The sequence below is a fragment of the Solanum stenotomum genome, chromosome 9 (assembly GCF_019186545.1).
Source record: "Solanum stenotomum isolate F172 chromosome 9, ASM1918654v1, whole genome shotgun sequence".
In the NCBI taxonomy this organism is placed as follows: Eukaryota; Viridiplantae; Streptophyta; class Magnoliopsida; order Solanales; family Solanaceae; genus Solanum; species Solanum stenotomum.
Window position 1 is genome coordinate 52167505 of NC_064290.1, and position 235619 is coordinate 52403123.

The 235619-nt window shown below is 32.7% G+C and overlaps 21 protein-coding genes and 1 pseudogene across 28 annotated transcripts; 10 read left to right on the plus strand and 12 right to left on the minus strand.

The window, feature by feature from the left end:
• Positions 1–4896: 4896 nt before the first annotated feature.
• On the minus strand, positions 4897–5475 carry LOC125876383 (zinc finger protein 2). Its single transcript, XM_049557566.1, has one exon. The coding sequence runs from the start codon at positions 5415–5417 to the stop codon at positions 4950–4952; it is 468 nt and encodes a 155-aa protein (XP_049413523.1). The 5' UTR covers positions 5418–5475; the 3' UTR covers positions 4897–4949.
• A 10787-nt stretch (positions 5476–16262) lies between these two features.
• On the minus strand, positions 16263–18177 carry LOC125876379 (CASP-like protein 2C1). Its single transcript, XM_049557562.1, has 3 exons — positions 17995–18177; positions 17366–17504; positions 16263–16659 (listed from the first exon to the last, which is right to left on the minus strand). The coding sequence occupies exons 1-3, from the start codon at positions 18144–18146 to the stop codon at positions 16348–16350; spliced, it is 603 nt and encodes a 200-aa protein (XP_049413519.1). The 5' UTR covers positions 18147–18177; the 3' UTR covers positions 16263–16347.
• A 3076-nt stretch (positions 18178–21253) lies between these two features.
• Positions 21254–22964, minus strand: LOC125876373 (probable xyloglucan endotransglucosylase/hydrolase protein 25). Its single transcript, XM_049557556.1, has 3 exons — positions 22661–22964; positions 22360–22553; positions 21254–21797 (listed from the first exon to the last, which is right to left on the minus strand). The coding sequence occupies exons 1-3, from the start codon at positions 22943–22945 to the stop codon at positions 21431–21433; spliced, it is 846 nt and encodes a 281-aa protein (XP_049413513.1). The 5' UTR covers positions 22946–22964; the 3' UTR covers positions 21254–21430.
• Positions 22965–29182: 6218 nt separating this feature from the next.
• LOC125876372 (xyloglucan endotransglucosylase/hydrolase protein 24-like) lies at positions 29183–31172 on the minus strand. Its single transcript, XM_049557555.1, has 3 exons — positions 30843–31172; positions 30497–30690; positions 29183–29792 (listed from the first exon to the last, which is right to left on the minus strand). Exons 1-3 carry the CDS (start codon positions 31107–31109, stop codon positions 29396–29398), a joined length of 858 nt encoding a protein of 285 aa, XP_049413512.1. The 5' UTR covers positions 31110–31172; the 3' UTR covers positions 29183–29395.
• A 1457-nt stretch (positions 31173–32629) lies between these two features.
• LOC125876393 (xyloglucan endotransglucosylase protein 7-like) lies at positions 32630–36596 on the minus strand. The gene is made up of 5 exons (XM_049557576.1): positions 36340–36596; positions 35616–35716; positions 34678–34900; positions 34013–34206; positions 32630–33202 (listed from the first exon to the last, which is right to left on the minus strand). The coding sequence occupies exons 1-5, from the start codon at positions 36430–36432 to the stop codon at positions 32797–32799; spliced, it is 1017 nt and encodes a 338-aa protein (XP_049413533.1). The 5' UTR covers positions 36433–36596; the 3' UTR covers positions 32630–32796.
• Positions 36597–38418: 1822 nt separating this feature from the next.
• Positions 38419–41131, minus strand: LOC125877640 (NAC domain-containing protein 1-like). The gene is made up of 4 exons (XM_049558871.1): positions 40828–41131; positions 39479–39768; positions 39132–39315; positions 38419–39041 (listed from the first exon to the last, which is right to left on the minus strand). The coding sequence occupies exons 1-4, from the start codon at positions 41129–41131 to the stop codon at positions 38419–38421; spliced, it is 1401 nt and encodes a 466-aa protein (XP_049414828.1).
• A 5858-nt stretch (positions 41132–46989) lies between these two features.
• LOC125876342 (calmodulin-binding protein 60 D-like) lies at positions 46990–55706 on the minus strand. Its single transcript, XM_049557514.1, has 9 exons — positions 55509–55706; positions 55181–55290; positions 54486–54561; positions 53690–53748; positions 50755–51248; positions 50509–50669; positions 50206–50409; positions 49726–49963; positions 46990–47883 (listed from the first exon to the last, which is right to left on the minus strand). Exons 2-9 carry the CDS (start codon positions 55276–55278, stop codon positions 47306–47308), a joined length of 1908 nt encoding a protein of 635 aa, XP_049413471.1. The 5' UTR covers positions 55279–55290; positions 55509–55706; the 3' UTR covers positions 46990–47305.
• A 1262-nt stretch (positions 55707–56968) lies between these two features.
• On the minus strand, positions 56969–81745 carry LOC125876331 (transcription initiation factor TFIID subunit 1). 3 transcript variants are annotated; one of them, XM_049557490.1, is made up of 23 exons: positions 81499–81744; positions 81168–81229; positions 78397–78503; positions 76992–77054; positions 76745–76790; positions 75844–76101; positions 74400–74500; positions 73568–73736; positions 72380–73469; positions 71082–71284; positions 70734–70971; positions 66261–66597; positions 64937–65146; positions 64693–64785; positions 62714–62920; positions 62064–62267; positions 61058–61544; positions 59975–60165; positions 59733–59858; positions 59550–59606; positions 58474–59466; positions 57458–57797; positions 56969–57353 (listed from the first exon to the last, which is right to left on the minus strand). In XM_049557490.1, exons 2-23 carry the CDS (start codon positions 81211–81213, stop codon positions 57346–57348), a joined length of 5574 nt encoding a protein of 1857 aa, XP_049413447.1. In that variant the 5' UTR covers positions 81214–81229; positions 81499–81744; the 3' UTR covers positions 56969–57345. The 3 variants fall into 3 exon arrangements, with proteins under 3 accessions (XP_049413447.1, XP_049413446.1, XP_049413448.1); XM_049557489.1 differs by having other exon boundaries at positions 56969–57797; positions 81499–81745; XM_049557491.1 differs by having other exon boundaries at positions 56969–57797; positions 59733–59852.
• A 2786-nt stretch (positions 81746–84531) lies between these two features.
• Positions 84532–95205, minus strand: LOC125876335 (bifunctional dethiobiotin synthetase/7,8-diamino-pelargonic acid aminotransferase, mitochondrial). Its single transcript, XM_049557501.1, has 14 exons — positions 94439–95205; positions 93090–93260; positions 92619–92880; positions 92197–92280; positions 91428–91548; positions 90531–90679; positions 89981–90075; positions 88782–88897; positions 88561–88707; positions 87676–87809; positions 87433–87564; positions 87111–87245; positions 85767–85879; positions 84532–84881 (listed from the first exon to the last, which is right to left on the minus strand). The coding sequence occupies exons 1-14, from the start codon at positions 95152–95154 to the stop codon at positions 84716–84718; spliced, it is 2541 nt and encodes an 846-aa protein (XP_049413458.1). The 5' UTR covers positions 95155–95205; the 3' UTR covers positions 84532–84715.
• Positions 95206–96250: 1045 nt separating this feature from the next.
• Positions 96251–97839, plus strand: LOC125876358 (zeatin O-glucosyltransferase-like). The gene has a single exon (XM_049557536.1). It carries the CDS (start codon positions 96263–96265, stop codon positions 97646–97648), a length of 1386 nt encoding a protein of 461 aa, XP_049413493.1. The 5' UTR covers positions 96251–96262; the 3' UTR covers positions 97649–97839.
• A 249-nt stretch (positions 97840–98088) lies between these two features.
• LOC125876350 (dihydrolipoyllysine-residue acetyltransferase component 2 of pyruvate dehydrogenase complex, mitochondrial-like) lies at positions 98089–105892 on the minus strand. The gene is made up of 19 exons (XM_049557525.1): positions 105728–105892; positions 104479–104572; positions 104218–104339; positions 104034–104116; positions 103890–103930; positions 101941–101996; positions 101770–101844; positions 101569–101661; positions 100856–101086; positions 100686–100758; positions 100426–100514; positions 100155–100240; positions 100001–100076; positions 99275–99342; positions 99129–99195; positions 98938–99033; positions 98764–98866; positions 98593–98688; positions 98089–98505 (listed from the first exon to the last, which is right to left on the minus strand). The coding sequence occupies exons 1-19, from the start codon at positions 105764–105766 to the stop codon at positions 98435–98437; spliced, it is 1659 nt and encodes a 552-aa protein (XP_049413482.1). The 5' UTR covers positions 105767–105892; the 3' UTR covers positions 98089–98434.
• Positions 105893–107117: 1225 nt separating this feature from the next.
• On the plus strand, positions 107118–116204 carry LOC125876345 (uncharacterized). Of its 4 annotated transcripts, none has more exons than XM_049557517.1 (15): positions 107118–107565; positions 108603–108682; positions 108942–109059; positions 109167–109345; positions 110911–110993; positions 111073–111257; positions 111835–111896; positions 112064–112172; positions 112281–112397; positions 112655–112774; positions 112918–113038; positions 113123–113279; positions 114142–114214; positions 115144–115271; positions 115848–116204. In XM_049557517.1, the coding sequence occupies exons 1-15, from the start codon at positions 107337–107339 to the stop codon at positions 115968–115970; spliced, it is 1884 nt and encodes a 627-aa protein (XP_049413474.1). In that variant the 5' UTR covers positions 107118–107336; the 3' UTR covers positions 115971–116204. The 4 variants fall into 4 exon arrangements, with proteins under 4 accessions (XP_049413474.1, XP_049413476.1, XP_049413475.1 ...); XM_049557519.1 differs by having other exon boundaries at positions 107413–107565; positions 108598–108682; positions 108898–109059; XM_049557518.1 differs by having other exon boundaries at positions 107413–107565; positions 108598–108682.
• A 1578-nt stretch (positions 116205–117782) lies between these two features.
• Positions 117783–121776, plus strand: LOC125877340 (probable LRR receptor-like serine/threonine-protein kinase At3g47570). The gene is made up of 2 exons (XM_049558665.1): positions 117783–120709; positions 121256–121776. The coding sequence occupies exons 1-2, from the start codon at positions 117808–117810 to the stop codon at positions 121603–121605; spliced, it is 3252 nt and encodes a 1083-aa protein (XP_049414622.1). The 5' UTR covers positions 117783–117807; the 3' UTR covers positions 121606–121776.
• A 16979-nt stretch (positions 121777–138755) lies between these two features.
• LOC125875776 (serine/threonine-protein kinase ppk1) lies at positions 138756–145906 on the plus strand. 3 transcript variants are annotated; one of them, XM_049556811.1, is made up of 9 exons: positions 138756–139086; positions 139327–142024; positions 142110–142214; positions 142493–142645; positions 143657–143820; positions 143962–144109; positions 144672–144791; positions 144875–144962; positions 145289–145906. In XM_049556811.1, exons 2-9 carry the CDS (start codon positions 139649–139651, stop codon positions 145453–145455), a joined length of 3321 nt encoding a protein of 1106 aa, XP_049412768.1. In that variant the 5' UTR covers positions 138756–139086; positions 139327–139648; the 3' UTR covers positions 145456–145906. The 3 variants fall into 3 exon arrangements, with proteins under 3 accessions (XP_049412768.1, XP_049412767.1, XP_049412769.1); XM_049556810.1 differs by having other exon boundaries at positions 139479–142024; XM_049556812.1 differs by having other exon boundaries at positions 138758–139086; positions 139479–142018.
• A 7175-nt stretch (positions 145907–153081) lies between these two features.
• On the plus strand, positions 153082–155651 carry LOC125876478 (transcription factor MYB36). The gene is made up of 3 exons (XM_049557664.1): positions 153082–153355; positions 153852–153981; positions 154577–155651. Exons 1-3 carry the CDS (start codon positions 153220–153222, stop codon positions 155415–155417), a joined length of 1107 nt encoding a protein of 368 aa, XP_049413621.1. The 5' UTR covers positions 153082–153219; the 3' UTR covers positions 155418–155651.
• A 23748-nt stretch (positions 155652–179399) lies between these two features.
• Positions 179400–182300, plus strand: LOC125877641 (protein DETOXIFICATION 16-like). The gene is made up of 7 exons (XM_049558872.1): positions 179400–179645; positions 180033–180577; positions 180774–180860; positions 180966–181261; positions 181378–181496; positions 181816–181902; positions 182259–182300. Exons 1-7 carry the CDS (start codon positions 179400–179402, stop codon positions 182298–182300), a joined length of 1422 nt encoding a protein of 473 aa, XP_049414829.1.
• A 3982-nt stretch (positions 182301–186282) lies between these two features.
• LOC125877643 (protein DETOXIFICATION 16-like) lies at positions 186283–187819 on the plus strand (annotated as a pseudogene).
• A 1236-nt stretch (positions 187820–189055) lies between these two features.
• On the minus strand, positions 189056–191891 carry LOC125877817 (protein DETOXIFICATION 16-like). Its single transcript, XM_049559083.1, has 8 exons — positions 191516–191891; positions 190581–191125; positions 190406–190492; positions 190262–190318; positions 189930–190168; positions 189462–189580; positions 189287–189373; positions 189056–189140 (listed from the first exon to the last, which is right to left on the minus strand). Exons 1-8 carry the CDS (start codon positions 191768–191770, stop codon positions 189078–189080), a joined length of 1452 nt encoding a protein of 483 aa, XP_049415040.1. The 5' UTR covers positions 191771–191891; the 3' UTR covers positions 189056–189077.
• Positions 191892–193429: 1538 nt separating this feature from the next.
• Positions 193430–195512, minus strand: LOC125877820 (kaempferol 3-O-beta-D-galactosyltransferase-like). Its single transcript, XM_049559086.1, has 2 exons — positions 195032–195512; positions 193430–194319 (listed from the first exon to the last, which is right to left on the minus strand). Exons 1-2 carry the CDS (start codon positions 195510–195512, stop codon positions 193445–193447), a joined length of 1356 nt encoding a protein of 451 aa, XP_049415043.1. The 3' UTR covers positions 193430–193444.
• Positions 195513–202491: 6979 nt separating this feature from the next.
• On the plus strand, positions 202492–203298 carry LOC125877823 (pathogenesis-related protein PR-1-like). The gene has a single exon (XM_049559089.1). It carries the CDS (start codon positions 202526–202528, stop codon positions 203072–203074), a length of 549 nt encoding a protein of 182 aa, XP_049415046.1. The 5' UTR covers positions 202492–202525; the 3' UTR covers positions 203075–203298.
• A 5256-nt stretch (positions 203299–208554) lies between these two features.
• On the plus strand, positions 208555–209347 carry LOC125877822 (pathogenesis-related protein PR-1-like). The gene has a single exon (XM_049559088.1). The coding sequence runs from the start codon at positions 208707–208709 to the stop codon at positions 209304–209306; it is 600 nt and encodes a 199-aa protein (XP_049415045.1). The 5' UTR covers positions 208555–208706; the 3' UTR covers positions 209307–209347.
• Positions 209348–213666: 4319 nt separating this feature from the next.
• Positions 213667–226973, plus strand: LOC125877821 (uncharacterized). The gene is made up of 10 exons (XM_049559087.1): positions 213667–214068; positions 216235–216302; positions 217558–217628; positions 217749–218024; positions 219459–219622; positions 219710–219765; positions 224427–224479; positions 224571–224691; positions 225502–225599; positions 226593–226973. The coding sequence occupies exons 1-10, from the start codon at positions 213725–213727 to the stop codon at positions 226662–226664; spliced, it is 1323 nt and encodes a 440-aa protein (XP_049415044.1). The 5' UTR covers positions 213667–213724; the 3' UTR covers positions 226665–226973.
• Positions 226974–235619: the final 8646 nt, after the last annotated feature.

Here is a 235619-nt window from a genome sequence, read left to right on the forward strand (position 1 = left end):
AGTAGATTAGAAACTTAAGAGTTTCTTTCTCGTGAAAGCGGATCATCTGTAAAAACAACAATTCAAATTATTGATTGTCGGAAATTCTTTTTATTGGATGAGTTTTCATGTTTTCTACAAAATATATTTTTTTCAATATTCAGAATGATGTATTATACACTAAGGGTATTGTTTAGTACGAGGATAAGAGATGACTAATTTCAGGATTAATTTGAAGATGAGCTTTTCCATATTTGGTTGGAAGAAAATCATGAAATAATCGGAATAATTAATTTCGGTATAACTTGTTCTAGCGACAGATTAATTTTGTAGTTAAATAGCAAAAATCGTCTCTAATCCTACTTAGCGATGAATTAGTGATAGATTTTCATTAGTTACAAGTAAAATAGCGATAGACGACCAGCGACGAAGTTCATAGTTAATTCCAGTGTTTTTTAGCGGTATATATTAAGAGAAGGACAAGCTAATGAACTAACTAGCACCTCTTATGGATGAACAAAAAATTCGAATTTAAGTTCTAAATATATATTTTTTCTTAATAGACAACGCTTCTCCTTTAATTCATTTACACGATATAAATTTAAATTAATTTGGTCAATACACTTATACAAATATTAAACATCCTAGGAAGAAAAGACAATAACCTATACCTATTGTAGGCCATATCCAACTACTCCTTCACTTTATTATATGATGAAAAGAAAAAGATTACTCATTATGTCTAAAGATAATGTTTCAAACGCTAAGTGACATTAGCAAACACGTCAAGAAATATTATTTCATTTTTTTTCTTTGTCTGACCTTTTCCAAATTCAGAATTTACTTGCTCCATACAAATGGAGCTTAATAAGGCAAACAATATAATTTTTTTTATATTAATTGATTTGTAATAACTAATTGGTTGTCCACGTGTTTTATGTTTGTTTCAAAATAATGTCTTCTTCTCTTTATAAAATCAATAAATTTCATTAATAAGCTGTCACCTTATTCTAATTCCAACAACACATTTTTCCTTTGCATATTCTTTAGTAATTTCAAACTAGAATAGTAATCCAAATTGGATCCTAAAGTCTATAGTAACATTGAATTTAATGATAATTAATTAATGTCGTTAAATATTTTAGCACTTTTTGTTAATGCATATATTTATTGCCGCTAAAAATTGTTTTTGTTGTAATGTTCATATCCTTTTCTTTCTTTTTTTCTTTTTTTGATTTCTCATTCGTTGTTCAGTACACATTGGGGTCGGACTAAATTCGAATTCACGCAGAAAAGTCTCATACTAAGGAATAAAGTGTTCCATACCAAAAACGACTCAGTACTCAAGGAGACTCAAACTAATCATCTGGGTGATCTAGTGCATTAATTGTTGATTTGTTTGAATTTAATAGTTTTGATTGTAATTTTGTATATTTGCTGTAAATTCACTAAATTAATGATACAATCTGAAATTTATACTTATAAAGTTCAAATTTTGAATCAACTTCGATAAACTAGATAGCAAGTGAGTGGTTGTTTCCTTCTCCTTTCTAAACTTTTGTTCACACGACAAAGATTGGAACTTGTTGACCAATCCACTTGGAAAAATTAGATTAGAGGACAATTATATTTACTTTATTTATCATTTTCTTAATATGATTAATATATTTATAATAATATGATGAAGTTGCATGTGGTGACAAAGGAAGTTTCCCAACCTATTGTCGATTAATTAATTATGTCCCTAAAATTCTCATTTAAAAGTCAAAGATAACTTTATCATAATTCAAAGAACTAACAAACGTCACCAATTACTTCATATTTCTCATCTAGATTGTCCCACAACATTTGTTTTTTTTTTTTCTCAAAATTGAGCACATGATTATATTTATGCTAAAAAATGAAACAAACAACTAGAAAAAAATGTCTCCTTCTTTGGGATGAATTTAACATCTTGGAGTGAGACCATATCCTTGGCTTCTTTATATATACATTTTACATTTTGAATACTTTTTAAGTGAATACAAACTTTAAGGAAAATTACGTGATTACACGACTTAAGATAACATAATCTCTAAAAATCTCTATCATTTGAATTAATTACAAAAATCCACTTGTCCCTTCTCTCTCTTAACATCCGGATACATCACTCCATCTCTATCAAATACAGTACAACTTTGTTTGTGTATAATTATCTGGTACAAATGCTATCATATATACATAACCTCAATTATTTCAAATCTAAATCAGTATGAATTTGGTTTATAGTTATGTATCTAATACATAACTCATATATGATACATAACTTATGTATTGTTTATTATGTAACGGGCAAAGGAGTAATGTATCCGCGAGTTCTGAAAATTTGGAAATTTTTGTAATTTAGAAAACATTCGGAATAAAACGTAATTAGCACCCAAATTATTGAAGTTTTTGTATTTCATATAAAATTTTAACTCCGCCACCGCCTCGACTCAACTAAGGTTTGGACTTCGCAAACATTTAAAAGAGAATACTCAATTGCCACTAAAAACAGATGGGCTTAATTATATCTAGTGAACAAGGCCCAAGTTCTACACAACTCGTCCTTTGATGAACTATAGCCCGAGTAAAAAGGGACAGCCCATTAATTTCCTTTTCTTCTTTTTTGACAAAAAGTTCCAATATAGTGAGGGATCAAACATCGGTTATTTTTATATGTTATTGATTTGGTTTATCGGTTATCAATTGATTTTTATCTATAAACATGTTCAATTGGCAATCAAACCAATAAAATATGCATTCTTGGTTAATCGAATTGTGGTCCTTAACAGATGTGAATTCAAGATTTCTAGAATATGAGTGCACTAAAAAAGAGAAGAAATAAATTTATTAAGTCGAATTGGTACCTAGTCCTCGCGTACAAAAAACTCTACCTTTAACCAAATGTACTATTTAACTTTCTTATAGAATGGATATCATAAGATAATATTATGTCAATTTTAGAAAATATATAAATAAAACACCAAATTTTACTAAGTGATCACAAGTTCACATACCTCATAATTTAGGCTATAAATTCATCACTGATCCTTAACATTTCGATTATTGATTTAACCAATAAAAAAATACTCCTCTAAATTTTTCTCCTTTCCCTTTCTTGTTTCCATTTGTTAATATGCATTGTCTTCAACTTTCATATTAATTAGCATGTGTTACCCAAAAAAAAAAAGAAAAAAAAAGAACTAATGCAAAACCAACAAACCATATACTATAATTAATGGAATAACATGCTATATATTTCTTTTTGGGAATCCAAGGATACTTATGCAAGTAAATTAAGAAGATATAACAAAGCAAGAATAATTATAACTATAATTATCATTGTAATTCCTACATAATAACAATCATGAAAACAAAAATAACATCTTTGTTACTAAGTAGACAAAACAGAACCAGAGATATTAAATAAGATCATGTTACTAACTCCTCACTTTGATATAATCCGAGATTAAAAAAAAAAAGTACTCCCTCCCAATTTACGTGACACTTTTCAAATTTCGAAATTCAAACAAGTCTATCTTTAATCGTAAATATCTTTAATTAATTTGAATTGCCAATTATTGTGATTTATAGTACTTTTACGTACTTTACAAATATATAAATTTCATTTCAAAAAATTTGAAGATTCTACGCACAAATTTTCGGTCAAACTTAAACTGTTTGACTCTCAGAAAATGAAAAGTGTCATATAAATTGGCAAATTAAGGTATTCATGGAATTGCTCATTTTCTCTTGGTATACATCTTAGTAAAATGTGTTTTAGATGCGTAGTCCATGATGACTTGATATTTGTGATATTTTGGCATAAAACACACTTTTATTTGACAATTTTTGTGATTTTTTTGCCTATGTTACTATTGATTGGGTGATTAAAAGGACTACTTAACCTTTTATTTATACCAGGTTTCAGGTTCGAGCCGCATTTGTTATACGAAGCGATTTATTCTTTAATATGAGATTTTACAGCGTAAATTTAAATTTATTCGAATTTTAATATAAGTATTTGACATCCGAGTAGAAAAAAAAGTAGGTAATTGCACAAATACCCTTATTTTATGGTGATCATAATTTTGCTCCTTGAAATCACAAATCTTCAATTTTATCCTTTAAAGTAACTTTATGATAATTACTCGGAGAATTCCACAAGTGAAATGATAAAATGTCTATTACTAACAAACGTTTATAGAAATAGGATTGCAAGAAGAGAATACTACATATTAATTGAATCTTACACTCAATTAATGCACAACAACAAATTCTATCATACAACGATTACATATATAGTATTGAATATCGACCATATTATAGAAAAATGATTAGAAAAAAAAAACAAAATCAAGGACTTTGAGACATAAAAATGAATTTTTTTTATCGAGATATTGCATGTGTATACATTTTTAGAGAAAAAAACGCAATTTTCTTCAAGATACGAACAAAGTCAATAGATAGAATGAAGAACAAAATCAAGGACTTTGAGACATAAAACTAGATTTTCTTATAGAGATATTGCATGTATATACATTTTTAGAGGAAAAAAAAGAAGCATTTTCTTCAAAATACCAACAAAGTCAATAGATAAAATAAAGAACAAAATCAAGAACTTCGAGACATAAAATTGGATTATCTTATCGAGATATTGTCTGTACATACATTTTTAGAGGGAAAAAAAGGAATTTTCTTCAGGATACCAACAAAGTCGATACATACTAGAATTATTTTTTTTCTGATCACAATTTCATGAGAATTCTCTTATATTTATAAAAAAAAAACTAAAGATGATGCATATTTAATTTAAATAAGAACTCAACCGCCCTTGAGTAGAATTTTTAATTAATTAACACCTCAAAATAGGTTGAAATTACAACAATTTCTTGAAGTAAAAATCAAATAACTAAAAATAAAATTAAAAAAAAAAGAAGTGATGATGATCAAAGCCTTAAGGACAAGTCAAGGTGTCCAAAATCCTCTTGAACACTTTCATGACCATTTTTCATAAATTCATAACTCATCATCATCTCTCTTCTTCCATAGCTTATTATATCATTATTTGTAACAAACCTAGCACCATGACCATGACCAGTATGGCTTGGACCACTAGGACTCAACGAGCGATGATTATTCTTATTATTATGATTTGACCAACTAGAATGAGTCCCGCGGAGGGTTGAACTCAACTCCCTACTCTTCTTGGCTAGGGTTCTTTCGAGTTTATGAGCATTCTGGTGTCCTCCTAGAGCTTGTGAACTATAAAACTTTCTTCTACAATAGTTGCAAGAGAAAACACGTGGCTCAACCGGACTTAAAGGGGATGATGATGATGACGACGATGATTGATCAAGTAAAAGATCATTTCTTGATAGACTTAGGTTTAAGGCCGTGTTTGGTTCGTAACTCATGGCTAAAAATTTCAACACCAAGAAGGATAAGACGACGATTATCAAGAAGAGAACAAGAACAAGATAGGTTTTTTGTTGTTGTTGTTGTGAAATTGGTGAGTTGAAATTAGGTTTGTGGGAAGTAAAGGGGGGCCAAATGTATATATAGGGAAAGTAATAAGTGTATTTGTGTGTATAATAGAGAGAGAGAAAAAATAAGAAGAAGGGCGTGTCGTGAATTATAAGAAGAGATAAAAGTTTACTACTTTTATATACTCATAGTATAAAGTTATTATTATGAATCTTTAAATAAAGAATATTACGTATTCGATCCAGAGGAAGAAACTTAAAATATTATAAACTCTCATGATTAATTTAGAAAATTAATCTTACAATATACTTGTTTCGATAAGTTTCATTCGTTACACTTCTTTTTATCTGCTTAATTGACCTATATAAAGGTAAGTATGAACACTATCGCTTTTAGCTTAAATGATTTTAATTCAATCAATTTGTAATTGATAGGAAAATACTTCATAATAACTTAGACCAAACCTAAAATTTTAGGTAGATTAGATAACCTCTAACAATATATTGAGATGTATTAATTAATGATAGTGGATAATTAAATTATTTAACTATGAGCATATATAAATGTAAATCTTTCTTTTTTAATTAAAAAATTAAAAGTTAAAAAATATTGAATAGGTGAAGAAAATTGATGGATTTTTTTTCATAGTATTTTAAATACTAGAGAGACAAAATAGCTGCAAAAATCAGTAAGGGAATCAAAGGGTTGTCACCTCCACTAAAGGCAGCATTCCACTCTCTTGTCGGTCTGATTAAGTGTTGGTAAAAAAATCAAATTTTGACTCGATTAAATTTGAATTCGTTCTCAAAAATTTTATATTTGGTGGTAAATCACTTGCTAACAATAGTAAAAATATATTTGTATTCAAGAGAATTCGAATCTGAAATCTCTCCGTAAGAATGAAGGAATATTTTTCACCCTAGCATGTGGTTTTTTTTTGCATTCTTCACCAAATTAAAACTCCTTTGTTTTTTTTCCTTTTTAAAAAGAAATTCCATCCAATATTTGATACCACATTAGAGGTCGATTAAATTTAGCCTATTTATTCTGGTTTTTCATTCAATGTTTGGTATATGTATTGAAATTCGATTAGACTCGAATTCACACTGAAAAGTCTCACATTAGAGATAAAGCGCTCTCCAATAAATACGACTCTGTACCTAGAGGGAATCAAATCTAAAACCACTAATTAAGGATGAACGATTACTTATCATTCTATTTTAACATTTTGTTTTTTTCCTTTTAGTTGTGAAACTAACTGAATAGGCCATCAAATCATTAGTCCAATCAAAACTTTGGTTGTAGCTAATTAGGTCCCTGTAATTATCACATATAGGACAAATAAGCTTCTAATATCTTGCAATTGATTTTCCCATTAAAGAAACTAATTAGTGATTAAGATAAACTACCTTGACTAGACAAATTCTGCAATAAAATAATTAATTACATAATTTTATGTATGGTGTACAGGTGTAATGAACTCATGTTGTACCATGTAGTCCTAAACATGTTTCATTTTCTATGTGCACCTTGCCCCTAATTTGTAGTACCATAATATATGTCATGTGTAATAATATCATTTTAATGATTTGCTTTTTTTTTTCTTAAATTTTTTATGGGGTCTAGGTAGTTATAATTTGACTAGGAACATGTGCTTTTAACTTTAACTAAACAAGTCATGTTCATTTTCCTACTTTTTGAAGTTAAAAAATTTAGTTCATACTAGTTCAATGGATTAGAGTCTTACTATATTAATGGATGTTGGATATAATTCCCAACAAAAACCTTAACTTTAACAACTTTTATAAATCAAGATTTTGTCTGCTAATTGTAAACAATTGGACCAAGTCTTTAGAATTGTAGATCACAAATTACAATTCACAACAAAGAGAGATATATATATATATACACACACTAGAGTAAATAGAAATAACAAAATCTAAAATTGATATCAAATAAGTGATGCTCACACATTTTCTTTTATAATCGTGGTGTTGGAGGTAGTTTTTGTGCGCCTAGACTAATTAATTTCATTGTAGACTTGTAACCTCCTACCAACAACATGTAACTCTGTCCACCAAGGCTAGGACATATAAAAATAATCATCCAATATTTTTTGTCTCTAATGAATTTTGAACCTGAGACATTAGGATTCTCAACTACTTCATTAATCACTAAGCCACACCATTAGGTGCATGTTGCTCACACTTTCTTAAGGATGTTTCATACCGAACACTATTGTAGTATTATCTCCATTTACTTTTACGTTTCATATATAGGTTTGATATACTCATCAAGCAAAATTTAATTGACATGATTAATTTTATTATACTATTCCTATTTATTAATGTGTAGTATTAGGTTTTTGAAAAATGATTTGAAGAATAAGTAATTATTGTTAAGAGTAAAACATGATTATTTAAAAATATTTTCTTGATATAAAATAATGAACAAATAAAAATAAATGATTCTGAGTAAATTAATAATAACTCTAACAATGACACAAACGCTTGGGGATCATCAATTTTCTTGGCAGTGTAAAAAATACAATTTTATCATTCATTCATTCATTTTAATGCCATTTATGAAGTAACTAGAATTCAGAGCCAAAAAAGGGTAAGTTCCAAACTTTAGTTCATTTCTGGGAAATGTAGATGTGACTTATATATAGTACTAAATTCCATTACTCTATAGTTTATATTGTGGGTCCCTTCTATTATATTTTGTCCGTTTTTTTTTACTTATTAAATTTTGACTTGACATACTCACTCTGTTTCTATTTGATTGTCAACTTTTGAATTGACACACCTATTAAGAAAACAATTAATGACATAATGAGATTACCATTTTACCCCTATTAATTATGAAGTGGATGAAAAGTTTTACATTTTCCAAAGTAATTAGTCATTAATTGAGGGTATAATAGGTAAAAAAAAATTTGTCCTTTCTTGATTTGTCAAAATGGACAAGTAATTAGGGATATCTATAAAAGGAAAAGTGGACAAGTAATTAAGGACATAGGGAGTATTTATTAAGAAAACAACGATTGATATAGTTTAATTTATCATTTTGTTCCTATTAATTGATTAACTCTTAAACATATTTACTTACTGCATTTTCAAATATATAAACTCAAAATTAATAAGTTGAGGGTGTAATAAAATAAAAATATAATTCTTCGTTGATTTGTCAAAAATGAAAAATAAAAAGAAAATCTAATTAAAAAATATTTGACAAGTAAATAGAAACGGAGAGAATATATATCTTGCATGTACGCCACCCAAATCTAATTAAATTCAAATTATGTAAGACTTATTTAAGAAGACAATATTTTTTAATAATTATATATTTATTTAAAACTTGAATTTACAATTTTGATTAAAAAATATTTTTTTAAACAAAATCATATTCATCTTATGACGATTCTAAATATCATACACTCGACTTGATTAATCTAACTTACAACACTGAAAAATATTTATTACTTTACGATTTACAAGAATCAACTAGATCCATTAAATTTTCAAAAAATGTCAGATCAGAAAACTAATATTCAAGTATTATATTTTGAGAATTAAAATTCATACAAGAAAGTATATATACCGAAAACTCTCTGCCTTTGCCTCAGAACGTCGGTGCAGACCAAACCTCGAAAACATCTCTAAATTTGACGCGAAATATTAGTTTCATTCATGAATTATTGATAGTTTTAAAAATATATTATTACTTGATTAACTGAACTTCGATATACTCATAATCTTGCAATATGACGTCAAGTTTAGGAGTGGTTTTAATACTTTTCTGGGCTTTTTATTAAGAGTCCAACCATGCTCTTACAAAAGTTTGAGACCAATTGCTATGTCATGTGACAAATCGGGAGTGTATTTAAGTTTAAAATTGTCGATAGTTTCAGAAACGAAACTAATAATTTACACCAAGTTCTGAGTGTTTTCAATACTTCTGTCTTTATTTTATCATCTATAATTTTGTGCTAGTTAATTCACAACCTTTCGCAATATTTTTACTTTTACTTATAAAAGGAAAGGAGTCCATGCATCTAGCTAGGTAAATAGTGGAAAGTCAATTTGAATCACATAAGTAGCGAGGGTTGTGATAAAGTAGTAAACATCCTTAACTAGACGTTTTCGTTTCGATTTCGAGTCCTTCTGGATACGAGTCACCTTTATTACTCCCTCAATATGAGATTTTCTTGTACAAATTCAAATTTTATCAGATTCGAATTGAAACCACATCAATTATGAAATTAATAGTGATGAGTCAAAATTGGCATTTGATCGAACCCACTAGCTAGGCATGAATGAAGATAAACTGAGCACAAAGCACATGGGGATGTGCCTTAAACTGTAGAAAAACAGGGAAATAATAAATCCCACTATTTTAATTTTAATTTGGTCTATGTAACATTTAAAAAAAGAAAAAAGAGATAAGGATGGGCTCTCCTGAAGTATTATTTCTTAGTAATTGTTTGTGACTTATAATTAATTAATCATAATAATATTAATTTTGTCTTTTCTGCAACAAACACAACATAATCTCATAATTAATTAATACTTGTACAGAACATGTTTGGAATATATACCCCTTGAGATTCCAAGCCAAATTAAACACATCAAATTTTTTTCCCATAACACTATACTCTATAAACAATATAATAAAAGATGTAAATAATAATGTAGCTCGATCGATTGACATTAACGAATAATAATATTCCTAGTTGATCAGTCGCTAAATAATCTGTAACTAACATGATTTTTGTGTGTCAATATGTGTGATGGAATTTATGTTTCGTACCACCAAGCTAAGGGATTTGTACATGTTAGCACATACTTTTATTAGTTAATTATATTATCAACACGCTCGCTCATGTGCGGGTCTGCTTCTTTTCAATGGGACAAACACATGAAATTCTTTTTGATATAAATGGCTGTAAAGTTCGATCTCATGACCTTCTGATACCATATTAAAGTATCTGACTATCTCATTTAAAAAATGAACTTGTTAAATCTCTCTTTTATAGAACAGAAAATACAATTTATTGGCCCAAAGTGCACCATATAATAAAACAAAATATAGCAACATATATGAATTTTGAAGAAAAAAGAGAGAATCACATGATAAAATGGAGAGGTTTAGGTAGAACAGTGAATTAGAGGTGGTGTTTCTTACATACAACACATGACAATTTGCTCACATTGTATCAAGAGTCATGAAAAGAGTATACATAGGTCTCCTCAACTATATCTCAGTTAATTTGTGCTCGTCATGAAGGATCAGACTTCTCGATCTTGCAAGTTTTTCAAAAGGGAATGTACATGATATTTTAAGCGAATTATGTATTGAAATTTGTGTGAGATTTATAAGATCAAAATACGTGTCATTTGTTATTCTCTTATAATTCATTTGATTATCTAAGAAAATATATTTATTTTCCTTTATTATGATTTTATATACTCTCTCCGTCCCATTTTATGTGGCAACATTTCCTTTTTGGTAAGTCCCAAAAAGAATGTCACATTTCCTTATATGACAAGTTTATAAAAGTACAATTTCTCTTTTATCCTTGTTGGTCCCACTTAATCTTAAAATAATACTCCAATACATTTATGAGGAGAGAGAAAAAAAGTCTACTTTTTAAAGGGCAATTTGGTAAACATTTCAAAGTCTTCATTTATTTCTTAAACTCTGTGCCCGGTCAAATGTTGCCACATAAAATGGGACGGAGGGAGTAATATATCAAATAAAAAATATTCATTTCAAAAGTAGGTAGAATATTATTTTGAAGAGAAACATATATACATAAAATAATTTAACATATGTATATTATATTGACCTATGTTACACTTGAAAAGCCATTCCTTTAATTGAAAAAGAACTACACCAAAGTGAGAAGGACCCCAACTTTTGAAGGGTCGAAATGTCCTAATCAGATTTATATCAACTCGCTAATATGAGTCGTGTTGGAATGATTAGAATATCCTTCAGTATTACTTAAAAATTTTGAAATCGAACTTCTAAAAATGAAATTATATTTTTATTAAAAATACTCGTTAATTTGAATTTAATCTAATATCAGCATGATGATTATCGAGAAAAAAAACATTTATATATACTCTATCCAATAATAAGGCATTAATAGTGACCAAAATAGATTGTGGTGTAGTAATAGAACTACTTCACTCTTAACCAGCGATTTCAGACTTGATCCCTAAATATGAAGAAAAATTTCTTGGAAGTGTTACCTCCAATTGAATTTTGCAGTGAGTGATTCAAATTTAATCGAAACTCCAATACATGACTCATTAACGAGGGGCCAAACCCTAAACACTATCCAAATTCTAACAGCTGGTCATTATCCATGCATGCATATAAAAGAAATGTCATCACAAGTACAATCTTTTAATTGCACCATCTATTAAGGGACAAGAAATTGGAAAAGCAAAAAGAAATTTTATGAGAAATAGAAAAAGGGGAAAATAAAAAAAATTACACAAGTTTACAAGTTTAAAAATTTATTTTATAATCACAAAATATTATGATATATTTAATAATAATATATATATATATATATCTCATAATCTTTTTTTTTCTTAAATTTCATGTCGATATAAACTTCAAATAAATTCAAACAACCTTTAAAAAAAGGTGTACATAGATAGCAGATAAATAATTGAAGTCTTTTTTTTTTGTTTGTCAAATAATTGAAGTACTAATGGAAATAAACGCAAAAAATAATTGATCATCTGATTAAGTTGGTGTTTCTCTATTTATAATATTGAGCGATAGCTAATAGTCATTTCATGTAGAGGCAAATCCAAAGTTTAAAATTTACGAATTTAATCTTTGAATTATTATAACTTTATATTTATGAATTCATATCTATTATTTGTTGCATTTTTAGTAAATCCATTCTAATAAATTTTATATTTCATAGCGTAAAAAGTATTAGGTTAAACATAGATTTATTTAAATTTTAAATTTAAAAGATATCACGTAAATTGAGACAGAGGAAATATATATTTACACACTGGCATCCACATAATTATTTTCATTTGTACAAAAAAGTCAGAGTCATTTAGTCATATAATTGTACCTAAGTGCTAATTAAACTCACATGAGATGACTCTCCAATATTAGCTCAATTTTGTGTAACTTGTCAAAATATAAAATCAGCACCTAGTTATGTTCATCCGTAAATTAAATAAATTACCTTATATATTCTTAATGCACCCGTTCACGTGCAGATCTGACGTTGAGGACTTGATTTTTTTTCATGAACTTATTTAATTATATTCTTAACACGCCCCCTCACTTGCGAGGCTAAATCTTTTTCAGTGATCCAGTACATGAAAATTCTTTTTAATATGAGTGACACTGAGATTTTATCTCAAGACCTATGTCCGCTCTGATACCATATTGAAGCACGTAATCATCTCATGTAAAAACTAAAGCTATTAAAGAAAAAACACTTTTATTAGTTAATTGTATTTTCAATCGTGCTAAATTCATTGCCTAGAAAATTGAAGTATATATCACTAAGGGGATAAAAAAAAGTTGTGAAATTTGAGGTCAGTATGTCACCTTCATAAAGTTGGGAGGGTTATGTGTTAAATTCTAAAGAATAATGGGGTAAATTATTAGTATTATATTATTTTTGGAAAATGGAATGTTTGTATCACAATCAATATGCCATTTTAGATGAAACATTTTGTAATTATTAGCGTTACGCAACTGGTTTAAGTTAAAAGACAGATTAAACAATTTGAACTAAAAAACACCTATAATTAGCATTTCAATTCCAATTAAACTTCAATTACGCATCAACCGTCGGTCATATTCATCACGCTTCTATGAACTATTAGGATCGTTTGGTCAGCAGGATACGATTATAATCTCGAGATCAACTATGAGATAATTTCATTACATATTTGATATAGTTTTTAATTTCGAAATTAACCATTATATGGAATTGATATACCATCAGATGACTTATTTTTCCACTATCTAGAAAGGTAACATAAACACTAGTAGCTAGTGCGCACCTAAATGGACCTACATTGTCATTTTGATTATTTTTTTATATATAAAAAAGAGAATTTAATTAAAATGTTTTATAAGATCACCTATAGTTAAGAATGTCAAATGAGCGAGTTAAGCAAAAATTGGACAAATCAAAATAAATTGAGGTAATAATCAGGGGCGGCTCAACAGATCTCGTGGCCTAAGGCAAAATCATATTAAGAGGCCCTTAAATTTATTTTATAAAGTTTATACACTAACAGAAAAAATTATTTTCTACACAATAGATTAGTCATTTAAGACAAAAAATAACAATTTTCACACACAAAAAGAAAAGGAACAAGAGTACAAAAAATAAAGTGATGGATTATAGATGTTAAGCTTCAAAATTCAAATTTAAACTTTAATTTGGCTATCATCACAAATAAGAAAAAGAAAAAAACATACATAACTTAATAGTTGAAGTTTTGAACATGGATAGTAACAAAAATATATACACCTTCTTATCAAATATGTGATCAATTTAAATGATATAATTCTTTTTAAATGTTATAATTCATTCCATTGAGTAGCACTCATTGGTGAATATCTAAAACAAATTATAAAATTTTCATATAATATATTAAATTAAAATGAAAAGGAAACTTGTGCATGAATGTTTTTGTGTTCACGCAGTTTAAGAAAAGGTTGAAAAAAATTCATTATGTTCAATATATATAACTTAGTTCCTATATATAAATGATAAAATTTAAAATTGGAAGTTAAAACAAATATATCAAATAATGAGTGAAAAGATTATGAGAATTTATGAACTTATTGATAAAAAATACTCTCAAACAAATTATAATAAAAAATATACAATAACAATTTTATTTATATAAATTATATTAATATATAATAAAATCAATAACAATAATTTAAATAAATTTGGGGCCTTCAAATTTTTGAGGCATAAGGCAATGGCCTCACTGGCCAAGCCTTCAGGGCCGCCCCTGGTAATAATTTATAGTGTGGTAATGATAAGGTTACTTGAATTGAGATGAGCTGAGATAAAAAGAAGAGAAAATTTCATAAATAGCAAAGAGATTAAACTTAATTACGCTCCATAGCTACACTTTGCTTAATTACGCTTTATAGTTATAATTACATTTGTTATGAGTATTTTTGTTTGTATATTTCTCTTGTCAATATACGTACAAACATGGTACGTAAGTATATACAAATTTTGTATTTATACATTTAGGAATCTTTCAGAATTTCGTTTGTATATTTCGCTTGCTATAGAAATTTTTCAGAACTCCATTTGTATATTTCGCTTGCCAAATACAAACAAGGTAATTTATTATGATTTTTTCATAATGTATACAAATCAAATGTATCAACAAATCATATATAAATAGCTAGGGTAAGCATATACAAAATCTGAATTTATACAATCAGAAATCGAATCATACAAATTCTTGATTTATACAGTTAGGGACTTAATAGCAAAATTTAAGAAACTGTAGCCACAAATCATAAACATCTAATCGAAACTATAACTATGGAGCGTAATATACTATAAATATTTGTCATTTTGCATAATTTTTTCTAAAATAAAAGGGAACTACATAATAAGGGTTATAACTCTCTATATCCAGAGGCGAACCCACACTATGGAGAGGGGGTGCACTTGCACCCGCCAACTTCCGAAAAAGTCATATGTATATATGTATATCTATTTTGAAAAATTGGTAGAAATTAGGATATAGTTAATCGTGCACCCATGTAAAACATAGAACCGCCCTTGTGCAATTGGTACAAGCTAGAGATACCACCCTTTAGACTAGGGTTCAAATCCAACTAAAGCCCTTTTTATTGTTTTTATTATAAGTTTAGCTTAGAGCTATTATTTGACCTATGTTTTTATTGGTGCACCCAAAGTCTTCAAATTCTGGGTTCGCCTTTGTATATATCTATCCAACTTAAGCCCTTTTTTATTGTTTTTATTATAAGTTTAGCTTAGCGCTCATATTTGAGCTATGTTTTTATTGGTGTACCCAAAGTCTTCAAATTCTAGGTTCGCCTCTGTATATATCTATCCTTTTGGGAAAGTCGTCCCACTTTTGTGCCAGAAAGTCATCCCACTAATTTGAATTTGAGTTGGAAAGTCAGCCCACTTTAGAGGTAAATCGTTTCATACCCAAAGATGATTACATTCACAGAGCTCGAACCTGAAATCATTTGCTAACGATGAAAAATACTTATCATTTCATTATAATTTTTTGTGGTCCTTTTTCAAATTTATTAGAAAATATACAAGATAAGTTACAAGAGAGAAATATATACATCAAAGCCCACTAGTTATTGGGCTTTCATGACCAAGTATGGAAGCATCATCATAATTGTTACGTACATCATAAGATATTGAGAAAATGATAGGACACAATTTATATTAACACCAAAATTAAATGAGAGGGATCAGAATTCAAAACTTAATTAAGTTATTAAATGGTTTTGTTATATCACCAAAAATTTCGATGAAGTGATAAGTATTCTTTCATTTTTAATCAAATATTTCAAGTTCGAGACCTGGATATGAAGTCGCCTTTAATAAAGAGCCTTTACCCTCAAAGTGGGATATCTAGACACAAATTTAGAATAGCGGACCCCAAATTTTGTTATAAGATTATTTAACCTTGATTAACTATCAATTATACAGAATAATAAAGTTATAATACAAGAAAATAAAACATTTCTGAATAAAAGCATAGTCCAATTAATCCATGATAAATTTATTTTTACATAACAACTTATGAAGTAAGGAAGCAAACTATATTGATATCAATTATTTTGTAGATCGTTTTGCAACACGTTTTGATGAACAATATAAGGATCATCAATTAATTTTGTTTTAAGTTTAAGAAAATGTTTAGGTGAGTATAGCCTAAATAATTGAAAAGCAGAAATTGATGAAATTAGAAATAATATAACAACAGCAAGATAGCCCAATATTAAAGCAGCTCCCACTTGGATACAAAATCTAGTGAATCTATTGCATATTTTCATCCATTGTAAACTTTTAATTCCAATTAATGCAATTACTGATGCTTCAATTGCTGCTGAATTTACTGCAAATACAATGTACACAACTGCCTGCAAAAAATAATAATAATATAATTGTCATATGAGTCACGACTACAATGATTTATCAGGCTGTCTGTAGTACTCATTCTGTCTCAATTTATGTGATACATGCATTTCGTTTTTCGAGAGTCAAACGATTTAAATTTTTATAGTACTTTTCGTATAGTTTTTGAATATCTAAATTTTTTATTTAAAATATTAAATACATATAATCTAATTTAACTTTGAAAATTAGTCAAATTGACTTTCAAAAAACGCAATATGACAATTAAAAGTGGATGGGAAGAGAGTAATACGTTAGGTTAATTACCACATTCAATAAAATTAATTAATATCTCAACTACAATTCATCTTTTCAGTTAGTATATTAAAGCAACAATGTGTAGTATGCATAGTGAAGGTAAGAGTGACAAGTAATCCTCCGTCTTTAATCAGAGGTCTCTTACGTATGAAATTGTTTTTGGTTGGGGGCCTTTAATTTACCTCAAAAGTATGACTTCTCAACACGAATCTAGACGTTAGTGTACTTCACCCAAAGTTGGACCCCAAAAGTGGATACCAAACAGCAGGGTGAGAAACACAAAAAAACAATAAAGGTATGAATATAAACTTCTCACCTTATGTTGTGATCAACAATATATAATATAGTAAGATAAGGAAAAATCATAGAAAAAATAGACAGTTAAAAATTAAAGGGAGAGAGTTAATTAATTACCTGGTCTAATAAGAAAAAGAACCAATAATTCTTGTGAGAAAATTGTTTAATATCCCCCTTTGAAGTAGTAATGAATAAACATCTCAGCAGTTGGAGTACATTATAACTGGCAGCAGCAGCATCAATCCATACCAAAACACTTATGCCAATAAATAAAACAAACAATTAGATTTAAGAAGAAAAAAAAATGATGCAATAATATGCCTCTAAATATAAATTACAACAATAACATATCTCGTGTACATAATCCTGCGATGAGATCTGAAGAGGGTGACGTGTATGTAGCGCTCTTACACACTTCTTTTGAAGGTAGAGAAACTTTTTTTTTTCATGGTTTGACTAAACAACTGACTTTCATATTACATATTGATATACATTTTGATGCATAGCATGTTGGGATTATAATATAACAATGAGATATGTTACAAAGAGAGCTTTTGAACAAAGAAACAAGAAAAAATAAATTGAGAACGTACTTAATATTATCATAAAATAAGACGGTTCCTACCCTCAGGTCAAACAATATAGCTAACAACATCAAATAAAACAACAATTTGTTCCAATTAATTTCATACATCAAATAATTGTGTATACAAAAGAATATAATAATTAGTAATATAATAACTCACCTCAAGGCATCCAAATATTTGTAGTTGGCTTTTATATGGATAGTTAAGAAAACAACTTTAGTTTGAGAATCAAATCCAACAAGACAAGCAGTCAAAACCAACAACAAAGTTGCAAAAAGCCTCAACAAAAACTCTATTCTCACAATATCCATATGATCTTTATGTTTTTTTATTTAATCAAAATGATGTAGATCTAGTTAGGCATCATACATTTATATATAATAATCTTTAGAAATCATTAATGTTTCAATTAATTATGTTAGTTGTAGCTAGGTGAGGATGATAAAGTTCTGGTTTGTAAATGGTACACGTGATCAAGATGGTATCTAATGTGACAAGTAGGCCATTTAAAATTAAATGGTCCATGCACATTCCTAAATGACCACTTACAATATTTTTCATCGTGTTCGGATCAATTTATATGCATCTCGATTATTTTATTTAAACATTTATTATCTTCCATTGTTATATATGTATCAACTAGTACGTAAATTTATCTGTCAAAATTGTTGGTAAAGTTATTGCCATGTGATCAGAAGGTAACGAGTTCAGGCCTTGTAAACAACCTCTGATAGAAATATAAGGTAAGACGCCATACAATAGACCCTTGTAGTCGGGCCCTTCTCCTAACCGTGCACATAACAAGAGCTTTTAGTGCACCGGGCTGTCCGTTTAAGCTTAATCATGTACAAAATCACCGAACTGTCTTTTTAGTGCAAAATATATCAAATAGTATGTAAATTTATCTACAAAAGTTGCTGGTAAAATTATTGTCATGTGATTAAGAGATTACTGATTCAAGCCTTGGAAAAAATCTTTGACAGAAATGCAAGGTAATATGTTGCATATAGTAGACCCTTATAGTCGGGTCCTTTCCTGAACCCTATACATAGCGGGAGCTTTAGTGCCTTATAGTAACTCATTTCATTAATCATTTGAGCTACACACTTTAATGCTACTCTCTCTATATATGACATTTATGGACCCATAAATTAAAGTATTTTGAAGTGATTGGAAAATGAAATAAAATTATTGCCTTTTTTCTCATACTTGGTCCAAAATTATTCCCTTTTGTTGACTCAACAAGAAGCAAAAGAATGGAAAATTGGAATTTGGACTTGCCCAATTGTTTGGACCTGCCTATTTCTCAATGCAAATAATGTGATTTGATGAAACTACCAAGATATTGCACATGGTAGGGTGGCTGAAATTTAACATACCAATTAACACCTCTAGTACTTAATTACACCCTTTTGTAGCTTAATATAGAGTGTTAAATTTCCCATCTAATCTATGTAAATGCTATGCCTACATTGCTTGAATTTTTAAGAAATGATATCGTATCGTGTCAGATCTTTTTAAAATGTAATATTGATAGTAAATCTAATATGCATCCATCGACATTTAAAAAGTATTAGCAACCTAACGTAAATGATGTAAGTTATCCAAGATTCCTTGTTCATTATTATTTGAAATAAGTAACTTGTACAAATTCAAAGCAATAAATTAAAGGAAAACTATCTTATTAGACATATATCTATATCATATATACTAATTCTACCTATATTTTCAAATAATTATATATTCTACCATTAATTAAGAGTTTCCTTCCATATAACGAGAAATATACACTTAGATACATGTATATTTGCCACCAGATATACTGAAATAGGGAGAGAGGCGAGCGAGAGGGGGAGATAATCATATATGTCATATACATACGAATCACACTACAGACACATAGGATACACACTATATATATGTATTTGTAAATATTTGGTGTAATTAGCTTGTATGTGGAATACCAAATACATAGAGAGTGACGAACAAGATATGAGGGAGACGAATGAGATTTGTCTATGTATCTAAATACATATACGAATCTACTTGGATACAATATATCTCGAACAAAATACTCCTTTTTTGACTCCATGTATCCAGAAGCGGACCCACTAAGGCATTGCGAACATTCCTTGATCAGGTCGTGTGTTCTCTAATCCTACTAGCTCCATAATTATATTTTTTACTACAATCATTGACACCCCTTAATGACAATATTGAATCACTAATCGAGATGCATCGAAACATGGTAAGATATGTGACTTATAAATCAATTTTTTTAAATACATTATTAATGAAAATAATCAGGCTTGCACATGAGGAAACATATATAATTATCAAAAGGAAAGAAAAATGTAGATTTTAAAAGACAAGGCAAATCGATTATTGCGTGCATAGAATGTTGTGCAATATATTCATTCATACTCATCTTAGTAGTTGTTTTTATTGCAAATCCATGACTCAAAACACTAAAAAGATATATATAGAACAAGTTGCCTAGCTATAACAACATGAGGTATTGAAAGGATAAGAGAAGAGATAAGATAATAATTTCTTACTGATTTGATAATTTTCCCTATAAGTAATGTGTACTTGAATTGATTTTGCTCTTTTACAAAAGTATATAAGCCAAGGCTCAATATGTCAACAAACATTAAATTTATCAGTGCTACAGTAATTTCATTTAGATAGTCGAAGTAATGACAATATCAATCAAACATCTCAACATAATGTTCTTATTAGACATTTTCAATTCAAATTTTCAAAATTTAAATTAAAAGTAAACATATCATAGTTAAAGTATTTTAAATAAAATTTACTGACAGATTTAATAAATTACTTTATTACCTCATTAGAATCAATAAGATAAGATCTCACCTCTCTTGTACTTATTCTTGTTAATTTTTTTTACTAACATATTTAATATATTACTTTATTACCTCATTAGAATCAATAAGATAAGATTTGACCTCCTTTATTTGTACTTATTCTTGTTAATTTTTTTTTACTTTTTTTTTTAATATATTACTTTATTTCCTCATTAGAATCAATTTTTTTTTACTGACATATTTAATATATTACTTTATTACCTCATTAGAATCAATAAGATAAGATTTGACCTCCTTTATTTGTACTTATTCTTGTTAATTTTTTTTAACTTTTTTTTAATATATTACTTTATTACCTCATTAGAATCAATAAGATAAGATCGGAGCTCCCTTGTACTTGTTAATTTTTTTTTTTAAGTAAACCACTTTCTGTATCTGGATGGTATAAAAATATATATCAAAGACAGAAACAACATAAAAAAACATCTACACAAAGCGAACACTTCAATTTACGCTAGCTAATATTACTAACGAAACAATAACAACATCATATTCAGTATAATTCGATTACTATCAACACATGACAATAATTATAATTACATAATACTTTCAACTTCCAATATTAAAAACCTAACATAGAAATTACAACACTCCTCCCTTTACCACTTAGGCCACAGTATATATACTTAAAAGAGACAAAATTAGAGGCGGCTATTAACATAATTATACCAACTTTTCTACCTACATAACTACATTAATTAATTAATTTAAGTGGTACTACACTCTGGAGGAAAACCTTGAGGAAATCTCTTATTATCAGTACAATAATTATATATCATGTATTTTTGTTGCACCCTTCTCAATTTTTCTTCATTCACAGGATCCAAATTTTCTGCCATATATTTGCAAGAATTATTATTATTATTATTATTGCAAATATTGGCATTGAAATTTCTATAAGAGGCTGTAAATGGGGCTTGGGCCCAATCAGTCTTGATAAGCCCACCCATTGTGGCCCATTCATCAGCATTCCATAAACTTGAATAAAGTTTCATTGATTGAGATTTTGGAAATGCAACTCCTATGTTTTCCATATTCTTGAACTCCCTTATTGGTACATTGTCCACTGAGAATCTGAAAAAAATTACAATTATTTTTCACACCATCAGATCATCTAAAAGATAATTAGAGTTATTTATACTATATATTATCTGCTATAGCATATTAAAATATAACTTCAATTGTTAAATAGACATTTTCATTATAAGGTGTCCAATAGTTTCGAAATTAAAAATTCACAAAACATAATTACAAACTTGAGAGATAAAAAAAATGACACTTCTCTGTCCAATCATAGTTATCCAATCATAATCATAGTTATCACTATTGACTTGATACATGCCTTAAAAAATGATAAAAAATTAAAATAATATTATTATATTACCCTTTTTTTAAATAGATTAAATTTAATATTTTAGAAATGTATTAGATATTGAATACGTAGTATCTAATAAAAAGGACTAAATAAACACAAAATGATAAATTATTTCTTGATTTTTCAAACGTTTCACACTGAACAAGTATTGCTGGACAACTGTTTATAGTATAATGGACAAGTAAAAAAAGACGGAAGGAGTAAATAGTAATACATAACTTGTTGTAAAATAAAATATAATATTGTTTTTTGAGTACTTACACAATAGTTTGTGGATTCCAAAGGATAGAATAAGTATGAAAATCATTAGTAGGATCAAACCACAAGTGAAATTGTTGCTCTCTTTCACCTTTGCCTTGTGTATACACATTTGTATGAAGTGTATATGGCTCACCACTCAAATTACCAAGAAACTCAAAATCTATCTCATCATGATTTGATCCTTCTGAAGACAACTAAATAAAAAAAATAAAATACCCACATCACAAAACATAACAATTAACATAAATAACCAATTTTCTTGATTTTTTTTTTGTAAAAATAAAATAAAATAAAATATTACATAGTAAGCAGTGACAGTGCCAGCAGAATTTCCTTGAACTAATTTGATTTGCATATCAATTTTTCCAAATAAATATTCCTTCTTTGATTCAAATCCAGAACCTGAAATATTATCAAGTGTAAGAGTAAGTATTTCACCATTATTTAATATTTTCCCCCTTTCATTTCCCCATGTAATATCAAAATCTTGATTAAGATCATTACTAGCACAATATTCAACAACCATACAACTTATAAATACTAGTACTAAAATAAGTCTAATATTAAAGGAAAATAGAGAAGGCATTGTTATTTTTCGTGGATTTTTTTTTAATTTGAGAATATATTGAAAGTTGAATGAATATAATTTGCCTTTTTATAGTGAATTTTAGATGAAAAGAGACAAAATTGTGTCCAGAAAGGGTGGTTCAATGAATGCCATCTGAAAAATAAAGAGTTGGCAACAGCTTGCTATTTAGTATTTTTTGGTATATATAATGTAGCTGAGGAGATAAGGTAAGTTTGTGAAATAAAAAATGGTTTAAATTTTTTAAATATATATATATAGCTTGGTTTGTTCAAGATTACTCCAATGTGTACTATATTTTTTTTTTATCAACAGTATTAATATTTTTTTAGTAATTTCTTATTTTTTTTTATTTTAATTAATGATCACTTATATTATTTGTGTTTGGATATTGTATGATTTCATTACCATTATACTATTTTTTTTCTTCCATATACATTGCTCTCTATCTAGCTCACTTTATTTTCGTTGTCATTGTTATTGTCATTTCTATATTTTCAGAAATATTTTCTTTTATTTTATAAATAAAATAGAAATAAAATATGTATACACGCTAATATTGGCCTGGTTGATAAAGTAAGAAGGAAGAATATAATGCTCCCTCGATCTCAGTTTATATAATTTATTAGTCCCAAAAAGAATGATACATATTAACTTTAAAATATTCATTTTATTCTTTAATGAAACGATTTATAGCCACACAAATTTTTATTATTCATTTTAGATCACAAATTTTAAAAATCTTCTGTTCTTTCTTAAACTCCCCCCAATCAGGTGCCTTTTCTTAAAAAAAGATGTGTCTTACACTCTGTCCGAATAAAGAACTTCCTCGATTTTTAATTCCGTTTGAAACTGAATATCGATAGAATCAAACTATCTCACACAAAATAAAACGGAAGGAGTAATATATATATATATATATATATATATATATATATATATATATAGTAGTGGAAATTGGGAAGAAGTGATAGGTTTGGTGCCTAGTGCCGAGTGATCACTTGATTACTCTGACTTATATTTCAGCAGTATATGACTCATCAACAACATTTAGCTACGTGTCATCCTCTTGTGACCTTCTTGCTTCTCTAGATTATCATGTGAATGAATTATATAAAATTTAAAAATGATGACAAACATCTTTTTGTTTGCCTATTTCATTGGACCTAACTTTAATAGATTTTTTAATATATAGTCTCCAGATTTTCTTGATTGGACCTTACATTTAATGGAAATTCATGTGGTGAGAAATAATATATATACTTGATTCTTAACTTGGTTTCAATGGGTAATGATGTCTAAAATATTAACGGTAATGATATGCATAGCCCTAAAGTATGACGAAGGATATTGGCATACCATTTATAATAGTTCAGAGGTATATTTATCATTTTTCTCAATGAAATATAATTATTAAATAATATATAAAGACAAAAAGGCCCTGATAATTGCATTGTTGTGCCACTACAAAAATAACTGTGTTTAGCGACGGATTTTCGCTACAAACATATTTCCGCTGCTATGTAGCAACAGATTAGCTACCAATTTACAATTTTGTCACCAAAAAAGCAAAAAAATAATTGGCATATAATATTATGACAGATTAGCGACGGAATGTTTAGGCCGTCGCTAAATTTTTGGCTCTAAATTTTGGCTCCCCTTTTTTAGCTACAAAATTAGAGATAAAGTGATAGTGGAAAAATATTAACCATTAGTGACGGATTTAGCGACAAATATTTTGTCGCTAGTCATATTTCACTCATTAAAATATTTAAGATCAATTGCTACGAAAAAAATTGTCGTTAAATTTATATCTTTTGTCGGATGTGTTTTGTCGCTAAATCAATAGCTACATAAATTTTATTTAGGGCATAGTAAAGATAACCAATAAAACGTATAAGCCCCTCTGCTCTTTTTAACCTAGGGTTTTCTTCCACCTTTGCGACAACTCGTCTTCCCCAGCAGCTCATCTTCTCTGTTAGCCCGCCCTCTACGGCAACTCGTTTTCTTCGAGAGCTATCCCCCTGCGGCAGCTCGTCTTATCTGACAACTCTCCCTCTATGGCAGCTTGTTTTCTCTAGAAGCTCGCTCTTTGCAGCAACTTGTCTTCACCAGCACCTCACCCATCTCTAGTGGCTTGTTCTCTCCGTCACCTCGCTCATCTCCAGTAGTTTGTCCCTTGCTTTATAGAGTTGAAAAGTATCTCTATTTCAATCTCAGGTAATGTATATTTTCTTGTATTTAATTAGTTATCGATTTTTCTATTTAATTTTGTTAGGGAAGGCTTGAGTATGAACAATGGCTGATAAATTTTTTTTTTTTATTTTCATGTTTATTTCTTTGAGTCAATATGTAATCGATTGCATTTTTAGGAGTCGTTGATTTTTATATGATTTTCATTTTTTCTAGGGAATCCTTAGTTTCAAGTCAAGATTATGGCATTTTGAAAGTAGAGAAACTTTTGGTTAATTGAGAGTGTGTTGTGTAGTGGAAAGTTGATGTAATATTAAGAGGGTTAATACAATTGTTTTTTCTTTCTTCAAGAAAATGTAAAACCTCTGCCACTAATTTAACCCCTTCTGTTTTGGTTTCACCATAGAAGGAAAATATCTTCTTGGCAGCTACATAGAACTGCATGAATAAAAAAAATATGATTTTTGAAAAGAAATTGTACAAAACAAAAATTTGATCAACAAAGAGTACATAATGACCACTAGTTTGGAATTTGTTTGTATTAAAACGAGATTCTTTTACTTGTATTTTTTTTGTTCTTAAGTAATGATCACATATTGTATATCACATAAAAGTGAATAATTATTGAATAATTCGGAGAAAGTACTTGTGAGAACACACACACACACATATATATAATTACATGTATGTCTAGACATACATTTTCAGAATCTGGTGGGATGATTTGGTAAATAAAATATTATTCCATAACCTCATTTATTAATAAAAATAATTGGTAGAGGATCCTTCCTCCAAGGAAAATCTCAATTGCTCAGTTGGTTAGCTATTTGAAGATACACATTGGGACAAACATGAAATTATAGTTCTAACACACGATTACTATCAACAGTTTCTATTCTAAGTTCAAGTGATTATTATGATTCTTAACAACTTTAGAGTTCAACTAATATCATAATGAATCATGAAGGATATACAAGAAGGAATGTGGCAAGCCATCTCCAGGTTATAGTTTGCATTTCGATTTGTTTTCGAATTAGAAATTTATAGGTAAACTTATTCTGAAATGTGGAAATAAACTAGCTAAACAGTGTCCGTTTTTTCCTTTGTGGAAGGTATATATGCATGCAATTCATGTAAAGTATTTATGAACTAAGTTGGCTCTTGAACTATCTATTCTTTGCTCTCAATATTCAACTTGTAGACTTCACCACAAAATCTACCCTTTTGTCGATATTTTCTTTGTGAGGAACACTTCTGAAAGGTTGTCAAGTTTAGTTGTCATCTATTCTACTTATAAATGAAAATGTTATACACTCCCTTGAAGCTTTTGATGTAGTGTCTGCTAAATGTTTAATATTGTGATTCGTCAATGTAATTACCATTGGTAACTCATGATATATGGTGTATTCATTTTCTAATTTTCTTGCACTCTTGATGCACTTCTTGTTATAAAAATCTGGCGCATTTGAGGGAAAAGTCTTTTGCATTTGTTGCATAAACTGAGGGTGATAGTTTGGTGCATTTGAGTAAAAAATTTGACGTGTTTGGCACATAAATTGGGGGTGAAAATCTGGTACAAATTGACATGTTTGTCTTGAAAAGATTTAATAGTCTCTCTATAGAGGTGCATCAGTCTTACAACATTTGTGTATCTAATTCTTTGTGCAGTGAAGCTTTTCCGAGTGGCTATTGTTGGGTTTTAAAGAGATAACAATTATGTGGCCGTTATTATCACTTTTATTTAACTACTTCCTCCATATTTATGTAGACGTTATTATCACTTTTATTTTCATGCTCTGTTGAAAAATCAATTCATATCTAATACCTAATCTTTTTTTCCTTACAGAGAGGTGATAAAACACCAACTTCCAAGTAATAGCATTTATCAAGTTAGTTGAGTCACTAAGTTTTGCTTAATAAACGACACTAAGTTGAGTTATCTGATAGGACACAAACTTTCCTTTCAAGCATACTATTCGAATTTTTATTTATGCAAGTGAAATCTACAAAAATAAGATCACTCCTTAGGTTCCCCTTCCATATTGTTAGCTTGTTTGCTCCCTCCCTTTTTTCGTACCACACTGGATGAATCTCACCTTGTTATTTTTTAAGATATTTATGTGCCTTTCTTGCTAAAATTACAAGATAGAAGAGCGTCTCTAACATGTCTTTGCTTTACAAAATTACTAGTTTTCTCCTGTTGATACTCGTGGCATCAACATTCATATTAGTTTGTTTTGCATGAAAATTTTTTACTGCATAAACTTTATAGTAATCATAATTAGTGTCAGATTTGTCTTGGTAAGAATTTGAATTAGATGTATCTATATCTTCTTCTAGCCTAGTTTTATTCCATTCACCACTGTGGATTAAGGAACTCCAATTTCCTTTTTCGCCTCCTATCATAATTATGCATGTCAATGTTTCTTAGCACAATAGAGATAGAGTTGTTTCATATATTTGCAAATATTAAATGAATTGTGTTTGGTCGGGCAAACTGCATTATATTTTCATGTTTATACATATGGAAATGGTTGAAAATCTCTTTCCACCTGGTGACCAATCTCAATTGTGCACATAGGTAAAAATCTTTATGTGATCTTATTAACCTAATAGATGACATAATCAAATTTATTTATTGGATAAATTGAATGTGTAAAGCCTTTTATTTCTTTTCGTTTCCAGGATAGATTGAGTTCAAGAATTGTTGGAGAAATAATGATCACAACAATTGCATTAGAATGTAGAATAAGATGGATGTTGCAGCTCAAGTGCATTATGAGACTGTGATAAGAAAGATAAGGAGAATATTATGGGCTTGGTTCTCAAGGAAACCACTATTATGACCTTGGTCCTACTTCTGGTTCTGATAATGATCTCTCGAGCATGGCATTTGTTAGTTTTGTCTTTAAAACACTATTCTATTGGTTGAAGAACAATTATGAACGTTGATTCTTTAGCATTTATGTATTCTTGGATTGACTATTTAGTCTTTAAATTGCTATTTATATAAAATTAGATTGTTGTAATGCTTATTGAATATCACTTATTCTAATTTAGTACAATCTATATGGATTTTGAATAAATATATAATAATATAAAAGAAAAAAACGTGACACTTCTATAATAATTGTGTATAAATTGCGACAGAATATAGCTACAAAAATTCTGAAGCTAACAATTCTTTGTGACGAAATCAACAACCAAATTAGCAACAAATTTTGTATGAAATAGTTATGACAAAGGTTGTCGCTAAAGGTAGCGATGGAATTATATGTCGCTAATCCGTCGCTAGAGTTAGCGACGGGCAACAAATTTCGTCGCTAAAGGCTTAGCTACGAGCATTTTAACGACGGATGAGATTTTGTCGCTAATTCATCGCTAAAGCCCTTTAGCGACGGATTTGGGTGGTTTGGTAACGGATTTCGTTTGTCGCTAAAACCTGATTTTTTTGTAGTGTGCCTGGACTGTGAGGGCTCTCAACCACATGAATAGTTCAATGTGCTCATCGGGACCTGACCCTGAGACGTGGATCATTCAAGACACATTAGCATGGCGTACTCCTCCTGTTCGAATCGGAATTTGAAACCAAACTCCTCCTCAAGAGAATAGATGGGGCCATTTGGGTGAGATCTAATGTAGATCCAACTTTCGATTCACTTGTGGGATTTGGACAATCCGAGGGATCAGCAATAAAAAAATATATATATTAAGCTAATCACGCGATCACACAAAATCAATCATTAAAATGATACAATACAATAATATTAAACTGACAATACAATACATGAGTAAAGTTTGACAACAATTTAGATGGATAAAATAGTAATTAAACGCGAAGTGTTTTTTGGTAATTATTTGGATTTCTAGCCGTCAATGCAAAATAGAAAAATATACTCAAATTATTAATTTACCTATTAAAACAAACACATGTCAAAGAAGCTTTAACAAATTCTGAATCAAACTTCATTTATTACAAAACTCAAAGATAATTAAAAAAAAAAAGAGACAAAAGAATTTCTATATGCCTTGCAATTGTCATATTCTTGTAAAATTACATTTTATTACATGATCCTATTTCAAAATTATAATATATATGTGGAAATGAATTTAGTAAATTACAAGTGGAATATAATAATTAATTACAAACACCAATAGAATCGATATTACTCATACTCTTAAAAAATGTCGATTGCATATGCGTGTCAGATCTGACACGCATATGACAACATTTTAAAAGAGTCTAAAAAACTAGATTTAACTAGTCGTAGAGTTGAAAGTGCACTCTAGAGGAAGCCCCTGAGGGAACCTATTGATATCATTACAATAATTATAAACCATATAGTTCTTTTGCACCCATTGTAACCTAGCTTGGCTTGTAGAATCAAGTTCTTGAGAGAACCATGACTTTGTTGAATTTGTGCATGAGGATTTTCCGAATTCCCAAATACAAGCATTATTGTCTTTGAAATTTCTAAAAGAAGCAATGAATGGAGCATTGGACCAATTTGTTTTAATAAGGCCACCCCTTGTGGCCCAATCATCTGCATTCCATAGACTTGCATAGACTCTCATAGGTTGGTTATTTGGGTAAGGTACTCCACTTGACTTCATGTTTTTGAACACTCTTATTGGTGTGCTATCCACATAAAATCTACAAAAATAAATAAATAAATAAGCCAATATTAAGATAAAGTTTTAATTTGTAGAACTTTAGGGTGGAAAAAACAAGAGAGATCTTCATATTGACTTTGTATATTTTGAACTTTTGATTCTATTAAGTACTAAGGAGATACCCATTTTTTCTGTTTATTTTTACTTGTTCCCGATTTTAACAATAGAATTTTTAATTTTACTTGTCACTTTTAACATATCATGAAAATATAATTATTTTTCATGTTTTACCCTTAACACTATTAATTAATTACTGACAAAAGGGTGTTGATCAGATGGTAAGCATCCTGATCACTTCCAACCTTAAGGTTGTAAGTTTGAGTCATCAAGGGAGCAAAGATGAAAGCTTTGGGGTAAGGTTATAAGTTTGAGTCACCAAGGGAGAAAAGATGAGAGCTCTTGGGAAGGTTATAAGTCTGAGCCACCAAGGGAGAAAAGATGAGAGCTCTGGGGACGGTTATAAGTTCGAGTTATCAAGGGAGCAAATATGAGAGCTCTGGGGGAAGGTTACAAATTCGAGTCACCAAGGGAGCAAAGATGAGCTATGGGGGAGAGATCACTTCTCAAGATCTAAGACTATAAATGTGAGCATTATAATAAAATATTTATATTATATTTTTTTAAGAGACATGTAAAATTCAAAGTGGATAAGTAAAAGTATACGGAGATCTTTTATGTACTTACATAATTGTTTGTGGATTCCATAGAATGGAGTATGTATGAAAATCAGCAGTGGGATCAAACCATAAGTAGAATTGTTGTTCCTTGTCACCTTTGCCTTGAGTATACACATTTGTATGAACAATATAAGGATCTCCACTAAGGTTTCCCAAGAATTCAAAATCTATCTCATCATGTGTTGACCCTTGTGATGATAACTACATATAAATTTGATATAAAACAAATTCTTAGTAATTCATATGATATTCAAAATAATAAATTGTCATATGACTTTAATTCTTGGTGTAGTTTAAATGATGTATCACTAATAATATAAGTCACGTTAACTTTAAACGTATGTAATACTTACATAATATGTAGTAACTGTACCAGCTGAATTTCCACGCACGAGCTTAAGTTGCATATCCATCCTTCCAAACAAATATTCTTTCTTGGATTTAACACCAGAGCCAGAGACTTTGTCAAGGGAAAGAGTAAGAAGTTTGCCATTGTTTAAAACTTTTGCCCTACCATCTCCCCATGTAACATCAAAATCTTGATTGAAATTATTAGAAGCCAAACTATAATGCAAAAAGCAAAATGCAAAACTGACCAAACAAAGAACTAAGGAAGCCATTAAATATTTGGTTCAATTTTAGTGATCTTTCTTGATTTGTTTTTCACAAGTCAAAGTTTGTATACATGTAACTTTGTATCCATACACTATATATAGGGATGAAAATTGTTAGAAATTGGAGGGGCCATTTTGGTAATGGAGTAGGACAGGTGGCATCCACTATAATAGTGGGTGGGCCCCATGTATCTGATGTAGCTTAATTTGATGGTTTAGCAAAGTTCATAAAATAGTTTAGTCATCATTACACATCATCATGTAAACAAGCTACAAATTCTTATTCATAAAGTTGACATGGTTTTTGGACTTTTTAGTTTTCTTGGAGAAGATAAACACCTTTACCATTTTTATACTGTCTTGAGGTAGTTCATAAATTTTGAGAATGAGTCGATAACATTATTTTATTCTGTTCAGATCTCACTTGATAGGATTTCATTGGATATACTATTATTATTGTAAGCCTTTATAACTTAAAAGTATACTTCCACGAGAATCGTTATGAAATTGATATAATTCATTTTTAATTCTAAATCTTGAATTTAAATCGTAAGAATAAAATAGTAGGGACTCTTTCTCCTTTAATTAATGTATAGTCAAGATTTACAAGTTGTAAAAACATTAACTTTTGAGGCTGTCAATAGATAGGTTGGCAAAATTAATCAAGTACTTATCTAACAAGATAAAAGGACTTAATCTAATGGCTAATATAACTCTTCACCTACTTTTCTTTTCGATGTGGCAAAATTTTAATATTATGCACTATATATATATATAACTTTATATTTATATTCAGACATAACTTTAATTTTTAAATATTATATTTTGACTTTAATTTCAATTTGTTATTATATAAACATCTACGAAATGCTTTGAACTTGAATCTACTCCAAGCAGAACATTCTATATCTTTCATTCTTCTATTTAGGAACCATATCGAGATAAAAAAAAAAGTTCTATGCACCAATAATATAGACAAATATTTACGTAATCAGATCATCTAAGAAACAAAAAAGAAATTCATAATGACGATATAATTTTTTACGAGGAAGAAGAATTTGAAATTTGAAATAGTTGAGCTTCAATACAGATATAGAAGACTGAAAAAAATAATCGATGGGAATACATAGGCAAGTGAGAAGGGGAAAACTCTAGGATATTCTATTGGCTCATGTAGAAAATTCTAAGAACCAATGAATAATATTTCCTTATTTTCTAGTACATTCCCTATTTTCTTTTCACATGTTACTTTCTAGTTGAAAAACCATATGTTATATATTTTAACTAGAAAGATCTTTTAATGGGTCAATGCAGACAGCTAGAAAATCAATAACTAATAAATCGATATTTAAATGTTTATGCAATGTTCATGTTACGAAATATTAATGGTCAATGAAAACAACAAATTGTTTCTCAAAATAAATGATATAACTTTCATATGCGACATATAAATTGCGTTAGCGCATTTTTAAAATCGCGCATCTGAATGAATACAACTTATAATAAATCATATTTCACAAATACAACGCGAAGTTCTAGCTAGGCCCAATGGCCCAAACTAATAGTAACTTTTAATTTCTAAAAGGGAACCAAAATGTTCCTTTTTTTTTTTTCTCCTAGGAAATTTAAACCTAAAATTCAAAAATACAAAATATGTAAAAACCTTATACATAATAAACAAAAAATTATAATGTTATTGAAGAAGCTTGCATTCAGGAGCAGGACCTTTAGGAAATCTCCATTTATCGTTGCAATAATCATAAATCATATGTTTTTTCTGCAATGCTTTCATTCTAACACGACTTCTTTGATCTAACTCATATGTTAACCAAGCGTGGTTGGTAGAAGGAGGAGAGTCGATATCACATGAAGACGAGCTAGTTAATCTTGAATAAATACAAGCTTCATATGTGAAATTTTTGTAGGACGCTACAAAAGGAGCTAATTTCCAATTGGTTTTGACACGACCACCTTGTGTAGCCCAATCATCTGCGTTCCATAGACTTGAGTATAGTCTCATTGGTTGGAATTTTAAATATGACACACCAAGTCTCTCTAGATTCTTGTACTCTCTAATTGGTATACCATCAACGTAGAATCTACATTCAAAAAAAGAGGAAATATCTCATAAGAAAATGTATAATATTTTGGAAATTGCAATAAATAGAGAATATATATTCCAATAGCTAGCTCAAGTGGTAAGGATTCAAGACTATGAAGGAGATGAATTAGCATCCCAACTACCAATGTAGGACTACTTACACCCTTCCCCTCTCTTAGCACGCCGAGGTCTGACAACTAAAATGTGGACAAGAGAATATGAAGGTCCAACATCAGGTGAAACAAGAATTGTGTTGATCTGATTATGAAATCATGAAAAATAATGGATATTAAGCGTAACTCAACCCCAAAGCTAGTTCATGAGATAAGTATTGATAAAGAGATAAATTGTCATCCCACCCATCGATATGAAAATGGATTGTGTAATTAACTAGCTTAGGTAAACATTAAGGAAAAAAAGCTTGAAGTGGAATTTTCTAAAGCAAAGTAAACATACTCCTTTCCTTCTGTCCAACAATATTTTTCACTATTGACTTGACATACACTTCAAGAAACAATAAGTAACAAAGGTAATATTATTCTATTATCTTTTAAATATATTAAATTTAATACTTTGAGAAATGTATTAGATATTGACTAGCATTTAACAGCAAAGGTAAAATAGACACAAAATGATAAATTATCTTTTGGTTTTCCAAACTGAACAAGTATTGTTGGACAACTATTTTTAGTATAGTGAACAAGTAGAGATGAACGGAGGGAGTATATACTAGGAGAAATATAAAGCAAGAAAGTTGGTATAATGGATGAGTAAAAATAAACGGACGAAGCATAATAGAAGTACTTACATAATACATTTAGAATTCCATAGGATTGAATATGTGTGATAATCTGCAGTTGGATCAAACCACAAGAAGAATTGTTGTTCCCTATTGCCTTTGCCTAGACTAAAAACATTAGTATGAAGAGTGTAAGGGTTCCCTGTTGAATTTCCCAAGAATTCAAAATCTATTTCATCATGCTTGTTCCCTTGTGATGATAGCTGCAACAAAGACGAAAAAAAACATGGTAAGTTTGTACTGTTACTCCATAGTTGATGATCATATAACTCGAAAAATTATCCAAATATATCATACTTCTCACATAAATTGATCGATAAGACACATTTTTGTTGATTGAAGGTCAAATATGCTTAGTCAGATAACAAAAGAACTAAAATCATAATATACCAATAACTGAAGGATCAAAAGTATAACATAATTGTTAATTGCTCCACTATGTAATTAATGATATGTTATGTTAAGTTTGTACTATTTCTAAAAAAATTCTCATTAGGTCATACTTCTCACATAAATATGGACCGATAAGACACATTTCTCTTGATTAAAAGGTCAAATATGCTTAATCAAATAATGTAAGGATCAAAATCATAATATATCAATAATTGAAGGACCAGAAGTGTAACATAAGAAAAATCGAGTTTTTTCAGGCAAAGGTAACAGATAAGGCTTACGTAAAATGTAGTAACAGTGCCAGCAGAGTTTCCGGGGACGAGCTTAATTTGCATATCAACTTTAGCAAAGAGGTACTCTTTTTTAGACTGAAAGCCTGATCCAGACAACTTGTCTAAGGAGAGTGTTAAAAACTCCCCATTTTCAAGTATTTTTCCTCTGTCATCTCCCCATGATATCATAATATGCTGGTCAAATGTACCATTAACTAAAACTACAGGGAGGCTGCAGCAAATTTTCACAAAAAAAAAAAGAAAAAATTAGTTTGCGATACTAAAAAACCAAGAAAATTCAATTTTTTTACCTTATCAATGTATATTAATTAAAATCTCTTATTTATTTTATTTTAAAGCGAGAGAAGTATTGATAACACCTCTGAATTTGGCGTAAATGATTAGTTTCGTCCGGAACTATTGATAGTCTTAAAAATACTCTTTTACTTGACTAACTAAACTTAGATATACTCCTGATATTCAACATGACATATCAAGTGGTCTCAAACTCTTGTAGGAGCATACGACTCTTAATGAAAAGTCGAGAGAAGTATTGAAAACAACCCTAAACTAGACGAGAATTTAGGGGTGTATTTCACTCATATTTTTGCAAGACCGGGGTATATTTAAGTTCAGTTAATCAAATAAAGAGGTATTTTAAAAGCAATCAATAGTCCGAGAATGATATTAATAATTCACAACAAATTTAGATGTGTTTTCAATACTTTCCTCTTTTAAATCTCATTATATATGCCACATAAGTGGGTAGTTCTCACATGTTATATTTGTTAATCACTATTATTAATAAGTACTCAAAAATGACATTATTTCTATACGTAGAAATAATCTAACTTGAAATTTCTTATTTTACTTTGAATAAGATAATTTATAATCATATAAATATTACTAGCTTGTTTTATAAGAATAGCGGAAAAAGATTTGTGTACCTGTCTTCTAGTGATTTTTTGGGGTTCACTACAATACGATTAGGAGTTTTTTCCAGGTTGCGACGGGCTGAACTAAAAGACTGGGATATGAGTATATCTACCTGTTCATGTAATTAAATAATTTCATGTCAATGGATGTTCAAATCACTATTAAAAAAAACACGAATTTGGAACAAAAAAAATCATTAAAGTTATTTCTGACAAGTCAATTTCTATGAATTCCATAAAAAAAATAATTATGTCATTGCAAGTTTATTTAAGGAAACCACTATTTAAGGGGTCCGAATTAAGGTTCGTATCGAAATACCATCAAATATAGTTAGCAGAAATATTTCCAACAAGTCAATTTTCAATTAGTTCTATCATTAAAAGTTGATGGTTTTTCAATGTTGAACAACAAGATTCAAATCTATGTTAATGCATGCTTGACCACTATTTAAGGGGTCCGAATTGGAACTTGATGTTTTTTCAATATTAAACATTGAACAACAAGATTCAAATTTATGCCAATGCATGTTTAACCACTATCTAAGGGGTATTCCAGAAGTTTTTATCGAAATACCATCAAATATATATAGCTAGGAGAAATATTTCTGACAAGTCAATTTTCAATTGGTACTTTCAAAAATTATTCATTAGAACTTGATGTTTTTTCAATTTTGAACATTAATCAACAAAGATTCAATTTTTGAGATGATAATTAATTAAAGAAATAGAAGAGTACCTTGAAGACAAAAAAGGCAGCAATTAAGAGGAACACCAAATATGGAAGAGAGGACCTAGACCTTGATGAATTTCTTGATGAAAATAATGCCATTTTACTAATTTGATCTTTGAAAACTCTTGCATTCTTGTTTTTCTATTACTCATAATATAATCTATAAAAATTTGGATTTTTTTTGTTCATTGATTAATTACTAATTTATTTTTTTCATCTTTGGTAGTGGGAACATATTGGTAAACAACTATCTCCATTCCTTCTTTCTTGCTGGCTTCAATCATCATCACCTAATTTTTTTGTGGTCAAATGTTCATATTTAAATATAATATTATACCTTTTTTGTACTTTTAATAATTAATTAGTATCATTGTTTTAATATTCTTTTCTTTACAACATGGAATATGCTATTTATGATATTTAATATTGCACCGCCTCTCTTCCACATCATGACACGATTTTTTTTTAATGTATTTATTGAGTTAATAATAACAAATTTTGCTTTTTTCATTATTGATAAATTTTAATTTTCATCTTTGTACTATCTGACTAAGCTTATTTAATCATTAATTATTTTTGTATTTGTAGTACTTGCTATCTCATGAAAAATTCTATTCAGAATTAGTGAAAACCTTACGTGCTTTCGGAAAAATAGAATAGACAAGACATGGAGGAGGACTTCGATTTATTTTTCTTTGATTATTGAGTTAATAACAAATTTTGCTTTTCAGTTATTGATAAATTTTAGTTTCTACTCTTTTATAGTATATGACTAAGCTTATTTAATCATCAATTATTTATGTGTGTAGTACTTGCCACCTCATGAAAAATTCTATTCAGAATTAGTAAAAATCTACATGTTTTCGGAAAAATAGAATAGACAAGACATGAAGGAGTACTGCGAATGTCCTATCTCATGTTTTCAAAATTCTTAATCATTTTATCGTTTAATTAATGCCATGTGTCAATTCATATTTGAGGATAATATAATTGTAAAAGTGTAGTACTTGCCACCTCATGAAAAATTCTATTCAGAATTAGTAAAAATCTACATGTTTTCGGAAAAATAGAATAGACAAGACATGAAGGAGTACTGCGAATGTCCTATCTCATGTTTTCAAAATTCTTAATCATTTTATCGTTTAATTAATGCCATGTGTCAATTCATATTTGAGGATAATATAATTGTAAAATTGATTCAAATATGACTAATTATTTCTTACATAACGAGACCTAATGCACTATTTTGATTAACTAAAATTAAATATTTTGAGTCATATATCACAAAGAATAAAACGAAAATTACTAATTATCGAGAAATCAAAACTCAAAAGTACTACTTTCCCTTGATTTTTAATTTATTTATTTTTTGTTGTAGGTTAGTGGGGACTCATCCTCTTACTTTTTAATAAGATATAATATTTTTTTAATCGTGTTTGACTTTGATACATATTAGTTCCCACATGAAAAAAGAATAATTCCAAAAATGTCAAATGTTTTTTTAAAAAATTATTTTATATTGGTGAAAGGAACATAAGGTTATATTTCTACCTAATATACCTGTTAATTGACAAAGTTATTGCTTAATTTCAGTCATCAAAGTCAATTTAAATTAAATAAAACTATAACTAGTTAGATTACAACTTGAAAATAATAATTAATTTATCATTCTACCCTTTGTTAGCGCACAATATTTGATATGCACTCATATTTAATAATATATGTTATATCGATAACAAATGCATCACTAATTTTGAATATAAAAATATAATATAAACGTAAACACAATATCATATATATATATATATATATAACAAATGAATCACTAATTTTGAATATAAAAACATCATATAAACATAAATATATCAATAATGTAACACATTATCCCAATATATGTTACATAGATAACAAATGTATCACTAATTCTAAATAGGATAGATTTTCCTGAGGTAGACTATTTGCTACCTCAGGAAAATCATCATTTTAAGAGTTCACACTACATCAAAAACTCAAACCATAATTGCGAAAATTAAGATCTAACTAATACTTTAAAGCTAATCAATTGTAATAAAAATACCACATATGTTAGCAATCTTCCTTTGATGTACTAGTCTCACCATTGACAAACTTGTTCGAGGTATTAGTCTCACAATTGTCAGAGGTAATAGTCTCACCATTGACGAAGTTGTTCGAGGTAGTAGTCTCACAATTGACAAAGTTGTTCGAGGTAGTAGTCTCACCATTGACAAAGTTGTTTGAGGTAGTAGTCTCACAATTGACAAAGTTGTTCGTGTTATATTGTAACTCATAATTACTCACAATGTATTGATCAAATGCATAATATTGGTCTTGTTCAGGATACTCACCATAATCGCTTCCAAAACCTTCGTTGTTCATGGTGTAATCATGTTCTATTGAGTTGTTGGTAGCTGTAGGTTCGATCATCAAAGGTAAAGGGGTGCCATCAGTATAATTGTTGTAGTGATCAGATACATTATTTTGATAGTTAGACAAGATTGACATGTAAGAGTACTGAGGTAAGGTAGAAAGCCCCGTGTGAACTTGAGGGTGCAATGACATTGCATGATTGTAGTTGTTCTTAAAGTTTGTGAGATCGTTTCTCATAGAGTCCTGATCTGTACTTTGGAAAAACATTGATGCTTGATTGTTGTTGTTATTGAAGTAGTTTGTGGGGTTGTTTCCAGTAGGGTCTTGATATGTACCCTCGAAAAACATTATTGGATGATTGTTGTTGTTTTTGAGGTAGTTTGTGGGGTCGTTTCTAATAGGGTTTTGATCTGTACCCTCTAGTAACATAATTGCATGATTGTCGTTGTTATTGAAGAGGTTGTTTCCAGTAGAGTCCTCATGAACTTCATCAATAAATGGATCATCATTTTCCCTCTTTCTCTTTCTTCTGGTGGACCTTGTGGTAATTACATCATTTTTATTGTAGAACCTACACAAAACCCATTCATCCAACTGCAAGAAAGAAAAAAAAGAACAATTAAATATAGGAATAAAGTAAATAAGAAAACCACATATACATTCAAGAACTAATTAATAGTAAACTATAATGTGAGATAGTTTAAACAGTGTAATACGATATTTAAGTGATTTGATTGAGTAAATCTATCGAACGTACCTTGGGATTTCTGGGTGTAGAACTATTTGGAATTGGAATTTTAGGAATCATATATTCATGCATAATCCAATCAGTTTTTTTTCCTTTTGGAGGCTTTCCAATGTGGTAAACTAAAGCTCTTCTTGATCCAATTTTACTATTTTTATCATCATTTATACTTATATCTGCTCCAGTAGCTTTCCAATACCCATTCCCAGTACATCTATCTGGTCTTTCTCCATTTGGATACTTCCGATCTCTTGGAGTAAATACATACCATACGTTCTCTGCTGTCGTTGGCTTAAGATATGCTGCGAAAAATAAAAAATTGCAAATAACTATCAATGTATTTTAACATGTTATATTATTATAAATGTTACACGCATGAAGGACATATAGTATTTGTTGAAACAGACTTATTAAAGGAAAACAAATGTTGGTTTAAATTATTATCTTAAAAACATGATTAGATGATAAACTACATCAATTGGAAACGCTAACACAAACCCTAAACAAGATTGAGTCGAAAAATTACATGAAGAGAAAAATAAAAATAAAACACATAAATCCTAGTTAGTTATCTTCAACAAAAATCATGAATAATCAAGAGGCCGATGCAACATTATACGTACCGTCGTTGTCGACTTAGGATAAATATATGCTGCGAAAAAATAAAAATTGCAATAACTATCAATGTATTTTAACATGTTATATTATTATAAACGGTATACCTAGCTCAATGACATCATTAATATATGTTATACAATCAGATTGAACGTATTTATGAAAAATAATACACGAAAACATATAGTATTTGTTGAACAAAGACTTATTAAAGGAAAACAAATATTGGTTTAAATTATTATCTTATACATGATTAGATTAACCTGAAATCTTTTGAATAAAAAATTGCAATAATTGTCCATGTATTTTAACATGTTACATTATTATAAATGTTACACCTAGCTCAATCACATCATCAATATAAACTTTAATGTAAATTTATATACCGATCATCCAAAAAAATTGAACGTATTCACAAAAAAAACAAGATCATCCAAAAAAACATTGAACGTATTCACAGAAAAACACAAAGACATATAGTATTTGTTGAACAAGACTTATTAAAGGAAAACAAATATTGGTTTAAATTATTATCTTAAACAATGATTAGATTAACCTGAAATCTTTTGAATAAATAAACTAAAACCCTAAACAAGATTGTATCGAAAAAATACATGAAGAAAAAAACCCTAAACAAGATTGTATCGAAAAATTACATGAAGAAAAAAAAACACATAAACCCTAGTTAACTTATTAAACAAAAATCACGAATATAATCAAGAGACGGATTCAAAATTTAAACGTACCAGCAATCGTGTCAGGATCATACTTATAAATATTCATCTCATAAATCTTATTAGGTTGCAAAGGCAAATTAGCAAGCTTCCTCTCCAAATAATACTTAATTAGCTCATAATCCGTAGGATAAAATCGAAAACCTGGAGGAAATCTTTTCATCAAAGCTTCAACATCTTCAGTAGACATAATTTGATCACCATTACTGTTCTTATTACTAAACACAGCACTAATTGGGAGCTCATTTATATGATTAGCACTAATTAAATTATCTTTGGACACATTGTTTGTAGGAGATGTGTTATGGTTTTCCATGGACTCTGTAACTTAAAACCCTAATTGGCTAATTAGATGGAAGATGCTAATAGTAATTAAAAATCTAATTAACAGGAAGAAGAGTTTTTATATTATCAAAATATTGTTTACGAATTACTATGGGAAAAGGATTTGACTAATATGAGTTGTATTAAGTTTAGATAAGTATTAATCCTACTAAGATATTTTTAACTACTTTGATTGGATGAAATATAATTTGAAAATTAATCCAAAATATTATTTTAATTGAAAATTTTAAAAACCATGTATTTGCGGATTAATAATTTAAATAAAACTCGTTATATTATGCACATTCTACTCAAATAAAGCAACTAATCTAATATTACAAAATTAATTCTACGGATAAATATTGTGTATAATTTTTAAGATTTATATTTCTAACTTAATGATTGGAGACTTTACCAAAAATAATATTTGGGGAAAAAACATTGTTATCAAGTATCTGATGTATCATGCAAGTTAAACTAAAAAAAAGCACAATTTGTGGTTTGGTTTGATTTTGACGTTGAAATAAAAACTCGATCATTTTTTATTTAGTTTGACATTAATAAGAAGAACAGTCAAGCCGAGTTCAAATCAAATTGACGTAATATATATATATATATATATATATATATATATATATATAATTAATTTTTTTTATTACACAAAAATATATTGATCATAATCTACTTAATAGTTAGTAATATGACTAAAAATATTGACAGGTGCTATGTCTTTGCCTTATTTTTCTATATATGTTTTCCTCACACAATATTTTGGAGATGTCATTTATATTTTATTTTTTTCTAATTTTATTTATTTAAATGTATTCGAAACTTAAAGTGCTGCATTAAATCATATGATCAAGGGAACAAACCTTTCAATATGAGTATGATTCATTAGGTCATTACGCACACAAAAGTTTGAACCAAAAAAGTCGGTCGATAGTATTTCAAAAGTTTATGGACTAACACATACAGAAAAATTGAGAAAGTCCTAAATTTTTGTTTTGTGATCCCTAAATGCTATAAAAAGTAGTATAGATCATGTAGATGCTATAAGTATGATTCACTAAGTCATTACGGATGATTCAAAAAATATTTGGGCCAAACAAAGTTGACCAATAATCTATATTTATATTTATATGTTACCTTAAAAGCATGAACTCCTAATTTGAATGTTAAATTACTATAATATTCTTAACTTTAGTTGTGCCTTTTTCGATGAGTTGTGACTTTTTTTTATAAGTTGTGACTTTTTTCAAAGGGCTTTGATTTTTCAATGAGTTGTGACTTTTCTGATAAGTTGTGACTTTTTTCTAAGGGTTGTGATTTTTCAATTTGTTGTGACTTTTTTAAAGAGTTGTGACTTTTTCAATAAGTTGTGACTTTTCCTAAGGGTTGTGACTTCTTGGAAAGGTCATTACTTTTCAGATAAGACACAAAAAACACTTGTTCATACTACCCTTTATTGACTATAAATAGAGGGGTTTCCTCTCATTTTCAACCACAATATTTTTAATCTTCTACTCTTCTTCTTCTTGCATTTTAAAAAAATTGGGGTGACTTGTTATCATTGAGTGAGTTCGTAGTTTAGCGGAATAAGAGGTACCACTATTCTGAAGAAGTAAATTGTTCTATCCTAAGAGAGTATATTCTTTAACCTCGAGTACTTGAGGAAAATAATTCTGATGATATAATAATTATTTTTTTCTTAGTATATACATGAGTATGTAATGTTCCAATATATGAAGTTAACATGTAGTTTAAATTCATTTGTTTTTATTAATAATTTCTCTTGTGATGTAGATATATACTTCTGACTATCTTTTTCAAAAATTATTAAACTTCTCAAGAGTTAGTCAATTGTCACGATTTGTTTTCTGACGCTCAATACAAAAGAATAACTTTATTTATCAATGCTACTTATGTGATTTAGATTGTCAGAAAATTTGCTTCAAAATATTTATTACTATATAAACATTGTTCTTTTGTTCTATTGATTTACTATTTCTTAATATTTAAGTATTTTCGACGAAGAAAAGTTTATATGACTTGTAATAACGCCAGTTGAAATTTGTATTAGTTTAATTTTTATTGTAGTCTAAATTCATTTGTTTGTGTTAACAATTTCTCTTGTAATTTAGATATATGCTTCTAAATATCTTTTTCCAAAATTATTAAACTTTTCAAGAGTTAGAGAATTGTCACGATTTGGTTTTTTGATGCCCAAGACAAAAGAATGACTTTGTTAATCCATGTTACTTATGTGATTTAGATTATCAGGAAGTTTGCTTCAAAATAGTTATTACTAAAGAAACATTGCCCTTTTGTTTTACTTATTTACTATTTCTTAATATTTTAGTATTTTCAACGAAGAAAAGTTCATGTGACTTGTAATAACGATAGTTGAAGTTTGTATAAGTTTAATTTTTATTGTAGTATAAATTCATTTGTTTTTGTCAACAATTTCTCTTGTGATGTAGAAATATGTTTGTGAATATCTTTTCCCAAAATTATTAAACTTCTCAAGAGTTAGAGAATTGTCACGTTTGTCTTTTTGATGCTCAAAACAAAAGAATGACTTTATTTATCAATGTTACTTATCTGATTTAGATTGTTAGGAAGTTTTCTTCAAAATAGTTATTAATAAGTAAACATTGCCCATTTGTTTTACTAATTTACCATTTCTTAATATTTCAATATTTTCTATGAACAAAAGTTCATATGATATCTAACAACGCCAGTTGAAGTCTGTATTAGTTTAATTTTTATTATTTATTTAATAGCTAATTTTTATGAGGTATATTTTCATTAAATATGCGAGCAAGAGCAGATACAACTTTCAGCGACTTCTTGCTTCGTAATGAAAATGGACAAGAAATCACAATAAAGGTATAATTTAATAGCATTTCCAGAACAAATGACTGTCCAACTAAGTCAGGATAGTAATCCAGAAGAATCATTGGTCAGGAAAATATTTCCATTGCTTCATCAAAATTACAGATCTGCTGACTATATAATATAACGGGCAATCTTAGCAAGTAGAAATGAATTTGTAGATAACCTAAATGAAATGATGATTGGGAAATTCCCTGGAGAAACCAAAACACATATTAGTTTTGACTCAGCGGAAGATGATACCAACAACAACTACCAAGAAGAATACCTCAACACCTTAACACCAAATGGACTCCCACCACATAGGTACATTATAAAATCCTTCAAAACTTTTAAAGATGTCTTATTATGTTACTTCATAGCGCAAAAGAGAAGCCAACAATTGTGTGCTTATAAATACATAACAATTAATGAATCTTTACATTGTACAAATAAGGTTAGTGCTGAAAGAAAATGCGTCTATCATGATGCTGAGAAATTTAGACCCATTAAATGGTTTGTGCAATGGGACACGATTAATTTGTTGAGGATTTGACAAAAATGTCATACATGCCGAAATAACAACAGGACAATATGCCACAAAACAAGTGTTTATTCCAAAGATACAACTATCACCACCCGAGAATGAAGGATATCCTTTCAAATTTATTCGGAAACAATTTCCAATACGTCTGTGTTTTGCGATGGCAATAAATAAAGCACAAGGCCAAACAATACTGAATGTTGGATTGTACCTACCACAACATGTTTTCTCACATGGCTTGCTGTACGTAGCACTATCTAGAGGAATATCTATGGCAAAAACAAAAGTATTGATCATGACTGAACAATCAGATCGGCACAAAGGGACGTACACAAGAAATATTGTGTACAAGGAAGTTTTAGGTGAGATTTGACTACTACTAAGAATTGGAAGAAATCAAACATGGAAAAACATACACATAAATTGAAGCAAATGAAAGATTAATCGGATGTATTCAAAAGTTTGGTGGAAGAAGAGACTATATGAACAACACCAAAGAACTACGAAATATGACATTACTATTGTGTAGATTCAATTATGTAAATATACAGTTAAATTATTATACACTATTTCAAGGGGACGCGTTTTTCATGACATAACATAACTAACAACTCAAATTGTTAAGTCCTGCAAAATTATTTGCAAACAAATGTTGTAACAACCAATTTATAATACGGCCCTCGCCCATACATGTGTTACAACGCAACACAAAGTTGTGTGACCCATCACTAAGTACAGCGTACTGAACAATAAAATACAAAGTCATATTCTGCACAACTGAAATACACATTATCGATAAACTTTTCTATATATAGGGATGTCAAGACTTGGCATACATGCACATCGAATGCACGGCCACCTCACGTTACCATACACCTTTGCCCATTAACAAAATATTTCACAAACAAACATGACTTCCAAAGATCACATCATGGACAATCACCAACGACCATCCATTAACAAATTACTTACTCGCTAACCTTTCTTTAAAACGAACCAGCGCAGATTCATCAACATACAAACTGTCAGTATCACAACAAACATCCAAATTCACCAATAAACGAATAGCTATGCCCTGTTACTGCCTTAGAATATTAGACCTTCCAACTCGCGTTTGCGAAATTCAATAACATATCATCAAATGGTCCTGAAACACTCCCAGAAGCGCCATATGGGTTGTCAAACACAACAGGACAATATGTGACTATTACTTTATACTATCCCACATCTCCAAAAATAGAGCCGCCCTTGCAAAAGTAAAAAAATAATATATCCTTGCACCTGCAAAGAAACGGTTCCCACAAAGAAGTTCGCTCTTACGACTAAAACACTGCCACAGCTGCAGACAGGCTACAATGAAGACCAAAGTTGATTGTGGCAAATAGAGTAGGAATACATTTTAGTGGATGAATCAACCTCAGGATGAGTCAACCACGTGCAACGCATGTGCGGTAAACCTAGTATGTTTAAAAATTCATGAACTAATATACACGAAAAACTGAGAAAATCTTAAATTTCTCTTTCGTGATCACGAAATGCTAAAAAGAAGAATAAGAAGAAGAAGAAGAAGAAGAAGAGAAGTGTGGATTATCTAGAGGTTGTGGGTATGGTTCAGTAGATTATTACTGATAGTTCTAAAAATTTGTGGATCCAAAGGAACCGGTCAGTAATATTTCCAAAAGTTCATGGACTATTCGTAATAATCTTTGGAAAGATGATTTTAGTATTATCTCAATTTTTTATGTGTATTAGTCCATTGATTTTTCCAAATATGCGTGAAAAACTCAATTTGAACTCAAATTTTGTGAGTCCAATGGTGACAACCTATTAAATGATACTTATTATTTTCGAAATGTGTATGTCGCTTTGTTAGAGTTAATATGTCAAGAAAAAAGAATTCAAGATTCTCTCAATTTTATATTTATATTAGTCCATGAATTTTACAAAATGTTATAAACGGCAGTTTAAGCTCAAATTTTATGAATCCATCAATAACGACCTAATAAATGATACTCTTTGTTACCCAAGGGCAAACATCGTTTTTTATTTGAGTGTATAGCGCCAAAAAGCAACACTAACCATAGCAAAACTATAAATATTGGTCTTCAAGTCATTTCGAATGGACCTATCAAGGTTTAATCAGAAAGAAGCCGGTCAAAGGAATCAATGGACTAACACATACCGAAGATTCTAAAGGATGGAAGTTATGCATAATGTTAGTGGAGTGATGCAGTGGAGAGAGGATTTATCTCCATTACTATCCTGTTATGCATGATCAACAAAGAGGCTTTTGAGCCAAAAATCATGTTCTTGTTACCTACAAATTACAATCATTTTTGGCACTAATAATTGCAATGGAGAGAGCAAAAACCATAATGTAAGTTAACTAAACACTCAAATGCAAAGCCAATCAGCATCTTTTTTTTTATCATAAAATTCATATAGAATTCAACACACAGGTGTTCTTGAAAGCATATTTCCCTTGGGTCTGCAAACTAATACATTACATTACATCTTGAAACAGATAGAGTGAGCATGATGGAGTTAACGATGAGAGCGTTAAAAGAGAATGTACTGTACAGGCTTCTGTACATGAAAAAAAAACAATCAAATTGACTAATCCCTCGGAAAATATACTGTCTAGAGTCGAAAGCTAATTACTCGGGCCTGCATGACCACGGCCTTGTGAATAGTTATTCAAATGGTCGATGGTTAAGTCTAAATGCCCTAATGTTTCCAAACCAGATTTCATTCATCATCCAGTTCCACGAGCTGTGCACGCCTCTCAGCTGCCTTCTTCCGCACAAAGAACCCCCACCTCATTGCAGCCTTAATTTTCAGCCAACCTACAACAGCTTTTCCTGGGCGTGTGCGGTCCTCATCATAACTGAAACTAGGAGATGGTGAAGGCATGAAAGATGGGAAACCATATCCATCTTCAGGCACATTTACAGAACCATGACCTCCCATGCTGAAAAGTCTCAGCAAATGTTGCATATCATCATTCTCAAGAATTTCATTGCTTCTCATTCGAATTTCCTCCTCAGACAAGAATTCGTCAACTCCCTTGTCCCTGTTGTGTGACCAATCATCAAAAGGATTAAGATTGGTTTGTGGGAGAGATGTGGTAATTGTCTGGAATGAAGATGATTGTGGAGGACCAAGAGCCAGGCCAACATTGTTATCATATCTCGTATTCTGGAGCTGATGACTGCTGGTTATTTGGTGCTGAGGCGCATATGGAGTGCTCTCAAACTGTGAGCGGGAATTAGAATTCATCATAGGACTTTGGGTAGGCATCCTCATGTTGTCATTATAACCTGAACCTGTTACACCAAATTAAAAGATGATGGTATTATGAAATTTGTACTACAGAGGATAAGTTTGGGAAGAAAGAAAGAGAGCTTAACCACAAAAGATCTCCAAGAGTCAAAGAAACCAAACTACAGACACGATTAGATAGGACCACAATCCACAAATCATATCTCCCCCACCCCTCTCCTATCCATTTTGTCCTCCAAAATATTGCCTTATCTTTCAGTTCATTTTTTAACAGTCTTCTCATTACACTGGTATTACAACATATGGAACGCCATTTTTTACTTCTGTACATTTCTTCTTAACTCTGTTGACAACCCTACATATGCCAAAAGGAAGTAAGCAATAATATAACTTCCTCCTTTTTTGGGGGATTAAAAAAAAGGACAGCCTGGTGCACTAAGCTCCCGCTATGCATGAGGTCCGGGGAAGCCCCATTTTTTTGGTAGGTGTTGCAGTGTAATATTATTCACAGATAACATTACACTGATTGACAAGACAGGTGTTGGAGTTAATGATATGATGGAAGGGTGGAGAGAAACCATAGAGTCTAAAGGTTTCAAGTTAAGCACTAAAACAAAGTACCTGGAACGCAAGTTCACAAGTTCATTAATATAATGCCTAAGGTGGAGGGGAAGTGAAGCTCGAGGAAGCTTCAAGTATCTTGGGTCCATAATCCAAGGAGACAGATTGACGATGATGTCGCACATCATATTGGAGCAAGGTTAGTGAACTGGAGGCTCACAATCAGTGTACCGTGTTATAAGAATGTGTCGTCAAAGCTTAAAGGTAAGTTTTACAAAATGGTGATTAGACCAACACTACTATATGGGGTAGAGGGTTGGCCAGTCAACGTTCAGAAAATGAAGGTAGCGGAGATGAGGATGATCAAATGAATATGTAGGTATACTCGGAAAGATATGATTACGAACGAAGTTACATAGGCAAGGTAGGAGTGGCATTCCACTAGGCTAAGATGGTTCAGGCATGTGAAGAAGAGGTGTAAGGATACACCAGTATGGAGGTGCAAGAGGTTGGTTGTAGGCTGTATCAGGAGGTAGGAAATGTAGAGGCTGAAGAAGAATTGGGGAGAGGTGATTAGACAGGACATGACACAACTTCATCGTAGAGGCTGAAGAAGAATTGGGGCGAGGTGATTAGACAGGACATGACACAACTTCATTTGACGCGGGACATGACCTTAGATGGTAAAGTATGAAGGCCAAGGATTAGGTAGAAGGTTATTAAGTAGCTGAGTGTTGTCGTTTTCTATGTGGAAGAGGGAATGAGCTAGTCTCCCTTGTCCTCTTAGTAGTATTATTCATTGAGATATTGCATAGTTCCAAATTCTTTGATGCCTATTACTATCGGTTGTTGAATTTGTCTGTATCTTGGTACTTTGCTGTCTTTTAGTCTTGTGTTATTGAGAATCATCTCTACCTCACAAAGGTATGGGTAAGGTCTGCATACATCTATGTAGTTTTCAAAAATAAATGTCTAATCTATGATGAGACCTCACAACAATATTTCCTCATTACATGTTAACAATCCATTATCACAACTCTGCAACCTTCAAAATCACTGCACATTTTCGATGAAGAAAAAATCATTTCCTCAAATGCTATAGGCAAATGTAGCTTTTCAAGTAAAAACAAATGAAAATGAGGGGAGTGGTAAAAGTACAAGAGTCATTGATGGTATGCGTAGCAGCCAAAGTACAGCTAAGCATACCATCACTGACTCATAGACCAGCCAAATCAATTAAACAAACAGAACTATTCGAAAGAAAAAGATAACCACTCCTTGAGTACAACCAACAGAAGAACAAAATTCTGAAATTAACAGTTTACCTCCAACTAGCAAGTTGGGATCCATAGAAGATTGCTCAGATTGAACTGGAACAGGATGGCGTGACTGCGGAAGCTGATTAACCAAGGTGTTGGGGTAATCCATTGGCCCAACAGGAAGCTCGTTCCTAGAAGAGCTTGCATTTTGATTTTGCTTGATGCTCAGAAATGACTTGCCATCATATTCAACGACTTGATTCCAATTATCGTACGCCTTCTTGACCAAAGAATCTACGTATACCTACAAGAACATTTGAAGTCCATTAGAGCGGCACATTCTTTATCAAAAGGTAAGCACCACAATTTTAAAAAAATACACTTCAAATTCGACTGCAATTCTAGATTTTGAAAAAGTCAGTTGAATGATCAGGCTGATATAGCTTAGAGAATTAACACAGTATGTTAGAAATCCAATAATATCAACCCCAAGAAAACTCAAAAATCAAAGAAACATTCTCATATATATAAAAGAAAATAAACCACCTTCTGGCTGTCTGAAAGTGAATCTGCCGAATAGTATTGTTCACCAGCTATAAGGCCATTCAGCTCATAAATATTGTTGAAAACAACACCAACGTTTCTCGAATCATCAGAATAATAGACATAAAGCTTCCCACTCAAGACACAGGTCTTTGCATGTTCTATTAGCGCCTCCCACATCTTATTTGACATACCGCTTCCAAGGATCTGCCGAAATACAAGTCAGATTGAAGACAAAGTGCAATGAAATGTTAAGTTAAAATCTTTTTTTTTTCATTTTCCTTTTTATATCCACTATACACTCACACTTCTTAGTTTCTGTGGGTCTCTAACCACAAGCCTAAGGAAGTCTTCAACAGTAAATATCCCAGACTTATTAAGCCTCTTGTGGAAAGAACCATCCTTGCCAATCTTCTCCAATCTCCAGACATCATCATTTAGAGCTGGTGGATAATGTTTCTTGTACACTGCAGGGAGTAAGAAATTCAGACAAAGTCATTAACTGTTAGAATAGAGAAAAGTAACAACAAAAAGTTTAGACTAGCAGCCTACATTCTCCACGGTGATCTTTAACAGTGAAAGCCTCAGTCTTTGCTTCTCGTATGCGTACTCCTTCACAATATCCAGAAGCAACTTTCATGCCAAGTCTGAACTTCCTGCTCCTTATCCAACTTGAATTATCTGTAAATGTGAGATCCCCCAAAGTTCCAACGCCTTCCTTGAGTGTAATTTGCAAGTCACCAGTTAAAAGAGGTCTCTTTCCTTCACGCTCTTTAACAACATGGCTGTCAAATTCTTCTTGTGTCCATCCTTCATCATCTTCATTGTTGAAATCACCTTCTAGCACAACAACGTCCAGTTTTATACATGATTCAGGACCAGTAGTCACAAGATGGCCAGTATTTGTGTCAATTAAGACAACATGGATAGCAGCACCATGCTCTCCTTCTACTTTGCCTCCAGTGAACAGAGGCAAAGATAGCCTAGACCTAAACTGAAGCTGCAAGTTACTTCCATCGGGCCCTTCAATTCTCTTAGGAGATGACCTGAAACCTGAAGACTTTAGGATGGCATCTTCTAAAAACTACATTGCATATTCAGTGAAACACAGATAAAATTTAGTTGTATACGTACTTTTTTGACAAGGTTAAAGTTATCATACTATACATCCTATTTTGATTGTATACGACCAGAAATGCTTACAATTTCTAAAACCAACCTTGATATGCTTAAGATTTACCAAGAAACCTTAATCACAATTCACACATAGTACATACGGGTTCAGGAATAGGTTCGGATAGTAGTAGCACAAAAATATGTCCAGAGCCCAGAGGCTCATAAACTAATTTTGTTTCTGATATCATGGAAATGCTTGGAAAGCGAATATGCACACAGAGAAAGAAGTTCAGCATACTCCCTCATCTGTTTTTTTGTACGCATAAAAGAAGAATGAACAAAAACAAGACAATGCACTGCAAACTTAAGTGTATGCAGAAATCACATATTTGAAATTGTTTCATTAGACATGCTCTTTTTATATAACATAGTGTACAAACCAGCTTGCATCCACCTCAACTATTCCACCAGGTACCCACTACCTTCCACCAGCATAAGTATCGAGTAACTCTGTCCAATGCTTAGGTAGATGAAAGAAATCACCAGATATTTTCAGTCTCAGTTAGGACTTGAACCCTGATCTCCTCAACTAGCTGACATGCAATACTCAAATAATGTAGAAAATTCTGTATATATATTATCCAACAACACACCCAGTGTAATCCCATAGTGCATACATCTTGTCCAATATTGTTTATTTTTCAGCTTTATGTTTTGAACACCCCTACCAACTTATATTTCAACTAGAGTGGAATCCATTTACTTATAAAATGTTTACAGATATAACTTAATCAAGGTTTAATAGACCTTCAAAGAGATTACATAAAACAACTAATTACAGACTATGTTTTATTTTCCATTTCGTTTTCCCTTTGTAGATGCGTTCATGCTTGAAAGTAGGGATTTGTGTCCTCTTTTGCCTTGGGGGGCTCCAACAGTTCCTTACCCAACATCAGAAAAGCACTCAAAATAAACATTACTCTGGGTAAAACTAAAAAAGGGTATGAGATACTAAAGAACCAAATACAAGTTTTAACATTTTCTTTAGTCTGTGTTTACAAACAGGTCCAACTCTTGCGACATGGTTGAGTCACATCTACCCATTATGGTGGGATGGTATCAGAATAAGGTATTTCAACACATGTAAGCACCAAGCATATGACTTATGGCCAGGTGGTCAATGAAACTGGAACCGCAATGTTTCTGTATACCAGCAGAGGCATAAATACGTAATTTCTTCCAATTGACTTAAACACATTGGACGGAGCTGCCAAGAGGATACAAGTACCAAGTGGAATAGTCAAGGTAGGCATAAGTTTTGTACACCCCGTAATTTAAAAAGAAAAAAAAAAGCACGAAAGGAGTACGTGTCCTCCAAAATCTTTTTTACAATGAAATTAGATGCTTAATATCCTCCAAAATCCTTTCAACATGCACAACTAGGAAAGAACACACAACTTTGTATAGATTATTGTAGCACGTAGTTGGAATACTCTTCTTTAAATTAGATAATAAGCATCACTCCATGTTCAGAAAAAGAACCACAACATAATGCACACTGCAGCTGAACTATGTATTTTAAGAAAAAAGGTACTAAGCTATGGCCAAAGATTGAACTAACTTACTTAGGATCCTTAAAATTCTACAAGCATACTTCTTTATTTCTGTCTTTAAACTTTTTGATGAATCAATAACTACATGAATCCACAGATACTGTACAATATAACCACAAGGTCCAAATGATCCACATGACTTCATCTCTCTCACCTAGATAAGGATTTTAAGCCAAAATTTCCCCATTCCTTGTTGATTTCTTATCCATCAACTTATCTTTTTCGTTTTTTTTTTTAAACTGGTTATCCATCAACTTATCTTTTTTATGACCCACAATGCATTGGAATCAACAGTGAATCAGATTCAAGGACCTAAAAATATTTTAATTTCAAGAAGTTGCAAGAGGTAATGGTGGATGGGAGAGAGAAATGGGAATAGCTTAGAGAGAGGGGGAAGATGAGGAATGAGAATGGAGATGGATTTGAATTTTTTATGGAGAATAGCTTTTGTAAATATAAATGATGGTCTGGCATATTATCTCATGTGGATAGTGATCAAGGACCACACAGGATGGTCAAAAGGGTTAAAAACACTAATTTTGAACACATTCGCCTATAAATGAAACCCCGTGAAGCTGGGAGCTGGGAACACAATCTAGTGCAACTAGAGGGTGTCTATTTGGCTATTCTGTCTCTTTAAAATAAAAAAAAGGTAGAATTCTCTCCACCTAGAAGCATAAAAATGCAAAAACTTTTCCAAATAGTGTCCATAAGAAAAACAAGTCTTAGATACAAAACAGCATAGTTCATAGCCTAACCTTCCAGCAATTCTGGCAGGGCCTAATTTAGCCAGTGCTCGTTCCACCTCTTCACTAACCTGTTCAGTTCAAATGGTGAAAATCCAATAAGAAGCCTAAACATCAAGTAACTGAAATCACAAAAGATAATTCTCGCATGTTAGAATATTGGATTTTGTACAAATACATGTACATGTCTATATGTAGTTAAATGTGAAGGGTCATTCATCTTCTCACCCTACTAGCATGATCAACTATACAACAACAACAACATATCCGGTGTATTACCACAAGTGGGGTCTACGAGGGTAGAGTGTACACAGACCTTACCTCTATCTCATGAAGATAGAGAGGTTGTTTTTGAAAGACCCTCCTCAAGTAACGCATAACAAAGCAATTTGAAAAGGAGAATACAACATTAAATAAGACATAGCAACCAAGTCACAGCAAATAATAGGGAAAGTGTAATATAACATATAACAAAATAATACAAGAAGTACAATATCAAATCTAAAGGAAAGAACAAAGTTAGATTTCCCAGTTGAAGAAAGATAACTCTTATCAGCGAAAATATCTACAACTAGTCAAGATAAATTCCCAAGTTCAAATTCCACATAAAAACAAAAAATGCATAGAGACCTGACCTCCAAAACAGACTTGCTTTCACATAGATGATAAACTTAATGTGAAGACATCTTTCCTAGCAGGATCAACCAATTGAAGATTACGAAAGGAATTACTACTCCAACATTAAACATATTTCAGAAGAGAGAGAGGAATGACAGGAAAAAAAAAATCCTAATGTTATATATCTTACAACTCTCCGAAGAATCGGTTCCAACGACGAGCAGAGCTTTTGAAGACTATCCACCTTGAGAGCTTCCACAATAACACTGCATAAAATATATCATTGATAATCTCGGATTTTTTTAGGAAGAGAAAAAACATACAGGTACACTTCTGTAAATGACAATTTTAGCAATATGAGGGTACACCACAAGTAAGTAACGCCACCAAAGTATGTACTTATTTACAGAGCCCATTGCTCCAACTAAGAGATCATCTCCCATAAAAAGCCTTCCCCAATAAAAGAAGAAGAAACCCAAAATAACAAGAAAACACAGCAGAAAGACAATTGTTAAAATACATGTTGCTTGTTAGTATATTGTTTCCTAGATACTAACCGATACACATTGAGCAAACTGTTAACAAACTTATTACATTACATGACTCAACTGACACAAATATCAAACATTCTAACTTTTACTTCAACAGGATTAACCTTTCAGCAATTACAATGATAAATTTCATTTTCTGCATAAAAAATACAAAGTGATAAACTTAGCACAGATTCAAGTTAAATAAATAAACTTTTCAGCTGCCCCAAAACTCACCCTTCATGTACCAACAACAACATACCCAGTGAAATCCCACACGTGACCAACTTCATGTACCAAAATTTACAAAAAAAAAATCACTCAAATTCAAGAAAAAATAATTACAAAGCTTTACCTAGCTAAAGCAGGTCTTTTACGCTCAGGCGGCTGGTCATCATCATCCTCCAAGCTCCTCTTCATAGATTTTGTCCTCTCCATATACCTAGTCTGCATTTAGACAAATACCTTTTTTCCCCCAAATTCACCACAAATAACAAAACAAACAACAATCAACAAAACAATCCACAACAGATCTTTAAGTTCATTCAAGAAAATCTCCCACAACACCCAAATACACAAAATTCAAGATCCCCACATCAAAACCCTAATTTATTTACACAAAAATATCCACATATATCCATAAAGATCACAACTTTACAAGTGGGGTTTTCAGTAAAAGTCACCTGATTGGTAATTCTTGAAACTTTAGCTGAACCTCTGAAATTTCTCTCTCTCTCTCAAGAACTGAACACTGTATTTATTAGTTTGACAGTTTGTTTTTTTGCCTCTTTTGAGGTGCTGCTGATGGTGGGATAGGTTACTATGGGTGGGTGGGTGAAATATCTGGGGTTGTAGTAAAAGGGTCCCACTTAGAAGACTATTTTAGAGAGAAAAAGAAAGAGAGTTTGATATCTTTTTGGTATTTGCTTTATGTCTTTGATGATGTTGGGTGGCTGCCTTAGTTTTGGATAGAATGGTAAGCAAACCAATTAGCTTGAATGAGTGTACACAAGATCTAGACCATTCATTTTGGGTGATCTCACGTCACCATAATTTTAGGTGGTGTCATCTTTTGTCCTTTTTTGAAAGTTTTATAGTCAAAGAGTTTTTACCGGACTGAATTATCAGTTTAATCATAAATTATTCATTATGATGTATTTAAGTTTAGTTAGTCAAGTAGAGAAGTATTATTATGAATGTCAATAGTTGAGGCGTGAATTATTAGTTTAATTTCTAACTATTGATGAGGGTGTATTTTAGTTTAGTTAGTCAAGTAGAAAAATGTTTTTAAGACTGTCAATGTTCGAGGACAAAATTAATAACCACGCCAAGTTTAGGAGTGTTGTAATACTTTCTATCCTTACATTATTTATATTAAAAGATTATAGTGGGATAATAAGTTCTACTTTTCCTAATAAGGTTTCTCGTATTTGAACTATGAGAATAATATCACTTTAATAGAGAGCGTGATTTACATTTAAGTAGAATTATTCATTGCTTTTGGAATAAATATGGTATCAAATCTAATTAAATTTGAGACAATTAACCTAACAATATATCATACTATATAGTTTCGTCATTAAATTGGAACGTCCTCCTCCAACTAAACGACTTCCATAAATTAGTCGATGAATGAAATTGTTTGCTTCATTTATAAAGATTAATTAAAATTCTAACAAAAGTGCATCCTTGTGAAAGGTACTTTATTGCAGCCTAATGTGCAAAACTTATGTTAGGTAAGGATTAAAGATTTGACACTAAAAATAATACTACAATAGTGATATATAATAAGTATCCAGTAATTACAAATAACTATTTCCATAGTTACCTAACAACCATCACTTCAAAAATTAAAAACTTCAAATAAAATGACTTTTGGGACCATATGCATTAAAAAAATAAGGCTTTCATTTTCACCTATTGCTTTTCTTCGACTCCATGTTTGAGAAATAAGTAAAAAAAATTCAAAATCTTATCTAGATAAATATCATTGGTACATGATTAGTAGTACATAATACAAGAGCCGAGGATCTTTTAAAACAGTCTGTCTACCTCCACAAATGTAGAGACAAGGTTTGCGTAAAGAATGAAAATGCCACCATGATGAAAAGTCCTCAACAAGAAAGAGCAAGATGTACTATGAGAAAAAAAAACCTATTAATTAGCTGAAATTTCATTCTATTCACATAGCTGAAAGGGGCAACCTAGAACCCAGAGGACTATGAGGAATAACCGAATAATTGCTATAATTTACACAACTAGAATGTTTCGCACAAACTGCACATATATTTCACATAATTGAGCTCCCACTCAACAATTAAGATACACTAAATCATTCTCTCCTCCACACCTCATCATCGTGTTGCCTTGACCATGGAGTAAAACAAAATGGTCGATACACAGAATCATCAGCTACTAAATCTCATTATACAGTTAAGATACAATCCCTTCAGTCGCGTCTTGTTTATCTGATACATTTGTTGGGGTGGCTGCAACTGACACATCTAGAAGATCTATCCTTTAGATCGCTGAACAATAGACACTAGATTGTGAGTAACCAATGAAAGCTGCTTAATGGAACTTAAAATCAAACAGAAACAAGGTTCAAATATGAAGTATCATCACTCAATACCAGATTCAGCTTCAGCTAAGATGGACTCATTCTCTTCCAGCAAGTAGTCACAAATCTCTAGAAGCTGATCCGCAAGGGGAGGAATACCTGGGTTGCGCCCATCATTGTACAAATGTGCATTGATAGTGATCTGTGCCACATCATGCCTGAATTGCCCGCGGTTTTTATATTCCAGTTTCCTGGCTTTCTCTTTGATGGTAGATAGGTCCATAGGGCGCTTTACATACTTGTGATAATCTGGAGCTTCCTTTCGGGTCACTGGCTTCAAGAAGAGGTATGATACGTTCACATTGTTCTTCAGTGTATCAACAATTTCTTCTAAAATATTTGACAAACCAACCTTCAAACAAATTCAACCACATCTCAGTTAAATGAAAAGACTACGGCACTACTGCCCCTTGGTACTATAAAAGAAGTAAGCAACTCTTAGAAAGAACAGACCAAATAAGATCAGAGGTTTTCTTGCTAAAATCTTGCAGTTCTACTTCTAACTGCAGCTAATTGACCAATAATGACAGAATTATGCATACAGAGAATGTATCTTGCTTAAGATGTGACAATCAGACGTATCAGAAAAATCAGACCAGTATGTTATTGTTTGACTAAATGATTGTGTCAAACAACACTTACTAGAGTAGATTCGATCTATATTCCTATGAGAGTAAGTAGGCCTTTATCTTATTCCCTTTCTATTTCACATACAAGGAGGCATGAGTCTCCATTTTTTTTTAAAAAAAAAAAAACAGAAACATCCACCCACCATGATTGTAGCTAGACGAGTATTCTCTTACCCAGTACTATTAATTTCTTATTGGAAAATTCTATGAACACCACCATGCAACCAAATTAGCAAATAAGAACATGAGAGAAAGGTCAGTTAGACCACTTGGACGCAACACAAAATGCAATAAGGATTAGATGATCTAGATCTGTGGCATCTGTGGCCATAGTAATGGACTATCACTATTATTACCTGCAGAAGATGAGACAAAAACAAGCATAATAGATTTAGTTACCTCTCCCCCTCTTCGGCGCTTTGTTGGCGGTGCATGCTCTTTAGCATGCCTTCCGGACTCGAAAGTTTGTCTCCGCTTCACCGATCTGTCTCGATCTGGTATCCTTCTGTCGTTCCTTCTGGGAAGAAAATCATCCAAGTAATCATCTCTCATTTCAGTCTTCTTCTTTTTCTTCTTTTTTTCCTTTAGACGTTCTTCTTCCTCCCTCTCTCTTCTTATGGCGTCTTGATAGCTTTCAATCGCCGCTAATTTCTCCTGTTCTTCTAATGCCTTCTGTCGTTCATATATCTGGGCTCTTTCTTCTCTCTGCCTCACAGCAATTCTCCTCCTCTCCTCCTCTTCCCATAATCGTTTATCATCCATTTTTTTCCTTCCTAAAGTCTCTTCATAGAAGTATTCCCTCTCTTGCTGCCCCAAGTATGACAATTCGTTGATTTTCTTTGTCTTCCTGAACTCCATGCCATTGCTTCCATCCAAGAATCCTTCATCCACACTTGTGGAGTCCTTAAGTTGCTTAATTACAATTTTCTTGCTGCGATGTGAGTCTGCAGTCTCCGTTGGTGGCCTTACCAGAATGGAAGGCTTGTGAGCTTCATTGGAATCATCCTCAGCTCTCATCTTATTTGAAAACTTAATTTTATTAAATTTTATGGGGGGTGGTACAGTTCCAATTTCAGCATCTGAAGTCACTGGTATGTCAGAATTAAGTGAGGTCGCAGGAGTAGGTTTATCAGGAAGTCTGTCTGTTGAACCACATTTGACCTTCAGAACTTTGGCCTTTGAACTGGAATTATCATCCTCATGAACTTCGACCATCACATTCTTCGTTCCACTTTTTTGGATGGCTTTCTTTGAGAAGATCTGGGGCTGATCCAAGAGATCAGTAGAACCCATAGATTTTCCTGTAGTCTTTTCCAGATCAATGCTTTCTGCTCGTGCCTCCACATCTTCCCCATACTTGGGACAATTCTTATTAGTTCTCATGTGACCAAGCTGTATGATAAGACCAGTCAATTGATTAGCCTTCATAACTTTTTTGGAAAGAATAAGATGATTATTCAAATATAACCACAAACCTGACCACAGGCTCCACAGACAAAACTGTCTCTTGCTGACTTCTTCTCTTTCATGGGCTGTGTCCAAGGAGGAGTATCACATCAGTAACGCATATTACAAGAACCAAGAAACACTGGGAAAGGATATATTCTAATTCAAAATATGCAGCTAAATGCTGTAGATAACTATGTAGGGACATTTACCTTTATTCCCTCCCCTAGTATTTTAACTTTCTTATTAAACAATCCAGAGTCCAGAACATCAAACTTTTTCTTGGGTTTCACCTTGCTAGATGGGGTTCTTTTAGCAGTAAACCCTTCAGCCTGCAGCTAAAAAGAAAATCAGAGAATTGTGTCACCTGGTTGGCATATAAATTACATGCCTACAATGTCCTATTTTTATTAGTGGGGCACAATAGAATTACTGAGGAAGAAAGGGAAACAACCTCCTTCTGATCTCCAATGAAATCCAACCCATTTAGCCCATCAAACTTTATGCTTGGCTTGGCAAATATCTGAGGTTTTTTACCCCGATCAGTGCTTTCAGTACTAAACCTGTATCTTATATCTGGCACGAAACCAACTTGTTCGCCCATGGCTTTGTCCTTTTTTTTCTTCTTCCGATCAGCTTCATCATCTGCAAGATAGTAGTTAAATACAAACAATACCAAATAAGAAACATATTTTAAAATAGGCTGCACTTGCTGGCAGGCAACACATAAAATGGTTTCTACCATGAAGAAAGATGTTATGTGTAAGATTATTCTATTGAAGAAGAGGGTTACAATCCACCTTAAAGGAAACTTCTTGTCTTATACCTATAAAAGGGAGTAGGCAGCTTTCTTATGTGCACGTTGGATCAATTTATATATCAACCTCTATTTGGTCATATTTCCTACAATCTTCTTAACCAAAGCTAATTCCGAGTTGGTGAGAGTTTCAAGGATAAGATGCAACTTAACAACTTGTCAAGACTTCTATAAAATTTTAAACAGTACTCAACTCTAGGCCAGGAGTAACATTGATGCTTCATTTGTGAACTTCACGTGAAAAAGGATTTTAGTATTGACTGTTAAGAAGTCCCACATCGGTAGAGGGATGAGAATTTGATCTCCTTATATGGACTTGGACAAACCTCCCCTCATGAGCTAGCTTTTGGGGTTGAGTTAGGCCCAGGTGTCATATCTTTACATTGACCATGCTGATACATATCAACAAAGAACCCAATTCTTGACAATACAAATTCCCATCTCACAGGCATGAAGATACAGCATACTCCACCATCTTTACCCCTACCCAACCAGTAGCAGCATAAGGACCCACCTAATATGATTTTTCTCTCCAAAATTCTCCAACTAAATCTCCATTTTCCAGGAGAAATAGAAAGTAACATTTAAGTGGCACCAACAGAGAAGGTACACCAAATTCTTAAATTTTCTCAATCTTGCAAATTATAGCATCAAGATAACAAGGATGGACTAGAAACAACATATAATAAATATATACACATATATATACATGTTCTATACCATCCATGAGCATGCGGCATAATTCTGCAGCTTCAGCTGCCTCATCCTCGATCTCCTCTTCCACCTGAGCCTGAAAGGGGCGTCTTCTCATCTTGAGTCCTTTGACTCCATCAACATTATCATGTTTGGGCTCATGACTACCCTCCTCACCATCCTCGAAGTCCTCTGCGTCAAGAAGATTTTCCAAGTCACCAGCAAATGAGTCCAGGTCACTGTTCACTTCAGAGTCGCTCTCATTTTCTTCACCATCAACTGCACTAAGATTTTGGACTTGTCGGTCCCAGATTTCCTGACATTTTTCTCTTGTTTGCTGCTGCAGCTGCAGAAAGGACATGCGCTGGCCACGAGCATATTTGCTTATAGTTGTTGGATCAACTTTCACACCGGATGCAGCTTGCTCGCTAGAAAGCTTGCGAATCATAGCAATTCGGTGCCACCTTGTTAGTTTAGCAATCTGCTCCTCTGGAACATTAAACTTGAGAAGAACCTAAAATGTAGGGAAATACACTTGTGAATGAGCAACACATACTTGTGAATTGATAGGATAAAACCCATTGGGCTACTCATCCATAAACCACATTCAACTTGCCACAAGATAAAAGAATGAGAAGGGGAAATGGGGTTCAATCTGGACATGAGCACATCAGAGCCATAGGACAAGCAATCAACTACTCACACACCCATCAACTAGGCTGTAAACTAAATAAAAACATTTCCAACAGAATTAATTTTGTTCTGAATCAGCTTTCATAAGGGGTATATTCATTCAGGTTACAAAATCAAATCAGGGGAATTTATTTTCCTCGCAACTTACCACATAGAATAGTAGAACAAAAGAAGAACCAGTCGGTCCAGATTGATAACAACTAGTTCACATATATGGCAATGGAAACATATGTATGATATAAAAGCCAATTTAGCTTTAACTAACCGCATTTGATGCCAAGTAAGTCAAGAAGCTGGAAGTTTTTAAAATCTAATCCTAATACTATCCCGATCTACTCACCTCGCGTGCAGCTTCCATGCTCAGTCTTCGTAGGTCTGCATCAGTGCCTGTTACTGTTGACCCTTTGGCAACAACTGCTTTTTTCTTGGAGATTGCATTTGGTATTGGTGCCTTAGGAGTGGTGCGTACATAACTGAACCCTAATCCCCGACCAGATGGATCACCAACACCAGTAATTTCCAGACGCTCAATATTTTCTCTGTCCTACAGAGAAGTATCAAGAAAGATCAAGTTTCAGGACTAGCTAGAATGCTATGAATTACAGAAAACAATGTGTATGCATATATAACAGCACTAGCTCGATGAAACAGTATATGTTACAATAGGAATACTTATTATACTTTTTTAATGATAAAAGGAATGTTCCTTATACTCTATCAAGGCAACAGAAAGTTCTGAACTATTTAAAGACATCAAGGCTGCCATGTCAATGCATCTCTGATGACCAGATAAAAGGTTAAGAAGATTAAAGAAGTGACCATACAAGAACAAGAATGGCCAAACATAGTTTCTGAGAAATATTACAGAATTCGGAATTTTATTGGGTTGTGTTTTCTCATACCACCCTTTCCTGGAATACACAATATAAAAAGAGACGAACATTTTGTTGAAGACTAGACTACAAGATAAATGATGCAAGTATGATCTACCTGGTTTGTACAGGCAACAAAGTTGCTACTCAAGTTCCAAGGTGTGATTAGAAGTTCCCTTTCAATATGTGATGCAGCAGCTAAAGCAATCGCTTCATCTGGGAGCTGGTTCATTGCAGCTGATAGACCTGTAGGATGAGTAAGCCGCGTAATACCTAGGCGCTTAAGCCTATACAGGCCAGCTTGCATGCTTTCATATGCACATACCTGAATCAAATGACAAGCACGAAACAAAGAATTTCTGATAAATGGTTGCAAACTCAATAACATAGTAAACGTGAAACGGTAGAGAAGAAGAGACCATATTGGGGCAATATCAGTATAGCGAAAAACATTACTACATTCTCGGAAAATAACATTTGAATCCTAGTTTGCACCAAGGTCAAAAACTTTCAGAAGTCACAATCTCTACCCACTTTGTCAGATATGAAAATGAAAGGGAATGAATTTTAAATTTCTTATTGCAACAGAGTCCCGCAATTTGAACTACTCAACAAGAAAAACAACTTATACCATTCTTGATGAATTATGTTCTAGGTCTTTACTGAATGCTTGGTTTATGTTATGGAAGAAATGTATATGTGATATCAGATATTGCCTCGTCCTAGTTATATATGAAATGAACTAAAGATATAGGATTCTAATAGACTAGAAGTCCTTCCGGCCCCTTGTGACTGTGAATTGAGTGGGGAGCAGCATGATTTAGGCCTTATGTATGTTATATTAAATCTAGCTTAGTGACTATTGTTAAAGTTACATTCAAAAATAATAATTTTAAATATAGTTCAAATAAAGGAAAATTTAAGAACGAAAGTTTAGTCAAATTTAAAGTACCAAATATTAGGAGTTCTTACCTATTACAAATATGTAAAGATTTAATAGCTATAAATTTAATTAATTTCAAAGTCCGAAATATTTTAATTGAACGACAATTATTTGAGGAAAATAGTAAATGACAATTTTATCTATTGTAGAGTCTTTCAATGAGGGGCAAAAAGTTCAATCAACATTTCTAAGTTCCTTCATGCTTTTAGTATAATTCTGTTAAAGAATGCTATAGACAGCTTGGAAACCAAGATAAGGTTATTGACTCATGGCCCTGGAAATTGATTTGGAGGACACTACCTACTAAGATCATGTGCTTCAGTTGGTTAGCCCTCATTAATGCCAGCCGTACTATAGATAACCTAAACAGGAAAGGATATCACAACTGGTTAACAGATGTCATCTTTGCAATTGTCAAAAGGAAACAGTCAACCAACTTTCCTGCATTGTCCAGAAGCTTTTGGCCTTTGGAGCTTGTTTTTCAGCATTTTTGGATTAAATCAGGTAATGCCTCAGAATCTGAGAGAGGCATATGAGAGTTGGAGTCATTGGAAAGTTGATAAGACCATCAAGAAGACCTGGTTGATGATGCCTGCTGCTATTTTTTGGAGCCTTTGGAAAGAGAAAAACAGAAGGTGTTTTGATGGCATTGCAACTCCAAGCTATTCTCTTAAGCTAAATGTTTAGATCTCTTTTGTTGGACACTCTTGTTCCCAATAACTAATTCAGTACAGCTTTTGGATTTTATTAGCACTTTAGTTCTTGATTGAGACATTGTATTTGGGGTAAACAATGTTCTCCTACTCTTTTGTTCTTTGGTAACTAGCCACCAGTGACTTTGCATCTCCTTGAAACATTACTTCATCAAAAGAAGCTATATAATACAGATGAAGACGTCTGAATTTGAATGCGCATTTGAAGATTAAGCCTCCTCTCAATACCAAATGTGCTAAAGTGAAAAACTCCATCATAATCGAAAGATGAAGCTTTAAGAAAGTGTTATTTGTACCCAAGTTATTTTGACAAGTGCACGACATCTCTTAATGCATCAATTAAAGAATATTTTTTAAACTGGAGAGAGGGAGATCTTTTCAGGGGGGTGGAGGAGGAGATGAGAGGGAAATTTAAAACAAGGATCTTTTGAAAGAACTCACACTTTCCGGTGAAACCAGCCTCCTCAATTCCTCCTCGGATGGTATCCGAAAATTGAACCTCATAACCCATTGGAACTGTCCATTTGATCTTCTCTGCATCATGTCAGCACCCAAGTTACTTACCAGACACATAAGGGGAAGGAGCACACGAAGTGCCACAAAGACGAGTTTTAATAAATTATTTCCCTCTAATGCCTGTACTAAAGAATTTACCCAGGAATTGAATGATGTTTCACAAAAGTACCTGCAAATCAGCACAATGCTTGAGTCTTTTCCTAAGAAAGGCCTCTGACAAACTAGGGAACTGTGCGGACAGCTCATCTGCGCGGATGAAAGGACGGGAACCGCGCTTTTCAATAGCTCGAAATTCACGATACATATACACCAATAGTCTGTTCATTATGTAGGTCTGAACACCTTTTGATCCAGGAGAGATTACCTCCATGTGAGGCTCCTTCAAAGATAACAGGGAAAGGCAGATTAAACAAGGAAACAGATCCACCACATATTCATACAGAAGCAATAACGAACAGATTAGTCATAAAATATTCATATTAATCATCCTCTTCAAGCATAAGATTTCGACATAGCTATAGAATGCTTGCACATTAAAGAAACATGGTTATCCTCTTCAGGTATAAACATCGACATAGCTATAGCATGCTTGCACGTTACAGAAGCATGTATTAGCATACTGCACAAAGAAAAATCCAATATCGAATAGGATCGCAAAATCTAGAGGACCAAGTGAATTGTCCTTAAACACTATTGCAAATTTGGCAACTTGAGTTAAAAGTTAATTGAGTTTATAGAGAGAATGTCATGCCAATACCTCCATGACCAAAAAGTAGAAAAATCCAAAGATAAAGCTAGTTACCACAACTAATGAAAAGCAAACTCTACTTTCCCCCAGGAATAAAAAAAAGAAAAAAAGCACACGAGTTCAATAAATATGTAGCTTCAGATTCCTTTTCCTTCACGAATTCCAGATCATCCAATTTTAGCTTATTTCTTTCAGATCTGTCAAACTACAATCTTATACTCCACCATCAAGGGCCTGGAACAGCATCAACTCATTGGCATGACCTGACACTCAGGTCCCGCATCTCGCATGATCATTAAAAGATATAGTAATGGTGTGTATTTTGAATATGCAACTGGTCATCAAAGGTAGTTTTCAATCGCACTAATGAAAAAATTCAGGCAACGTAACATCATGAGAACTTCTAACCAGATCTAGCAAAACAAGCTGAACGCTTCAAGAAGAATGCATGTGGGCAATGCAAAAATATGAGAAAATCAAAGGCATCCCCATCACAGGAGGACCAATGCATATGCCTTCCAAATTTCAAAACTCAACCTTATTATGCAACAGCACATTGCTTTAGGTTCCATACTGGCAAAAACATAATAACATGAACCCAGAAATTTTCATGATACCATGGTTCAATAAAGTCTACTACAACAATCAATATTTTAGCAAAAAGTTCATCAGAAAATGATAACATAAAATTTGCATAGTGATCAAGTAAGTACTCCGATGAGCCAAGTTAAGGATAGTAGATAACCTGTTGCCCTACAACATCAATCCTGTCTATCCGCCTTATGGACAGCTTACCCTTTGTTGAGCGAACCAACAAATAGTCAGTTGATGAGACCTTCTGCTGAAAAATCGGTGCCCTATACATATTTGTTTCAAGAGATGACTGGCTGCAACCAGGTTTTATATCCCCAAGGAAGGGGGATTTATCAGAATGATCAAGTGTGAGTACACTCCCCAATCCAGTATTTCCATTGCGCATCAAGGTGCCTTGCTGATCATTTGGAGATAATTTTTGGTAGTAAGTACACAATCTTGCACCCATTCCAACATTTCCAAGGAGCAAAGGCCTCTCCTCACAGTATCTTCAAGTAGAAGAGCAGACAAAAGTGTTGAGCAGCAGACTAAGGAAAAACATCATAAAGTTGTATATACTTGAAAAGAAGTGATGAAATTCTTTTTCAATATTTTAAATCAAAAGGTTTCATTAGAAACACAACAAGGTGGTGACGAAAATATGTACCATGTGATTGCATAGAGTGCTACGTTATAAAATCTATCCAATTGTTATACGAAAAGGGATCTACTCACACCTAAAATTTAGATTGAAACAAAAAAGAATTTTATTCATCAATAACACCAAGGTGGTCACAAAAATATGTATGGATGTTTTTATGGAGTGCTCATCTGTCAAATCTATCCAACTGCTATACAAAAGGGGGTCGTACACCTTGGCACCAAAAATATAGATGATGAACAAGAGCAACAATATCCAGAAGATGAAGATGAAGTGCTTAGTTTTGTTTCATTTTTGGTGTAAACAGGAGTATAGGGAAGATCTAGAATCAAGTATGGATGGATGTCTTAGGATCATTGTAATTTTTTGTTAAAAGGGTTGAAGATCTTCTAGATACTCCTCCTCAATTGTAATTAGGAAACCTGTAACTTGTCGTGGCAAGTTTCTGTTTTTGTGGAAATAGAATACAAGTTGTTACCTTCTCAAAAAAAAAATAATAAAAAAAATAAATAAAAAAAATATATATATATAGATGAAAGAAAAAGGATCTTTTAATGCTTCATATATCCACCTCTATACTGTTAAATTAGGTATTGGGCCTAACTCACACCCCAAAAGCTAGCTCAAAGGGAGGAGGATTGCCCAAGCCTTATAAGGAATCCAATCATCTCACTAACCACCAATGTAGAACTTTTGTCATTCTTTAACACCCCACCTCACGCCCAGTGCTTAGCATATGGTGCGTGGGCAATTTTGATCACAAATAGCATTTAAGATGCTATTTGCACAATTCACAGGGAAAACAATTGGCTTCAGTTACATCTCAGAAAGTAAAATTCTTTAGTATCCTACTCGGATATTTTGAATTTCCATTGCAACAAGAAAAAAGAAAAAGCACTTCAAAAAATTCATACCAATAAACTACTTATGTGCGACACGAATCTCCACTTAATCAATGCAACAGACCTACTCAACTTTGACATAGATCACTTTTCTTTTTATAAGCAAAGGCATATTATTCATCTATCACAGCACCTAGAGAGTGCTGGATGTTTATCAGTACAAAAATGAGTGTCTCATCAGATCATCCTTATCATGGTAAAAATTAAAATTCCTACATTTAGATGATGATGATAATCAGACAACCAGTTACTTCTATTTAATAAACGAGAAATCCCCATGGACCAGGTAGTGCTCAGTTCTAAACTTGGCGGATGATGGGTCAGTCCCTCTACACTTTACTTAAATACCAAGCCTTTTCTACGACAAGGTTCGAACTAGTGATATGCGCCTATTCAACACATCGTGTGTTGCACTTTTACCACAAGAATGAAACTACGGCCCCAGAAAAATCAATCAATCTTGCATTCAATATCCACAATATGACCATCCTCTCTAATCAAATACCAGCATAATTGTTATTACATTGGTCCACGGTGTCACTACAATGATAGTGCCTCTATTAGAACTCCTGCCATAGCAATGGCACCTGTATAATATTAATTTCTCACAACAAACTCATTACCCACTGTTATTCTCTTCTTCTTTTTATGAAGGTAACATATTTTATATTATCAAAAGAGTATCCCTCAGACTGTGTTAAGAGAAACATAGTTACAGGAACCTCCAAAAAACAAAAGGCCAATTCCTGAACTAGTTACAACGACCCAATAATGTCAACTACAGAATCTACATTTTCTACTAGGGCCTTTTTACACCAAAATGAAATTAAAACATAAAATTCATTTTAATCTTCTGTTCTGTGTTAGCTACATGCCTACATCTTCAAAACAACTTGCATTCTATTCTCTCCATATTGTCCACCAGATGCCTGCAGAAATAATTCTCCGTCATCTCTTCTGCCTCTCAAAATTGCCTGGGTCATTCGAGCATGCTAACAACTCAGCAGTTTTCCTAGGCATTATCCATCTAAGTCCTTTCATACCAGGAAAACCTGTCACAAAGTACTGGTAACTTTGCAATGGATAAATAGATGGCTATTTGTTTCATTTCTTTCTCACATAGAAAACATCTAGAACACAATTGCATCCCTCCCTTAATCAGCATATCATGTGTTAGCACAGCCTCCTTACAAGCCAACAGAAATATGCCACTTTGAGTGGTATGTTCACCTTCAAAATGTGCTTCCAGTTCCATGTCCCAAAATGTTGTTGTTCAGACTTCTTCAGTATACCATATGCTGATTTCACAGTTAAGATACCTTTGCTGCCCCCTTTCCAAATCAATTTGCCCACTTTCTTCACATTTCCTTTAAAACCATCCAAGAGTCTGTAGAAGTCAATCATTTTAACAACCTCCCAATCATTAAGATATCTTCTGAAGTTCAAATTTCAACCTTCTAGACTGCAAACCTCAGCAACAGATGCTTGAGGTTGTTGCACCAAATTATAAATATCTGGAAACATTTCTTTAAGGGATCCATTGCCAATCCAATCATAACTCCAGAAAGATTTCTTTGCTCCATCACCAACCTTGATGCTAGTATTGTTGATAAAAATTGACCACTAAGATATTATTGATTTCCACACTACAATATCTACATACCCAGTGAGGTTCTACAAGTGTGGTATGGGGAGGGTGAAAATTACTCCATTTACTCCACTTCTGTTTCGAAATTTGATCAGAAGGTCCCTTCACTTTGATCCGAGCCCATTTTAGATGATTTCTCAAGGTTGTCTCCTCATCTGTCTCAAACCAGCCACCACATTTATCTTCAATAGATTTGGAAATTTTTTGAGACCATATAACTGAAGCTATTCCCAATATTCTTACCCAAACTCCACCCAGTTTCACAGTTGCAGGAAGACACCCAGCTTCCAGCGATTACCATTGAAGACTCAACAAGTTATTTGCCTACCTCCATTCTCCCATCTTGATGTGTTCTGCCATTTTCCTGGAAGGAAATTCAAAGAGGAATTTTGATTCGTGCATCTCATACATTTGCATCCCTAGTATCGTGTTCCAGTTATTGATGGTCCAGATACAAATTCTGAGAGAATAGTAAACTCTTTGGCACATCGAAATTTCCTACTAGGCCCCTGCTCAAAACATCTTCTTCGAGATACCCGGACCATCTATAACGATACGAGATGTGTGAGTGTTTGTACAGGCCATCGAGGCTCGTTTTTCTCCTCATTTATCTACTTTGAAAGCTTCAAAATAGGACTGCTACTCTGTGGTTTTAACGTTTCTTTGTATAAACAGGTCATCCCTGTAATAGCTATTGAAATTTCATGGCATGTTTTCACATGACTGACAGCTATCCAATTTTAGGGAAACAGAGTAATGATGGACAATGAGGTACCACAACCCTAAAAGTCCGTACACTGAAAATAAAGCAAAAACTATAGTTTATCGAAAGAAAATGGGAGAGGATATCTGTAGCATTCACAAGCCATGCAACTGGTCGTGTCTCACAGCCTCAACTTTCTGTCTATAAACCACTCTTTTCTTGAAACTCTACTTCTTATGTCTTCAATGATAAACTTAAACAATCATGCTCACATTAAGATTCAGGTTTCACCAAAGCAAACCTAAGTCTGGGAATAACCTGGAGAAGCATATATACATCTATAAAATTAGCGGGTAAAGAGTTATAAGTGTGAATCATTTAGACTAGTCCCTTAACAACCAACAATCAGCACAACAGATTACCCTAGGGGTAGCAATTTCAACATTTTTGACATACAGATGGTTGTGTAAACAACCTGTCATTGTGTCACTATCCTTGTCACAAATATGTTTCAAGATGAGTGTGCCCCAGGTATCTACAAGCCAATGGTCAAGTGAATGCCACAAGGCGACACAAAACCACAAAAAGATGGAGCATCCACCAGAAGAGAAAAACTACTTGCAATTTAACAGGTATAGGGTATCTATCCATATTGAGAGAGAACTAATCAAAGAAGAAAGGCCATCAAAATATCTATAGAAAAAACCCAATAAATCTTTGGGTTTACTTACTCCATTAGGAAAACATGGCCATCTTTCGCAGAAAGATCAGATTTTTTTTTAAATGCACCAGGAGGACGCAGGGACTTGTTCTCACCAGGAAGTTTTTGTGCCCTAGGCAACAAATGTATCCTGGTACGAACAAGATGCAGCACAGAGTTTGGTGGCACATTTTGGGCAGAAAGAGATTTATCATCTTCAAGCTCCTTCCCACAGTAAATTATCTTCACTGGCTCAGACAGTTTGAAATCTATAGACAAATAACATGGTAAAAGTTAGTAGTAGCTGGGATATGAAGGTACTAAATAGATTTAATATAAGTGAAGTTTAGGAACTAAAAGGATAGGAAAAATTACAAACCAAGCTTCTTGGATGCCTTTGACTTAAGGGAAGAAATGGTCTCCTCTGCTGCCACATGAAGTTTACTTCCTTTGCCACCCAAGCTTTTCAATATGATTTTCATTGGCCCTTGTGTAGGCAACTTTCTCTGTTCCTTAAGTACCACCTCATTGTCATGGGGATGCCATAAAGCTCTTGGCCGATGAAAATTTGCAATGTCTTTACTGCAAAGAGGAATAAACCACATCAGCAAACATTAAAAACGAAGCAATCAACCAATACATATGATAAATCCAAGAAAACACACCTCCGAATCTTGTTAATAGAGGTCATTAGGTAGTCTAACAAAACACTGATGGCAGTATGGCACTTATGATGCTAATCCCTAAGTCCATAAAGACTGATGCAAAAAAAAACTGTTTTTTCCCTGGGTTGCTTATGTCCTGATAAGTAAATACAGTCCAAAGATGTTCATTGAACTGCAAAAGCAGTCACTTATGGCTATAAAACACGCAAATAAGCCTGAAAAGTGATGGGTTGAGTTTGGGTTGTTTAATGGGTTAACTTTGGGCTAGCTTTTGTCATGGGTTAAGATGGGTCCTGCCCAAACATAGCCCATGCCCAACTGATTATGGACGGGTTGGGCGGGTCAAATGAGTTTGGGCAGTACTTATCACGCCTACTCCATAAGTATGACATCACAGAAATCTTCTTGGAAATGAAAAAGAAAGGTAAGTGGAATCTTCTTGGTCAGTTATGTTTGTTTCACTTGTCTGCAGCAAAGGAGGCAAATCTCACAGCAGAAAACTTGTAGAGAAAGAAGATCACACAAGTCCGTTGCTTAAATATGTAAATATTTGGAAGGGACGTGGAATATCTATAGTTGCATTGCCAAGTCGTAAGGTAGTTATGGTGGACACTGCTGAATTTGTGCAAATTACAGTGGTCAATATCACTGATAGCTAAGATGTGATTTTTGGTTGCGCCATCAGACAAAGGAAATGGAGTGGTGTGTTGCTCTTTTGACACCTATAGATAATTCGAAAAGAAAAGAGCAAGACAGCTTTCGAAGGGTGTGAACTCCCGCCATTCAGATGTGGTCATGTTTTTCATGTTTTTGTTCCGAATAAACGTTTAGTGCACCATGGGGTATCGATGATAGGGTGTTACTTGTAGAGAACTATATTTTTCTATCATTTGAACACCGGGAATTTTTCCCGCCACATCAATGAAGTTATTACTATATCAAAAAAGAAAAAAAGTAGAGAAGAATTAACCATTTGTATAAGAGAGTGTCAAATGAAGTACACAAGACTTACTTGCTTAGCTTAGCCTTCATTGTCTGCAGCTTAAGAGCTGGTATTGAGTGCAGAACTTTGAGACCATGTGCAGTGCGTTTCTTTGAATGTGATTTTAGTTGCTGAGTTGACTTTCTGTTCAAATAATATTTGTCATTGGCAATATTGAAACGCCCGGATAAAGCACTGAGGCCATATAACTCGGCAGAATCACCACTACTGGGCTTCACTAAACCAGTTGTGATCATTGCTCCAGCATGAAGCATAAGCTGTTGGCCGTCCCTGTTATCCAGAACTTCAAAAAGCATTTGTTCGTCTTGAAGATCATATATGAGCTTTGGCTTCGGAAAGGGTTGATCTGGTTCCCAAATAATGTTGTCCACCCAAGATTCCTCCAGTATATCTCTATTTTGTAATGTAAGCTTGCTAAATCGCCTTAAGGCATCACTGCTAAGGATTTCATCAGTGTCTTCATCCTTCGGAGTATCTGTGCTCCTTTGCCTATCTGCATTCAAGCGAGACTCTAGTCTCAAAAGCTGAGGGTGATATCTTCCTTCTGATAATGAAATATCCAGGTGTCCTGAAGGTTGTTTTGAACCAAAAGGCTCCACAGAAACACTGCAAGAAAAAAAGGAGCTATGACCTTTTTCATGGGGTTCAATTTCTTTTTCTGACTGTAAACTTTGAGACTCGGCCTCCACATCCAGTTGTTTATCAGTCAATGCTTCATAATCAGGTTCAGAAATCTCACAACTCTCAGCAGTATTATCACTCAATGGAGGAGAATTATCCCAAATAATTCTATCCTCCCAGTCTTGCTGGTCAAGAGGATAGAACTCAGGACAAATGGGTGAGCTCCAATCAGCAGAAAGATCCATTGATAGATTTTCTTTCATTGGTTCAGCAGTACAACAAGAATCCTTTTTCTCGATTTTTGGCTTTAAGTCATCAGTCCCTTGAACTGTTCCTGGTTCATTATCCAGCAATGTTAAAGCACTATCATGATGTACATGGGTCATCCTCAACCAAGGAAACTCTTCATAGGACCCTCTCAGTAATTTAACTTCATCTTCTTCAACAATATCCAGTGTGTCCATGGCCTTGTATTTGTCTGTTGATACAAGAATGTGCTACAGAAAGGCTCATCAACTGTACTAATACTACCAAACAGAACTGATGAAAGAGATTTTTCTTATTAGCAAAAGGTACCTTTGGGAACAGAGCAACGTCGCTCCCTCTTCTCTGCTTTCTTCCGAGGTTTATGAAGGGCAAAAATTTCAGAGAACTTCAGAATTGCCACCCCATCTTCGACACAAAGAACAGGTAGAGGCAGAGAGCTTTGACTTTCAACTGGCTCTTCCAAAGCAAGAGGTTGTTCCTGACAATCAGCATAAAAAGCAGCACTGTTTAGAAAACAAGAGTTATTCTAAAGTAGACAACAGAATAAGACAATTATAGTCTCCATAAAGACAACTTATCTGCAGTTGTTAGCTTATGCCAAGCATAGAGTAGAAGTATATAATAGAGGAGAACAATATTTCGAACACTTAACAGAACTCCTTTCAAATAAACGCAAATCTACAGCGGAATAGACAGGAAGAAAAGAAAAAAGAGAGTGCTTTAATATTTGTCAACTTCCCAATAGTGATAAACTGTGAAGAAAAGAAAAACAGAAGTAAAACTAAAAGTTTTGTATATTACTAAGAGAGGTCCCCCAGAAATTATAGGATTTTAACTAACATTAAAAATACATATATCAAAGGTATTTATAAAATGCATTAACTAGCATCATCAATCTTCAAGCATTAAAAGAAATTATTGTCATGGAAGATTATGAACTACTCAAATAGCTATTTCAGGAAAATCTCAAGAAGCCATTGATTGCTCGTAAATAGAAAGTGACGCAAGATATCAATTGTTTGATGACCTATTTCACAAGAAGTGAGAAAGAAAGAGATGACATGCACTTCATGCTACAAGTCAGAATAAAAAGAACACAAAAAGATGAGTAGTTTTTCTTTTTAATTTGTAGAGGGCAAACCTCTTGAAGATCTTCACTAGATTCGAGAGCATCTGTGGATATAACTTCTTCTGGAACCTTATTCCCATGAAAAATGACTTCAGCTTCATTGTTGTACTCTCCTACAAACAGAACATGACAAATAGGTCTAACGTGAAGATGCAAAGAGATATATTTAACTGAAATAATGTAACTCCATGATTTATTCCTTTTCCTCCTACAGTAATCTCCCTATCCTTAATTAATTCCTCATATCTCAGCAGATCTTGGAAAGCAATCAAATTTTCATATCTTAACATCTTTTTTTTTCTTCAATGGAAGGATACAGTCAGGAGCAGAATTCTTTGATAGTGTTGTCCAGAAATTTTTGAGATGGAATACAAAGCTAACAGATACTAATCCACTACAAAACACAAAGTGCTCTACTTTTGATGTATATTTCGGAAGAAAAAAAGTTACATCTCCTTTTTTCTTTTATTTTTTTTTCGGTTTGTTTTCCACCGGTAGTTTTAGAAAACAGAAGTTAAATACACATTCGGTCCGAAAATAAAAAAAGATGATTGAAAAAGAAAAAGTGAATTTCGTTAGTTCTGAGAGGCAAATCTGAGCAAGTATTCCTTCTCAAAAACCTGAGCAAGTACTTCAACAATAAGGGCAGATTCAGGACCAAATTCAAACAGAGAGCGATTGTTAAAAAAAAACATGGTGTCCAGACCAGCTTGTGCTCGCCTCGACTAGTTCCATGTGATACCAGTTTGAAGAGCAGTTTGTCCCTTTTCCCTAAATAAACAAGCTGAAGCAAAACAAAGTAAAAAGTACATAACATGTCTTTTGTTATTCTCATTCGGTCCATCCTACCCGCAGCTCCCTGCCTCTTCCCGCTGCAAAATCCATCTGCTCATTCAGAGCCCTGCCATAGCGTCAAGGCATCTAACGCCCCCATGATCTTTCCCTCATAAGACCCCCCACCACCAAAAAAAAAAGTATTTTGTCTCATGGACTTGTTCACAGCTGCTGCAAACAATTTTAGTTCACCAAAAATTGCTAGCAGAAAACTGAAATTTGACACAGAAAGCTGCAACAGAAAAAGAGTTTGACAAATACCTACCACAAAGACTTATCTCAAGGATCAACTTTTTTTTATCTTGTGTTCTAGGATAATATCTTGCTTTCACAATTCTCGTTTTAAATTCTGCTGCCCCCTTACAGATGGGACTCTGAGTTATGTCGGCTTTCAAGTTCATTCTAGGTGAGCAGCACTTTCTGTAATAGAACTGAGGTTTGTAACAAACTAACACGAGGAACAGCCCTTTAAATCTAGTAGTGGCAATCAGTGAAGAGATTAAAATATCAAAAGGTAAAGTTACACTCTAAAGATTGTAGACAGTCATCAAAACTTCTGAGTAACAATATAAAAGCATTTACGAAACACCAGTACCCAAGAAAACAATGCTTTTAAACTAACCTTTTACAGGAGTAGATTGAACTTCAACAGTGTTCTCTACCACCTCCTGTTCCTTCTCTTCATTATCATCCTCATCATAGTTTTCATCATCGAAAACAGAATCACGATTCTCCAAAGTAGTTAGAGAGATTTCTGTTGAAAAATAATCCCTCTTCGGCAATAATAGGTCCTCTTCAGTAACAGTTTGTACCTCGGGTCCTTCATATTGCTCATCAATGTCCTCATAATCTACAGCGTCTTCAGCCTTCTCATCATAATCTGTGTGTTCAATGAAGCAGAGGGAAGAGCAGTAATGAGAAATGACTTCTGAAAGAAAAGATGGGTCGAACTGAATCTAATGGCTTCAGAATGATGATGAAAACCTAGCGTAAGCTCTATGAAACACTGAACCATGTGTTGTGTTTAATGTAAGAATAATAATTTAGAAAACAGAATAAAGAACTATAAGCCCACTGGAGCTTTAACACACCAAGGTCCAGATATAATAACACAAAGAAGAAATGCAGAAACGTAAGAGTTTCTGGCACGCAAAAGACATAAAAAGAGTCTGTTAAACAAAAGAATGTCAGCTGCAGGTTAGTATTGCTAAGGAGCTCCATTTGGTGGAACTATTTCAAATATCAGCATCTAGCCTAACCATGAATATCAACTTAGTAATAATTTCTAGTATTTCCCAATTCACTGCAGTTATATGACTTATCAGAATGTCAAACACGTAAATTGTTGCTGGCTTTTTCTATAATGTACTACAGGTTCAAACCTATGCTTACAATGTCTAATTAAGAATGCTTTCACTTGTGATAAAAGAGAACTTTTATAGGACGAAAGAAAAGGACAAAAGAATTGTCAACGAAAGTATCAAAGAAACTGCATGAGAGGGCATTCATGGAAAAACATGTACCTTGTTCAGCAGCATCTGCAGATTCTTGTGGGGACTTCACTGACAACTGAACATCCAAGGGAAACAGACATGGAGAAATTATTAGCACCAAACCTAATCAGGTAGAAATTGGGTAACTATCATTCATATTTGTAGTACCTCATCCAAAATACAATACCAAATAAAATCATAGTGATAAAAGATTGGGACTACACTTCTCAGAAGATATAATTCCAAATTATAGAGACAAAAGAGTTCTGTTACATACATCTATCTCTGTCAGAGACGGACCAAGCTTGTCAGCTAAAGCAGCAAGATGCTCCTTGGCGTCCTGAAAAACATAATTTCCAAAAGATTTTGACCTCTTGATAAGCAAAGATGACACCACAAGAAGCTCAAACAACACAACATGCGAGATCTGAAAGAGAAAATTGTGGAGCTTGAAAATGAAATGAACGATACTTCCACAAATAGGTGATAAACCCTGCTAGCATCCTCCCTTGGATGAGATTGTTAAGATATTAGCTACAGGAAACATCTGGCTCTTGTTGCAACTGTTCTTATTGAAAGAATTACTACACTTAGGGGTCGTTTGGTAGTTGGTTAGGAGGTAAGTTATCCATGTATAACTTCCTGCATAAGTAATACCATGTTTGATTGCATTCTTTTACAACATACCCAGAGTAAACCCACTAGTGGGGTCTGAAAAGGGTGGTGTGTACACAGACCTTACCCCTACCTTGTAAAGGTAGACAAGTTGTTTACGATAGACCCTCGGCTCAAGTAAATCACATCATAGCATATCAAAGCGGGTTCTAAAAGGAAATAATGGAGAGAAGAACAGTACCAACATTAGTATTACAATAACTGAAGCAAATGAAATAACATGTAATAATAAAAAAGAATAATCCAGTAGGAGAGTAATAATAATCATAATAGTTATAATTATAACACTGATAAAGAAGCTAAACAACGCCCAACTACATACTAATCTTCTACCCTAATCCTCGACCTCCATAACCTCCTAACTAGGCTCAGTATCCTCGGTAAGCTGCAGGTGTGTCATGTCCAATCGAATCACTATCCCTAATACTTCCTCTGCCTACCTCTACCTCTCATCAGCCTCACCACAGTCAGCCTCTCACACTGCACCATTGGGGCATTTGACCCTATACAATTTCCAACTTAATTCACACTATGTTTTTCTTCACAAAAACATTTGACCCTATACAATTTGCAACTTAATTTTGGGGTAGGCAGCATAGGCACAAAATATTTTGGAAGCAGGAGTGTGTGCTTTTAATTAGAAAAAGGTTTTCCCTTGGGAAAAACTGTTAACCTTCATGGTCCTCCCAAAATTTTGTACTGGATTTCAAGCGTGTATTCCTTAGGTTTTGCTCCTAGCGACAACTAAAATAAGTGAAAGGGAGCTTGAACACTTCATCACCCTCAATCAATGCCCAACCTCAGGCTGACCACTTTCCACATTAAAATAGAAAACATGGCCCATGTAAAGGTATAATGGAGTTGCTTATGCTGAAATCCCAGCAAATAATTATCCGGTTAAGTTCCACTGCTACTTGGAGACACTTTAGTACCAATACTAACATATTAATTTGGGGTCTCACAGTTATATAAGAGTCAAATTACATAGGGAGAAAGGAGCAAATCACCTCGTCAAGGTAGTCAACATCGAGATCACCAGAGTAGTCAACATTACCAAACATAAATCCCAAAAGTCGGTTACCACCGCCAGCTTCCTCATATTCTTCCTCATCATCTGCAAAAACCAGACATAGTTGTCAGTTAAATTACACTGAGATTGCCAGCTTCCTCACTTTGCAGAAACAAGTAGAAATAATGAGACGCTATGATGGACAGAAGAACTCAGCCCTGTAGGCCAAATCAGATCGTTCTTTGCTGATAGACTTTCGGTGTAAAAAGGAATGGATAGAGGATAATGAACCCAATTACAGTTAATGGAGTTTTTTGTATAGTATAGCCAGGGTTTTTTCCTTTGCTCCTTTTTCTCTTTACCTGTGCTCTGTTCTGGATTCTTGTTTGAGGCACATTACTGCTGGTTTTTGACATCAATAATACTTACCCATTTCAAAAAAATATTAAGAATAATGAGGCCGATTTGGTGGATCTACAAGGCTTCAAAAAGACCATATGTCGGTGTAAAGGAACTAAGCTGGAAGACTAAGGATAGAAGCACAAAGACCAAAACTTCTTAAAAGTAGATAAGCTACCAAAAATATGTTCCCATACACAAAACACCCAATCATCTATACATATTGGTACATCATGGATGCACCAAAACACAAGACTGAAATTCCCATCTACCTTGTTAATTATGAGATCCATTGTGACCATATGTGGGCCAAGAAACTCACGATATAAAAACTTAACATATAAGCACAACTGCACAAGACTCTGACAATTTCCTTTACTTCTTTCCACACTTCATATTTATTTTTTGACAAGATAAATGATTTTACACACTACATTTATTCTGGAAGGATAAGCAGTAACTTCTAAGCCGCCAGATCACAGCTCTCTTTCTCCAACTTTTAGGCACTAAAACCACCCTTATTCTGTCAATAAAACGGTCAAAGCTTTACACTACCTCCCCCCCCCCCCCGGGCACCCCAACACACACACAGAGACAATTTCCTATTTGATATCGAAACCAATCGAATGAGCCACTTAAGTTTCCTTACCTAGTGAAGAACATTAGATGAGCAAGATTCCGCTGGCCCACCTTTCTTCATTCTCTTTTGAATATATCATCAATTTTGAGACTTCCCAAAATCAACCCTGGACCATATTGCACTAACCGAGCAACCAAACTTCTTTTATATTCTTATGATAAGATTATTTATTTACAGCAAATATTGCAAAGCAAGTCTTCAAACGAAACGGAATACATCAATTAGACAGACCAACCAACTAACCCTTTGTTTTTTGAACATTACCAACCAACCCTTATTTCAATAGCATTGCAAGCTTGGATTCTTCAAATCCCACCCCACCCACCCACACTACATGAAATAAAATTTAAAGAAATAATTAAAGAAAAGGTGACATCCTAGCAGGATTGCAAGCTTCCCTTATCACTCAATAAAAGGGGGAAGAGCAGAGTCATACGCAGAGAAGAAGTATATGGAACTCTCAACAGCAAAAAGATGATGCTGATGAGGATGGTGATAATAATAATAATAATCACAATGATAAATAAATAATAATATCAAAAGCTCTTTGCAAATACTAGAATGTCTTTCCTGCCAGTTACAGGATAAAGGAGAACTAAAAGTCCTCATAATTCATATCTAAACCAACTATAATTACTGGTAGGCCATCCAGGAGCAAACATTTGTAACAAAGTACGAGACCACATATATTCAGCATTCAGGTTGAAATGAGACATCAATCATACAGAAGCTCCTCCAACAACCTTAGTAATAGTTTCAAAGATACAATACTTTGACATAGTTCTTCTTGAGAAGAGGTCACTGAGATTATACAACCAGGTGATCCAAGTAATAGAAAAATTCCAAAGAGAATGTTACAAAAATCGAAGCAACATGGAAACCTACCACTAAACCTCCATGCTACATAGTTTAACTTGAAAACTCATCAACAAGTATTAATCTAGAAAACCGACGTGTTCCAAATAAAAGGTTTCTGCCCAATTAACTAGACATAGGAACATAAGATTTATAAAATATACCTTAGTAAGAAAAATAAGCATAAGCACTTTAGATACACACAAGTCACAATAAACACACCTCCCAAAGCACCCAAGGGTGTGATCTAAATGATGTAGGTACAATTAAGACTATGCGAGACCAGGGTTTGAATTTGGAAAAAAAAACTAGGTGATTTCTTTCAATCAGCCAAAGCCTTGATGGGAGAATGCAAATACTTGGCAGAAAAATTGAGGTGCAAGTTGGATATCAGAAAGAAACTTGAAGCGATGAAGCAGCGGGTCAAGCTACGTATTTTAGGAAAATGTGCTTCAAACAATTGCATCCTCACAAAAAGCTTTTGAAACAGCTAGATTAGTATAGGCATTATCGAATCTAAAAAAGAAAAACTTTTGATCTCAACTTAGAAAGAGATGGATTAGTATCGCATTATCGTCCACAGGATACTGAAATTACTAATTTTAATTGCAATTTGTAAATTTTAATTTTCTAAATATAGAGTTTTACTTCAAATAAGCTCAAGCTTTGCTCTAGGCTTCACCTCACCAAATTGTTTAACAACAGTTCACAATTCTTCACAAAATTACTGATTTTTCTTCATCCAGCAGATAGTTCAACAATAACCTAACCCAATGTAATCCCACAAGTGGGCTTCGGGAATGGTAGTGAGTATACAGCCTTACCACTAACTAACTATCAAAAGTAAAGCCCAAAAAAAAAAGAAAAACTATTACCTTCATCACGCTCATCCCGGGATGAGCCACCAGGTTCATAACCCATCTTTAGGTCAGCAACTCTGCAACAAAAACACTTTATTATTCTTACACTAGTAAAGAACCAACCAAAAACACCCAATACAATCCCAAAGATTCTAATTCAGAAAAGAACCTCCTTTACTCCCTCCCCTCATCCAAAAACACAAACCAAACTATAGTTTCAAATCGTTATACTTCAATTCATTGCAAGAAACGAAAAGGGTACAATTAATTTCACCAAAAACGAAAAGGGGTTGTTTAATTAGACACAAATAGATGATTAAACATACAAGAAGAAGAGAAAGCATACACTTTAATTCGTAGAAAGCTGAAAAGTTCCTCTTTTTCTTTCTTTCTTTTTCGAATATTAGCAAAAAGAAAGTTGTCGAGATAACAGCAACATCGAGAGAGTATTGTTAGCAAGAATTTGAGAAGAGATTTTGGGTGTAATTCAATTTATTTATACAGATTCACTGCGTTCCCTTCTCTTCCCATCTCTGCTCGCTCTAAAGAAAATTTTTGGTTTGGGCGAAGAACAGAGTTTTGCCAAAACGGGTTGTTGGTTAACCCGTTTCATGGACGGGTCAATATAAGAAAATTAACTTCTTCTTTTTTAAAATTTTTTGTTTTTTACTTTTTCTTTATGTAAAAGTCACATTATTAGATATTAATAAAGTATCAATTGATTAGGTATTTGTGGTAAAGAAAAATACTTCTTAATTTAATAATTAAATTGTACATGAGAATTTTAAAATTCGAAGAAATAATCTTTTAAATCTTTCTTATTTGAAATTAGAGCCGTTAATTTGGGTAAAGATTTTTTTTTGGTAACTAAACACATTAATTACCAAAGTAGTAATGTACAACTCAAAAAAGAAATATAACATCAGGCCTTACTCTAACTCTGCAGACTAACCTAGTAAATCACTATGCATAATCTCCCTATCTCCTAACCACAATTTGCTAAACTGGATAATAATTCAGTTGATTCAAACACCTAGCTATCTTTCCATGCATACTTGCTCGAACATAAATCTCTTGAATAATCTTTCTCACAATGATATCCTCGCAACGACGTATATTTTGAAAAACTCTATGATTTCTTTCCATCCACAATTCATAGATAGAGGCATCAAGTGTCATTCTGAAAATAGTAGTAGCATTGCCCTTACCTTTGCACATTGTTTCATATCACTGTATTTCTCCACCCTAGTTTATCGCCTATCGATGGATTCCTTGTCAATGCAATACTTTTCTCCACACATAGGAAGCTACAAAACACTCAAAAAATAAGTGCTCTATATTTTTCCTATTCGATATCACGGAGAGGACATAGAGGGCAGACCTGCATTTCCCATTTTAGCCTCCCATCTTTAGTATATAGTCTACCATGAATAGTCACGTATAAGATGAGTAACCACTTTGGTAAGCCTAGATTGTTGCACATTAGTCTCCTCCGAGGCACACTAGGATGGACACCTATCAATTTCTGGTACATCACTTTGATTGAGAACGTGTGTATCTGTAGCAACTCAATTTTAGTCATACCTACCTCTGTAATGTATTTTTGCGCCTTCAATATCTTTTGAACTATCCAACATGCTTGCTTTGGCATTGTACCCCACGGTGATCCACTTTTGCCATAGTATATATGAACCCGAGCGAAGATTTTTGGAGCCTATTTTTAGAAAGAAAAAAAACCTTTTAGCCTGGTCCGGATAAGCCCGTTGGTCTGTGGGACTTGAGCAATATGCGTTGGACCGGTCTGTGGGATAAATAAAATAAAATAAAATATTAAAAATAACAAAAGTTCAAACTCAAAGTCTATTTAAGTTTGAATTATTAAACTTTAGAATCACCAAACGTGATGTACTTAATATTCCTATTACTACCATATCAAATCATCATTCAACATGATGTACGTGTTCTCGCCAAGTATGGAAGTTGCATCCATTATGAAAATATTCAAACACTTGTAGCTAGTCAAAATTGGTGGCATGATTTTTCTCAAATTAATATATTTTTTTTATATATTTAAATACTATACGTAGTTTTTAAATTTAGTTATTTTAATGATATTGTATAAATCGTAGATGAATATGATAATGTCTTGTCAATATTTATGTTAATATTTTTAAATTATAATTGAATTTAAAAAAATATAAAAAAATATACTTTTAAAAAAAGTGGGTTGACTCGGCATGGCCCGCAACCCACGAACTGGTAGGTTGGTTTGCCTGTTTTCTGACCCACAAAAAATAGGTCTGCCCCACCCAGTCCGTTAAATCCAAAGCATGTATGGGCTAAGTTCGAATTGGATAGCCAACCCACATTAACAACTCTATTTGAAATCTAATTTTATAGTAATCTGATTTAGACTTTTTTGTTTTTTCCTCAAATATGGTATGTGTAAACTCTTTTATATAAGTAACTAAAAGTATATTAATCACATGTGTTAACAAGTAAAATTATAATCAAGTTTAGACATTTGTTATTTTCTTAAGTAAACAAACATGAAACTACAAAAATACTATGAGACTGTGACTAAATAAAAGCACAAATTGTAAGCACTTTTTAATTTACATGAAGTTGTTTGGTCGAAATACAAGTTATACAACGACTAATAATATATAAATTGTAATTGATGAATTGTAAGCACAAAAATTATAATGCATATATTATTTCTTTTTATATTTTTGATTTGTAATAGAAATTAGCATATTCAATAAAATAAGGCAAATGACATATGTTTGTAATTTGTCATTGACAAGTGCCTGTAAATCGCATTTTGTAAATGCGATTTATAAGTCTTTTTTTTAATGGATGTGATTTATAGATCACATTTAGAAATCGTGATGTATCGTCATAATTATTAAGTCACATTTAATAAGTTATTAGTCATATTTGGCATAGGCAATATATAATTCTTTCAGAAACTCCGATTTCAATATATTTTGTAACTTGTAAGTAGCATTTGATAAAGAGTGATTTTTATAAATAATTTTCATAATTGTGATTTGCAAGTGACGTTTAACTATTATGAATTGAATTGACACGTTTGTTAGTCGTATTTGATAATATGTTTTATAAGTCACTTTTTATAAATATGTTTTGTAAGTCATGGGTCCATGATTTGTTAATCGCAATACTTAAGTTTTGCAACTTCAAATACTCAAAAACTACACTATTTTTGAAAGATACGACACAGCCCAATCAGCATTTCTGAAGAGAGTGCCATCAGCACAAGTTTTAGGAGGGTCTTGGCTTGTATTATGTATTTATTTGTCTATTCTCGTTATGTCTATATTGTGTTAACTCCATGGGTAGGACTGAATATAAGGTATTCGAATATCCAAAAATTGGTAGTTATTAAATCCGATATCCAATCCAAAATCCATAAATTTTAAAAATAAAATTCCAAGTCTAATCTATAATCCAAAAATCTAAACCAAACATCCAAAAAGTTTGGATTTTGTGTTGACCGTTATGCCCACCTCTAGTGAACTCCTGAGCATAGATTCACTGGTTTAGAGCTCCTCAAGTCTTGAATACACCTTGTTTAACAAGTTGCTGCAACTCTGAGGTGATGTGCAAGGCCCACACATGAGATAAATGACATTGCCAAGAGGCCTCATATAGATTCCGTCTTCGCGGAGCTTCTGAAGGAGAGATCTAGCATACAGAGAAGCATACCTGCATGTTTTGAGACAAAATTCAGCTTCATAAGTATTGCAAAAAGATGCAGTACAAGCAAGATAAAACCAGAACTGTCCACTTCATAGTTTTGGTGACAAATCTATATAGAAACTGATGCCGGCACTACAACAAACTGTTTCAGAAACACTTATTAGTATCAGATAATGAGTAAGATAACAACAGTTGTGCATATGGTAACTGACTAATTTTGCGATATATCTAAGAAAGGAACTGACTTTTATGGCGTTCTTGCTAATCAAATACCTGCACTACAAATCAGATGTATAAACATTGATTCTTTTATGATTAACTTCAAATACTAGTTCTTTTCTTTTTTGAGGAGGTAAAGTAATTTTATTGATACAGTAGCACAAAGGATGTGTTATAGGAACTGTACAATGTTGTCGAAGCAAAACAACAAAAGTAGCAAAAGTATTCCCTATCTAGTCCAGTATGGATTCTAACATCTGCAACACTAATTCAACCTCATTTAGATTTTCCAGCTAAGCAAAACAAAAGTATACAATTAGACTTTAACTTGTTGACAGAGTCATACACTAGTTTTTTCATCTTCGACCAGAAATTGGCCAAACAGTGTTCGCCTTTGGGAAGGCAAATAAGTCCCTCATGTAAGTTATGCATGCTATTACCAATGAATTATGCATGTCAAAAAAGCAGTCTCTAGATAGTCAGATATGTCTTAAATAAGCTTCTAAATGATTCTTAATTGGAGCTCTATGTCACAGCTTATATATGGTGCACCACTTTAATATGGTATTTAAGGTAAGCATAAGAATTTCCATGTTTAAACAATCACTGCATTGACAATCAAAACGAATAAGAAAACTTCTAATTTACAAGAAAGTAGAATAGACTGCATACCCAGCATTAGAGCCTTCTGCTTGAAGTTCCAATGCACATAGAGTCCCCAACACAACCACTCTATGCACTGCTGGAAGTAAGGAAATTTGTCTCACCATGTCTAAATCCCACAGCTGCAAACATCCAAGAAATGAAGTGGGAAACACAAAATAACATGTTAAAAACAACATGTTGGGAATTCATCTTTTATAACAGGCCCCTTTTCAATTTCTTTTACAAGGTGACCTAGCGTGCTGCAGTGTTTTCCTAATTTTTTGTTCAAATTAATCGGTGGATAAAGGTAGAAATTTGGGTCAATGTAATGACTCTGGATACTTTCTTCAGTATAATTTGAATTAATGGCACAAAGAACCTATGTTACGACAAATAGATTCATTTATGGGTATGTGTGTAGCACGGGTGTGTGGAAGTATGCATAGTTACAACAGGTCTTTTGCTACATTTCAGTGGCTTTTACAAAGAATCAGCACGGAATACCCACACCTAATCAAGGCAAATGAGGGATCCATCTAATGTGGCAAAACTCAAACGGCAATTTTAAAGTCGATCAAAATCACACTTGGTGCTCTAGAGTGTGCCCCAATTTTTTTTATTGATGACAAGGGAAACCCGCAGCCGCTACCCTTTGGGTGCGCACAGGGTAAAACCCCCGCTCCTATGCAATAGCTCGCAAACCACATAGGAGAGGTAACCCACACTAGGCAAGCCCAGTGCGACGAGCTCGACCCAGAAGTCAAACCCCTTGCTTTCGCTGGCAAGGGGTTTCGAACTTGAGACCTCCAACATGGAAGTCCTAAGCCCAAACCACTAGGCCACCCCGAAGGGTACGCCCCAATTTTATTTTATTTTGAATATTTTGGTATACTACACTAATATGCTAACCCAGCTTCGATAGGTTGCAAATTTATGGGCTCCAATTGTTTGTGCAAAGAAATTTTAATTAGGGAAATTGCATAAATAGCCGCGCACCCCAAAAAATAGCAGGAAGATGTATTATATATACATTTACGTATATAGGTTAGCAGATGTAAATACTTTTGTCCGAGCGGTCAAATGTGTAATTTCCCCTTTTAATTATCCTAGAATATTGTGCTGACTAGTCTGAAACAAGGACATTTACATGTTTCCACCAAAACAGTCTAGGAGACAAAAATCAGAGAACTGTACTTTATCAAGGGAGAAAACAGAAAACTGTTATTAGGGAACTTTCATAAAAATGAGGAGCGACACTGTTTTCGGGAACAGAAAGGGAATGCAACTTTTAGTAATCGTTGTTTTTATAAATGCAAATTCCTAGTGATTAAACTACAATAACATTTATCAGCCAACTGCTTTTTCACATACCTCCCTGAGCAGCATGGCTTCAGATATCAGATTATGATTTGTTTTGGAGTCCTTAAACCATTTGATTGACTTTACAGCAGCTGTACAACCCACTGCATGAGCAGTGTAAGAGTGACCGTGCAAGAGTGCCTGGAGCTGAAGCAAAGGAATGAGGTTACACCACCAATCATATGATGTTATATTTGAGTACTTGAATTGGCCAACCATGAATGAGAAGCAAAAAGGGCATTTTAGCAGATCCAACAAAGTTTTGGCTGAAACAAGTTTTTCGCTCACAGAAGCAAATACTTGACAAGCAGATGGTAAACACTGATGAATATACCTTTGAATCTCCAACAAATGCTTCAAAAACAGCTTCTGATGCTAAAGTGACAGCCAAGGGCACAATGCCACCAGTCATCAACTTGGCAAAACAGGCTATATCTGGCTTACAGCGGATAAACTCCGTAGCAGACTGAAAAAGCAAAAGCCACAAACTGAAATTCCTAAAACCAGAGAATTGATACATCGAGTGATTGGCTAAGAACCCAGAAAACTCATACGTCAAATAATCTAGTAAACAAACCTCTGCTCCCAGACGCCAGAATCCTGTAAAAACCTCGTCAAAAATAACAGGAATTTTTTGATTTCGGCATTCTTTAACAAGTACTCTCTGAAATAGTGGATCAACCATTTCCATTCCTCCAGCACCTTGTATCACTGCAAATAATTGCAAGTAAACCGCATTGCTACAGAAACTTCAAGAATCATTACGAATGGCATAAAATATTCTTAATTAATTGTCACCATAGACATTAAAGAAAATCATTAAGGGGTCATTTGGTAGAGTGTATTAGAAGAAATAATGCATGCATTAGCTTTGTGTATTAGTACTACCTTGTTTGGCAAGCATTAGTTATACACTCGTATATTGAGGTGTGCATTACTAATGCATGCCAATTTCCCCTCAAACCCTTTTTTACATCTTTTCCGTCATATTTGTGGAGGGTATCTTTGTAAATAAATAATTATAAAATAAATTATGCAATACATGCTATTTTTAATACACCAAACCAAATAATGCATAAGAAATGATCTTTGCATAACTAATACAAACATTACTAATACACTCTATTTAGCATTATTCTTATACACCCTACAAACGACCACTAAGAATATTTTACACAATATTACTTGTTTGTTTAGTAAGTTATAATAATAATTCCATAAATTAGAATTTTTTTTTAATCTCATATAACCAAAAACTCCTATATGGAAAGCCATTGCGCATGTTTTTCACCAAAAATTTCAAAAAGAAAAGTAAACCATATATGATAAAGGTTATGAAAGAGAAAGATAAAAAAAAGTAAATGCATCTAGAATTATGTAAAGCATGAGTCGTGAGCAAGAAGGAAAAGATGGAGGGGAAGAAAAGACCAAAAAGAAACTTGTGCATATGTCAAAGTCTTGCCTGGTTCTATAATCAATGCTCCAGTCCGAGTAGATCCGCTTGAGTCAATAATTAGCTGTAGTGTTTTCCATATATACAAGTGATATATATCAGCAAGATTTGAAGTGTCACGGCTTTCCTTGAAAATGTTCTCGCGCAAACTGAAAGCTGAAAAGAAAACCAATGCTTAGATTATTGAAAAACTGAAATAAGAATATCACCAGAATTTACGCTTCACTTACTCAAATCTTCAAGACTGGGTTTAAGAGTTTCAATCTCCTGAGGAAGGCTAAGTTTCCAAACACCATCACGCATGGCAACTGTCGGTGGATCTAAAAAATGACCTCTTCCTTTATACCTGCAAATTTACAATATGTTCAATACTTCAGATTTTACCTAAGGACAAAACTGTAAAGATATCATGGTCACCCTAACTGCAAAGACATACACAATCTGACATGGAATGTATGAGTTAAAAGAATAAAAGAATGAAGTTCCTAGATCAAAACAGAACCCAAGAAGATTCACAGTCTGACAACATTAGGCATAGCATATTTCTTTAACCATTATGAACACCGGAAGACATGTACAAGTTTTCTTTTTAATTTCATATACTACTAATTAAACAGCAGTATCAAATTGCTCACACAAATCAGGATGATCATCATGAGCTTCACATAACTACTTAAATAGCTGTAAGTTTTGGCACTTCTTTTTGGGCACTTGATCATGTGGAATATCTTCTTTAAATAGCAGCCCAAGTAATCAGGCATGGCTCTCCTACCAAAGGATCCATTCTGCCATGCATTTTAAGTAAAGCTGGATCAGGCTGATGAATTATTTTCCTATCAAGCAGATCAAGGAAAAGGTCAACTACTCCGATAAAGTTTTTGTTTGTCACCTCTCTATTTTGGAATTCCAAAAGAACAGAGTGGAAGTGTTTGCACCGATTACATCTCACCCCATACTTCACCATATGGATTATGGACAGTCAAATGTATTTCAATCTTCTCAAATAAATAATTTGAGTTTTAATCAAATTGCCAAAGCTGTTCCAAGTAACTTCTAAAACTTGAGCAGAAATACAGCACTCATTACTCAAGTCTATCTACTGACTTTGTTTATGTGCATGCTGCAAGGCAATTTGACCCATGTTCATCATAATTTATTACCAGTAAAATTTGTTGATTTGGAAATGCATGATTTGTATAAATGAAAAAAGAACCCATAATAAAAATGTTTTCATCTTCTAGAGCCTTTGTAATCATGCAGAAATATTTAGTTACGCACAAAATAATTGAATTATCCTGTTTAGTTATGAGTAACTGATATCTAATGGCAATGATAATTCAACCTCCCAAAAGAAATAACAAAATTCTTTTGCAGCAATGAAAAGCTGCCGCCGAAAAAACGAAAATCTTTCACGAAGATAAGGCAATACCATGGTTGCTGGTAAAAACCAGTATAAGGTGATGGCGCCTGTGCTTCCATAGCACCCAAAGTGTCACCGTGGTAAGATCCTCTGAGTGCTAAAACCTGGTTCATGACACAGAAAGCTCCATACATAAACTAGCATTTTGCAATGCATATGATAGAGATACTACATGCTTTGATGTCAAGTTTGTGAAAGGGAAGAAACTTGAGTACTAGGTCTTCTAGCATCTTCCAGCAGCATCTGACCTTACAAGTTACAACTAAATGCCAAGTGCCAGCCGAAAGCAAGACGGCTTAATATGGTGAAGAAAATAAAACGAGTGATTTGAAAAGCTACTTAGCTTTTGCTCAAACTTGACAATAACTGAAATGTCAGATCTTTACAAGCACCCAATTGGACTGGTGCATTGATCATTCCTTGTTCTCCAAGTACATTAAGTAAATGAAGTGGCCCTTTTCAACAGTGAAAACTGATACTTTGGGACACATTTGGCCAATCAACATTATCAACTCAACAGATAAAACAAAGTGCAACTACTTGGTTAAGTATTACCCACCTTTAAATCAACACGACTTTCAGCATTCTTAGCCACCAAATCATCAGAGACAATCTTGTGATCAAACAAGAACTTCCGTAGTGCCATTTTAAGAGCAATTTCAATTGCAGTAGAGCCATTATCTGAAAAGTATACTCTCGATGCCCACCCTACAAAAACAAGGTTGTTAGAGAACTAATCTTCGTGCAGTCTGGAAATGTTTAACATTATTTGGGTATACAAGACATGAAAAACACTATGGCACACAAGAATTGTTACAATAGCATTTCATAAGATCAGATACAGTCTTAACTAAAAAATTTGGAGACAAAAATCTAAGAAATACGAATTAGGACATTTGAAAAGAAACAAATGAAAAGGAATTCCAATATTTTCCTATCGGCACATCATGTAAAAATAGTTTTCATGGTTATGGAACAAGCATAAAGGAATGTACGATTCCAAAACATCTCAACCAATTTTCAGAATTTTCAAGCCACGGAAAAAATATAAGCATAAAAGCTAAAATCGAGGCATTACTTGCCTATATAGGTAGTATTTAACTGCTTATGTTTAGATGGTTAGGATTCTTGCCAAACAATTTTTTTTTGAAGGTAAACTTCTTGCCGAACATGTAGGAATAAAACAGATTACCGGTTGATAAAGATGTGAACACAGAACCACATGAAAAAATTGCTGCATGAACAATTAGCAACATGGTCCCTCAAAGAGCTGTAATCAAGAAAAACTACAAGAAACTCAAATAAATATAAAGATTGAATTCATGTAATACATGCTCTCTCATGGAGAAATACAAAGAGTTTCAATGATAAGAACACTGATTAGCCTCATAACTCCAGCTCGCTAATTTCACTAAGAAATAACAAGGCAAGCGAGGACAGGGTTTAACAGACAAACCTTTTCCCACACCTTCAAGCAAAAGTTCAGCACATTCCAAAGCCGGCTCGTAAACATTTTCAGGAAACATAACATGCCCATATCTAGCAGTAGCATAACCCATATCTCGTGCAAGCTCAATCTGAAACCATCTAAAGACAAACAGAGGAAATCGAGTTATAGTCTTATATAATGCTAACAATTTAATTAACAGGGTAAAGTCTTAAAGAGAACAAAGCAAAGCATATGCGAACAAATCTAGTATTTTTGCTCCAGGAGATGTCCCTCTAACTGTAAGATAATTTACCAAATAAAGCTTCATTTTTTTAATTTTTATTTTATTTTTGTGGTTTGGTTGTCGTTTTGTCAAGGAAGAACCACCTTCATTCAGCAGCATATAAGGAAAAAGTGTTACCTTTCTCAGGAATTTCGGTTTCTCTGTTTCAGAGCATAGGAAAAAAGTATTAGCAAGGTTACATAATCTAAATTATGTCCAGGCTCGTGATTTCTGCACTCTTAAGCTATCAGGAAAATCATCCTCATTAATTAGCTCATTTAAGGCTCATTGGAGATGATTGCATCTATGATTGATAAGTTTGTGATAAAGGGGATAACTGTTTCAACAAATTGCCAATCATGTTCAATCATATGCATCTCCATTCCCCTTGTTCACTATTCAAACACAAGCATGCACATGCCAAAGAAAAGTTCTCGGTTATAGTGACTTGCTATAAAACAATCATTGAGGTTGGCTAAATTGCTATTAGCAAGGACATATCTACAGACTGACCTGTAAAGTAGCATCAGGTCCCTGTGTCCACCAACTTGCACATGCATCAAATTGTTGAGTGATTAAATCAACATTATTATTAACCTACAGAAAAAGCAGAAAACAAACCAGCGTGTGAGTAGAAGGTTAATACACAGCATAAGAAAGGAATAAACAGTTTCTCTCCTGATAGAAACAGCAGATAGATGGAAGCAGTTGTAACATCAAAAAAGAAGGTGAAAAAGGCTACAGAGGAAAACAAGAAGAATACCAGCAACAATAATATCACTAATATGTAGATAATTTGCAGCAGTCGAAGAGTTTTAGGACAATTATTTCTAGTACCGACTGCTGAGCATATATTTCCAAAAGTACTGTCAGAAATAAACTAGATCAATGACAAAAACAATAGCATATTCATAACTTGAGGTAACATTCACAACCTTGTGCACCGCGAAGTTTTCTCCACACCGTGAATCTATAACTGTCACATTTTCTTCTGGTACAAGTTTGTGTTGAGTAAAGGGCCACCAGAAAATATCATGTGCCTTCCTTGGCATGTTGCGTAATCTAGATGTTCTCTCCAGAAAATCTGACTGCATTATTTCTTCAAGAGAATGAAAAGTAGACAGCGCTTCTTGGAACCACTCCATCAGGTTATTTGACATCTCCTTTGGTATAGGTGGAAGAACAAGCACAGGAACCCTGTCAGCCAAGAAATGAACTGTCAGCTCTTTTTGTTTCATAATGAAAATACATGGAAACAAGATTGGGTGGCACACCCATCGATATTATTAGGGACTAAACTGAAGCAGTAAAGATACTCACGGATAATGCCTAATTACTGGTGTTATGCAATATTTTCCACTTCAAAATAAAAATTCAAGTCAATAGAAAAACAGCTAAAGGTTCACCTTCTCCGTAAGTAAGATGATAATGGGCCCTCATTAACTAGGCCATGGTCTTCAAATATTACAGCAACAACATCATAACCTCGAAGTGTTAAACTTTCATAGGCTGAAATAGTTCCTGAAATACCCCCTAGCCTTCCATCACCAACAAGAATAGCTGGGAAGCGAAAAGGTCTGTAAAAGAAGAAAGCAAATCAAAAATTGGCTGTTGAGCCATAACAACTAAAACTGTGAATCTGCCAAAACACGAAACGAAAAAAAGCTGTTACATTTGAAATGTAAATGCAGCAGTCTCTAAAGTACTTACGTACAAGAGTAACAGCTATTAATATTGTTTTCTTTGAAAGGCATCTAATTTTGGGCAATTCAATTAAACATGATTTGATAACCAATAAAGAAAGATCTTGCTTGCAGTATTATAAGGTTGAGTGTCCACCTCTGCCATTCTTATTCATCTTAGTTTTGAACAATGAACAATGTAAGTAGCATGTATCCTAAAGCTGAGCGTACATTTCTACTGTTTGTATTCAGCTTACCATTGATCTCCTTCTTGATAGGTGAAGTAGTTTAGAAAACTTTGACTTCAAGAAAAATTCTCAACAAGTTCAGGTTGAAAAATCTTTCTTACTTTGCATCTTTAGTGGGCTTGTAATGATGGATTGCTACTTTAGGGGTTCAAAATAAGAGAAGATAGCTAGAAATCATGATGGTATGCTAGAAGTACTGACAGTCACATCGCCTCGTCTACAATTTTTCCTGTCAAGCAATTCCATTTGCCAACTCAATTCATCAAGTAGTAGTCACTAACATAGCGCACTTGAGGCAAAAGTTGCCTACTTATAAGAGGCATCTCACTAAATTAGTCACCAAGAAAATTTCTTCTAGGAATAGTACTAAATACTAATGGTCACATCACTGTTAGGAATGTAAGCTGAGATTTTGACATAGATAACTAACTAGATTCTTTTTGATAACCAATTGACTAGATTCTTCGTTTGTGTTTTTGCTTACTTATGTACAAGCAACTATAATATCGTCAAGTAGGCTTGACATTACAGCACTCTTAACATTAAGCTCATTATACTTTATTCAAAAAAAACATTAAGCTCATTATACTTCCATGGTTCTACCAAGTCAGCGCTAGACAAAATGTATGTTTTCTTTTTCAAGATGAGAACAAAAGCTGTAATCTTTACATTGGAGTACCAGTAAGACTAAAATTCCGGATATATCGTACCTAGTATATTTTCATCTACAAGCCAATTGTGTATCTAAGTACCTAAAATCTGCAGTTAATACTCTCGACATATAGAAAGCTAAAAAATTCCAAGTAACTCGAAAAACCCATGCACCTATACAAGTCGCATTGAAGTGAACCAGATGGTCCTGGACTGGCAACACCACCAGCAGTCTCAATAACACACAAAATTTCACCTTTTTCACTTTCTGATTCACTCCCTAAGCAACCCTTCAACATCCCCAACAACTCAGCATCCTCCACTCTAGCATTTTCCCTCTCCGCCACTAAATGTGGCGATAACGCCTCTTTCCACCCGTACATTGTCTTACAAACCAACTTCGAAAAACCCTTCATCTCAGACCCTTGCAACTTACTTTCCTCATACAACCCCAAATTCACAACCCCATTCCCACAGCTCATATCTTTATCCCTTTCTATTTCAAACCCGCCCACCGAAACAGCTTCTGAAGCTGAAACTGATGCTTTGAGCACATGATTCGAGGCAAAAACAGAGAATTCAGGTCGATTTTGGGAGAAAAATTCAGAATACTTATTATAAACGAAGCGGGAATCTGAGTCCTCGGGGAACCCAGTTTGGACAGGCTTCAAGTAGAGGAATTTACGGTATGGGGAAGAAAGGAAAGAAGTGGAAAGGCCAGCAGAGACTAAGGTTTTCCCTAAGGAAGTGTTGGCAGCCCATATGGTATAGATTGGGTGGCTGAGTGGGTATTCAATGGAGGGCAATGTTGGTCGTGAATGCGTTGAAATAAAGCGGCGTACAGAGTTCCGGGGGAGGATTCCGGCGAAAAGAGTGGTGGGTAGTGACATGGCGGAGGAGGAACCCTAGAGATTCTGTAGACTGTAGAGTGTGAGTGGAAGTGAAGGCAAGGGCTAGCAGTTAAATAATTATTGTGATTTTATTACTGCGCAAACTATATTGCTCAGTGCTCGAACTCATCAAAAATGTTGACCTTGCGTACATGTGAGACAACATTTTTGAGAAATCAATCAATACATAGAAATAAAGTTTAGGTGGTAAAATTATCGTCTTTACTCGATAGCTCGAATTTTAACTAATATTTTGGTAAACATATCATGTTTCTATCATGAAGATCTCCAAGCATGCATAGCTCACTCGCGATATCCATCAAGTTATTAAGTAATTTCATTTCATGAATACTATGCTATAAAGTGAATATTACGTGTTATTTTGATTGTTGGATTGTTTAAGTTGTTTGTTTTGAAAATATAATCAACCACGACAACAATTTTAATATTGCAATAGCCCAAAAAGACGGAGAGATCCACCTTCTGAGCACCCTATAGACAGTCTGGTTGGAGAGAAGTGGCAAGTACTTCAAAAATAATAATAAAGCACCATCAACCCTTGATTGACATTTAGATGCTTATATTTTTGGTGTAAGGCCAAAGTGACTGTCCATTTTCCTTGCACACAAATTTGTTGCACTGGTGTTGGACCCAAATCCTTAGTTTTTGGAATATTCAACACATATTTGTCCATATTTTTGAAGAGTCGAGCAACATAGTTTCTGAAAAAAGAAAGGAAAAGATGAGAATAATGCTTTGAGTCTAACAAAGTTGATTTTCTATTCAATTTTACATAGTGCTAGCATCACCTTTGGCTTAAAATATATTTTGTGCTGTCACCTCTGGTACTTTGTTTCTAGGCTGCTGCCATATGATGTAGATGATGAGGTAAGGTTCAGTTTTTAAAAAATCATATCTTATAATCTGACAAAGTTCAGTTTTTTTTTTTAAAATCCTATTCCTTAGACTGCCTTAATATATGTATTGTTGACTTTCTTTTGCTTATTAACCAAGAAACATTATCTAGAGATAAGTTTAACAAATTCTATATAACAAGATCTACACAAATAACACCAGTGAACTTGCCCAAAAAAAGTCTTAAAGAACCATGGCAGATGATCAACACAAAGATTGTTACAACAAAAGCAGTTTAGAATCTGTTGTTGTATTTGTAGTGCCATTTCCAGCACAAGGTCATCTTAACCAGCTGTTACAATTTTCATGTCTGATATCTTCATTTGGAGTTCCAGTTCATTTTGTTGGTTACAAAACTCATATTCAGCAAGCTAAATCAAGAAACCTTCAAGATATGCAGCAAATTCATTTTCATGAATTCCCAACTCCACATTTTGATTCACCTCCTCCAATAGTTCCAAATTCCACCATGAAATTTCCAACACATCTCCAACCATCTTTTGAAGCATCTAAACAGTTACACGAACCGTTTACGAATCTCCTTCATGAATTCTCCAATAAAGTGAAGAGAATTGTGGTTATACATGATCCTCTTATGTCTTCTGTGGTTCAAGATTTTTCTAGTATTCCTAATGCTGAGTCCTATGCCTTTCATTGTATCTCAGCTTTCACTCAATTCTTTAGCTTTTGGGATGCTATTGGAAGACCTTTTCCAGTAGAGGGAATGCCAAAAAATATACCATCAATGGAAGGGTGTTTTTCCTTTGAAATCATGAACTTTATGGCCTATCAGTATGAGTTTATGCACTACAGAACAGGTGATATATTCAACTCATGCAGATTGATCGAAGGAACTTATGTCGATTTGCTAAGCAAGTTGGAGATGAATGCAAACAAGAAGCAATGGTCCATTGGACCTATACTACAAAAGGGTTCAAGCACCAGGCACAAAAGTTTGGAGTGGCTAGACAAACAAGGTCCAAAATCTGTTCTTTATATCTCTTTTGGATCATCGACTACAATGACCGATAAACAGATTCAAGAACTGGCTATGGGGCTAGAAAACAGCAAGCAGAAGTTCTTGTGGGTACTGAGAGATGCAGATAAAGGTAATGTTTTTGATGACGAAACGAGAAAAGCAAGATTACCAGAAGGGTATCAAGAAAGAACTGAAGGAACAGGTATTGTAGTAACAGATTGGGCACCACAGTTAGAAATTTTGGGACACACTTCTATCGGTGGATTTATGAGTCATTGTGGATGGAATTCATGTATGGAAAGTATGACAATGGGAGTTCCTATATTAGCTTGGCCAATGCACTCTGAACAACCATGGAATGCTACACTAATAACTGAAATTTTAGAAGTTGGCATTCAAGTGACAGAACAAGCACACCAAATGGAACTTGTTAACTCATCAACTATTGAGAAAGTTGTGAACAGACTGATGGTGTCTAAAGAAGGGGAGGAGTTAAGAAGCAGGGCTGAAAAGTTGGGTAGACAAGTTTGGCAATCAAGAGATGAAGGAGGTGTTTCTCAACTAGAGCTTAGTTCTTTCATGGCTCATCTTAGCAGATAGATGATCTATGTTGCTCGTACTCTTTGAAAATGCTTGTAGGTTCATGTCGGATTTTCTAAAAGTAGTGCATTTTTAAAGAATCTGATACGTAGCTGCAACATTTTTTGGAGAGTCTGAATAAAACAGGTTTTGATGCACTAAATTGCTTATTGTTGTATGTCTTTTTATTAGTATGGCAAAGATCGAGTGAATAAAACAAATTATATTATGTGTATTAGGATCAAACGCTTATCAATAGCTATAACTTGATAGTAAGGTACAACTTTATTTTCTTATTCAAGTCCATCAAACGACCATAATTTGATTGCACAAGGTTCAATGCGATCATTGTGCAACTTTATCAAGGATTCAACAGACAGAAGAACGATATCGAAGCCAACAGATAAATCTGGCTCATGTCAACCAAGAAGATAATCAAGTATTCAAGCAACAGACTCATGTTGATGCATCTCAAAACTTAAGAGATTAGTGAATCTTATTTTTTTAAAATGAATTTACAGCTAGTATTCCATCTACTTCAGACAGATAATCAACTCAATGATCTCGAGCAAAAAACTGGAGGTTTACACTCTGCATCGAAAAGCCTAAATCAATGATACATTAGCCTTGCAGCCTCATTTATTCCCAAGTTGTTCAGCCACTTTCCCTAATAAAGATGCTTATATCAAGCAATAAGATCGGGCCATGGCACGTAAAATCCCATTTATCATACATCCAAGTACATCCCATTTTGATGAGGAAAACGTGAAGAATTCAAAGGATCGACCAAAAAAAGGAAGTATCAATCTACAGTAACATAGACTCGGGACTCTCTATGTAGCCTTTGAATGCTTTGAGCCATTCCGCACCAATTGCGCCTAGACAAAAGGAAATTATTAAAGGTTAATCGTGTATTGCTTTTTTAAAAAGAGGATATGAAGAACCCACTATCTAAAGTCACTCACCATCAATCACCCGGTGATCACAGCTCAATGTTACAGACATCATACTGGCAAACTTATACTGGCCTTCACTGGATCCTGGAAGCACCCTTTTCTCAGCTGTTCAAGAAGAAGCAATGATGAGCACAAGATATCCTCACTGAAACAAAACAATTCAATGAGATGCAAACTTACCAGATCCAACTGCTAGGATGGCTGATTGTGGAGGGTTAATGATGGCACAGAACTGTTTAATGCCAAAAGGCCCTCCCAAATTGCTGACGGTGAATGTCCCACCCTGTGAAATAAGAAAAAAATGAATTGAATTTCTGTCCAACGAAAAAGAAGATATTTAACTGCAATGCCCACCTCATAATCCTGTGGTTTTAAGCTGTTCTCTTTTGCTTTCTGGGCTAAGTTCTTCACTTCCTCGGAAATAGTGGATAAACCTTTCTTATCAGCATCCTGCCAACAGCACAGATTTTCCAACATGAAATATAACTGGTAGTCTGAATCAAGAAACATCCAATTATAAGCACTAGACTGGGATGAGAACAAACCCGGACGACAGGAACATAAAGACCATTGTCAGTCTGCACTGCTACATTGATATTTACAGTGTGATACCTGTGTTTGCAAGAAAGAATGCACTATTAATTTACATTGCAAACTAGAGAAGTCTTCTCACTTCATGTATTTCACTTACTGACGAATGTAGTCATTGGTCCATGAACTGTTGCACTGAGGAACTTTTCGAAGAGCCAAAGCAGCAGCCTGCAATGAAGTTAATTACCCAGGTCATCTCTCTCTGAGACAGGTCACTATAAATAACAGATGACAATATCTCTTATACATCCTGTATAATGTACTACTTCCATTCAAAAAAAGAAAAATATAAAATGACGTCGAAACAGTGGTCAAAAGACCCAAGTATCAGTTCACATTCAGACATTTGATTTCTTCAACACAAGTGTGAAATTTACATATTTAGAAACTAATATTAAAAGTACAACTGAAAGTTGAAACTCTTTGTCAATCAATTGAAACACTTTTTACAGTTAAATATATTTATTATCCAGAAAAATGTGTTCGACTTCGAAATAGTTCTAAATGTCATATATATTGTGGGACAGAAGAGCAACTGTTTTTTGACAAAGTGCAGCAATTAAGAAAGCAAGTTAGGAATTACTCAGACTTCTTATGCGAGAAATAGACGAGATTCCAGCTCCAATTTTGGCACAAAGGTCCATGCATAGTCACTCTTTCTCTGTCTTTGTTTTTTGACAAGACCTTTTCTCTCTTTTCTGGACCCTCCATGAAAATACAAAAAGAACGCTGAATTGTCTCATTGAGACGAGATAACAAGACCATGGATTTCTTTTCCTTTTTCCTTGTCAGGTGGTACAGTGGATCTTAATGGAGTATTTCTTACCTTTATTACAAGATCATTAACAGATAACTTCTTTCCTCCTGAAGCCTCTTGCAATGAATTGAGCTTGCTCCTCAGTCTGCGGACCAAGCAAGTAGCAAGATAAATAACAGAAAAAAATAAAATTTGGTTGTTGGACAATAAAAGTAATACTCACTCTATAAGTTTGTCGACGCATGTATCAACAGTCAAATAGTAATGGGGAATGGTTTGCTTTGATAACAGCAACCTAGAAGCTGTCACCTGCACAGATTACACCAAAACTGGTATAAATAGGACAAAACCTTGTGATTGTAAAAGAAGTGGGTAAACAAAAAGTATACCAAACACTTCATACAAGGGATGAATTGGAGATAACACGGACAAGCATCTAAAATTGACTAATTCTAGGAACATGAGGATTCACCCCCTAGAGGTGTAAATAGTACCTTTCTGATCTGTGCAACAGGAATATCCGTGTAATCTAGAGATGTGTCAGCCTTGGGAGCTGCTGCAGGGGCTTCCTTTCCGCGTGAAGCTACATGGTCAAGGGGAAAAAAAGATTATTGATTCTTCTACAACCATATCACAACTTTTTAGGGAAATCTTTCCTTCCATAATAGAAAGAAGGAAATATGTTCAGTGACATAAAACCAACAGTAACATCAACTAGCATATAAGTATAGATGCAGACTAGGAAGAGGGTTACCAAGATAATCATCAATATCAGCTTTCACGATACGTCCCTCAGGACCTGTTCCTTTGATGTTTGTGAGAGGTATCTGTTCATGTTCATACAAATGCAGATTTACCCTCAAGGCTAAAACATGTAACCTGAATCATATTATCAAAACAAATTTAACCGAAGAAAATAAGTACATTGTGATCTTCCGCAATTTTCCTAGCTAGCGGACTAGCAAAAATGCGATCTGCCGCACTAGGTTTAGAAACTTTTGGCTGTGATGGAGTAACAGGTTTCTCGGCAACCTCTTCTTTGGGAGGAGGTGGAGAAGCAGGAGCTTTTGGTGAAGGCGTGGCATCTGATGTTGAAGGCTGGTAATCTTTAAATTTTGCAATGTCATCTTCCTCTTCAACAGTAACAGCGATCACCTACAGAATTTTCAACATTCATCAATTTTTTTATAATTAATTCTCACAATGATGTAGCTTTTGTTGGCATGTAGCTCAAGGCACAATGAAATTCACAAAGGAAAGAAATTTCTGCTAGGTCAATTATATGAGGTTAGGAGCATATTGTGATTGAACTGATGCAAATAGAGGAATTGTCAGTTTCATTATTCAGCTATCAGCTAAAGTATCAAAGGTTCAGTAAGGCGCCAGCCTAGAAACGAAGTACCAACTAGAATATAAGTCAAATGTGGGAACTAGAAGAACCAAGCATTAGAAAGTGATGTGTGATGCATCAACTATAAAGAAGCCGATCTATACAAGTACGTATAGATGTTACATCGACACAGTGGAGGTCCTGAATAAACAAGTGATACCACATGGCGTGAAGTCCAAATTATCTAACACCAAGATACAACACTCCACAATTGGTACTCTCAATTGAAATATTTAATCATCAATACCTCTCCAACTTTGATACTGCTTGCTCCGTCTCCATGAAGAATCTTAGCTAGATATCCTTCTTCCATGCACTCCATCTCCACTGTTGCTTTATCCTACGGGTATGAATGAGTAGTGTGAATACCAGAATCCAGAAGCTAAGACACATAAGGGAGAACTCTCCCTTAGCACATCATGATAACAGCAGCTAAAAATAATCCTACTGTTTCCACTTCACAGAGCACTTCACCAGGAGAAACTTTATCGCCCTCTTTCTTTAACCATCTGGCAATATTTCCCTGCATCATAAGTATCGAACAGCTAAGGCGCTAAAACAAACATAAGTGTAAAGAAATGATGATTCTAGAAGAGATTTAGTGAGAGAAGTTATATACCTCTGTCATTGTAGGTGAAAGAGAAGGCATCCCAATCACTTGGTGTGGAGGAAGATCTGAAACAGAGAAGATGCCAGGTTAATTTGACTCCAAAATCGAGGGTTCTCCCTCTTTGGTTCCATGTTTCCAAATTAAACCAACTAAGGATAAGAAGGATCCCTTTAGCAATTTCTTGTATAAGGTGAGGTACTATTATTCAAGATAGTATCAAGGAGGTACTGAAAAATTACAGCAAGAAAAAGAGTAACAATGACTCCAATACAATTTTTCACCAAGGAGTTCAAACGTCTGGAAGATGTGCTAACTTTTCTAACATGCTCTCCTTACACCATATACATACAAATAATGAAAACATCTATATTTTACAAAAGATAAGTTCTGTGTTTTCTCTTCGAAACATCTCTTACTCCTTTCTAGCCATATAGTCCATATGATGCACAATGGGCTGTTCTCCAGATCTGTTTCTGCATGCAATCAACAATATGTCCATGCCAGCGTTGTATTAGACTCTTCACATCCTTGGATAACATTCAATACACTCCAAATACTCCCAGGAAAAGTGCCCAAATCTGTCATGTCTGGTCACAATGTAGAAGTAAAAGATTACTGGTCTCCGCTGATCTTTCAGCGAAGAAACATCTGCGGCATATTGTCATTCCTCTTCTCTGAAGAGTATCCATGCATAAATTCTTAGCTGCAAGTGCTGCTATCCATCCAAAACAGCAATCCTGGGACGTGCTTTTGCTCTCCGGATCAATTTCCAAGGTCAATGAGCCTCCAAGTTTCTTTTGCAACTACATATATGCACTCGTAACAGTAAAAGTTCGTTTTTACTTGCCAGACAAATCTGTGAATCCCTTTTGCAACATCCAGTAACTGGTCCCAGCAGACCCAATAATCTACTGATATCATCTACTTCCTAAATTGTATCAGTCACCCATGTTATTCAAACAATCAGCCACCATGAGAGTCATAATACAAAGCTAAACTATACAGGACTGGAAATTCATCCTTCAAACTCCCCATATCCAACCAGTTATCCATCCAAATTAACTTCTCATTTCCAATCAGCTTAACAGATTTCTGGAATTCATCCCACAATATATATGTTTCCAGATTGTCTGGGCTTTCAGTGATCCAACTTCCCATAATTAGTCATAACAACTTCCTTCCATATGTCTTCCCTGTTATCATTTAACCTCCAAAGCCATTTGCAAGGAAGATTCTTGTTCTGTGGCTTGAGGTTCTTAATGACCATTCCTCCCCCTTCTATCTTTCATAACCTCTTTCCACTTTACTAAATGATTTTTTTCTTTCTGAGCTACCTTTGGAACCCGTTTTTTTTTTTCTACAATTTTTGGGATGGGGATAGTGACATTAAATATGTGGGAATACCATCCAAGACACTATTCACCAAAGCCAGTCTTCCTTCCAAAGAACAGGTACTATTTCTTCCAAGGTGATAGTTTCTTCGCACAATTGCCAATGACCCCCTTGCAAATCTCTAAATTACTCCCTTTGTTTCAATTTGTTTGCCAGGTTTAGATTTGGCACAGAGTTCAAGAAAGTAAAGAAAACTTTACATCCGAAAGTTTCAGTTGGAAAACTATTCAACTTTACAGTTGGCAAGCGACAGACCTAAATATACAGTTGGAGAACTATTCAACTTCACATTCGAAAATTTCAGCCAGATCTTCAATGTATCTATCAGCATTTATAGAGTACAACTAAGTAGTAAATAGGGAAAATGACAATGAAAAATGACTTACTCAGTGTGCATTGACATGACGTTGTCCAATGAACCTTAACCGATAATAGGAACTAAAGTTGCAGCAACTAGATAAATGCTCACTAAAATAAAGAATGGTTTATAAGCAGTTTGGAGGAGCCCTGAGGGCAGAGTTTCTAAGTAAATAGCCAAATGCTAAAATGACACTAAAAACAAGTACCTGAAGCACTGGAGAAACCCCTCCTTGAAGGCGCTTGTGATCTGACACAAAGAAGACAAATCAGAATCTGCTTTAAGAGAATGATCAAACATTATCTTCATTTTTTAAAAAAATAAAAAGGCAGTAGTAAGCCACAGAACAAACCCCGAAGACCTTCTAATGAAAGACATGCTACCGGTGGAGGTGCATGGAGCAATTGTAGTTCTCAGAGCATTTCCACATGACATCTATGGTTAGAAGCACATTAAGATAACTTTATGTAAATATTGCTGCTCGAAATTCAACAGGTAAAAGAAGGGTGACAAAGAAATAGAGGTTTAGTCACAACCCTGGGAGATACTGTTCTACAACTGTTGTTGGAGACAGCTGAACCTGAGTAGCATCTATTGAAGGACTTAGGAATGTTGTGTCTCTCTCCGGATATGAGACCAGACTGGCACCTTAAAATGTCTGTAAAAGCCACACATATTTGGATAATGAAATACAAAAAAATTAAAAATATCACCAATAACAGACAATGCAAGAGCCAATAACAAGAAAAATAAGTAACCAATGACAAACATAACAATAATTAAATCTACTAACTTACCATCTCCCTTCTCCATAGAAGGCCTCGTGCCATTACTAAACCAACGGACAAGAACAGCAGAGTCATGTCGTATCAAGTTCGAAGAACTCCCGATCTGCAAATAATTTGAAAGCAAGGAAACAGAAGAAAATGAGATGAACAGATTCTGGAACAATTCACACACATTTGGATGTTCTAAGGGAAATACCAGGTAAATGACTTAGATTTTTGATGACAGTAAATGACTTAGATTAGGCTATGGCATTTGAAAGAAATGACCTGAATTAGCTGCACCCTAAGTATATAATTGTTCTTGGTCTGTGAAGATGTGTTGTTAGGTGCTCCAATTTATTTTCTCATTGAGGTTAAAGTATATCCCTTTGTTTTCTCCTTTTTTAACACCACGGAAGAAGATGGAATACTTATTACCTAGAAAGGAAAGACGAGGGACTGGAAAAAACAACTAAATACATATAGCAAGTATGTTCTATTTCCTAGAACGAAATGGTTTGGCCAAGTTGCTTAAGATTCAGAGTGATTTCACCATATGACTAATATCAAGTAGCAAGCCATATACCAAGAGTTTAAAAGACAAAAACTGCTATCAACAAAATAAAAAGATATCTTTTTTTTGCATCCAACAGTGTGGCCTAGTAAACTGCTACAACAAAATAAAAAGCTTCTCCTTTTTGCACCCAACGGTGTGGCCTAGTAAAACTGCTACAACAAAATAAAAACATTTTCCTTTTCGCACCCAAGTGTATAGCCTAGCGTCCAATAAAGTAGGACGAGAACCATGAGATCTCACGTTCAAATAAATACTAGTCAATTTCTTCCAATCTCCTTAAGCCTTAGGTGCTCAGACTTGCTGGTGGAAGACAACAGGTACCTGGTGGAATAATCCAGAGGTGCAAAATGCACCTTTCATCTAAGTATGAGCACTAAACCATCTTCTGACTATCAAATTACCAGTCAGAGAAAATGCATCCATCTCATTCAACCTAACATCAATACAAATCACACCAACTCCAAATTCCTAAAATTCATATCTCAACTACAACCACAAATTTTAAGCTCCGATTCCAAATCTCATACAAAATCAAACATAACCAATAACAAGTCTATCTCAATGAAGAAAACAAAAACACTCCTATTGACTATAAAATGCCGCACCTCCACAAGTAATTACAGATCACGTCAATCAAACAATCGTAGATTTTAAGGATTCAAAATAACATAAACAAAAAAACAAAAAAATCTGAATCTGTACCTTTTTGGAGTGACGAAGAACGTGAGTAGCATAAGTCATGATTTTGATCTTCTTCTCCGGTGAAAGAAAGCAACCGGAAAGGGGCGGCGGAAGGTGGCTTTTCGAGTACGAAATTGGGCAGACAAAAGATGCTATAAAAATGAAGGATTTTTTTTCCTTTTTTCTGTTTTTCTGTTTTATTAGTATTTAAATTTATTTTTAACAAAAATGTGTGTAGGTGGGCTACTAAGGTCAGCGATACAGCGGCTCTTAAATTTGGAAAATGTGTTATAAATCGTAGGTTCGAATTATGAAAATAATTAATAATGTTTACACTAAAATAAGTTGTTTAGAGTACGATCATTCCTTTCTCATACTTTGTATGGGTGCATAATTGTTTGTACACTATGTCATATATTCTTTTTCATTTTAGAATAAAAATTGATTTTTATAAAGTAAATAGTAATTGTAAAAATAATTATATTTGTATGAAATATATATCTATCAATACAAATATTTTAACGAAGTAGATCTTCAATGAATTATATTTTTATAATTAATATTAAAGAAAAAATTCATATATTGGGCAGGAAAGGGTTAATAGACGATTTTCTTAGTTTAATATGATTCAAATGCATATATTTAATGTTTTGTTTTCGTTAAATAGTGAAAAAAAAAATTGTTGGATAAATTTTTCTTTATGTTGTTTGTGGTTTTTGGGCATAGGAAAAGGAGAAATGATAGATGTCTTAGTGAGAAGGTGTGAGAGTTGGCAATTTATAGCGGATGTCATGTGAGGTAGAGATCAATTAAAAATGTATTGAGAAAATTTATTATATAGAAAGAAGTATCGACACATTTTAAATTTTATGTACATGATCTTAGATAGAAGTATGAAAATCGCAAATTAGGATAGAAGGTTAGTTGATTATTGTGCATTAATCAACTAACCTACAAACAAACAAGAATAACCCAAAACTACAGTGCAATAACTGAAACACGTGAAACAACAAACGATGATAGATAATATAAGCAAGCATAATACGAATAGTACAACACCAACACCAATAAGCCTACACACTTGAAAAGCAACAACACCACTCTACTACCTACTAACCTTATACTCTAGGCGGCGGCATCCATACCCTCTTATTTAAGGTCATGGTTTCGGGCAAATTCAATCATTACCCCATCTTGAATCTCGTTCAATTCATAAACACTCGCAATCCCATCCCTAATTGAGACCATTCCACCAATTTCATCCACGTGAAAATTCGTATAGAAGTGATTAATTCGACATTTTAATAGACTAATTAGTTCCGCAGCTCAGAGAAAGTTCCATAAAAATTGAAAATCCGAATATTCACTATTATATTTTTATCATGATATATATCAAGACAAGCACAAAAACACAAATAAATAATGATACTGTATTAACCATAAACAAAAAAAAAAAGAAAAAAATTTAATAATATTTGAGATAATCAGATTTAGATTCTCATCATCATCTTCTTCTTCACAATTTTTTTTTCCAGATCTTTATAAATCAAATCCAGAATACATATAATCATACTGACAGTACAAAATTAACAAAAAAGAGAAGAAGAAAAAAAAAGAAGAAAAGGACAAAATGGATTTTAAAGAAAAAAAGGATAAAAAATTGGATTCAAGAAAATCCATGACAGATACAACACCACTTCTTGACTCTACACATCAAAACCAGCGCCATAGCTATTACCGTTTTAATTCTTTTCCAATTTCTAACTCTTTTGCTGTGGAAATGACAACTAATATCCTTCCTAGGCAGCTTCGTTCAGTGTTTCTTGGTGTGGATGTTGGTACTGGCAGTGCTCGAGCAGGTGGGGTTTTTCTCTTTTGATTGAGTATTGTGAGTTTGGTGTTTGTTGGTATGAATTAATTGTAAAGTTGGTTTTTTTAATGGGGTTTTGAGATTGGTTATGGTTAAAAAAATATGGCTTTTTTGTGTTGATGTTGACTTAATGGTGTGGATGTTGGTACTGGCAGTGCTCGTGCAAGTGGTGCTTGGGGGGGGGGGGGGTTGAATGAATTCTTGCACTATTGTGAATATGGTGCTTGTTGGTGTGCATTAATTGTGAAATTGATTCTTTTATGGGTGTTTGAGGTTGGTCTTTGTGAAAAAGTCGTCTTTTGAATGCTTGCTGTATTGTGATTATGGTGCTTGTTTGAATTAACTGTAAAATTGTTTTTTTGATGGGGTTTTGAGGTTGCTTATGGTGAAAAAATCATGGCTTTTGAATGGTTGCAGTATTTTGAATATGGTGCTTGTTAGAATTTAGTGTAAAGTTGTTCTTTTCCTGGAGTTTTGAGGTTGGTTATGGTGAAAAAATCACGTCTTTTGAATGCTTGCAGTATTGTGATTATGGTGCTTGTTTGAATTAACTGTAAAGTTGGTTTTTTAGTGGGGTTTTGAGGTTGTTTGTGTCGAAAAAACTCGGCTTTTGAATGGTTGCAGTATTGTGAATATGGTGCTTGTTCGAATTAGTGTAAAGTTGATTTTTACCTGAAGTTTTGAGGTTGGTTATAGTGAAAAAATCATGGCTTTTTTGCGTTGATGTTGACTTAATGGTGTGGATGTTGCTGGAAGTGCTTGTTTTTGAATGAATTCTTGCTGTCTCATGAATGTGGTGCTTGGTGAGTTTTGTTTTTGAGTGAAATCTTGCAGTATTATGAATATGGAACTTGTTGGTATGAATTAATTGTGAAGTTGGTTTTTTCCCTGGGGGTTGATGTTGGTTATGTTTCTCTTTTTTTATGTTGACTCGATGATATCACTTCTCAAATGTTAAGCTTCTGTTACTATTTTCAGCACTGAGTGGTCATATGTAACTAATGTTAAGATCACAATCAAGTGCAGGTCTCTTTAATGAGGACGGGAAGCTTCTAGGTTCTGCTAGTAGTCCAATACAGATATGGAAAGACGGTGACTGTGTTGAGGTCAGATGTTGTAACTATTTTTAAATGGACATTCCTTGTTCTTGCCTTTTGTTGTTTGTCTATATGATTGATTTCTCTCAATCTCTTTTGGTCAACTTTTGTTGGTTGTGTCACGTTACAATATGTTTACTTGATAGTAATATGCTTTTAAAAGGTAGCAATGAGAAAACCATACTCTGTTTTGCTGAAGTAGTGCTTGATTTCTTCCTTTTCAGTTCTTTGTGCTTTTGATTTCATTTGTGTGGTTTGTCGAATTCAGCAATCTTCAACTGATATTTGGTTAGCGATCTGCACTGCTGTAAAAACGGCATGTGACCTCGGCAGTGTTTCCAAGGAAGAAGTTAAGGGACTGGGGTTCGCTGCTACTTGTTCTCTTGGTATATACTCACTAACTTCTGCAGTTCATCAGTCCGGCGTGTTGATTGAGGTATACATGCTGAATTACGGTAGTAAATAACATGGATGAATTGATTCCTCTATGCAGTTGCTGTCGATTCTGAGGGTGAACCTGTCACGGTTTCATGGAGTGGTGATACTAGAAGAAACATCATAGTGTGGATGGACCATAGAGCTGTAAAACAAACTGAGAGGATCAACGCCTCTAATTCACCTGTACTACAGTATTGTGGTGGAGGTGTATCCCCCGAGATGGAGCCACCAAAGGTACATACACTAGTAGGAAGGACTGCTGCTTATGTCTTGGATCTTTTACCTAAATGCGATTTTTTATTTTTAAAGTATGTATTGGTGAGTTTAGCTGACCCCTTATGGCAACATTTCTACTAGAATGTTAATGGTAAGTTAGTCAAATATTAGTTAGTGCCACACTGAAGAGATATTAAGTGAACGGGGTATTTCACACCTCTCATACTACTTAATGGAGTCATCTATGCATCCCAAGAATCTCTTCTCTTGTTTTCACATAGAATCAGAGCCTCTACAATTTTGATATATTCTAATTCACACCATTCACCTGGCTAGAATTTTCACCCTGTTTCTTAGTTTTATATTCTAGTCTCTGCTGGACCGTTCCGGTGGGATTGTGAGTTTTTCAGTGACTGCTCCATTTGCTGGGGCCTTTTCCCCGTTGATAATTCTCCTGGCTAGTTCTGGTTCAGGCTCGGTGATTGTTCATTATCCCAGTGTTGTTCAAAATTATCAAACTTAAGTTTTACCAGCTTGAGTATCAAGGCATATGTTAAAATTTAGAGTTAAGTCAGTCCAAAATTTTAAAAGCATCCTTTCCTAAAAAGCATCTCAGATTTCTTTCCCTCCAAACAGTCCACCAAATGCAACCTGGTACCATCTTGACATCTTCCATCTGCTTTTTGTCTCGGAAGACTTCCTCCCCTGTTCCAACATTTCAACAATTCTAAGGAACTTTTTGGCAATATCCATCTGATATGCTGAAAGATGTTCCATATTTGTGTAGTTACTTCATAATGTAGAGCTAAATGCTTGTTAGTCTCGGCTGTCTTGCCACAAAGGTGAAATTTATCACACAATTGAATGCCAAAAGATACTTATTTCAGCTAGAAGCCTGTGAAACCTGTCTAAATAGTGTCAGGTACATTGAAAGAGTAGTTATATGCTTCCACTTTTGATGGTTGGGTGAATTTGTGGAAGTTTTCATGTGGATGACCCCTTTTATCTTGGTAGTTGCTTGGCATGAGGTGATCTGGGCAGTACTTGTTCAGTGTGTAACTTTTATGCCCCGTTCCACATCCACCTTCTCTCCTGCCACTACCCAAGAAAAAGGGTGCAGGAGTATAGAAGTAAGTAAGCAATAGAATAAGTTCTGTCCTGTAAAGAGACTGACTTAGAGGTTAGGTTGTCAGAAATTTGCTTTTCAATGTTGAATTCTTAACATGCACTTGCTTTTGTGTGCTCCTGAAGGATACTTTTGGAACCGTATGGAAAGAGTGATGTTATTGGGGATGATGACATGCATACCTTCTTACCGAGTAATGAATAAATATCAGCGATATCACCTGTACTTTCCTGCTGAATCTGATAGTCAAATAAGTATGTGATTTTTTTTTTTTGATGAAGTAAGTTGAATAAGTATGTGTTGTTTGTTTGCTTGCTCTTGACATCTTTACGCTTCTTTTCTTTCTACTGTAGGAAGTCGAAAAGGAAAATTTGAAATTTCTACTTAATTACTTCCTTGATCATCACATCTTGATATGCTCTATCTACTTCTTGTTAATACAAAATTGCTTTTACAGCTCTTGTGGGTGAAGGAAAATCTCCAAGAATCCTGGTCGATGGTATTTAGGTGGATGGATCTAAGTGATTGGTTAACATACAAGTAAGAAATAGCTCCTGAACTTTAACTCTTGAAGTTTTAACAGAAAGAGGTGATGCCATCTGTTCTGTTAACTTATTAGAGCAACAGGAGATGACACGAGGAGTTTATGCACCACTGTATGCAAATGGACATATCTAGGCCATGCGCACATGCAGCAGATAAATGAGAAAGATTCCTGTGCTATGGAATCTTGTGGATGGGATGATGGATTCTGGGAGGAGATTGGCTTAGGTGATCTTGTTGATGGGCATCATGCTAAGATAGGTATTTTTGAAGCTTCACTTAAATTGCTAAAATGTATGATTTGAAAAAATTTCAGGGAACTGACTTTGTTGCAAACTTGTCAATCTCTATTCGTCATCTTATTTGAAGTCATGCTACAATGTGCGGCTGTTGAAAGAATCTTTGAAAGTTGAGCAATGAGTCTCAGAAAACAGATACAGTCACCTCTCATATATTAGGGATTAGTTTGGGGATTGGTCTTCTCTCACCAAAAAAGAAGAGGAAAAATCACAAATTTGTGCATTTTTTCATGTTAGGTTGCCATCAGCATTTACTGATCCGTGTCCTGGGAAACAGTGGTAGATCTGCTTAGCTACCTATTTATTTTCTATTTTTGTTCCATTTTCGTGTATTTCTTTTTGTTTTGTATTGTTTTCTAATTTATCTATGGATTGAGATTTATAAAACCTGCCTACTTAAAAAAAAGTATCTTTTGAACTGTTTAGGCACATTGTCGCAAAGGGTCAATATTTATTGTGTTGTTCGTATAGTGGAATATCTTTTAGTCTGAAGAACTGCTTAGTTATCTTATTCATGATTTTATAATAAACATGTGCAGGGCGAAGTGTAGCATTCCCCGGTCATGCATTGGGTTCAGGTTTAACACCACATGCTGCAAAGGTGAAGTATTTATAAAAATCACATTGCATCTTGACTATTAGCAAAAGTGAAAAGAAGCACACAATCATTCCCAATGATGCAAGCATTTGTGATTTTGACGGTTATAAGTCACCTTACTTTCTTCATGCTATAATGTTACTTTACTAAGGTGCTGCTTTCTGTTTCAGGAATTGGGTTTGATGGCAGGGACACCAGTAGGTACTGCTCTGATAGATGCTCATGCTGGTGGTGTTGGTGTAATGGAAAGTGTGCTTGCATCAGATTCTGAATCTATAGGTTGTTATTATTGAGTACTCTTCTGGATATGTTGAATGATCAAAATATCTTTGCTTATATCATTGACTATATTTACTTATTGACGGATTGTTCCTGCATGTTTGAAAGTTGATGAGGATGCTATAAGTAGGCGTATGGTACTTGTATGTGGTACTTCCACATGCCACATGGCTGTATCCCGGACAAAATTATTCATACCTGGAGTCTGGGGACCTTTCTGGTCAGGTACACTTCCACTTGCAATGTACAGTTCTTTCAAACCATTTTTGTTCAAATGATGTAAATGTCTCTCGGGGTATGCATAGTCAAACTGACATTGTAATGCTGAAAAGCTGTAAAAGAAATGCTTATGGTTAGATATTAGGTTCTGCATTTAGTTGAAACATTAATCTTGGAGGGTTCCCATTTTTTATCTGCAAATGCTATTGCTTTTGTTACAAGCAAATGATGCTCCATCATTTTGCTCTTTGCAATATTTTCAGCGATGGTGCCCGAGTACTGGCTTACTGAAGGAGGACAGAGTGCTACTGGTTCGTTGCTAGACCATATAATTGAGAATCATGTTGCATCTCCTCATCTTGCAAATCGTGCTGCATCTCGAAGTAAGATGACCTTGATGTGGCATTTATGTAAATATGTCTGGTGCTCCTTGTCAAAGTTTTCTTGACTCCCATGCAATTTGCTTTTTGCTCTCCTTTTGTGGTGGTCTCCTGCTTAAAAGTTAAAAGTTTGTATCTTTTGCTAGGAATCTCAATATTTGACTTGTTGAATGAGATACTGGAATCAATGAAGCAAGACGAGGGGTCGCCATTTATAGCTGCATTGACTAATGATATGCATATTCTCCCTGATTTTCATGGCAACAGGTATAGTACTGTAGGATGGTTAATTTGTTTTTTTACCTTGATTGCCTACTATCTGTAATAAATTACATGCAAAATTTCTTTCAGGTCCCCTATTGCAGATCCAAAGTCAAAAGGTATGATTTCTGGTTTAACACTTGACACTAGTGAAAAGCAGGTGGCACTTCTTTACCTTGCCACAGTACAAGGCATTGCATATGGAACCCGCCATATAGTAGAGCATTGCAATGCTAATGGACACAAGGTGAGGGACTCATTTCCTGATACTACTTGTATTTAGTTAGTTTAGTGAAGAGTTTTTAAACCTGTAAAGTTTGGTATGCTTGATCAGCTCTCCTTATTGTTGACTTGTATGACCTTTTCTGGCTAGCATATGCATCTTTGAATAGACTTTGAATGTTGAAACTCAGTCATTCAAAGCAAAGATGATGTAAGCTTTTTGGTAACAGTGGTGGGAGGTTGGGATGTGTCTGAGAAAGAACCTAGATAATGCAGTGTTTGTGTGTCTCAACGTTTCTTATTGATCACTTTGATCTTCTACAACAACAAAAAACAAAAAACCCAGTGTAAATTCATTAATGAGGTCTGGGGAGGGCAGTGTGTACACAGACCTTACTCCTACCTTGGGAAGGTAAAGAGGTTGTTTCGATAGATCCTCTGCTCAAATAAAGAAAAGGAAAAGAAAGAAAATAAAGAAGGGAAAGCATTCCAAAGCAGTTTTGGATGCATAAAATCGAAAGTGAAGAAGCCATGGCAAATAGTAAGAAAACATTACATAGCATTTCACAGATAAATAATATGATAACCAAAGTACAAGAAACAACAAATAATACTAATAGGAATTGAAGAACAAGAAACTACTAGAATAATACTAATACTTAGAAAGTAGATGCAGATACGGTGCTCCAAACTACCACCAAGCCTATCCCAGTGGAAAGTGAGACAACACTCAACTACCAACATCACTTTGATCTTCTCTTTGTTGCTTTTCTTATGCTGAGAGCTTTTAACATGAAGTGTACATGCCTTCCATTTTGATACCTGAACCAATAATTACCGGATTGATTGAAATGATCATCTTCCTTGTATTGTTTCTTTATGTCCAGATTGACACACTACTTGCCTGTGGTGGACTTGCAAAGAATCGCCTATTTGTTCAAGAGCATGCGGATATTATTGGTCTCTCTCTCTCTCTCTCGTTCCCTTTTTATGCTATTTATCAATGAGTTATGTGATATACATGAAGTGGATGAAAATGTAATGCATTTACTCTCTCTGCATAAATAGATTGCAAAAGATTAATGAGAGAACTAAAATTTATTAAAATAGTTTCATTAGTTCCCAAGGTATTATAAAATGAAATTATGATATGTTTCTAGTGGGGCATTTGAAAGAAATAGATTAGTTAGTAGATTGTGTCTCACGCAACATTCCGAATCAGTTAGTCAGTTGAAGCAAATTAAAACCAAAGCTAAAACGTTATTGCGTTACCCAGTGGTTCAGGAGCTGCTAACTGGCATTTAGGTCTAGAAGAGCATCTTTCACAAATCGAACTTTTGGGTATTTGTTTAGTTATACTTGTAAAATTCATTGTCCAACCGTCCTTGTTGATGCTGGCAAAAGTAGACAAAGCTTGCTTAGTATCCTTGTTGTTGATACCAATGCAAAAAATCAAAACTTGCATAATATCCTTGCTGGGTTTCCTCTAGAACAGTACAACGACTACGCCTCAGTTCCAAGCAAGTTGGGTTGGCAAAATAAAAACTCTTTGTTGCCGGTGGTCGAAGCCCGGTCAGTCGGTCACCATCGTGATGGGCGGGAATACTCACCAGTATACTACAACAACTTGGTTAACTCCCCTAGAACAGTAAACGGTGAAATAGAAGGAAATAACCTGAAACAAGTTAGGAAGTGATAGACTTCTATGGATGGTAGTGAATCCTAAACTTTCCCTCAAGCTTTCCAATTGCTGGAAAGGGTGTATTATAGATTTCAATTTATTATCTTTCAGTATCTCTGTGAAGCCTTCAACATTGGTACTGAATAATCCTAGATTTCTCCGTTTTGGATATATTAATCAATTCCAATCTGTATTATGTCTTGTGCAGGTTACCCTATCATTCTCCCTCGCGAAAATGAATCTGTGCTATTGGGGTCTGCTATTCTTGGTGCTGTTGCGTCAAAGAAATATCATACTGTTCGTGACGCCATGAAGGCAATGAATGCAGCTGGTCAGGTGTGCGACTGTTTACACTATCTACTTTTCTCACTGAAAGAACAATCTTTTATGACATAGCTGTTGCCTTCCTGAACTTTAAAACATTCATTTGTTTATTGTCCATTCTCTCTTTCTCTTGCAATTTGCTCATGCTTTTGCATTTTTAACTTTTAAAATTCCATTGGCTCCGACTTTACCTCTCCGTGGTTGGTCGATTTGGGTAAACTTGTCTCTTTTAGGAACTATACATCCACACCCTGATGCAGAAATCACAGATAATAAAATTCCTTGTGTTTAGATCTCGTTGGGACAACAGATTAAATGTTCCGCGGAGTCTTTAACTGCACTTTCATGTTACTTGCTTAGAGAGGCTGTCTTCATTCTTGTGTTTGCTTCTTCCCGACGACCTAATGGAAAGACACCCCGTCTTCTCTCCTCCACCGCCACCCTTCTTGGTGCCATACACCAGATTCTAGTAGTTTTATCTTTCATCTCCACCTTGGAACTAAACTTGGCTGCTACTTGAAAAATGTCTTTCCTGTTAAGGTTCATTGTGCCATATTGTTCTTATGTTTCTCATGCGGTTGATGGCAGGTTGTTCATCCGTCTCAAGACGTGAAAGTGAAGAAGTACCACGATGCCAAATACAGCATCTTCCGCGACCTTTATGAACAGCAACAGAAGCATCGCTCACTTATGGCCGAGGCTCTGTCATGAAGTCTTTTCCTTCATTGTTGTCGCGCCTTTTGGTATACGGATTACTACAAACCATGTCATCCAGGAACGAAGGAAAACGCGATACCAGTTCCCAGTCCCCCTCCTCTTCCTCCTGCATTTCTTTGAACCACATTATGTAGTGTATAAGAAGTCATTTGAAAATGTTCACCTATTCAACTATTATCACATGTACAGTTGAATTTTGTTTGACTTGTTCATGTCATATGAAAACTTCTTTATGTTTTATGTCAATGGTGTATATAACTTAAACTCATTTCGATATGATTGCAGAATTCAAAGTTAAACGAATATTACATAACAAAATTGGAAACTCACAAGAAAGATTAACACTAAAGTATTCATTCTTAAATGTGTCCATTCCTTCTGCTTGTATAACATTATACATACAAATGTGTGTATGATACATACATATAACACAAATGAGAAATCCGCGCTTTATTAAATCGAAGTTGAATATTCTTGGTGAAATTCAAACCATCAATATTAGTTGTTTACATCAAATCGATCTACGAATCCTTTGACTTATTAATAACATTTGATATCTTTATTTTGTTCTGTCGACACTAATGTCAATATCATGTCGGTTGGAAGTTGGTGTATTTTTTCGCTTTACTAATTAATGCATTAGGAAGACTATTCTTCATCCAATTTGAGCCATTTATTTACCATTTTATAAATGATTAGACAAAAATATAAATTATCGCGTTTCCATTTTCCTAATGAGTTTAACGTTCAGAATTGATTTCTCATACGATCACAAAGTCACTTGCTTTGTTTAAGATAATTTCAGATATTTATCCATAATATATATATCAAATTACCTTTAAAAAAAAAATTAGACAGACTGCAAAAATAATTTTTTTTCTCTAACTTTGATTAGAAAAAAATTAGTATTCTACACACTTACTTTCCAAGAGTCAAAAATTGGAACTTTTAACGTGTAAAGAGTACAGTAATATTGACATTTACACTGAATTTTGTCATATTTGCTGGTTTCCTTGATTTTGACTGATTAAGGTTCACTTTAATAGGATTTTAAACCTTTCTCATTATTTGAAATCATTAATAATCAAGTTCCTATCTACTATAAAGTCAATTTCTTTTTCGTTTTTTCATTCGGTATTTGATATTCGCATTAGGATTCAACTAATTCAAATTCACGCAAAGGAAAACACTACCAAGATTTGTTTTCCATACCTAAAGCTCAAAATCGAGATCTTTGATTAAGGGTAGATGAATCCTATTCTTCCCACCACATTCTTTGGTGGTATCTACTTCAAAGTTATACTCTCTGTGTCCCAATTTATATGGTTTACTTTCCTTTTTGGTCAGTTTAAAAAAATGACATATTTCTATATTTAACAACAATTTAGCTTTAAAATGATCATTTTACCCTTAATAAAATGATTTATAGTCATACAAATATCGATAATTCATTTCAGACCACAAATTTCAAAAGTCTTTTTCTTTTTTCTAAATTCCATGTCAAATCAAACTAACTCATATAAATTAGAACGGAGGAGTAATCTTTGGTCAAACATGAACATCTCACAACATTTTCTTAATTCCCATTGGAAAAAAAGATGACAAAAGAACATAGCAAGTATTACAAATTGTTTATAAATAGCTTGATTATTATACATATTGAAATAAGTACTTTCTAGTCTCCTTTAACAGTATCATCTTCTTATTTTTGTCTGTTGCTTGTAATTCAAAGAGTAGATCTTTATACTCAAGTGGATTCGTTAAACCATTTGAGAAGTTGGTCAGTCTAGTTCAAATCACGAATTTCTTGAGAAAAAAAATCCTTGACAAGATGGAGAAAAGCTATGTTCTTTTCCTAATCTTATTAGTATTTCAAGAATCAATTTTTTCCCTACATGCAACTTCCACAAATGAAACAGACATAGAAACTTTGTTATCTTTTAAACAACTCATTACAAATAACTCTTCTTTCCTTTCCAAGAATTGGACATCAAATACTTCATTTTGCTCATGGTTTGGTATCACTTGTAATCCAAAAAACCAAAGAGTCATAGCTTTAAATCTCCCAAACATGAATCTTCAAGGCAAAATTTCACCATCAATAGCTAACTTATCCTTTCTTGCTATACTTAACTTTAGTAACAACATTATTCAAGGCACTCTTCCTTATGAACTTGGAAATTTGCCTCTTTTGGAAGTCATTGATGTTCATAACAATCAACTAGAAGGAACTCTTCATCCTTTTGTTGGTAACATTACAAAGTTAGAGAGATTGAGGTTAGATGGAAATAGATTTAGTGGTAAAATTCCTACTGAGATTGGGAATCTAAGCCAACTTGTTGAGTTAGATTTGTCACATAATCAGTTTTCAGGTTCAATCCCTGGATTGATCTTCAGCATGTCATCGTTACGTGCTGTGTATTTGGTTAACAATAGTCTTTCTGGTTCATTCTTGGTTGATGAAATAAAGGGTGTGATGAATCTTGAAGTTATAGACCTTAGTTATAATCGAATCATCGGTGAGATTCCTTCAAGACTTTGTCAATTCAGTAAGCTAAGAACTCTTGTTCTGTCTTACAACAATTTAACAGGTCAAATTCCGAGAAATCTTGGTTGTTTATCAAGGCTTGAGAGTTTTTATATAACTCAGAATGCAATAAGTGGTACAATTCCACTTTCATTGAGTAATATTTCCACTTTTCAATTTCTTGGTTGTGTGAACAACCATACAAGTGGTACAATTCCTCAAGAACTTGGAAATTTACCAAACTTGAAGATGTTGGGATTTGATTTCAATAATCTTACTGGTGTAATACCAGAATCTATCTTCAATATATCTTCTTTGGAGTACATTGCTTTCAGTGATAACGATCTCTCAGGGCGAATTCCAACCACTCTTGGACTTAAACTTCCAAACCTTAAAGGAATTTTCTTGCCAGATAATCAACTTGAAGGACAAATTCCAATGTATATCACAAATGCTTCTAACCTTATTGAGCTAGAGCTGTCCTATAACTTGTTCACAGGCATAGTTCCAAGTGATTTGGGAAATCTACGCCAGCTCGAGTTCTTGAATCTTGGTGGTAATCAGCTTACAAATGAACCAGGACAACAAGAGCTTGGGCTCTTGAACTCTTTGGTGGATTGTAGGAGGCTGCAGTTTCTGATATTGGCTAACAACCCCTTGAATGGCGTCTTGCCTGATTCGGTTAGTAATCTTTCGTCTACTATTGAAATGTTTAACATAGAGAATGGTCAGATAAATGGACAAATTCCAAGAGGAGTAGGCAATATAAGCAGCATGTTATCGCTAGTCTTGAACGGTAACCAATTGACAGGAACCATTCCACCAGAGATTGGTGAGCTAAAGCAACTTCAGAGGCTTTATCTAAGCAAAAACAAGCTACAAGGTTCAATTCCAGAGGAAATATGTGACTTGGTAAACTTGGGAGATACATTTCTACACGAAAACGAGCTCTCTGGGGCTATTCCAAGTTGCATTGGAAAACTCACTAGACTGCAAAGGCTTTCATTTGGCTTCAATAAGTTCACCTCAAGCCTACCTTCAAGTCTATGGGAAATGGATAGCCTGATTTTTCTAAACGTGACGCGAAATTCAATACAAGGGGAACTTCCTATTGACATTGGAAAATTGAAATCTATTGAAGGTATAGATTTTTCAAGCAACCAACTTTCCGGTGTGATTCCAAGTACATTCGGAGACCTCATAGGCCTGAGTTATCTTTCACTCTCAAACAACTCGTTACGGAGTGCAATTCCTTCATCATTTGGCAGTTTGTTAAGTTTGAAGTTCTTGGATTTATCATCAAATGAGTTATCAGGAAACATCCCAAAGTCCTTAGAAAAACTTCAGTTCCTTAAAGAAATCAATCTTTCCTACAACCATTTAGAAGGTGAAATACCTACTAGTGTTGTGTTTGCAAACTCTTCTTCACAATCTTTTGTTGGAAATAGAGGTTTATGTGGAAAACCTATATCAGAAGTTTCTCAATGTGCTACGAAACGATCAAAATCTAGAAAACATGTGCTAGTAGTTGTCATTCCTGTGATTGCATCAATTTTCCTCATATTTGTTGTTCTGTTCGTATGGATTAAGCGAAGATCAAGAAGAACAAAACTTCAAGACCATGATCAAGAGTTAACAGAAATCACAACACACCAGTTGATCACATACCGTGAACTTCAACAAGCAACGGATAGTTTCAGTGGCTCTAACATGATTGGTTCAGGAAGTTCTGGTTCTGTTTACAAGGGCATATTGGCTAACGGAACAATGGTCGCGATAAAGGTTCTAAATATGCAAAATGAGGAAGGATGCAAGAGGTTTGATACCGAATGTGAAGTGATGAGAAGCATTAAACATAGAAATCTTGTCAAGGTGATCACTACATGTTCCAATCAATACTTTAGAGCCATCGTTCTCGAGTATATGCCAAATGGAAGCCTTGAAAGTTGGTTGTATGATAAGGAACATCAAGTCTTACACATGTTTCAAAGAGTTAGCATAATGCTTGATGTTGCAATGGCATTGGAATACCTTCACTATGGTTATGATACACCTATAGTCCATTGTGACTTGAAGACTCAAAATGTTTTATTAGATGGTGAAATGGTGGCACATGTTGGTGATTTTGGCATTTCAAAGATTTTAGGTGAAAACAACTCCATGGCACAAACTAACACATTGGGTACTATTGGCTACATTGCACCAGGTAAACAGTTCTTCTCTGACTACTCTTCCTAATATAAGGCATATTTTCGGTCTATCTTCTCTCTGAAAAATAGAATACTGGTCAATTAAGTTGATTTAGGTGCTACTTACTATGCATGAATCTAGTTTCACTAACGCTAGGCTAAGTCTTGAACCTTTGAGCTGACCGTTCACTTTCTTTGTAGCAAGAGGGCTTCTCTTTGCCCCTTTATTGGTTGTATCAACTAAACTGCCCTTCCATATAGATCGTCGCAGCATGAAACTATTAATAGATTCCTAGCTTCCTATTAATCTTGAAAAGTTCTAGCTTAGTTCTTTTTTTTTGTTAGAATTATCTTTTTAATTAGACCGGGCCCACTTTTATACTTATCCTACAAGTGCTATTTGGGGACCCACTCAAAAAAAAAAAAAACTTGAACTAAGAAAAGTCCACCCCTTAATAGATTAGGGCAGAATCAACTGGATTTAGCTTATATCTACTGATAGTATAGAAGCTATGTTTAATTCGTTATAACATATTAATTTCCTTTCCTTTTTGTGTTTTTAGAATATGGCTCAGAGGGAATAGTGTCCACGAGTGGTGATGTTTATAGTTATGGTATAATGTTGATAGAGATATTGACAAGAAGAAGACCAACAAATGAGTTTTTCAATGAAAACATGAACTTGAGGCAATGGGTCAGTGAATCATTTCCAAGTTCTTTGAAGACAGTTGTTGATGAAAATATTTTATTTGGAGAATATGAGATTTTCATATTTAGTATGATGGAGTTGGCTTTGGAATGCACAAAAGAAAGACAAGAAGAGAGGGTAAATATGAAAGATATAGTGAATAGACTTGGTAAAACTAAAGAGGACCTCTTCTTGGAAACAAAGAAGAAAAAAATTTATGAGTAAAATTTTATGTATTTTTAGTTTATGGTTTAGTTATTCTTTAGGGGAAGTTACATATCAGATCGCTCGATCAAAAATATTTGTAGTTACTAGCTACTTGTTATTCAATATATGTATATTGTATACACTAATTATACATATATCATATATTTATTGGCTATCTTTTTCTGCGGACCGCTAGTTATGTTAATTTATCATATTTTAGCCATTTATTGGCTAGTTATAACATATTGACTGATGCTTCCCTTTTACCAACTTTCTGTTCTTTTTACAAATTTGATGTCGATAAATTTGTGACCTAAAAGATTATTTCGACCAAGTGAACCTTCAGGGGATTTTTTTCTTTTTTCTTTTCTACTATGTACCTATGAGATTCCTCTCCCTCAACCCGAAGCTTTGATTTTGAGTCTCGGAAATAAAGAATTAATTTTGGTTCACTAGTTAGAAAGGATTCATGATTTAAATTTTATGGATTTGAAACAATAGAATAGCGAAATCAGCATTTTACTCAAATATAGAAAGAAAATACTATCTTCTAATTAATTTAAATATAGATTCAAGAAAAACATCTATTATATAGAAAAGATGACATTATGAGTAGTTTTTCATTCACAACATTAATTAATGATTGTCGCACCCTATTTCGAACCGGTCGAAACAGTTCACAACATAATGTGGCTGACACTCTGTTTTTGGAAAAATTGTTGTTTTGTTTTAGAGTCGCCACCTAAATTTTAAGGAAAATATTAGGAAAACCATATTTTATATGTAAATGTAAACTCTGTTTTGATTTGCGAAACCAGTGAGATTCTAAGTAAGGGTTTTGATTACTCGAGGGGAAGGTGTTAAGCACCCCNTTATAATTACTATAGTTAAATGTGGAGAGCCAAAATTGGGTGTCAACAATGATATCACAATAATTAATTAATATTCTAATTTATCTTCTAAGCTCCAATTCTGCAATAATGGCCAAAACAATCCTTCATGCAACCTTTCCATTGTTTGTCATCTGTACAAAATAAATATGTTAATGAATTTGAAAGAAAAAAAAGTAATAATAAGAAAAATAAAAAATAATTTCAAGATATGATCCATTACAATTTGAATAAACGAAAATGATTAATCCACTTATAGACAAATCTAAAACTTGAAGCTGATGAATTTCTACAATAATATCAAATTAAAGGTTGATTTATGCTAACGTTTCATTTTTAGGCCAATAATTAGATTTTGTCCCAATTTTCTTATAAATTGTGCAAATATAACACTTGGAAAGTTATCCTTCTAGACAACGTACCATGATCTATTGTTTCTCATAGAAAAATTTAATTTATTCAAAAGAATTTTTTTGACCGTGGTCTAAAAGGTCCATTAAATACAAAAGAAATAAAAAAATAAATATAGAGTTCAAACAAAAAATATTGAACTCACATGAACCATACCCCATACTATAGATCTGCCCCTATCATATAACCAAATAATATTTATAGCTAGTCATAAAACATAACCTCCCCAAATATTGAAAATTCTTTAAGATCTCTATCAGAGAAAGAAATGACACGCCACACGTTAATCCCAAAGAGAAAATGATCTCTTGTGATCAGTTACGACTTAACTAAAAAAATATCAGATAAAGATCTCATAGAAAAATTTAATTTATTCAAAAGAATTTTTTTGACTGTGGTCTAAAAGGTCCATTAAATACAAAAGAAACAAAAAAATAAATATAGAGTTCGAACAAAAAATACTGAACTCACATGAACCATACCCCATACTATAGATCTGCCCCTATCATATAACCAAATAACATTTATGGCTAGTCATAAAACATAACCTCCCCAAATATTGAAAATTCTTTAAGATCTATATCAGAGAAAGAAATGACACGCCACACGTTAATCCCAAAGAGAAAATGATCTCCTGTGATCAGTTACGATTTAACTAAAAAAATATCAGATAAAGATCTCATACATTCTACTTATCGATCTTCTTAACTAAAAGAACATTCGTAACGGAACATAAAAATCTATTCAAACTCCAAAAAAATTGAAAAAAAGAATGTACCTTTGATTAAACTTGCACACTTGTCAATTGAACAACCAAGATTGCAATAATCCATTGGAGAAAAAACATTTTTATTAAGAGAAGAAACTTGACATTCTCTTCCACATGATATATAACACCCAGGATTTTGGAAACATGCTTCACTACATTCCCTAAAACATTTTTGATCCAATTTACAATTAACAAATTGTGAATTAGAGATCAAAATGAGCATCACCATTAATTTCATAAATGAAATAATATTTGCCATATTTTTTTTTTGTTAACTTGTTTGTTCTCACTTTATGTTTTTGGGTGCCTTATAATATATAGATTTGAGTCATTAATTATATGTGACTTATATAGTTGTTGTTGATCTTGCATTATATTACCACTATCTTCTTATATGGAAATTAAATTAAATGTATTTAAAATAATTGACTTTTTTACTTTACTATATATAATAAGTGAGAATATCTACTACTTAGCACATGACAAGTGTTGGATGATATGTGCTTAGATAGTGTTGTGCATTCTTCTTGTATGGTTGTACCTTTAAAATTTATATTATTGGACAATTTAACACCATTAATTACCTATTACTTTATTAGCCGAAAAGTTTGACCTCATTTGGGCCCATTTATTATTTATATGTTTTCAATTTTCAATATATGTTGTCTATCTAATTCTTTTTTTCAACCTTTTATTTTAAACTTCTTGAAATTTAATTACCTATTTATTGCTCTCTCTATGCACTTTTAATTGTTATGATTTCCTTTTTAGAGTCAAACTATAAGTATAATAAGTATAATAAGTGGGAATATCTACTACTTAGCAAATGACAAGTGTTGGATGATATGTACTTAGATAGTGTTGTACATTCTTCTTTTATGGTTGTACCTTTAAAATTTATATTATTGGACAATTTAACACCATTAATTACCTACTACTTTGTTAGCTGAAAAGTTTGACCTCATTTGGGCCCATTTATTAATTATAGGGCAAACTACATAAATCTCACTAGTTTAGGTCCTAATTACTAAGATTCCCGATAATTTCAAATATTACTTTCTCTACCATATTTCGTGTTTGAGATACAGGAATTTGAATTCGCGAGATACATGTATCTGCCGAATTTTAAAATCAAGATACGTATTTTATTTGTTTAAATTAATTGGTTGTAACTGATTTCCTTAATTAGAGGAATCATTGAGGATTTTTAGATTTTCAAAATACATGGACAATTAATTTAGAAATTTAAATTAATCAAATCCCTTAATATAAGACAGAAATCAAGTAGTGTATATATGTTTAATTAATTTTATTTTACTATTCTTTGAAATAATAAATTTCATTAATATTATTAATAAAAGACAAAAACATGTATATATTGGTCATTTAATTTGACTAATTTCATTTTATTACTCTTAAAATAATAAATTCATTAGTTTGATGTATCTATTATCAATATATGGTGTATCCAACAAACTAAACACTAGATACATGAGTATCATACAAGTACATTCATATGTATCATAGAAATATCTAGTATTAATTTCATGTATCTATTTATCTAACCTAATATTAATTTCATGTATCTATTTATATGACCTAATATTAATTTCATGTATCTATTAATTATATGATCTAATTTTAATTTCATGTATCTTTTATATGTATCTAGTATTAATCTGATGTATCAAGTATCAATTTCATACATCATATTCAAGAACATGTATCTCGGATACATAGTAAGCATATGCATATAATTATATGTATCTAAATATGGAATGTAATTAAAACGCATGAACTTAAGAATAAATCACGAGTGTAGAGTATTTTGTCTTATCATTAATCCAAAAAAATAAAAAAAATCAAATCGTTGTACGAAATTAATGATAGTGTAAATTTTCATCCATTAAAAAGTATGGAGAACTAATAGATTCAAACAATGTAAAAATCCTAAAATCGAACTTTAAAAGAATTAGAGCTTCGAATTAGATACATTAACATGATAAGAACAAAGTTACAATACAATATCTAGAAATAACTAAACAAAATCTACTTTACCTATTTATATAATGTTGATTATAGATAATTGATTATGAATTTAGTACATGGAAGCATGTATTGAGATGCTTGAGGAAGAAAGGGGTAATGGTAGATGTGTGTGACAAAACATGTATTGAAATGGTTGAGGAAGAAGGGGGGGTAATGGTAGATGTGTGTAAACAGTGAATAACGTGGGGGAGTGGGCTGATGGTGTGAAGAGAGAGGAAGTAATTTGAATTGTTAAAGTCACATTAATTAAGGAGATATACTTTCAAGATAATTATTAAAAACCATATTTAAGGGGATTGTGTATCTAATTTAACTTTTAAAAAAATATGATATAATTATTAAAAAGTGGTATTATATGTAATATTTTTAAACTAGAGATAAAATATGTATATATGATAGTAAAGTATGTCTAGATAGGTAGTTTTTCCTTATTTATATGTTTTCAATTTTCAATATATGTTGTCTATCTAATTCTTTTTTTCAACCTTTTATTTAAACTTCTTAAAATTTAATTACCTATTTATTACTCTCTCTATGCACTTTTAATTGTTATGATTTCCTTTTTAGAGTCAAACTATAAGAATTTTAACTAATATTTTACAATGTTTTTTTTCATCATATTCATAGGCAAAAAGTTACAATTTATAGTACTTTTTGTATAGATTTTGCATATTTAAATTTTTTGTTTAAATTATCGAATTAATACAATCTGATTTAACTTTGAAAATTAGTCAAATGGACTTTCAAAAAGCGCAACATGACAAATACAAGTGGACGGAGAGAGTATATTTTAGCTATAAAATATATTAGAGGTACAACTTTTAAAAAAATTTAAATTTTTATTGCGTTGACTCTTGAAATCTTATCATTGTCATATGAGTTTGAACAAATTATATATTATTAAAAGTTACATAAAAGATGTTATAAATCACAATAATTAGCAATTAAAAGTATTTTTAAATCATAACTATATATATATATATAATAATAATAAGTGGAAATATCTACTACTTAGCACATGACAAGTATTGGATGATATGTGCTTAGATAGTGTTGTACATTCTTCTTTTATGGTTGTACCTTTAAAATTTATATTATTGGACAATTTAACACCATTAATTACCTACTACTTTATTAGCCGAAAAGTTTGACCTCATTTGGGCCCATTTATTATTTATATGTTTTCAATTTTCAATATATGTTGTCTATCTAATTCTTTTTTTCAACCTTTTATTTAAACTTCTTAAAATTTAATTACCTATTTACTACTCTTTCTATGCACTTTTAATTGTTATAATTTCCTTTTTAGAGTCAAACTATAAGAATTTTAACTAATATTTTACAATGTGTTTTTTCATCATATTCATAGGCAAAAAGTTACAATTTATAGTACTTTTTGTATAGATTTTGCATATTTAAATTTTTTGTTTAAAATATCGAATTAATACAATCTGATTTAACTTTGAAAATTAGTCAAACGGACTTTCAAAAAGCGCAACATGACAAATACAAGTGGACGGAGAGAGTATATTTTAGCTACAAAATATATTAGAGGTACAAATTTTTAAAAAAATTAAATTTTTATTGCGTTGACTCTTGAAATCTTATCATTGTCATATGAATTTGAACAAATTATATATTATTAAAAGTTACATAAAAGATGCTATAAATCACAATAATTAGCAATTAAAAATATTTTTAAATCATAACTATATATAATAATAATAAGTGGAAATATCTACTACTTAGCACATGACAAGTGTTGGATGATATGTGCTTAGATAATGTTGTACATTCTTCTTTTATGGTTGTACCTTTAAAATTTATATTATTGGACAATTTAACACCATTAATTACCTACTACTTTATTAGCAGAAAAGTTTGACCTCATTTGGGCCCATTTATTATTTATATGTTTTCAATTTTCAATATATGTTGTCTATCTAATTCTTTTTTTCAACCTTTTATTTAAACTTCTTAAAATTTAATTACCTATTTACTACTCTATCTATGCACTTTTAATTGTTATGATTTCCTTTTTAGAGTCAAACTATAAGAATTTTAACTAATATTTTACAATGTTTTTTTTCATCATATTCATAGGCAGAAAATTACAATTTATAGTACTTTTTGTATAGATTTTGCATATTTAATTTTTTCGTTTAAAATATCGAATTAATACAATCTGATTTAACTTTGAAAATTAGTCAAACGGACTTTCAAAAAGCGCAACATGACAAATACAAGTGGACGGAGAGAGTATATTTTAGCTACAAAATATATTAGATGTACAACTTTTTTAAAAAATTAAATTTTTATTGCGTTGACTCTTGAAATCTTATCATTGTCATATGAATTTGAACAAATTATATATTATTAAAAGTTACATAAAAGATGTTATAAATCACAATAATTAGCAATTAAAAATATTTTTAAATCATATAAGAAATTTGGTTGACTAATTGGAATAGAATAAGTAACATGTACTATTTGAAAATAACGTAAAAAATTCTAGAATTCACAATAAATTAATAACTGAAAATATTTATGATTATTCACTTGAATTGAAACATGAGTAACCTATATTATTCAAAACTAACGCAAAAATACTATAAATCACAACAATTTAATAACTTCAAATATATTTTTAAGAAAACATATAAAAAATCGATTGATCTTCAAATCCCATTTATATCACATAAATTAAAACAAAAAAAATAATATTTATTGGGCCCGTGCTAGCACGGGCACCAAATATCTATATATATATGTCACAAATGGAAAAGTCCCAATCAAGGAAGCAACATATATCATTTACAAATGACTTAAAAAGCATTAAAAGTTATAATAATTACCAAAAAAGTATTATAAATAATAATAATTAACAACTTAAAATATCTGAAAGACATTTTAAAAGGGTTAATTTTGTAATTTTATCCATATCACATACATTAGGACAAAGTGACTAGTAATGTATGTTATTTGAAAGTTACATAAAAATATTATAAATCACAATAATTAATAACTTAAAACATTTTTTAAAAAAATATGAAAATTTGGATGACTCTCCAAATTTCATTTGTGTCACATAAATTGAGACAACAAAAATAACATATATTGGGTCCATTTTAATTTATTTGTCTTATTTTTTATTTTTTTATATTTAAAAATTGCGTAAAAATACTATAAATCATTAATAATTGACAATATAAAATATGTTTTGAAAAAAATACAAAAAATTCCACTGATTCTTGAAGTGAATCTATCGTAAAAATACTATAAATCATGATAATTGACAACATAAAATATTTCAAAAATGTTGTATGTGGGTAGTCTTATTATGCCTTAAATAGCATCAAAGAAAGTACAAATTTGTGAAAAAAAAACTTATTCCTTTATCCACGCAAGCAATCGCTTCAAAAACTCGGTTATTAGCCCCAAAACATACCATTTATATTATTGGGCCCATGCTATTATCTAATATATCATATATATGAGAATTGAAGGATATATATTTAAACAGTTGACATATTTATAAGACATTAAATCTATTATTATTTATATATATGTGGAAATTAAAGAATATATATTTAAAACAGTTGATATATTTGGAAAAGCAATTACTTTGGTATAATACATATCATCACATGATTATTTTAGGATATGTATTTAAATAGTTGACATATTTCTAAGATCAACAAATCGTTGGAATGTACCAGACACCAAATCAATAAAAATTTTAAGAAAAGAGCAAAGAAACTAACCATACAAAAATCTCTTATATTTTATTTATCCATCTCCTACGAAAGGGGCTAAACAAACATTTGTAATGGATCGCATGACTCAAATAACATTTATAATAGGCAGGGCAGGCTCTATGTATACTTTAATAAGGCATTGGCCTTATGCCCCCAATTTTAGGGGGCGTCAATTATTTATCAAGAATAAAATATGTGTTAATTTTTTATAAAAAAAATATTGATTATTTATGATAAAAAATATATATTTAAAATTATTATTTTATTCTCTTCAACCCCATTCAAATAGAAGAAATCAAGAAAATATTGCTTTATTTTCTTACACTCTCTCTACTAATACTCATATTATTTTCTTTCTAACTCCTTTTACACTCTCTTCTTTAAATTGTTGATAAGTTAGAGTAATATTATGTCAAAAATATCAATTAATAGTCGAAAAGTGTTGAACAAATTGAATTGTAAATTCTTTTTCCATTTCTTCTTAGGTTTTCAAGCATTACAACAATCATAGTAAAATGTGGGGTAACCAAATTATCAACTTCATCAAAGCTATGGTTTTAACTCTTATATTTATTTGAAATTTGTAAACTTATTACTTGTAGAACTATGTTAACAATTCATATAATGATTGCCCGAGTAAAATAATATTTTTCAACGTTGAATTAATAAAATCTTATTTAAAACTAATAATTGAAAAAGAAATCAAATAAATCATTTTTATATATAAAAAATATTAAGTAATACTTTGTATTTAAAAATGTAAGAAAAATAAATTTTAAATAAATGCATGTGAAGTTTATTTAGATTTTAGGCCTCTAATTAAGATTTCGCTTTAGGCCTCCGATTACATTGAGCCGCCCCTGATAATAGGCCATAAAATCGATCTCACAAAAATTATTGCCTTCCATCCTAGATATATACAAGTTTGGGACAAAATTACAGCATTTACGAATAGATCAATTTATTACTGTATAGATCTGCTCTCATCATATAATTAAAAAACATTTGTAACAGATCATGAAATCATTAATCAATTATTCAAATCCCTAAAAGAAGTTAGAAAAAAGAATGTATACGTTTGATTAAACTTGCACATTTGTGAATTGAACAACCAAAATTGCAATAATTCATTAGATCATCATTACATACTTTATAACAAACTAAATAAGTTTTTGACCTTGGCATCCTCTAATACACTCCTTAAAGCAATATTCATCCAATTTACAATATATATACTAACTTTGAATTAGAGATCATAATTAGCATCACCATAGTTGTAATCAATGAAATAATTTCAATCTTTTTAGCCATTTTTTATTTTGAACTAATTATTGTTTTGTGATTTGATGATCTGATGGTGCTTCTTTTATATATATATATATATATATATATATATAGAGAGAGAGAGAGAGAGAGAGAGAGAGAGATTATTGATATTGCAAGTGTAAATAATTAAATTTGTCTAATTTGTTATGGAGGAGATTGCATTTAATTATTTTTTAAGAAGCATTTAGTGTCTGGTACCTACTTATTTGACTAATTTGTTATGGAGGAGATTGCATTTAATTATTGTTATGGAGTAATTATGATTTAACATTATAATGATCACGATTTAATTAGTGTTTTAATCAACTTTTCTAATTTCATCTATTTTTAATGATTTAACATTACAAAGAATCATGATTTAATTAAAATTTCCATTTATAATATTTTCTAACTGCAAAATGCCACTTCAATTTTTCTTAATTTCTTTTAGAAAAAAGGAAAAATAAATTGTGAATATTAATCTAAGTATAGAGTCAAGGAAAACATATATCATTGAAATGCTAGGAATAATTTCATAGATTACCTTTTTTTCACAAAAAACTATAATCATAAAATAAAACTTTGAAGACTATAAAATAAAATAAAACTAAGCTCTAATTTTTGCAGTAATTGTTGGAACACAATCATTTATGCAACCTTTCCATTGTTTGTCATCTGCATATAAATATGTAAAATAAATATGTTAGTAAATATGACAAGGAGGAAAACTAAACAATAATTAAAAAAATACGACAAGGAGGAAATGATCTCATACGATTCGTTCTAAGTTGAATAGAAAAAAAATATATTCTATGAACACACTTTGATGTTTTATCTTACGATCGATTGTGTTTATTTTTACGATGTAGTGTGTGAAAAGCACCACATGACTCCATGAATATTTTTTGTAATGCACCATAAATTAATATTTATCTCTGTTAGATATTGATAATCATTAAGATCTATTTAAGATCGAAAGATCGTTGAAAATAATATATGATTTTAACTATCAATAGTTGTGGTAGAGTAGTAAATATTACTCCATCTCTAATTAAAGATCTTGAGTTCGAACTATGAGAATGAAGTCTTTTTGGTGATGAACGCTTTACCCCCCAAAAGTGAGACTTTCTGACACAGATATGATCTCCTATGAAAGGATCATATGGCTAAACAAACATTTGTAATGGATCGACAACATAAAACCGATCTCTTAATCGTACCCTAGACATTGAGTTTATTCTTAATCGATCTTGTGGCATAAAAAACACATGACCCAAATAAAATTTCTATTAAATCATAAAATCGATCTAACAAAACCCTAAATCAACAACAACAACATACATAAACATTCGTGTAATTTCACAAGTGAGAATCTGAGAAGGATGAGATATACGTAGACCTTATCTTTATCTTTGTTATGATAGAGACCTGTTTTTCGATAGATCCCCGATTCTTAAAAAAGGTAATCAAAGAAAAAAAAATCCCTAGAAGAAATTGAAAAAAAGAAGAGGAAGATACCTTTGATTAAACTTGCACATTTGTTAATTGAACAATCAAGATTGCAATAGTTCAATATTTGACTAGCATCCTCACATGTTTTTTCACAAACTAAATAACAATCAGGTTTTTGACCTTGACATCCTCTAATACACTCCTTAAAACAATATTCATCCAATTTACTATATACTAATTTTGAATTAGAGATCAAAATTAGCATCACCATAATTGTCATCAATGGAATAATTTCATTCTTTTTAGCCATATTTTTTTTGGAACTAACTTATTGTGTTGTGATTTGATGAACTGATGGTGCTTCTTATATATACATAATATAATTAATACATATAGATAGAGATAAATTATTAATAATGCAAGAGTAATGTTTAACTAGTTACAATATATGAATTATGCATATATGTGTTGTACTCTGTATTTTAATAGTTGTACTTCACTTTGGTAGCATTAAAGTTGCTCTTACAATGTTGACTTTACATAATTAATTTTGTTTGCTAAAATGAATATTACATTAAATATATTTTTTCCCAAGAAGCAAAGGAGAACATTACCGTAATCTCTCTAATAAAGGTGACTTCGTAACAAGAGGGCCTCAAACCCGAGACCTTTGTTAAGGTTTGAAAAAGTACTTACCACTCCATCACGGTCCTCCTACTACAAGACATTTTCAAGAGCTTTCAAAAGTTTTTCGTATGAAGTTTAACTGGTCAATAAGAGGGAGGTACTTTCAATGAGAAGAATATCAGAGAGCCAGGGGTGGAATCACCTTGTTGGTAGCGTCCTTGATTATATTTAATTGTCAATAGTATTGATGTCTTTAAATTATGTGAAGTGAATAAAAATATCCTTCATATAGTTTGGTCTAAAACTGTCCTTGCCGTCAATATTTTGGTCCAACAAGAGCAATTTTAGACTAAAATATTAACGGTAAAAACATTTCTAGATCAAACTAAGAACATTTTTATTCATTTCACATAGTTTAAGAATATTTTTAACCTTTTTCAATTAATCTTTATCGAACTTGCAAAAAACTTGGCTCTCGTATGTGAGAAATGGGCCTAAAGGCAAACGTGGTGGTAAGCCTCCACATCTATTTTTAAAAAATTTGATTTAAGTACACTATAACACATCACGATTTGATTATTATTTTCATCCACTTCTCTTAGTTTCTTTTTACTAAATTTGTAAAAAGACTAATATCAAAAGTGTACTTAGTAAGTTAACAATAAAAACCTAAAAAATAAATCTATGAATTTTTTCTTTCTTTTTTAATAATAGTTTATCCCTCTACTTTGAAATATAATTATATGTCTCATTATTGTATATTTATGACCAACAAGAGGAATCATATGCTCTTAGTATATGGTAGGCACAAAAACACAAAACACACATCATAAAAGTATAAAATGGAACCACTTTAGACAAACACATCACATAAATGATAATACATACTTCAATAATTAAAGTTTTTCTTTTGGAATGTCTGGGCATTATTCGAACGTTATTAGCATTTTTAAATTTTAAAAATTAATATATATAGTTTGACAATTATGTAAAAAAAATGTTGTAAGTGAAATAATAATTAATAATTAATAATTTAAATTATTTAAAAGGTATAGAAAAAAAGCACGGTCATTTTTTTTTTGGAAGAAGGTCTGAAAAATACTCCAACTTTGACCGAAATTGTTGTTACGATACCAAACTTTATGAAAGACCTTTTACCCCTGCACTATTTAATAGTGTATTTTAAAGGTATATGTGTGCCCACATGGACACATTACTAGTTAAAATGATGCAATATTTATGATGTTCACGTAGGCACATATATACCTTTAAAATACACTATTAAATAGTACATGGGGTACGTAAAAGGTCATTTCCAAAGTTTGGTATCGTAACAATAATTTCGACCAAAGTTAAAGTATTTTTCAGATTTTTTTTCCTTTTTTTTTTTGCTTGACTTACTAAATTCGAATATTGTCACATAAATTGAGATGGATCTGAGGGACTATTATTGACTTGTATTAAGATATGCACTAGCATGTCACACGAGAAGCATTATCAATTGACACAACTATATGTGAGTTTGATTAAGTCGGTGGATTAAAAGTAATGGATAAGTATAAAATATTAAAAACACTTTTAAGTATTGAAATTGGTTTAATTTTCTCAATAAACAATTGTTTTTGAATAAGTATGTTGAAGTGATGTACTATATAAACATTTCTAAATATTCGGTTAGGAGCGCCATCTCCGAATAAATCCTGCAATACTCAATTTTATTTAATTGAGACTCCAATACGAGTTTTAAAGACCAAATGAGAAACAAAAAAAAAGTGAAATACAAATATTAAAACACATAGTACAACTACAACATATTTACATAGTAATACACATATATCAATAATATATAGAGGATATATATAGTCTTCAAAGCTTTGTTTTTTTTTATGTTAATGCTTCATATTGATTGTCTATTTGGCTTAGTATTCCCAATTTGTTTTGCTTTTCATTGACAAAAAAAATTAAGAAAAGTTATTATTATTCACTTTAAGTTTAGATTCACACAAATTTGCGAATTTGTCTTTCAAGTGGTATCATATTGATGCTTAAAAACACATGTACCATGTGAATTTTGATGGTATCTTATAAAGTTTAGGGTTTAAAGCATATACGATATCTTAAAGTTGTTCGCATATTTCAGTTAGACATCTTAACTTGGGCAAGTACATATTGAACACTTTAATCTTAGCAAATTTATATCTATAAAACACAAAATGAAAATATGTTGAAAGACAGAAGTGCGTGTGTTTCAAATACAAATATATAGCAGATAGACCAATAAAATGATGACACGTGGCAATTAGATAATTTTTTTTTTAAAAAAATAAGTTATTTTTAATCAACACACCCGCCCCGCCCCTCTTCCTCTTCTTTGTCAAAATTTGCTGCCATTTCAAAGCTTTTCACCCATTTTGATTTTATTTTCTTTCATCACTTACTATCATAATTATCTAAATAAAAATAATGAGTTTTGCTGAAAAATAATCAACTCATATTATTTTTATAAAAAAAATGGAGCTTTACTGAAATATTTGAGATTTTGATCTATATAATAATAACTTTAAAAAATGAGGTAAAAACAAAAGAAGAATAAACAAGGGTGAGAGAAAGAGAGGTAGACGTACTTAGAGCCTAGAGGATGGTTGCAGTGAAGAATAGGGGTGTGCAAAAATCGATTTAACCAATAAATTGAATCGAAAAAAATATTATTGGTTTATTGATATTGGGTTATTGGGCTAATAGTTTTTAAACGGTTTTGCAAAATTTTTTATTGGGTTATTGGTTCGGTTTCCGGTTTTATGATTTTTGTTAATGATTAAACCGATAACCCAATAAGACTATGCTAAATTTACTAGTCTTGTTGTTAATGGTTAAACGGTTGTTACTTTCACACTTTTTGTTAATGGTTAATCGATTGTTACTTTCACACTTTTTCCTTTGAATGTGTCTAGTGTCTAAACTTGCAAGAAAAATTATTGTTACTTTCATGCCAAATGCTGGAAAAATCATATGGTTTATATGAAAATTTTCTTATCGTGTATATAATATATAAGAGTATTTTCATATTGGTTAAACTGAAAACCGAACCATTAAGTACCATAAACCGATAAGAAATATGTTATTGATTTTGTTAACGGTTTGACATATTTACAAACCGAAAACCGATAAACCGAATCAATAACACATAAAACCAAATCGAACCGACCGATGTGCACCCCTAGTGAAGAAGAAGACAGGGTTTTTAATTTTATTTTTTAAAAAAATTAAGTATATAAGTTGGAAAACAAAAAAAAGAAAAAAAATATGATTATTAATTGCTATACACCCTCAAGGAGTGTGGAATACACTTTTTTTGCCATGTTACCATTTTGTGTCTGGAATGATTGTTGAATAAATAAGGTGTTCAATAGGTACAAGCCCTAGTTGAGGTGTCCAAGTGAAATCTGCGGACAACTTTAAGCGACCGTAGATGACTTAAGCCTAAAGTTTATATTCTTTTTCCATTTCGACATGAGATTCATCTAAAATATAATATCCACCTCATTTTTAAAAGTTTGTCAATTTAGAAATCTGTCAATCTTGCTTGAATTGTCCTTATCAACCCGTCTTTCATCATAAACGTCACAAAATGCTTAATAAAAATTACACGAATAAAAAATTGAATTTATTAATATTTGAAGGATTAAAAGTGCTAATATCCCTAAAAAGAAAGAATGTTAAATGTTTGTTTGAAGCACTTTTTGTTTTTTCAAAAAATAGAATCTCAATTGAAGACAACTTTTGTTGTACTTTCTTAAAGAAAATTCTCAAAAAAGTTAAAAAACATATTCACCAAATTTATTTTGGACCCTCCATAGTGCCTAAGTTAGTTATTCCTTTTCTCTAATTTTTCAGTCCATATTCGATAATAATTTTTAATAAAGTCTCAATTTAACGTTAGATATTCATATTAAAACTTTGATTAGTTTGATTGTTCACTAATATAAAGTCATTTAAGCCAAAAAAAAAAATGGTCCTAAACAAATAAAAATCCTAATATTCAAAATTCAAATTTGAAATTTCTAGCAATATTGATCGTGTTTATTCCTTCATTACATACGTATAATACAACTTTTTATTCAGTGTATAATATTCATATTGAAATTTCAAAAAATAAATAAATTATCTAACGTTGAATACTCGTATAGAACCTTTAATTAATCTAATTATCTATTGGGCAAACCGAGTTTTTTAAAAAATAATCTTTGATAAAAAAATTTATACGCTCAAAATGCCAAATAGTTATTGCCTCCATTTCATATTAGTTGATCAATTTTCTTTTTACACACAATATTAAGAAATCATAAATAAGAAATAATTTTACTAAATCACCCCTTAAAAACTATTTAAGAATTTTACAAACAAATATGAACACTTTGAAAAGAATTATCGGCAAGGGTAATATAGGAAAAATTTAATTAATGATTTCATGATTTAGTAAGGTAATCAACTAATAGTATGAGATAACTACTTTTAGTAAGATGATCAACTGATATGAGACGGAAGGAGTATTACTTAGTAACAGAAGCTAACCGCTATAAGTTCATTCTTTGGATCTCGCTTCAGCAAAGGAACTCGAACTCGAACTCAAGACCTTCCTAATTAATTATTTTTAAGCATAGAACTCGAACCTGAAACCTCTCCTAATTGGTTGTTTTCAACATAGAAACTCCAACTCAAAACCTCACATAATTGATTGTTTTTAGCATAGAAACTCAAACCTGAAACCTCTGCTAGTTGGTTATTTTCATCATAGAAACTCGAACTTGAGACCTCTCCTGATTGATTGTTTTTAGCATGGAACTCGAACCTGAAACCTCTCCTAATTGGTTATTCAACATAGAAACTCAAACTCGAAACCTCACATGATTAATTGTTTTTAGCATAGAAACTCGAACTTGAATCCTCTCCTAGATGGTTATTTTCAACATAGAAACTCGAGCTCGAGACCTCTCTTGATTGATTGTTTTTAGCATTGTACTCAAACCTGAATCCTCTCCCTAATTGGTTATTTTCAACATAGAAACTCAAACTCAAAACTTCACATAATTGATTGTTTTTAGTATAGAAACTTAAACATGAAACCTCTCCTAGTTGGTTATTTTCATCATAGAAACTCGAACTTGAGACCTCTCCTGATTGATTGTTTTTAACATGGAACTTGAACCTGAAACCTCTCCTAATTTGTTATTTTCAACATAGAAGCTCAAACTCGAAACCTCACATGATTAATTATTTTTAGCATAGAAACTCGAACCTGAATCCTCTCCTAGCTGGTTATTTTCAACATAGAAACTCGAGCTCGAGACCTCTCCTGATTGATTGTTTTAGCATTGTACTCAAACCTGAATCCTCTCCCTAATTGGTTATTTTCAACATAGAAACTCAAACTCGAAATCTCACATAATTGATTGTTTTTAGCGCGGAAACTCGAACCTGAATCCTCTCCTAGATGGTTATTTTGAACATAGTTCAAACTTGAGCTCAGGCCCTCTCCCAATTGATTGTTTTTAGCATAGGAACTCGAACCTAAAACCTCTGTTTGGTCATTTTCAACATAGAAATTCAAACTCAAACCTTTCCTAATTAATTATTCTAGCATAGAAACTCAAACACAATGTCAATACCTCTCCCAATTGATTATTTTCAACATAGAAACTCAAACCGAGACCTCTCTTAGTATTTTTGGTCGTGTTTATTCCTTCATCGCTTACATATATGACATAGCAAGTGAAGAGTATATACCTAAATCAAAGATAAATTGATGCCTCGATTCCATGTACTCAAAAGTTGCCAAGTGTCTTTCTACCTGGCATCACCCCACCCCCTAAACTCCCCCACCCTACTACCCCACCAATTTACACAGAGCAAAGCATCAATCTTCTCAGCTATGGCGCCTTCATCTTCTCTCATTTCTCTCTAATTGCTAGATACCATACATATAGCCTTATGCTTTCAATTTACACAATCTTTTATGGTAACAAATAACTAGTTTTTAATTTGTTTCTATATCTATTTGTTATTTTTGTGGGATTTTTGGGTACTTAGAGATTAAAGATTCGATTTTTAGAGTCTTTTATAGGAGATTTGATACACGAAAGCTTGAATTTTGGTGGGTTTTTTCTGGAATTGGAAGATTCTTGAAAAGTTGGAAGCTTTGGTTGAAATCAGAATTCAAGAATGGCATTTTCTTTATAAGGTAATTTTACTGTTTTTTCATGTTTATTTGATTCATTTAGTTAATGGGGTGTGAGGTTGTTGAATTGTTTGTTTAATATTTGGAGCTTTTTTGGATTGTTTGAGCTGAAAGATTGGATTTTTTTGGGTTTTGGGAATGAATCGTTTGAGTTATATATGAAGTATTTTGTGAATTTATTTGGTAATTGTGATAATACTGATGTGTAATGCTCATTTGGGTTTTTGATTTATTGCTAAATAGGGTTTGTAGAGTTTTGATTTGTTGGCTTAGTATTTGATGTGTTCTTGGATTGACTTGAGCTGAAGATTGGTGATTTTTATCTGTTGAATTCTGTTTAGTTTTATTTTGTTGGGAGAATTCTTGAATTTGAAGTATTTGGTGAATATTTCTAGGCTATTGATGATTCTTGGTGGACATGGTTGTTAACTTGCTCGAATTTTCAAGTAGCTGAATTTGGGTGTTTTTGAGGTGTGATTTTTGGAGTATTATGAGTTCTGATACTAACTCAGAACGTTCGGATTCTGACTGCTAAGTGACAGAGCAGCAAGCTTTGTAACACTCCATGGATAGTCCCACAATGACCAACCCTGGTTCGGTTTCTAGTTCTAACGATGATACATCACGTGTTAAGTTTTTGTGTAGTTTCTCTGGAAGTATATTGCCCAGGCCACAGGATGGGAAGCTTCGGTATGTGGGTGGTGAGACAAGAATAGTGTGTGTTCCGCGTGATATTTCTTATGAGGAACTCATGGCTAAAATGAGGGAGATCTATGAGGGGGCAATGGTACTGAAGTATCAGCAGCCTGATGAGGATCTTGATGCTCTTGTCTCTGTAGTGAATGACGATGATGTGGTCAATATGATGGAGGAATATGATAAGTTGGATTCTGGTGATGGATTTACTAGGCTGAGGATCTTTCTGTTTTTGCACCCTGATCAAGATGGATCCTTGCATTTCTGTGATGGGGATGAGAGGGAAAATGAGAGAAGGTATGTGGATGCTTTGAATAGCCTTAATGAATCCCCAGACTACAGAACGGGACAACATAATGAATTTCAGGTTACAGGTCCATTAGATGATCTCCATGGTGCAGAGCAGTGCTTTAGTCAGATGACTCTTGATGGTAGTCTCCATAATTTGAGGAGTAACGAAGTGCCTATATCTCAGGTCAATTTGCGTCACCTTACAATACCACATTTGGGTATAGCTCAGCCCCAACAATCAGTTAATCAGAGGTATAATGAAATGGAGGCCCCATGGAGTCCAGCATACTATTCTCCTAGACAGCCGGGATACCTTGATCCACGGCCATTATCAGAGTTTCCTAATTCTCCTTCTTCGTCGCGGTACTATTCTCCATACCCTGAATTTCAAGAGAGAAATTTTGATAGATTGCCTGAAGAGTACAGTCGTCTTCAGGTTAATCATCCATCCCTCTATGATCACCAGCCTCAATATACAGATAACGCACTATTATTTCCGAATGGACCTGTAGTAGACAAGGCTGGCTTTCCAGGCAACATCCTTCATGGTGCTACTGCATTTGAGGGGAACAGTATATGTGAGCATTGCCGAATGACTTTTCAGCGCAATCAGCCTCATCCTGATTCCTCTTGGAGGCCTGGAGAACATTCCCTTCTCGATACAGGAAATGGATTCCACCAGGTTGCAAACCCTTGTGCTGAGTGCCCACCAAAAAGAGAAATGTTCCCAGTGACTACAGATGCCAGTTTGCACCACTCATACTACCCTGTGGAACAAAATGATCTTCGCAGTCGCCAGGGCGACATTCATAGTCATGAAAGAGGATGGAGCGTGCAGCATCAACCAAATGCTCGAGTTGAGGAACCACAAATCCATGCGTCTGGAGCCGGTAGCAATTTGGTGGATGGCCATCAGGTCCTGGGACAAGGTCTGAATAATGAAGACCTTCGTCACATTCGAACTGGACGGGATCCTGGTAGTCAGGTATATCATGATCAGGTGGTAGGCACGGGATCTCAGATTCATCTTCCCTCTATGGAAGATCGTGGAGTTCGCTATGGAAATTCACCTTATGCTTATGGACCAGATACGGCATACCAGGTTCCTCAAGCAAATATGCCTGCACATTCTTTGTGGAGGAATATCCAAAACCCAAGTCATGGAGGTCCTTCTTACGAGGTTGGTAATTCACCACAGCTGGTTAATGGTTCTGCTAGTCCTGGATTTGTCAGGGGTATAATGGAAAGTATCCCTAGGTTGCAATCTGGGATGGAGAACCAAAATGCTTGGCTTGATTCTTCACAGAAAAAGATGGTCTTTGATGGTTTTTCTATTCCTGAATATTCTCTTGCACCATCCCAAAACTTGATCTCAAATGCTCACAACCAGGGAAATCAGCCCATGCATACTGTGGAAGCTATTCAGGCCCCAGGTGGCATGCAGACTATTGCAACTCTGCAGGATCCGGTGTTAAAATCTGATTCTGGACCTTTCTTTGGTGATAGGCCAGCTACGTTGAGTAGGTCTGGAATAAGGTTAACTGCTGATATATGTGCCAGCGAGAAGGAGAGTATTATTCGCCAGGAAGGGGAACAACTATGTCCTTCAGGTTTGGCGGAAGTCTCTAATATATGCAGCAGCAGTCCAACCAAATCATTAATGGACACAATTCCACTTAACCCTGTATCTCCTGTGACCACTTTCCCGGAAAATGCTGTAAAAGAAGGTGTTTCTGCAGATACAGAGACTATTGATGCTTGCATAACTTATAAGAACGAGAAGCCGCAAAAGGATCAGCTGACTTCCTTATCTGATGAGATTCCTTCTGCAGAAAAAGTAGCATCACTAAGTGTCAAGGATGCAAAAGCCAAAGTCCAAGAAAATGCTGATTCCACTCATGAGCATGACACTGCTAAAGTGGCGCAGGAGAATGATGCTGAGTTAGCTGTGAGGGTCATGATATTATTATTATTATCAGTGCATCATGTATGTTTTAAAAGACATTATTCTGTATGTAATACAATCTGTTGATTTACAGGATGACCAAGGGGGCTTGGAATTTGATTCAGACAATGACAATGTTAATAACTCCAAGATTGAGTCAACAAAGGCTGAGGAAGAAGCTATCGAGAAGGGATTGCAGGTTCTTAAAATCACTTCATTTTGCCTCCTCTTCCCTCACTGTTCTGAAACACTTCAATCACATTGCAACTGTGATTCTTCTAGGATTATGGGGAAGACTTTTCTAGATAAATCTTGTGTCATGTTAGCTGCTTCTTAGATTTTCCTGAGGAAATTGTACAGAAAAACCTTCTGCATTTATTTGTTTATGTTCTATTCATTTTTAGTGAATACTTTGTCAGGTTTTGTTTGCTTTGTACATCTTATTGGAATAAAACTATATGCATTGCTTTGGTACAGACAATCAAGAATGAAGATCTCGAGGAGATCCGGGAGTTGGGTTCTGGGACATATGGATCAGTTTTTCATGGAAAGTGGAAGGGGTCAGATGTCGCTATAAAGAGAATCAAAGCCAGTTGCTTTTCTGGTAGGCCATCTGATAGGGAACGTCTGGTATGTCCTTAATATATACATATATTAATTTTTTCTCAAAACTTCTTGTCTGTAATTCTGTTCCAAATGTGGAATATAGTTGTTTGCACTAGATATTGCACTTGTTTCCGGCTGATAAGATGCTCAGGAGCTACCCAGGAGTAGTAATATTTTAGAACAGGCAATAAACCAAGTTCCTTTAAGGGTGGATGAGTGCCTGTGAAAATAGCTAAAGTTACTGCGAGTTGTGAGACAAATCTAATTTTACTACAATTTTATAAATTGTCTGTAATTTAAGAAATTAACCTTTGACTCGGAGGTCTTAAAGCACACTGATGTCTGATCTAAAGAATATTCCCCCAGGTGAATCAAATTTTGGCTTAGGCAGTGAACTGTGAAGACATTCCTGTTCCGTGAACTATATCAATATGTAGTAGGTAGCACTGATTTCAACTGTCACTAAGTTATATTACAGTGAGATATGACACTTTCCCTCTTTATTTTCTCCTTTAAGATGACCACTTTTTCATATCATATTTATTTTGAATGTCTACACAGTAAAAACATAAAGATCCATTATTATCCTAAACAAAGACGAGGAAGAATAAGCCATTTTGGTAGTTGTTATCCGCAATGTAGGGCTTTTGAGGAATGCCTTTACACTCATCATACTTTCTTGCGTTTTTTTACTGTGTCCTAGTATTAGGTAGATATTGTCAGTGTTGACAGGAAAAAGCCAGTTCTAACCTGTACACCTTCTAATCAGAAGTTTTGAACACTACTTTAGCCATTTTCTACCCAAATTAGGAAGAAAATAAGAGGAAGAAGTTGAAAAGAGGGACGTAAATGACATTGGCCAAGTGTGGTCAAAATTTGTATTACCACTTCTACTTGTGGCTTTTGAGTTCTTATGGTGAAAATTAATTTGAAGCTACCCTCTGCTTATAGTGCCTCTTTGTTCCATTCTGTCTTTATTCTCCAGAATTAGTCTAGATTTTGTAGCCGATCGTAATGGCCTCTTCTATTCATTAGATTGCAGATTTCTGGAGGGAAGCTCTGACATTGAGTTCACTGCACCATCCAAATGTTGTTTCATTTTACGGTGTAGTTCGTGATGGACCAGATGGATCTTTAGCAACTGTTACAGAATTCATGGTCAATGGATCATTGAAACAGTTCTTGCAGAAAAAGGACAGGTACTTTTTGCTTTTCAGATATCTAGAAGGTATCTTTCTGAGTTGGATTTATTGTTTTCCTACTTAATTTAAAGGACATTATCAATATTTCTAGATAGTCTAAATCCCCAACATATCTTTGCTAACAAAAAAATTTAACAGGACTATTGATCGTCGTAAAAGGCTTATTATTGCCATGGATGCTGCTTTTGGTATGGAGTATCTGCATGGAAAAAACATTGTTCACTTTGATCTAAAATGTGAGAATCTGTTGGTAAATATGCGGGATCCACATCGACCCGTCTGCAAGGTATGATGAATGCTCATATACTCATATTTGATAGGCAATATCCTTGAGCGCCACATCCTAGTTGTTTAGATATTTCAGTATCATTATACAACAACATATCCTGTGTAGTTCCTCTAGCGAGGTCTGGAGTGGAGAGGGGTAGTGTGTACACAGACCTTAACCCTACCGTGGGAGGTAGATAGTCTGTTTTCGATAGATAGACCGTTGGCTCAACAAAGTAACAGGATGTGAAGAAACCAAGACAGAATACTACACAAGGCATGACAAAGCATTCTGAAAAAGGAACAGTAACTTCGACAAAATAATTCGATGAGCGAATTACAAGGGACAATATATAGTAAATGAAATCAAAGGAACAAGAACCTACAAGAGTAATACTACGACTACTGGTATAGAAGGATAAGCAAGACTACACTCAACTACCCACTAACATACAAGAACCTATTTTCAGTACCATTATCTGAAGCTAAAAAGACATTTAGATTTGTTGAGCTCAGTAAAGCTGTAGCTCTCGTACTGTATTGGATCGGTAGTTCCTGACACAACATTTCTTTACCTTTAGATTGGTGATCTTGGCCTATCAAAGGTGAAACAACACACCTTGGTCTCAGGAGGTGTTCGTGGCACTTTACCCTGGATGGCACCAGAGCTCCTAAGTGGAAAAACTAAGGTGACAGAGAAGGTAATGTCTTGTCTTTAGATGTGGTAGTCATCTTTCAGTGTGTGCTCTTTCATGAAGTGATCTGTATATTTTTTGTGATGCAGATTGATGTTTATTCTTTTGGAATTGTTATGTGGGAGTTGCTCACTGGTGATGAACCATATGCAGATATGCATTGTGCTTCAATAATAGGTATTTGCCCATTTCTTAATACTTGTTTTTCCTTTTCACTTTGTTTGCTAGAGAAATCAATCTCTGTCTACTTGCTTGACTTCCCTACCTTTCCTCAAAACAAATGCTTTTAGCGAATCACCGCCCCAAAAAGGAATTAAAAAAGAATTAGACAAATTCAGAAATATAGCAGGATGTCTTATGAGTATGCTCAAACTGCTATTGGAATTGTTATGTAGAAAACCTCGGTTACCTCAAGTTATAGAGGTTATATACATAGTGTTTTGATGGAGAAAACCTCTGTTACTTGAGGGATTACTCATGTTTTTTCTTTCAATGATATATAGGAGGAATTGTTAACAATACACTGCGTCCCCAAATTCCAACATGGTGTGATCCCGAATGGAAAGCGCTAATGGAGAGTTGTTGGGGCCCTGATCCTGCAGAGAGGCCATCATTCTCAGAAATCTCTCAGAAATTGAGAACTATGGCAGCGGCAATGAATGTCAAATGATACTGTTGCCATACTCGCTCCTTCCAATATAGTCATTTACATATTGACCGATAAAGATCAAAATAAATGGTATCCCGTGTTTTCGCTTCAAAGTTGTTATCGCTATAATAAACTTATATATGTTTTCCTGTCCGATGACTTCATATGCCTATTTATATTATGAAGCCATTGCAACTCGGACGTTCTAGCAGCCTATTTACTGTGATCTCGAAGCAGATTAGTACGTTTAACCATCTTCTTCATCCAGGAACTTATTTTCTGGGAAAGACCACGGGAGTTGGCTGGTATTTCAACTTTGTGAAGGTCGGTATATGTTAACGTGCTATTGCAGTTCATTCAGATATTGGTTTTTGTTGTTTCAGATATCTGTTGGAACTGGTAAAGGCAGTTGTACATAGATTAATGACAATTTATACATCTGAAGTTATATGAATTTTCAATTTCTATATCACATTAACATCCACCTGAATTTTGTAGTGTTATATGCACAAATTTAGTCTCTTGAGGAACTATAAATACTTTCTATCAGTATAATTTATCTTGATATAACATGTTTTACGTCGTGATTATATAAATATATTTTACGATGTTGGTGCATAGATGCAAATCTCTTTCGTATATTATGCTTTATATTTATCGCACCCTAAATCTGAAGAATCGAACATGCATCCGATGCTATATGTAATAATTTGCAGGGCCTTACAGTATTTCTTGCATACATGTGTATGTGATGCAGTAGGTCAATAACCTACAAAATTTCATGTCTCAGAGTTGGATCAAAGTGGACAATACCTTAATAGTTGAGCTTTGATTTGTTGCATAGTTTTTTCGATTATGGCTTGTTAAGACGATTCATTTTGTATATGGAGTACTAATAGTCCTTCATGTTCTATCTTTCATGTTCTATCTCTACTCTTTCAAATTTATCGAAAAAGCACGTCTCGGTTTCAAGCTAGTTAAAATTTTTGATTAGTATACTTTTGATTATTGATCTATCAAAAATCTCTTTTTTCTCTAATTGAAATATCCTTAAAGGTTAGTATCATAGGATTTGAAATTCGATGAATAATGAGTCTGTCTGTCTATCCTTCTTCATCGGTTCATCCTAATACCATCATATATAATAGATTTGAACTCGTGACATGCGCCTTCTTCACATATCACATACTATTGTAGCTTCACATATCACATGCTATTGTAGAAGGATACCAAAAATCTCTCTTTTATACAAGCTAACTAAAGCTTTTGTATCAAAAATATACATTAATGATTGCCCTCTTACCTTTGCTACTAGCTCTCTTTTATGTGCTTTTCTATCTTATTGTTTAGCTTTTCAAGGATATAATCCCTTTATCTAACCTAAAAAAAGATGCATGAAACTAAACATAAAGTTATTAACAACACTTAATTTGCCCAAACTTTATGATATTTTATAAAAATATACACAAAAAAGATTGATACTATATTATTGTCCCAATCTACCAAACCAACCTAATTAGACAAGCTAGTGTTTGTATAAACACCTAGTTGACTTAATTCCCTTTTTTTCATATATTATTTTATTTTATTAGTTTCTTGATATTTGCATGGACCAATTAGATTAAAAAGAGAATTTTAATTAAAAAAATATTATAAATAGTAAAATAAAAGGTCAAATTCCATTACATCATCATTAATTCGACTTGTTGATCTTTCTAGAAAGTAAGAAACTGCATTTTTTGTTTTTTTTTTTTAAACTTTTTTTGTGTACCTAATACACGGCATTGTACTTTTCAATAAAAAGTCAAATTCATGTACATGCTCATTTTGACTTGCCATATGTCAAGTGAAAATATTTAGAGTAAAACAGTAAAGAAAATAATTAAAAAATAAGGGTCATTTGCCCCCTATTTTGTGATAATTTTTAATTTATGTCCTTGTGACCGAATAACTTTTTTGTAGGATATAAATTTATATTTTCATATCATAATGTCCTTCAATATATGTTTGAACATGACTTTAATTTCTAAAGAACATATTCTGTTAATGAACAACAAAAAATAAAGATTACTCCATTTAATATAAAGAGCAAAACATATGATTTTATGAAGTATATTACCACATTTGTTTGACTTTTAACAAGTAACCATATTGTGAATATTGGGATTTAGAGAAGCAAACCATTAATAACATCGACGGAACCACGATTTTTACTTATGAAATTCAAACTATGAACATACAAAACATACAAAGAAAGTTAAGGAGATTCATCATAACTATTATACTGTATAAAAATAATAATTTTGAGTTTGTATATGCAATGTAAGGTTTTCGTGAAGAGGGCCGGATAAACTTCCTTGCACCTCCCTACCTCCCCTCATCATGTGTGCTTGAATGAATGAGATTCATCTATGTTTAGTTGAAGGTTTCAGGTTCGAGCTTCTTTCTAATAGAGAACATTTTCTTTTAAAATACGCCATACGCTACTCAGATTTGATCAATTAATTAGGTTAATAAATTTCGAATACGAGATATTTTGTCATAACTTAATTATAAAGTGATCAAAGAGATAAGGCCAAGTAAATTTCCTTGGATGCCACATTATGATATAATTCATTATGGGTTTGTTAAAATGAGGGGTTGACAATGGTAACATATGAGTTAAAAAATTGAAGGATTAGGAATACTCAAATTATGCTAAGCTATTTTTTATTCTTTTATATAGTATTATCCAACAAAAAGTGCATGAAGTGATAATAACACTTATATTAATTTATGATTGCACATTAATTATTGTTGAAGAAAAACAAAAGTCATTAAAGGTCTCCTTCAAAGAATATTTGGTTATTGATTGTATAGAAAATTAATTATTTTAAAAGTTTAATTATGTGTATCAAGAGTCCACATATTAGGGCATATTTGTCAACCCTATTGTAATTAAGGCCATATAATATATTTTTTCTGAGTCCTAGGTCTATATACAATACCTTATAATATTTAAATTAAATAAATTAATTTCCCTTAATTCCCTAATGTCACTTTCATTAATCTCTGTCTTGTGGGTGATCATAGTATCATAATTTAATTATATAACTTGAAATAATAGTCATAATCTACTTTATTATATGAACGTTTTTTTTTTTTGATGACAAGGAAAACCCGCAGCCGCTACCATTTGGGTGCGCACAGGGTAAAACCCCCGATCCTATGCAATAGCTCGCAAACCACATAGGAGATCAGGTAACCCACACTAGGCAAGCCCGGTGCGACGAGCTCGATCCAGAAGGCAAACCCCTTGCTTTCGCAAGTAAGGGATTTCGAACTTGAGACCTCCAACATGAAAGTCCCAAGCCCAAACCACTGGGTCATCCCTAAGGGTTGAACGTTTTTATTCATATATATGAACATCGTTAAGTGGATAAAAATATGAAACTTATTAATATAGTTCTATTTTCATATAGGTTCAACGAAACTCAACAACTTGGGGTGTAAATGAATGGTTTTAAATTGAAAATTAATTATTTGAACACTAATATAAGTTCAAAAGCACTTTTTCTAAATTAAAAAAAAAACCTTTCTACTCACCCTCTTATTCTACACTATTTGCAGATTCATATTATGATTTTTCCCAATTTTCTTTCACACAAAATTAATAAAAACTACACCTTTTAGCCTTAGGTAGCTTATGATAATTGAGATTCCATAAGTCAAAAGACACATACTTAGCATAAAAAAATTAAAACTAATCAATCACTTGTACTATATGAGAGATTAATTAGGAAAATGAATAAATATTGTGGGGTTGTTTTGGTAGACAAAAAAGGTATTGTGTCCTAGCTAGATATTAATTAGGTGCATCAAGATCAACATGGCTTGTGGTGTAGTGGTGAGATTGCTTTACCCTTAATCAGAGGTCTCGAGTTTGAGCCTTGGGTATGTTGAAAATCTTGTTATGGGAGCGCCACTCCTAAATGGGCCCTGTAGTGCGAGATTCAACTTTAATTAAAGCTCCAATATGGACTCCAGACACCGAGCCAGGAAAAAAGTTAAGTGTATAAAGTAAAGTCAAATTAAGCTAACACCAATGATGCAACATTATTATTTTTGGTGTTTAGCCAACAAACAGCCATACTTATCTTGTTATATTATCAATAATACTAAAAGCTATTGATGATATGATATTTTCACCATTTTTTGGAACTTGTCACCATATATATATATATATATAGTCTATTTCGTATAGAAAATATTAAGTTCAGTTAAACCCGTAATTAAGCATATATTTGCTAATTGCCAAGCTAGATACTTTCTATTTCTCAATTTATGTATCATACTTTCCATTATAATATGTCCCAAAATGAATCATGTGTCATATTTCTTTATTTAGAGAAAAAAAAAACTTTGAACTTTCTATTTTACTTTCAATGAGATGATTTATAGACACGTAAATGTTTATGTCTAATTTCATATCACAAAATTCAAAGAGTCTTTCTTCTTCTTCTTCTTCTTCTTTTTTTCTTAAATTTTGTATTTAGTCAAACACCATTATATAAATTGGGATAAAATGAATAATAAATTTAAAAAGTTTACCAAATAACCGTTCACCAATCCAATCACTTGAACTAAAAATAGTTGCCGAAGATATAACATATGTATGTGTAGTCCATATTAATTTATGTATAATCATGTATATACTTTATATATCAGTATAACTATTAATGTATACTCATGTATATACTTTTAATATAAATATAATTACTAGAAAAAGTAAACGATAAATCCGACCAACTATTTAATCATGTAAAGAGATCCATATTAATTTAGGTACATAAAGTAAAGTCAATTAAGCTAGCACCAATGATACCACATCATATATTTAGGTATATATGTTTAGCCAACATAGAGCCATACTTATCTTGTTATAAATAGAATTTTTTAATATAATAATTATTTATAAGACAAGGGTTGATGATGCATGAAAATTGATTAATGTTTAGTGTCAATGGAGAGAGAGAGAGATATTCTTGTTTATAAATAAAGACAAACAGAAACATGTTTTCTTGTTCCTAAAGATCTGACTCAATTTGATTACTAATTAATTAATTTATTAAAACACCTTTAGAAATTTTGTTAGTTTTCTTCTTGTTATTTCTATGCAAGTGAGGTTCTTTGGACCTCTTTTCCCTCTAATAATCTTTTTAATATACATAACAAATGTTTTTATTAGGACATAATATAATATAATGTAGTAGAGGGACCAAGGTCAATGAAGTTCTAATATTCTCTCTCTGAAAAAAAAACTTAGATTTTTCTTAGAATAAATATTCATTTATTGTTTTCTTACGTTTTCTCGGAGGGGAAGGGATAAAGTCTCCGTATATTCTATAATCTTTAAAATGAACGGGAGCCATGCCTTAGGCGCAAAGAGTGGTCCATTTCAAACTCTTCGCTGAAAATTATATATGTGGTATACAATGGTTAAATTTTAGTTGTTAATTGTTATGATGTGTATATGTAATTTTGAAACATTCTTAACACAACTAAAAAAAACTTTGCACACTCTTTATCAAATTTCTGGCTGCGTCACTACATGCTCCCCAAACTCTATTTATAGTATTACGTATCGTGGGTATGTTATTATTGTTATTATATTGATGGTGTATAATGCTAAAAAATGTGAATTTATCGATGGAAATTTTTCGAGGGATGTATGTCGAAAATATGAGATTTTTGATAGAATATAAGTCGAAAAAGCCTAAGACGAAAATCGCGTTTTTAGTAGTGGTAGGTTGGTTAAAAGGTAGTTAGAGGTAATCTATTGAACAAATCGATTAACAATCTAAAACAAATGATCAGTAACATGTTAAATTATACTGACGATATTTAAAATTTATTATATACGCATGTAACATAATATCAAGAGATAATTCCATGTTCTTGATTGAAAACCCTAGCCAAGTTGTTTCAAATAGGGTGTCTGAAAGCAACAAATAATTAATGTAAATTATCGTTAATGCCGTAATTAGCGACTTAACTGGTTGATATATATGAGAAGATGTTATTAATTTATTGTATTAAAGAAGACTTATAAGGTACGTTTATGATGGGGCTAAATAGAAAATGACTTTTACACTTCTTATTTTATTAAATTAAATATAAATAATTCATCACGATTTTGTACTAATCAACTTATTTGAAAATTAGAGTTTAGTTTATAGCCCAATTTTATGTAAATGCATGTCGTTGATCACTTACCTAGTTCTTCCTTTGTTTACCGTTAATACACTTATTGTAATATTTATTGTTGCTATTATTTTATTTTCTTCATTATTTTCAACATGACCTTTTACCACCGTATTTCCTTTTCAAATATGATATGTAATATATATGTTATGGTTTTCATGAGACGAGAGTCTTTCGAAAATAATTTTTCCACCCTCATAAAATACAGGGATAAAGTCTGTGACTCTGCGTACACACCATCCTTTCTCGACCCCACCTATGAAATTACATTGGGTATATATGTATTGTTGTGTTAGAAAAATTCCGGCATGTAATAGTAATCTACTTATCGACTTTGGTACGCAAGAACAATCGGTCCATCAAGCAATAACATCATCATATTCAGTGTAATTTCACAAGTGAAATCTGCCAAAGGTAGAATATACACACACGTTACTGCTATCTTAATTTATGTGTGAAAAGATTGTCTTTGATAGACACTTGACTCGATAGAAAAGAAAATGAATATCAATAAATTGTCAATATATGCAAGTTGGCTGACATAAAATGTCTATCAAGGTAGAGGCCAAATAGTTTTACCCACATAAATATGTCGCTCCATCTCAATTTATTTCACTTTTTTTTTTCATTATTGTTTAAGCAATTTTTCATCAAATTCTAAAACAAATCATTTGCTTTAAAATGTAAAAGGGGTTTATAATGTCCCAAATTTTTTCACCTATTGTGTTAAGGTTTTAGAATATAGATTGAACGCTCAGATTCTTTCACATGATATATATCAGAGTTAATTTTTTGTAAACTTCATTTTTTTCAACTCAATTGCGTCTCTCTCAATTTAGTCCATCGACCCACTATCTTAAAAAATAATACACTTATCCCTCTTGAAAGGATTTTCAAAGAGGTTTATAACTGTCTAAGTCATTTCCGTCATCACTTTCGATTGAATGCTCAAATACTTTTATAAATGAATGAACAAAGAATGAAACATGATCTAAACATGATACTGCATATCTATGTTATTATTCGAGCTCTTCAAGAACATTTTTATCAGATCATCGAAAAATTTATTACTCGTAGAATATTCGACACGCACACAATGATATTTTTAGAGAATTCGAGTAGCATAATTAAATATAAAAAATGTTAGGGCACCGTTGGCGACAAACTAAAAGGATGGAGCCTTCTTTAGAATTTCATCCACATAATAAAATAACATATAATGAGAAAAAGATACACAATTTTAATATTATATTTTGAGAGAAATTTGCAATAGTAAGTTGTCATGTTATTAATAAAATAATATTAGTAGTAAGCTAATACAAAAATGACAGGTAAAACCCTAGAGAAATGAGAAGACTTTTTTGGTTTTTCAAAAGTATGACATCATTGATCATCCACTCTTTTTCTACCTATAAAATCAAGTCTTCTCTTCCCAAAATATTTCAAGCCAACAATTATCACAAAATATTTCAAGTATTAACAAAGAATTTTGGAAGCAAAAATATCATTTGAAGCAACAAATTTTTATTTTTTAAAAAAAATATGGGGAGAGCTCCATGTTGTGACAAAGCAAATGTGAAAAAAGGGCCATGGTCACCAGAAGAAGATGCAACACTAAAGGCATATATTGAAGAAAATGGCACTGGTAACAATTGGATTGCTCTTCCCCAAAAAATAGGTATCAAATTCTTCTATTTGTCTCTCTATGTATCGATTGTTTCGATCGAAAAATACCTTTAAAATAATTTTTTTAGGGCTTAAGAAAGACTATAAGGAAACTTGTTTTGGAACTGAGACGTAGTTGTTGTTGTCGTAGGGCATAAGTAAGACACATGGAAATTTATTAGAATTTAAACCTTAATTATTGAGAGTTTTTCAAGACTACTTTGATTGATGATTTTCTAAAAACATATTGTTTTTATGGCTTAACAAAGACCTACAAATAATCCTTTGAAACTTGTTTGGGATTGAGACGTATTAGTTGTTGTTAGGGCTTAAGACACATGCAAATTTTATAAATTTTTAAACCTTAATTATTGGGAGTTTTTTTTTTTTGGACTAATTTGATTAATTGATGATGTTTAAAAGATATTTTTTTAATTTTAGGGCTTAAGAAAAACCTAAAAATCCTCGAAAACTTGTTTGTAACTGAGACGTTGTTATTGTTGTTGCAGGGCTTAAGAGATGTGGGAAGAGTTGCAGGCTAAGATGGTTGAATTACTTAAGACCTAATATTAAACATGGTGGATTTACTGAAGAAGAAGACAATATCATTTGTAGCCTCTATATTAGTATTGGCAGCAGGTAATATGTTTATCTCTTTCTTTCATTTCATAGATAAACACAAAACAATAACAACAAAAAGTAATGGAAATCCAACTAAATTACTTTGTCCTTTAGTTCTTGTTGTTAAGATATAATTGTTATGAATTAATTTCTCTCTTCTCTATAAGATTTGTAAGACCTTTACTTCATGTTTCTTGCTCATGATCCTCAAGGTTTAACTTTGTTTAACTATGTGACGATCATCGCATCTGAAAGCGTGTTAAGTTGTCAGAGAAAATAATCTTTTATTTACCTAATTATATTATGTATCAAAACAATATTTATTTGATTATGTCTAAAACCCTGTTTAAATCTTAGACCATCTCATATGAAAGTTTAGGCTGATAGAGAGATCATATTATTAGTCCTCTTAGACCTTTTCTCCAAGTTGCTTGTTGATGATCCAAATTACTTTCTCAGGGTTTAACTTTGTTTAAGTATGTGACGAACATCCCATCTGAAAGCGTGATTAAGCTGTTTTAGAGAGCATACTTCTGATTATTTAATTATATTGTGTATCAGAACGAACTTAATCAGATTGTGTTTAAAACCCTTTTTTTTGTGAAAACTTTAGGTGGTCTATAATAGCTGCACAACTTCCTGGAAGAACAGACAATGATATCAAGAATTACTGGAACACTAGACTTAAGAAGAAGCTTCTTGGAAAAAGAAAACAATCTCAAATGAATAGATTATTGCTTGCTAATGGTGGCCAAGATCTTAAGGACATAAATGAATTAGAAGAAAATCCATTATTACAAAACCTAAGCAACTCAGCTCTAGAAAGGCTTCAACTTCATATGCAACTTCAAACCCTACAAAACCCTCTTTCTTTCTATAATAATCCATCACTTTGGCCTAAGTTAACCCCTCTCCAACAAAAAATGATCCAAACCCTACAAGCTAATGGTTTAAATGAGAATCAATCACCCCTTTACACACCGATAAACCCTAGTGAAAACCATGCTCATGAACTAGGGCAAAAAGTTGGGAGAAATGAATATGCTAGTACTAATTTCAAGGTGAATGATGAAGTGGAAAAAAGTAGTCCAATTAATGACTTTAACAACAATCAAAAAAATGTTCTTGACACAAACATAGGACAAGAAAACATGAAAGAGGTCCAAATTCAGGGCGTTCAGGGTTTCACGCAGCTGGAGATTGATAACCTAATTCTCAACAACAAGGGATCAATAGGCCTAAACATGCATTCCGAGAATCAACAAATAGGTTCCGAATTCGATTGCTTTAAAGAGATGGATGATGGATCAAGGGACAATATGGCATGGTGGTCTAATGATTTTGATACAAATACAGCTTCTTCATCAAATTCTTGGGGTTCATCCTCAAATATTCTTCAGAATTCTCATGAAGGAATGTATCAAGATTATGCACTAGGGTATAATTTGCAATAATAGATATATAATTATGAGGGTGTAGAGAGGTAATATTTGATAAATATTGCAAGGGGGAAATAGGGAAAGCTTGTGAGTAAATTAATTAAATGTTGTAAATTTTTTTGTGTGAATAATGCTTTCTCTTTGTCATCTAGCTAGCCAAATAACTTGTATGACATGACTGTCAATTACTTTTTTGTTTTGTGTTATCTTAATGTAAAACATATAGTAATATTATGCATCTAGAGTTCATTTTAAGAGTTAACATATTCAATTCACGAATCAAAAATCTATCTCCACAACTAGCTCGAGTTTGAATATGTATATTATACACTTAGTCGTGGAACATTCTAAGTATTTACTTTAAGCTAAGGCTCGTTCTTGTATATATATCTCCTTACTTTTATAGTAGCAGTTGTTGTCTGGTTAGCAACAAAGCTAGAAATTTCGTTATCTATGGAAAATAATATTTAACATATAAATAGTATAATCCTCTATCTATATATTATAATTATATGTGTATATATATGTGTATTCAGACTTGAAATTGAATTCTTCCAAAGACTACAAGACAAAACCAACCAAATTTCCACCCAATGAACGTGAGTTACAACTTTAATGTATGGGAATTTGTTTTCCTATTATTATTTTTTTTGGAAGGATTTAATTTCTTAAACAAGGGAAAAACAAAAGAGAGATGAGTTATTACCAAGTCTGTGGTGGCATGGACGGAATTCCTTTTCATTCTTAACGAGTAGATAATATGTCGTCTTTTGAGTCTAGGAAATGGAGAAACCTTCGATGGAAAACTCTCTCCATCTTAACAATGTCTTTTGCACTGCGAATTTGAATTTGTTGGTATAATAAATTTTGAAGATTAGATGAATATAGTCGATATTTCTTTATTGACTCATTGTATTTTAACCTACATTACTATATTTTATAAATAATGTCTACTGGTCATTTTTTGATTACGTCATTGAAGAATAGTCACTTTTCTTGAATTTCAAATTCCATAGAAAAAAAAATTCTTGAATTTTTCAAATACAATAGCTAAATATTGTTATTTGTGAATTTTACCTGTATATAAGTTGGTATTTCTTTTCTAGGCCCATATCCTATTAGTGAGCTGGGTATGTTTACCCAATTGATGGGCTTAAATTAATTCATTGATAGGGTCATTTGCACTTTTGTCAAATAGTCTTTAATTTATGGAAAATTTATCCCTTTCATAATAAGTTTTTTTTTTCGAAGTATAAATTTATATCTTTCATAGATTTCACAAGTTATGTCCGAATATGACATCAGTTTCTAAAAAACTTATGATCCATTGTTAAAGAGAAATGTGATAATCAAAGACCAACCGTATATGTATTACAAAAAACTCATTAAACAAGAATACATGGTTGATTATGAATGTAGTAAATCAAATGAATTGTGATATAATTTCATACTAGTATTCATAAAATATGAAATCAAGGATGATTTGACATCGTCAAAATTCTTTATACTAACAATATATATATATGACTTAAAATCAAAATATAATTGATGATTTTTCTTGGGAGATTACAAAAATAAAAAGAATGTGAAAGTAGTTATTTTCTTACCAAATTTGTTATGGAATATTAATGTGTAACAGCTAGTGTATTATTCAGCATTTCTTAATTAAAATTGATTAATATCTAACCACTTGGATAATTATTCAATTCATCATTGCAAAAGTATCAAGAATCACGTTTTTTCTCCTCGTTATATCTTTAAAACTCAAAATTTAAATATAAATATATATATATATATATATATATATATATATAATATATATATATATATATATATATAGAAATTTTCANTTATATTTTTAATTTTTCACACTAAATTAAAGTTGTCCCACTTGAAGATTTTTCCTCATGCTTCATCCTTCATCAAGCTATGGAAAAAAATTATGGCTAATTTTTGTGTTTTTGCTTCTCTTCTCCTTCACAACTTCATGTATGTAATTCTTCACCTTATATCACTATATTTCTCTTGTTTTAATTAATTGATTGTATTTTTTTTGTCTTCTTATTGTTTGAGTTTTTTCTTTTTGAATTTCTGCGTAGGGTTTGATATATATACTAGAGTTTGATTAATTTAAATTTGTTTCGTGTAACACTCATTAAAAAGAAAGAGCTCTCTATCATCTTTTGCTTTCACTTTATAGAGCTTGTTTGATGACGCTACTACAAATTTAAAATTCTTCTTTTTTTATAAAATAAAATGAAGTGCTTATTTTGGACAATTAAGGTGTTTAATTTGTTCAAAATTCTGAGTGGGAAGTTGGAGTTTTGGATTAAAGGTACTTTGAATGAAATATATGATAAAAATATTTTTTAAAATAAACAGATTTTATAAATTTGGTCAAACATGCGCAGTTTCTATAGACGTTACAATATTGGGTGGCATGATGAAAGAAGTATCTCAAAATTTAGATGGAACATGATTTACATTTGAATTTAATTTTTATATACTGACACTATAAATAATTTAATTCCTTCTAGGAATTTTTAAGACTATTCATGACAAATATAGTCTTCTTTTTCTATATTCAGAGTTGGAAGAGTGAGTGATTTGAGTAATGAATATTTGATTCTTTTTTTAAAATATAGAATTGATTCACACCAATTCTATATATTTTTCATAGCATAACGACTAAACATAAATTAGAATTTGAAAATAAAATCAAATATAAGAATTGCAGTAGAATGAATATAATTCTTTCACCATTAATCCACAATTTTGATTGGAGCGTTTTTTTCCTTAAATGAACCTAAAAGATCGAATTAGTCAGGCCCTCAATATGTATATCAGATATGAGTGTGAAACCAAATAAAATATAAATTTGATAATGAAAAGTTTCAATTGCCCTTTTAACTTCTTGTTGTTATTCTACTTACTTGATTTTTTTAAATTTTATTTTTGTAGGTGGGCTTGACTATACAAGAAAATGTTGTCCATCAGATATACAAATATACCAAGGCCCATCAGGATTTAATGGTCTTCATATACCTCAATATACAGTCCAAATTGTGAATGAAGCATCAACTATTGATGGAGTATTTGATGTTCAAATACATTGTGGTGAATTTGCTTCTACAGATTTTATTGAACCATCAGTTTTTAGAAGAATTGGTGATTGTGGAATTTGTCTCTTGAAAAATGGTGGTAGGATTCTACCTGGAGAAGTGATTTCTTTTGTGTATTCTAATATTCTTCCTTATGATTTATCTGTTATTCAAGTTAAGTGTTGAGTATTCAAGACATATATTCAAGATTTTAAGTTTATGAGTTCTGATTTCTGAGTCCTTTTAGTTTTTTGCTTGCTGCTTTCGGAAACAAATCATTATACATATTAAGTGATTTCTTTTATGTATTCTAATATTCTTCCTTATGATTTATCTGTTATACAAGTTAAGTGTTGAGTATTCGAGAGAGACATCCAAGATTTTTAAGTTTATGACTTTTGATTGTTGAGTCCTTTTAGGCTTGGAAAGAAATCATTATACATATTACATGATTTCTTTTGTGTATTCTAATATTTTCCGTATGGTTTATCTGTTATTCAAGTTAAGTGTTGAGTATTCGAGACAAATATCCAAAAATTTTAAGTTTATGAGTTTTGATGGTTGAGTCCTTTTAGGTTTGGAAACAAATCATTATATATATTATGTGATTTCTTTTGTGTATTCTAATATTCTTCCTCGTGGTTTACTTGTTATTCAAGTTAAGTGTTGAGTATTCGAGACATATATTTTAAGTCTATGAGTTGTGATTTCTGAGTTCTTTTAGTTTTTTGCTTGTTGCGTTTGAAAACAAATCATTATACAAGTATATATAGAGTTTGGTTTTTATTGGATTTTCTAAAAAGATACGTTTCCTTTAGGTTTCCTACATGGTGTCCTGATGCCCGCTTTGGGATGGATTAATTTGTATTCATACCGGAAAGTTCATTTTGGGGTGAAAAAAGTGTGGAATGTATTAAAACAACTTTATTTTCATATTTTGAACCTACAACTTTTAATTAAAAATGTATTGATATTTATCATTTTACCATAACGTTTGATGGTTTAATTATTTTCAACTTGAAATAGTATTCCATATTTACTTATTTGAAATCCTGGATATGCTTCGAAATGTTATCATAATTTACATCATTTTTAGATTTGTTAAAATTCTTATAATTAACATGTTGCAATTGGTCATTTCGTGAATTATTTCACAAATGTAAATAAGCAAATGCCATTGTCATGTATCCTAGCCATCATAAATTTACTGAAAGAGTGAAATATAATCTCAAGCCTATAATTATGAGATAATTTAATTATTCCAATTAGTCAAAGGAAGATTAAAAGATTACTGAGACATAAATTAACATAAACATACTAATTTTGGAAGCCATAGTGAAATGAAGATCATTAAAAAAAACACTCCAACAAATTAAAACCAACATAAACATAAAAACATTCGCATAACAATAAAATACTTGAACATAACAATCAAACCACTACTACCACAATCCCTAATGTACTTTCAACACCCCAACAATAACATAGAGAATATTAATTATCCAAGCTTCAGTAGACAGAGTTGCCTCGATATACGTGCTCTATAGTAAGAGATGCATGCCAATTGACACAGACACGACTAATAATTATTAAACCTATTGTAGTTGTTGGATTTGTTTGGATTCTCATAAGTAGTAGTCGTCTTGTACTTAACATTAGTTTCATACTCAGTAGTAACACCATGAGTTTTGTCATTCACTTTGTAAGTTGATTTATAATTAGCTTCCTCTCTATAACCTTCACGTCCACTACGCCTATCTACAAATTCACCAGACTTATAAGTCTCGGTGACCCTGCTAGACGTACCGCCACCATAATCGTTGTAACTTGTCTTAGTACTCTTGTGTATTTCATCAGAATTGTAGCCTTTTGGTGCTTCTACTTCATGACATTCTATGTAACCAACATAGCCAACATTTTCATTGTTTTTTCCAGCCATTTGGAAACAAATTTGGAAGAAAAAGGTGAAAATGGGAGAGGAAATAAAAATATGAGTATTTTTTATTTTTTGGGGACTTGTTTTGGTAATTTTGGTTGGTGTTTTGGCTTGGGTTATATAGGGAAAATTGTAGGGTAACTAAAAGGATATTTGACCATTTGATTTATTGGTTTCGGATCTTATAACATTTATTGGATGGGAAAAGATAAGAGAGAATATTTGGTTTTAACATATATATATTGGGTTACAATAACAACAACATTAATTTCTATTGAGGTTTGGGAGGGTAGCGTATATACAAAATCTTATTCTGAGACTATTTTTGATAGATTGTCAATGTAAATTGTAAGAATATCTTTTTAGTATAATTATAAGTGGGCACGGAAGATCAACAACATGTAACTGCTTAAATATTGAATCTGATTTTCTCGATTACTTGCTATGTATAATAATGATCTTTTATGATTATCTAAAATTTGAAATTGAAGAAAAGAAATGTCATGTTATGCTTTTATCTTTTGAGAAATGATCCTATAATTAAAAGAATATTTATAAATGAATCATAAGATTGATCTCCTATTATTGCACATAAATAGAAAGAATGATCTCTACCCTTCATTTTTGTGAGAGAATCCAAAATAAAAGACTAAAAAATAGTAACGATACCTCAAAAATTATTAAGCTTCGATAAGTATCCCCTTTCATCTTAAATCAGATGTCTCATGTTGGAGTCTTAATAATAAAATCGTATTGATATAACCCAAAGTAAAACTTATCAATGCGACTTTCATTTCATAATTTTAATCAAGTTTCAAAATGAATATCAAATAACAACGAGTGAACCGAAAAAGAAAATATTATAAATATGGTGAATATACATTATGCTGAATGATAAAATGATATGATTTTGATATTTATATTCCATATCTAATAATTTTCATTCTATTCGAAATATATACAAACAACTAAAAAAAATACATTTTTTCACTATCAAAATCTTTTTCTTTAACTACTAGATAAAGTACTATAAATTTAAAATCTGCATGAACTGATTCCTGCAAAATATGCCAGTAAATCGAATCAAATCAATAGTACCTATATTTACACGTTAGCTAGAGATCATGAGCATGAGAAAATTGTGAAATATTAATTTATTTATGTTATATAACAAAAATAATATCATACTCAGTGTATATTCGAAGAATAGCTGAATAGTTCTTCCATAATTGAGTATGTACATTTAACCTTTAACTATTTGAATTATGCGGTTTTCGTCCTTAAAATTAACAAAAAATTAACTATTTAACAAAATGATTATTTTAAAATATATAAAATAAAAAAAAGTATCGGTGATTCTAAATACTTGAAGAATTATGTATATAAGATTAAAATTACATTATATATATTAAAAATATACCATTAGAATGATTAGTTTAAATATATAAATTGATCTCATTTGCTTCTTTGTTTGCTCCTTAAAGCTNGAAGGTTGTTAGGTTGTTATTAAGTTTCCAATGAGAAGTTGACAGGTGGCCGGATAAGTTAGTTAGTAATTAACTTTTGTAAATGTACTGTATATAAGTGGATCCATTATTGAAATAAAAATCATCTCATCATAACACAATTACTCTCTATTAGTTTCTTCTTTTTCCTTCTGTAAAGCTCATCAATGGTGGCCTAAGTGCAGATTTTATCATGGTATCAGAGCTTGTGTCAATTTCAGGTTCCACTGTCTAGAAGCCTGTTTCAGACCATATAAGGATTTGAGTAGCCTGCATACCTTTGACTCCCCCTGGCTACTAAAACCTTGTGGCAAAGCCATGTACACCTCCTCAGAAAGATCACCATTAAGGAATGCATTATGGACATCCATTTGGAAAATAGGCCAATGCCTAAGGGCAGCCAATGCAATCACAGTCCTAACTATGGTCATTTTTGCTACAGGGGAAAAAGTATCATGAAAGTCAATGCCTTCCTTCTGAGTATACCCCTTAGCTACTAACCTTGCTTTAAACTTTTCTACAGTCCCATCAGCATGATACTTTACCTTGTAAACCCATCTAGAACCAATAGGAACCTTCCCAGATGGCAAATCCACCACCTCCCAAGTATGATTATGTTCTAAAGCCTCAAGTTCAAGCTTCATAGCTTGAATCCACCTAGGATCCTTAACAGCTTGGGAATAAGAAGTAGGCTCAGAAATAGGAGAAAATGAGGCAACAAAAGCCTGAAATGGATAAGAAAGATGAGAATATGAAAGATATGATTGAATAGGATAAAGAGAACAAGAACTAGCAGAAGTAGAAGAAGTAGTAAAGGGCAAAGAATGATGAACATAATCTGTGAGCCATATGGGAGGCTTAGTAAGTCTATTTGATTTTCTTAAAGGAACATGAGATGCAGCATCATGTGAAGAAACAACAGGTGAGGAGGAAGAAAGATTAGGACAGTCAGGATGCTCATCAGGAAGATCTAATGAAGATACATGAGGAGAATCTGGCATAGCAATAGTAGAAGAGTCCTTAGAACCAGGAAGAAACTGTGACTTAGGATGAGAGAAAGGAAACATATTCTCATGAAATGTAACATCTCTACTGATTATAAACCTTTCTGCAGCAATGTCGTATACCTTGTAACCTTTCTGAGCAACAGAATACCCCATAAAAACCCCTGTAATAACCTTGGAAGAAAATTTGTCATGAAAAACAGGAATAGTAGCATAACAAAGACACCCAAAAGTTCTCAAATGAGACAGAATGGGTGGTGTACCATGAAAAACTTCATAAGGTGAAATGATATTTAGGACAGTACTAGGAAGCCTATTGATAATATAAGTGGCTGTAAGTATACAGTCACCCCAGAACTTGATAGGTATACTAGCCTGAAACCTAATAGCCCTTGCTACTTCTAGGAGATGCCTATGTTTCCTCTCCACAACTCCATTTTGTTGTGGAGTATGAACACAACTACTTTGGTGAATAATCCCTTTGGTCTTTAAGAAATTAGTGGATAAAGTGTTAAAAAACTTAGAACCATTGTCTGATCTCAAGATTTTTACTTTGGTAGAAAACTGGTTCTCAACAAGAAGAATAAAATCTTTAAGCAACACAAACACATCACTCTTAAGCCTTAGTAAAACAGTCCAAGTCATTCTCGAAAAATCATCTACAAGAGTAAGAAAATACTTGAATCCATTATAAGTGGGAACCCTGTAAGGTCCCCAAATGTCAGCATGAACAAGATCAAACACAGATGAAGTTTTAGAAACACTAACAGGAAAAGGCAACCTAGTCTGCCTAGCTAAGGGACAAACAAAACAATGACAATAGCCAACATCATCTAGTAATCTAGTTATTACAGGTATCTTTTTCAAAACAGAAATGGAGGCATGACCTAGCCTTTGATGCCATAAATGTGACACAGAAACAGATACTGCAGTAGTCATGCATTTGAAAGGAAAGCTTTTAGCAGGTGTTGAAGGACTAATGATGTATAAGCCACCCTCTTGTCTACCAATCCCCTTCACCTTGCCACTTGAGAGGTCCTAAAAGAAACAAAAATCAGGGTAAAAATGTACTGAACTATTAAGCTCTCTTGTATACCTAGCTACAGACAGTAAATTGGTGTTAAACTTAGGTATACACAGAACATTGTGAAGAGTTTTAGAGGGCAACAAACTATAGGATCCTGTATGTGTAATCTCAGTGCTCTGACCAGTAGGAAGATGAACATAAGTAGGTTTAGATGAAGGAATTGGATTTATCAGTGAACTCAAGGAAGAAGTCATGTAATTTGAGGCTCCAGAATCAATAATCCAACAGTCTGATTTAGTGGAACCCATATCTGCCAAATTGGCTACATCTATTGGTAAATCTTCCTTGTCCTCTCCTTTATTCTTCTTCTTTAAATCTTACATCATTTGCACAAGCTGCAAGTATTGATCATTATTGAGACCTTGGAAAACAGAACCCATACTACCATTCCTTGAAATATGCTCTTCCTGACTTATCACATTATGTGCTGATGATTGATCATAAGAGGTCTTCCTTCTATTATTGTTAAACTTGAACCCTAGAGGGTATCCAATCAACTTGTAACATGTTTCTCTAGTATGACCCTTTAACTTGCAGTAATCACACTTTAATTCTGTGTTTGGATTCCTTCTAGGTCTCATATTAGAGACATTTGCAACAATCAAGGAGCTGTGAGTCCCTTCTACTGGTGAAATGCCCAAGATTCCATTACTTTCTCTTTGGATCTCTTCTTGAATCATCATAGAATACGCTTGATCCAAAGTGGGAGTAGGTGTCATCATAAGAATTTGACTTCTTTGTGGAGCATAAGTCTCATTTAGGCCCATCAAGAATTTCATAAACTTCTGCTGATGCAAATAAGCTGTGAAATTCTTAGATTTATCACAATCACATGCTGGAAAAGGAATTATAGACTCAAGCTTATCCCACAAATCATTCAACTTAGAGAAGTAAACAGAGATGTTTTGAATCCCTTGATCAATCATACAGATCTCCTTGTGAAGCTGAAAAATCTTGGTTGCATTTACTTTATCAAATCTTTCCTTAAATGCCTTCCAAACCTTGTGAGTACTCTCAGAATATACAATGCCTTTTCTCAATTCTTGAGTCACAGAACTCATGATCCATGACTGTACAATCCCATTACACCTATCCCACTGATGTAACTTGAACTCATCCTCCAGATACGTTTCTCTCTTGCAAGATCCATCAATGAAACCTACTTTATTCTTTACTAGCAGAGACAACAACATCGATCTACTCCATTCTGAATAATTACCAGTTCCTGTCAACAGTTGAGGAACGAGAGAGATACCCGGTGTATCTGAATGTTGCATATACAGTGGGTCATTGCGATCCAATTGAGGAATTGTTCTTGGACCTGTTACTCCAGTACCAACAGATTCTGAATTGTCTCCCATTGTTGAAAAAAAAACTTTGAATTAGATAATCAGTAAGGAAGAACAAGAATTTCAAGGGAGAACGAAAAAATGGGGGAAATCAGGAAATCAAGAAGAGTTTCTTCTTTTTCCTTCTGTAAAGCTCATCAATGGTGGCCTAAGTGCAGATTTTATCATCATGAGCATGAGAAAATTGTGAAATATTAATTTATTTACGTTATATAACAAAGATAACAATACCATACTCAGTGTATTTTCGAAGAATAGCTGAATAGCTCTTCCATAATTGAGTATGTACATTTAACCTTTAACTATTTGAATTATGTGGTTTTCATCCTTAAAATTAACAAAAAATTAACTATTTAACAAAATGATTATTTTAAAATATATAAAATAAAAAAAGGTATTGCTGATTCTAAATACTTGAAGAATTATGTATATAAGATTGAAATTACATTATATATATTTTTGAAAAATATACCATTAGAATGATTATTTTAAATATATAAATTGATCTCATTTGCTTCTCTGTTTGCCCCTTAAAGATATCAATGGTGTCCTAATTAATAATTTTTAGTCTTTACACATTTAACATTTAATTTTTATTAAATTCAATTTTTTTTAATACACATAATTCTTCAAGCATTTAATTACGAACCAAAACACATCAAATAATTAAAGGTTAAATATGTATAGTCAAATAATATACGAACTAAAACAAAAACTATGCATCAATACAGAGATTAAAATCGTTATTTTCCCAATAAATAAATATTATTTTACATAAAATCTGACGGTATTTTTTGAACCCAACAGATTGGCTTACTTTTGAACAATGCTTTGTTTGCTATGAAAACTTTATTCTTGATTACGAGAATTTGTATGAAAGTCTTTTATTTGCTTTTTTACCTACATAAATTTTCAGAAGTAGTCAAATTAAACTACATAAAACAAATTTGTTAGAATCTTGGTGTAAATTTAAATTAGTCGAGCGTAAAATGATCATGTGAAATACTAACCAACCAAGAGTATTTTGTTCTCACGAATTGTTTGGTTCACTAAATAAGGTGAGATCAGGTTTATATAATATACCTGGTTGTGACCGTACATATTTATTCATAAATCAAATACAATATCAATTTTATTCCATTAGTCGAAAAATTATATTCCATGAATAATTTAACCGAACCAAACAACCCCTTAGTGTTTGCTCAAGAGAAAAAGAAGGATGAGAGATTATTTTTGCTAAACAATTAAGAGCATATTAAAAGATTATTGAGACACAAAATTAAACATATATAAACATACTAGTTTAGGAAGTCAATAATACACAAACAAATTCATGAAAAATACCAAAGTAATCACCATACGATCACTCCAACAACTTTAAACAAACATTAAACATAAAAACATTCACCCAACAATAACATAGAAAATATTACTCGAGATGTGCATAAGCTGATCCAAACACGACTAATAATAATTAACCTTCTTGTAGTTGTTGGATTTGTTATGATAAGTAGTGGTCTTCTTGCACTTAACACTAGTTTCATACTCAGTAGTAACACCATGAGTTTTGTCATTCACTTTATAAGTCGATTTATAATTAGCTTCCTCTCTATAACCTTCACGTCCACTACGCCTATCAACAAATTCACCAGACTTGTAACTTGTCTTGGTACTTGTTTGTATTTCACCAGAATTGTAACCTTTTGGTGCTTTAACAAATTCTACTAAACCAACACAAGGAATAACATTATCATTGTTTTTTCTAGCCATTTGGAACAAAGTAAGAAAAGGTGAAAAGAGAAGAGAAATGTGGATTTCTTTTTTGGTGATTTGGGTTGTAATATATAGGGAAAATTGTAGGGTAACAAAAGGGTATATTGAACGTTTGATTTATTGATTTTGGATGTGTAACGTTTGTTTATTTATGTGCATGTACTAGTAATAATTACTTTTTACTAGGTGGGAAAGATAAGAGAGAATGTTTGGTTTAATAGTCCATTATGGATATAATTTTAGTTAAATATATTATGATAATGTATTCAGTGAAATTTTACAAGTGGAGTCTGAAAAGGTAAAATATATACAAATTTTATTTTTATCTTTGTGGAGTAGAAAAGACTATTATTCTGCTCGAACGGTAAGAATATTTTTTTTTGGTAAAATTGTAAGTGGCACAAGAGATATTTTTTCTCGATTACTTGCTATATAAAGTGTTATTACGACTAATTATGTTGTGGATTAATGATCTTTTATGATTATCTGGAATTTGGATTGAAGAAAAAAGGGAATGACATAAATTCTTCCTTGAACTTGTTTTGAAAAATCAGTTACACGCTTAAACTATGACGATCCATACATATCTTTAGTATCTAAAAGTGAATTTATTTACCCCCTAAAATTGACATGGCAAAAAAATAAAATAAAGGATAAAAAATGCACGTCATAAAAGTTTAAGTTAAAAAAAAAAAATCAAAATTCTCTTTACACTCCACACTCCCCCACCCCCCACCCCCACAGATACACATATTTCTTCTTCACACCCCATCCATTACCCTCTTCTTCTTCATTCTTTATTTTTCATCACAACATCAAAAACATCACAATGGCGTGAGTTTGTTGTGGTTGTTTGTTAGTTGTTTAGATCTAGAAGTGCAAAGCTCACTGAAACGTCATTGGAGCCATGTTGAAGCTTTGAACTCGCCGGAACACTTGCAACAAAAATCAAAATAAAAAAAAAATCGAAAAGGGGTAAGGGAGAGAGATTTGGTTAGGTGTTTTTCGATGACTGATTTGGAATTTTTGGGGGTTGTTTGTGGTTGTTTAGGTGGTTGTTCTTCCCCGGAGATGGGTTGGATGTTCTGAAAAGAAGAGGGGACGGCGTTGTGGAGGTGAGTTTGTGATGATGATGGGTTGACTCTTCTTCACGGGAGAAGAAGAAGAGAATTGTGATATAAATTCAAATGAATGATTTTCTGGTGAAATTAGAGGTAAAGAGGGTAGGGTTTAGCGAGGAAAAAGATATAATTATTAGAGAATTTTAATAATTAATTAGTGTAAAATAGAGTTAACAAAAGAAAAGTTGATTAATAAATAATAAAATAAAAATAATATATATAAAATTATAATTTCTAACGTGGCACTGATATGACATCGGGTGTAATCGACCACATACTGTGAGAGTGGTGTTACCCGTCTTAGGATGATATTAAATTCACTTTTGAATAGTAAGGCCGATGTGTAATAGGTTGTCATAATAGTTTAAGCGTGTAACAAACTTTTCCTTACAAGTTTGAGGAGAAATTTGTTTTACTCGAAAATATAAACAAAAGAAAAATGACTGAGTTTTCAAAAAATCGATTAAACTTATGATTTAAGAGAAATCAAATTTCCAAAAGAACAGAGTCGTCACTTAATCTTTAGTAAAAATCAAGAAAAAATCAAAGGTTTTCAAAAGATTTAAACAGATAAAATCAATTGAAAATAAAAGGGTTCGAAGTTCAATGTACATTCCGAGAAAGTGTTAGGCCCTCGGAATACCCGCTAACTCGCGGTTGACCGGCGATTTGACCAAAATGATTTTGAATAATTTTGAAATTTTAACTTAAGTAAAAGAATTCATTTATTTTAACTAATTATTTTTAAAATTTAACTAAGTAAAAAACTCACGACTTTGACTAATTTTGAAAGTTTAACGAAGTAAAAGAACTCATTTATTTTAACTAATAATTTTTCAAATTTAACTAAGTAAAGAACTCACGACTTTGACTAATTTTGAAAGTTTAACGAAGTAAAAGAACTCATTTATTTTAACTTATTCATTTATTACTATTATTATTTTTTATCATTCTATTTATCTTAAGGGGGAATGAGCTAAAGGAGAATTTTCTATAGGCGAATGGATCATAAAATGTCAACAAGACAAATATTAAAATAAAAACTAAGCAATAAAATATATATACTTTAATTCAAAAATAAAATGAAATGACCATTTTTAGGGAATTTAGTTAAGTTAAACCATAAAATAATTAAAACGTTAGTCAAATATAACAAAATAAATGAGAGCAAGGAGAGGAATATTAAATTTGGGCCTTTGGCCCAAATCTTGGACTTGCTGAAATTCCCTTGGGCTTTTGGCCCCATTTTCCTTCAAGAAATTTGTGTATACACATCACGTATACCATTGTATACGAGCCATATTTTAGACCCTTTTTCCTGTGTATTTGAGCCGTATTCCTCACATATATATGTAGCCTGGTTTTGGCATTCAAAAATCTGCACTTCTTGGTTTCAGCCCTGTATTTTGACTTTTTAGAACCTGAAAATTCGATTTCTACTCCTTATTTATTGGCTTCAACCTGCCCGTCAGTTTCAAAGGGACCGGCTGGCTCAAGCAATAAAAATAAAGCATTTACGGCTCGACTCGAAAATGCAAGGAAGAGATGTCGATCACAGACTCAAAGGGGTTCACACACCACACGACAAAAAGGAAAAAAATTAGTATTTTGAAATGAAGAAAGACAAACAAATGAGACATGATTCTAATTAAAACAAGAATAATTTAAGTGTCTCAAAATTCAAAGGGGGCTACCAAAGTCACTGTTCTGGGCAACACATGACATTAAGAAGGCAAAATGAACTAACTATATATATATATATATGTATATATATCAGCAAACGAACACTCAGGAAAAAAAAAGGTGAACAAAGAGAAAATGAAATAAAGCTAGGAAAAACTGAACACTAAACTATTGAAACTCCAGATGTAGACACATTCCCAGACACATACATATATACGAAAATAAAATCTGTAAAGAAATGGACATGGACATAAGTAAACAGACTTAGAAATATTCAACTAAAAATAAGCATGGATTGTCACTCGGACCTTATGAAACTAAGATTAGGAACATCTATTATGCAAAATTAAGCTACCGCCTAACAAGACATTATAGACAAGAGGAAGAACAAAATCAAGCCAAGACCGACCACAACGATCTTTATATTGTATTGACGAAAAACAAGAACAAACCAAACAATACAACTAACACATTCACAACCAACATTAAGCATACGATACACAAGAGTCTCATTTCAGAGACGGAAAAGAGTAAAAGAGAAAGAAGTTTACCTTTTGGTCGAGCAGGAACTGGGACAGGACGAACTGAGCGGTAACAATCTTTCACCACCAAAATACGATTCCCAAAAATTCAATGAGCAGCGAGAACAAAGACTAAGCCCAAAAATCCCCTTTCGGAGACTAATCTATATATAATAGTATAGCTGGAGTTTTTAGTGTAGGTTTATCTGACCAATTCTTATATTTTTTCCCAACTTTTTTCCAATATAAAATTTTCCAAACTCCCAAAATTTCTTTTTTTTTTCTCCCCCTTAACAGTAAATAATGAACAATATAAATAAAAGGGAATCCGGTTCGGAAAAAATGGGGGGAAAGGGTGAAAAACTGATAGGAAAGGGTCAATTCGAAATTCAAATGCCATCAATTTCTTTCACCATTGAAGGAAGGGAGGCATACTTTTTCTGAAATTTTTGCCCTATTCCGGAAGGGGAAAGGGCAAATCGACGCCTCAAATCGACTCTAATGTCCTTGAGATGCCACGTGGAGCGATCTCACGTTGACAAGGACGAAAAAACGCGTGCTGGACTGCTGGAAGCCTGGAACAGTATTGGGTTATTTTAAATCGTTTGAAATTGAAGAAACTCGATGATTAATTTATAATGTGGAGGTCCAAAATTGGGCATCAACAAAATTTATGTTTTTTCCCAAGAAATACATATTATGATTTTATCTTATAAAAAGGGGAAAAGGCATAAATTTCCCCTCAAATTTGTACCGAAAAGTCAGTTACACGATTAAACTATTATGACGACTTATTATACATTTTTACTATTTAAAAGTGAATTTAATACCACTCTCAGACGTGTATCACCCCTCTTGTGTGGTGTATTACCCTCACTGCCATACCAGCGCCACGCCAGAAATTATAATTTTTATATTTCTTTTATTTTTTTCTTAATTAATTAACTTTTTTTAAAAATCTATTTTCCACTAATTAATTATTAAAATTCTGTAGTAATTATATCTTCTTACTCACTAAATGCTACCCAATTTATCACTAATATCAACTAAAAAATTATTCATTTGAATTTATATCACATTTCTCTTCGTTTTTTTCGATGAAGAACAATCAACTCATCACCACCACAAATCCACCTCCACAACATCATCCTCTCTTCTTTTCTGAAGAGTCAACCCATTTCGGGCAAAGAAAAGCCACCAAATTATAGCCACCTAAACGACCAAAAATTTCAAATCAATTAACGACAAATACCTAACCAAACCCCTTTTCCTTACCCCCTTTCTGATTTTTCTCGTTTGCTTTCTGTTGCAGGTGTTCCGACAAGCTCAATGCTTCAATCATTGCTCCAATGAAGTTTTGCACTTCTAGATCTGAACAACTAACAAACAACCACAAAAACTCAAGCCATTGTGATGAAAAATTAAAAGTTGTGCTGAAAAATAAAGAATGAAGAAGAAGAGGTTAATGGGTAAGGGCAGAGGCAGATCTAGGATTCAGAGGTTGTGCGTTTCACGTATTTAAATAGGATAAACGGGTTGGTTCCTTCTATTTACTGATATTTGTAAATAACTTGGTCAAATATGCATATTTAGTAATTTTTCTTTTAGATATTCTTATACTCCTTTTGTCCCATTTTATGTGGCACCATTTCCTTTTTGGTCAGTCCCAAAAAGAATGTCACATTTCCTAATATGGTAAGTATTTAAAGATACAATTCCTCTTTTACCCTTGTTGGTTTCACTTAATCTTAAAATAATACTCCAATACATTTATGAGGAGAGAGAAAAGTGAGTCTACTTTTTAAAGGGCAATTTGGTAAACATTTCAAAGTCTTTATTTATTTCTTAAACTCCATGCCCGATCAAATGTTGCCACATAAAATGGGACGGAGGGAGTATTAAAGATACCTGAGTAGTTCAATTTTTTTGATAGTAATAGGAGATCTATTCTCTAAAACCTTGAGGAAATTAGAGATTCTCCACCTTAGAAATTTGAACTTGTATAAATCACCTAATATCATTACTTTATTGTATTCATATTTCATTGCCTCAATGTGTTATTGGAGATATATAATTGAGAGAAAATATATTAAAAAATTATATCTTCAACCAGTCGTCTTCGCTTAAGATATATAGTTGAGAAAAAATATTTAAAAAAATTATAACTTCAATCCGCATAGCATGACTTAAAAGATTGAAAGAACCTTGCTTCAAATTCAAAAAACTCTAATATAATAATATCAATCATTTTTAAAACTTTATTTGTTTATTTTTAATTAAAATACTATTAAAATATATTTTTATTAATATTTATATGATATTCAAAATTTGGTACTCATTAATAATTAATATAGAATATATACGCAACACTAATATCAAAAGATAAATACTTAGTGAAAGAGAATTTTTTATAAAAGAAATTAGGAATTAATTAAAGTAAAAAATAGTCAATTGGATTATAAATAAATAATGATAGCAAATAAGGAAGAACTAAAAGGGGGGAGGGGGGGGAGGCTGACAAAGGGTTTCGACCCTCAACATCTGTGAGGTGGTCTCAACCTTTTACCAATAACACCAATAAGGATTATGGTTCATGGGAATATATGAATAATTTGTATACATATATACATACATACATACATACAAAGTTTTAACCGAGACACTGAGTGTCGTGGTACCCCCACCGATACACATAGATCCGCCCCTCTGTAGGGGTGTGAAGAAGAAAGATGTGTGTGTAGGAGTATGGAGTGTAAAGAGGATTTTTTTTTTATTTCTTTTTATAAACTTAAATTTTAATGCGTATTTTTTTATTTTATTTTTTTACCACGTCAATTTTAGGGGATAAATAAATTCACTTTTAGATAGTAAAAGTGTGTAATATATCGCTATGATAATTTAAGCGTGTAATTAACATTCAAGGACAAACTCAAGGGGGAATTTATGCCTTTATCCTATAAAAATGATCATATAGTTAGAAGAATATTTATAAATGAATCATAAAATTGATATTCATTTATTTGCGAGAGAGAAAGAAATCAAGCTCTACCTTTCTTTTTAGCGAAGAAAATCCAAAGAAAAAGCCTAAAAAAATAACAAGGATTGTAAGTATCTTTTTCATCTTTAACCAAATATCTTAAGTTGAAGTCTTAACAATAAAGTCATCTGATTGTAGACATTGAAATTTTGTGGGACTCTACAAGATGTTGCGTTCAATTCGAGTTGAGACTCTATAAATTGTGTTCAACTCAAATTAGGATTCTTGGAGGTTACTCAACCCTAAAGACTACAAAATCAAATCTTTCGTTACGATCCCCTTTTCCATATATATCCTAAGAACTAAAATAATTTTCGTACCAGAATAAAATCAAATCTTTTTCCTTATATCCTAATAACTTAAATAACATTTGTATTTTCTTTCTTATATTTTCCCATAATGGTGTTACTACTGAGTATGAAACTAGTGTTAAGTGTAAGAAGACTACTACTTATGATAACAAGTCCAAGAATTATAATAGGGTTAATTATTATTAATGATATCTGGATTAGCTTGTGCGTACCTTAAATGGTAGACTATATGAATTGTGCTAGTAGTGGCTTAATTTTATTGTTTCAAGGATATTGTTATTGTTGGGGTTAATGTTTTTATGTTTGTGTTGGTTCTAAGTTGTTGGAGTAATGATTTGGTATTTTTACGAATTTATTTATGTACTTTGATTTCACTATGGGTTTAATTTTTATGATGGCAGGATATATATGTCATTAATGAAAAAAATTTGTCTCTTATGTTTGAAGAAAGAGTTTGAAATAATCATTTAAATATATCGTTATACGATTTTGGTTATTTAAATTTACGATCAAGTATGAGATTAGTGTCAAGTGCAAGAAGATTACTACTTATGATAATAGCCCTAATAAATCCAACAACTATAATCGTGATGTTTGAATTTGTTTATGCGCATCTCAAATAATATTTATCGTTGGGTGGTTTTTGCTGGATGTTATTGTTGGGGGTATGTTCTTATGTTTATGGTTATGTTGGTAGTTCTTGGAGTGACTTTTGGATTTCATCAATTTGTTTAGGTACTTCGGTACATGTTAAATTGTTGGGAGAGTTTTCTCCAAAAAAAAATAAAATCTTGCGATATAGAAATTCAAATTAGTTGATATCTAATGAGAATATTGAATATTAGATATATATCGGATGAAAATTAAAAAAATCACATNTCCTTTCAGGAAAAGTAAAAACATTTATGGTACTGTTTTGTCTTTTCTTTAAGGAAAAATAAATCTTAAATTATGATAAGAAAATCAGGGCAAAACCCTAACATATTGTTGGGGGTATGTTTTTATGTTTATGGTTATGTTGGTAGTTCTTGGAGTGAATTTTGGATTTCATCAATTTGTTTAGGTACTTCGGTACATGTTAAATTGTTGGGGGAGTTTTCTCCAAAAAAAATAATCTTGTGATACAGAAATTCAAATTAGTTGATATCTAATGAGAATATTGAATATTAGATATATATCGGATGAAAATTAAAAAAATCACATAAAATATATATCTTCTTTAATTACATACATTCGCCCAATAAATTGTAAAAAAAAATTTTAAAAAAAATCTACTTTGGGTTAATCCAAATTTATCAAATAATCAAGGTGACGTGACACTTTTTTATAACCAATAACATTGCTAATTAATGCATGCATGTCATTGACACGTGTGTATATGATGTGACTTATGTTGTGAGTGTGGGTAAGTCATTTTGGAATGGATAAAAGAATCCTGACTAGGTGGAACTATTTTTGTTTTTTATTGTAATTAAAATTTATTAAAATTATATTAAATATGTCTTTAAAAAAGAAAAAAATCAATAAATGTAATTTTCCAACAAAAGGAATTATATTTTGTTACAATGTGAACAAAAGAAGTTAAGAGGAAAAGTCACACTATTTGTTACACTCCAAATAATGCATTTATTTGTTCTAATCTCAACTCTTATCAAGTTCGAAAAAATATTGTACATTAATTAAATTAAATTAAAGTAGAATAAAAAATATTTTTTTATTTTTTTTAGAAAAATACCCTTACTTAGTCTTCAACTTCAAACTCTCTCTTATATAATAATAAAAAATAATAATGATAATACCAATTTGGTTTCTATCAATTTTGAAATTAAATAATACCATTTATAACTAATAAATAATTATTCAAATAGTTGTTATTTTAAAATATTAAAATAAAATTAATTATTAATTTCAGCCGAACCTTTTATTCAATAAGAATAAATAACAAAAATTAATTACTATGATGAAAAAAGAAAATATTATTGGATTGAGATAAATGGATAATGATAAGTTAGTTAACTTACACATTTAATCAATGTCTTTTTAAAAGTTGAGTGAAAAAAAATGTGACATGTAAAACAAATCAGAGGATAAATATTCACTTCATTTAATATATATTTTTTTAAAAGGAATTGTGAAATGTATTTGGACAAGTAAAGTGAACATAGGGAGAGGAAAAATCTGTAATCTCAAAAAAATAAAAAAATAAACATGAAGTTACACCTTTCTCTTTGATATTTATTTTTTATTACATTAGTTGTTGATTGTAATAATCCCCAAACTTTTTTTTAGTTGTCATGTTATGTTTTTCAAAAGTCAATTTGACTAATTTTTAAAGTTAAATTAGATTACATTAATTTAAATATTCTAAACTAAAAATTCAGATATTCAAAAAAAACTATACGAAAAGTACAATAAATTACAATTTTTTGCATCTCAATATGATAAAAAAAAATACATCATAAAATATTAATCAAAGTTCTTATCATTTGACTCTAAAAAAGAAAAATCGTCCAACTAAAAAAGCACAGAGAGAGAGTACTACTTTACAAATTGGAGATTTCTTTACTAAGCATGATGATTAAAATAAGTCAAAGAAAATATATAAGGGTCATTAATACTAATATACTTATTTTGTACTGATTTTTAATTTATACTAAAGTAAAAATAAAATAAAGTTGAGGGACATAAATATATTTTTTATAATCACATGTTTCTCAAGTTATCCATAATATGATTTCAATTTCTAAAAAAATTAGAAACTCTTCCATAATTTCAGTTTCTGAAGAACTTATATCGAGTTTCTAGAAGACAAAAGGGTAATTAGTGCAATTTTCAACAAGTTTACAACTATAAATAGGTCCAAAACAAAGTCCAATATCATTAATTCATCTTTTTACTTCTCCTCTGACTCAGTTGATTGCTCAATTCCCAAGAAGAAATAAGACAAGCATCAATCTAACTTGGTACTTCTTTTTTATTTTTAAGCTTTTTGATTAGTTTTTATATATACATTTTGTGTTTTTTTTTTCTTTTTATTTGTCTAAGAAAATGATGTTTTTTTTATATATATACAAATGTTCTTTTCTTAGATTCACTCTGTGTATAATTAATGGGGTTAATCTGTTCTTTGAACATTTGTGCAATTTTCTTTTTTGATTTTCAACAATCACTCAAGAAAAAAAAAGAGTTGGCATTTGATGATTGTAGGCATCTCTACATGTTTGAGTTTTCATTTTTTGTGATTAGGAATTTTTTATAAGTATATGCTAAGGATGTTCACTATTAAAAAAAAATAATTTAGTGAATTCGCAAGGTCATGGTTGGAAGGTGAGGCTCTCTTATGGGGAGATTTGGAATCGAATTTAGTTTTCATCTGCTACTCGGTCATGCGCTCTTTGGATGAGGTTTATCTAGTGTAGTTTACATTATCTGTGTGGTTTGCGAGTTATTACACAATGAACAACTTACCACCAAATGCTTATTCGAAGGATAGAGGTTGTGACAAAGATTGTGGATTTTTTTATAAAAAAAACAATAAAAATCAACCTCCAAAAAAATCGATCTCCGAAACTTGATTTAAGATTTTTTTTTTTTTTATAAAAAAAATCCATCTTTGGGGGTTAATTTTTTAGTGCTAATAATCGAGAAAGTATAAATCAATCTCTGGAGGTCCTTTTTTTTGGGTTAACTATCGACCCCGAGAGGTTGATTTTTTATTGTAACTTTTTTTACCATATACCAACCTATGGATATTGTTTTTTACAATTTTTTTTTTTTTAAAGAAACCGACTTCTTAAGGTTGGGTTTTTCGCGAAAAAAACACTCAGTGCAGTTTCACAATAATTCTTATTGTACAAGATATCGAATGCGAGCTTCTATTTCATCCACTCTACTCTAATACGATGTGTGACATCATTATCACTCTCTCCATTTTCTTAAATTATTGACCCAAGATACTTGAGACTTCCTTTCTTGGAGTTGAATTGTGTATCAATCCTTACCTCCACATCTGCCATATAGGTTTCATTGTTGAACTTGCACTGTAAATACTATTTATTAGTCCTTCTCAATTCAAACCCTTTAGACTTCAGGGTCTGTCTCCAAACCTCTAGCATTTCATTAACTCTATTACATGCCTCATCGATTAAAACTATGTCATCTGCAAATGCAAATAACATACACCAAGAGACCTCCGCTTAGATATGTTGTGTCAATCCATCCATCACCAACACCAATAAAAATAGGCTAAGAGTTGATTTCTGGTGCAATCCCATCATAATTGAGAAATTCTCTGAGTCTCCTCTCACTATCTTCGTTCACATCTTGGCTTCCTTATAAATATCCTTAATCGCACTAAATTAAACTACAAGTACATCTCTAGCCTTCAAACATTTCAATAGAACCCTCTAGAGACTCTGTTATATTCCTTTTCTAGGTCAATGCACAACATATATATGTCCCTCTTTCTCTAACTATAACACTTCATCGATCTCCTTACGAGATGAAAGCTTCTGCAAAAATGAATTTGAAGAGTATAAAGAAAATAAAATTAAAGTCTAATTAATTTAACTGATAAGCATTAATGGTATAATAGTAGGAATGTATCCTACCAACGGTACAATTTATAATTGTATAAATTAAAATCGATCTTTGGAGCCAGAGGTCAATATTTCGATAAAAAAAATATTCCTTTTAAAAAAATTGATATTTGAAGGGCGATTTTTGATATCAACTAAGTATAATGTCTACCTCAACTTTAAAAGACTGATTTTGTTCAATATTACCCAAAAATCGACCTTTGAATATCGATTTGGGAGGTTAATTTCGACTTTTTTAAATAATTATCCAACATTATCTTCCTCGATATATTTATCAGCATACTATACAAAGAAAGAGTAGATGTTAAGTCAAAATAGAAAGACGAAAATGTTTATAAAAAATTGAAGGACCATTTTACCTTTTACTTAAATACTGTTTCTATAGTATTATGTTACTTAAAAGTAAACTTACCATCCAAAATAATATACTACACACGTATTATAAATCATATACTACACACGTATTATAAAAAAAATTTATACAATATATTGGGTGAATTTTATATTCATTTAATACAGTAAGGATCTTATATTTATTTTAAATTGTAATTTTTTTTCTTTTGGAGATGTATACAGAAAACGACTTTATAATATATAGTAATTTAACAAAATGTAAAGTCATTACTCATAAAAGATGACCCTTTTAGCCACCACCAAACCTTAATTAACTTGAAACAATATTTTAGGACAATCTAATCATGACAAGAGTCAACTAGCAATTATTATATTTCATGGTAAAAAATATAATACTCTTTGTAGTAATTAACAATCAAAATATACATGCAAAAAGTTAGTTGACAAAATCACTAAGAAAAAGAAAACTGAAATTAGTTATCAACTTCATCGTCAAACTGTCACTAAATAACTCATAGGTAACATAATTTTTTGATAATATAGCGATGAATTGTACTTTATTTAGCTATAGAATTTGTCCGTTGCTAATTTTTGTGTTTTTTGTTTTTTTGTAGTGAATGGATATTGAAGAAAGGAAAGAAGACCTTGAGTGTCCCAATTTAGGAATTGAGAGAAAATATGATGAGATTTTTGTACAAGTGAAGAAGTTATTGGTATTGGCAGGGCCTTTGATGTTAGTTAATATTTTGTTATATTCCTTACAAGTGATCTCTGTTATGTTTGTTGGTCATCAAGGAGAGTTAGCTCTTTCTGGTGCTTCAATGGCTACTTCCTTTGCCTTTGTTACCGGTTTCGGCTTGTTGGTTAGTCTTACTTTAAATTCTTCCTTTTTATCGCATTTATAGTCAAACATTTACATAACGAGATGTTGTTATAGAGAACATAGAGTGTAACATAATATGAAAGTTAGATTCAAAGAAAATTTGGTTGTTGTATTGAATGTTGTTATAAAGGATGATTGTTATAAAGAGGTCTGACTGTACATATATGTATGGAAGATAGTTATTGGATGTATTTGGGTACAATTGAACATCTTTATAATGGTGTTGTTTGTATGGAAATTTTGTGGTTGCTATAGTGAGACGTTGTTATATTAAACACATAATATAAATAAATGTCTGAAAATCTGCGCGTAACATATGTATATAGAAACTAGTTTCTAACTTTTTTATTTACGCGCTTTTGATCAGATGGGAATGGGAAGTGCATTGGAAACACTGTGTGGTCAATCATATGGTGCAAATCAATATCATATGCTTGGTATTCATATGCAAAGGGCAATGTTTGTTAATCTTTTGGCTAGCATACCACTTGCTTGTATTTGGGCTAATGCAGGACGTATTCTTGTAATCTTGAGACAAGATCCGGAAATAGCAGCTGAAGCAGGAATTTATGCACGCTTCATGATACCGAGCATCTTTGCCTATGGACTACTTGAATGCCAAATTAGGTTTCTACAAGCTCAAAACAATGTTGTCCCTATGATGCTTACTGCAGGAGGCACCGCGCTGCTGCATGTTTTTGGTTGTTGGATTCTTGTGCTCAAATCTGGCCTTGGAAGCAGAGGAGCTGCTCTGGCTAATGCTACATCTTACTGGATTAATGTGTTCTCGTTAGTTGCGTATATTAAGATATCACCTTCCTTCAAAAGTACTTGGACCGGATTCTCAACTGAAGCATTTTCTGATATCCCAAGATATCTTAAACTAGCAGTTCCCTCCGCTCTCATGATATGGTATTCCTCAACTGCTTTCCTATAATCTAATCATTGTGTTGCTCGGACTCTCCAAAAACTGTTGTCAGACCCATGTCAGATCCTCCAATAATGCATTATTGGAGGAGGTGACACGCACCTGACAACATTTCTGAAGAGTCAGAGCAACATAGTACAGATAATGTCAATTTGACTCTTTCCATCTTTTGAAACTCAGCTTGGAGATATGGTCGTTTGAAATGATGGTTCTGTTGTCTGGTCTTCTTCCTAATCCGAAATTAGAAACCTCAGTTCTTTCCATCAGGCTAGTTAGTTTTTCAACACATTGATTTCACTTGCAAACATCATGTTTGATGTTTATATTATGTTTGATTGCCCGGCCTAACGTTACTATTACTTAATTTTCCAGCCTTAATACATCTGCTATGGTACATATGTTGCCTCAAGGACTAGGTGGAGCTACAAGTGTAAGAGTTTCCAATGAATTGGGAGCTGGACGACCAAAAATAGCTCGTCTTGTAGCGCGTACTGCAACAATCTTAGCTACTACAGAAGGCATTCTAGTAGCTATTGTCATGGTTTCGATCCGTAAAGTCTGGGGCCATTGTTATAGCAATGAAGAAGAAATAGTGAAATATGTTGGGAAAATGTGTTTCTTTTTAGCAGGATCTCACTTCTTAGATGCACATCAATCTATATTTTCAGGTTTGTCTAAATTGTGTATATGAGACAAATATTACTTCTTATACATATATAATAAATCTTGAATACTCTTAGCGAAATTTGTAGCTTCGTCATTGACCTTATAAAAAATATTTCAGGTATTGCTAGAGGATGTGGGTGGCAAAAGATAGGTGCATATGTCAATTTGGGAGCCTTTTATCTGTGGGGAATACCAATTGGTATTGTGTTAGCTTTTGTCTATCATGTTGGAGGAAAGGTACTATTCCTTCACACATTTCATTTTCATTGCATTACATTCTCTTGTTTAAGTTATATGCACTGACAGAGTGTTAAGATTTTCTTACGTTATCAAATGTATTGTGACCGGTTATTATAGAAGATTGTTTTCCCCTTTTATTGAGGTTACCAATTAATTTAACGTTCATATAGAGAATCACGTGTTGTTACTTTTTAAGGGACTTAATGGTGTAAATCTTTTTTACAACGTCAATGCGTAGAACTTATACTCTTTATTATGAGTTGAATTATGTGGCAAAAAAATTGATGGTATACATATTTGTCTGATTGTGCAAAAGGGACTTTGGTTGGGAATCATTCTGGCCATTTCCGCTCAAGTTGTGATTTACTCTGTTGTTATTCTGAGAACAAATTGGGATGAACAGGTTAGTTTTTTGCTCCTTTTTAAGGTTTGTTTCAATTTCAACAACCTATGCTGCTCGGATTCTTCAAAACTGTCAACAGGTGCATGTCAGATTTTCTTAAAGTAGTGCATTTTTAAGGATCTAACATGAGTGTGGCAATACTTTTTGAAAAGTCTGAGCAACATAGCCAACTTGCAAGAACTAATCTCATGTGTTGCTCGGACTCCTTAAAAATGCTATAGGGTACGTGTTGTATCCTCCAAAGTAGTGCCTTTTTTGAGGATTCAACACGGATACACCAACATTTTTGGAGAGTCCGAGCAATGCTCAAGATCAAGGAATCATTGTAGATAATGCAAGTTTGTTGTGTTTTGTAGGCAAAGAAAGCAGCAGTTAGGGTGACTCAAGAGTCAACATAGAATAAAATGGTAAATGAGATTGACATCTAGCATAAAGCAGATCAATTTCATGCTCCATCCAAATCAATGTTGCTTAAGACTCTCCAAAAATATAGCAACACTCGCATCGGATTATCCACAAGTTTAGGAAGGATTGTTTTTGTGTTTGTTCTTTACCAAACGAAATATTCCTTCCGTTTCATTTTATGTAGCAGTGTTTAATTGGACATGGACTTCAAGAGACTAAGAAAAAGGCGAACTTCGCCACATATCAAAGAAAGCTTTAGAAATCGTTGTTTTAAACATGTCATTACATTTCTACATGTTGGTTTAGTCCAATTCTGTTATTTAACCAACTTTCCCGCTAATTGTATCCTTCAACTAACTCACTAACAAGGCTAACTAATCAGCTAACTAATTATGCTAACTCAGGTACTAACTATAATATTCTGATATGAGTATGTACGTATTCCCCAAATAATCATGAAAATTAAGTTAACATGCTATAACGTATTCGCCACTTACATAATACAACTTCATTATATTCACTTTAAAATCCCTGTAACGTAGTATCAGCCAACTTATGATGTATGCTGTCACGATCCGAGCCTACACCCTGGAAGTGGCCGACACTTGAGAACCATTACTGGTCCCCAAGCAAATCCTCATCATGGCTGACTACAAGCGGAAGACTAACCCAAGCATACATAAGCATCAAATTGAAAGAAGAGTTTAAAAAGAGTTTACTGAATTTCAAAACTTCGTTGGATATACTGAGTATGAAATATAAGTTTTAAAGAAAACCTATGAACTGAAAGACTCTCCAAAATTATCTATCTATAAAGCCTCTGCTATATATAGACGAGTGTCGGGACAAGATCCACGACTACTCAAAATGCTACTAATACTAACAACTCATAAAATTGGAGTCCTCCGGAAGCAAGGAGATCTCACTCGAAAGTTGACGAGCGGATGAAGCGATCTCAACAGACTCTTGTTGATGATCCTAAGAACTTGTATCTACATCATTAAAAGATGCAGGTCGAATGACATGCATCAGTACATTGAATGTACAAGTATGTAATATAGTTGAATAACAAATAACTGAATGAAAGGACTGCAATAGATATAGATATATACTCAACTAAATGTAAAGAAATAAAGAAGTGAAATCATTAAAACTTTACAAAAAATACTTACTCATCTTTGAACTCAACATATTAAGTGATATAATAAAATACACTTTTAACTCTATTTGAGAGATTCTCTTACCGAAAACCATCACTATGAGCTACATGATGATACAACGTCTTGCCCACGCTGTCAGAACTGTCATATATCATGCCGGGATATAGGACACCTCAACTAAGTAGATCCACTCAGCAATAAGGATTCATCTAAAAAGTATGATCTTGTACCCATGTTGGCAAGACATGGTTTATGAGGATTTTGAGTTGTCTGAACTCATCCCCATATCGGTGTTCAATACCAGGGGCGGACCTACAGTGGTTCAAGTGGGTTCATATGAACCCACTTCGTTGAAAAATAACACTGTATATATATGTATATTTAATCAGTTTTAAAAATTTTATATGTATATATTAAATTTTGAACCCACTAACACAAGTCTGAAGCTTAGCCGAGTGGTTGAGGGGGTTCAATTTTCCCGGCCAACCCGGGATCGAATCCCCATTGCCACATTTTAGTTTTAATTCGTTTTTTTGATATATAAAACGTTCACACACAGTTTTGTCATCTATGTAGGTGTAACTTTTGTCCTTTTAGTTATTTAAAAACTATAAAAAGTAGAACAACTTTTTACTTTTACAATTAAAAGTCCAATAATCAACAACTTTTGTCCTTTTTGTTTTTTTAAAAAAACTCAATCAAAAAAGCACTAATCCCTATTATTCTCAATTCTAAAAACCCTTGTCTTCTTCTTTGTTGAATGTTTTTCGCTCTTGATTCTAATCTTTATATATACATATATGATTATTGTGGTTATTTTTTATTTCTTCAACTAAAAAATCCCTTATCATTCTAAAATCAACAAAAAATTACAAATAATATTAGGTATATTTCTATGTATTCGATTATGAAATTAAGGTTATAATTATTTTGTTTAATATTTTGTTTTTATTTGTTAAATGTTGAATGAAGAGAAATCATTCATAATATTCTTTTATTTTCTTAGTTTATATTGAAGCCTAGTTTTTCGTCCATCTTGTTATTTACCGTCTCATTCATAAGTCAATGTAATTTTTTTTCAAATGTATTAACATTGTTTAGTATAGTCAGATATGTATGTTGTTAGCCTCATAAAAATTACAAATAATATTAGGTATATTTTTATATCTTGAACCCACTTCGTGAAAATCCTGGGTCCGCCACTGTTCAATACTACTTCCAATAATATATATATAATCATGCTTAAATATATAAAACATACTTTTTCTCTGGTTTGAGATAATTACTCAAACTATACATCCTCTTAAAAGAGGTAACTGCTCTGAAATAACTCTAAACTCATTGCTCATTAGAAAACAAGGTTTCTCTTTGCTCAATGTAAGAATACTCTCTCTCTCTCTTCATGTAAAAATGAAACATTTGGGAAATTCTTAGTTCCCTTATACTCTTGCTCAAATCTTGGTAATAACTCTTTCTCAAACTCTTCGTTACTTTCTCAAAAACTCAGTATAAAATAAAAATGTTGGCTTTAAAAGATTCTCAAAATAGGGCCCATGCTGAAATATAAACATGAACAACTCAACTCAAGGATTTGAATAACAATATAGAAAAACTCAATACTCAGAACTCAACGATACTACTCATCTCAAGAATACTCAATTAATAGGGTTCATGCTGAAATATAGACATGAACGAATCAACTCAAGAATCTTAATGTATAACATATCGCTATTCAATAATTAGGAATAGAATTTCAAAAAGAATAAGAAACTCAAGAACTCAAATTTCATCTCAAGAATACTCAAATCTAGGGATAGAATCCTAGATTACTCTTTTACTGATTTGAAAGTAGATGTAGGGCATGAGGACGAACTAGTCCAACACTATGATAGTCTTACGTACCTTGAAGAACAAGGTTCTTGAAGAAGAACTTGATTAGCAGTCTCGAAACCCTAGCTTGAAGGAGAACAATCAAGAAAACATTTCTTGAGATTTTTGAATTAGCTTCTTCAAAACCCTATGGTCAAGAATTAAGATTTATATTATTCATTCATAATTGTATGAAGGAATTTGAGTTGGAAAGAACGAAATTCTTGGAGAACGACTTACCTTGAAGAAGAATCTTGAAAAATATTGAAAGAATTTTGATTTTTCCTTTGGATTTTGCCTTGGGGTTTGACAGAGAAGAGAATGGGGGATTAAGAGATGAAAATCGGATTGATTTGGGCCTTTAATTAGTCAAGAAATTCGTTTAGGGTTTTATTAGAGTAAAAAGACAAAAAGGACCCTTTTTAATGTTTTCCCGTCTGTTAATTCGTCACTACATTGTATCATGTTACTAAAATGGTCATAACTTTTTACTCAAAATTCGGATGATGTGAAACTGATGGCGTTGGAAAGAAGATTCAAACACCTTAAATGTGATTGGTTATAAGCCACGTAATTCTTTATATTTAAGAGATATGGTCATTTGAAATTGACTCAAGTAGAATCTTACATCAAAACTTAATCGGTAAGGAAACTTTCAACTCAACTTTGTGCTAGGAGATTCTAGTGACCTTATTTGATATCCAAAATCATTCTCACACAAAAGAATTGACATTTACACATATAGGCAATTTAAGAATCACCCGGTACGATCTTATTCACAAATGAAGAATTGTTCGGATCTTAACTTAAAAATTTTTGGGGTGTTACATATGTATTCCCACATATCTTCATAATTCGTTATTGGCTTCCTTTTTTTCTACTAGAGACAATTTTTTTGCAGTAATCATATGGTGCTATTTGCATATAAAATTTTTTTGCATTATACATGCTTAAAATTGTCCTTGGCATTAAAGGTGTTGCTTTGGAACATGAGGCTGACTCAAATAAAATTGATGGCCCAAAGTTTAAAGTATATTCAATAAAACTAGGTTGTGCGTGCGTGGCACGTACATCTCGTGCGTCATATGTGCATCTTGTACGTCACAGTGCATCTCATGTGTCATATGTGCATCTTGTGCGTCCCATGTGCATCCCATGTCAATTAGTAAGAAAATTCTAAAAATCACATATATATTGTTAAAGTGATCTCAATTATGTCTATTGGTCATCGCAGAGAGCTAGCTCTTTCTAGTGCTTCCTTGGCTACTTTCTTCGCCATTATACGATTTTTTGACCTATGTGATTAATAGTCATGTTGTTTTATCAATTGGGAATGGAAAGCGCACTGGAGACACTTTGTGGTCAAACATATGGTGCTACACATCATCACATGTTTGGCATACATATGCAAAGAGGGATGTCTGTTAGTCTTTTGGTCAACATTCCTATTGCCTGTATTTGGGCACATGCACAAAGTATTCTTGTTAATTTAAGACAAGATCCGAAAATAGCAGTTGAAACAAGAGTTTATGCATGGTTCATGATACCAATCATCTTTGCATATGGGTTGTTAGAACGTCATATTAAGTTCTTACAAGCTCAAAACAAAGTCAAGTCCATAATGTTTACGACATGAATCAATTTGTTGTTGCATGTTTTGAGCTGATGGATTCTCATCCTCAAAACCAACTTGGAAGTAAAGGTGTTGTTTGGTTAATGCTACGTCATACTGGATTTACATGTTCTTGCTAGCTGCTTATACCAGAATATCGCTTTCTAGTAAACGTACTTAGACCGGATTTTCAAGAGAAGCATATTTGGATATTCCCAAGATATCTTAGACTAGCAATTTCTTCAACTCTAATTAGTTGGTATTCCTCTATTTCTTTTAAATAAATGAGTAATGCATTAGATTATAATTTCAATGCGACTTTTTCCATCTTTAGAAACAGCTTGGAAATATGGTCATTTGAGTTGTTGGTTCTTTCAAATCCAAAATTAAAAACCTCAGTTCTATCAGGTTCATTCTTCCTGTCACACTATACCCTCTCATGTTGATATCATATTTCACTTGGCCTAATGTTATTTTTTCTATATTTACATCATTAATACATCAGTTGTGTTCCATATGTTGTCTGAAGGACTAGGTGGGGCTAAAATTGTTAGTGTCGAATGAACCAGGAGCTAGACAACCACAATCAACTTGTCTTGCAACACGTACTGCAACACTCTTAGCTACCGGAGAAGGCACGTACTCTAATAGTTGTACTCATGATCTTGATTCGTAAAGTATGGGGCCGTTGCTACATCAATGAAGCAACTGTAGTGAGATATGTAGCAAAATGCTATTTGTTTATTTATGTCTTCTCAAGATCAAGAAAGATATATTATACACAAGTCTGTTGTGTGTTATGTAGGCAATGCTAGCAACACAAAGAATATCTTCATACATGATTAAGTTAAGTACAATCAAAGAAGCATGAAAGATTAAGTTAACATGTTATAAAATATTCATCACATACATGATACAACGTCATTATATCCACTTTAATATCCTTGTAAGTAGTATCAGTCAACTTATGATGTATGTTTTCCCCAAATATCTTCATAATTCGTAATTGACTTGCTTCTCTTTTCTACTAGAGATGGTTTTTTGCAACAATCATATGTTGTTCCTTGAATATGATATTGTAAAGCACCATTCATGCTCAAAACTGGCCTTGACAATAAAGGTGCTCTAGCTCGTGAGGGGTGACTCAAATAAAATTGATGGCCTAAAGTTTCAAGTATATTCAATAAAATTAGGTTGTGTGTGTCACGCGTGCATCTCGTGTGTCATGTGTGCATCTCATGTGTCACACATGCATTTTGTGTGTCATGTGTGCATCTCATGTGTCACATGTGCATCTCGTGTGTGTGAGAGGTATATATGGCTTATTACCTGTTGGGAGTGCCTGCTGGTGTGGTGCTAGTTTTTGTCTACCATGTCGGAGGAAAGGTATTAACTATCACGCATTTCATTTTCATTGAATTATTATCGCACAACTGATGATACTCAAACTTTTTCGATCATAATATAAAGGGATTGTATATCGTTGAGAATCATTATGGCTCTTTTTGCATAAACGTTGATTCATTTGGTTGTTCTGCAGACAAATTGGGACAAACACGTAACTTTCTTTGTTTATTTATGTCTTCTCAATATCAAGGAAGGTATAAAATACACAAGTCTGCTATGTGTTTTGTAGGCAATGCAAGCACTAGAAAGGATATCTTCGTAATAGGGCCCTCTTTCGCGAAGAGTTGTCTGATATCTAGATCCTTGCCCAGACATCCAACTCTGTGATCCAACTCTGTGATCGCGAAGATTAGGCCCAAATTGCAGGTCATGTTTTCTAAGATTGCAATAAGCTAATAGTTACTATAAGTAGTAAAGATTATGATTAGTTTCCTTAGCTTGCTTTGATGAAGAATACAAGGCTAATGTACTTGAATGCTAATTTATTCATTGAGTTCTTGCTGAGTCGAAAAATTCCTTTTCAATTTCCTTGAGCCTTTCTGTGTTGGTTGATACCAAACACGACTCCTTTTTATGAACAAAATCTAGATTTAATATCTAACTAATGCTTCAAAAACATATGGTTAGTTAACAGTGTTTAGACTATCAGATAAAATACACAAAAATGCTATGTGGGACGAGTTGAAATTTTTCTGGTAAACCATTACCATCCTAATCAAGTGTCATTCTGCATTTTCTTCTATGTTAGCTAGCTCTGGAGCCACCCTATCAGATGCTTTATTTGCCTACAAAACTCAAAAAAAGACCTGCATTATTACTGTGTTGAGACATTATATAATTAAGTAACTAAAAGTGATCGTTCTTCCATTTAAATTTTATGATGAGTTGGTAACACAATTCAAGAATATCGCCGAGTTAAACATGAATTTACCTCTTTTTCCCAGTTTGTCTGCAGAGTAACTACAAAAAGAAGTAGTGCTTGTGCAAAAAGGGCAAGAGTGATACCCAACCATAGTCCCTGAAAATCATATCATCGTAAGATTTTTCTATAGTTCCGAATATGGAAATGCTAAGTAAATGAGAAGCTTGAAAGAGTACGGATGTACCTTTCCACCTATATGGTAGACAAAAGCTAATATAACACCAGCAGGTATTCCGAAAAGGTAATAAGCTCCCAAGTTGACTACTGCCCCGATCTTTTGCCATCCACACCCTCGCGCAGTACCTGTATTTTGATCGGTGATAAGGTCATCTAGTCATTTAACTCTAGTGAAAAACTCAACCATGGGGGTTTGCGGATTCAGAAGAACTCAGTGTTTCAGGGTCGAAACATATATGTATGTGTGTGAAAAACAAATATAGAATGGGTTCTTGAGTTCAAAAGTGTTGCCAGGTGTATGTCAGATCCTTCAGAAGTAGTACATTTTTTGAGTATTCGACACAGGTGTGACAACATTTTTGAACGTACCCGCCTATAGCCTCCTCAAGCCTTGTGTTAAACAAATCACAGAATCGTAGTCCAGATTCATGAAACACAGCAACAGGAAACTCGTATTGTAAAATATTGGACGAACCTGAAAGTACAGATTGAATACCATCTAAGAAGTGGGATCCTGCTAGCAAGACTAGCATTTCTGCTACATATCCGACTACTTCTTCCTCGGTGCTATAACAGTAGCCCCACAGTTTACGAACCGAAATCAACACAATTGCTGCAACAACCCCTTCTGTAGCCACCAATAATACTGCAGTACTAGCTGCTAAACGAGCTGATTGAGGTCGTCCCGCACCTAGTTCATTTGAAACTCTTACACTGAGGAGGAAGCCAATTAAGTATACAAACTAATGAAGAACCATATAAAGGAAAATGCAACAGAAGAGGATTTTAAAATGCTAAGAGATTCACCTCGTGGCACCGCTTAGTCCTAACGGAATCATATATACCATAGCACATGTATTAAGGCTGAAACATTTCAAAATTAGCACCCTTTGATACACTAAGATGTCAGCTTGAAATTAGTATTTAACATGACATAAGAAGAACTGCAACCTGATAGAAAGAACCGACGTCTCTAGCTTTGGATTCGGAAGAAGTCCAGACAACAGAACCATCATTTCAAATGACCAAATCTCTAAGCTGTGTCAAGAAAAGCAAAATATTCTGATTCATTCGTTCATTTTGAGAGGGCGATCGAATATATGTTTACATAGATTAAGAATACTACCAGAGCATAACAGCAGAAGGAATGGCAAGTCTCATATACTTCCATATATCATGAAATGCCTCTTTTGAAAATCCAGTCCAAGTGTTTTTGCAAGAAGGCGATATTCTGACATATCCCGCTAGCAACAAGAGATTAATCCAGTAGGATATCGCATTAGCAAGAGCAGCACCCTTGTTGCCTAGGCCAGACTTAAAGACCAGAATCCAACAAGTGAATATATGCAGTAAAGTAGTGATCCCCGCGCTGAACATCATGGGGATCACATTGTTTTGTGCTTGTAGAAATCTAATATGACACTGGAGAAGTGCAAAGGCGAAAATAGTTGGAATCATATAGCGCGCATAACTTCCTGCTTCAGCTGATATTTCCGGATCTTGTCCAAATAATACGAGAAGATGCCCTGCATTAGCCCAAATGCAGGCCACAGGAACACTAGCCAGTAGAAGAACAAGCATTGCCCTTTGCATATGGATACCGAGCATATGATACTGCTTTGCACCATATGACTGCCCACATAAAGTGTCCAATGCACTTCCCATTCCCATCTACGAATTTCAGAGATGAAAAAACGCCACTTAAGTTCGTATCAAATAACTAAAAAAGTAAATTTCTATGAACTCCATATGTATCAATTATGGATGCAGGTAAAAGCACCTACTAAATCAAAACCTATGCAACATGTCCTCAAGTGGATGGTTGAGTGGTTTAGGCAACATACAGTGTTTATACATAAAACTAAAATTTTAAGCTAGCTAAACAGTGTAATTTTTCGATAAGGTGGCTCCACCACTCTTTGAAGGATCTTCTTGAAACACTTAATTATCATGTTCGACATGGTAAAAGTCCATTTAAAATTTATCGATACGATCATATTAATAACCAAACACTAAAAGAGATGACAAATGACAATAAGGAAAATGAAAAAAAGGACTAACCATCAAGCTTATGCCAGTTACAGAGGCAAATGAAGTAGCCATTGAAGCACCAGAAAGAGCTAACTCTCCAAGATGACCAACAAACATTATAGATATAACCTGTAAACAATAAATTAAAAAGTTAACTGTCATAAGAGGCCCTGCTAATATCAATAACCTCTTCATTTCTTCCAAAATCTCATTTTTCTTGTTCTTTGACTCTTCTTCCTTTACAGTTTCTCTAATCAATGGACACTCAATATCTTGTGTATCCATTTGTCTTTCTCAAAGTCTTCCTTCCACAAAGCAATAATTTTACAACAGAGGATATGTACTCTAGTGCAATAAAAGCTAGCTTTGTTTGTATGTATGTCCACCCCATGGGGGACAAAGTTATCCTTGGTACTAGTGGGAGGTAGTAGGTATCTGTGGAATTAGTCGAGGTGTCTGCAAGTTGACACGAATATCATGGTTATGAAAAGAAAAAGGTAGCTTTGTTGGTACGTCCACCCCATGGGGGACAAAGTTATCCGATAATGGAATTGGTGGGAGGTAATAGGTATCAATGGAATTAGTCGAGCTGTGTGCAAGTTGTAGCTCTTAAAATTAATCAAGGTGCGTGCAAGTTGTTTCCAATGATATGATTATCAAAAGAAAAAAACTACCTTGTTAAAATGACTCGAATCAATGAACGGGTCATGATCCAACTTGTTTGAAATTTAATTTGCTTAGGTAAAAATGGGTTGAATCAATAGCTTGTTAGTGTTGTTCAAGTCTTGGTAGACAAAGTTATTCGGTGTTGTGTTGATTTTATGACGAGCCATGACACCACAAAAGTTTTATTTGTTTGCTTTTGTGTATGTTGTTCATTAGATTTTCCCCATCATGTATAACCAAGAATAATTACAACTTTGATGAGCATCTTACCATATTTTGCGAGGCGGGTTTAAAACACATAAAAATGTAATGTAGGCCGGGTGGGCTGGGCTAAAAAAAATTGTGGGTTAAAACTCAACCTACCCTGCCCTGTCGTGCCTCGCTCCATTGCCATCCTTATTACAAATGCTAGGAATATATTTTTGAAAAGTTATTCTTTTTCATGTCTGCCCTAAAAAATGGGTAGAAATTTGGGAGATTTGAATTGATAAGGTGACTTGCTTTACCAAAAGATTAAAGTGGTTCTGCCCTACACTAACTTTTAATAATGTTATGCATTATTTGACTTTGAATTTTTGATTTGTGACTTTGGAATTTCAGGATATATCCAAAAAATCGAATTTTTCATATTGTAACGATTTGTCTATGTTGTTTTACAAAAATGGAAAACTCATGGGAATCAAGCATAGTTTTGAACACAAGTATTTTAGGTGAAGCAATTCTTGGTACAACGGTAAAAGTTATTTTTGTGTGGCTAAAAAGTCAAGAGTTCCAATTTAATTACTCATCAAATAAGATATTTTTCCCGAAAAAGGAAGACAATGCATTGTGTACAAAACACACATAGTAATAAATCATTGAATTCCCTTTCAAGGGGATCATAATTTCACTAGCAAGAGGTGATAATTTCCAACAAAATTTGGCACAATTTTACCATACTCACTTTTTTTTTCAAGAACCTTTTTGGGAAATGTGACATAAAATTGTCTTTAATTGAACAAATTCGCTTCTAAAAACATAAATGTAACGGTCTTTCTGAAACATATCAAAGAAAATATGCAACACAAACTAACCACAGAGAGTATATTATATCGATGCAATGGTAAGAGTTGTTGTGCGACTAGAAAGTCATGAGTTCCAATTTGATTACAAATGTAATGAAATGTTTTACCAAAAACAATGTTACATGGACAAACATTGATGATCAATTCAAGATAACAATTGATTCATATATAAAAGTGGAATTAATAAATTTATTACAATAACACATAGTAATAAATCATTAAAATTTCACTAACAAGAATTGATAATCTCAACCAACTTGTTGAAATTTTGAGTTGAACTCCCACTTGTTCCAACAGCCTTTAGAGCAAGTTCTTTGTACATTCCAATTTGTTCCTTCAATTCCACTCTATTTTTTGACAAAACTAAGTCAAGTGCATCAATTGTACCACTTTTTGTAAAAACCCCACCTTCAATTTTCACACCAATTTTCCAAACTTTCTCAACCATCCAAGCATTCAAATGATGATCTCCAAAAAAAGGCCTACAAATTATAGGCACCCCAGAAGCTATGCTCTCCAGAACCGAATTCCATCCAGAGTGATTTATAAAAACTCCAATCGCACTATGTTCAAGAACTTGTACTTGTGGTACCCATGGTACAACTTTACCATACTCACTTGTGTTTTCCAAGAACCCTTGTGGAAAATGTGACATAAAATTCTCTTTAATTGACCAAATAAATGGAATTTTTTTTTCTTCAAGTGCTTGAGCCATAGCTTTTAACTCATTAGGTGGTGGTGTTGCAACAGTACCAAATCCAATATATGCCACAGAGTTTGGTTCTTGATTATTTAGCCACTCAATACAATCATATTTGTCTACAATATTTGCTAAGGGGGGTGGTGAAGTTAAATTAAAAGGACCAACATTAAGAATATTGTTGAATTTAGACTTGAGATATTGAACCATTTGAGGGTCTAATTCTTCAAATGAATTTATTGGTATGGCTTTTCCTTTTCCTATGGTTTTTCCCATTTTATGAAGCATCATCGAAAATGGCGATTTTAGGTCTCCAGAAACAATTCCACCAGGCAAATTACCAAGTCTTACTTCAGAAATTCCAGGAATAAAATTTAAAATTTCATCTTCACGTCCATCAATTCCTATAACCAAAAAAAAAAAGAATGATTTTTATTGTAACGCGCAAATGCAACATTTAATAAATCAAACGAAAAGTTTGGATTTCTATAAACAATATCTTCATATACTATAGTCTTATCATTCATCCAATGTTTAGTCATGAACATGATAAAGTTCTCTATTTCTGTTGTATCGATTATCATTTCAATAATCAACTTCTCCTATAATAATATCTATCCTACCTATTATCGTCATAATATTAGTCAATTTCATTCTCTTAAGTAAGAATTTCAAAAGAGAAAAAAGACAAACATACCCCTAAACTATCGATAATGAGATGCAGATACCCTCCGTCATATTTTTGGGACATTGGTGCCCCTGCCATCCAAAACTAGAACATATATACCCTTTATATATACTAACGGACATACACGTGTATGTCCGTTAGTATAAAGGGTATATATGCTCTAATTTTTTGATGATAGGGGTACCAATGTTCCAAAAGTATGACGGAGGGTATCTGCATACCATTTACGACAGTTCAAGGGTATATTTGTCATTTTTCCCATTTCAAAATTGGAAAAAACATAATGGATGAATAATTTTCCATCTCCAAGGAAAAACACTATCTAGAAAAATTCTGAATTCTCTTTTTTGGGGCTTCAACTATTGAATAATCTTTATGGATTCTGTCATTTGACGGACTAATATATGCATAAAAATCATTTTACATACCTTGGATCCCAACATTTTGTCTTATAACATCGGTATCAACATGAACAGAGAGTGATCCAGCTGCGGAAGTCCATACAGGAATCCAACTAACGTTAAACTCTTCAGCCATATCACTCGAAAACCACATAAACGCGTCCGCAATAACACATGTAATTTTTTTCCCTGAGTCATTCTCAGCAGAAATTATAGCATTATGAATATTTTTCTTCGCGGATTTGAAGAATAATCCTATAATCTCCTCGAGACCACCTCCGAGCACGTGACCCTCTGGGACGCCATCAGAGACGTCACAGGGCTTAAGATTTGTATTTCTATAATTATAATTTTGTGAATTAAAAATTGAAGAATTCGAAATTTTTGTGCTAAAAAATGTGAATGTCACATTTGGTAATGTATTTGCTAGCCTTTGAACAAGTCCATATAAAAGGCCAGCATGTGTTGCAAAAGGAAATGCTATAACAGCAACATGATAATTAGACATTTTTTTCTTGGAGGAGTTTATTGAGATGATAGAATGAAAATAATATGGAGAAGAGTAAAAGATTTGTTTTTTTAAAAAATAAAATGTTTGTTTAGTAAACACTCTTAGCCTAGAAGTTGTTATAATTGATAAAAAAAAGTTGCTTTAAAATAGGAGATTTTCTAGGTTTTTTGTATGGTTATAATTTATATGAAGGTTTATACAATGGAATTATATATATATATATATATATAGGAAAAAGGATTTCATTCATTACTATTTTGTTCATTACTTCTGAATGATGTGGTAGATGTAAGTCACGTATATAAATGAATACGAGAGGTTAAGATAAAAAAAATTGTTATTTCTTCAAAAAATAATATTTTTACACTTTAATATTAAGCCCGAAATATTTATATGTATTATTAATATTTCTTCAATTTGATTTTTTATTTATTTATTAGCATTTTTAAATTATTCTAAAAAGTAAACACAAAAAATCTTGAAGGATTATTAACAAAATAGGTCCAGGCGTTTATGATTAAAATAATTTTGCTTATATTTCAAAAATATTACTTAGTATAAGAAAAGTTAAATAAATAAATATTTATAAAAGTTACAGAAAAATAATCTTGGCCTCTCATATTCATTTGTACGGTAAGGTAATGAACAAAAATAGTACTTATATATATAATAGAAATAATTGGAATATAACTAACGATCTGGTAAAATTTGGGAATAAATATACAATGGAATATGTATCATTTATAATATAGTATTAGTCTATTTATTATTGAATTTTTTACCAAAATAAGCTATTATTAAAATCAATTCACCAAAATAATAAGTTTTTGAGGCGGGTGAAAAATCATTTAAGAGAATGAGTTTAAGGCTTAGATAAAAAGGTTCTACCTACCGACCGTGACTTATGGTAGAGTGGTAGGTGATGCTTCAATATTGTTTCTGTCTTTTTTTTTTTTTTGCAAATTATATTTTTTTTACTGATTTTAATTTTCTGATTTTAAAAATATATTTTAAACTTTGTTGTTTTTTACAAAATTCTGCAAAGTTATTGTTAAAGTCTCTTAATAATACAGATAAACAACCATGTAGATATTGATATCCAAACACAAACCACTATATATGCAGCCACAAGAACAAAGCCTATAATTGTTACCTTTTTCACATTATCATATTCAACACATAGCTTTTTTCATTTCTACCCCTTTTATTCGTTTAGATATAACAAGTGGACAATTTAAATCCTTCACGTCGTTCTAATTACTCCCAACACACAATCAACAAAGGAAGCATACGAATCCAAACTAGAATACAAGATTTAGGAAGTCACTTGCTTTAAATCAATTAACAATCACTTCAACCCAAAATTTTGATTCAAGTTTATGAAGAACTCCCAATTTATCAACCCAAAATCTTGATTTAAACTCATAATTTGTTGGGTTCTGAAGGTGAATTAGGGCGTCATGCGAAAGCTTACAATTTGCAAATCATATAGTTGATAAATCAGATAACAAAAAACTTAGACTAAAAATCAAAATATTATTATATCAAAACTAATATAAAGAAAAACATTGAAACTTTAGAGAGAATAAATCTCCCAATAAACAAGACTCTTAAACGACTATATTGTGGATGTTATTGTTATTGTGTTAGAAGAAACAAACCTATATTTATAGAGTCCTAAAACCTTTTCTTACTAGAAAAGAGCTAGCTACTCCAAAACATTTTCCTAAAAGGAAAGAATAAACTAAATATGAAAGAATATTATATTTTCCTTTCAAGAAAAGTAAAACATTTATGGTAATGTTTTGTCTTTTCTTTAAGGAAAAATAAATCTTAAATTATGGTAAGAAAATCAGGGCAAAACCCTAACAAAATTTAATAATAATAATGGGTAATCGAAGATTTAGAGTTAAGCATCGTTACCAAAAAGATTTTACTCCAAAACCTGGTCTAAATCGCCTCCTCAAAGATTCCAAAACTCAAAAATGGAGAAATGGGTTGAAACCCCTATTTTAGAAACACATTCTACCCATGTCACAGATGCTCATCGCAATCGCGACCCAGGGTCATGCGATCGTGATTAGTAAGGCAGCCAACTCATTAAGGTTGACCATCGCGATCGTGATGCACTGTAAGATGATGCTATGTGATCGCGATGAGGGAGTCTTGCGATCGCGATGACCAAAATGACTATGCACCAGAATCAAAAACCAGCCAAACTCCAAATCATCGAAAACACCCTTGAAATTTGTTTGAAACCCAGTACACATAAACCACATATGCATATCAAATTATACTCGATGTTTTGGACTCAATGAAATCATGAAAACACGAATTTGAGGTCTCCTTGACCCGACATCTGTGAAAATCACAAGAAACCAACTCACACCTAAAAAGGCTAAAACAAACTCGGGACTTCTCAAAAATCAACCAAGACCTCAACTAGGCCTATAATCATCCCCCGAATCCAACGGAACTCTTGAAATTCCAATTCGAGCATCTGAACCCCTAATGTTGGCCAAAGTCAACTCAAAAACTAAAATTCCACAATTTCACAACTTACGACCTCAAATGCTCAAAAAGACTAGAAATCAGAAACCGAAAACTCTTACTAATCAAATTTCACATTTCGGGACTGATGGAATCCTATTGCGATACTCGAAACTCCAAAGACACCAAAAACCACTTTCTTAACAACTTAGCCTTTCAAACTCAAAAACTTAACAAAAATCTCAACTTTTAACTCAAAGTTCAAAACCAACTTTTCAAATTCAATAAAAAACAACTCGGGGCCGACATCGGGAGGGAGAAATTTGATAATTTCCACAAAAAAAAATAAAAAATGACCGACCGAATCATTACAATTAAACCACTAATTGAGTCAATTCAAGAAAAAAAAAACTCAATTAGTGATTTTTTTTGATATTGAAAAATAAAACCGACTATATATTAGGATTGGTTTGATTTAACTTAAAAATCAACCCAAGACCCAACCAACCCGACATTACATGCATATATATAATTTTCTTAAAAAGATCTTATTTTATGCATAAAAGTATTTATTTTGATTTATAATTTATAAATATTTCTTATACTTTTTCATAATTTTTATCGTTTCACATATTATTTCAAGTTTGACTTAGGATTTTAATGGTACAACAGGTTATAGTCCACAGATATTAGTAACTTTAATACATCTCTAATCAAAATCAAGTCAATACTAATGCTATAACAAAAATAAATAAATCAATTCAACACTAAGAATGTCAATAATGTTGAATATTTGTTTTTTAGTTTTACATTGGTTTAGAAAATTAAAACACACAACCTAATTTTAGTTTTTTTTAAAATGTTTAGGCATGCATGTAACTAATCCTTATTAGACTTATTTTAGCATGATTTAGTACTTTTAAATTAGGTACATTTTCATTATAACTTATTTATTTGCAATATTTATTTCCTACAATTTCATTATTAATTTTTTGTTGAATATTTTAGTGTCATCACTCATATCATATTTTGTTTCTTTTTTTCAGAAACACCTTAGATAGTTATATTTTAATATGACAAAAGAAATATTCATAACTTCAAGTTAATTATATGTTTGTATGAATACTTTATCAGAATAAACACAAAAATCCAAAAAAAAAACCTAGTTAATTATTTGCAGAAGGGAATGCTATAGAACAGCAACATGGTAATTGGACATTATTTATTTTTTTTCTTGGAGGAGTTTAATAGTTTATGGGGATAATAGAATTAACAATTATGGAGAAGAGTAAAGATTTAGTTGTGGTTTTCTTCTTTTTTGTTCGTTTCTTTTATGATCTATAAAAAGTTTGTTTTGTAAAAAATAATATTAACCTAGAAGTTTATATAATTGATTAAAAAATGCTTTAAAATTGGAGTTTTTCTCGGATTGTTGAATGGTTGCAATTTAGATGCATATTTAAACAGTTGGTTTTTCTAAGCTTGTCTTGTGATTTACCCTAATTACTTGTTCACTTTTGAATTGACACACTTATATATTAAGAAAACAATAATTGACATAGTGAGTTTACTATTTTACCCCTATTAAGTATGAAGTGAATGAATTAAAAGCTTAAGATTTTCAAAAAGTTCTACCTTTTTCAAAGTAATTAATTGAGGGTATAATAGGTAAAAAAAAACTGTATTTTCTTGATTTGTCAAAATAAACAATTAGGGACAACTAAAAAAGGAAAAATGAACAAGTAATTAGGGACAGAGGGAGTAGAAAGAAAAAAAAAATTTAGAACATGTCGTCACTATTCTCCACGTGCGCACAAGGTTAGTCTGTAACTCTGTAACAAGCTCGACCGAAAGAGCATGCAAGATATTTCAAACTTGGGACCTCCCATTTGAAAAATCACCTGCTGATCAACCAATTCGATTATACTAATTATGATTAACCCTTTTTTTCTTTGGGGGGGGGGGGGGGGGGGGNAGGGGTAGGGGTGGGGGAGAGGGTTGGAAAACATCCATAGGTTGCAAATGGGCTGAGGAATTTGGGCTGGTCTATGTTCACTTTCTTAGTCCAAATAGTCTGTAAGATTTATTTGTGAATGTTTATGCTAATAATATTTCACTTATATTTTTTATTTCAAAATTTTGGACAAGCTATGTAATCTCATGCAACAATCTTAAATCAATATTCATAAATAAAACTCGATGTTGTTTAGTATTTATTAACCATCAAAGGTTGTGATGGAGTAGTAATTAGTACTATTATTTTTATTCTTAATTAGATGTTTCGAGATTGAAAACTTTCTCACGTCAATTTAGATTAATCGGACCCCAAAATGAATATCGATAAACTATAAAAGTCTAGTTTACTCATATGTTCATATTCTTCTTTCACGGTGTTACACTAACATGTGGAATTTTCTTTGCTTGTGGCTTATTAAAATTACACATAATAGATAAATATATTTTTAAATTTGCCTATAACGGTATTTATGTCCTTCAACTTAGTGTGTGCAAGTAGATACTTAAATTTGTATAAAAAGAAATAAATAGACACATACAACCTACGTAATACATATAGGACGCCACGTAGAACACAAAATTATTACGTAAGACACCACGTAAGACGAATTCAAATTATTATGGATTGATCTTCATGTGACTCATCAAGTGGTGGTAATAGCTCGTGAATATGTTAATTAAAATGTTCACATAACTCATGAGAATTTATTTATTAAGTATCATTTAAGTTGTTAACGTACAAAAGCACTAAAAGCGGTTTTCATATTAATTGCGATTTTCATATTAGAATTCATAAAAATATACTTTATAATAATGTGCAAATACATAAAAGACGGAACTAGAGAGGTGAAAGAGGGTTCATTTGAATCTTTTTATCCATAAAATTACACTGTATATATAAAAAACAGTTTCTTCATGTCTTATAATAATTATTTCGGAACTAATAAATCTTGTCTTACTCTTCAAGATTTTATTTTTTTTGAGTAGAAAAGAAGTCAAGAAAAACATACCATAAGGTCCCATAAAATTAGTTCCCGTTAATTCAGGTCGCATTCACCTGCGTTAATTTAGGTACTTTAGACATATATATAATACTATGTACTAACTATAGTGGAAAGTTTTGTCTATTTATTTCTTATAATCGTTGTGTTTGTGTTAATTTATGCATATTTCAATTAATATTTTATGGTTCATTTATTACCTTCCAAAAGCACAAGTAGCGAATAATTCTATTCACTAAGACGGAACATCACAAACAAGGTGCAGAAGTATCGACAAAACTCAATAGGGTTGACTCGTACTTTAAATGTATCTTAAGATATGTGCAAAATTAAATCTAGAACTCACTTATTAGCATTTGAAATCATTGTTTTAACAATTTATATTAGTACGAAAATATTCAGACACGAGTTATTTTTAATAACTACGTTAAAATTCTAAAATACAGTAATGATTAATTAAAAAACTAATGATAGTTATTTTCTTTTGTGAATAATACGTCATCCTGCTGTGTAAATATTTGTTTGAATAAGTAAATATTTGTGTTCTTTCTTAATTGATACACAAGGTAGATAAATTACTTTTTTTGTGTTTTAAAATCCTACAATGTTTTGTATAACATTTTAGAAATTTTAAATTTGAAAATGAAAATTTCTACACTTATGCACTATAAATTAGACAAATTCAATGACAAAAAGAAAATGGTTTTACTTTAAATAGATGATTTTTTTTTTCTTCACTTTTGAAACTTCAAAGTAGTGAAGAGCATGTTATAGAAAGTATTCCTTAAACCAAAAAAGTCAAAGCAACGATACATTTGAAGAATTCCAAGAAAAAAACTCTTATCACAAACTAATTCTAACATTTATATCATTTTTTTTAATTATTCCTTGTATCCCAATTTATGTCTCATTTTTTCTCTTTTAGTCCACCCCAATCCAAAAAAAAAAAATCAATAAAATTTTTCTATTTTATTTTTAACCAGATGATTTATAGCCACGTAAAATATCTACAAATTGTTTTGAACCACACCTTTCAAATATCTTTTTTTTCCTTTTTAAACTTTGTGTCCAATTGAAATATAAATTACGATGCCGCAGAAAAACATAAGAATTAGCGACGAAATACTTCTACCTCTAAACCACAAAATATCTATTGCTAATCATATTTAACGATAGACTAAATACCAATTATCAAAAAACAAATGTTATCTAAGAACTATTTAGCAACATAAAAAAATAAGGGGAGAAACATTAAAAAAATATTCTTATATATAAATAGTCAAAGGGGATTAGATTTCTTTAAAATAAATTCTTTATCTTTTTTTTTTTTCTTTTTTCCAATCTACAAAACACAAGTGTGGTAATCATTATCGAACATGGGTGCCACCAAATAAGTTGACACTTTAATCCACCAACTCTTTTTTCTTTCATATAAATACTATACTATATACACCTCCAAAAGTACTTAAACCAAAAAGCAAACAAACAAAAAAAATCTCCTCAATGAATTCTTACTATTTTTTTGCCCCTCTTTTGCTACTATCCATTATTTCAACAACCATCAATGGCCACACTCAACAACAAAGTGGCTATGTAATGCAAACATACACAAATTATTACAACAACAACAACAACAATTTGATTCAACAATTTTTGGCTCCTCAAAATGCAGCTCGTTCAATGCTTAGGCTAAGACCATTAGTATGGGACAAAAAATTGGAGAATTATGCAAAATGGTACGCAAATCAAAGAAGGTATGATTGTCAATTACAACATTCTAATGGACCTTACGGCGAAAATATATTTTGGGGGGGAGGGGATGGTTGGTCGCCAATCCAGGCTGTAGCAGCCTGGGTTGGCGAACGAAGTTCGTACAACTATGGGTACAATAGTTGTAGTGGGGAAGAAGAATGTGGACACTATACACAAATTGTGTGGAGAGAGACTAGAAGAATTGGTTGTGCAAAAGTTACTTGTTATAATGGCTTGGGAGTTTTTATGACTTGCAATTATGATCCTCCTGGTAATTACATTGGTGAAAGACCTTACTAAACCTTTTTTTTTTTTGGAAAAAAAAAATTGCATTGATCAATTGGTTTTTGTATTATTATTGTTTTTGTTTTCTTGAATTTTTTTTGTTTTTGTTTTGTGAGATTGAGAAAAGAATATTTTCTCATTGCTACTTGATTAATTTGTATCAATAATGACAAGTGTAATATGATGATTTGAAAGTTAACTATATGGTATATGAGTTATGTGAATGTGGAAGTTAATTGTATGCCATTGTTGAAGGGTTTTTACGTTTGTTTGTATGTGTCATGTTTTTGTAATGATGTTTGCATATCTCAAGAAGATAAGCCATTGAGAGGGAAATGAAAAAATGTTTCCTGGTACGAAGGTGAATTCAGAATTTGAACTTTATAATTCGAGTTTGATATTCAATAATAAATTCAAAATCTACTACCTTTTTTGATGGATTTTTCATACGTATACAAGATGTGAGCCAAAATTATTGAATTTTGATATATCTGTATTGTTTACATATATACTACATGCATTCGCTTCTATCTTGTGTGTTGCTTCTCTATAGATTATTGATATATCTATAGAATTTAAGTTAAAACTATTGAATTTTGATGAATTCGATTGGTATTTAAAATTTGAAATCACCGATTAAAATATTAATATTTAATAAAAAATAATTTATATGTTCTTAAATTTCTAAAATAACAAATATAATGGACCAAACTTGTTTGCTTAAAAGCGATAGACAAGAAGGACGGGAGGGAGTAATAAATTCAAGGGCGGAACAATAATAGAAGTTACGAGTTTTACACAATTCAACATATTTAGCTCAAATTTTATATTTCTGATTTTAAAATAAATCATCTAATTAATGTATATAAATTATTTATTTAATACCAATAAACAAAAATAAATTGTAACGCATAACCTATAAACGTAAAATTCTAAATCCATCTCGAACAAATTTTACAATTTAACAAAGACAAAAAAGTTAGAAAAGGAAGCTCAATTCTTATTTTAATATTATTTATGTTTTTTTTTTCACACTTTTTTTTTTTTTCTATCCTTCCATTCCCTTTCCTTTTTGTTGTTTTTCCTTTCTATGCTTTGGAATGAGGGAATAAGTCAGAACAACAGCTGGCAATTTAGAAAATTGAGGAATATTTGGGGCCAATTAACAGAATCATAACATAGTCATAGGTTTTACAAAATAATATTTGTTTATAAAAATCTTCTAAAGTAGAACATTAATTATCATAAATCATTTTATAATAAATATATTAAGATATCTTTGTTTACCAACATTAGTTACAGTGGATGGTTGAGATTCCTCCATTTTAATTAGAGATTTCATGTTGGAAGCATTACCCGCAGAAATGGATCCCGCAATATGAGTATCAGATTTTCATCGAATTATAATGTACGAATCCAAATTTAATTATATTTTAATATGAACTAAGAAAACAAATAAAAATATAAAAATATATATCTATGTTTAATATTGCTATCTAAAACATCAATAATCTAACAATAAACCGACCAAATGCCAGCCTAATTAAGGGCAGACTTCTTGAAGGCTATGCTCCTTTAATCTTTTAGATATAATAATAATAATAATAATTAATAATATACATTTGGTTTTCCAACTTTTTAGTTTAAAAAATAATGTACTTTCTTATTCTCTATCTTTAACTAGAGATTTTGTGTTTGAACTTTTTTAAAATGTAGGATTCGAACCTTGAGAATTGAGAATTCATTTCTATATGGAGCATTTCTCCCTTGAATGACCTCTATATACGACACAAATAAAATGAATTAAATGATCAATAGATATCAAATATTAAACAACTATAAAAAAAATTTATATTCTTTTGTTTTATGATTGATTGCGATTCATATTCATGATTATGATCCAATTCGAGCCCTAATAAAATAGAAAAACTTCTAATAAAGAACATTTTCTTTATCATACATTCTTTAATATAAGACTTAAACGATACGAATCTGAATTCTTAGTAAATATCGAGTTTTACATGTTTATTCCAAAAAATATATATATTTCTTCTCTTTTTTTTATTTTGTTTTTATTTGATTGTCATTTCATTTTCATAATTATTATGTAGACCCAATAAAAGACAAAGTGGGAACTTATTTTTGTGGTAGAAATAAATACCACTTGATTTTTGTGGCCACATGTCTTTCATGTAATCCCTCTTTCAAACCCTTTATCTTCTCTTTATCCACAAATATATACTTTTCTAACTCTTCATGCAAAATAAATCCAATTAGAAAACGATATTTTTAACATATCTAGTTGTTGAAATACTACCTGCAGGTGCATCTTTATTATTTTATCAAGTATCTGCTATCTTTCGATATTACTAGACATACATTGGAAGATAATAAATATACATTACTTGTCAAATATTAATTGGACATTACGCAGAATGTTCTTTATGATATTATTATCGATTTTAACTGAATTTAATATTTTTAACACGTAATGAATGTTATTATTATCCATATATCTAATTTTTAAGACTCATACCTCAAACGCACATGCTACAATACTATAATTTTGTAAGGAATATAATCATTTTCCATAATTTGGCACATAATACATAATTAATTATTTTAAGGATAATTATATAGTCCTTATACACTCAAATTGGTCATAATGATTCGTTGGTACATTGTAATTAATAATTACTGAACCACCAAAATGTTGTAGCGAATGATAAGTATTTCTTCATCTTTAATCTAAGATTTCATATTTGAGTCCTGAAAATGATGTCGACTTTAATTTGATACCTTTACCTTTCAAAGTGGTAATTCTTGACGTGAATCTGAACTTGTCGAATCCCAAAGAGAATATCGAACTTCTAATGTGAAATAATGTATAAATTTTTATTTTTTATTTTTTTTAGATTCAAGCTTACACCATCCTACTATCCTAGGGCTATCAACTCAAACACACCTATGGGCCTAACTAGACTTTAAATTGGGCCTTCAGCTTGGGCTGGTCTTGAACCTCAGAAGAATGAAAATTGACTTAAGTTCTTACTTCCAATTTCATTTTAGTTAAACAAAACGATTAAATTTTCATAGGATTGATATGACATGTTTAAAATCATAAAATTCAAAAGGTAAATTTAATATGACATATACATCTTTGATTTAAGATCATAATATTTATTTATCTTTTTTACATTCATAAACTTCATATCCCAATCAAACTAAGATAAGTAAAATGAAACAAATATAACAACTTTTTAGTGGTTTAAAAAACAACGTGCTGCTCAACTCTGTGAAAGCCCGTAAATCAAATATTGACCTTTCTTTCTCTTCTTCTGGTCTAATGCATCAAACTCTCATAACCGATCACTCATATATCCACTTCATATTGGCTAGCAAAGTTGAGATATTCTACGTTTAGTGACAAATAATACATTATTTTTTCCATGTGTATTCAAACCGCTGCAAGACGTGGCAATTTGCTAGTAGTGCCACATAGAAAATTTTCAATGGACCATTTTATCTGTGTCGAGCTCTCATAACCGATTACTCTCGTGTCCATTTCGTCCTGGCTAGCAAAGTCTAGATATTCTAGGCTCAATGACAAATAGTATCCAACCGCTGTGAATACATGTCGATTTTCTAGTAGTGCCATGTGGAAATTTTTTAATGGACAATTGTTGTCAAGTTGTCACTATCTGATAGAACAAAGAAAAAAAGGAGTTCACGGACTCAACATATAACATGATGCCATAGCTCACGAGCAATTATTAATCAATGCCATGACAAAAAATGGCCAATCTTTGCATAAATTGTCAAATGCCACCACTATTTTGTTATCTTTACAACCATACAATATTACAACAATGATTTGTATGATCGACCCACATAACATGCAATTTTCCAATTAAAGGAACTCTAGTATTAGCGATGTTCGAGTCAGTTTGTGTGCATTTCAAATATCAAATAATTATATTCAATATTTTTCCACATAAAAAAACACTAATATTAAGTGGTGTTCGGACCAGCTTAGCTTATATGTATTTCAATTAATTTTATGGGGCATTGTTGCTACCTCTCAATAACATAGAAATCAGGTAATTTTGTCCGCCAAAAGTATGGACATCTGAGAATAAATCATTTACTGTTTTTTGCTCAAGTTCATTTATATAAAATTTACATATTTAAAAACTAAATAAAATTAAAGTTGTATAACTCCATCGGTCTCATTTAATGTTACGCATTTAAAAAAAAAATAATGAACTTTTTTTCTGAAAACAATAGTTTAAATAAAGTTTGTGTGATTATAAACTATCTCATTAAAAATAAATAGAAAGTTTAAAGCTAAATTATTTCTAAATATAGAAAATTATTATTTCTTTTATTTTATTTTTTAAATACGCTACATACATTGAGATAGAAGAAATATAACTTTGCATATATAATTAATAGTTCACATATATTTAAAAAGAAATTTTAGTGAAAGATAATTGATTTAAACTTTTAGCTTTATCATTTCAGTTGCTCCAATCAACACTTTGATATTATAATCATGCTTTGATACTCAAAAATTTCGTCAGAATTAATGCTACCTGATTTCTCAATATTATTATTAACCTTCAACAGATATTCTTTCCTCCAATATTATTTACTCACCAACAAAATATCATAAATACCTTTTTTTTTAAAAAAATTAAAAAATTCATAGATAATGACTTCAATCATATATAGCAAACACCCCAATCGATATCATCAAATAAAAAATAATTTTGTATACAAAGCATTTCATGTTCACGTAGAGTTCGAGAACGTAACGTGCACTCCACAAGTGTGATGTATAGCTCCAATATAAAACAAATATTATCGAACCTAGCTACACCCTAATCGATACCATTCAATAAAAAAAATAGTTTAGTGCACAAAGCATTTCACGTTCACGTAGAGTTTGAGAAAGTAGGATGCACTCCAAAAGTGTGGTGTAAAGCTCCAATATAAAATAAATATTCCTGAACCTACACCCTGATCGATATCATCCAATAAAAAATCGTTAAGTATACAAAGCATTTCACGTTCATGTAGGATTCAAGAAAGTAACATCCACTCCAAAAGTGTGGTGTAGAGCTCCAATATAAAACAAATATTCTTGAACCTACATATCCTAATCGATTGATATCATCCAATAAAAAATTGTTCAGTATACAAAGCATTTCACGTTCATGTAAGGTTCAAGAAAGTAACATGCACTCCAAAAGTGTGGTGTAGAGCTCCAATATAAAACAAATATTCCTGAACCTACATCCTAATCGATATCATCCAATAAAAAATTGTTCAGTATGCAAAGCATTTCACGTTCATGTAAGATTCAAGAAATTGCACTTCAAAAGTGTGGTGTAGAGCTCCAATATAAAACAAATATTCCTGAACCTACATCGATCCTAATCAATATCATCCAATAAAGAATAGTTTAATTAGTACACAAAGCATTTCAGCAGGGATCGAGAAAATACCATTCACTCCAAAAATGTGGTGCAGATCCAAATATTCCTGAACTCTTATATAATAAAAGACATTAGCCACATTATTCACTACTTCAATTCCCAAAGAAATTAAACAATCAATCTATCTCTCCATAACCAAAAAAAATATGAAGTCTCTATTAATCTTCATTTTTCTTCTATTTTTCCTTTCATCAATCACCTCAATCCACACCCTCCAAATCCCCTCAAAATCATTATCACCACTTGATCAAACAAGTCTAAAAAACCTTAATAATGAAACAATCTACAAAATCTCAAAACAATTATGTTGGAATTGCTTAGGAGAAGCAATTCAATTCTTATTTCATCACAATTTAGTGAGAGCAACAAAAATGGAATTACCCTTAACATGGGATTCAAATCTTGAAAATTATGCAAAATGGTGGGCAAGTTCAAGAAGAGAAGATTGTAGACTTATGCATTCATTTGAAGAAGGTTATTTTAAATTAGGTGAAAATATTTATTGGGGTAGTGGAAATACTTGGACTCCAACAGATGCTGTTAATGCTTGGGCTGATGAGAAAAAATATTATGATTATGCATCAAATTCTTGTGTTGAAGGGCAATTATGTGGGCATTATACACAAATTGTGTGGAAGAGTACTAGGAAAGTTGGATGTGCTAGAGTTATTTGTGATAGTGGTGATGTTTTCATGACTTGTAATTATTTTCCTCCTGGAAATTATATTGGTGAAAAGCCTTATTGATGTTGGAATAATGATGTTTTGTGGTTATATATATTATTATTCTTGATTCAAATTGATAAATTTGTTTATGTGACATGGGTGATTAATTAAGTACAAGTAACAAGTCACATGGTATGCCACTTTCTTGTTTACAAATATTTGGGGTGTGAATCTACTAGCTCGACTAATATTTCACGTTTGTGTCATAGAAAGCCTATTAGGGGAATTCTAGCGCTCTACGGAGGATGACTGTAATCCTAGAGCTCGAAATTGAGACATCTAGTCAAGGAAAAATGAACCTTTACCATTCTTTTTATATGTATATATTCATCATCTGGTCTTCATAATATTTGACCTGATTCATCCAGATTCATCTGAGTAAGATCCATTAAAGAAAAAATTGATCCTTACTAGGGAATCTTCATTCTGAAGGCTTGAACCCGGCTCTTCTAGTTAAATATTGAGGGACTACTGAAATGGAGCAAGTCAAATCTTGTTGGTAATTAATACTTGGGCTGATCATGAGAAGAAGTATTATGATTATGCATCAAATTCTTGTGTTGAAGGGCAACTTTGTGAGCATTATACACAAATTGTGTGGAGAGTACTAGAGTTGTTTGTGATAGTTGTGATGTTTTCATGATTTGCAATTATTTTCCTCCTAGAAATTATGTTGGTGAAAAAACTTATTGACGTTGGAATAGAGATGTTTTGTGGTTATAACATTATTCTTGATTCAAAATTAATATGTAATGACATTTTGTGTATGATAATTGATAAGGGTGATTAAGTACAAATATTGAGTCACATAGTATTGAAATTCATTGGCTCAACTAATAGTTCGTGTTTGTGTGGTAGAAAGCCCATTAGGGGAATTCTAGCACTCTCTACTAAAAAGAATTGTAATTCTAGAGCTCGAAATTGAGATATCTCGTCAAAGGTAAAAGAACTTTAATTTTACTATTTATTTTTTATAATAATCATCATTTGATCTTGAAATCTTGATCCAATTCATCTATATTTGTATCGAATAAAGTCCATTAAAGAAAATTCTGATTCTTACTTGGGGGATATTTAGGTTGGATAATGATGAAGGTTATGGGTAGGAAGGGGTGAAGATGGGATGTGTCAAAGGGTGATAAAGACGTAATTATTATGGAATATTACTAGTATAGTTTATTTTCCCTACTTTCATATTAAGGAATTCCTAGAGAAAATGCTTAACCAACATGAGAAAATTGGGAATTTCCAAAATATATTTTCTTTCCTAACGGCACACCCTTAGTGATTATAAAATGATCCCTTTAATTAAAAAAAAAAAAGATTATAAAATGACAACAATCACTTTGAACAATTTGCACTATAAAAATATGCGCTTCTTAAAGTTTTTGAGTTTTTTCTATAAGAAAAATATACGGAGTGTGCAAGTTTCAAATCCTTGATTTCGTTTAAATTTTAGGGCAAATTACATAAATCACATACTTTAAAGGTAAAATTACAATCGATACCTTAAAAGTTTATAATTACAGAAATCCCTCAAATGGATACAATAATATAAGCGTTGATACATTAATCTGATGCGCGAGATACATTAATCGTTAAGTAAGATACATTACATTTTATACATGATACACTAATCTGATGTACATTTTATACATGATACACTAATCTGATGCGCAAGATACAATGATATAAGCGCTGATACATTAATCTGATGTACGAGATACACTAATCTGATGCACAAAAATGAGGGATTTTGGAGATTTGTAAAACTTATAGGAGATAATGGTAATAAGTAAACTAAAAGGTGAGATTTTTGTAATTTATCCTAAATTGTAACTTCAAATCAATCAGACCACCTAGCCAAAACTTTTACTAATGATGAATTATATTCGCTAAGAATCATGACTTTATAGCAAGTATATTCCCAAAAAGTTCTTGAAAAAGATTTATTGATATAATTTAAGTTACTTTTTGCATAATCTCATTATAAATTTATCTGTTTGCTATTTTAAATGTGACATTATTTTCAAAAAAATTTCACATACGCCACTATCAAAGATAGTATCGCCTTCTCTTCTCAACTTCTTTCTTCAATTATTGGAATTCGTGAGTCATGCACAAATTCACATATACATACAAATATTCTATGATCGACATGGATACAACGTAGAGAACAAATTCATATGGCGGATAATATTGCTTGAAGCTAAGAATGTTTATCCAAAACATGTAAGATGTGTCAATCGCATTAAATAAAATGATAGTAGCAAAATCAGATTTTGAGCAGTCCTCAACCCACGTTGATAAAACACACGCAATTCAATTTTTTAAATAAATTGAAATAGAAGAATTATATATGAATTTTTATTTAAAAGATATATAAAATATCTAATTCAATTTTTTTTAGGGTTATTATGTAAATTGCAATGGATAATATGTTAAGAATAAGGAAAAAAATAATGGAAATGTACAACTTCAATTTTGAGAGATTCGTGCTAATTTAATGTGCAAGAAATGATTAATTTCCCAAGATGCGTAATAATTTAATAACTGCAAGAAACAAAATCTTCTCTCAAACACATAAGATTCTTGAATGAGCAATGGGATGAAGATTCAAGCGTGTTTTGTAGCTGAATCCATTCGAAAACAAGATTCAAGCGTGTTCTGGTATTCAACATGAGTTTAGTTAAGAAAAATCATCACAGAAGTGTTGAAGGAGAACACCATCACCATCACAGAGAACAAGAAAGACAACACACAGAGGATTTGGAGTGGTGTTCTTGTAAAGATAATGAAGAAAAGCAGCCCTGCGCGGAGTTCTTAATTTTGTTGGCGATGTGTTTTGTTTTGGTTTCGATTGTATTAGCCTATGTATATTTATCGCATTATAGAGAGATAAGCTTATATTTAGTTATACCCTTGACAGTATTACTCTTCATATCCAGCAAAGTAACTGGTTATACAAGTATAACACATACTTTTCATTTTCCAAAATTTACACGGCCTGTAGCTCCTACAAGACCATAGGTTATATATGCCTCATTTTTATCTAAAAAAAAAAAGTAGTATCCGAAAACATAAAGTCTTTAATATTCACTTGTTTGCAATACAATTCGTTGGATAATATTGTATGAGATTATATTTACTAATATGAAGATGTCGATTGTCTAATTTAAATCTTAAAATATTATCTAATATAAAATAGTAGTCAACTTTTTTAATATAATTTTTATTTTATTTTAATTTTATATTATTAAGCAAAAATAATATTATAAAATTTACTATTAACTAAAAATTTTGAGGCACCATTTTTTTTGGGGCCTTGGGTCTAAAGCAAATGTTTCATTGTCCCTATTTCAAATGATCTTTAATTTTTATGACTCAAATTGGTGGTTTTTGATTTTGATATTTGTTGCTCATTTAATGAATATTTATGCTTCAAAGTCAAATTGGTGGTCTTTAATTTTGATAGTTGTTGCTCATTTAATGAATATTTATGCTTCAAAGTATTCTTAATGACCTAATTTTGCAAGACAAACCTTTTTAAAGAATGTTTACCTTGAGACATAAATTTAGTACTATCTAATTCGTAAGATAATTCCTTATAGAGAACTTTACTTGGACCATAAGTTCAATAGATAACTAGACATACCTTGTGTGCATAAATTCAGTTTGCATAACTTGTGACTTAGGGCATAGATACGATAAAACTTTGTCTTAATGCATAAATGCAGTTTGCATAACTTGTTATTTATAACATAAGTACAATAGATATAACTTGTGCCTTGAGACATACTCAATAGTACAAACTTCTTTTAAGATATAGAGTTCTAAATTTAAACTTATGCTTGAAAGACATAATTTTTTTTTTTTTATCTTAAAACATAAGTTCAGTAGCATCAACTTCTTAAGACATAAAGTTCTAAATTTGAACTTGAACTTATGCCTTATACCACATAACTTGTGCCTTGTGAATATAAATTTTATACTATAAATTTCTTAAAGCATAATCGAATGTAAAACTGAATATATCGAGTATAACTTGTACCTTGTGACATTCGTTCATTGAACAAATTTCTTAAATCATACATTCTAAAACTGAACTTATGCCTTATAAACAATAACATGTGTCCAACAAATTTGTTTACTTTAGGATTTTTTTTTTAAAAAAAATTAATATCAAAGTAATTTTTTATCATTACTTGAAATGAAATGGTTAAGTGCATAAATTAAACAACACAAATTTGAGTTTCAAAAATTGAACACAACCCCCAATTAGGGCATTCAATAAAAATGATCCCTTTTGTTTTCCATCTATAATTTGATGCATTTGACTTGTTTTATAGTAATAAATTCTCATAAAAATCTGTTCTTTTCATACTTTTAATCGAAAAAGTACTCTTTCTTGATGCCCATTTTTTCTTGATCGTTCACCTATGATCACCAAAATTAAGCAACCCTTTAAGCCCAAGATCCCAATATCAATAACAACTTCAGTCCCACAGTTTTCTGGCTCAGTTTTGAGCTTTTCCTCAAAGTCAAAATCAAGATTTGACAATAAGGGTGTCAATAATTGTAGGCTGTTGTGGGTGGATGACAAAGGGAAAATGGAATTGTTGAGGAAATTGAGCAGAGGGTGTTTCAGGAATAGTCTTAAGAAGGGTCAGAAGGTTAAAATTGAGTCAGTGAGTGATGGTGAAGATGTGTTTGATGCAGCTTCTGCTAGGGCTAAGTTGCAGCCTGAGCATCTTGTTGTCATGGTCAATGGGCTTGTTGGGAGGTAAAAAAGATTAATTTTCTTCTTCTTTGGAGCATGTTGATGTTTTTGAGGAATTTGCTAAATTGTGAAATAGTATGATTTTCTTGATTCTTTTGTTTTGGTATCATTTGTTTGCTGTTGTGTTTAAGGATTTGAGTGATAATTATGGTAGGCTGGAACTAAAGTTTCTTTCTTTTTCCTCTTTTCTTCAGTTTCTCTTTGGTACTTAAAACACATTTTTGTACATTCGTGCTGAAGTTTATCTTTTCGATTGCAAAAACAGAAAGAGGATTGTATAAATATTCATTGGGAGGTAACGACAACATACCTATTGTAATCCCATAAGTGGGGTTGGGGTGTGAGGAGGGTAGTGTATACGGAGACCTTACCTCTACCATAGAAGATAGAGAGGCTGTTTTCGATATACCCTCGGCTCAAGGAAAAGCATTTCGAAATAAAGAAATAATGGGAGTGAAGAAGTAGTGGCAAAATACTAAAGAAAGCATGACAAAACATTCTTAAAAGGAACTGTGACATTACTTCCTCGAGCAAAATCAAGTTCTCAAAAGCGAAAGCATCCAAGATGAATCAATTTTCAATTAGTGAAGGAGAGTTAGATAAACATTGATGTTACTTCCTCTAGGAAAATCAAGTTCTCAAAAGTTATCTCGGTCCCAATCTTCTCAATCAACCTGTGGATCATTACATGATCTTGATCCCACTCAGATGACTTTCTGTTCAAGAGAAGGAAACTTGCCATGCACATTGTTAAGATATGACTAGTTTAAAAAATGGAGCAACCAGAATAATTATCCCAAGAAAAGGAAAAGGTATCCAGTTGTGCTTTTTTGTCTGAAAGCAGACGTCGTGAAACATAAAAAGTGATGTGGCCAAAAGCTGGAGTAATAAGAGATGATAGTGAGAGAAAATCTACAAGTGCTTGTAGCTAGCTGGAGACTTACAGGGACTGCCACATTAGGTCCATTATGCTCTTATTACATGATGAAGAATTTGAAACGCAACTTACTTTATTACCTTTCTCAGAAAAAGAAAAACTTTGAAACTCAACTTATGACCAGTTAGTAACTAATGAATGTCCTTGGATCTCTTTTACTACCTGCTTATTCTACTCCATAAATGTGGAGAAAAAAATTCTTTAATGTACTTTACTCTCTAATAGTTTCTGTTTTTGGTAGGTATGTCATAGCTCCTTTATGAATGGTGTTCTCTTTCCTTTTCAAATCTTTCTTTTGGTATAAGGAGTGGAGAGGGAAGGGAAATATATTTCTGTATAATTTTTTAAGCTTTATTTCTGTATAATTAAAGCATAAAAGAAGTAATGAAGTGAAATCATTTATTGATGGTGTTAGCAATAGTATCTTTTGACTTCTATACAGAGGGTCCATGTTATAACTGCAAAAATTTCAGAAGACAATGAGAAATAGGTTAGGGGCCTTGAAAAAGGGAATCACCTCCTATCATAAACTAGAAGCAAAAAAGCCAACCAAAGTTATATATGTAACTTACAAATTTAGAAAAACATCATTTTAATCAGAAATTGAGGGATAATGTTGGTTTTCATTGACACTTCATTGTCATGCCATTTTTTTTAAACTTGTAACTTTGTATTCCTCACCATTAAAGGATATGTTGCAACCTCCAAAAAGTATGCTACAGAGTGGAATTAATTACAAAAGTCGTATGAAATCTACTATATGTATTTCATCATCTATACTATGCTCTTTGCACGAAAAACATAAGGAACTAATACAATTCCATTTGATCTTTTGAATGGAGTTGGATCTGCCTTAAAAATTCTACCATTTCTTTCCTTCCATATGTTCCATGCTATTTCTTACTGGTGCTAAAATTATAGAGTAATAGGAAACCAAGAAAATCTTATCAGAACACTTATGCATATGCTTCAAAGAACCCCCCGACACACTTCTGATGAAAATTTAAAATGTTGCATACTTTTGGAGTGCTACCAAATCTCATTGTAATGGTAGGTCTGATCTGTGGAGTTCATATGTCTATAACTGTGGTGCTTTCAAAATGATGCGCTTTTGTCTTTCATTTGTCTTATAGTTCCTGCTTTTTCAGCAGGTATAAGTGGAACAACATCCTCTCTTTATGTTAATTCCAGTAATCCAAATTTCTTAATAGTTTATTTCTGTTGCCTTGCAGTTCTGCAGATTGGAGATATGCCGCTGAGCGATTTGTCAAAAGGCTCCCTGATAAAATTGTTGTTCACTGTAAGTCCAACTTTAGTAATAATCAATTTCAGATTGCAGCCACCGGTTGTTACTTATTTGTGTGGATGCATCTTATCCAGTCCAAATAGCCAGAGTTGGCATGTTCACAATATCTTTGTTTCCTTTTTCTCCCTTCTGTGGATTGGATTTTGTCAAATGTCTTCAATGGGTTGCAGCAGGGTTGTGTCATTTTTGCCTTAGAATCAGAATTACTGCTGCTACTTCAGTGTAAGAATTTGTTTGTGATAGCGTACACCAGATCTGGCGCGGCATAGGGATCACTATACCACTGTGCACGACAATTATGTGAATTTTAATGGTAATTTGGGGTTGTTCCGAAAGACAACCATGACCCTTTGATGTTTTTATTAACGTAGAAGGAGAGGCTTACGTTAGGTCTACTTGGATGAAATGCATATGGAATGTTTGTAGGTACTTTTGAAAAGTTCGTCCATGTGATCTCATGAATAGGGATTAGGCATCCGTGTTGAAAAATGTAAGTTCCTTGGTCAGTATAATTTGGAACTGGCAGAATACATAGATAGACACTTCAACTTTCGCTCAACTGGCAACTACACACCCCAACTTTGAAAAGGCACATCTATACACCTTAACTTGGTCTAAATTGGCCCCGTGAACACCCAACTTTGAGAATGCACATCCAGAAAAGTGTACTCATGGGGCCAACTGAAACCAAGTTAAGGTATCTAGATGTGCATTTTCAAAGTTGGGGTGCCAGTTCATGTCAATTTAAGGTGTCTATCTATGTATTATGTCCTTGGAAGTGGACTTTGGACATCAATCTCACGGTAAATGTGAAGTGGGAAGTTCAACTGGTTTACAATGGGCTATGTCACTTTAGGTTGTGACAAACTAGTAGGTTATGCATATAACTTTATCTTGCTATATCAGTGATCTATAGTAGAAACATTGTTACACATTAATATTATCTTTCCATCTAGTTGGGGTGATAGGTAGAATCTTCAAATTATAGCCCGTAAAGCACTACTTAGTAGTTAGCGCATAACTGCCTGTGCTGAAAAGCTGTGCAAGTGAGGCAAAGTTCACATCTTGCATTGAAGCAAATTGTAAGACTGAAGTGCAGCTCTATTGTGCCTTTAATAATATTGTCCGAGATTTTCATTTTGTTTTTCTCTTTGTATGTATTTTGCTGTGCAATTGATTGTTGCATATCTTAGCCATTGAGATGAACTGAGGTTGTTTGAACTGACGATAACATCTTCTGACTTGCCAGGTAGTGAGTGCAATTATTCAATGTTGACCTTTGATGGTGTTGACAGGATGGGCGAGAGACTTGCAAAAGAGGTACTTCGCTAATGACTTTCTGATTTTAATAGGTTCTTATCGAATGAATTTCTAGCAAATGTAAGTCTGTTAGAATAAGTAATTTGAGGCTTGAAAAAACCCTGCTGCTTTATAGTGCAGGTGGAGGATGTGATCAAACGGTGGCCTGGGGTGCGCAAGATCTCTTTTGTTGCTCACTCCTTGGGTGGCCTTGTAGCAAGATATGCTATTGGGAGGTTGTATGAACCTCCAATAAAAACAGAAGTAGCTGGTCTTAATGGCCCCTGCTTAGTCAGGGAAGAGAATGTGTCTGACCAGTGCCACAAGCAGTCTTCTGAAGAAACTGTTGCTGGTTTGGAACCTGTGAACTTCATAACAGTTGCAACTCCGCATTTGGGCTCAAGAGGGCATAAACAGGTGTTTATTATCTCATAGTTTCTTCATTGGTCGATTTTTTCTCCAACTTTAGCAATTACTATCTGCTTTTCGAACTTCATTGTAGTCATTCCACTTCAAATGCTTAATTACTGAAAAGTGAAGTTTAGTTGGGCAAGTTTGAGCGTAGGCATCTATCAAAAGCTTCACATAAGGACATACATTTTCTGCCTTCATTTTCAAGCTTTTTTCTTGTGACTAGTGGATATTAGTTGTCAATTCAACTTTTTCTGGTTGGTTCCATTTTTACCGATTAAATAACTAACGTAAGCAACTTCATTATAGAAAGATGATATCCTCAGTCTTTTCTGTTTTTTATTTTTTTATTTTTTTTTATTTGGGGGGGGGGGGGGGGGGGGGTAGAATTGCTTCCATCCTTAGACACTAAAAAAATTGTTTCCGTCCTAACTTGCGAGCATAACTGTCTTTTAATTTTTTTTCATCTTCTTGGCAATATCTATGCTTCAATCCTAAACTAGTTTAAGTAGATTATTTGAAGTTTCTGCATTACTTCAGCTTTGATCAAGCCTACTTCAGTACAATGCTGAATACATTGTCTTTCAATGCAAACTAAGAGTCTCTACAATCTCGCATTTATCCCTACATTGGGATATATGTCTCGAACCAATCTAGCAAAATTCATGGTAAATAATAGACCTATTGTAAGTTCAGTTTAAAAAAATAATGGACCTAATGTAAGTCTAGCAATAAGAAAGACCTTAATACCTACTAGTTGATCACGTTGATGGATCATTTGCTCCTATTCAGTTTTTTTTTAAGCTAAGTCTTCTTGGATCCAAGTGATTGGAGGTACTTTGAGATAAATTTTCTCCATATGAAATCTATCTCGTCTGCTTTTAGCACATTCAAATTTTACAATGTTGCACATACAAACAATGCGTATTGAAGTTTTGGTAGGACATAGTAAGACCATCTTTCTCTTATTTATTCTTTACATGTGCTACTTGCACGTTCTGTCAAATTATTCCTGTTTCAATCTTGTATGATTGCACTTTCATTTCATTAATAGGTATGGAGACACATTATTTTTGATATATGTGTTTCTTTGATTGGTAATTTGTTTGTTTAGAGGCCACACCCATTTAAACATTGTTGCCTCAAAACCGTTTCTATTGAGCTTGCCTTTTACTTTGTTCTGTCCCTGCATATGGGATAGATTACCCATAACATTCCTCTATTTTGGTTATTATTTTTTGTTTGTTTGTAAGTTTAGGTTTTAAATTTTTATCATTGTGTGGACTGAGTCAAGCAACTATTGTTTTTTAAATTTTCATCAAAAGCTTGCGTATCTCGATAAATCAGTTAACTTTGATCTCTTAATAAACTTTATTTCCTAGATCACTTCAAAGACCATACTAATTGTCTATTTCGTTGTAATTTCTCTGTTTTATCCAGCTGCCACTTCTCTGCGGTCTTCCGTTGCTGGAGAAAGGGGCATTACAAACTGCTCACTGGATTGCTGGGAGATCTGGAAAGCACCTATTCCTCACTGATAAAGATAATGGGAAGCCTCCCCTCCTCCTAAGGATGGTCAATGATTCAGATGATCTCATGTTCATGTCAGTATCAATTTTAATACCTTTTTTCTATTAGAGGGAAGTGGCAAATGCATTATTATGTAACACCGCCTATGGCTTTCTGTGTAGGTCAGGATTACGCTCATTTAAGCGTCGTGTGGCATATGCAAATGCAAACTATGACCGTATCCTATGAGTTCAATTTTTCTTTTCAGGTTTCTTTTATAAGTTATATGCTTTAAGCACATAAATACGCTTGTGTAGTCTGCAAATGTTTCTGAAGGGAAACCTCAGAATAGTTATATTTGGGCTAGTAAAACTTTATGATTTGGGATGTTCATTTGATTGGTATTTCCTATACAAGTTAGATGTTGCTATGTCAGTGGGGTTTTCATAAATTTGATGTCATCTTGTAAAATTTCTATTCTTGAATACAGCCTCAGTACATGCAGTTAGGATTGAAGATGATGTCATTGTTCTTCCTTAAAGCTTCCACCAAAATTTTAATGTTTAGGTCAGGGAATTTGACCTTTTTAAAATGGACGATGCTGGATTTGAGAAGATATTCACCCTTTAAATGCTTTATGATGAAATCTAAAAGTAGTGTTGATATGGATGATCAGTGTTCACCGATACACTATGCTGTAAATGACTTACGACAAAAGTAGACACCTAATACTGACATGCTGTGATGCCACCTGCCAGTTGCATGGTTAACACCTCCATCTGCATCAGGCTAATGATAACTTCATCCTCAATAACTGACCCACTTTCCTTTGTTTTTCCGTAAAACTTGGTGTATTTCCTTAATGTGAAGGACTTATTGTCAAAAACTTCAAACTAATCTAAATGATACTTCTCTCTATTGTTTATCTAGGTGTGCGATCTTTCCAACTGACTACTAACTTCCCTGACACATCAAGCAACTAATGAGATATTTCTCTCCAACTGGAATTTAATATTTCAAAAGTTCTTCTCTTAATCGATGTGCTAGTGAACTAATCTCCCTGGGGGTTAGCTCAGTTGGTAAAGGTTGTCTTAGGTCACAGGATCAGCCTTGCTCCAAACAAACTAACTCTGGCATTAAGTGGAAAGGGTAGAGAACCAGACCCATCTTCCCCGTGTTTTGAAGGTTGCTTTGGCCCAAAGGGTCGGCTCCAGACGATTTTTTGCTCTTGGTCACAGACTGGTCATAGTGGGTCAGCTTTTTTCTTACGGCCAATAATCAACAAGGGTGATAAAGATTCCACGTGTGGTATTGCTAGTTTGGTGTTCCCTATTTTTATGCAGTGGAGTGAATAGATCTGTCTCCTATCCCTCTCAATATGGCTCTGCTCATTCTAGATTTTTTGTTTCTTGGGAAGGGATCTGAGTTCTAGCTTTGATGACATCCAATCCTCTTTTATTAACTGGTGTGCCTTGTCAAGTAGATTTCATTTTTCTAGTAGAAGTATATGCATACCTACATACCATACTGAATGGTATCTCATTAAACATTTTCTACCAAGATTAGTTTTTCCATTATCTATCTGTATGGCATTCCTTTAACCGCCAAGTCAAATTGGCATGGTTCTAGTTTGGAACACCTATTTGCTTCCTTTCCAGTATTCTTATTATTATGATAGATCTTATTCTTCGATTTTATTACTTCTATTGTTTCGTTTACTTTGGTTATCTTTACTATTTTTGCTGTCCATACTTTCATTTCTTCAATGTTTTCATTATAACTTTTTTAATTTTGCATTTTTTCAAGCCTGTTATGAAAAACGATAGTCTTGTGCCGAGGGTCTATCGGAAACAACCTCTCTATCCCACAAAGGTAGTGGTAAGGTCTGCGTACACCTCACCTCCCCAGACCCCAATTGTGGGACCACACTGGGTATGATGTTGTTGTTTGGTAGTTCTGTTGTTGTTTGGGTTGCACTTATTTCAGATGATCATTCCGGCAACTGAGCTTATTTTTTGTTATCATTTTGTGGTGCACACTACTCTGTCCTGCCATTATTATGTCCATTTTTTCCGGTCATTATCCCAACTGTTATTCCTGCGAGATTCTACACAACTTAAGAGTTTTTCTGTGACATTGCCCAGACCAGAATGCTTCTGAGCTGTCTCAGTTTTGAAATTTTTATCCCTCTCTTAACTCATCTTCTTTTTATGTTGTTTCGACATTATTCACGCTTTTCTAACAAATATCTTCTATGTATAAGTATTTATGACAAAGAAAATCTGAGTTGGTTTTCCATCTTGAACATTAGACTATTAAGTTATATTGTCCCGCAATGGAGAAATATAACATGAAACTATATATATATATATATATTGTATCCAAAGGTGTCTGCACATATTCACCGTCCTTTATCTAATTGCTGACATTGTATCTGTGCCAACAGTTATTAAGCCTCTTCTCTCATGACTAACTCCTCATCTAAGTCCGCGTGTGAACCCCAAATCTTGGCATTATGATCAGGATGGTGTTGAGTTACAATGTCCTATGTTGGAGATATGAGCAGTTAATAAGGGTCTTGCATTATTCCATCCATAACCTTAAGGTTTTGGATTGCGTGCTTATTTTTTTTCACATAATGAATTGTCTATATCTATAAGTTTAAATTGTTAAAGTAGGTTATTTTAACTCATCAAATTTAGGTCTGAAATACCCCTTCAAGTGGACAACTAATTCTTTTTGGGCCAAGTACGTTAAGATATTTTGTTGATAGATGGCGATGAGTTTAACCCAACACATCTATTTTATGCCTATTTAATTGTGGAACTGTCTCATTTAAAATTCTAGAGGGATATTTTTCTTTATTTATGACTAGTATACATTACCGTTGGTTTGAATTTCTATTTAGCTACTATTTCTTTCTGACTAGTCATGCCACTTGCTATTTTTCGTTAGTTAACTTGTATTTTATATCGATTCCCCCTTGTGATTGATTTAGTATATATTCCAGTTGTTTGTTGTTTAGTTTGCATCTACTTTAGTGGCTTTGGTGAGCGATGCTGGACTGGGGTCATGTCTTCGGTCGGGGCCGGGGGTGAGGGGCAGAAGTGGTAAGTGGGTTGAGGGGTCTTCTAGACATAGATCTAGTGAAGATTCTCAAGAAGAGAAAGATTAACATGGCTTGCATCTAGGAGACCAAATGGGTAGGTGCCATGCCTCAGATGTGGACGACTTTAAGTTGTGGTACTCAGGACTAGAGGGAAAAGAATGGAGTAGCATTTTAGTAGATGGGAACTTAGGGAGCAGTTGGTGGAGGTTAGGACGATCAATGACTGGGTGATGACGGTTAAGCTAGTCATTGGAGGGCTTACTGTGAACATTATTAGTACTTGCATGCTGCAAGTGGGCTTGGATGAGGAGGTCAAGAAGCACTTCTAGGAGTATATATTTGGATGAGGTGGTGAGGGGTATACCACACTCGAAAAGCTTTTCATTGGTGGAGATTTCAATGGTTACATCGGGTCAACCACTATAGTTCTGATGGTATGCATGGAGGTTTTGGTTTTAGGGTTAGAAATAGAGGAGGAACTTCGCTTCTGGATTTTGCTAAAAAATTTGAGTTGGTGATACCTATATCGTGCTTTCCAAAAAAAGGACCATGACTGATCGAGAATCAAATGGGGTGGCTTGACCCCTGCTCGAACCTGGGAGATTGGGAGAAGTTAATGACGATGGGGGCTTGGGGGAGTAGTGGAGATACGGACAACATGTGGGATAAAACAACTAATTGCTCTAGGGAAGCAACTGGATTGCTAAAGAGGTATTAGGGGTTTTGAGAGGCAACTCTTTTGGTCATTGAGGTGATTGGTGGTGGAATGGAGAAGTCCAAGGCAAAGTGGAAGCAAAGAAGGTTGCTTATGCAAAGTTGGTGGAGAGCAAAGAAAATGAGGAGAGGTGGACATATGGCTTATGCAAAGGTGGTTAGACCGACTTTGTTGTATGAGGTGCAACATTAACCAGTCAAGAACTCCCATGTTCAAAAGATGCAAGTGGCAAAAATGAGGATGTTGAGATGGAGGTGTGGGAATACTAGGAGCGATAAGGGTATGAATGAGGATATTCAGGACAAAGTGGGAGTGACCTCCGTGGTAGGCAAGATGACGGAAAGGTGACTGAGGTGGTTTGAGCATGTGAAGAAGAGATGTGCAAATGCCCAGTGAGGAGGTGTGAGTGGGTGGATATGGTAGGGACGAGAAGAAGCAGAGGTAGGCTGAAGAAGTATTAGGGAGAGATGATTTGATAGGATACGATGCACCTTCAGCGTATCAAGAATATGACCTTAGGTACGAGGGTGTGGCGGTCGCGGATAAGGGTAGTAGGCTGGTAGGTAGTTGGGCGTTTGTCTTAGTAATAGCGTATTCATGTAGTTTTTGGCTCTGTGGTAGTCTAGAGCACCGTGTTTGTCATGGTATTAGCCTATTCATATAGTCTTTGGCTTTTCATATCTATTATCATATGTTGTTTACTATGTTTAGGTGATCGCACCTTGTTGTTGATGTTACGGTTCCTTGCATATATTCTCCGCATTGCTTCCCTATTAGTTGTCGCCTGCAATATTTGGTTCATGCCTGTTGATCATCACAAATGCCACTCCTTCTTGGCAGAGAATACTTGGGTTCAAACCTTCCTTCTCTTCCTCATATGGGTTCTTCCACAGTAGAATTATCTTGAATTCTCCTTGAGCACCCTTGACTATAATCCTTCGTCTTAACCTATTCCTGGTACTATTCGGTTCTATGTACCATGTGAAGCTGTAGGCTGTAGTTCTAGGTATTACATGACATGGTTATATGAAATTTACCAATACTAGAGTTATTTTATCCTTAACTCATCTCTAAGATGTTGTTGGATGGAGAACATCATCAATCCGTCGTCAGGATGAACTTCCAAAGGTTGGTATTCAGTTGACTTATCTGCATTGTGTGTTAAGAGTACTAATTTGTTCTTTTATGTGTAAATGGTTTTCTTTTCATTCTTCTCCAGTCTAACCTTCAAATAAAGGATCAGAAATACCCACATATCGTAAACGTTGAGCAAGAAACCACTCTGGATATCAACCATAAAGTATCTTCACTGGAAGGGAAGAAAATGGCTGATTTAGAAGGTTTGTAAACCCTTTACCTCTATTTTTGAAGCATACCCAACCCCACTCAAAGGAAGAAAATAAAGTAATAATGTACGATACTTGCTCTATTTTTTACTTCAACTGTAGTTTATCACATGTGCATCACACATTTTTGATAATAAAGGTTATAATATATATTATTCTTATTAGCTTTCTGATTCCGCAGGCAGAAAAATTGGTTGATATCACGTAAGTTATCCTTTAATATTATTTCATTAAAAAACAAGAAAACCTTTGCATTAACTGATATGTACAGGATTTTGAGCAGTAGGATGTCAGCAACACAGTTTTTCCTATTTTAACTTAGAATACTTTATAGTGAAAGTTTTCTAATTAGAATAACTTATTAAATTGAATAATTGATTAAAGATTTGGGGAAACTGAGGTCCTTCGACTATGTCCAGGACTAATATTTAATTTGTTCTGGTATAAGAATAATAATAAAGCAGATGTCAAACCCATAGTGATTTGGATCCTTGATGACCCGGGTATTGCAGATTGTTGGTGATAGTCTTAGTCCTTTATCTATTCTCCAGACAGATTGTTATAACTAATAGCAAATTATGTAATAAAGCTATTCATTCTTTTGGCATGCTGCTTCCGGAGATTTTAGAAGAGGACTTCGTGGATTACTAACATCTTAATGACAATTAGTACATTTTATTCAGTATTCAGCTCTTCTTTTGTCCATCCTTTTTCTTCTTTTGGTAATAGTCTACTATGTGGTTATTTGCTGCACGATCTTTTGCATCAATGGGGTTCTCACATAACCTTTCTTTGCCCATTTAGAGGAGATGATTGAAGGCCTTACACAAGTACCATGGGAACGAATTGATGTTAGCTTTCATGAAAGCAGACAACGATATGTTGCACACAATACTATTCAGGTAAGCTGTACATCCATTTTTCTTGCTGATTCTAGTTAAGCCACATGTACTATATTTGTTTTCCTTATTATGTATTCGACTTTTAAATTTTTAAAATTTTGACTTGGTAGATTGTTTGAGCCTTTTGCTGAAAACTGTTAGCTTCAACTGTAAGTGCTATGCCTTAGCTTATTCAAATGGATGACCATTCAGAGATACCACTGGTTCGGTCTATATTGAGGAAGCTGCTTTTTTTTTTTCTTCTTTTTTTTTTTAAATCTTGATTGGTCAGTTACAATGGGAAGTTCTTACACAGAGAGAAGGAAATCTGTTATCAATGTTGAGCTCACTTTTGCTGCAAGTGTATCCATTAATTTACAATGCTTTAATTTCCGAATTGGTGGATGACATTTTCTGAACATACATTTCACAATACCCGCAGGATTACATCAGAGTTAGAATGTAAATTGTTTTTGGTGATCTCCTTGCCCGAGTAATTAACAAAGCAAAACTTGTTTGTTTTCATTCTAGTCTAAGGATATGGAGCGAAGAAGTTTTGTTGTGAGAACTTTAGTTTATATTTGTATGGTCTGTTGGCTACGGTGCAATTATAACAGTATGCTCCCTCTCAAAGTTTCCTCTTTTTGCAATTATCTCTACATGCATTCTCTTGTCTCTGGCCTCATGCAATAAGCAGCAGCAAAATAGCAGGAGTAGTATCTGGTCATCACCTTTTCTTGGTCTATTATGTGCAAACAGATGTTAGCAATGAACACAAATTTCTGTTTGCAATGTAAAGGGTTATACATATTAGGCAAAGTCAGCAACTAACAGTATTTTGTCTGTTTGCAATCTAAACGGTTAGACATATCAGGACTTGTAATCGTTGCAAAGTGCTTTGTATATTCTGTCTTTGGCGTGTTAAAACTAAATTGTGAATTTTGTTTTACTTTCTTCTCGGAATTTCTTTCTAGTGTTCTATTGTGCTTATTTTGTTTATTTTGCTTAATTTAGGTGAAAACTTATTGGCTTAATTCAGATGGCGCAGATGTGATTGAACATATGATAGATAACTTCCTTCTCTAAGTGTCTGTCATGGAGGATTGACTGTCATGGTGAGATCTCCTAACACCTATGGACTCTTAGTCACAAGCATAGCCGCGAATCAGAGCATCATCATCGCTAAAATCGTTGTCTTGTATGTATATCATGTGTGAATGTATCTTCAAAAACCTCACAAATTTTTCCTTGATCAGAATTTTTGTAACATGCTCTCTCATTTTCTTTCATTTGTGCTTTACTTTATTTTGTTGATGGATTGATGGAATTTTAATTTGTGAGTGACTGTAATGGAAAGAAATGTTAAGTCAATTAATCAATCAAATAAGTATCTATCCCAAAATATTTGTGAGTGCCTGTATTATCATATTCATTCTGCTTTTTTGGGACCAATTGCTGCATTGACAAAGTGATTTTTCTTCCTATGATCATATTGTTATTCATTTTATTTCCCTACACATATGTTCTAGACATAACTGTCACGACCCAAAAATGGGCTTGATGACATTTGTCTATTTCCACCAAGACAAGTTAGTCTCAACTCAACGAAACAAAATAAGAGCGGAAAGATAAAATAGGAACAAGATAAAAGCAGAAAATTTATTCTTTCTAGGTCCCTTATTTCTATTTAACATTTCAAAACCTGGTTGTCATGTGCACATGCCTTTAATACAAAAAGTGCGGGATTGTATGTAACGCTTCCTCAACTCATTACAGTAGTCCTCATAAGGTTTTTTCAGAATTTTTTTTGGGTGTTCCGAGGCACTAGATCTATGGGCTAATACATACGAAAAATCAAGAAAGTTGCGTAATTCTTAAAAGTTGGCTTGTAAATGCGAAAATATGATAGAAAAAATGGCGGGATTGTACGTAATGCTTCCTCAATGCATTACGGAGGTCCTGATAATTTTTTTCAGAAAAATATTTTGGTTGCTTCGTGGCGCCAAATTCATGGGCTAATACACACAAAAAACTAAGAACGTCGCGTAATTCCTTAAAGTTGGCTTGTAAATGTGAAAATATTCCTTAAAAAAATGGTGTGATTGTACGTAACGCTTTCCCAACTTACTACGGAGGTTCTTATAAAGTTTTTTCAAAAAAAAATTTTGGGTGCTCTAAGGCGCCAGATCCATAGACTAATACACACGAAATACCAAGAAAGTCACATAATTCCTTAAAGTTGGCTGGTACATGAAAATATTCTAAAAAAAAATGTTGGGACTGTACGTAACGCTTCTCCAACTTATTACGGAGGTCCTCATACCAAACCCATGGATAATACACGAAAAATCAAGAAAGTCACGTAATTACTTAAAGTTGGCTTCTAAATGCGAAAATATACCAAAAATGGTGGGTCTTCACGGACGTCCATGAAAATTTTTGGCCAAAAACAAGTCGGGATCCCGAATCACCAAAAATCCATGGACAATACTAGACGAAAATCGATAAAATCTGGTTTTACCTACTTTGGGGATCGTTTGAACTTGAAAATGAGTTGTTTGCCCCTAGGGACCAACTGGCTAAGGTCTTCACGGACCTCCATGAAAAATTTCGACAAAAAACAAGTCTGAATCTTGAATCACCAAAAATGCATGGACTATAGCACATTAAAATCGGCAAAATCTGGTTTTACATGCTTTGGGGCTCGTTTGAACTTGAAAATGAATTTGTTTGCCTCTTAGGACCAACTGGCTCCATTACTAAGGCCTTAACGAATGTCCATGAAAACTTTCGACCAAAAACAAATCAAAATTTTGAATCACCAAAAATCCATGAACTGAAGCACACAAAAATTGGCAAAATATGGTTTTACAAGCTTTGGGGTTCGTTTGAACTTTAATAGGGGCATGTTTGCCCTCGTGACCAAATGGCTCAATTACTAAGGTCTTAACGAATGCCCATGAAAAATTTCGGTAAAAAACAAGCCAGAATTCCAAATCACAAAAAATTCATGGACTATAACATACAAAAATTGGTAAAATCTGGTTTTACATACTTTGGGGATCGTTTGAACTTGAAAATGGGCTCGTTTACCCATCAGGACGAACTGCCTCCATTAATAAGGTCTTAACGGATGTCCATAAAAATATCAGCAAAAGACAAGCCGAATTCCAGAATCACCGAAAATCCATGGACATAGCACACAAAAAATGGTAAAATCTGGTTATACCTGCTTTGGGGTTCGTTTGAACTTAAGAATGGGCTCGTTTACCCCCAGGACCAACTGACTCTATTACTAAGGTCTTAACGGACATTCGTGAAAACTTTCGGCCAAAAAAAAGCTGGAATCCCAAATCACCAAAAATCCATGGACTATATAGCATACAGAAATCGATAATATATGGTTTTACCTTCTTTGGGGATCGTTTGAACTTGAAAATGGGCTGGTTTTTCCCACAGGACCCAACTTGCTCCATTACTAAGGTCTTAACGGACGTCCATGAAAAATTTCGGCATAAAAACAAGTTGGAATCCCGAATTGTAAAAAATCCATGGACTATATAGCACACAAAAATTGGTAAAATCTGGTTTTACCTGCTTTGGGGCTCGTTAAAACTTAAAAATGGGCCCGTTTTCCCCTCGGGACCAATTGACTCAATTACTAAGGTCTTAACGAGCGTCCATGAAAATATTTGGCAAAAATTAAGCCGAAAGCTGGAATCACCAAAAATTCATGGACTATAGCACACAAAAATTGGAAAAATTTGGTTTTACGTGCTCTGGGCTTGTTTGAATTTGAAAATGAGCATGTTTCCCCTCGAGACCAACTGGTTCCATTACTAAGGTCTTAACGGACGTCTATGAAAAAATTTTTGGTAAAAAACAAGCCAGAATCCCGAATCACAAAAAATTCATGTACTATAACACACGAAAATTGGCAAAAAATTGGTTTTACCTCCTTTGGGGTTCGTTTGAACTTGAAAATTGGCTCGTTTTCCCCTCGGGACCAACTGACTCCATTACTAAGGTCTTAACGTGCGTCCATGAAAATTTTTGGCCAAAAGTAAGTCGGAATCCCGAATCACCAAAAATTCATGGACTACACACGAAAATTGGAAAAATCTGGTTTTACATGCTTAGAGACTCGTTTGAATTTGAAAATGGGACGGTTTGCCCCTCGTGACCAACTGGCTCCATTACTAAAGTCTTAACGGACATCCATTAAAAATTTCAGCCAAAAACAAGTTTAATCCCGAATCGCCAAAAATTCATGGACTATAGCACGCGAAAATTGGTAAAATTTGATTTTACCTTCTTCGGGGCTTGTTTGAACTTGAAAATGAGTCCGTGTTCCCTCGTCACCAACTGACTCCATTACTAAGGTCTTTACATATGTCCATTAAAATGTTCAGCAAAAAAAAAGCCAGAATCCCGAATCATCAAAAATGTATGGACTATAACACATGAAAATCAACAAAATCTGGTTTTACCTGCTTTGGGGCTCGTTTGAACTTGAAAATGGGACTGTTTGCCCCTCGGGACCAACTAGCTCCATTACTAAGGTCTTAACCGACATCCATGAAAAATTTTGGCCAAAAACAAGTCGAAATCTTGAATCACAAAAAATTCATGAACTATAGCACACGAAAATCGGCAAAATCTGGTTTTACATGCTTTGGTGCTTGTTTGAACTTGAAAATGGGCACGTTTGCCCCTCAGGACCATCTGGCTCCATTACTAAGGTCTTAACGGACGTCCATTAAAAATTTCGGCAAAAAACAAGCAGGAATCCCGAATCACCAAAAATCTATAGACTATAAAATACAAAAATCGATAAAATCTAGTTTTATCTTCTTTGGGGCTTGTTTGAACTTGAAAATGGGTTTGTTTGTCCCTCGGGACCAACTGGCTCCATTACTAAGGTCTTAAGGACGTCCATGAAAAGTTTCGGCAAAAAACAAGCCAGAATCTCGAATCACCAAAAATTCATGGACTATAGCACAAGAAAATTGGCAAAATCTGGTTTTACCTGCTTTGGGGATCGTTTGAACTTGAAAATGGGCTTGTTTACCCCTCAGGACTAACTGGCTCCATTACTAAGGTCTTAACAGACGTCCATGAAAAATTTTGGCAAATAATAAGGTGAAATCCCGAATCATAAAAAAATCCATGGACTATAACACATCAAAATAGGTAAAATCTGGTTTTACCTGCTTTAGGTCTCGTTTGAACTTGAAAATGGACATGTTTGCTTCTTGGGACCAACTAGCTCTATTACTAAGGTCTTAATGGGTGTCCATGACAAAATTTTGGTAAAAAACAAGCAGGAATCCCGAATCACAAAAAAATCATGGAAAATAGCACACAAAAATCAGCAAATTCTGGTTTTACTTACTTTTGGGCTCGTATGAACTTGAAAATGGGTCTGTTTGCCCCTCAAGACCAACTGCCTCATTTACTAAGGTCTTAACGGACGTCTATGAAATATTTCTACCAGAAACAAGCCTGAATCCCAAATTATTAAAAATCCATGGACTATAGCACACGAAAATTAGCAAAATTTGGTTTTACCTGTTTTTGGGCTCGTTTGAACTTGAAAATGGGTCCGTTTACCCATAGGGATCAACTAGCTCCATTAAAAAGGTCTTAACGGACGTCCATGAAAATTTTTGACAAAAAACAAGCCAGAATTCCGAATCACCAAAAATTCATGGACTATAGCACACTAAAATAAGCAAAATCTGGTTTTACCTGCTTTGGGGCTCGTTTGAACTTGAAAATGGGCCCGTTTACCCCTCGGGACAATTGACTCAATTACTAAGGTCTTAACGGACGTCCATGAAAATTTTTGGCCAACAACAAGCTGAAATCTCGAATCAAAAATATCGATTGACTATAGCACACGAAAATCGATAAAATATGGTTTTAGATGCTTTATGGCTCGTCTGAACTTGAAAATAGGACCGTTTGCCCCTCGGGACCAACTGGTTCAATTATTAAGGTCTTAACTGTCGTCCATGAAAAATTTCGGCCAAAAGTAATCTGAAATCTCGAAAATCCATTGACTATAGCACGAAAAAATTAGTAAAAATTGATTTTACCTTCTTTGGGGATCGTTTGAACTTGAAAATGGGTCTGTTTGCCCCTCGAAACCAACTGGCTCCATTACTAAAGTCTTAACGGACGTTTATGAAAAGTTTCGGCCAAAAACAAGACGGAATGTCGAATCACCAAAAATCCATGGTGCATACGAAAATCAGCAAAATCTGGGTTTACCTGCTTTGGGGCTTGTTTGAACTATAAAATGGGCATGTTTACCCCTCGAGACCAATTGACTCCATTACTAAGGTCTTAACGGACGTCCATGAAAAATTTTGGCAAAAAATAAGTAAAATCCTGAATCACTGAAAATTCATGGCCTATAACACACGAAAATTGGCAAAATCTAGTTTTGCTTGCTTTGGAACTCTTTGAACTTGAAAATGAGTTTGTTTGCCCCTCGAAACCAACTTGCTCCATTACTAAGGTCTTAACAGACGTCTATGGAAAATTTCGACAAAAAACAAGACGGAATCCTGAATCACCATAAATCCATTAATTATAACATACAAAAATTAGCAAAATCTTGTTTTACCTGCTTTGGGGTACATTTGAACTTGAAAATAAGCTCATATGCCCTCGGGACAAACTGGCTCCATTACTAAGGTCTTAACAGAAGGCAATGAAAAATTTCGGCAAAAAACAAGCTGAAATCCCGAATAACCAAAAATCCACGGAGCACACGAAAATCGACAAAATCTGATTTTACCTGCTTTGGGGTTTGTTTGAACTTGAAAATGGGCCTATTTTCCCCTCGGGACAAACTAACTCCATTACTAAAGTCTTAATGAACGTCCATGAAGTTTTTTGGCAAAAAACAAGCCGAAATCTCAAATCACAAAAAATCAATGGACTACAACACATGAAAATCGGCAAAATCTAGTTTTACTTGCTTTGGGGATCGTTTGAACTTGAAAATGGGCCGATTTGACCTTCCAGACCAACTGACTCAGTTACTAAGGTCTTAACGGACGTCCATGAAAAGTTTCAGCAAAACACAAGTCGGAATCCTGATTCACCAAAAATCTATGGAATTTAGTACACGAAAATTGGCAAAATTTGGTTTTACCTGCTTTGGAGCTCGTTTGAACTTGAAAATGGGCCCGTTTTCCCCTCGGGGCCAATTGGCTCCATTAATAAGGTCTTAACGGACGTCCATGAAAAATTTCAGCAAAAAACAAGTCAGAATCTTGAATCACAAAAAATTCATGGACTATAACACACGAAAATTGGCAAAATTTGGTTTAACCTGCTTTGAGGATCGTTTGAGCTTGAAAATGGGCTTTTTTACCCCTCAGGACCAACTGGCTCCATTACTAAGGTCTTAACAAACATCCATGAAAAATTTTGGTCAAAATAAGGCGAAATCCCGAATCACAAAAAATTTATGGACTACAACACATAAAAATTGGCAAAATTTGGTTTTACCTTCTTTGGGGCTCTTTTGAACTTAAAAATGGGCTCTTTATCCCCTCGGGACTAACTCGCACCATTATTAAGGTCTTAACCGACGTCCATGAAAAATTTCGACAAAAAACAAGTTGAAATCCTGAATCACAAAAAATTCATGGACTATAGCACACGAAAATTGGCAAAATCTGGTTTAACATGCTTTGGGGCTCGTTTGAACTTGAAAATGGGCATGTTTTCCCCTTGATACCAATTGACTCCATTACTAAGGTTATAACGGACATCAATGAAAAATTTCAGCCAAAAACAAGCCAGAATCCCAAATTACCAAAAATTCATAGACTATTAGTACACAAAAATCGGCAAAATCTGGTTTTCCTTGCTTTGGGGTTTGTTTGAACTTTAAAATGAGTTTGTTTGCCCTTCGGGACCACTGGCTCCATTACTAAGGTCTTAACAGATGTTCATGAAAAATTTCTACCAAAAACAAAGCAAAATCCTGAATTACAAAAAATCCATGGACTATAGCACACGAAAATCGATAAAATCTAGTTTTACCTGCTTTGAGGCTCGTTTAAACTTGAAAATGGGACCGTTTTCCCCTCGGGACCAACTGGCTCCATTACTAAGGTCTTAAGGACGTCCATAAAAAATTTCGGTAAAAAACAAGCTGGAATCCTGAATAACCAATAATCCATAGACTATAGCACACAAAAATTGGCAAAATCTGGTTTACCTGCTTTGGGGCTTGTTTGAACTTGAAAATGGGCTCGTTTTCCCCTCGGGACCAATTGACTCCATTACAAAGGTCTTAACAGACGTCCATGAAAAATTTCGGCAAAAAACAAGTCGGAATCCCGAATCACCATAAATCCATTGACTATAGCACACGAAAATCAGCAAAATCTGGTTTTACCTGTTGTGGGTCTCGTTTGAACTTGAATATGGGCACGTGTTCCCCTCGGGACCAACTGGCTCTATTACTAAGATCTTAACGGACGTCCATAAAAAAATTCATCCAAAACAAGTCGGAATCTCAAATCACAAAAATCAATGGACTATAGTACACGAAAATTGGTAAAATCTAGTTTTACCTGGTTTGGAGCTCATTTGAACTTGAAAATGGACTCATTTTCCCCTCGGGACCAACTGGCTCCATTACTACAGTCTTAACGGAGTTCATGGAAATGTTTGGCCAAAAACAAGTCGAAATCCTGAATAACCAAAAATCCATGGATTATAGCACACGAAAATTGGAATCCCAAACCACGATTGTACGTACTGCTCCCCCAACTCCCTACGGAGAATTCTGTCAAGGTTTCGCAAGGAAATCATTTGAAAGTCGTATCGCCAAAATATTCATGGGCTAACAGACACGAAAAACTGAGAAAATCGTCTAATTCCTTTAAATTGCCCCATAAATTCCCAAAATAGACTCAAATAGTGAGATTGTACGAACTGCTCCCCCAACTTCTTACACAGGGTTCTGTAAAGGTTTAGCAAATAAATAATCTAGAAGTCATAACACCAAAATATTAATGGGCTAACATGCACGAAAAACTTAGAAAATCACCTAATTTCTTTAAACTGCCCCTTAAATGTCCAAAATGGACTCTGAAATGGTGAGATTGTATGTACTTCTCCCCCAACTCCCTACAGGGTTTTGTAAAGGTTTTGCAAAGAAATCATCCAAAAGTCGTATCACCAAAATATTTATGGGCTACCACACATGAAAAATTGACAAAATCACCTAACTCCTGTTAATTGGTCCCTAAATGCCCAAATAGACTCTGAAAATGGTGATATTGTATGTAATAATTCCCTAACTCTCTACAGAGGGATCCCTAAAGGTTTCACAAAAAATTCATCTGAAAGTCATATCACCAATATATTTATGGGCTTACACACACGAAAAACTAAGAAAATTACCTAATTTCTGTTAATTGACCCCTAAATGCCCAAAATCACTCTAAAATGGTAAAAATGTACATACTACTCCACATCTCTATAGAGGGTTCCATAAAGGTTTCACTAAAAAATCGTCTGGAAGTCATATCACCAAAATGTTCATAAGTTTCATGACCCTATATGCTAAAAGAAGTGGGGTGGATCCTATAAAAGCTATGAATATGATTCATTACGTAATTACAAATGATCCTGATAAATTTTGAGTCAAAAAGTTTAATACGCCCAAGCAGTGTACCTTTAAGGGAGTTCAATTACTGGTTAGAGTTATGCGGATATTAGTTATGTAAGAAAAAGTTATGCAGGTATTAGTTATGTAGGAATAAATTATGCAGGTATTAGTTATGTAGGAATAAATTATGCAGGTATTAGTTATGTAGGAATTAGTTATGCAGTTATTAGTTATCTAGATATTAGTTATGCAAGTATTAGTTATGTAGGTATTATCTATGTAGGATTTAGTTATGTAAAAATTACAATACATAAATTATTTCTTATTAAATTTAATTTATTGTGAATTAATATATATATATATATATATATTTTTTTTTTTTTTTATTTTTTTTT

Coding starts and splice junctions, on each gene's coding strand:
- LOC125876383 (XM_049557566.1), bottom strand. CDS start 5,417: ATGAGTTACGAACCAAACACGGCCTTAAACCTAAGTCTATCAAGAAAT.
- LOC125876379 (XM_049557562.1), bottom strand. CDS start 18,146: ATGGATATTGTGAGAATAGAGTTTTTGTTGAGGCTTTTTGCAACTTTG. Junction 17,505..17,994: donor AAATATTTGGATGCCTTGAG/GTGAGTTATTAT, acceptor TATTGGCATAAG/TGTTTTGGTATGGATTGATG. Junction 16,660..17,365: donor TCTTTTTCTTATTAGACCAG/GTAATTAATTAA, acceptor TATTTTTTGCAG/GCAGTTGTGTACATTGTATT.
- LOC125876373 (XM_049557556.1), bottom strand. CDS start 22,945: ATGCCTTCTCTATTTTCCTTTAATATTAGACTTATTTTAGTACTAGTA. Junction 22,554..22,660: donor GCACTGTCACTGCTTACTAT/GTAATATTTTAT, acceptor TTTTTTATTTAG/TTGTCTTCAGAAGGATCAAA. Junction 21,798..22,359: donor TGGAATCCACAAACTATTGT/GTAAGTACTCAA, acceptor AATTTTTTTCAG/ATTCTCAGTGGACAATGTAC.
- LOC125876372 (XM_049557555.1), bottom strand. CDS start 31,109: ATGGCTTCCTTAGTTCTTTGTTTGGTCAGTTTTGCATTTTGCTTTTTG. Junction 30,691..30,842: donor GTACAGTTACTACATATTAT/GTAAGTATTACA, acceptor ATTTATATGTAG/TTATCATCACAAGGGTCAAC. Junction 29,793..30,496: donor TGGAATCCACAAACAATTAT/GTAAGTACATAA, acceptor TTATTTTTGTAG/ATTTTATGTGGATAGCACAC.
- LOC125876393 (XM_049557576.1), bottom strand. CDS start 36,432: ATGGCATTATTTTCATCAAGAAATTCATCAAGGTCTAGGTCCTCTCTT. Junction 35,717..36,339: donor CTGCCTTTTTTGTCTTCAAG/GTACTCTTCTAT, acceptor TTACATGAACAG/GTAGATATACTCATATCCCA. Junction 34,207..34,677: donor GCACTGTTACTACATTTTAC/GTAAGCCTTATC, acceptor TCTTTGTTGCAG/CTATCATCACAAGGGAACAA.
- LOC125877640 (XM_049558871.1), bottom strand. CDS start 41,131: ATGGAAAACCATAACACATCTCCTACAAACAATGTGTCCAAAGATAAT. Junction 39,769..40,827: donor TGATCCTGACACGATTGCTG/GTACGTTTAAAT, acceptor TATTTTTCGCAG/CATATCTTAAGCCAACGACA. Junction 39,042..39,131: donor TATGTTACTAGAGGGTACAG/ATCAAAACCCTA, acceptor CATATCAAGACC/CTACTGGAAACAACCCCACA.
- LOC125876342 (XM_049557514.1), bottom strand. CDS start 55,278: ATGCAGACTAGGTATATGGAGAGGACAAAATCTATGAAGAGGAGCTTG. Junction 54,562..55,180: donor AAAAGACCTGCTTTAGCTAG/GTAAAGCTTTGT, acceptor TATTTTATGCAG/TGTTATTGTGGAAGCTCTCA. Junction 50,410..50,508: donor ACCCACAGAAACTAAGAAGT/GTGAGTGTATAG, acceptor GTATTTCGGCAG/ATCCTTGGAAGCGGTATGTC.
- LOC125876331 (XM_049557489.1), bottom strand. CDS start 81,213: ATGGGTTATGAACCTGGTGGCTCATCCCGGGATGAGCGTGATGAAG. Junction 76,791..76,991: donor CGTCTCTGACAGAGATAGAT/GTATGTAACAGA, acceptor TTGGATGTTCAG/TTGTCAGTGAAGTCCCCACA. Junction 76,102..76,744: donor TGCAGATGCTGCTGAACAAG/GTACATGTTTTT, acceptor TTGAACACACAG/ATTATGATGAGAAGGCTGAA.
- LOC125876335 (XM_049557501.1), bottom strand. CDS start 95,154: ATGTCACTACCCACCACTCTTTTCGCCGGAATCCTCCCCCGGAACTCT. Junction 88,708..88,781: donor ACCCAGTCTTGAAGATTTGA/GTAAGTGAAGCG, acceptor TTTTCTTTTCAG/CTTTCAGTTTGCGCGAGAAC. Junction 87,810..88,560: donor AGCATTGATTATAGAACCAG/GCAAGACTTTGA, acceptor AATTATTTGCAG/TGATACAAGGTGCTGGAGGA.
- LOC125876358 (XM_049557536.1), top strand. CDS start 96,263: ATGGCAGATGATCAACACAAAGATTGTTACAACAAAAGCAGTTTAGAA.
- LOC125876350 (XM_049557525.1), bottom strand. CDS start 105,766: ATGACTTATGCTACTCACGTTCTTCGTCACTCCAAAAAG. Junction 101,662..101,769: donor TGCTCTGTGAAGTGGAAACA/GTAGGATTATTT, acceptor TCATACCCGTAG/GATAAAGCAACAGTGGAGAT. Junction 99,343..100,000: donor TTAATGATCTTGTAATAAAG/GTAAGAAATACT, acceptor ACTTCATTGCAG/GCTGCTGCTTTGGCTCTTCG.
- LOC125876345 (XM_049557517.1), top strand. CDS start 107,337: ATGGATTTTAAAGAAAAAAAGGATAAAAAATTGGATTCAAGAAAATCC. Junction 111,258..111,834: donor TGGGCATCATGCTAAGATAG/GTATTTTTGAAG, acceptor AAACATGTGCAG/GGCGAAGTGTAGCATTCCCC. Junction 112,173..112,280: donor ATCAGATTCTGAATCTATAG/GTTGTTATTATT, acceptor CATGTTTGAAAG/TTGATGAGGATGCTATAAGT.
- LOC125877340 (XM_049558665.1), top strand. CDS start 117,808: ATGGAGAAAAGCTATGTTCTTTTCCTAATCTTATTAGTATTTCAAGAA. Junction 120,710..121,255: donor TATTGGCTACATTGCACCAG/GTAAACAGTTCT, acceptor TTGTGTTTTTAG/AATATGGCTCAGAGGGAATA.
- LOC125875776 (XM_049556811.1), top strand. CDS start 139,649: ATGGATAGTCCCACAATGACCAACCCTGGTTCGGTTTCTAGTTCTAAC. Junction 142,025..142,109: donor ATGCTGAGTTAGCTGTGAGG/GTCATGATATTA, acceptor GTTGATTTACAG/GATGACCAAGGGGGCTTGGA. Junction 144,792..144,874: donor AAACTAAGGTGACAGAGAAG/GTAATGTCTTGT, acceptor TTTGTGATGCAG/ATTGATGTTTATTCTTTTGG.
- LOC125876478 (XM_049557664.1), top strand. CDS start 153,220: ATGGGGAGAGCTCCATGTTGTGACAAAGCAAATGTGAAAAAAGGGCCA. Junction 153,356..153,851: donor TGCTCTTCCCCAAAAAATAG/GTATCAAATTCT, acceptor TTGTTGTTGCAG/GGCTTAAGAGATGTGGGAAG. Junction 153,982..154,576: donor TATATTAGTATTGGCAGCAG/GTAATATGTTTA, acceptor TGAAAACTTTAG/GTGGTCTATAATAGCTGCAC.
- LOC125877641 (XM_049558872.1), top strand. CDS start 179,400: ATGGATATTGAAGAAAGGAAAGAAGACCTTGAGTGTCCCAATTTAGGA. Junction 180,861..180,965: donor ACCTCAGTTCTTTCCATCAG/GCTAGTTAGTTT, acceptor TTAATTTTCCAG/CCTTAATACATCTGCTATGG. Junction 181,497..181,815: donor TCTATCATGTTGGAGGAAAG/GTACTATTCCTT, acceptor ATTGTGCAAAAG/GGACTTTGGTTGGGAATCAT.
- LOC125877817 (XM_049559083.1), bottom strand. CDS start 191,770: ATGGATACACAAGATATTGAGTGTCCATTGATTAGAGAAACTGTAAAG. Junction 190,493..190,580: donor CCTTCTGCTGTTATGCTCTG/GTAGTATTCTTA, acceptor TTCTTGACACAG/CTTAGAGATTTGGTCATTTG. Junction 189,581..189,929: donor TATTCAATCTGTACTTTCAG/GTTCGTCCAATA, acceptor ATCAAAATACAG/GTACTGCGCGAGGGTGTGGA.
- LOC125877820 (XM_049559086.1), bottom strand. CDS start 195,512: ATGTCTAATTATCATGTTGCTGTTATAGCATTTCCTTTTGCAACACAT. Junction 194,320..195,031: donor ACAAAATGTTGGGATCCAAG/GTATGTAAAATG, acceptor TTTTGGTTATAG/GAATTGATGGACGTGAAGAT.
- LOC125877823 (XM_049559089.1), top strand. CDS start 202,526: ATGAATTCTTACTATTTTTTTGCCCCTCTTTTGCTACTATCCATTATT.
- LOC125877822 (XM_049559088.1), top strand. CDS start 208,707: ATGAAGTCTCTATTAATCTTCATTTTTCTTCTATTTTTCCTTTCATCA.
- LOC125877821 (XM_049559087.1), top strand. CDS start 213,725: ATGATCACCAAAATTAAGCAACCCTTTAAGCCCAAGATCCCAATATCA. Junction 216,303..217,557: donor TGATAAAATTGTTGTTCACT/GTAAGTCCAACT, acceptor CTGACTTGCCAG/GTAGTGAGTGCAATTATTCA. Junction 217,629..217,748: donor GCGAGAGACTTGCAAAAGAG/GTACTTCGCTAA, acceptor TTTATAGTGCAG/GTGGAGGATGTGATCAAACG.